This window comes from Elephas maximus, chromosome 16, assembly GCF_024166365.1.
Source record: "Elephas maximus indicus isolate mEleMax1 chromosome 16, mEleMax1 primary haplotype, whole genome shotgun sequence".
Taxonomy (NCBI): Eukaryota; Metazoa; Chordata; class Mammalia; order Proboscidea; family Elephantidae; genus Elephas; species Elephas maximus.
The window spans coordinates 51,440,001-51,673,557 of NC_064834.1; the positions used below are offsets into that span (position 1 = coordinate 51,440,001).

Consider the following 233,557-nt stretch of genomic DNA (forward strand, 5'->3'; position numbering starts at 1 on the left):
TAAGAATAAGTTCAGACTACTCAGCAGAAACCATGCAGGCAAGAAGGGAATGGGACGACATATACAGAACACTGAAGGAGAAAAACTGCCAGCCAAGGATCATATATCCAGCAAAACTCTCTCTGAAATATGAAGGCGAAATTAAGATATTTACAGATAAACACAAGTTTAGAGAATTTGCAAAAACCAAACCAAAGCTATAAGAAATACTGAAGGATATTGTTTGGTCAGAAAACCAATATCAGCACAACACAAGGACACAAAACAGAACGTCCTGATATCAGCTCAAATAGGGAAATCACAAAAACAAACAAATTAAGATTAATTTAAAAAAAATACACATAACAGGGAATCATGGAAGTCAATAGGTAAAAGATCAAAATAATCAAAAAGAGGGACTAAATACAGGAGGCATTGAACTGCCATATGGAGAGTGATACAAGGCGATATAGAACAATACAAGTTAGGTTTTTACTTAGAAAAATAGGGGTAAATAATAAGGTAACCACAAAAAGGTATAACCACTCTATAACTCAAGATAAAAGCCAAGAAAAACGTAACAACTCAACTAACATAAAGTCAAACACTATGAAAAGGAGGATCTCACAATTTACTAAGAAAAACGTCTCAGCACAAAAAAGTATGTGGAAAAATGAAATTGTCAACAACACACAAAAAAAGGCATCAAAATGACAGCACTAAAAACTTATTTATCTATAATTACGCTGAATGTAAATGGACTAGATGCACCAATAAAGAGACAGAGAGTCACAGGCTGGATAAAGAAACACGATCCATTTATATGCTGCCTACAAGAGACACACCTTAGACTTAGAGACACAAACAAACTAAAACTCAAAGGATGGAAAAAATATATCAAGCAAACAAGAAGCAAAAAAGAAGAGGAGTAGCAATATTAATTTCTGACAAAATAGACTTTAGACTTAAATCCACCACAAAGGATAAAGAAAGGATAAAGAAGGACACTATATAATGATAAAAGGGACAATTGATCAGGAAGACATAACCATATTAAATATTTATGCACCCAATGACAGGGCTGCAAGATACATAAATCAAATTTTAACAGAATTGAAAAGTGAGATAGATACCTCCGTAATTATAGTAGGAGACTTCAACACACCACTTTCGGAGAAAGACAGGACATCCAGTAAGAAGCTCAATAGAGACACGGAAGATCTACTTACAACAATCAACCAACTTGACCTCATTGACTTATACAGAACTCTCCACCCAACTGCTGCAAAGTATACTTTTTTTTCTAGCGCACATGGAACATTCTCTAGAATAAACCACATATCAGGTCATAAAACAAACCTTTGCAGAGTCCAAAACATCGAAATATTACAAAGCATCTTCTCAGACCACAAGGCAATAAAACTAGAAATCAATAACAGAAAAACTAGGGAAAAGAAATCAAATACTTGGGAACTGAACAATACCCTCCTGAAAAAAGACTGGGTTATAGAAGACATCAAGGAGGGAATAAGGAAATTCATAGAAAGCAACGAGAATGAAAATACTTCCTATCAAAACCTCTGGGACACAGCAAAAGCAGTGCTCAGAGGCCAATTTATATCAATAAATGCACACAAACAAAAAGAAGAAAGAGCCAAAATCAGAGAACTGTCCCGACAACTTGAACAAATAGAAAGTGAGCAACAAAAGAATCCATCAGGCACCAGAAGAAAACAAATAATAAAAATTAGAGCTGAACTAAATGAATTAGAGAACAGAAAAACAATTGAAAGAATTAACAAGACCAAAAGCTGGTTTTCTGAAAAAATCCACAAAATTGATAAACCATTGGCTAGACTGACTAAAGAAATACAGGAAAGGAAACAAATAACCTGAATAAGAAACGAGAAGGACCACATCACAACAGACCCAACTGAAATTAAAAGAATCATATCAGATTATTACGAAAAATTGTACTCTAACAAATTTGCAAACCTAGAAGAAACGGATGAATTCCTGGAAAAACACTACCTACCTAAACTAACACATTCAGAAGTAGAACAACTAAATAGACCCATAACAAAAAAAGAGATTGAAAAGGTAATCAAAAAACTCCCAACAAAAAAAACCCTGGCCCGGACGGCTTCACTGTAGAGTTCTACCAAACTTTCAGAGAAGAGTTAACACCACTACTTCTGAAGGTATTCCAAAGCATAGAAAATGACGGAATACTACCCAACTCATTCTATGAAGCCACCATCTCCCTGATACCAAAACCAGGTAAAGACATTACAAAAAAAGAAAATTATAGACCTATATCCCTCATGAACATAGATGCAAAAATCCTCAACAAAATTCTAGCCCATAGAATCCAACAACACATCAAAAAAATAATTCACCATGATCAAATGGGATTTATACCAGGTATGCAAGGCTGGTTTAACATCAGAAAAACCATTAATGTAATCCATCACATAAATAAAACAAAGACAAAAACCACATGATCTTATCAACTGATGCAGAAAAGGCATTTGACAAAGTCCAACACCCATTTATGATAAAAACTCTTACCAAAATAGGAATTGAAGGAAAATTCCTCAACATAATAAAGGGCATCTACGCAAAGCCAACAGCCAATATCACTCTAAATGGAGAGAACCTAAAAGCATTTCCCTTGAGAATGGGAACCAGACAAGGATGCCCTTTATCACCGCTCTTATTCAACATCGTGCTGGAAGTCCTAGCCAGGGCAATTACGCTAGACAAAGAAATAAAAGGTATCCGGACTGGCAAGGAGGAAGTAAAGTTATTGCTATTTGCAGATGACATGATTATATACACAGAAAACCCTAAGGAATCCTCCAGAAAACTACTGGAACTAATAGAAGAGTTTGGCAGAGTCTCAGGTTATAAAATAAACATACAAAAATCACTTGGATTCCTCTACATCAACAAAAAGAACACCGAAGAGGAAATAACCAAATCAATACCATTCACAGTAGTCCCCAAGAAGATAAGATACTTAGGAATAAATCTTACCAAGGATGTAAAAGACCCTATACAAAGAAAAGTACAAAGCTCTACTACAAGAAATTCAAAAGGACATACTTAAGTGGAAAAACATACCTTGCTCATGGATAGGAAGACTTAACATAGTAAAAATGTCTATTCTACCAAAAGCCATCTATGCATACAATGCACTTCCGATCCAAATTCCAATGTTATTTTTTAATGTGTTGGAGAAACAAATCACCAACTTCATATGGAAGGGAAAGAAGCCTCTGATAAGTAAAGCATTACTGAAAAAGAAGAAGAAAGTGGGAGGTCTCACTCTACCTGATTTCAGAACCTATTATACAGCCACAGTAATCAAAACAGCCTGGTACTGGTACAACAACAGGCACATAGACCAATGGAACAGAATTGAGAACCCAGATATAGATCCATCCACGTATGAGCAGCTGATATTTGACAAAGGACCAGAGTCAGTTAATTGGGGAAAAGATAGCCTTTTTAACAAATGGTGCTGGCATAACTGGATATCCATTTGCAAAAAAATGAAACAGGACCCATACCTTACACCATGCACAAAAACTAACTCCAAGTGGATCAAAGACCTAAACATAAAGACTAAAACGATAAAGATCATGGAAGAAAAAATAGGGACAACCTTAGGAGCCCTAATACAAGGCGTAAACAGAATACAAAACACTACCAAAAATGATGAAGAGAAACCCGATAACTGGGAGCTCCTAAAAATCAAACACCTATGCTCATCTAAAGACTTCACCAAAAGAGTAAAAAGACCACCTACAGACTGGGAAAGAATTTTCAGCTATGACATCTCCAACCAGCGCCTGATCTCTAAAATCTACATGATTCTGTCAAAACTCAACCACAAAAAGACAAACAACCCAATCAAGAAGTGGGCAAAGGATATGAACACACATTTCACTAAAGAAGATATTCAGGCAGCCAACAGATACATGAGAAAATGCTCTCGATCATTAGCCATTAGAGAAATGCAAATTAAAACTACGATGAGATTCCATCTCACACCAACAAGGCTGGCATTAATCCAAAAAACACAAAATAATATATGTTGGAAAGGCTGCGGAGAGATTGGAACTCTTATACACTGCTGGTGGGAATGTAAAATGGTACAACCACTTTGGAAATCTATCTGGCGTTATCTTAAACAGTTAGAAATAGAACTACCATACAACCCAGAAATCCCACTCCTGGGAATATACCCTAGAGATACAAGAGCCTTCACACAAACAGATATATGCACACCCATGTTTATTGCAGCTCTGTTTACAATAGCAAAAAGCTGGAAGCAACCAAGGTGTCCATCAACGGATGAATGGGTAAATAAATTGTGGTATATTCACACAATGGAATACTACGCATTGATAAAGAACAGTGACGAATCTGTGAAACATTTCATAACACGGAGGAACCTGGAAGGCATTATGCTGAGTGAAATTAGTCAGAGGCAAAAGGACAAATATTGTATAAGACCACTATTATAAGATCTTGAGAAATAGTAAACCTGAGAAGAACACATACTTTTGTGGTTACGAGGGGGGGAGGGAGGGAGGGTGGGAGAGGGTTTTTTATTGATTAATCAGTAGATAAGAACTGCTTTAGGTGAAGGGAAAGACAACACTCAATACATGGAAGGTCAGCTCAATTGGACTGGACCAAAAGCAAAGAAGTTTCTGGGATAAAATGAATGCTGCAAAGGTCAGCGGAGCAGGGGCGGGGGTCTGGGGAACATGGTTTGCGGGGACTTCTAAGTCAATTGGCAAAATAATTCTATTATGAAATCATTCTGCATCCCACTTTGAAATGTGGCGTCTGGGGTGTTAAATGCTAACAAGCGGCCATCTAAGATGCATCAATTGGTCTCAACCCACCTGGAGCAAAGGAAAATGAAGAACACCAAGGCCACACGACAACTAAGAGCCCAAGAGACAGAAAGGGCCACATGAACCAGAGACCTACATCATCCTGAGACCAGAAGAACTAGTTGGTGCCCAGCCACAATCGATGACTGCCCTGACAGGGAGCACAGCAGAGGACCCCTGAGGGAGCAGGAGATCAGTGGGATGCAGACCCCAAATTCTCATAAAAAGACCATACTTAATGGTCTGACTGAGGCTAGAGGAATCCCAGCGGCCATGGTCCCCAGACCTTCTGTCGTCACAGGATAGGAACCATCCCCGAAGACAACTCATCAGACATGAAAGGGACTGGTCAGCGGGTGGGAGAGAGACGCTGATGAAGAGTGAGCTAATTATATCAGGTGAACACTTGAGATTGTGTTGGCAACTCTTGTCTGGAGGGGGGATGGGAGGATAGAGAGAGAGGGAAGCCGGCAAAATTCTCAAGAAAGGAGAGACTGAAAGGGCTGACTCAAGAGGGGGAGAGCAAGTGGGAGTACGGAGTAAGATGTATGTAAACTTATATGTGACAGACTGATTGGATTTGTAAACGTTCACTTGAAGCTTAATAAAAGTTAATTAAAAAAAAAAAACTACAGTGAAACACAAAAAAAGAAAACAGAAAAACAATTGAAAGAATTAACAAGACCAAAAGCTGGTTTTTTGAAAAAATCCACAAAATTGATAAACCACTGGCCAAACTGACAAAAGAAAAACAGGAGAGGAAGCAAATAACCTGGATAAGAAATGAGATGGGTGATATTACAACAGACCCAACTGAAATTAAAGGAATCATATCAGATTACTATGAAAAACTATACTCAAATTTGAAAACCTAGAAGAAATGGATGAATTCCTAGAAAAACACTACCTACCTAAACTAACACAAACAGAGGTAGAACAACTAAATAGACCCATAACAAAAGAAGAGATTGAAAAGGTAATCAAAAAACTCCCAACAAAAAAAAGCCCTGGTCCAGACAGCTTCACTGCAGAGTTCTACCAAACTTTCAGAGAAGAGTTAACACCACTACTACTAAAGGTATTTCAGAGCATAGAAAAGGATGGAATACTACCAAATTCATTCTGTGAAGCCACCATATCCCTGATACCAAAACCAGGTAAAGACATCACATAAAAAGAAAATTATAGACCTATATCCCTCATGAATGTAGATGCAAAAATCCTCAACAAAATTCTAGCCAATAGAATTCAACAACATATCAAAAAAATAATTCACCATGACCAAGTGGGATTCATACCAGGTATGCAGGGATGGTTCAACATTAGAAAAACAAATAATGTAATCCACCACATGAATAAAAGACAAGAATCACATGATTTTATCAACTGATGCAGAAAAGGCATTTGTCAAAGTTCGACACTCATTCATGATAAAAAAAACTCTCAACAAAATAGCAATAGAAGGAAAATTTCTCAACATGATAAAGGGCATTTATACAAAACCAACAGCCAACATCACTCTAAATGGAGAGAGCCTGAAAACATTCCCATTGAGATCGGGAACCAGACAAGAATGCCCTTTATCACCACTACTCATATTCGATATTGTGCTGGAAGTCCTAGCCAGAGCAATTAGGCTAGATAAAGAAATAAAGGGCTTGCAGATTGGCAAGGAAGAAGTAAAAGTATCTCTGTTTGCAGACGACATGATCTTATACACAGAAAACCCTAAGGAATCCTCCAGAAAACTACTGAAACTAATAGAAGAGTTTAGCAGAGTATTGGGATACAAGATAAACATACAAAAATCACTTGGATTCTCTTACACCAACAAAAAGAACATCGAAGAGGAAATCACCAAATCAATGCCATTTACAGTAGCCCCCAAGAAGATAAAATACTTAGGAATAAATTTTACCAGAGATGTAAAAGACTTATACAAAGAAAACTACAGTATACTTCTGCAAGAAACCAAAAGAGACTTACACAAGTGGAAGAACATACCTTGCTCATGGACAGGAAGACTTAACAGTATAAAAATGTCTATTCTACCAAAAGCGATCTGTACATTTAATGCAATTCCAATCCAAATCCCAAGGACATTCTTTAATGAGATGGAGAAACAAATCAGCTATTTCATATGGAAGGGAAAGAGGCCCCGGATAAATAAGGCATTACTGAAAAAGAATAACAAAGTGGGAGGCCTTACTTTACCTGATTTTAGAACCTATTATACTGCCACAGTAGTCAAAACAGCCTGGTACTGGTACATCAACAGATACATGGACCAATGGAACAAAATTGAGAATCCAGATATAAATCCATGCACATATGAGCAGTTGATATTTGACAAAGGTTCCAAAACAGTTAAATGGGGGAAAGACAGTCTTTTTAAGAAATGGTGCTGGCATAACTGGATATCCATCTGCAAAAAAATGAAACAAGACCCATACCTCACTCCATGCACAAAAACTAACTCAAAATAGATCAAAGACCTAAATATAAAATCTAAGATGAAAAAGATCATGGAAGAAAAAATAGGGACAACGTTAGGAGCCCTAATACATGGCATAAACAGTACAGAAAACATTATAAAGACTGTAGAAGAAAAACTAGGTAACTAGGAACTCCTAAAAATCAAACACTTATGCTCATCCAAAGACTTCACCAAAAGAGTAAAAAGACTACCTACAGACAGGGAAAAAGTTTTTAGCTATGACATTTCTGATCAGTGCCTGATCTCTAAAATCTACATGATACTGCAAAAACTCAACTGCAAAAAGACAAATAACCCAATTAAAAAATGGGCAAAAGATATGAACAGACACTTCACTAAAGAAGACATTCAGGTAGCTAACAGATATACGAGGAAATGTTCACGATCATTAGCCATTAGAGAAATGCAGATCAAAACTACAATGAGATTTCATCTCATTCCAATAAAAAAAAAAAAAGAGGCTGGCATTAGTCGAGAAAACACAAAATAATAAATGTTGGAGAGGATGTGGAGAGATTGGAACATTTCTACACTGTTGGTGGGAATGTCAAATGGCACAACCACTTTGGAAATGGATTTGGCGCTTTCTTTAAAAGCTAGAAATAGAACTACCATATGATCCAGCAATCCCACTCCTTGGAATATATCCTAGAGAAATAAGAGCCTTTACACGGACAGATATATGCACACCCATGTTTATTGCAGCACTGTTTACAATAGCAAAAACGTGGAAGCAACCAAGATGCCCATCAACGGATGAATGGATAAATAATGGTATATTCACACTATGGAACACTACACATCAATAAAGAACAGCGAGGAATCTGTGAAACATTTCATAACATGGAAGAACCTGGAAGGCATTATGCTGAGTGAAATCAGTCAGTTGCAAAAGGACAAATATTGTATAAGACCACTATTATAAGAACTTGAGAAATAGTTTAAACTGAGAAGAAAACATTCTTTTGTGGTTATGAGATGGGGGTGGGAGGGAGGGTAGGAGGGAGCATTCACTAATTAGATAGTAGGTAAGAACTACTTTAGGTGAAGGGAAAGACAGCACATAATACAGGGGAGGTCAGCACAATTGGACTAAACCAAAAGGAAAGACGTTTCCTGATTAAACTGAGTGCTTCAAAGTCCAGCGTAGCAGGGCAGGGTCTGGGGACCATGATTTCAGGGGACATCCAAGTCAATTTGCAAAGTAAAATCTTTTAAGAAAACATTCTGCATCCCACTTTGAAGAGTGGTGTCTGGGGTCTTAAACGCTAGCAAGCAGCCATCTAAGATGCATCAATTGGTCCCAACCCACCTGGATCAAAGGAGAATGAAGAACACCAAGGACACAAGGCGATTATGAGCCCAAGAGACAGAAAGGGCCACAGGAACCAGAGACTACATCATCCTGAGACCAGAAGAACTAGATGGTACCCGGCTATAACTGATGACTGCCCTGACAGGGAACAGAACAGAGAACCCCTGAGGGAGCAGAAGAGCAGTGGGATGCAGGCCCCAAATTCTCATAAGATCAGATTTAATAGTCTGACTGAGACTGGAAGGACCCCAGTGGTCATGGCCCCCAGACCTTCTGTTGCCCCAGGACAGGAATCATTCCTGAAGCCAACTCTTCAGACATGGATTGGACTGGACAATGGGTTGGAGAGGGATGCTGGTGAGGAGTGAGCTTCTTAGATCAGGCGGACACTTGAGACTATCTGGCATCTCCTGCCTGGAGGGGAGATGAGAGGGTGGAGGGGGTTAGAGGCTGGCGAAATGGACACTAAAAGAGAGAGTGGAGGGAGAGAGCGGGCTGTCTCATTATGGGGAGAATAATTGGGAGTGCGTAGCAAGGTGTCTATGGGTTTTTGTGTGAGAGACTGACCTGATTTGTAAACTTTCACTTAAAGCACAATAAAAATTGTTAAAAAAAAAAAAAAAAGATTAGATAGGAAACAGGGGGCAGTGAGTTTATGTAAATGGGGGAGGAATAACTCAGAGGAGAGTGAGAATGGTTGCACAACTCAAACAATGTAATCAATGTCACTAAATTGTACCTGTAGAAACTGTTGAATTGGTGTGTTGTACATGTAGAAACTGTTGAATTGGTGTGTTTCGCTGTGTATATTCTCAACAACAAAAAAAAATATAAAAGAATGCCTATGCCTGGCACAACATGAAAAAAAAAAATGTGCTAGACTCCTTCTGAACTTGGAAAGCGTGCATCAGTGTCCTTGAGGATGTGTCGGAGCTTGAGGTTATAGTCAGTCAAGTTCATGGCTTTTGACATTTTCTGAAGCTTCCAAGAAGAGTCTAGAGAATGATCAAACCAGTATCCCACTTATTAAAAGCTATTAATTAACCTTTAAAAACAGCTTTATCAAGATATAATTCACATTCCATGCAATTTACCCTTTAAAATCAAAAGGTTGGGGGTTCAAACCACCCACTGCTCTGCAGGAGAAAGATGTGGCAATCAGCTTCCATAAAGATTTACAGCCTTAGAAACCCAATAGGGCAGTTCTACTCTGCCTTATAGGGTTGCTATGAGCCTGAATGGACTCCACGGCAGTGGGTTTGGTTTTTGGGTTATTAAATATCCCATTGAATGGATATTCCACATTTTAATTAACTTTTATAGACACAAATCTCTATAGAGTAAAAGAAAAGCAATGTATTAGTTTTTCTTTTTTTTTTTTCTTCCTCCTGTAGGTAATAACCCACTCACCCTTACTCATGGCCTCAGGAATTCCATTTATAATTTATATTTTTATCCTCCACCTTGACTAGTACTGATTTGATTCTCCTTAAAATTTTCAAGACAATTGGTTTAGTTCTCTGAAACAGTCGGAGGTATAATTCCGCACAAAGCAAAACCTTACTTCTCTTATGAGAATGTTCTCTCTCAGCTCACTCCTCAACTTGGTTTTATTTCTCAGTTTTGTTTTTTACCCACCTTTGGGCTATTTCAGCTCTTTTTGTCCTCTCTGACTCTCGTGAATTGTTGTTATTGCTGTTGTTTGGCCATTAGTGCAGTGTTTACCTTATCTGGATTTAGTCAATTTGCTTGAGCAAGATAGTGAGCGAATCCACAGGTTTGTTTGGTTTTTAAAGGGATATCTTTATTTAGGACCCAGGGCACAGAAGGTGATAGAATTATGTCATTGAATTAAAATAAATAAATGAATGGTTGGACAAGCTTAGTGAATTTGGTTTGGAGGCTGTTGAAGTGCTAAGGTCAGAGCAAGGTTTGCAGCAAAAAAGAACTTACTGTTAAGCCAGTGAGAGGTAAGAATCATCTTTAAGTATTTGTAGAAGTATAACATGAAGATTGTCTCAACTTGTTCTGAAAAGTTTCAGAGAACAGGACCAAGATAAGTGGGTGGAGGTTGTTCCAGGGAGGCATATTTTGGCTAAATATACAGAAGAGCTTTCTAAAAATAGTACTTGTCCAATAACAGAATGGGCTGTTGGGAATATACCAAAACAAAACAAAGCAAAAAAAAACACCAAACCCATTGCTGTCCAGTTGATTTTGTCTCATAGAAGCCCTATACGACAGAGTAGAACTGCCACATAGGGTTTCCAAGGAGCAGCTGGTCGATTTGAACTGCCGACCTTTTAGTTAGCAGCCATAGTACTTAACCACTACACCACCAGGGTTTCCACTGGGGATACAGTCCCTGAAATATTCAAGCTGAAGTTAGACATTCATCTACCAGTGACGTGGTAGAAGTGGACACCCTCTATAATGGCAGAAGATTCAATCAGAGTGCTGTGTCATTCACAAAGCAATAGGAAAAGGGGATCTTGCAAAGACGGAAAGGAATGAAATGTGGTCAAACCACTCTCTTTTCCTTTTTAATGCCAACGAAATTGTATTTCCTTAGGAAGTTTGAGTTTAGTAAACCGCTTGTCTGCTTGAAAAATAAATAAATAAATAAATCAGAGATCCAGGGCAAAGAGTATTAAGGATCTGGTAATTATTAAACAGCCACAATACTTCCCTGTTCTTAACTAATAAAAAGGCGTGTATGTTTCTGATTACAAAATTAATGCATGTTTATTGTAGAAAATTTGAAGGCTCTAGGAAAATAAGATCATTAAATTCATTAATAATTGTATCACCCTGATATTCTCCTGTTAACATTTTGATATATTTTCTTCCACTCTTTCTCTTTAAAAAAACAAAAACAAAAAAATAAAATAAAAAACTGTACAAAAAAATATGAAATGAAAAGCAAAAATCTCTTCCTCATGCCCTACCTCCCAGTCCCATTCTCCAGAGGGCTCCATTAGAAATTATTTTGATGGTCACCTTCATATTTGCAAATAATGTGTATAAATCTATATTTCTTGATCTATCTACTTCAAAAATGATCTATTTCTGCCCTCTGTGAAAGACAAGAAATTTAGCTCACCAACCCTTCCCCCTAATTTAGTTCCTCTCCCCACCTCTTTCTTTCAGTCTTTTAATTTTATATGACTGTTTTTAGTTCTTCTGTTGGTTGCCTTTATACCTAAAAATAATCTATCATCAGTTTTAGACTGAATATTTTGATGCCTTATAGTGTAAGATGAGGGAATTAGTGCCCCCAAATTTCTTGGATCCTTTCTGCCGGAGAATACCTCAAATAAATTTTCAGAAAGAGTAACAGTAGGTAAAGTCTCTAAGTTATTGCTTTCTGAAGATGTTCATTTGGACATGGAATGTTAGTTTCAAAATATTTTCCCTTTAAAAACTCTGAAGAAGTTGCTACAGTGTTCCTCAGCATCCTATTTAGAATTCTTCTTATTCCTGCTTATCTTCTAGAAGGTTTAATCCTCTTTATTCTTTTTTTAAATAATATTTTATTATTATCCTCTTTATTCTTGATGTTCTGAAATTCCATGACAGCCTATCTACATGAGTCTTTTTTCATTCAGTGGACTCTGCGCTTTCAACCTAAAGACTCATGTCTTTCTTATCTTTCTGTCTCTCCAGAACTTCTTTTAAATAGATTGGGCCATGCAGATCCCCTCCTTTTCTTTAACCTAGGAAATGGTCTGCTGGTTACTATTCTCTCTAGCCAGTCGTCTTCAAGGAAGAGTGCTTTAGCTCCAATTTGGTTTATTTTATCTCGATTTACTTATATGCAAGTATACCTTACCACTTCAAAAGCTATTATTTTTCCAAAGATTGCACAGTCTAGTGTGAAGAAAGCACAATACAGTGTATTATATACTTGGAAAAATGCATTCCATTTGCTGATATGTCTTCTACACTACTCCTTGCTAAATAATAGCACTGGTCCTATTTGTTAAAGTTGCATTCATTTCCCTCCTTGACTAGTTTTCATTACAAAGAGCCCCAATATCTCTCTGCCTGAGCCATTCTGGACGAATGAGACATATGGGAATGAGTATGGGCAAATGGATGGGAATAGGAAGGGATGAAGGTAGGGGAGATGGTATAGATTTTAATCTTGGGGGCCAAGATGCTGAGGATCTCCTCAACGAAGATAGTTATTTTCCCTCCTGATAGGAGGGAGTTGGTCCTTTAGAACAGTACAATGTGTATTATGTCTCATGAGCTCATAGAACAAATATATTGATTGGCTTGGAATTATCATGGATGCTCTGCAACATTAGCTGCAAATATGAGGCAAAGGCTGGGACCAATGACCAAGGAAAGAGAAGAACGCCACCCTAGCTGGGGGGAAGGAGCCCTGTTGGCGAAGTGGTAAAGCACTCGGCCACTGAACAAAATGTCAGCGGTTTGAACCCACCAGCCACCCTGGGGGAGGAAGATATGGCAGCCTGCTTCTATAAAGATTACAGCCTTGGAAACCCTATGGAGCAGTTCTACTCTGTACTATAGGGTCGCTATGAGTTGGAATCACGATGACAACAACAGTTGGGGGCAGGATTCTCCTTTTAAACCTAGCATATTAGTTTTCTATTGCTGCATAACAAATTGCCGCAAAACTTAGCAGCTTAAAAAAAAAAAAAAAAGCTTTTTTTTTTTTTTTTTTCTTTAATCTTCTCACAGTTTCTGTGGTCCAGGAATTTGGGACCAGCTTATCTGGGTTCTGTCTCATGGCATCTCATGAGATTACAGTTAATATGCTGGCTGGGGCTACAGTCATCTGAAGGCTTGATTTTGGGCCTAGTAGATCCACGTCTAAGATGGTGTATTTACATGGCTCTTGGCAAGAGGCGAGGTGAACCTCTCTATAGGCTACTTTAGTGTCATCAGTACCGGGCTTCTAGCTTTCCCCAAAGTAAATGGACCAAGAGAGACAGAACAAGGCTTGGAAGTCATACGCCATCACTTCTGCCTCATTCTGCTCATTAGAAGTGAGTCACTAAAGTCCAGCCCACACTCAAGGGGAGGGAAACTAAGCTCTATGTTTTGAAGGGAGTATTACAAATAAATTTGTGGACATATTTTAAAATCATCACACTCAGGATTCTTCAAAAATACTTTTCAGGGCACACTTTGAACTTTATTTCATTATTGGATGAACTATATGCATCAGTTCATTCCACAAGTATCTATTGAATGTGTTATCTGAATCACTATACCATTTTTACCATCCATTATTGGCAACCATTGTGTGTTCTAAGAGACTTGTAGAAAATAGTATCCTCTTAACAGTGTTTTTTTCCCCTTCTCAGGTATTTGTTGGACTTCTTCTTATTCTGGCAGCCATAGAGCTGGCCTTTGTACTCACAGAAGATTCTGGACAAGCCACAGTCCCTGCCATTAGATATACCAATCCAAGCCTCTACCTTGCAACATGGGTAAGACCTGTCACCACTTTCATGTTGTTTATCTTCTCTCTACTTGCAGCCTTCTAGCTGAAATTTACTCTTTTGGGATGAATTTCATCTAAAGAATTTGAGAAGTAGAAAGGACCATCTAGTACAGCCTTCTCACATCATAGCTGGGACTAAAACACAGTCTTCCAATTTTTGACCTATTTGACCTATGGTTAAAATTCATACGCTTACATCTCTCATTCCTTTCAAGGGTATTATAAAGACAAAGCTTGGTTGTAGTGGGGTGAAACTAAAGACTACAAATTTTAGCTCTTCATCTTCTTTTTCAACTCTAATTTATTCAACCTTCTCCCTAAGATAAGTATCAGATTTAAAGATTAAGATGTGTATCTATGTCCTTGTATTTTGCCATATAAGGATCATAGATAAGTTTCGTGATACAAAATAATTTTTGAATGCTGTAAATACTATTTTTATTTTAAATACTATTTTTAAATTGATTGGTGCTCTAGTCAATGGATCGCTGAGTCTAGAATTGTTGCTTTAAACCTGATGTCAGAAACTGGTATCTCTTTTGTAGGCATGTTTTTTTGAGAGGGGATCTGCTAACTGAAAGGTTGGCAGTTTGAACCCACCAGCTGCTCCACAGAAGAAAGATGTGGCAGCCTGCTTCTGTAATGATTTACGGCCTTGGAAACCCTATGGGGCAGATCTATACTGTCCTACAGGGCCACTGTGAGTCAAAAATTGACTCAGTGGCAGTGGGTTTTTGTTTGGTTTGCACAATATTTAACCAAAAATTGAATTAGTTGCCATTATTTTAAAAGAATTCAGTGCAGCACTTGGAGCTTGAAATCTACCGTGGTGGGAGTATTTACGCCATGAAAATAAGCAAATGCTACAAATCACAGCATTTTTTCAGAGAGCTGGTTTACCAGCATACTGCTGAGGCTAGGAAAACAACCAGCATTTAGTTAATTATATCTAAGAGAGATGATCCAAAGGAAAGTTTTTATTTTTAATAACTTAGCCTGAAGTGCTAGACTAGTAGCTGAAAGGTTGGTAGTTTAAACCCAGAGGTGTCTCAGAAGACAGGCAAGGGGATCTGCTTCTACAAGTTCACAGCTTTGAAAATCTTATGGAACATTCTACTCTGTACACATGGGGTGACATGAGTAAGAATTGACTTGATGGCCACTAACAATAATAACAAGTTTGATATTATGAAAAAACCAAGGTACAGAGACCTTGTACCTATCCATCAGAATCTGCCTCCCCCACCTGACTACTGCAGTGCCTGTAGTTCGTTTCCTTGGGGCTTGAAAAGGCTTTTCGGGCTCTTAAAGTTAGTCCATTAAAATGCAGATAGTGGATGCCATTTATCACCACTCCTATTTAACACTGTGCTGGAAGTCCTAGCTAGAGCAATAAGGCAAGAAAAAGAAATAAAGGACATCCAAATTGGTAATGAAGCAGTAAAACTGTCCCTGTTTGCAGATGATATGATACCACACATAGAAGATCCAAAACAGTAGCAGAATACAAGATAAACTTACAAAAATCAGTTGAATTCCTATATACCGATAAAGAGAATGATGAAAAGGAAATCAGGAAAGCAATACCATTTATAATAAAAAAAATAGCCCCTAAAAAAAATAAAATACTTAGGAAGAAATCTAACCAGGAATGTAAAAGACCTATACAAAGAAAACTACAAAATATTACCGTAAGAAACCAAAAGAGATCTGCATAAATGGAAAAACATACCATGCTCATGGTTAGGTAGACTCAACATTGTGAAAATGAAATTTCTACCCAAAACAATTTACAAATACAATGCGAACCCAATCCAAATACCAACAACATTCTTTAAACAGATGAAAAAATTAATCATTAGCTTTATATGGAAAAGGAAGAAGCCCTGGATAAGTCAAGCACTATTGAAGAAGAATAAAACAGGAGAACTCACATTACCTGACCTCAGAATCTACTACACAGCTATGGTAGTCAAAACAGCCTGGTACTGATACAACAACAGAAACACTGACCAATGGAACAGAATTGAGAACCCAGATGTAAATCCACCCACCTACGGTCACCTAATCTTTGACAAGGGCCCAAGGTCCATCAAATGCAGAAAAGACATTCTTTTTAACAAACGGTGCTGGCAAAACTGGATGTGTCCTTCTGCAAAAAAAAGAAACAGAACCCATACCTCACGCCATACACAAAAACTTACTCAAAATGGATCAAAGACCTAAATATAAAGCCAAAAACAATAAAGATCATAGAAGGAAAAACAGGATCAACTCTAGGGGCCATAATAAACAGCATTAACAGCATACAAACCATAACTAACAACACACAAACTCTAGAAGATAAGCTAGATAACTGGGATCTTCTAAAAATTAAACACTTATGCTCATCAAAAAACTTCACCAAAAGAGGAAAAAGAAAACCTACAGGTTGGGAAAAAAATTTTGTCTATAACAAATCGGACAAAGGTCTAATCTCTAAAATCTACAGGAAAATCCAACACCTTTACCACAAAAAGACAAATAATCCAATTTAAAAAATGGGCAAAAGAAATGAACAGACACGTTACCAAAGAAGACATTCAAGTGGCTAACAGACAGATGAGGAAATGCTCAAGATCTTCAGCCATTAGAGAAATCCAAATCAAAACCACAGTGAGATACCATCTTACCCTGGCATTACTGGCATGAACCAAAAAAACAGAAAATAGCAAATGTTGGAGAGGCTGTGGGGAGATTGGAACTCTTATGCACTGCTAGTGGGAATGCAAAATGATACAATCATTGTGGAAAATGATATGACACTTCCTTAGAAAGCTAGAAATAGAAATACCATATGATCCAGCAATCCCACTCCTAGGAATACATCCTAGATAAATAAGAGTCATCACACAAATAGACATATGCACACCCATGTTCGTTGCAGCATTGTTCACAATAGCAAAAAGATGGAAACAACCTAAATGCCCGTCAACAGATGAATGGATAAACAGACTATGGTACACACACACAACAGAGTACTACACAACCATAATAACAATGATGAATCTTTGAAGCATCTCACGACGTGGATAAATCTGGAGGGCATCATATTGAGTGAAATAATCACAAAAGGACAAATATTGTATGAGACCACTACTGTAAAAACTCACGAAAAGGTTTACACACAAAAAGAAACAATCTTTGATGGTTACAAGGCGGGGAGGGGTGAGGATGGAAAAACACTAAATATACAACAGATAAGTGGTAACTTTTGTGAAGGGTAAGACCATACGCAATACTGGGAAACCCAGTACAGCTTGTGCAAGGCAAGGTCATGAAAGCTCCATAGACAAGCAAACTCCCTAAGGGACTGGGGGGCTGTGGGGACCATGGTCCCAGGGAACATCTAATTCAATTGGCATAACATAGTTTATAAAGAAAATGTTCTACATTCTACTTTGGTGAGTAGTGCCTGGGGTCTCAAAAGCCTGTGAGTGGCCATCTAGGATACTCCACTGGTCTCACCCCTTCAGGAGCAAGGAAGAATGAAGAAAACTAAAGATACAAGTGAAAGATTAGTCCTAAAGACTAATAGACCACAACCACCACAGCCTCCACCATACCGAGTCCAGTACAGCTTGACGGTGCCCAACTACAACCACTGATTGCTCTGACAGGGATCACAATAGAGGTCCCAGACAGAGCTGGAGAAAAGTGTAGAGCAAAATTCTAACTCACACAAAAAAGACCAGACTTACTGACCTGACAGAGACTGGAGAAACCCCTAGAGTATGGCCTTCAGACACCCTTTTAGCTCAGTAATGAAGTCACTCCCGAGGTTTACCCTTCATCCAAAGATTAGGCAGGCCAATAGAACAAAATAAGACTAAAGGGGCACACCAGCCCAGGGGCAAGGACTAGAAGGCAGGAGGGGACAGGAAAACTGGTAATAGGAAACCTAAAGTCAAGAAAGGAGAGTGCTGACATGTCGTGGCATTGTTAACTAATGTCATAAAACCATATGTGTACGAACTATTTTGAAAAGTTAGCTTGTTCCGTAAAACTTCATCTAAAGTACAATTAAAAAGAATAAAAATAGGGTGGAGCCAAGATGGTGAAATGGATAGATGCTTCCTGTGAGCCATCTTTATAACAAAGACCCAAAAAACCAAGTGAAACAAGTATATTTATGACAAGCTAGGAGCCCTGAACATCAAAGGCAAGCTTAGAAAATGAACTGATGGGCAGGGGGAGGAAGACATGGTTCAGAAGTGGAGAGGAGTTACCAGACCTGAATCGAGGGGAGCCCTCAGCACCATTCCCAGGAGTGGTCGTGGTGGGCTGGTACTAGTGTGCTGCTGCAGTTTTCTCAGGGAGAAGCAGCCAGCCACACAGCCTACTCACACTTCCAGAACCAGAGAATTATGGCACTCTCGGCAAAAGCTAAGTACTTGCGTATATTTTACAGCTCCCCCACGCCCCCACCCCGCCCCTCACCCCGCTCTTAAGCCGGCTTCAGTGACTGACTTCCCCGAGCCTGAGATAGGCCCTGTTGAGCACCTACAGCCATCCTCCAGGCCTTGGAGAAGGAATAAATTTGCAACTGGGGAAAAAGATACTTTGCTAGCTCTACTAACGTGGCGAGCTCAGGACAGAAGCGGCTCCTGTCAAGGCAAAAATGGTCCGTGGACTTTGAGTACCTTTCCCCTCTGCATAGACCTGTGTGGGCTTATTTCAGGAGACTAGGCTTTTGCTGGCAGACTCCAACCATTTCCTCTGTGTGGCGGACAGTTGGGTGTTTGATGTTTGATATTGCTTTGCCTATTAGACAGGGTCCTCACCTACCCACATCAGGGGCCTAAGGACTGGTAGCTCCACTCAGGTCACCCAGCCACCTGCGACAGGGGTCCAAGGATAACTGGTGTCCCCCAGTCCTTACAAAAAAAAACATTGGGTGCCCATGGTCTGTCTGCAGATCCCACCCACTTGTAAACTCTAGGGAACAGGGACACGCTTTCCTCAGAGGCTCATAGGGGACGATTCCCAGCCCCCTGCCTTGTTCAGAGTGTGACCCCCTGCTGCAACCAGATACCGGTACCTACACCAATCACCCCTGCCCCTCTAAGACTGAAGGACAGAGCCTGTACCACACACTTGATGATCAGCTACCTGGACAATTGAGCTGAATTCATACAAGAAAAGTGAATGGACTCGAGACTGATGATATACCTGATAACAGCTCTAGCCATCTGGGGACAGGACAACAGAGCTCCAAAGGGAAAAAATAATCAAGCCAGTTCACTCAAGCAAACCATTTGGACATATCAAAACGAAACAAAGCACGAAGCTACGACACAGTAAGCAAACATAAAATAAACTAATACAATAACTTATAGATGGCTCAGAGACAACAGTCAATATCAAGTCACATAAAGAAACAGGCCATGATCACCTCAACAAGCTCTCAAAACAAAGAACCCAGGGATCTTCTAGATGAGGGTGCCTTCCTGGAATTACCAGAGGCAGAATACAAAAGATTAATATACAGAACTCTTTAAGACATCAGGAAGGAAATGAGGCAATATGCAGAACAAGCCAAGGAACACACAGAAAAAGGAATTGAAGAAATTAAAAAGACTATTCAGGAACATAAAGAAAAATTTAATAAGCTGGAAAAATCCATAGACAGACAGCAGTCAGAAATTCAGAAGATTAACAATAAAACTACAGAAGTAGACAACTCAATAGAACGTCAGAAAAGCAGATGTGAGCAAGTGGAAGGCAGAATTTCTGAACTTGAAGATAAAGCACTTGGCACTAATACATTTGAACAAAAATCAGATAAAAGAATTAAAAAAAACAAAGAAACATCAAGAATCATGTGGGACTCTATCAAGAGAAATAACCTACGAGTGATTGGAGTACCAGAACAGGGAGGGATAACAGAAAATACAGAGAGAATTGTTGAAGGTTTGTTGGCAGAAAACTTCTCTGATATTGTGAAAGACGAGAAGGTATCTATCCAAGATGCTCATCGAACTCCACATAAGGTAGATGTTAAAAGAAAGTCACCAAGATACATTATAATCAAACTTGCCAAAACCAAAGATAAAGAGAATTTTGAGAGCAGTTAGGGATTAACGAAAAGTCACCTACAAAGGAGAGCCAATAAGAATGAGTTCGGACTACTCGGAAGAAACCATGCAGGCAAGAAGACAATGGGATGACTTATATAAAAAATTGAAGGAAAAAAATTGCCAGCCAAGAATCATATATCCAGCAAAACTGTCTCTCAAATATAAAGGTGAAATTAAGACATTTCCAGATAAACAGAAGTTTAGGGAATTCATAAAAACCAAACCAAAACTACAAGAAATACTAAAGGGAGTTCTTTGGTTAGAAAAATCAATAATACCAGGTATCAAATCAAGACTAGAATGCCGGGCAGAGCAATCAGAAGTCAACCCAGACAGGGAAACCAAAAAAATAAATCAAGATTTAAAAAAAACTCTCAAAACAGGATAACAGCAATGTTATTACGTAAAAGAAGGCAACATTAAAACAATAAAGAGCGACTAAGAAATGTAGCCATAGATCTTCCATATGGAGAAGAAGACAAGGCGACACAAAGAAATAAAAGTTAGGTTTAAATTTAGAAAAATAGGGATAAATAATAAGGTAACCACAAAGGAGACAAACTATCCTACACATCAAAATAAAATACAAGAAAAAAATAGAGACTCAGCAGAAACAAAATCAACAACAACAAATATGAGGAAAGAACAATAAAGATAATCTATTCAGCACATAAGCTTAAGTAGGAAAAAGAAACTGTCAACAACACACACAAAAGAGACATCAAAATGATAGCACTAAATTCATACCTATCCATAATTACGCTGAATGTAAATGGACTAAATGCGCCAATAAAGAAACAGAGAGTGGCAGAATGGATAAAAAAACAAGATCCGTCTATATGCTGCCTACAAGAGACACACCTTAGACTTAGAGACACAAACAAACTAAAACTCAAAGGATGGAAAAAAATATATCAAGCAAACAACAATCAAAAAAAAGCAGGAGTGGCAATATTAATTTCTGACAAAATAGACTTTAAAGTTAAATCCATCAGAAAGGATAAGGAAGGACAGTATATAATGATTAAAGGCACAATATACCAAGAAGATATAACCATATTAAATATTTATGCACCCAGTGACAGGGCTGCAAGATATATAAAACAAACCCTATCACCATTGAAAAGTGAGATAGACAGCTCCACAATAATAGTAGGAGACTTCAACACACCACTTATGGTGAAGAACAGGACAGGACATCCAGAAAGAAGCTCAATAAACACACAGAAGATCTGAATGCCACAATAAACCATCTTGACCTCATAGACATGTTCAGTACACCCCACCCAACAGCAACCAAGTATAGTTTCTTTTCTAGTGCACAAGGAACATTCTGTAGCATAGACCACATATTAGGTTATAAAGCAAGCCTTAGCAGAATTCAAAACATTGAAATACTACAAAGCATCTTATCTGACCATAAGGTCATAAAAGTGGAAATCAATAATAGAAAAAGCAGGGGAAAAAATCAAACACTTGGAAACTGAACAAATACCCTGTTCAAAAAAGACTGGATTATAGAATCCAATGACAATGAAAACACTTCCCATCAGAACCTTTGGGACACGGCGAAAGCAGTGCTCAGAGGTCAATTTATATCAATGAATGCACACGTACAAAAAGAAGAAAGGGCCAAAATCAAAGAATTATCCCTACAACTTAAACAACTAGAAAGAGAGCAACAAAAGAAACCCTCAGGCACCAGAAGAAAACAATATAAATTAGAGCAGAACTAAATAAAAAAGAAAACAGAAAAACAATTGAAAGAATTAACAAGACCAAAAGCTGGTTCTTTGAAAAAATCCACAAAATTGATAAACCACTGGCCAAACTGACAAAAGAAAAACAGGAGAGGAAGCAAATAACCTGAATAAGAAATGAGATGGGCGATATTACAACAGACCCAACTGAAATTAAAAGAATCATATCAGATTACCATGAAAAATTGTACGCTAACAAATTTGAAAACCTAGGGATGAATTCCTAGAAACACTCTACCTGTAAAATAACAGAAACAGAAGTAGAACAACTAAATAGATCCATAACAAAAGAAGAGATTGAAAAGGTAATAAAAAAAAAAAAAAACTCCCAACAGGAAAAGCCCTGGCCCAGATGGCTTCACTGCAGAGTTCTACCAAACTTTCAGAGAAGAGTTAACACCGCTACTACTAAAGGTATTTCAGAGCATAGAAAAGGACGGAATACTACCAAACTCATTTTATGAAGCCAGCATATCCCTGATACCAAAACCAGGTAAAGACGCCACAAAAAAAAAGAAAACTATGGACCTATATCCCTCATGAACACAGATGCAAAAATCCTCAACAAAATTCTAGCCAATAGAATTCAACAACATATCAAAAAAATAATTCACCATGACCAAGTGGGATTCACACCAGGTATGCAGGGATGGTTATTAGAAAAACAAAAATGTAATCCACCACAAGAATAAAAGAAAAGACAAGAATCACATGATTTTATCAATTGATGCAGAAAAGGCATTTGACAAAGTTCAACACTCATTCATGATAAAAAAAACTCTCAGCAAAATAGAAATAGAAGGAAAATTTCTCAACATGATAAAGGGCATTTATACAAAACCAACAGCCAACATCACTCTAAATGGAGAGAGCCTGAAAACATTCCCATTGAGATCGGGAACCAGACAAGAATGCCCTTTATCACCACTCATATTCAACATTGTGCTGGAAGTCCTAGCCAGAGCAATTAGGCTAGATAAAGATTGGCAAGGAAGAAGTAAAAGTATCTCTATTTGCAGACGACATGATCTTATACACAGAAAACCCTAAGGAATCCTCCAGAAAACTACTGAAACTAATAGAAGAGTTCAGCAGAGTATTGGGATACAAGATAAACATACAAAAATCAGTTGGATTCTTTTACACCAACAAAAAGAACATCGAAGAGGAAATCACCAAATCAATGCCATTTACAGTAGCCCCCAAGAAGATAAAATACTTAGGAATAAATTTTACCAGAGATGTAAAAGACTTATACAAAGAAAACTACAGTACACTTCTGCAAGAAACCAAAAGAGACTTACACAAGTGGAAGAACATACCTTGCTCATGGACAGGAAGACATAACATTATAAAAATGTCTATTCTACCAAAAGCGATCTATACATTTAATGCAATTCCAATCCAAATCCCAAGGACATTCTTTAATGAGATGGAGAAACAAATCAGCTATTTCATATGGAAGGGCAAGAGGCCTGGGATAAGTAAAGCATTACTGAAAAAGAATAACAAAGTGGGAGGCCTTACTCTACCTGATTTTAGAACCTATTATACCACCACAGTAGTCAAAACATCCTGGTACTGGTACAACAGATAGATAGACCAATGGAACAGACTTGAGAATCCAGACATAAATCCATCCACATATGAGCAGTTGTTATTTGACAAAGGCCTCAAAACCGTTAAATGGGGAAAAGACAGTCTTTTTAACAAATGGTGCTGCCATAACTGGATATCCATCTGCAAAAAAAATGAAACAAGACCCATACTTCACTCCATGCACAAAATGAGCTGAAGTGGATCAAAGACCTAAATATAAGCTCTAAAACAATAAAGATCATGGAAGAAAAAATAGGTACAATGTTAGGAGCCCTAATACATGGCATAAAGAGTATACAAAACATTACTAACAATGCAGAAGAAAAACTAGAGAGCTGGGAGCTCCTAAAAATCAAAACACCTATGGTTATCCAATGACTTCACCAAACAATTAAAAAGATTACCTTCAGACTGGGAAAAAGTTACTAGCTATGACATTTCTGATCAGCACCTGATCTCTAAAATCTACATGATACTCCAAAAACTCAACTACAAATAGACAAATAACCCAATTAAAAAATGGGCAAAAGATGTGAACAGACACTTCACTAAAGAAGACATTCAGGGAGCTAACAGATACACGAGGAAATGCTCATGATCGTTAGCCATTAAAACCCACTGCTGTCGAGTCTATTCCGACTCATAGCAACCCTATATTAGAGAAATGCAAATCAAAACTACTATGAGATTTCATCTCACTCCAACAAGGCTGGCATTAATCCAAAAAACACAAAATAATAAATGTTGGAGAGGATGTGGAGAGATTGGAACACTTATACCCTGCTGGTGGGAATGTAAAATAGTACAACGACTTTGGAAATCGATTTGGTACTTCCTTAAAAAGCTAGAAATAGAACTACCATACGATCCAGCAATCCCACTCCTTGGAATATATCCTAGAGAAATATGAGCCTTTACACGAACAGATGTATGCTCACCCATGTTCATCGCAGCACTGTTTACAATAGCAAAAAGATGGAAGCAACCAAGGTGCCCATCAACGGATGAATGGATAAATAAATTATGGTATATTCACACAATGGAATATTACACATTGATAAAGAACAGTGATGAATCTATGAAACATTTTATAACATGGAGGAATCTGGAAGGTTTTATGCTGAGTGAAATTAATCAGTTGCAAAAGGACAAATATTGTATAAGACCACTATTATAAGAACTCGAGAGATAGTTTAAACAGAGAAGAAAATATTCTTTGATGGTTAGAAGAGGGGGGAGGGAGGGACGGTAGGAGAGGGGTATTCACTAATTCGATAGTAGATAAGAACTACTTTAAGTGAAGGGAAAGACAACACACAATACAGGTGAGGTCAGCACAACTGGACTAAACCAAAAGCAAAGAAGCTTCCTGAATATACTGAATGCTTCAAAGGCCAGCATAGCAGGGCCAGGGGTTTGGAGACCATGGTTTCAGGGGACATCTAAGTCAATTGGCATAATAAAATCTATTATGAAAACAGCCTGTATCCCACTCTGGAGAATGGTGTCTGGGGTCCTAAATGCTAGCAAGTGGCCATCTAAGATGCATAAATGGGTCTCAACCCACCTGGATCAAAGGAGGGTAAAGAACACCAAGGACACAAGGTAATTACGAGCCCAAGAGACAGAAAGGGCCACAAAAACCAGAGACTGCATCAGCCTGAAACCAGAAGAGGTAGATGGTGCCCAGCTACAACTGATGACTGCCCTGACAGGGAACACAACAGAGAGCCCCTGAGGGAGCAGAAGAGCAGTGGGATGCAGGCCCCAAATTCTCATAAGATCAGATTTAATAGTCTGACTGAGACTGGAAGGACCCCAGTGGTCATGGCCCCCAGACCTTCTGTTAGCCCAAGACAGGAACCATTCCCAGGGTCAACTCTTCAGACAGGGTTTGGACTGGACAATGGGTTGGAGAGGGATGTTGGTGAGGAATGAGCTTCTTGGATCAGGTGGACATTTGAGACTATGTTGGCATCTCCTGCCTGGAGGGGAGATGAGAGGGTGCGCAGGGGGAGTTAGAAGCTGGCAAAATGGACAGGAAGAGAGAGAGTGGAGGAAGGAAGCAGGCTTTCTCATTAGGGGGAGAGCAATTGGGAGTATGTAGCAAGATGTATGTAAGTTTTTGTGTGAGAGATTGACTTGATTTGTAAACTTTCACTTAAAGCACAATAAAAATTTTTTAAAAAAGAGTATAGTGATTCTCAGCTTTCTCAGATAACTCCCCACCCAAGTGGGTGAATACAAATGGATGGAGTAAGAAGTCCCAGAGGGAAGATAGAGGCATTGAAAGAGGAAGTTGGATGGTATCAGGGAGGAAACCTACAATTTGGCATTTGTGTGCTTTCTGGGGAAACCCTGGTGGCGTAGTGGCTAAGTGCTACAGCTGCTAACCAAAAGTTCAGCAGGTCAAATCCACCAGGCGCTCTTTGGAAACTCTATGCAGCAGTTCTACTCTGACCTATAGGGTCTCTATGAGTCGGAATCGACTCAACGGCAATGGGGTTCGGTGCTTTCTGCCTGGCCATGTTGGTTAAAACAATCTCCTCCTTCAGTCACCACCTCTCTTTTCTTCCCCTTTTCTCTGACTACCTTCTCATCTCCTGTACTTGGTTAGTGACAATAGTCTTCAGAACTTGGTGTGAATTTCTCTCTAGCTCCTGGTTTTGCTGATCCAACACAGCAGGCAATGGTGTGTGCAAAAGAACTCTTGGTTCCTGTCCCTATTCTGGATTCTTTCAATAGTCTGTGGCACTTTCCAACTTCAAACTCTCATCCGGACACTCCTACAGGTAAGGAGTAAAGAGAGAGTGACATAAAGGGGTACTGCTGGGCAACTGATGATTGGAGGAAATAGCATGAAGTAGATCGAGTTTCAAGATGGACTTGTATTTAGGGGGTTTGATGATGGGCTTTAATTACAAGAATTGATATATACAAACCATTTAGATTTAATTTGAATAAAAGGTTCATTGTCTCTATTTTTTTCTTCTATAGGGTGACAGTTCTAACCTGATCTACTCCTGCCTGTTCTTCATCTCCTATGCATTCCAGATCCTCATCCTGATCCTTTCAGCATTTTCAGAAAAAAATGCCTCATCAAATGTGAGACTCTAAATATACTTGCCTGATATGTTACTTAATTTAATGGTGTCTTGACAAATATAACTTTGAGATGTCTAGGTCTCATAGAGACTAGAATAAGGTAGTACAGATTATTTTATGACATAGGAAACAGGAGGTGACTAGAGTATTGAAATATTAACTTTTCCATTGACCCACCAATCTTCAGCAGAGGCAATTAATTCATACATCTATGACAATAAATCTGATTATCATTCTACTAGTGACCTTAGCAACACATGGGGTAGCCATGAGTTGGAATTGACTAGAAAGCAGATGGTTTTGTTTTTGTTTTTTTGGTTTAGTGAACTTATAGCTCCCATGTTGTCCAACTGACTTCAACATCATCTGTAGGTTTCTATCACATCATATCTAGCAAAATCAGTTTCTGATTTTAGAGTCCCATAGCATTTCCATTTCCAATTGATTTACTTTCTAATTTTTGTGTGTCTTGCAGAATCCATCAACCACGGCTTCATTTCTGAGTAGTATTACCTTTAGTTGGTATGACAGGTAGGAAATGCCTGGAGTATGGGTTGTCTGTATCCCTCTCCCCTCACTCTTCTGAAAGAGATGAAAAGCATTATTTAAAAAAAAAAAAAAAATCCCGCTGTGGCCTCAATTTCTCCTCTACTTAGTCAGGGTCAGAGAATGTTAGAACTTAGAGGCCAATTTAGTTCAGCCCTTTTGTTGGGCAGATCAAGATGCTGAGGAAGGGATGAAAGGGGATTTGATCTTGGTAGTCTGGGGGTTCCACAGGAGAAAAGAAAAGAGGCAGTAGAATGGGAAAGAGGAAAGCTGGAGGCAGGCACTGTGGCACAGATTTGGAGGATAAGGGTTGAAACAGACATTCTGGGCTCCAGAGGACCCGGAGGCAGTGTCCTTGACCCCTATAGTTCCATGGACTCCTTTGGCAGTCTGGTGAAGTCCATGAATCTCTTCTCAGAATAATGTTTTATGCATAAAATAAAAGATACAGGAGTATAAAAGAAACCAAATATATTAAAATAGTGTTATCAAAATATTTAAAACAAAAACATGTTTGTGATATAGCCTCTGACCCAGCCTGTAGGGTCCCAGCCTGTGTTCTCTTAATCCATTAAATAACAATATGTAGTGGAGGGTACAATATCAACCATTATTTCAAGGTTGTGATGAGAGTAAGTGAGCCATGAAAACATTTGTGATTTCTCCTGGTGACAAAGGCACAGACACTTTTTACAACTGTAGTTATTTGCTTACACTCATTATAAAGGAAGGCTAAATTTCAGTTAGAAGTTAGTGAAAATAATGATGTAATTTATGTTCCATCTGTGTTCTCAAAGCTCGGGCTAAGAATCCCTGATCTAGAGAGACAGTGTAGAGACAGCCATCATGGAGGCACTTCCAGGGGATCCAAAGTGACAGAGAGGCAGCCAGTGTTTGAGGAAGAAGGAGCAGGAGGAGGGGGAGGTGATGATCTTTTAGCCCTTAATTCAGTAATGCCTCTCCTCTTCCTCTTCTCTTCTTGACTTTTACCATCTCTGTCACACCTTCTCACTTCCTTTTCCCCTCTACCCACTCCTTTCTCAAGTTCAAAGGGGCAAGAGGTAGAGGTAGTGGAGCAAAAGAGAAGTCCCATCCTCTTGTTCCTCTGTCCCAGTTCAGGACCGAGGCAGGTTTGGACAGAGGGGCAAAGAGACAGCTCTCTGACCCAGGCTGTAGGGTCCCAGCCTGTGCGTCACTCTTGTTCCAGCATTGTTCTGAAAGGCTACAAGAAACCTCTGACACTTGAAGATGTCTGGGACGTTGATGATAGGATTAAAGCCAAGAACCTAGTCAGCAAGTTTGAAGCACACTCGGCAGGAGAGCTGCAGAAGGCCAAGCGGGCATTCCAGAGACGGAGGCAGAAGAATTCCCAGCAGAAATCAGAAGCCGTGCTGCATGGCTTGAACAAGAACCAAAGTCAAAGCCAAGATGTCCTTGTCCTGGTAACTGTCCCATGTATTTCTGTGCGAACGTGCTTGTATGGTTCAGACAGAAAGGCATTGGTGTCATAAAGATTATGTCCTTACATTTTTATAGCACTTTGTACTTTTCAGAGTATTTTATATTATTAGTATATTTGCAATATTAATATTAACTTAGCAATGGATACATGGGAGTATATTATGCTGTCCTGTCTCCTTTTGGGTATATTTGAAAATTTCCTTAGTAAGTTTTTTTAATCAAAAGATAAATAATATCCTAGAATAACTAGAATCTGAACCTTGGTGGGGTTTAGCATTAGCAGCTAATTCATTTATTTATTCAAACAAAAATATTTAGTGAGCACAAGTGTGTGTCAGAGACCATTCTGGGCACTGGATACAAAGAATAAGCCTGTAACAGTCTCCATCCTTAAAGAGAGCTAGAAAATAAATAATAAACCAATACATATGCTACTCTTGTAACATAGTAGTTGTAACTCTAGTTATAAGTGCTATTAAGAAAATAAAACATGCTAATGTGTTGGGAGTGAAATGCAACTTCTGATAAGGTAATTAGGGGAGACTTCTCAGAGGAGGTGGCATTTGAGCAGAGACCCAAATGTGAGACCAGTCCATCTGCAGGAAGATCAGAGGAAAGTGTATTCCAATCAAAGGGAGCAGAAGTGTGAGGCTGAGAGCAAAACGAGTTTGGCTTATTCGGGGAACTGGAATAAGACACAGGAGCATCATGAGAAAGTGTAAGCGTGGCGTGAGATAAGCTCAGTGAGGTAGATGGGAGCTAAGTTGTGTAGACCCTTGTGGGCCATGGTAAGGAGCCTGGATTTTAAGCATGATGGAAAGCCAGTGAAAGGTTTTGGGCATGAAAGCAGTGCCATTTGATTTATATTTTTTAAACACTTTGGCTAAAAAAAAAAAAAAGACAGACATAGATAAGGGACATATATAAGAACCCCAGGCAACTAATAATGACTAATAAAATAATTCATTCAGGAAAAAAAAAATTCTCTTGGGCTGCTGCCTAGAGAATGGACCGTTGAGACTAGTGAGTCAATGGTAAAGCTCCCAAAACAACCACAAGTAGGAAAAGAATAAAAAAAAAAGGTTCTAAGCATCCAACCCTGGTGGCGCAGTGGTTAAGCGCTTGGCTGCAAACAAAAGGTTGGTGGTTTGAACCCACCAACTGCTCTGAGGGAGAAAGATGTGGAAGTCTGATTCCCTAAAGATGACAGACTTGGAGATGATATAGGGCAGTTCTACTCTGTCTTATAGGGTCACTGTGAATCGGAATCTATGGCAATGGGTAAGCACTGAAAATATATATTATCATGTCCATGCCCTTCGCTCTCAAGGCTGCCCCTCAGGCCCACACTCAGAGTCTGTTCTTTGCTTTTATTCCATATTCTCATCAGTTTAGTTGCCTGGTTTTCTAATCCAAAATAGATTACAAGGATCAGTTAGGGAGGAGAGAGGAGAATAGCAGTGGCAGCTGAAAGAGTAGGCTGGCAACCAGGCAGTGAAGAGAAGACCAAAAGCTGTACAAAGACGGCAAAAGGGCTCAGAGGCTTAATGCTCTGGATGTTTAGTGCCGGAGTCTACACTACGTAACTCTGGGTATGTTGTTGTTTGGTTTTGTATCTAGGAAGAAGCCAAAAAGAAAAAGGAGAAACCTGGAATCAAAACAGACTTTCCCAAGTCCTGGTTGGTCAAGACCATCTTCAAAACTTTCTTCCCTGAACTCCTAAAATCATTCCTGCTGAAGCTAGTGTATGACATCTCCGTATTTCTGAATCCTCAGCTGCTGAAGTGAGTCCTCAGGGCTTGGATTGTCCTCTCAGGGCCTCCTCTGCCACCCTTCTTTTTGACCCTTGTGTATGCAGGCAGGGGCTCATTATTAAATTCTCATTTTAAAAGTGTTTATGATTTTCCTCTGCCTTACAGTGTTGTATTTGTAAAAAGTGCAAGGCAGTTTTTAAGATCTAAGATGATGTATATTTTAGCCTCCTTTCCACTTCCCTCTCCTTGCAGAAAGCCGGGCATTTGTTAGGAGCTCCTTCCTGTTAAATGAAACTTCTATGGGCTAAGCCATGTCCAAGAGGTGGGCAGCATATACCCCAGGAAAGCCTTGCTCCTAGTGTCTGTAACCACATCTCCCCACAGTCACAGCTTTCAGTGGGTGGTTCAGGTTAATCCTGCCAAGACTTGCAACCAGCTGAGATCTGTGGAATGAACTATCCTCTAGGAGGAAGTCCCTCAAACTCATGATGGATAACACATCCTAATTCCTTTTCAGGCTTTTGTTGACCAGGAACCAATCAACTTGTCCCACATACCCACATAGTCTCTTTTACTGGGGTGGGGGTGCCAGAGTATTGTAGTGGCTGTTATGTGGAGCATCTCCTTCCCTATTCATCCTCACAGCCATGGGCCATCACTCTCAGCTCTTGCCACTCAACTCCAAGCAAAAGCAAGAATAGTGGCAAGATTGTGGAGCTTAGATTTTCCACAAAGGTGTTTGGCCATTTCAGGTACTTTTATTACCTACAGGATAAAGGTAGGGTAGCTACCTACATAAAAGGAAGGTAAGGAGCCCTCGGAGCACTGATGGGCATCATTTGATTTTGTTCTGGCAGATTACTCATCTCCTTTGCAAATGATCGTGACGCCTATGTGTGGACTGGATATATCTATTCGATCCTCTTCTTTGTTGTGGCTCTCATCCAGTCTGTTTGCCTTCAGTGGTATTTTCAGTACTGCTTCATGATAGGTATGACTGTACGGACAACCATCATAGCTTCTGTATTTAAGAAGGTAAGCAAAATACATCAGTTATCACCAAAGAAAATCTCCTCATAAAGCATAAGAAAATTATTCCAAGATTGAGAAAAAAAATGATGAAATGATAACTGACCACAACGTTTGATTTTGATTAACCATGCAGCTTCCTTTAGATGGTTCTTTGGAAATTAAAATGTAAAAAGTGTGTTCACAGACATAGAGTGTGTACGGAGAAAGGGGGCATGGTGCACTCCAGGAAAAAGCTGGCAAGCTATCCTGCCCAGGATCTGCCTTTCAGCCTTGAACGCTCACGTGACTGTTCTCCCATTCCCACTTCTCTTAGCAAGATGAAAATGCCTTGGGAGAGAATGTAAAGTCAGTAACGAAGCTGGCCAAGGGTCAAGCTCTTAAAACCACCAACATTTAAACCAAATACTTAATGAAACTGGGCTAAGAAGGCCTGGTGCATCCATCTCAAAATGAAAACAATCTTGCCAGTGAATCTAGAATGCTCTATGGGTCACAGCTCCATCTCCCCAGAACAGCTTTTGCCTAGCAACTTTAGTAGTTTACCAACCACTTCTCTGCCTGCCTTCTTTTTTAGATTTGTAAATACATTCACGTGGTTACTGAGTTCTGCAGACTTGGAAGTTTTCCACTTCTTTACGCTAATTTTACACATCTTCACTCTAGTATGTTGTTTTTAAGGTTTAACAATTTTATTTGTCTTATTTACCAGAGTAATGTCTCATTTTGTCCCCCAAGAAATGAATATATAGTAGTTACAATCAATAACTATAAGCTTGATAGGTAAACTCATACATAAGGAGATAGGACTTTTTATGGGGTCAGAGCATCAAACAGTTGCCTTTCTTCTTTTTCTACCCACTACTGGGAAATTTCATCACAGTGACTCTGCTCTTACAATTCATGGTTTTCTCCTTTGCTCTTTTCTCATGAAAATACCGGTGTGTCATTTTTGTCTTTCCTAATTAGGTGTTGACCTATCAAGAGACCCAGGTGTCTTTAGATTAGAAATCTGGTCAAGTCCTTTGAACTGCCACACTAGAATTAGTCTTCTGAAAAATTGTTTTTAATCTCCTTATTTTCTTTTAGAGATATTGAATTTCTGCTAATTTGCAAATTATGAGGTCACTGACCAGGCTATCTCAGCCATTTCTGTTAATGTACACTTTTTTAGTTGTGGTTAGTCATTTTATCATTTTTTAAATTTTATTGTGGTAAAATATATACAACAAAATATTTGTCATTTTAACCATTTTTAAGGGTATGATTCAGTAACATTAATTACTTTCACCATGTTGTTCAACCTTCACCACTATCCATTTCCCAAAGGTTTTCATCACCCTAAGAAGAAACTCAGTACCTCTCAAGCAATAACTCAGCTTTTCCCGCTGCCACTTAGTTCCTATTCTTGATATTTCATGTAAGTGGGATCATACACTATTCGTTCTTTAGCATCTGACTTATTTCATTCAGTATGTCTTCAAGGTTCATCTATGTCGTAGCATGTATCAGAATTTCATTTCTGTTTATGGCTGAATAATATTCAACTGTATGAATGTACCACATTTTATTTATTTTTATTGATGGATGCTTCCACCTTTGGGCTAGTGCAAATAATGCTGCAGTGAACATTGGTGTACAAGTATCCATCTGAGTTTGTGCTTTCAATTCTTTTATAGCCCCACCATTTTCATTATTAATATATTCCAGATCTTACAACTGTTACAATCAATAAAGAGATATATAAAATAGAGCCCTTAATGAGAACTTCCTTCAAATAAATATTAGTATTTAAATGGAATGAAGGAAAATTACTAATTCCATATGTTTAGGTAATACTTTACTGTTTATGAAATATTTTCATATCCATTATCAGTTCATAGCCCCGTGAAGAAAGTGCATTATCCCTATTTTACAGAGAAGTAAAGCTTAGATAATTTCAGTGCCTACAATCACATAGCCAGGTCTTGCCCCTAGACCAGGGCTGCTTAGGACTAAATCACTGATCTTTTTACTTTATTGAGATTTATTGAAGAAAGAAAAGTATAATGATCGCTCTGAAGGGCAATTAGATGTTGTATACTTTGTTTTGATTTTCCATGCATAGCAGTGGGCTGATTCTTTTAGACCTTTGGTGACCTAAAGTTTTAGGAAATTTTCTTCTTTTTACCATACACCCAAGAATCCTGGTATGTGCCAAAGAATGCATTGGTAGGTTAAGATGACCATAGAACTTATAAGAAAGGAGAGGTAATGGGATTGGGCATCAAGGGCCACTCCTAGCCCATATGCCGTCTTTGTGGGAATTAGAAGACGCCCCTTTCTCTGGGAAGATGCAACTCACACCAGGTGGTGGCTTGGTGAGCATAGTGCAAACTGGTTGCAGTGCCCCCCAGGCTGAGTGCACTTGTGCAAAGCATTGTTGTCAGTAACAGATTTGTGGGTTTCCGCCTCTGATCTCTCTTATAGGAATACAGGAGATCTGTACCACAAGATTCAGGCATCTAGATAGATATTGCCCACAAATTTCAGATGATAGACAAGTCAAATGAGTGACCCCTGCAGCTTTCCTCTGCATTCCAAGATCTCTGTCCTTTTTGGGAACAGTTGCAACCTCTTCATAAGAATAGGGCTTTGGATAACATTACCCTGTCAGAAGCCTCCAAGACCAGAATCAAAACATGCTGGTTTTCCTCCTTCCTTTCTTCCTTTTCTCCTCCCTCTCCCATACTCCCTGCTTCCCTACTTCCTTCCCTCCTTCTGTTCCTTCTTACTACCTTCTTTCCAGAAATATTTGATTCCCTACTGTGTGCCATATGATACAATAATAAAATGAAGAGATGTAGTCCCTGTTCTCACAGAGTTTACATCTGGTAGAGAAATAGAAAAACAAACGATTATAACTCAATATGATAAATGTAATAACAGAGGTAAGCACAGGATGTTGTGGGAAAGCACAAGATGTTATGGGTTATCTAACACAAATATTTGAATCAGGGGAGGCTTCTCAGAAGTACCGCCTAAACTGACACCTAAAGGATAAACAGGAGTTTTACAGGCCAAAAAAAAAAAAAAAAGTGTGTGTAAGAGGTTGGGGGAAGGTGGGAATAACAAGACAGAGTGGTCAAGAATGAGAGAACACTGAGAAAGATCTGGAAGCAAGAAGGCATAGTACCTTGAAGAAGTCATGTCCATCTGGAACCCATCCTTCTATTATGCTCTCACTTCCTGAGTCCCCTTCATCCCATAGTGTCCTTGGCCTTATAGATGGGGCCCAATTCCAATCTTTATCTTTAGGCGCTGACCCTATCCAACTCGGCCAGGAGGCAGTACACTGTAGGAGAAACAGTAAACCTGATGTCTGTGGATGCCCAAAAGCTCATGGATGTGACCAACTTCATCCACTCATTGTGGTCAACTGTTATACAGATTATTTTATCTATCGTCTTCCTATGGGCAGAGTTGGGACCCTCAGTCTTAGCAGGTGTTGGAGTGATGGTGCTCCTAATCCCAGCTAATGCGATACTGGCCACCAAGAATAGGACTATTCAGGTAAGGAAACAGTCATCCTGGGGATATATGCCTTCTTCAAAGTCTTTGTTTACTCTGCTCTAACTCTTGGTGCGTTAAAGACTTTCTCCTATCCCAAATGAACTTGTCTTTCTCTATCTTCCTTTTTCATCTTCCAACCACTCTTAGGGTTTATATACTCTATCCTTATTCATATTAGAGGGAAGAACCCAGTTGGAGAGGGAAGGGCTGTCCCAGAGACCTTGCACACAACTCTTCCACCCTGCTCTTCTGGGCTGTCCTCAGAACAGTGATTTGTGCCCCTGCCTGCCCATCATAGCAATACACACCAACCATACAGAGCAGTACATGAGTGATCCAAACTTTAAGCATGAGTCCTGGCAATCACTCCTGCTACCATCAGCTAGAAGGGCTCCATGTGATGTTCCTTAGCTCTGCCAGAATCAGAGGTTAGGTGGGTGGACTTGTTGGTATGAATATATGATTTATTCATTCATTCATTTTATATTTGTTTAAATACAAATATTTATTTTAAAAATATTTAGTGTACATCTTACTATTCTGGGAATACAATAACAAATTAGATAGACAAGGTTCCTGCTCTCATGGAGCTTACTTTATGTTCTACCTGGGTGATGGAGAAACAAGCAATAAACAAAGACAATTAAATAAGAAGACTATCAGATCATGGTAAATACTATGCAGAGAATTAAATAGGCTGATATGATGGTGAATGAGTAGGTGGTTATTTTAGATGGGAGGGTCCGAGAAGGCCCCAGTGAGGAGGAAACATTTAAGTGATGATCTCAATGACACTAGCCTGACTGTGAAGGAGCAAGATTTGGCAAGGGCAGGGGAAGAACAACTCGGGTAGAGAAGACAGTCAGGCAAAGGCTGTGGGGTGGAAATGAGCTTGGCATGCACGACGATCAGAAGGAAGACCAGGGTGGCAGGAGCAGAGTAGGCAAAGAGGAGCACAGGGAGAGATGAATATCCCATCACTGGGCACCTCAAGTTTTTACTAAGTGACAGCCACAACTGCCTCCTGAGACCTGTCATCTGCAGCCAACCTGGACTCTCTCTCATGAAAGCGTGCTGAGTTTTTATTTTATTTTTCTTGACAGGTAAAAAATATGAAGAATAAAGACAAACGTTTAAAGATGATGAATGAGATTCTCTGTGGAATCAAGGTAAGAAGCTGAGTGTAAGCTGCCCTCAGTGTGCAGCGACAAAAGCAATGGATTTTGTGTCCTTAATACACCCTAATAAGTGGCTGTGGCTTCCTGCTTCTGGTCCTCTTGAGTGTCAAATGACTCCTGATTCCTCCACCCACTTATCTCCTCCTGTTTCATATTCTACTACTCCTCTCATGCCCTATTTTTAAACTTAGTATCTATTTGTTTATCCTAAATGGTTCTTGTTTTGTTTTTATGTTTTATTGTAAAAATTTTCAAACATGCACAAAAGTAGAGAGAATAATATATGAACCCCCATGGACTTATCACCCAACTGTAGCAATCATCAACATAACCCATCTAGTTTCAGCTATGCCTGCTCCCTACCTCATGACCCATTAAATTATTTTAAAGCAAATCTCAGATATTCCGTCATTTCATTTGTAAATACTTGGCATCTCTAAAAGAAGGATTTTCTTTTTCTAGCGTAGCCATGATACTAGTATCACATCTAAAAAAACAATCATTCTTTGATACCATCAAATTTCCCCAATTGTCTCATAGTTTTTTCTAAATGTTGGTTTGCAGGAATAAGGACCCAAAAAATGTCCACCTTCCCTTTCTTTTTCTTTTTGTCATTTATTGTCAAAATCAGGTTATTTGTCTTGTTTTCTGTATTCCCTGTAAATTAATAAATCTAGGGTCTTGAATAGATGATTTAGGTTTAATTTGGGGGATGGGAGGAGGAATATTTTCAGATGGTATTGTGTACTTCCAAATATCAATGATGACAATTGATCAGTGGGTCCAGGCATTGTCAGCCTGATTCATCAAATATAAACGTTCCCACTGCTCTTTTGTAGTCATTTGTAACCCTGGCAGCACGTTAGACTAGCCTGGAAAGCTTGGGCCCTACCTCAAACCAATTATATTAGACTCTCCTTGGAAATCCTGGTGGTATAGTGGTTAAGAGTTTGGCTACTAATCAAAAGGTTGGCAGTTCAAATCCACCAGGTGCTCCTTGGAAGCCCTATGGGACAGTTCTACTCTGTTCTATAGGGTCACTATGAGTCGGAATCTACTCAATGGCAATGGGTTTGGTTTTTTTTTTTGGGGGGGGGGTGGCCCAGGTATCTGTATTTTTTAAACGGTACACTAGGTGATTCTAATATGCAGCCAGGGTTAAAAACCACTGTTGTAAAAGTCTTAGCAGCCACTGATGATCAACCCATTGTTTCATCAGTGCTTGCAAAATGATATTCCAATTCTATTATTCTCTTGGCCTTTATTGGTTGTAATTCTACAAAGAAGACTACAGGATAGGTGGAATAAATGTTTGCTTCTTTCCCTCTTCTTAGCTTTCACAATAATGTATTTCATTTTCCAAAGGTGACCAATACATTTTTTTAATGTGTTTTTTAACTCATGGATTTTAACATTACTCTAAACTTCTTGAAAATGAAACAGAGGTCCCTTTAGTTCCCTGATATTTCCCCATACAGAGCTCTGATATGACTTTCTGCTAATATGGCAAAATTAAAAAAAAAAGATAGACCTGGTTTTGAGCCTCAGCTGCTACCACTTGCCAGCTCAGTGGCCTTGGGCAAGTTACTTCGTCTCTCAGCCTGTTTCTTTATTGGGAAAAAGGAGACAATAAGTCTACATTTGTATTGTGACTATCTTGCCCTGGTTTGCCTAGAACTTTCCATATTTTAGCACTGAAAGCCCAGCACCCAGGGAATCCTCTTAGTCCTGGGAAAACTGGGACACTTGGTCACACTAAAGTTGTTGTAAGAATTAAGTGAGATAATGTGTATAAAAGGCTTGGACATAGTAGGCTATCAGCAAATACAAACTACCTTTCTGTAATCACACTTCATATTCTGGATTTCTACCTGCCCAAATTTGGGGGAGAGTATTCTAAAACATGGGTGGGTGAGATGTACCTGGTGACCCGTCAGGGCAACAGTATGACTAGTGCTCTTTTCTAACCTCTTAGATCCTAAAATATTTTGCCTGGGAACCTTCATTCAAAAACCAAGTCCACAACCTTCGGAAGAAAGAGCTGAAGAACCTGCTGACTTTTGCTAAGATACAGTCTGTGATCACGTTTTTGTTATATTTAACCCCAGTCCTGGTGAGTGGCAGAGGAATCAGTGGGTTGTGTATGCTTTTGGACTTAGATCAGCTTACTGGAAAGAAAGGTCTTTATAGAATTCCCAGCACGCCTAAACCTGTCCCGGAATTCCAGGGAACTCAGCCTCTCTGCTCAACCCCCATGCTGCTATTCCTACCTTGTGCCTCCTTCATCCCCAACTTTAGTTTCACTCTTTGGAGCAGTATTTGGAGGTCTGGAAGACGAAAGCAAATTTTTAGAATGTTCAGCATGAATGTGATATCCAAGAATAATTTGCGTAGGAGAGCTTCTTATCTACTTGGGGAGGCAGTATGAGTCTATAGTGAAAGGAACACTGATATAGGACCAGGAGACCCAAGCTCTAGTCCCAACAATGCCATTAATTGACTTTGTGACCTTTGGCAATGTATTTCCCCTTCTCCTGGGCTCAGTTTTCTCATCTGTAACATGAGGAGGTTGGGATAATCCATAAGGCCCCTTTGACTCTGATGTACTGTACTGTGCTTCTGAGACTTAGTACAAGGCCGCTTGGCCCCTTTTAGGAGTAAATTGCTCATCACCTTGCTCTTCCCAGGTGTCTGTGACCACATTTTCAGTTTACGTCCTGGTGGATAGCAACAATATTTTGGATGCAGAAAAGGCCTTCACCTCCATCACACTCTTCAATATCTTGCGCTTTCCCCTGACCATGTTTCCCATGGTAATCTCCTCTGTTCTTCAGGTAGGTAGGAACGCTCACTGCTAAATGTTTATCTCCTGTTAAAGGTCTTAGATTCCAGAATGACTGACATATCATATCCCATTTCTAGGTTCAATTAGAGAGAGCTGTTTGGTCTCTGGAGACCAATGGTTTGATCTTAGTAAAATCACAAGCTCTCTGACCTCCAGTTTATCTGACTATAAGATGAGGATAATCATACCAATCTTATCTACCTCACAAGGAGACAATGCTTACAAAGGCATTTAGTGAAATTATTATGATTAGCCCTGGTACATGGAACATTTCTAAGCCTTTTTCCTAGCCAGTTTCTCTGAGATTTTTCCAAGGCTCTTGCATAGGCAAATATGACACAAAGAGAGAAAACTCATGTGCTGGTCAAACCGAATGCAATTGGATCTCAAGCTGTCAGAAAATGAGCTTGGAGTTCAGGAGTTCTTGAATGGGCCAGAGGGAGTGCCCGAGTCCCGAAAACTGAGACAGAATAAGTATCAGACATTGGAAGGAAGTTCACAGGACAGGTGGCAGGCTGTGAGACAGCCTGTGTGACAGGGAGGTAGAATGTGATGACTATAAGTCTGAGACTAGGTGATCTGCCTCGATCCCAGAGGTAGCTGGCTTCAGACAGTTCAAGCCACAGGAAGGACTGGAGTTTAGAGTAAGTTCTCCCTGTCTTCGAGAGTGTCAAGCAAGGACAACAGATCTGACAGTAAAAAAGCTACACCACGCTTTTTAGATCAGACAGTGTATTACTTATATAGATAGCAAAAGAAGATCAGCAAAGATATCATCTCCCTGCGTTCCTTGTCCTATAAGATGACACTGAAACAAAAGGGGCCAGATGACAACGTAACATGGGGAGCTGATTGTTGCTGAGGAGTTAGTTTCATGCTGCTGCTAAGCAGTTTTATAGCCTGCGGTTTACCCTAAGGAGGGGGCAAGGCAGAAAACCTGGGTGGCAGGTGGCAATGAGAAACTGTCTTAAGACATCCTTCATGGAAGAAAGGGTGTCAGGTAAGAAACATCTCAAAATCCTCCCTAGTTCTCAGCTGCTTTGTCTATGTAGAGATGTGGAAGGTCACCAAGGTGCCATGACAGAGCATCCCTCCTGCAGAGGGTCCAAACAGTATATCAGAAGAGTAGATGGGTCGTCAAGTTATGGACTCAGTTAAAGAAGACTAAGCCAAGGGCCTACTTACAGGATCCACAGAGAAGTTAGGAATTTATCTTAAAAGAAGGCAAGGAGATGGTTTCTGGAACTGGGGCCAAAGATTAAAGAGTGAGAGCAGTAGAGTTGAACCTACTGAATGAGGGGCTGAAATACAGCATTTTAATTTTCCTTGATCCAGGGTACGATGGCTCCCAGCTCTGTGTAGGGCTGAGTCTGTAGTGAGAGTCAGGAAGTTCCAGATATGGCAAATGGCAAATTCATGGGCAAAAAGCCTGGCAGGTTGACTATCTGCCTCCACATCCAAGGCTGATGACACAAAGCCAGGAAACCTCTCTCTGCTTGTGCTTGCTATTGGATTTTTTTATTTTTGAGATCCTTTGTGTCCCTCTCTAGGCCAGCGTTTCCATAGAACGGCTAGAGAAGTACTTGGGAGGGGATGACTTGGACACATCTGCCATTCGACATGTCTCCAATTCTGGTAAATAAATTTGGAAGTTGCTTCCCAAACTTATTCACAGTGGTGGCACCACAATTTTGATATACAAGGGCTTAAAACCAAAAAAAAACAAACCTGCTGCCGTCGAGTCGATTCCAACTCGTAGTGACCCTATAGGATAGAGTAGAACTGCCCCATAGAGTTTCCAAGGAGCGTCTGGTGGATCTGAACTCCCGACCTTTTGGTAAGCAGCCATAGCACTTAACCACTACACCACCAGGGTTTCCATCAGGAAAGTAGCCTGGAGTAAAAGAACACGCATGTTCTGAAGGTTTTAAGGATTGAGGGCATCCACAGCCAGAGTAAGCGACCAATGGTCTGGAATCCAAAATGGGAGTGGCTGTATTTATATAAGAGGTGGACTTCATACAAGGAGACTAGGCAACAGAGGGATTGGGAACGTACCCGGAGTATCTGGAGGACAGGAATGTGGACTACATACAGGGTTGGAGCTCCTGAATTAAAAAGGCTTCGCATGGAGGCCACCTCTGGTCTCAGAAAATTTTGTTTACCACGTGTTAAGTGTTGGAGCCAGCAGATGACAGAGGTGATCTCGGGTCTCCGGGGCATATGAGGGCTGACAAAGGGCAGACTGACAGGTGGGGACTTACATCTAACCAGAAGAGGGGCCCTTTTTCTCAACAGACAAAGTTATCCAGTTTTCTGAGGCCTCCTTTACCTGGAACCGTGACTTGGAAACCACAATCCGAGAGTGAGTTGCCCTGTGTCCATCCTGCTGTTTTTTAGGATTCTCTTTGCCAGTTCTGTTCTTGGAAAAGTCTATGTTATAGAACACATGGGGGAAAGTGCTATATGTGTGTGCTGGCAGCAAAGACCATGAGCCTCTTTGCTCAGAACTGCTGCATCTACCACCAGATTTCCTACTGTGGGACTCTGCTGAGAACCCAGATTGTGGAGGGATGTAGTGCAGTGTTGGCAGGTGGCCCAAGTCTCTGGATATGCCCTAAGCCTCTTGCCCACTCTTGCCAGTAATATGTCTTTTAAGCACTACATGTTACACCACACCCCAGTTCATCCTCTGAGCCCAGCACACACAGAATGCACCAGGAGCCTTTTTTTTCTCACAACCGAGCACACCTATTGTCTCCTTGCTACACCCATGATTTCCACCTTTCTCTCCTATTCCTATAGCCTTTAAGATGGACTCTGGAGTTAGACCCGGATGAGTTAGGGCATAAGCCCTGCTTTTAACCTCAATCTGAAAGCCTCCATTTACAAAAGGAGACTTGGCATAGTTTCTTCTTAACTAGCTCATACCTGGAAGAACTTCAGTTCCATGAGCAGGTTCAGAAAGAGTATGAACAAGTTCCTGGTGTTCCTAATGTTTAGGGAATCAAAAAGGCTGGCACACAGAGTTCTCAGAAGTCTAGCCCAATGTGGGTCCTTCCCCACCCAGACATAGTCTCCACAGGAGGTGCCAGGGAATCTGTGCTTTTAGTAAATGTTGCAGGTGACTCATTGAATAGCCAACTTTGGGAAACATTGATCTATTCCAACCCCATTAGCTGAGAAATGAGGATTCTTAGTCCAGAGGAAGTGACCTTCCAAGACCACACAGCTCTGCAGTGACCAAGTTGGAACTTAGACCAGGTCTCTGACTTGCAATTTGGTGCTTGTTCAATGGCACCATGCTGGTTCTAGGAGAATATTTCCACAGGATGCCCACATTTGGCACAGACAGCTTATAGATGAGTTGGATAAGTTAAACCTCATTCTTCAGGTTCTTAGAGCTAAAAAATCTTCAAAGAATCACTTTGAGGCCTTGTATATCCAAGGCGAATTTTCCAATCTTGAGGGGAAATCTCCTAATACCAGACTTCCATTAGGGAGTCTGAAAAGTGACTTGAATAACTTCCCATCTCCTTCAAATACCCTTTTTTCTTTCAGTGTCACCCTGGACATTATGCCAGGCCACTTGGTGGCTGTGGTTGGCACTGTGGGCTCTGGGAAATCCTCCTTGATGTCAGCAGTCCTGGGAGAAATGGAAAATGTCCATGGACATATCACCATCAAGGTGAGAGGGAATGCAAATGGAGAAACTTCTGACACTCAAATGTGGGCCACAGTGAGCGCTGCCTTCACATTTGGGAGGATTTCTAGAATCTAAGAACCACTGCTCTGGTTTCTGTAGGTGAGGTCTTAGAGAAATCTGGTGGACATGTAAACTGTAGATTCCCTGCCCCATCCCAAGCTGATGTAATCAGACTCTGGGGGTAGGACCTGAGAATGTGCATCTTTAGTGGCTCCCTAAATGATTCCCATATGCATACTAACATTTGAAACCTAGAGAATTCTCCCTTCAAAATGCAGCCGTCTCCGCTAGAACTGTATATGTGTTTCTGAAAACCTCAAGTTCTGTAAAATCGTGCAATAAAATTACCAGGTCCTCAGGGAAAGAAATTGAAACAGATCACTCAAAACCTAGGTAATTTCATACCCAGGGCACCAGCAAAAACAATCAACAACAATAGCAATACAAAGAGTAAAAACCAAAAAAAACAAACCCAGTGCTGTCAAGTTGATTTCGACTCGCAGTGACCCTGTAGGACAGAGTAGAGCTGTCCCATAGCATTTCCAAGGAGCACCTAGTGGATTTGAACTGCTGACCTTCAGGTTGGCAGCCATAGCACTTAAACACTGTGCCGCCAGGGTTTCCATACAAAGAGTAGCACTGTAAAATCTCCATTGACGTTTGCATGCCACATCACAGCCCTGGGGCTCTCTCCTCTTCCTTTGAAGGTCTCTGAGGGTATTTGCTTCCAATTAAAAAAAAAAAAATCTGAGATAGGGTATAGACTTCTTCATCAATTGTTATCATTTTTTAACACAGAGTTGTTTCTGTGGCATCTTTATCAGCACTCTCAGCTTTACCAGAGAGTGAAATTGAGGTATATTTAAGTCATTAAACCAGTCAGTACTTGTATCAAGAGAAATACCTGATGATTTTCAGCTTTTTTCTGAAGGTCTTCGTATAGTGCTAAGGCTTTTTCATTAATTATGAGAAAGTATGCCCCTGATTGTTTTAAAACACCAACATGCCTGGAAAAAATTTTAAGAACCAATGCTCCTTTCACATTATACTGACATCATTCCCTTATTTACCAATTATCAATGAGCTCATTTGCCTTAAATAAGCATGCACTATAGCAGAGCAGACTACAGATCTCTGCTTCCTAACTCCCTTTAGGAAGCTTTTTCTTGTGAACTTATAACTGAGTCCTTCCTCAAACAGTCATCGGTCAGGCTCTGTCTCTCTTTGCACATGATCTGCTTGCGCATCGCCTTGGAGTCCTAATTCCAGCCTCTTAGTCCTTGCTTCTGAGGATGTCTTCCACACTCTTCCCCTGCCAGTGTTAATGCTCAGTTGGTCACACTCATTGGGGTCTGACTAAACCCAGGTCTAGAAGCAACACTTGCATTCATCCTCTGAGCTTCAGGATCATCACTGGAATGCGATAGTCAAAAAAAAAAAAAAAAAGGAAAACCAAATTGTGAATAGGATGTTGCATGTTTTCTCCCTGGTCAGAGAAAAACACGCTAATAAATATCAGATGGACAGCCAGCAAGAAATACCTTTCTTCAAATCTAACCTCATTTGTTCCTCCCTCCTCCTGCTACCCCATCTTTCCACCCTGCATTTCGGGAGAGGCAACTGTCATGTGTTCTAATCCTTTCCGATCTAGGGTACTATTGCCTATGTCCCACAACAGTCTTGGATCCAAAATGGCACCATAAAGGACAACATCCTTTTTGGATCAGAGTTGGATGAAGAAAAGTACCAGCAAATTCTGGAGGCCTGTGCCCTCCTCCCAGACTTGGAAATCCTGCCTGGAGGAGATCTGGCTGAGATTGGCGAGAAGGTATTTGGGCACCAAGGGACCTTGAAGGGGTGAAGAAATATTGAAGAAAAAGTGCAGGTAGTGAAGAAGCACATGAGAGTAAAACTGGTTGACCAATTTTGGTACTTGTATTTAGAACAAATACCAGAAAACTTATGTTAACCGGCCACAATATTGTGTGCAAATCACTCAGAATTTTTAAACTTTGTACCTGGAAGTAAATATAGAAATAATGTATTCTAAATCAAAGAAAGGATCAGAGAAGTTAAATTACCTGTGACTGACCCAAGATTCACCTCACAGGTGGAGGGGCAAAGGTGGGACCAGAGCCTAGGGGTACTGACTGTACTTCTGTATATTAGTGAGGGTCAGAGGAGGGTTCTAGTAATCTGCTTAAATCACTTAGGAATTTATTGTGAATTATTTTCTTAGGTTATTAAATGCCTTTCTTTAAAATATATTTTTAATGGCTGTATTGTATCACATTATTTGGGTGTACCAAAAACCAAACCAAACCCATTGCTGTTGAGTCCATTCTGACTCATAGCTACCCTAAAGGACAGAATAGAACTGCCATATAGGGTTTCCAAGGAGTAGCTAGTGAATTCGAACTATTGGCCTTTTGGTTAGCAGCCAAGCTCTTAACCACTGTGACATCAGGGCTCCTTATTTGGGTATATCATAATTTATTTAGAAATTCCTGATTACTACATATTAGGACATTTTCATCCTCCCACTCCATTACTAAAAGTAAACATAGCAGTCTTTGGGGGACAAGGATCTTGAGATGTTATAAGACTAGTGAAGACACAGCTCTAGAGTAATTTTGTTCATTGCTTCAGCGTACTTTTATTGAGCACCTACTATATGCTAGACACTATTTTAAGTGCTGGAGTTACATCCATGGACAAAAGAGAGAAAATCTCTGCCCTGATCCATCAGTGCATCACTGTGGCATCCTAATTCTAACCTCTTAGTTCTTGCTTCCTAGGATGTCTTCCATACTCTTCCCCCTGACAGTGTTAGTGCTCGGTTGATCAAACCCATTGGGGCCTGACTAAACTCAGGTCTAGCAGCAGCATTTGCATTCAACTTCTGGTCTTCATTATCATCACTAGAATGTGACATACACCCATATTCTTAGGAAGGCGAAGGGGGGAACAACAAACATAATAAATAAGTAAATATGTGATAGAAAACGGTAAATTGGAACAACTTTAATTATTGGGCATAAAGTTATTTACTTGAATTAAAGTTATTTATTTATATAAAGAAACTTAAGATTTTAATATCCTTGATACCTTTTTAGGACAAATCTCTTCCTTACTCCTATTTATTAGCCTCTGTGAAAGTGCAGCTAGGGAGTAGTACTTAATGAAAATTGTTTTCTTCTTCAGGGTATAAATCTCAGTGGGGGCCAGAAGCAGAGGATCAGCCTGGCCAGAGCTACCTACCAAGATGCAGACATCTACATTCTGGATGACCCCCTGTCGGCTGTGGATGCTCACGTAGGAAAACATATTTTCAATAAGGTCCTAGGCCCCAACGGCCTGTTGAAAGGCAAGGTGAGAAGTCATCTAAAGTGAAGAAGACATGGGGGCAGGAGACACACGTCTCTTAGTTCAGCTGTTGTCCTGGAGCAAATTTCCTTACTTACCTAACCCCTGGGTGCCTCAGGAGATACAATGTTAGACTGATCTCCCAAGAATCTTCCATGAGGGCACCCATCTTCAGGCCATGGTTTATGCCAGAACTGGCTTATTAGAGCCTTATTCTATGACTCCAACATCAAGCGTCTTCAAATGATTGATTTCGATTGAAAGCACTTTGGCACCCAACAACTCACCTTGACAACAGGACACAGGTCATCTTGCAGGTGCTCTAAGAAGGTACTTTCCCTGGAACCCTCTCAGCACATGAGAACACAGTACCTGGAAAGTGTGGCTCAAACTGAACAAAAAAATAATACCTAACATATATTGAGCATTCACTGTGTTCCAGGCCTGTGTAAAGCACTTTGCATGCATTGTTTCATTTGATTCCCACAATGCCCCTGTGAGATAGTACAGGCAAAGTGGCCAGAGCAAGCCACTAGGGCTGGTTGTAGGTGGAGACTAGGCTTTCCTTACCATGGGCAAGTTAGCATGTTTGTCCTGACACTGTGGGTTGAACTGGAGGAGGGGCTGACAGAGTGGGGGCTGTCGATAGTACTGGGCAGTGAGATTCTGACTGTATTGGCCTAATACCTTCAAGATTTCTTGAATGCTACCAGTCAGAAGATTGCAGGACTGATGAGACCTTGGCTGCTGTCCCTCTAATCCATTTGCCTCTCTTGGTTCAGTGGGTCAATAGGAACTCACTAGCCCTCCTATTCCTGGTCCTGGTTTCTCTCTTTCTTGGCTTCATTCATTCATGAACTAAATACTAAATACCCACCCTCTGCTAGGTTTGTTGCATAATCTGGGCATGCATAGATAAAAATGCCTGGACCCTTCTCTCGAGTAAATTTGTAGTCTAATAGGAAGACATACAGAAAAGCAAACAATTATATTATGAATCAAGATTCATTTTAATGGCAGTCCATACAAACTACAGTGGAAACGTTGGAGAAATACCCAATGCCAGGGGTATTTCCAGGAGTCAGAAAATGCTCTCAGAAAAGTTGGCTGTGAAGTAAAGGGCAGAGGCAGTAGGCTTGAGTTATCTCTCTAGAGGTTCATCTCAATTCCATAGCCTCTACCTGAGCATCATCACTGACCCATCAGTGTTTGTCTTTCTCTGAGTGGAGTTGCTATCTCAGTAGTCAGTGTGGTTCATAAATAGTTTGAAATACAAGGTATGTCAAGTCTCCTACATCAGGGAGGGCCTGGACTGAAGATAAAATTTCTTGCCCCATAGTGTCTCTAACATATTCAAAGAATCTGGTCAGCTCTTGTTAATTCAGTTGGCTAGCTGGTTAGTGAAAGGGGCAGTTAGTTTTATGTTGCTAGGCCTTGATCTCAAGTGACATTCCTAAGCCCAACCTTTGGCTACCCAGGAACTTGGAGAATGTATGTAGGGCAAACCTCATTGTCACTACAGGAAAATAACTGTATGTCCACAGTGATAGAGTTTCATCTCACACATAGGGTTGGGTTGTTAGGATGAGATGCTGGAGAGAAAAGAGGAAGTAAAAAACACCAAGTAGTTAGGTCCACATTTTGAAGCAAAGCCCCATAGAGTGGATTGAGGTATCTTTTTTTCCCCTTCTTAGAGTAGTAAGCCAGGAAAGATGGTGGACATAAGGCAGTCAGCACAACTTAATGTTGTTTTTACAGACTCGACTCTTGGTTACACATAGCATTCACTTTCTTCCGCAAGTAGATGAGATTATCGTTCTGGGGAATGGCACCGTCTTGGAAAAGGGATCCTATAGCACTCTGCTGGCCAATAAAGGAGTATTTGCTAAGAACCTCAAGACATACACCAAACAGACGGGTTCTGAAGAGGAGGCCACAGGTATGTAAGGAGGCTTGGAATAAGACAGAACTTGGGGCATGGGAAAGAGTTGGAATAGTGAACTTATATCTACCTCCTCAACTACTCAGTATCCAGTGGACTGGATTTAAGATTCAGGCTCAGCTCTTTCCGTGTTCTGTGTCTCTCTCTGTAAAGGAATACAGAAATAGAAACTCTACGACTAGGTCAAACTGGTAGCTCATCCAGCTTACCTGGTCTGTGACATCCAACCAAAGGACACTCTTTAGAAGGTTATGACTGGAGATTTGGGGGGGAGTAATCCTTATGGAAGAAACACCAGTGGCATAATGGGCCCCTTTTGAGGGATGGGAAACCCTGGTGGTATAGTGGTAAAGAGTTTAGCTGCTAACCAAAAGGTCAGCTGTTCAAATCCACCAGGCGCTCCTTAGAAACCCCATGGGGCGGTTCTACTAGGTCTTATAGGGTCACTATGAGCCAGAATCTACTCAACAGCAGTGGGTTTGGTTTTGTCTGGTTTTGAGGGATGCCACGCTTCTATCGACTCAAGCCACCCACCCAGACTACTCCAAATCCAATAAAACCACTTCCTAGACAATATTATAGGCTGCCACTAATAGTTGTGCCATCGAATCTGTTCTGACTCATAGCAACCCTATGTACAACAGAATGAAACAATGTCTGATCCTGTGCCATCATCACAATCATTATTATGCTTGAGCCTATTGTTGTAGCCACTGTGTCAATCCATCTCGTTGAAGATCTTTCTCTTTTTTGCTGACCCTCCCCTTTACCAAAGATGATGTCCTTTTCCAGGGACTGGTCCCTCCTGATAATGTGTCCAAAGTATGTGAGATGAAGCCTCACCATTCTCACTTCTAAGGAGCATTCTAGCTGTACTTCTTCCAAGACGTATTTGTTCGTTCTTCTGGCAGTCCATGGAATATTCAATATTCTTTGTCAACACCATAATTCAAAGGCATCAGTTATTCTTTGGTCTTCCTTATTCATTGTCCAGCTTTTGAATGCATATGAGATGATGGAAAATACTCTGGCTTGGCCCAGTTGCACCTTAGTCCTCGAAGTGACATCTTTGCTTTTTAATTCCTTGAAGAGGTCTTTTGCAGCAGATTTGCCCAATGCAATACATCATTTGATTTCTTTCTTTTTTATTTTATTTATTGTGCTTTAAGTGAAAGTTTACAAATCAAGTCAGTCTCTCAGACAAAAACTTACACACACTTTGCTATGTACTCCTAGCTGCTCTCCCTCTAATGAGATAGCACACTCCTCCTCTGCACACTGTATTCCCCGTGTCCACTCAACCAGCTCCTGTCCCCTTCTGCCTTCTCATCTCACCTCCAGACAGGAGTTGCCCACATTGTCTTGTTTGTCTATTTGAGCCAAGAAGCTTACTCCTCACCAGTATCATTTTCTGTCTTATAGTCCAGTCCAATCCCTGTCTGAAGAGTTGGCTTCGGGAATGGTTCCAGTCTTGGGCTAACAAGGGGTCCGGGGACCATGACCTCCAGGGTCCTTCTAGCCTCAGTCAGGCCATTAAGCCTGGTCTTTTTACGAGAGTTTGAGATTTGCATCCCACTGTTCTGCTTCATCAGGGATTCTCTGTTGTGTTCCCTGTCAGGGCAGTCATCAGTGGTAGCCGGGCACCATCTAGTTCTTCTGGTTTCGGGCTGATGTAGTCTCTGGTTTGTCATTTGATTTCTTGACAACAGCTTCCATTGGCATTGATTGTGGATTCAATCAATCTTTTCTCCATTTATCATGATGTTGCTTACTGGTCCAGTTGTGAGAACTTTTGTTTTCTTTATGTTGAGGTGTAAACCATACTAAAGGTTGTAGTGTTTGATCTTCATCAGTAAGTGCTTCAAGTCCTCTTTACTTTCAGCAAGCAAGGTTGTGTCATATGCATATTGCAGGTTGTTAGTGAGTCTTTCCCCAATCCTGATGCCACATTCTTCTTTATATAGTCCAGCTTCTCAAATTATTTATTCAGCATACAAACTGAATAAGTATGGTGAAAGGATACAGCCAAGACACACACCTTTCCTGATTTTAAACCATGTGATATACCCTTGTTCTGTTCCAACAACTGCCTCTTGGTCTATATACAGGTTTCATATGAGCACAATTAAATGTTCTGGAATTCCCGTTCTTCTCAATGTTATTCATAATTTGTTATGATCCACAAAATTGAAGGCCTTTGCATAGTGCATAGTCAATAAAACACAGGTAAACATCTTTCTGGCATTCTCTGCCGTCAGACAAAATCCATCTGACATCAGCAATGGTATCCTTCATTCCACGTTCTCTTCTGTATCTAGCTTGAACTGCAACCATTTTTGAATTATCTTCAGCAAAATTTTACTTGTGTATGATATTGTTCAATGATTTCCTCATTCTGTTGGATCATTTTTCTTTGGAATGGGCACAAATATGGATCTCTTCTAGTCAGTTGGCCAGGGAGCAGTCTTCCAGATTTCCTGGCATAGATGAGTGAGTACCTCAAGTGCTACAACCATTTGTTGAAACATCTCAGCTGTTATTTCATTAACTCCTGGAGCCTTATTTTTCACAAATGCCTTCAGTGTAGCCTGAACTTCCTTCAGTACCATCAGTTCTTGATCATGTGCAACCTCCTAAAATGGCTGAACGTCGACCAAATCTTTTTGGTACGGTGACTCTGTGTATTCCTTCCATCTTCTTTTGATGCTTCCTGCATCATTCAATATTTTTTCCACAGAATCCCTCAAAATTGCAACTCGATGCTTGAATTTTTTCTTCAGCTCTTTAAGCTTGAAAATTGCCAAACGTGTTCTTCCCTTTTGGTTTTCTAACTCCAGGTCTTTGCGCATTTTGTTATAATACTTTCTTCACCTTCTTGAGCTGCCCTTTGAAATGTTCTATTCAGCTGTTTCACTTCATCATTTCTTCTATTCACTTTATCTACTGTATGTTCAGGAATAAGTTTCAGAGTCTCTTCTGGCATCCATTTTGGTCTTTTCTTTCTTTCCTATCTTTTTAGTGACTTTTTCCTTTCTTCATGTATGATGTCCTCAACTCATCTGGTCTTTGGTCACTAGTGTTTAATGTGTCAAATCTATTCTTGAGATGGCCTCTAAATGCAGGTGGAATGGACTCAAGGTGGCTCTTGTGGACTTGTATTAATTTCCTTCGGCTTCAACTTGAACTTGTGTATGAGCACTTGATGGTCTGCTCCACAGATGGCCTTTGGCCTCGTTCTGACTAATGATATTGAGCTTCTTCATCATCTCTTTCCACAGATGTAGTCAATTTGATTCCTGAGTGTTCCATGCAGCAAGGTCCACTTGTATAGTCACCTTTTTTGTTGTTAAACAAAGGTATTTGCAGTGGATACCCTGCAAAATTCTATCGTGCAATCTCCAGCATCCTTTCTATCACCAAGGCCATATTTTCCCACTATTGATCCTTCTTTGTTTGCAATCTTCAATTTCCAGTCACCAATAATTACCCATGCATCTTCATCAGCATATCATGGACTGGCATTAATAGTGTACTGCTAAATTCTTGATATACTCTAACAAATAAATCTTGATGAATACACAAAAGCTATTGGGTGTTTTGGACCAGAGAAATCATGGCAGTTGGATAGTCTCACAGTATATATTACAGGAACATCCACTAATATCACCATCATCAGGTTCACAGATTATCTCCAGTAGCAGTGGAGCCCTGATCACTGTGACCCTTCCTAAGAACCTGCCAATAGTAGTCCTGTGCATAGTTCTGGGTGTCAGCTTCATGCAGTGGTCACCAGCAGGATGACAGGACTGAGAAAGTGAGGGCTGGAGGGTGCAGGGAAATTCTGGAAGGCAAGGGAGTAGTTGCAGAGCCTGCAAGTGGTCAGAACATGTGATGGTTTAAAACCAGTATCTAAAAGAAAAACATAAGCCAGGAAGGTTTTAAGCATAGGAGGGACAGGGCAGGAACAAAGAAGGGAATGGTGTGAGCAACAAGAGATTGATAGCTAGGCCAGGAGAGTGGGCAGGGGGTACCAGGAATCAACAGAAAGGAAAGAGTCCATCTGTATGTGCTCTAGGTCCTGTCTGGAGAAAACAAAAAGTTCTGGAGTGAAAAAAAGGGCAGACTCAATGGCCTGACAGAGACTGGAGAAACCCGAAGAGTATGGCTCTGGGACACTTTTTTAACTCAGTACCGAAGTCACTCCTGAGGTTCACCCTTCAGCCAAAGACAGGCCTGTAAAACAAACAATAACACACACAGTTCAACCATGTATATGAGACTAAATGGGCATACCAGCCCAAAAGCAAAGATGAGAAGGCAGGAAGGGAGAAGCAAGTTGGACAAATGGAAATGGGGAACCTGAGATCAAGAACGAAAGAGTGTTGACACATCATCGTGGTACCAGTGTCACAAAACAATATATGCATTGTTTAATGAGAAACTAATTTGCTCTATAAACTTTCACCTAAAGCACAAAGAAAAAAAAAAAAAATACTTGAGTGAGAAGTAAAGGACCCAAGCAAAGGGCAGCGTCTGATGCTGGATCCCCTTGAGATACTTCTTAGTCAACCATGTTAGCATGATTTGGACAGTTTTCTTATGCTAAGTCTAAACGTTTTTTTCTGATTTGCCTGGATCTGAGTTTCTGGATTCTGGATTCTGCCATAACCTCCCAGCCCTCTTTGAAGAATTCTATCTTTTATGTACAAAGGGCAATTTGCAAAACAGCACAGTAAATTCTTGTTCTGGTAGACACTGATAGGCCATTTCTGAGCAGTTTTGTAAGCCCCAGTGTCTGGCATGCTGTGGTGTTGATTCTAGGACCCAGTTTACAGATGACAGGATGGCGGAAACAAGAAAAGGGCCAGAGGGCAAGGTTAGCTGTATCAATATTGGCTCTCTGAGGTTACTTTCCAGATTGTTTATCTTGAAACCTGGCATACTGCTAGTCAGCATTCAATGTATCTTTCTCTATCATATACACATAGGCATGCATGTGTTTATATTCATTTGTGAATTCATCTACAAATATCTTAGCAGCTACTGTGTGTAAGATTAGTGGAAACTCTGGTGGCGTAGTAGTTAAGAGCCATGGCTGCTAACCAAAAAGGTCAGCAGTTCAAATCCACCAAGCACTCCTTGGAAACCCCATGGAACAGTTCTACTCTGTCCTATAGGGCAGCTATGAGTTGGAATCGACTCAACAGCAATGGGTATGAGTGTATAAGATTGGGTCATCGTTTTTAATATCAGGCTATGTTTTTATCTTTGAGATTAAATTCACTCTTTCAAAGAGTATACAATTCAGTGAATTTTAGTATATCCACAGAGTTGTGCAACCATCACCACTACCTAATTCCAGAACATTTTCATCTCCCCATACTCATTACCAGTAACTCCCTATCCTCTCCTTCCCGCAGTCCCTGGATACAAGTCTCTTATCAGATATACGATTGGCAAATATTTTCTCCCATTCTGTGGGTTGTCTTTTCATTTTCTCAATGGTGTCCTTTCAACCATGAGTATCTTTAAATTTGATGAAGTTCAAATTATCTATTTTTCCTTTTGTTACTTGTACTTTTGTTGTCAGACCTAAAAAAACCATTGCCTAATCCAAGGTTACAAAGATTTACTCCTATGATTTCTTCTAAGAGTGTTTCCAATTTTAGCTCCTACATTTAGGTCTTTGATCCATTTTGATTTGATTTCTGCATCGCAAGTAGAAGTCCAACTTCATTTTTTTGTCTTCTATTTTTAATGTTGTAAAAATAGATATAACATGATGTTTGCCAGTTCAACATTTTCCAGGTGTACCGTTTGGTGATATCAATTACATTAATCAAGTTGTACAGCCACCACCTATAATCACTGCCAAATTTCCTGTCACCATAAGCACACACTGCTTCCTAAACAATGGCTCCCCCTTCCCACCTCTCTCCCACCCCTGGTAACGACTAATAAATTTTGGCCTCTATACAGTTTCCTATTCTAGTTACTTCATGTAAGTGAGAACATACAATATTTGTCCTTTTGTGATTGACTTATATCATTGAATGTAAGTTTTTCAAGGTTCATCCATGTTGTAGCATGGATCAGGAATTCATTTCTTTTTATGGCTGAATGGTATTCCATTGTATGTATGTACCACATTTTGTTTATCCATTCATCCATTGAGGGATACTTAGGTTGTTTCCACCTTTTGGCTATTGTGAATAGTTGTGCAATAAACATTGCTATATATGTGTCTGTTCGAGTTGCTGCCTTCAAGTCTCTTGGGTAAAAACCTAGGAGTAGAATTGCTGGGTCATATGGTAGTTCTCTTTAAAAAGGCCTCTTTAAAGTGTTAAAAAGCAAAGGTGTCATTTTAAGTACTAAGGTGTGCCTGACCCAAGCCATGGTGTTTTCCATCACTTCATATGTGTGTGAAAACTGGGCAGTAAGTAAAGAAGACCAGAGAAGAATTGATGCCTTTGAGTTATGGCGTTGGCAAAGACTGTTGACTATACCATGGACTGCCAAAAGAATGGACAAATATGTCTTGGAAGAAGTACAGCCAGAATGCTCCTTAAAAGCTGGGATGGTAAGAGTTCATCTCATTTACTTTGGACATGTTAACAGGAAGGACCAGTCCCTGGAGAAGGGACATCATGGTTAGTAAAGTAGAGGGTCAGTGAAAAAGAGGAAGACCCTCAATGAGATGGATTGGCACAGTGGCTGCAACAATGGGCTCAAGTGTAACAAAGATCATGAGACTGGCACAGGACCAGGCAGTGTTTTGTTCTGTTGTACACAGGGTCGCCATGAGTCAGAACTGACTCAATGGCACTTAACAACAATGTAATTCTATTTTAACCTTTTGGGAAATGAAGTCCAGGGAACTGCTAGACAGGTCAAATAATGACAATTCTCCAGGGATAGGGCTTTTTAGGAAGCCTCAAACTCATTCTGCACTCCCTCCAGTGGCTGCTAGGCTGCTGGTTTTCATGGCTACCATGATTGTAAGGCTGTTGGTTTTCCAGTCTACTGCAGAGCTGGGGAGATGGCAATAGGGTGCATTAAAACGCCACAAAGCTTACTACTCTTACTGAGAATTAGTTGCTTTTCTTGAAAAAATAAATTTTCTTGGATTATCACAAGCCTTTGGTTAATTTCAGAGTTTCGAAAAAAGTTGATTTTAACAAATTTTGCCAGGGTTCTCATTGCTTTTACGGTGGGACACATTTTCTGAGGTCCTTGCTTCATCTACCATTTCCATTGATAGCCGAGCCACTTTTTGGCTTTTTAGTTTACTTTTAGAGTATGTTTTTTAAATTCATAAGTGTTTGTTAAACTTATTTTAATTTCAAAAAGAGTATTTTCATTTTGCACTCACTTTATTAGTCAGTTCTTGGAATAGGGACTCTTCTGCCTGTCTGCCATAACTCTTAAAATTTCTTTCCTGTTCTAAAAGAACTCAGAGGTTTGACTTTAGTTTTGGGGAGTGTTTATCTCCTTTTTGACTATTTTCTCATTTAGTGGAATACTAACCTATCTCTTCTGTATCCTGGTATTTCTCAGTAAGGAAATGTACTAATAACTAAAATTTCTGAAGTGAACGATTCCAGCTTGTGTGTACATCTGGGATTCCTTGCTGAGACCAGCTAGGTCAGAGATGACTTCTCTCTCCTTGTTCATAGGTCTGTGCAGCTATTTTCCTAATCTCTAATGTATCTCCCTAGTCAATGATGGCAGCGAAGAAGAAGATGACGACTATGGGCTAATACCCAGTGTGGAGGAAATCCCTGATGATGTGGCCTCCTTGACCTTGAAAAGAGAAAACAGCCTTCATCGAACACTCAGCCGCAGGTTGGCTTTTTTGTTTCTATATTTTCATTTCTCTTTTTTTTTTTTCCATGGGCTTTTCCTGAGGGAGCAGACACTATGGACATTGCCAGCTTTTCCTTTGTGTCATTGTATGAGTGAGGGGGTGGTTAAGATGGTGTCAATTTTCCCCAATGGCCTTCTGCTCTGAAACGCAATTTGATGCAAGCAAAGTGATTGTGACATTGGCTTGCAAGAAGACTCTCAGAAAGCATCTATCTGCTCAGGGACACTTTCCCCTCTCTCTACTTCTCAGTTCTAGGTCCAGTGGCAGGCGTCCGAAGTCCCTGAAAAGCTCCTTGAAAAGTCGGAATATGGGGCCAAAGCTGAAGGAAGAGAAAGAACTAGTGAAAGGACAGAAACTAATTAAGAAGGAGTACATAGAAACTGGAAAGGTGAACATCACAATAAAAAGTATCATTAGAGATGACATAAGGCTTGGGATCCATAATTTTTTTTAAGTTAGATAAAATCTGAATACGTACATATAGGAAGGCTGTATCCTATGTCCTTTGCAAATCTTCAAATAATGAATTTGAACTGAAATGCTTAGTAGAAGCTTTGAGCTTTCTATTAAACCATATCTCCATGAAGAATGAAGGTGAATATCCCCACCCCACACTTTCAGAATGTTTGACTCCTTTCTGATGTGTGGAGAACAACAAACATGCTTTCAGATGCAATTCTGGGAGCCAGGGAACACTAATACGCCAGTCTCAGAGCATCCAATTCAAATTAATAAAACTTAAAAAGATAAATTCCAAGGTCTGCAGTGTATCTCCATCTGCCCCACTCTGTTTTTATATCTTCTCCCTTGTAAATACCTCTAGAAGCTCATTAATAATCTGATGACTATTTACTCTGCACTGTATTTTAGCATTTATCTTTTATCCTGGCCCAGTGCAGAAATGCAGACTACCAAATTTTGCTCCCCGCTGCCCACTTTTTCAGGGGACTGCACTTCCCTTTGTGATTGTTGTCCTAAGTAATTCCTTATCATAAGTCTATAGGAATTCAACTAATGTTGAGGTGGGGCTTTGCAGGTGAAGTTCTCCATCTACCTGAAATACCTACAAGCAACTGGATGGTGTTCGATATTCTTCATCATCTTTTCCTATGTGATGAATTCTGTTGCTTTTATTGGATCCAACCTCTGGCTCAGTGCTTGGACCAGTGACTCTAAAACGTTCAACAGCACGGACTATCCAGCCTCTCAGAGGGACATGAGAGTCGGAGTCTATGGAGCTCTGGGATTTGCACAATGTATGTCTGACAGCTACAACAGTCTCTCTTATGGAATGTGTCTGGCCCCTGTACTTTGCCTAGACTTAGGCAAACATTTGCCATTAGGTCCTTGGCACAAGTCTTCAAGGATCCCTATACATGGTGCTAATGAAACTGATTCCATTTTCTAGGTGTATTTGTGTTGTTAGCAACTCTCTGGTCTGCGTACAGTAGCATCCATGCAGCCAACATCCTGCACAAGCAACTGCTGAACAATATCCTTCGAGCACCCATGAGTTTTTTTGACACAACACCTATAGGCCGGATTGTGAACAGGTTTGCTGGTGTAAGTATCCCCAGGACAGTAAAGTGGTCTGTTCATGTGCTGAGAATCTTTTTATTTCTGACAGGGAGGAATTCTTATGTCCCCCTAGACCCCACTAGGTAGTTCCAGTTCTTTTGTCTATCGAGCAAGTGAATGTTTCTTGTGTACCTCCTATGAGGTCCTCAGGGTACTGGGGATAAAGGCATGAACAACTCTGGCCCTTTGAGAAACTCACAGTCTAGTAAAAGAGGCAGCCGAGGAAATAAAAAATGATGATATAATATGGTAAAACCAATAACCATGGTATGTGCAAGGATATTCTGGGAGTACAAAGAAGTGACAGAGAAAAGAGATACTAGCTCAGCCCGGTGACTGAGGGCAAGCATGTTCAAAAAAAAAAAAAAGCTGAGAATTGAATTAAACCTTAGAAATTAGTTCAGATATGTTGGGAGTAGGGGATAGGAGGGTGGAAATAGAAGTAAGGTGAGAAGGATTATTCTGCAGAGGGGAAAACATAAGGCAAAGCGCTGTCACATACCTGTGACAGTGAATAAAAGGAATAACCCTTTGATTGGTCTTTGCCTCCGTTCCTGAAACTTACATCTGAGATCTGGCTCACAGAAGAGAGCCATTATGATTTCAACAAGGTTCCAAAACATTGTCTCCATCTACTATAGATCCTAGAACCCTTGGCATTAATTCGTTCATTCAACAACATTCTTTGAGCAATTTCTATGAGCCAAGTACTGTACTAGGCGCTAGGGAACTGAGTAAATATTAAAATCATAGATGGCTGTCTTCCATGGGCCATACCTAACACCTTGATTGATTCTCAAAATGTCTGAGATGTTAAGTTTCAGGAACAGAGGCAGAGACCAGGTGATTCTGAGCAATGTTCAACTATCATTAGCACAGTTTTCAGCCCTCTGCTTGGGGGGGAAGGGGCATTTTTTTTTTTAAATGTGTAAGAAGCTCTGGGCCTTTATTTCTTCAAGCCCTGGTGGTGCAGCGGTTAAAGCGCTTGGCTGCTAACCAAAAGGTCGACTGTTTGAATCCACCAGTTGCTCCACAGGAGAAAGATGTGGCGGTTTGCTTCTCTAAAATCTATAGCCTTGGAAACCCTATGGAGCAGTACTACTCTGTCCTATAGGGTTGATATGAGTTGAAATTGACATCAACAGGTTTTTTTGGGGCGGGGTGGTTTTGGCCAGACACAGAAAGGCTAACCTACAGTTTGTAGCCCACAGCCCACAGTCAGGTTCTGGGGACACAATAACTGCTTCAAAAGTGAGAAGGTGACCAGTGTCCATTTATCATCTTCCCTTGGGTGTCATTGGAGACAAGGTCAATGGGATCTCTGCTCTTTAATAGAATCTAAAAGAGCACATAATTTTTGATAGGGAGATTTCTCATAGAAGTTTTACAAAGATTGCTTGCTCTTTTCCCTTGTTGTAATACGTATAACTAATCTTCTAGAGAAAAGAACACAGAGGTCTTAATGTGAATTATTTAGGACAATAGGCAACAATCATATTTTGCTAACTGCTTTTGTATTCCATGAAAAAGGAAACTCTCAATCATACAGTGGTTTTTGTGGGGAGGTGGCTCAGGCCTACAAAGGGGAGCTGGATCTAGGGTATTTTAGAATCCATGTTTGGACCCTGTATCAGTCAGTTTTGTCCAGAAATATAAAGCCTTCCTTTCTTCTTATAAAAGCCCAGGATTCTTCCTAAGAATCTTCTCTTTTGCATATATACATATAGAGAGAGAGAGAGAGAGAAAGAATTTGAGATTATAAGGAACTGGATTGTGGAGGTTGGCAAGCCTAAAATTTGTAGGGCAGAAAATCTCAGGTTTTGCTCTTAAGGCCTTTAACTGATTGAATGAGGCCCACCCACATTATCTGGGATAAGCTCCTTTGTTTACAGTCACTGATTGTAGATGTCAACTACCTTTACAGCAATGCCTAGATTAGTGTTTGATTAAATAACTAAATAACTAGGAGTCTCTGGGTGGTGCAAATGCTTAACATGCTCAGCTGTTAATTGAAAGGTTGGAAGTTCTAGTCTACTCAGAGGCATCTAGGAAGAAAGACCTGGCAATCTATTTCCAAAAACTCAACCATTGAAAACCGTATGGAGCACCGTGCCTCTCTGACACACATGGGGTCCCTCAACTCAACAGCAACTGGTAGTTAGGTAGTTAATAGCCTAGGCAAGTTGACACATAAGACTAACCATCACAGGCCCTTAAGAGGAGGTTGAGGAAGGGGTAAAAGAAAGAAAGATGGAGAACTTGTGCATATCAGGGCCAAAAGCAATCTAGATAGAACTGATAGCTTCTGCCAACTTTGAACATACGGTTATTTGTATTTTGATGTGGGTCTGGGAAGGGTGGATTAAACTTATCTCTGAGTCATCATGATTCAGGGCTCTTTCAGGAGTCTGTTATCCCTGACCCAGTTTGGAGCATTTCAGAGATAATTTGGACTCACCTTGGCACCCGCATTTATTAGTCCTAGAATCAACATAACCCCCTACGAAATCTAGGCAAGGACCATACAAAATATAAATCAGGCTTTGAGCATGTTCCCAACCATCCACCCATTCACTCATTTTTTTTTTTTTTTCAATTCAATGTGACATGAAGGCAATATGGCAGTAAGACCCACACATCACCCCCTGGGTTCGTTTGTTATAACACTGGCCAGACAGGGATCACATTCAACCCCTGCATCCTCTTCCCATTGAAGTTCTATGCCTGGCAGAGGGAACAACTTGTTAGATAGAGGCTAGTTCTTCACTCAAGAATGGATGCCAGAGCTTGTTTACTGGAGCCTGAATACCTGTTAAATGCCAGGCTGGGTGCTAGATACTCAATGAAATTAGGACCTGTGTAAAGTTAGGATAACTGAACTGGCTTCATGATGGGAGAAGAATTTACCTTAAGGAGCTATTAGCTTACAATGATTAGTAATAGTTTAATAAGTTTGACAAAGGGAAATTTCACTGAGAAGAGTGAAAACCTTTGCCAAGTCAATTGAAAAAGGTGAAGGATGACTGCCATATCTGTTTGAAAGGATTTAGAATGGTGACAAAATTACAGAAATGAAATTGATTATTGGTGAGCATTACAATATAGTACAAATGAATATCATGAAAGAGTTGAATGGCAGAGTCACTGGGAACAGAGAGGACCTGCTGGAATCAGGAAGATGTAAAATATCTTAGGAATTCATTGATACACCATCTCTCTTGTGTGTTCCTAGGATATTTCCACAGTAGATGAGACGATACCTTATACCTTTCGCAGCTGGATTATGCAGTTTCTAGTGATAATCAGCACCCTTGTCATGATCTGCATGGCCACTCCAGTCTTCATTGTCATCATGATTCCTCTCACCATCATTTATGTGTTTGTTCAGGTAGGTTTGAAAAATGGCTAGGCCTTCCTTCCTCTCTCCTTATAAAAGCCTATGCTTCCTCCCAAGAATTTTCTCTTTTGCTTATCACTCACTTCTCTCCAGCATCTTTGCTGTTTGGTCATTTTGATATATCAAGGAGCCCAGAGGCCACTGGCCAAAGGTGGAGTGTCAAAATTGATTGGTATATAGTTCATAGAAAATGACACTTTCGCTGCTGCCCCCTCCCACCCCCACCCCCAGAAGCTGGAGACCTTACAGGTGGAACTGAGTTATGCTTAGATCTGAGATTACTTTAAAGTTGGCCCTTGATGCTCCTTGAGACTCCCCAAAATGGTTGAGCCATTGTTTGCTTCTAGAAGAGTTGTGCTACGGCTGCTTCCTCTATTGGCTTTGAAACAGGTGTATCTCCATGGAGGTGTCTCTCAGCAGGAGCTAGATCTCTTTTCAGGGAAATTCTAGACTCACTGGGATGTCTGTGGATGCGTTAGGCATAATTCCAGTGTGTTCATGAGAGTACAGGTAGTTTGAGAGCTAAGCCTCACAGAAAAGCCAGAGCAAGTAGAAGGGACTCCATGCCCATAATAAAAATGAATGAGGGGGGAGGGAAGCTGTAGAGAGAACTCTTGTCCAACCAGTTGCCTTCGTGTTTAACAAAAGAAAACAATTCCAAAGACCCTGCAGGCAGGAGGTGGCCTGTGGCCTGTGGTAAGATGACACCTCCTGGTATTTGTGTTGAGTCCATCAGGTATACTGATGGTGGTAATAGCCTTTTGACTATTATTAACAAACCAACAAACAAGAGCAGGATATTTGAAGAAACTTCCAGGTATAACATTTTGCATTCTGACTCTCAAATGCCCAGCCTTTCCCTGGTTTCAACAAAGCCCACAAAATCTAGTAGAACTACTAACCCATTTTACCATACCTCGCCCTTCATGCCCCACATCTCAGAGATTCTGCCTGCACTCTCTATTACATCCAGTTCCAGTTCTTCGAGCCTCAGTGTTCCACAACCCCCAAATTATCCTTACCTTCACACACCATCGAGGCATAGTTTTGGTCACTTAACTAACTCTATCTATTCTTCAATTTTTACCTAAACTGCAGTGTACCTTTCTCTGGTCATTTCCTACACATCCCCACCTTCCACACTTCTCTGGTTCCAGATGCTTCTCAGAATCCTTTTGGAAACTACTTCTCTAACCAGTACAGAAACTCTCATTTGAAGAATATATGTAGCTTCTTGGGGAGAATGTGGATTATGCTAACAAAGCTTCGCACTTGGTTTGGCAATTTATAGTCTCCTCAATTTCAGCCTCATCTGTTCCCCATGAACCCGAGGTGTTCTCATTATTCTCCTCCTCTGGGCCTTCTCTCCCCATTCCTCTGGCCATGGATGAGAGGCTTCTGTCCTGTTCAGATATAGGATTTGGCCATCAAGGTGAAGAACATTGGGTCATGGCCAGGAAGATGTAGAGCTGTGATCACCAACATCTTACAATATGCACCATGATTGTGTGCCTAACTGACTCTTTACTTTTTGTTATCAGATGTTTTATGTGGCTACTTCCCGCCAGCTGAGACGTCTAGACTCTGTCACCAGGTCCCCAATCTACTCTCACTTCAGTGAGACTGTGTCAGGCTTGCCTGTTATTCGCGCCTTAGGGCACCAGCAGCGATTTCTAAAACTCAATGAGGTGGGGGTTGACACCAACCAGAAATGTGTCCTTTCCTGGATTATCTCCAACAGGTGAGGCTGTTCTTGGGTTTTTACCCAAATGTGTGCTTTGGGGTTCTGTATGTTCGACATTAGCCATGGCAGGGTAGGTGTGGCCAGCAGATGTGAAGTCACTCTAGCCACACACTTCTGTCACATTATTTAAGTAGAGAGAAGCATGACTTGGAGTCAGAGACCTGAGTTCTTGTGCCAACTCTGCCACCTACCATCTGTGCGAATTGACTTGATGTCTCTAAGGAAATTTTCATTTGCTTTGAATTTACACTGGGTAGAATGCAGCCTATTTCACAGGGTTATTGTGGAAGTAAAATAAGATTTGTGGGCATTTTGCAACTCAGGTACCACGTTAGTACAGGTGACCTGGGTGCTCTCTATTTTCTTCCTTGAGAATGGATGTGAGATTTTCCATAGAAATGCTATTCTCTTTAGGATGGTGAAAGAAGCAGAGGTTGGAGGGAGGAGAGTTGGGAATTTTTAGGTAAAATCAAACAAAGCAATGATGACTGAAGTTGAAAACTCACGTCCTGGGAGGTGAACCCACAAACAGGGTGAGCATGATTCGTCTGGCTTCACCAGACCCTGGCCAGCAACAGTATATCCTTGATGGAGGGAGGTCTTTTTCAGGAAAGTGGAAATTCTTGAGTGGTTTCCAAAGTGTCTTGATATGCTAAGGGTAGGTCAACGATGCTAGGTATTATTTGGAATGCGGAGAGGTCAAGAGTTTAATTGTGAAGATACTTTATTTCTTAGAGACTTTCTGATAAGCAAATGAGTATCTAAGTGGATTCTATTGAACCTCATTGGAAATTTTTAACGTATTTATATATATATATATGTTAGAATTATTGGTGCAAACATTTCAATACATTTTATTTGGGAAAGTCAAGTTTTATAATCAACTTCCATCTATAAAAAAAAAAAAAATCTATAGATACTCTTAATTAAGTTCCCTGTAGAGTCTAAATGCATTTCCCTGTGTCCAGTGCACACCTAACTTCCCTCCTCCACCAGCTTATTTCCACGTGTTTTTTTTTTTCTTTAATAATGAAATCAGACAGTGTACGTTAAACCTTTCTGTGGTGCTTACTTTTTGACCTTACATATGGATTCACTATGGCATTGCTTCCCAAACCTGCCTGATCAAAAGAATCACTTAGACCATTTGTTAAAAATGCAGATTCCATCCTCAAATTCATATGGAAGTGCAAGGGGCCCCAAGTAAACAAAACAACCTTGAAAAATAAGAGTAAAATAGGAGGACTCACATGTCCCAATTTTAAAAGATAAGATAAAGGCATAGTAATGAAAACAAAACACTGTGGTACTAGTATAAGAATGAACATATGGACCAATGGAATAGAATTGAGAGTCTGGAAAGAAACCCACACATTTATGGTCAGTTGACTTTCAACAAGGGTGCCAAGTCCATTTAATGGGAAAAGTGTTGGGACAACCGATTTCCACATGCAAAAGAATGAAGTTGGACCCATACCTCACACCACTTATGAAAATCAACTCAAAATGGATCGATGACCTAAAACCATCAAACTCTTAGAAGAATATATAAGGGTAAAGCTTCAAGACCTTGTATTTGACAATGGATTATTAGATATGACACCAAAAGCACAATACCAAAAGAAAAAATAAATAAATTGGACTTCATCGAAATTAAAAGCTTTTGTGTGCCGAAGCACCTTATCAAGAAAGCGATGACACAATCTGCAGAATGATAGAAAATATTTGGAAACCATATATCTGATAAGGGTTTAATATCCAAAATATATAAAGAATTCCTACAACAATAAAACAAACAACACAATCAAAAAATGGGTAAAACATTTGAATAGACATTTCTCCAAAGAAGATATACAAACAGCAAATGAGCACATGAAAACATGCTCGACATCGTTAGTCATTAGAGAAATGCAAATCAAGACCACATTAAACTACCACTTCACTCCCACTAGGATGGTAATTATCAGAAAAAAATGGAAAATAACAAATATTGGCGGGGAAGTGGAGAAATTGGAACCCTTGTCCATTGCTATAGAAGCCCTGGTGGTGCAGTGGTTAAGCACTCTGCTGCTAGCCAAAAGGTTGGCAGTTGGAACCTACCAGCCACTCCGTTGGAGAAAGATGTGGCAGTCTCCTTCTGTAAAGATTAAAAGACAAAAAAAAAACCAAGCCTAGTGCCTTCAAGTCAACTCGTAGCGAACTCATAGCTACCCTATAGGACTGAGTAGAACTGCCCCATAGAGTTTCCAAGGAGCGCCTGGCGGATTTGAACTGCCAACCCTTTGGTTAGCAGCCGTAGCACTTAACCACTATGCCACCAGGGTTTCCCCTGTAAAGATTACAGCCTTGGAAACCCTAAGGGGCAGTTCTACTCTGTTCTATTGGGTTGCTGAAAGTCAGAATCAACTCAATAGCAATGTGTTTGATTTGGTTTTGATTTGTCTATTGCTGGTGGGAATGTAAAATGGTATAGCCACTGTGAAAAACAGTTTGGAGGTCCCTCAAAACGTTTCTACATCATTTAAAAAAATGCAGATTCCTGAACCCCATCCTAGGCCCACTGAATCAGAATCTCTTGGAGAAAAGTCCATGATTTTTTTTTTATTTTAATAAACTTTTTATTTTGGAATAAATTTTGATTTTACAGAAAATTTGCAAATGTAGGTCAGAATTTTTGTATACCCTTTACCCATTTTCCCTCCGTGTTAACATCTTGCAGTTTCATGGTACATCTGTTAAATCCAAGAAACACTGGTATATTACTATTAACTAACCTCTAAACTTTCTTTGGAATTCTCCAATCTTTTTACTAATGTCCTTTTTCTGTTCCAGGACAGAACAGAAAAAGGACATTAGATCCAGCATCTCTTCAAGATCCCAGATTGATTTCAGTTGTGATGTCCCTTTAGCATTCCCTGGTCTGTGAAGTTTCTCAATCTTTTCTTTTTTTTTTTTCCTTTTTCTCCCACAGTTTCTACATGTACCATTTAGTGACATTGATTACGTTCTTTGAGTTGTGCAACCATTCTCACACTCCTTTTCTCAGTTGTTCCTCCCCCATTAATATAAATGTACTTCCACCTAAGATTCCTTTCTAATTTTTTGCATTGCTGTTATCAATTGGATCTCATATAGATAGTTCTTAAAAGAGCATAGTGCTCAAGGTAGATATTTTTTACTAGTTAAACTAAACTATTGGTTGGTTTTAAGAAGACTTCAGGGGATATTTTTGTTTTAAGATTTAAAGATTATCTCAGGGTAATAGTTTCAGGGATTCATCTGCCCTTCATTTCTCCAGGAAGTCTGGAGTTCATAAGAATTTGAAATTCTGTTCTGCATTTTCCCCTTTTTGATTAGGATTCTTCTATAGAATCTTTGATCAAAATGTTTAGTAATGGTAGCCAGGCACCATCCAGTTCTTCCGATCTCATGGCAAAGGAGGCAGTTGTTCACGGAAGCAATTGCCCACACATTCCATACCCTCTTCCTATTTCTGACTTTTTCTTCCTTTGTTGCTCCAGGCAAATAGAGACCAATTATTGTGCCTTGGATGGCTACTTGCAAGCTTTTAAGACCCCTGGCACTATGCAACAAATCAGGGGGTAGAGCAGAGGCACTAAACACGTTATTAGGCCAATTAACTGAGATGTCCCATGAAACCATGACCCTGAACCTCCAAACCAAGGAACCAAATCCCATGAGGTTTTCGGTTGTACATAAGCAGCCTCAAGGTCCAGGATTTTTTTTTAACATACATTTGTAACAAGTATTTTTAACAATTGCTCCAGATGATTCTTATGATTTATGTAAATTTCAGAGACATTGCACCATGGAATTCTTTTAGTTTAGCAAACTCTCCTAATATCTTTGAAATACGATTTATTCTCTTTAAAAATTCAATTTTAAAGACTCTAGGAACACATGGGATAGGTAAATCAAGGTACCGTCTAAGAGTGCAGCCCTACTAACTCAAGCCTCTGAGAAGGTTCTATGAATGCCTAGGTGCTGGCTAAGGCAAGGAAGGCAAGATCAGTGACACCTTCCTCTCCCTGGCTCTGTTTCCCTACAGGTGGCTTGCATTTCGCCTGGAGCTGGTTGGAAACCTGGTCGTCTTCTTTTCATCCTTGTTGATGGTTATTTATAGAGATACTCTGAGTGGAGACACTGTGGGCTTTGTTTTGTCCAATGCACTTAATGTGAGTCTGAAGGTTGGGAGTTCAGTTATTCTTAAATTGAGTCTGGAGTATACAATGGAGTCCGTGCTCTTGATTCATTTCTAGATCCAGAGGGACTGCGGAAGACTGAAGTTCAAACCCTGGCTGCATCTCTTACTAATTGTGTAACTCACGGACACGCCCCATAGCCTTTCTAAATAAGCATCAGCATCATCTACAAAATGGACATAAATTTTGTTGCTTTGAGGCTTAGGGCAGTTTCAAAGGGTTCAGTCAGATACCTCCCTGCCTCTGCCTTTTTGCCTTGTCCTTGTCAAAAGAGAGAATAAATAAGTTTCTCTTCCAGGATATAGCAGTAACCAGAAAGCCTTTTAAACAAATAGCTTCTGTATTCCTTTTTTCTTAGATCACAGGATAATTGAAACTAATTTTAACCTAAAAAACATAGGATCTGATGAAACTATATAATGCATCTCACTGCAGCACCCCCAGCATGACTAGTGGAAACGTTAGACAATGTTATTTCTAACCTAGCACCACAGTAGATGTTCGATAAATATTTGTTCGATGGATGAATAATCATGAGTCATTTGGCCATGTTTCATGGCACCCTTTTGAACTAATATATTGGAGGTTTACATAGGTACAAGTGAGATTTATATGGTCCTGTCATCAGCAGGAGTTAATAAGACTCTTATTAAGAAGAGGACTCTTATCCATTAGAGTCACTGGGCTCCTTGTGGCACTGCCCCTTTACCACCTCATTTCTAGGATAATTCACCTAGGATAGAGGAGGCAGTAAGTCAAGGAACTGTTAGGTTGAACCAAAACAAAACCAATCAAATATCAACAATTACATATGCTTCCACCTATAAAGGTGGTTATTAGTCCCCATAATCTGTACTCTCCCTCTTCTAATGACCGTTTGCTCAACAAATACTTCCTGTGCATATGTGCCAGGTGCTGAGTCTCTGCTTGAAAGAAGCTTGCATCTTAGTAATCCACAGATTCCCCAGTGTGTAGACTGGCCTGGATCATGACAACCCTTTAATGATGGTTTAGATGTACTTTGTAATGGCAGGGAGACACCTGGAGTTTATGAAGGTGAAATAGGAAAAGGCTTCACGTGGATATGCCCACCTTGAGGGCTGGGTTCTCAATCGAGCTGTTGTTGAGTGAGAGCAGGAAGGAGAGCTGGCCCTTTGGAAGGCCTTTTGCTACTCTGTCTTCTCATGCTCTTCCCCACTTGTAGAATGCCATCATCTGCCCCTCCACAAGCAGCACTAGGCCTGGAGGCAGGAGGCCTGAGTTTTGTTCCCACTCCGCTGACTACCAGCCTCTCTTAACCCCAGCTTTAGCTCCAAGCCGTTCCAAGCTCATAGTGTCCTTCACGAGAGCACCGCACAATTGAGCACTAATTGTTCCACAGCCATTTGATGCACTAGCCTCATTTCCTCCCCCACGGAGGCGAGGGTTGTCTTATACTTTTCCTGAATGTCCCACAGAGCCCAGCCCAGGGCTGGGTACAAAACAGGTGTGGGCTTGACCTGTGCCTTGGCCAGTTGGGTTGCTTTCAGAGCCCAAGGTGAACTTCAGCCTTCTAATTTTTTTGCAGATTACACAAACCCTGAATTGGTTAGTGAGGATGACGTCAGAAATGGAGACCAACATCGTGGCTGTTGAGAGAATAAATGAGTATATAAAAGTGGAAAATGAGGTAAGGAGGAATTAGGGAAACCCAGGGACAAGACAGAAAAGGTGCAACTCCTTCAAGAGAATATCTTCACCTAGTCTAGAGATTTCATGTTGGGTATAAAGGTTCTCCTAAAATTTCTCTCGTTCTCACTCAAGGGACCTAATTTCTTCAAACTTAGAATAGGAAGTGGGTTGGAGGAAGTCAGATCTTGGAAGGCACCAAGTTAAATTGTAGCTTCATTCTGGGAAGCCACAGAGCAAGCTCATGGGATAAGGATTCTTTAATTAAATAAGGTGAGAACCTTGCAGGAGGTACAATTGGACTTTATCAGTGTAGATGCTCACAGTGCTACTACCGTTTTCCTGTGCTGTAACATGGTCTTAGGGGAACTGTTTGACTGAGTAGCCAGCACGTAAAGCAGAGTTGCTGCACGTCTGTCTCCTTGCCAGGCACCCTGGGTAACCGATAAGAGGCCTCCAGCAGGATGGCCCAGCAAAGGGGAGATCCTATTCAGCAACTATCAAGTGCGCTACCGGCCTGAGCTGGATCTGGTACTGAAAGGAATCACTTGTGACATCAAGAGCACAGAGAAGGTAGGTGGAATCAAACCTGGTGTGAGTCCTTGTGAAGGTGATCAGAAGACATAGCTGGACACAGAGGTGATGAGCCATAGGGCTCTGGACCTTCATCATTCGTATGGGACAAGAGGGTCAGGGCACTTCTGTGTGCTGGAGAGCTGGAAGGACGCAGTGCCATGTCCAGAGAGCAGGATATCAACGGGGGACCAAACAGAGAGACTTACTGCAGCTGTAAGGGGCTTTCTGCTCTGCCCTCCCTGTCTCCCTGCTGAGGTCAACCTCTCCTCTGTGGCTGACAGAGCTCCTTTCCTGTAAGGCCATGGCAGGTGAGAGGAAGTCAGAAAGGAAACCAGGAGCACTCAGGCCTCTAGAAGGAATCGTGGAGAATAGCAGCGTGGAGGACAGAGAACGGTCTGGTTCTCTCCCTGGGCTGTAAAGTCCTGTACCTTCTTATGATGCTCTTGTTCTCTGAGGACTTGGGGTCTGAAGTAGGATCAAAGAAAGTCTGGGAAAGGGTATTGCAGTCCAGGTCACAGTCTGGCTCTCAGCTAACAGCAAACCCAATTTTTGCTTTCTCCTCACTTCTAAACAAGGATTTTTTTTTAATCCATAATTTCCAGTAATAAGTGGAACAACAACAGCTGCTGAGAGGACATGTTGCCCATTTCCAGTAGTCACTGGAGGTCTCAACAAGCAAGCAAGGCGGGGTGGGAAGGTCATTTTTTCTAACATCTGTGCTTTTTTTTTTTTTCTCTTTTACCAAAACCAAAGTCAGTTTAACGTCTTCAAGATGAAGTAGCCAATCACTGCCTCCTACCACCTGTGATTATGAATGCCCCAGGCTAAATGATTTTTTTTTTTCAAGAATTATGTTAAACTAACTGCAGAGAAATTTTATTTACAGATCGGTGTGGTGGGCAGGACAGGAGCTGGGAAATCATCCCTTACAAACTGCCTCTTCAGGATCCTGGAGGCTGCAGAAGGCCACATCACCATTGATGGAGTAGATATTGCTTCCATTGGGCTCCACGACCTTCGAGAGAAACTGACCATCATCCCCCAGGTGAGCTCTCGACCTTCCTTCTGGCACATGCAGTCAGGGCAGCTTGTTCTGCAGGGTGCACAGGCATCTTCTTCTTGATGGATATCCCATTAGCAGTGTCATTTCCGCAGTCTACCTGAGATACCTAAGTCAGTTCCCGAAGACACATTGTTTCTAGAACTTAAAAAAATTAGTTTTGCATTCTTTGTAGTATGCTTTTGTGACTGCCAGCATCTAACCAGTAGGTGGCAGCAACACAACAGAAGTCACATAAGAGATGCTTATTTAGCATTTCTACAGCCCAACACTGTGAGACCTTTGCAATCAGCATTAGCAGTTTGCCTGTGAAGCTTGAAGCCATTAAGCTTTATACTCCCCATTTGGTGCGGCTAAAAGATAGGGAAGAGAATTTGCTGCAGGTTTCTATCAGCGAGCGGAACACTTAGTGCACCAGCAAGAAACACTTCTCTTTGGCTTCTTCCCTGGGGTGGCGATGGAGGCTTCTCCACTCTCACCCTCACCAGCCACTGGCCCCTTCCCTCCACTCTCACACGGTCTGGGACTCCTCATTGGAACCAGTCCTCCTCTGCTCACTGTAGCCAAGTCTCTCTGAAAGTAGTTTCGGTTTGTCTGGTGTTTGCTCAGTTTGGTACACGCTTTTCTCCAGCCTCTTCAAAAGCATAATACATTCTTCTTACGCCACTGTACTCTCCCTTTCTACCCCACCCTGAACCCTCCACCTTCCAAACGTGAGTTTTCATTAAGGGGTGGGGGACATGCTTCTCCCTTAAGAGATGTTGTGGCAAGTTTGAAAATCCAAAAATGAGTCTCAGAATGAAAAAACAAAAAAGCAAACCAACAAGGACTTCTCTTAATCCTGCGCTTAGCTCCCTGGCACTGCAGCCACTCCAGGCCTTCAGCAGGGAAGCCTTGCAGAACTTGGACCACCATAGCTTTCTGTTTTCAGCAGTCCTGGCCACGACTTCTCCCGGCCACAAGGAACTACTAGTTCCTTTTCTGACACTGGCCTCAGCAGCCCCCTATCCCTTGACTTGCAGGACCCCATCCTGTTCTCTGGAACCCTCAGGATGAATCTAGACCCTTTCAACAACTACTCAGATGAGGAGATTTGGAAGGCCCTGGAGCTGGCTCACCTAAAATCCTTCGTGGCGGGTCTGCAACTCGGATTGTCCTATGAGGTGACAGAGGCTGGTGACAACCTTAGGTAATGTTTCATAACCCATGTCCCCCACAGGCAGTGAGAGGATGTGAGGGGACAACTCTTCATATTCCTCGTGCCAGGCGACACCTAGCATCACAGAATTTCAGCTATTTGGGGTCTATTTCCTAATGTGTAAAATGAAACCATTGTGAAGATGAAAAAGATAAAATGATGTGAAGGTGCTTTGAAAATTTTGAAGCCCTTTTTAAATGTGTCTTGTACATTTACAACCAGTTCCTGTGACATCATGCCATGTGGATTTACAGATCACGCTGTTGTGAAGAATCACAGAAAGCAGAGGTTCTCGACGAGAGCCTGGATTAAAACAATCCTGATGCCTGGTCCCAACCTCAGCTTGATTTAATGGATATGAGGTGCAGCCTGGGTCTGGGGAGTTTGAAAAGATCCCCAGGGGATTGTCATGGGCATGGAGTTTGAGAATCACTGGCCTAAAGGGCGAGCAGATGACGGGGGGAAGCAGTTTCTGCAAAGTCTTGCAGAGCGTTTAAACATGTTAAATCAGCACAATGACTCTGAGTCATAGTCCTTTTTCCCTTTTCAAAGTGTTTTTATGCATGGATGACACATCACACTTCTGGCCTTCGCTATGTGTTTACCTGTCAGTTACTAAGTTGGCCTGGCATTTTCCCTACAACAGTTTGGTTTTTACCTTCACAGCTGCAGTCAGCCCTCACCAAAGCCCACGGCTCATGGAAGGGTCTTGCTCCAGTTTCAGATGCCGCTCAGCAGTGGTGGACAGGGGATGGACCATTAGCAGTTGAAGCTCAGGAAAAAAGTGAGGGTTCAGAGCTCAGTTAGTGGGCCGGCAGCGTTGGTGTCACCTGGTAAAAAAAAATGGTAGCTTGTTATAAATGCAGACTCTTAGGCCCTAACCTGTGTAATCAGAGATCCTGGTGATCTGTGTGCACCTTACAGTTTGACACACTAGAATCACCTGAGAAGCATTAAAAACTCCTGATGCCCAGGTGCACTGCAGTCAGGGACCCAGGTGCTTTCAGTGTGCAGCCCTAGGGGACACAGGTAAGCTATGGTGTATACTGCCATCATTTTTGTTTTCCCTCAGTGACATATCTAGGAACTAGGAGGACCTAAGGTCTTTAAAAAATAAATAAATAAATAAATAAGGTTTTTTTTAGGCCTATATAAAAAAGAAACCATTCAAACATTCAGTCAACAGATCTGTATTGAACGCCTACTATGTGGAAACCCTGGTGGCGTAGTGGTTAAGTGCTATGGCTGCTAACCAAGGGGTCTGTAGTTCGAATCAGCCAGGCGCTCCTTTGGAAACTCTTTATGGGGCAGTTCTACTCTGTCCTATAGGGTCGCTATGAGTCAGAATCAACTCGAGGGCACTCGGATGTGCCAGGTACTAGAGGTACAGAGGCAAATGGCACAGATAACACAATGTAATAGAGAAGACAGACCTCCTTTGTAAGAACAAAAATCACAGCACACCTCCCTTATCTGTGCTGGGAGGTCCTTAAATGACATTACCAGTGCCTTCATTTCAGACCTGGGGGTCAGACTTGATTTGGGAGGTTGAAACTTAAATATCTCTGATGCATGATGGGTCATCAACCTGGAGAAAGAGACAGCAACTGAAAGCTAAGCCAATGTCTCAGTAACAGCCTGTTACCATGAAGTCCAGTGACCAAGGTAGGAGCTAGGTAAAGTTAAGTAAGTAGTTTTGCAATGTCTCTCTTCCTACATTACAGAGAGAAACTGGAAGTTCATCTTGGATGACTTCTCATCTCTGGCAGAATTTTTCTTACAGAGAATTACAGAACTTTAGTCTAGCCACCCCCTGTTTAATACGTTCTCTAATGGTCACAGCAGGAAAGAACAATTAGCAAATTCCTGAATATTTCCTTCACATCATTTCCCAAAGCTTCTTTTTGTAAGTAAGAGGTCCAGCCTTCATTAGGGGCTTTTAGCAAATTAAAGCTATTTGCATTTTACAAGCATATTCGAATTTCACATACATTGCATCTCACACCAAGACATCGTGTTCATTAGATAGCTTCATCTCTAATCAAGGCAGAAGGCCTTAAACAAATAATTAGCCTTGAGACTAGAATTACACATTAAAATAATGAATGGACTTGCGAAGGCCATTAAGAAATGCCACGAGGGCATTCTGTTGCGGTATCACTCTATATTAATGGTGTCAGGTCAAATACTGCTAAAGTGAACTTGGTGGCATTAATGTTTTTTCTGGAGCTGTTGTTGATGTACTGAAATATCACTGTCGCCAGATGTGAAGCACTGTTCCTGGGCCAGTGTTTTCCAAAGTTGTTTGAACATGAAAATCTCTTGGGGGTGCTTATTAAAGATAATCATTCCTAGGCTCCTTCCCAGTTAAGAATGGGACCCAGAAATCTGAATTTTTTCTTAAGTGACTGTAGCGAGCCTTCTGCAATTGAAGTGGTGAAGGCATTCCTGGGGGGGGGGGATTTAGGAGTAGCAAACAAAAAAATCCAAACCCAGTGCCATCGAGTCGATTCCGACTCATAGCGACCCTATAGGACAGAGCAGAACTGCCCCATAGTTTCCAAGGAGCACCTGGCAGATTCGAACTGCCAACCCTTTGGTTAGCAGCCATAGAACTTAACCACTACACCACCAGGGTTTCCTTTAGGAGTAGGGCTTTGGAAGATCTGATCTGGAACATGAAAACTGCCCCCATCCACACGCGCAGGTTACTGCTTGGTCCTCAGGGCCTAACGCTTGGTTTCTGTTATTGGTTTCCAGCATAGGGCAGCGGCAGCTACTGTGTCTGGGCAGGGCTCTGCTTCGGAAATCCAAGATTCTGATCATGGATGAGGCCACTGCCGCCGTGGATCTAGAGACAGATCACCTCATTCAGACGACCATCAAAAATGAGTTCTCCCAATGCACTGTTATCACCATCGCCCACAGGCTGCACACCATCATGGATAGCGACAAGTGAGTAGCAATCTACTTTTGAAAAATCAGTTGCTGAAAACCCTGTGGAGCACAGTTCTGCTCTGACACACAAGGGGGGCCATGAGTTAGGATCAGCTTGATGGCAACTGGTTTATTAACCGAGTATGGGGAGGTGGAGGCCAAAGCCACAAGCGGCAAGTGTTGACCATAGACCTTCCCAACTTTCCTGAGCCTCAGTTGCTGCCTCTGTAAAACTACTAGAAGCCTTCTGTTTCTTCCAACTCTGACATTACAATTCAAAATGGGTATAACATCAGTAATCTTAGAAAACCATTTGGAGAGGATAGGCTCCCCTTTTTGACCACGGTGCAATGGGTTATTCTTATAAATGCCAAGATTTGAGATGCTACTTTCTAAGACTTTTCTTTCTTTCTCGTTTAAGGGTAATGGTCCTAGACAATGGGATGATTGTGGAGTATGGCAGCCCTGAAGAACTGCTGAAAAACCCTGGCCCCTTTTATTTTATGGCCAAGGAATCTGGCATTGAAAATGCAAACAGCACAGCACTCTAGCTGCAGATCCCAAGGGTTTGAGAAGGACTGTAAGGATCATTCCTTGCCTCATTTCTATCTTTTGTAAAATATGGAAGTGTGTATAAAATGTACGTTTTAAAGAAAGATAATGATGTAACCACTACCCAGGTTAGGAAAATGAGTATTCCCAGGTGCATTAAAAGCCCTCTGACTGCCCTTCTTGACCACACCTCCTTGTTACCCAACCCTCCCAGAGATAACCACTGCAGGAATTCTGTGAGCATTATTCCCTAGCTTTTCATTTCAGTTTTACTGCCTTCGCATGTATCCTTAAACAATGTATTCTTTTATATATAATATATATATAATGTACTTATACTGCATGTATTCTTCTATGACTTGATTCTTTGTTTAATATTATATTTGAGATTCATCCATGCTGATGTACATTGCTGAGGTTCATTCACATTCAGTACTGTATTTTCATACATGGTGTTGTAGGAATACTCCACAATTGAGCCATCTGGTTTTAATGTTGATGAGCATCAGGGTTATTTCTAGTTTTTTTTTTTTTTTTGGGTTATTATGAATAATACTGCTATGAATATTCTGGTATATATCTCCCGGGATACATGTGCAAGTGTTCCTCTGGGTATAATCTAGGAATGGAGGTACGCACATGTTTACATGCACATAGTGTTGTTGTTGTTAGGCATTGTGGAGTTGGTTCTGACTCCAGTGACCCTACGTGCAACAAAATGGAACATTGCCTGGTCCTGCGCCATCTTCACGATTGTTGCTATGTTTGAGTCCATTGTTGCAGCCACTTTATCAATCCATCCCGTTGAAGTTGAAGGTCTTCCTCTTTTTCACTGACTCTCTACCAAGTGTCATGGATTGAATTGTGTCCCCTAAAAATATGATCTCCAGTATTGTGTGGCTGTCCTCCATTTTGTGATCTGATGTAATTTTTCTCTGTACTGTAAATCCTAATCTCTGTCTGTGGTTAATGAGGCAAGATTAAGTTATGTTAAAGAAGATTAGGGTGGGGTGCAACACCCTTACTCAGCTCACAGCCCTGATCCAAAGTAATGGGAGTTTCCATGGGGTGTGGCCTGCATCACTTTTTATCTTACAAGAGATAAAAGGAGAGAGAAGAGGAAAGAGAGATGGGGACCTCGTACCACCAAGAAGGAGGCACCAGGAACAGAGCGCATCCTTTGGATCCTGGGGTCCCCGTGCTGAGAAGACTGATGAAGAGGCACTTCCCCAAGAACAGAAAGAGAGAGAAAGCCTTCCCCTGGAGCTGACACCCTGAATTTGGACTTCTAGCCTCCTAAACTGTGATAGAATAAATTTTTGTTTGTTAAAGCCATACACTTGTGGCATTTCTGTTATAGCAGCACTAGATAACTAAGACACCAAGCATGATGTCTTCTCCAGGGACTGGTCCCTCTTGATAACACATTCAAAGTATGTGAGATGAAGTCTTGCCATCCTCAATTCTAAGGAACATTTGGCCATACTTTTTCCAAACAGATGTTTTTGTTCATCTGGCAGTATATGGTATATTCAATATTCTTCACCAACACCATAATTCGAAGTCATCAATTCTTCTGCAGTCTTCCTTATTCATTGTCCAGCTTTTAAGAACATACGAGATGATTGAAAATACCATGGCTTGGGTCAGGTGCACCTTAGTCCGTAAAGTGACATCTTTGCTTTTCAACGCTTTAAAGAGATCTTTTGCAGCAGATTTGCCCAATACAGTAGGTCATTTGATTGCTTGACTGGTACTTCCATGGGTGTGGATTATGGATCCAAGCAAAATGAAATCCTTGACAAGTTCGATCTTTTCTCCGTTAATCATGATGTTGCTGCTTATTGCTCCAGTTGCAAGGGCTTTTGTTTTCTTTATGTTGAGGTGCAACCCATACTGAAGGCTGTAATCTTTGATCTTTATCAGTAATTGCTTCAAGTTCTCTTCACTTTCAGAAAGCAAGGTTGTGTCATCTGCATATCGCAGGTTGTTGATGAGTCTTTCTCCAATCCCAATGTCACATTTTCTTCATATAGCCCAGCTTCTTGGATTATTTGTTCAGTGTACAGGTTGAGTAAGTATGGTGAAAGGATATAACCCAGACGCACACCATTCCTGATTTTAAACCATGCAGTATCCCCTTGTTCTGTTCTAACAACTGCCTCTTGGTCTATATACAGGTTCCGTATGAGCACAATTAAGTGTTCTGGAATTCCCATTCTTCTCAATGTTATCCATGATTTGTTATGGTCCACACAGCGGAATGCCTTTGCATAGTCAGTAAAACACAGGTAAACATCTTTCTGGTGTTCTCTGCTTTCAGATCCATCAGACATCTGCAGCAATATTTCTCGTTTCATGACCTCTTCTGAATCCAGCTTGAATTTCTGGCAGTTCCCTGTCAGTGCACTGCTGCAACTGCTTCTGAATTATTTTCAGCAAAAGTTTACTTGTGTGTGATATTAATAATATTCTTCAATAATTTCCACATTCTGTTGGGTCACTTTTCTTTGGAATGGGCACAGATATGAGTCTCCTCCAATCATTTGGCTGGGTGCTGTCTTCCAAAATTCTTGGCATAGATGAGCGAGCACTTCCAGCACTGCATCCATTTGTTGAAACATCTCAATTGGTATTCCGTCAATTCCTGGTGCCTTGTTTTTTGCCAATGCCTTCAGTGCAGCTTGGACTTGTTCTTTCAGTGTCATTGATTCTTGATCATATGCTACCTCCTGAAATGGTTGAACATCAACCTGTCCTTTTTTTACAGTGACTGTATTCCTTCCATCTTCTCTTGATGCTTCCAGCATAGTTCAATTTTTTGCCATAGAATCCTTCAATATTGCAACTCAAGGCTTGAATTTTTTCTTCAGTTCTTTCAGCTTGAGAAATGCTGAATGTGTTCTTCCCTTTTGGTTTTCTAACTCCAGGTCTTTGCACATTTCATTGTACACTTTGTCTTCTCAAGCTGCCCTTTGAAATCTTCTGTTCAGCTCTTTTACTTCATCATTTCTTCCATTCTCTTTAGCTACTCTACTTTCAAGAGCAAGTTTCAGAGTCTCTTCTGACATCCATTTTGGTCTTTTTTTTTTTTTTCTTTCTTTCCTGTCTTTTTAATAACCTTTTGCTTTCTTCATGTATGAAGTCCTTGATGTCATCTCACAACTTATCTGGTCTTCGCTCATTAGTGTTCACTGCCTCATATCTATTCTTGAGATGGACTCTAAATTCAGAAGGGATATACTTGAAGTCATACTTTGACTCATCTGTCAGTTTGCCAAACTGTGGTGGCTTGAGTGTTGTTGTGATGCAGGACGTTATGCCACCAGTATTTCAAATACCAGCAAGGCCACCTATGGTGGACAGGTTTTAACTGAGCTTCTAGACAAAGACAGACTGGGAAGAAGGACCTGGCAGTTTACTGCTGGAAAAACTGGCCAGCAAAAACCTTATGGATAGCAGTAAAACGTTGTCTGGTAAGTGCTAGAAGATGAAGCCCCTCAGGTTGGAAATATGACTAGGGGATAGCTGCCTCCTCAAAGTAGAGTTAACCTTAATGATGTGGATGGAGTAAAGCTTTCAGGACCTTCATTTGCTGATGTGGCTTGACTCAAAATGAGAAGAAACAGCTGCAAACCTCCATTAATAACTGAAAAATGGAATGTAAGAAGTATGAATCAAGAAAAATTGGAAGTTGTTAAAAATGAAATGGAACAATTGAAGATCAATATCCTTGGCATTAGTGAGCTGAAACGGACTGGTATTGGCCATTTTGAATTGGATAATCATATGGTCTACTGTGCCAGAAATGACAAATTGATGAGGAATGGTGTCACATTTATCATCAAAAAGAATATTTCAAGATCTATCCTGAAATACAACAATGTCAATGATAGGATAATATCCATATGCCTACAAGGAAGACCAGTTAACATGACTATTATTCAAATTTACACACCAGCCACTAATGCCAAAGATGAAGAAATTGAAGATTTTCACCAACATCTACAGTCTGAAACTGATCAAACATGCTATCAAGATGCATTGATAGTTACTGGTTTTTTGAAATGTGAAAGTTGGAAACAAAGAAGGATCAGTAGCTGGAAAATAAGGCCTTAGTGATAGAACAACACGGGAAATTGTATGATAGAATTTTGCAAGCCCAGCGATTTATTCATTGGAAATACCTTTTTTTCAACAACATAAACAGCAACTATAATTGTGGACTAGCTGGATAGAATATTCAGGAATCAGATCGACTACATCTGTAGAAAGAGATGATGGAGAAGCTCAATATCATTACTCAGAACATGGCCAGGGGAAAAAACCGTTGCTGTTGAGTTGATTGTGACTCATGGCAACAACCCTATAGGACAGAGTAGAACTGCCCCATGGGGTTTCCAAGGAGCAGCTGATGGATTTGAACTGCTAACCTTTTGGTTAGCAGCCAAGCTCTTAACCGCTGTGCTACCAGGGCTTCTGTTTTCACATAGTACCAAAAAACCAAAACCAAACCCGGGGCCGTTGAGTCGATTCCAACTCATAGCAACCCTATAGGACAGAGTAGAACTGCCCCATGGGGTTTCCAAGGAGCAGCTGATGGATTTGAACTGCCGACCCTTTGGTTAGCAGCCTTAGCACTTAACCACTACGCCACGAGGGTTTCCGTATACACAGGTAATGTACACATAGATAATGCCAATTTAAAACTTTTTTTTTTTGCCAATTTGATGAGTATGAATTGACATTTCATTGAGGTTTTAATTTGCATTTCCCTGATTACTAGTGAGATGGAATATCTTTACATATGTTTCTGGGCCATTTGAATTTTCCATAATGTAGCTTTTAAATATCTGTGTCTGATGATTTCAATGTTTGGATTCTTTGTCCTATGTTGTTTCTGCTGGTTCTAATTCATGGTAATTTATTTGCTTGTATGACTTGTGAATTTTTACTATTAGCTGCCCGCTCTCCTTAGAACTATTTGTGGACATTCTTTGAGGGCTGAATTCAACCTGAGCTCTTCCTAAGACAAATTGTGAAAGCTTCTGCCTGTCACTTACAGGCATTACCTAGAACCTCTTTAAATTAAACTCTCCATTAAGGAACTTCAAACCACACGGTCATTCAACTTCAGGCTACAAATTCTTGAGACTCCTCCCCTTGACCCAGCATCAGATTGGAGATGGGCATGTTTTCTTTTTGGCTTATATTGCATTTTAAGTTTATTCCTCATTAATCTTTACGCTGTAGGTGTGACCCTTTTGGGCCCTGGATTTATCAGAGGGTCTCTTGTTATAGTCTCTATCTTGGAAGACCTTGGCTTTATCTCTTGCCCCGGCAGCCTATAGGGTCAACAAAATGGAAGTTCAAGATCTCCAGGTTTCAGGTGCCTAAGCTTTGGCCCTTTCTTACCTCTCAGGACTTTTCGTGTCATTTTTGAGTCAGCATATTCACTACTTCCATTCAAGTGATGCAATTATAGAAGATTTGGATTTATCCAGCATTTTAGCTGTTTGCTGAGCAAGATGGCCAGAGCCCTTACATCGCCTAAGAGACGGGTATACAGATAGAATGACCATACATATGGTTTGCCCTGGACAGTTCCAGGTTATGTCTGTTGTCCCAGAATAATTAGTAGCTCTCTTCTACTCTAAAAAATGTCTAGTTTAGATGTTAAAATTGGGTGGTCCTCCTCTTATCTAACCTGTTGCCATCAAGTCAATTCCAACTCATAGTGAACCTCCACCGGGACTCCAATAGCTACTCAGAAACCAAACCCATTGCCATTGAGTCAATTCCGACTCATAGTGACCCTGTGGGACAGAGTAGAACTGCCCCATAGGGTTTCCAAGAAGCGCCTGGTGAATTCAAACTGTGGACCTTTGGGTTAGCAGCCGTAGTTCTTAACCACTATGCCACCACCGTTTCCACCCTCTGTATCTAAGCCTTGTGAATTAGATTTCAGTTCACGACTTTGTCTAATTTTGTTAGGTTCTGCCAGTAGGTGGTGCTAGAGAGAGATGGCAAGGCTAGCTGAGGAAGGGACGAAACAAAAACCAAAACCAAACCGAGTGCGGTCAAGTCGATTCAGACTCATAGTGACTCTATAGGACAGAGTAGAGCTGCCCTCTAGAGTTTCCAAGGAGCGCCTGGCAGATTCGAAGTGCCAACCCTTTGGTTAGCAGTCATAGCACTTAACCACTAGCCACCAGTGTTTCCAAGTTCTTTGTTCTTTGCTTCCATTCCCATCAGGATCACTCTAACGTTTCTCACCCCTACAATGGCAGTTCATACACATAGCAGCACTGATTTTAGTTAGCAGTTTTTCTAACACTCACAGAACCAGTCTCATTTGCCCCCTCAGAGACACGAGCAGCAGCCAGCTGGCACCCTCTCCTCAGAGCTCTGCGACCCAGTCTTCTGGGAGCCTCTCCCTCTGAGCTCAGAGACAACCAGCACCAGATGAGTAGTGCCCCCTTTTCCGAAATCCAGATTTCAGCTCTGCCGGACTACTCCTAAATTTTAGTAATTTCACCTTCTTCCCTTTGTTCCCCCAGTCCTAATGGTGATAGTTGCTTCTTACAGCTGCTACCTGGGTGATAATTTTCCTTTTGGCTTTTTAGTTCTTCAATGCCTAGTTAACAATTCTTTACATTGTTCTCTGTTAAAATAGCCTCTGGTTTCTATCTCCTGACTGGCCCTACTAATAGAGCCCCTGGAGATAATTCAAGTCTTTCTTTTTACGGGTAGGCACCAGCCCAAGAAAGGTCCAAACGTGTGCTTCCAGCAAAGCCAGGACCAGAAACCAGTTCCCTGATTTCCAATTCAATGATTTTTTATTTTTCCTATAACAAGAAGGTTTTTTTTTTTTTTATCTACTTGGCCCATTAATACAGATGAAGAGTCATCCTTTCCTCAACAGTGATAGCTGAGACATCCAGTTAAGGTGGCCCTGGGTAACCCAAACCCCACTATTAACCACTGATAACATGATCACTTTTCCCACTTTACTTCCTGGGGTTCCTTCCTTTGCCTGTCCCTAAAACATTAAGATGTTTCAAATGTCTTTGTCCTTGACATCTCCCCCAGGTTCCACTCCATACTTTATTGATTTCATGCATTCTTGCAATTTCAACTTCCACTCATATGATTCTTATTTCTAGCTCATTCTCCAATTTCCAAATTCATATCTCCAATAGCCTGCTGATATATCACATGGATATCCCATAGGCATCTGAAACTCAGCCCCCCCACCCACCCACTTTGACAGACCTTCTAGTCTTTCCTGTACTTTCCATCTCAGGCATCCACTCAGTCCTGCAAAATGAAAACCTGGGCATCACTCTTAACTTCTCCTTTTCTTTCCAGATCAAAACAGCCACCAAGCTCTCCCAGTTTCATTTCTTCATCCCTGTCATTTTTGCCATAGTTCAGATCCTCGTCACATCTAACTTAGGCTAATGGCATAGGAATCCTGCTTCCTGTATTGTTTTTTTATCAAATATATCCACCCCATAGCTACCAGAGTGATCTAATATGAAAAATTGACCAGGTAACTCTTCTGCTTAAATCTTTCCTTCATTCAATAGCAACTCAGAATACAGTTAAAATTCCTTAGTATAGTATAATAAAGCTCCCAAACATCTGATCCAATCTCATTTCTTCCAACTACTATATCTCACTTTAAGCTCCAACAACATTAAAATGCACACATCACCTTTTGATCCTAGCCTTTTCCTTATCTAGTCCCTCTGCTGTAATACCTTGGCTAGCTCTAACCCATTGTTTTAACACTCAGGTAACAGGTCATCAAGGTCCCTGGGTGCTGCAAAAGTGTTGCTGGACTACTTAACTGAAAGGATGGTGATTCCAACCCACCCAGCAGCACCGTGGAAGAAAAGGTCTGACAATCTACTTCTGTAAAGGTTACAGCAAAGAAAACCTTATGGAGCAGTTCAACTCTGTAACACATGCGTTGCCATGTGTCAGGGTCAACTTGATGGCAATGTTTTTTTGTTGTTGTTGTTGTCATTGAAGAGGTAATCTACTCCTGAAAGCCTTTCCTGGCTTCTCCTCCTCCCAAGCCCCCAAGCTAGCTTCAGTGGTGCAGTGGATTTCCAATCTTTTGGCCAGCTCAGCATCTGAACCCCAATTCCATGTCTGGGGTGTTCCCCAATTTAAGATTCTTATTGGGAGGCCAGAATGCAGCTATGTGATTAGGTTCCATGAATCAGACACACCAGTGCGTGATTTTGATTCAGATGCTGGTGACACAAACAGGTGGGAAAGTTGTGCAGGCAAGGGTGGCGACAGTCACAGCCATTGTCCAGAGTTAGCACGGGCCATGGTTCCAGCAGCAGGTTCCAGCGATACTGTAGTGTGATACTAAGCATTGTTCTTGGCTTCAAAGACTCGAGCCTAGTTTTTTGGTTGTCATGGATTGAATTGTGTCCCCCCAAAATATCTGTCAACTTGGCTAGGCCATGATTCCCAGTATTGTGTGATTGTCCACCATTTTGTCATCTGATGTGATTTTCCTATGTGTTGTAAATGCTATCCCTGTGATGTTAATAAAATGGGATTAGCAGCAGTTATGTTAATGAGGCAGGATTCAATCTACAAGATTAGGTTGTGTTTTAAGCCAACCTTTTTTTTGTGTGTGCTTTGAAGTAAATAAATCAGTCTCTCATGCAGACTTATACACACCTTGTTATGTACTCCTAGCTGCGTTCCCCCTAATGAGACAGCACACTCCTCCTCTCCACCCTATATTCCCCGTGTCCGTTTAACTAGCTGCTGTCCCCCTCCGTCTTCTCATCTTGCCTCCAGAAAGGAGCTGCCCTTGGCTCATGTGTCTACTTGAGCCAAGAAGCTTAAGCCAATTTTTGAGATATAAAAGAGAGAAGTGAGCAGAGAGACACGGAGACCTCATACCACCAAAATACAAGAGCCAGGAGAATAGTGCGTCCTTTGGACCCGAGGTCCTTGTGCTGAGAAGCTCCTCGACAAAGGAAGTTTGATGAGAAGGACCTTCCTCCAGAGCTGACAGAGAAAGCCTTTCCCTGGAGCTGGCACCCTGAATTCAGACTTCTAGCCTACTGGACTGTGAGGGAATAAACTTCTGTTTGTTAAAGTCATCTACTTGTGGTATTTCTGTTACAGCAGCACTAGATAGCTAAGACACTGGCCCTCTCACAGAGTCAGTGAGCTACCTGCTTTCTTGGAAAACTTTCTTTCTGCTTAAGTTAATCAGAGTTGGGGATTGTTGCTTACAACTAAACAACCTCCCCAGCACACACAAACTTGCTATTACTGTACTTATCGCCTCATTGAGTACTTTTCTGTTTGAGTCTCCCTCACTAAGCTGTGAGTCTCTTGAAAGCAGGAACAATTTCTTATATTTTGTATCTCCAGTGGCTAGAATATAGCAGGCACTGAAATATATTTTTTGAATGTTCAAAAAATTTTTAATAAAAAAACAAGAACCAAACATAGTTTAGCTTAACTAGGAAAGGATGTCTGCCTTGAGCATTGTACTCTTTTAAGATCTAGCTCTACGGAATCAGATTAGCAATAGCAACTCAAAAGGTTAGATAGGAAACTCAGGGGGCAGTGAGTTTATGCTAATAAGGGAGGAACAACTCAGGAAAAGAGGGTGAGAATGGCTGCACAGCTTGAAGAGTGTAATCAATGTCACTGAATTGTACATGCAGAAATTGCTGAATTGGTCTATGTTTTGCTGTGTATATTCTCAACAACAACATCAAAAATAAATTATAAGAAAATACAATAGGATATATTTATACCAAGAATGAAGCAATTTCTTTCTGTTGAAGAAAAGAAAGTAACTCTCCATTGATACACTGGCACAAACATGAAGAATAAATGTACCATTCAGAAGGAAATGTTTTGCAGGCTGATTTTGTGTCAGGGCCTTTGGAAACTTTGGTCCATTTGGGTAACAGAATGAGAATACATGAACCACAAATGCACACTGATTATGATCTTATTTAAAAGTTAACAATTGTATAAACATTGATATTTAAATCTCTAAACTGCTGTGACTTAGATGTAGTTAGACCATATTCAATTATGAGTTTACTTTTCCACAGACTCGACACTGAACTGGTTTTAAAGAGGCTTCATGCTATCTGAAAATATCATAAGTAGAAGATTGTAAAAATGCATAAAAGAATTGGTCATAAAAGGCACTCCATTTTCATAGAATTCCTTTTTACTTGATATGCAAGTAACTGGTTATGTGGTAGAATTTAACTACTACGGTATAAAAAAGCAACTATTTAGGGAAGACAGAAAAAAGAAAGGAATGTATGTAATGCAGTATTTCTTTTAGGTAAAGTGTGCATTAAAAATAGAATTTTAAGAAGAATAATTAAAATAACCTGAAGTTAGTTCGTTCTCGTTAAATTAAAAAAAAAAAATTTTTTTTTAATTGAAAAGAATTAACATTGAGCCCCTTTCTTCAAATCTAACAATCAAGACCTTGGTCACCATATTGCCCTGTTCTTGCCTTCCACTGCGAAGTGCGTTCTGCTGGAGCAGCAGTCTTTGGGACGTTTACTTGCTGCTCTAGACTTGTGCATCTAGAGCGAATGACATGGTTTGACTGAGGCGGCCGGACTTCCAGGTCTGCTGCGGTCATTTACCTGCCTGCAGGCAACAGATGTTTCTTGAGTGAACACACTGCAGCGACACTATTCAGAGCACTCTCCCTCCTGTCACATCATCAAAACCTACCCCTGGGAAATCATTAAGTCTGCTTCTTTCTCCTTGAGTGTCCTCTCTTGAGAGGAGTTAAGGCATGTTCTTGTTGTTGTGTGCCATCAAGTTGATTCTGACTCATAGCGATCCTGTAGGACAGAGCAGACCCGCCCCACAAGGTTTCCTAGACTGTAATCTTTACCGGAGCAGATTGCCAGGTCTTTTCTCTCAAACAGCGACTTGTTGGGTTAGAACTGCTGACCCTTCAGTTAGCAGCCAGTACTTAATTATCACGCCACCAGTAGTTAAGGCATAGATACCCCTATTTAGCTTACAAAATCTGCAATTTGTTAAGATCCCTGGGTGGCACAAATGGTTTGGTGGTTCGAACACATGCACACCAGCACCATGGAAGAAACAAGCCTGGCCATCTGCTTCCGCAAAGATCACAGACAAGAAAACCCTGTGGAACAGTTCTACTCTGTAACGGACGGGGTCTCTCCAAAGTCACAAACCAACAACGAAATCTGCAATTTGTTGTGGGAAATTCCCTTCTTGATACATGCAAAATACTAATACTGAGCTTCAATAACACTGACCTTCTAGTAGGCTGGGTGAAATGAACCAGAGGCACAGATTAGATATTACCTACCGTCCCCACTCTGCAGCACTTGGCACTTCTGTTCTGCCATATTTAGCACAAGCAAAACAGTAAGAACTTCATCGATACATTGTGTAATAAATAGTGAGTGTATAACGCTGTAGGTGGGCTGTGTGGTGGCCTGAGAGAGGACATGGGATGAAGCATATAAATTTCGAGGTTTCTTGGTCCTCAAGCCTAAGGTTCTGCAAGTGAAACACAATTCAGAGCACAGCTGTGTTCTTCTAGGGCTCTTCTGTGTTCTTCACCCTGAAATAAAACTCCTAAACAGAGGGTTCCAGCTTCACAATTAAAATGGTGCAACACAAAATTCAGTTCTTATTAAAACTACGTGATTCTAGTTCACAGGAGTTTGTAGATATCATCTTCTTTGATTCTCACAATACTCGTGAGTAAAACAGAGACCAGAATCTACATTTCACAGATGAGGATACAGGTTCCTACCATCTCCCTGTTCTCCTAGGACTCCTGGATGAAAGCACAATCTGTTGGGGGGGGGGTGGTGGAGGCGGTAAGGGGGTAGAATTCTGAAAGGAAGTGAGTAGGCAACTGGATTTGGAAATTTCCCTCAATAACATTTCCTGTCATGTCGGAAACATCTGACATCCTCTCCTTCCTTGGTTTTTTAACCCCTACTTTTCTGACAATAGAAAGTCTCATTTTAAATACTGCCTGGACAGGTACTTCTCAAACTTTAATGTGCACAAAATTTGCCTTGGGATCTTGTTAAACTACAGACTTTGACTCAGTAAATCTGGGGTAGGGCCCAGGATTCACTATTTCCAGCAAGATCCCAGGTGATGGTGATGACGTTGAAGCACATTTTACGGAGCATGAGCCTAAAAGATATCTTGTGTTCAAAACTGGCTCCCAGTCCCAACTCACTCACTTTTGCTGGTGACTCCTCATTTAATTTCAGTCTCTTTTTTTCCCCATTCTCAAGCAACCTTATGCCCCAAATTAGAAAGTCTACCCCTCTCCACCTCCTCCCAATAATTACTTTTCCTATCTTTGCTCTGTTTTCCCTCCAAATCATCTTGCTGCCGGATTACCAAGCCAAACCCACTGCCTCAAGTTGATTCCGATTCACAGCGACCCTATAGGACAGAGAACTGCCCCATAGCATTTCTAAGACTGTAATCTTTAGGGAAGCAGACAGCCACATCTCTCCCACGTAGCATCTGGTGGGTTTGAATCACTGACCTTTCAGTTAGCAGCCGAGCACTTTAACCACTGAGCCACCCAGCAATCCCTTTAAGAACCCATGGCTTTTTATTACTTATTAAATCTAAATTCCTTGATTTGGGCTTCAAGGCTCTCCAATTTACTGTTTACCATGTGTCAGGCAACGTTCTAGAGCTCTCCACGTATGAACTCACTCAATTTTTAAAACTCTGAGATGGAGACTGGTGGTGTAGTGGTTAAGTGCTATGGCTGCTAACCCAAAAGGTCAGCAGTTTGAATCCACCAGGTGTTCCTTGAAAACTCTATGGGGCAGTTCAACTCTGTCCTATAGGGTCGCTGAGTTGGAAATCGACTTGACGGCAACAGGTTTGGTTTTTTGGTATGAGGTGGAGAGTACTATTATCCCTACTTTAGATGAGGAAAGTGAAGCACAGGCTAGGTAAGTTGCCAAGGTCACAGAGCTGTTAAGTGAAGCCAGACAATCAGGCCCCAGATCACGGTGAGAGACTATTAGCCCGAGAGCCCTCAGGCCTAGGGTTAAATGCAAGATTTGTCAAAAACTTGATGTCTAACTTGGTTGGACAAATCCCAATCTCTCTGGACTCCATTTTTCTAGTCCATATAAAGTTAAAGAGCTGGATTAGATGACCTACACTTTTATTCCTGAGTCCACCTACTCTGCTGCATGTTGTCTATTCCTTAACAATGTCGGGCCGATTGTTGCCACTTTTCCCTCTCCCACCCACAGCTTGTCCACATTGCTACCTGTGTAACCTTGGGCAAGTTATTACTTCCTAGTGCATTAGTTTCTACATCTGTAAAGTCAGGAAAATACCTCCCTCTTGGGGGTTCTTAGATTCCAGCTCTTCTGTTGTGCTAGGATTTTATAGCACAATATGGCTTGAAATAAAGAGGCTGCAGCATGGGCATCTTTGAGTGTACAGTAATTCTGTTGAAATTATATTTGACAAAACAAATTTTGATCTGTATTTCTTCAATCGGCCCGGCCCACGCCCCTGAAACATGGGCACCACTGAATCGTCAAGGTGCCCTCAGGAACCCAAGAAAAACTTTCAGGCTAAACATGGAGGTAAATGAAGAAAACATATGGCCATTAGAAATGCTTTTATTTACAAAATAACTACTTAAATATAAACATCTCTAAATATAAACACTATTCACAAGAGACTCTGGAGTTCCTGCCTTCTACCCATGACCAGCAAAGACACTAGGGATGAGGAGCCCGTAGGTATCTTCCCGGTTCATCAGGATTTTAAGGCTGAATGTGCACCTGGAAGGGCAGAGGCTGTAAGGCTGCTCTGAATTTCCTTTCTTAAAAGACAAAATTTATAGTCTCCTGTCCGAAGGCAAGCTTCATGTCTGGGGAAGGCCTTAAGAATAAGAATCTTGCCAAAACAGGGCTTTTAGGAGCAGATTCTCATGTGAGAGTAAGCAGACATCTTCCTGAGACCGATGGGAGGTACTATCAGGCACTTTAGACCATTTGGTTTAGACTGTCGTCTCTAAAACAGGGAGCAAAATGGTGAAACATAAAATGTTTATTTCCAAGTCTAAGATAAGCTACTTCTGGGACCACTTATCCCAATTCAAATAACACACACATGTGCTATTTCTGCATCTGTGGATATAACCAAATGGTAGCGGTGTGCTTGGATAAAGAGAAAGGCATCCAATAGTCCACCATGGTGGACTGCTTTCAGCTCACTGCAGAACTAATACTTTTAATGGAATGGCTGGAACTCTGATCCTGCTTTTCCAGGAAAATATATCAGTTATTGAGTCAGAGGGACACAGAAGGTCGTATTATACACAAACCGTATAATGTAGAAACTACTATCAGAAAGATAATCCTGCACACAGTAAGGGAAGGGAAACTTTCAGATGGAGAGTCAAAGGAAAATAAAGACCCTAAACACTTAAAAGGAGAAAGAATGCTGCTGAGTTTTGCATAACCAATCTGGGAATGCAGTGAAATAAATAAGAAAAAGCTTATAGATGTTAGTATTTTAGGCACTTTTAGAAATTAGGGGTAGGTATGAGTGTGCATGAATGCGCGCTGGGCACCAGAGGTGTCCTGGAAACTTGGAAACACTAGGTTTGGTACAATCCCGACAAACTCCTTGCCATATTGCGGAGGCACACCCTACAAGGGCTCACAGGCTACCACAAAGCCCCTAGAGCCATAAATCTTTTCATCTAAGTCGGCTTCTGGTCAGTTGACTGTGGAGCACGGGGCCACCCCAAACTCAGTATGGCGCCCCAACCAATGCCAACATCACCTAATGCAATAGCATAGCTTCCAGCATACATAGGATACTGGTCTTCTGACTGGAAATTTCTGGTTTCCATAGGCTGACCCCAGGACTTGCCTCTCTTCTCATGGTCACTGAATCACTCGCAAGCCCAAGGGTCCATTTCAAATTCTAGAAATTCTAGTGGACATCAAGGTTTACAACCCAGTTGAGAGGAACAAGACTTATCTGGTGCTCCACCATGCCATGGTTAAGCAACGCAAACAGGACCTATGTCCCACAGCACGTGGGAACCCTCTCCTCAGCGGACAACAGAGCCCTTCAACAGACTGCAAGTGAAGGCGGCGAGGTTGGGTGGGAGGCAGAGCAGGTTCAGGTGTATTCAGTTTTGCGGATATAATTGGAGGGAACATAGCCCTTCTTCCCATTGACTTCAGCTAACCACCACTCTGTATTTCCTGTAACATCTTTAAAGTCGAGGATCTTGAGTCTCTGATTGGCTGACACACTCAGCTCATTTGGGTTTCGTGCCTTGAAGGTATAAACGGCAAAATAGACCTGTGTGAGGAACAGAAAGCTAGTAAGTTAGAAAATGGGAACATCTTTGGAGCAAAGCTGTCCAAAAGAACGTTCTGAGGTGATGAAGATGTTCTATATCTACACTGTCCAACATGGCAGCTCCTCACCATATGCGGCTATAGCACTTGAAATGTGGCTTAGTGAGGCTGAATTTTTAATTTAATTTAATTTTAATTAGCTTAAATGTAAAGAGCCACATGACTAGTGGCTGCCATTACTGGACAGGGTAGATTTGGAGAATTGAAAATTCACACCTTTTCACTCTTTCAGACATGCCTTAAAGAAGGAACCTCCAGTCACTATAGCTGGTGGGTGAGATATGAGGATATCCTTTTATACCCCAAACACAAAGAAACTCTGGGTAGGGGGGACCAAACCCATTGCCACAAGTCAATTCTGACTCATAGTGACCCTACAGGACAGAGCAGAACTGCCCCATAGGGTTTCCAAGGCTGTAAATCTTCACGGAAGCAGACTGCCACATCTTTCTCCCACGGAGCAGCTGGTGGTTCAAATTGCCGACCTTTAGGTTAGCGGCTGAGCACTTGAACCACTGCACTACCAGGGCAAGGAAGAAAGAAAGATCTCCAGGTGTCAAGAACAAAAGATACAATGCAAAGCAAGGCTGGTGATCGATGATCAAGAGAAGTGTTGAGACCCATGGGAGTACAAGGATGGATACACGTTGAGGGCTGGGGTTTTAGGGCCTGGTCATGGATTGAATTGTGTCCCCCAAAAATGTGTATCAATTTGGCTATGCCATGATTCCCAGTACTGTGTGACTGTCCACCATTCTGTCATCTGATGATGTGTTGTAAATCCTATCACTATGACGTTAACGAGATGAATTAGCTGCAGTTAAACTGATGAGATCTACAAGATTAGATTTTATCTTAACTCAATCCCTTTTGAGATATAGAAGAGAAGCAATGAGAGAGAAAGGGGGACCTCATACCACCAAGGAAGCAGTGCTGGGAGCAGAGCATGTCCTTTGGACCTGGGGTTCCTGTGTGGAGAAGCTCCTAGACCAAGGGAAGATTGATGACAAGGGCCTTCCTTCATAACAGATAGAGAGAGGACTCCTTCTCTTAGAGCTGGCACTCCGAATTTGGACTTCTAGCCTCTCAGACTGTGAGAGAATAAATTTCTCTTTGTTAAAAACATCCACTTGTTTAGATGACTAAAGCAGAATTTGGTACTTGGAGTAGGGTGCTGCTCTAACAGATGCTTAAAATGCAGAAGCAGTTTTGAAACTGAATGGACAGAGGACTCGGAAGGAAGTGAGGAGAGCTGTTAAGAACGAGCTGCAGAACCAGGAGACCAGCTTGAGGTGGCCCTGGAGCTGACTCATGAGGCTTCCTGTCAGGGTGAGGTACCTCCAGGCACTTATCAGTGGAGCTAGGCTTGCCAACCCACAGAGCAAGAGAGCTGAATGCCTTCAAGCTGAAGTTTACTGGCAGAGTGGGGTGCCTCCAGGCACTTATGGGAGCTACAGAGCTTTGGAACACTTGCCCCAGCAGGGCAGACAAGGGTGGCAAGGCCCTAGGGACTGAGAGAACAAGAAACCAGGAAGCAGAAACTGAAGAGACAAGGAACACAGGAAGCAGAACCGCCTCAGTCTCAAAGGGTATGGCCACGACCTCTGGGGTTTCAAAGGGTGGAGCCATGACTTCTGGTGTTTCTAAGGGTAGGGCTGTCACTCAGATGGACTAGGAGAATGATGCACCTAAAGCCAAGGGAGCAGAATTGCTGTCCCAGTGGGCCTGGAAGGCAGAGCTGAAGTCTAGGCCCAAGGGGCCTCCACTCAGAATCCAGACAGTGTGGCCAAAACCTAGTCTAGAGGGTAGGGCCATTGTGTACACAGTCTCAGAGAACTGAAGATTACTTTCAAAGCCTTGAGGGCTAATATAATGTGTTCTGCTTACTTGTTCGGTGCCTGTATGCTTTCTTTCCCTCCAATTTCTCCCATTTGTAATGGAAATGTCTAGCTTGGGCCTGCCTGTTGCATCACTGTACCTTCTGAAGCAGATAACTTGCATTCTAAATTTCACAAAGGAAGAGGAATTTTTGGATTCTGGACTTGGAGTTGATTTAAGACTTTTGCTATGATATGATGGGGTGAATATGTTTTACATGTGGCAAGGACATGAATTTTTAGGGGCCAAAGGGTGGAATGTCATGCATTGACTTGTGTCCCCCAAAAATATGTGTATCAATTTGGCTGTACCATGATTCCCAGTATTGTGACTGTCCACCATTCTGTCATCTGATGATGTGTTGTAAATCCTATCATTATGATGTTAATGAGATGGACTAGCTGCAGTTATGCTGATGAGATCTACAAGATTAGGTTTTGTCTTAAGTCAGTCTCTTTTGGAATATAAAAGAGAGAAGTAAGCAGAGACAGGGCGACGTCATACCACCAAGAAAGCAGGGCTGGGATCAGAGTGTGTCCCTTGGCCCCAGGGTTACTACGCGGAGAAGCTCCTGGACCAAGGGAAGATTGATGACAAGGACCTTCCTCCAGAGCCAATGGAGAGAGAAAGCCTTCCCTTCGAGCTGGCACTCTGAATTTGGACTTAACTGTCAGAGAATAAATTTCTCTTTGTTAAAGCCATCCACTTGTGGTACTTCTGTTATAGCAGCATTAGATGACTAAGACAGAATAGTAAGAAAGGGCTGTTTTTTCCCTTGCTACATCTAGAAAAACTGTCCATTTGGTAGGTCTAGAAGTGGGAAGTCTGATCTGGGCCACAGGAACAGAATCACTAGAGAAACCGGCATGTACGATGCTCATCTGCAGTACTGAGGAACGTGGCGTGGAAAAGTATGAGCTGAGAAACTACTATAAAAACTGGTCTTACAAACTCAGACCTTGGCAGAGGCAAACACCTCCACAAACTGGGACATGGCATGATCCAGGGTCTCCCAACAAAGGTAACACCTGCGGAAGATGAGCTCACAGACACCTCTTATAAAGCGTACAATGAAACTCACGGCTGTAGAGTAGGCAAATTCAACACATGGGTGAATTCACAGCTGAGGAACTCCATACAATAGAGCAATCTCGAGTGGCTTGAAAATACATAAATTTAAAATGTTCACAATATAAAGGCTATATTTAAATCCAAAAGATAAAAATAGGCCATTACAAAAAGAATAGGAAAAATTGAAAGAGAAACAAATGTAAATTCTAGAAACAAAATCATAGTCGTTTGAGTAAAAAACTAAATATATGGGTTAAACAGCAGACTTTATACAAATAAAGAACTAGTGAAATGGTAAAGCAGAAAACATGTCCACGATAAGACCTTTTGACACCCCATGATAAGAAGGGGTGTAGGAATAGCCAGTCAAGTGGCAGCCACAGAAGTGTTCAGAAGGGTACATTTGCTACCTCTTACAGTAGTGAGTTTCCTTATGTGCTTTATATGATTTGCCTGTGAGCTCATCTCCAGATCACCTCCCAGGCCCTCAGACAGCCTGACACACCCACTCCTGGAAGGACATCGTGGCCACAACATGCTCCCTGCCACCTGTTCCACCATGACAAACCAGGGGAGCACTTACCTGGTTGCCTTCCATCTCACTGTTTTCTGGCTCTTTTTTGTCTTCCATGGGCTGGGCTGTCCTTGCACATTCTTTTACAAGGTCTTTACTTTGCCCATTTCGCCGTGGCGTAGAGCAACCAACCGTTTCTGGATGCCTAGAGCGTTGGTAGCTCCTCGGGGTGGTAGTGGGTTGGGTAGTGTCCCTGGCTGCATCTACGGAGTCCCATGGCCTAGGCTGGGAGGTGGAGTCTGTGTCTGCAAGGCATCTGGAAGGGTTACTCTTTACATCACCCAAGTTTAAAGATGCATTGAGATTTCCGTGGTCAGTTTCCTTCAGTGGAGATGCATCTTGTGGCTGTTTGTGGCAAGACCCTGAGGTAAAGGACACAGCCATGCTGCTGGGGTTGAAGGTCAAGGTGCTGCTGCTATTCTGCCGCTGGAATCTGGGAGAGGAGCTGCTGTGCTCTGACTCGGTGGAGGAGTAGCTGCCAACAGACATGTCTGAGTGGCTTCGACGAGGATTGTAGGGTTTCAGGAAGGAGCTATACACAAAGCCTTTGGTGACTATGGGAAGGAAACACAGCATTAAGAGCTTTTAGTAGAAGCGGGGAGAGAGGAAAGAAGGATCAATAATTAGACCCAAAATAAAATGCCTAGTGACAAAACATGTAAACACTCAATCCCAGGATACAATGTGGGTGGGCAGAGACTAAAAGCTGTGGCTACCTGCCAGCTCATTCTTTGTCATGGCCTCCTAACAGATGATGAGGACGGCGGTAATAAAAACCACATGTTGGAGAATGGGTACGTGAAGAGCATTCAGAAGGATATCTAGATGACTGAAACAAAAGCTAAGGGGAAGACTAACCAAGGGTGTGTTCGGTATACCAAGCGTGGTAAAGGACTCGGTGTCTGGAGAGAGCCCCTCGCACATCTCCCCCCGCCCTCTTTCCCATTCTTTACACATGAATCTCCACTTCTGGCTTAGGAATGCTGAGGAAATACTGTGAGAATATTCTAAGGTAGGAAATGTTTGTATTAGTCAGAATATGTGCACAACACACATACAGCATACATTTATTTTAATAACTGTCCTAAGATGATGAAAGAGGGGGCCAAAAGTGTTTTGAAATTCAGGTTTTTGGAAAGGTAATCAAGTTTGTATATATTTTATAAAAGCTCTAGCAGGGTCAAACCCATTACTGTTTCTGTAGCAAAATATATGACTATTTACACCAAAAGGGATAATAAGACTATAAATAGCCTCACATCACTTTGTTCAGGTTTAACCACCAACTGAGTTCAGATCAGGCTGGGTTTTGTCAAATGAATTCTTAAAAACACACATACACATACACACTTTGTTTTTCAGAGCTTTAGGGATTTGGGATTTGTGGGCAAAGAATTATGGATCAGTCTTATTCTTTGTACTAGTCTTTAAAATCTGTACACTCCTCCCCCGCCCTGCAAAAAAACCTGTGAAAGCTGTGAGCTGTTTTTAAGGCAAATCCCTAAATAACCACAGGGAAAAGCTCAGGAAACAAACAAACTGCACTTTAAAAACCTGCTTTTACAGGTTTCAAATTCACACACAAAACAAGGGATATTATATAAATTGGAAGAGGGCAGCTTATTTTGAAGTTTATTCAGAACACGCTGAGTGGGAATAGGATTACATCAAGCAGTCTATTGTTTGTGAGTTGTCATACATGGTAAGATCTCGCGAGACAAGTAACAGAATTTCCACTAGAATGTGCAAAACTGAAACCAAAACCAGGTTTTGTTTCAGTAATGATTTGGGTATATAACACTCCCTGGAGATGGCCATAACTTTTAAAATTATTTTTCCCTTTCATCAAAGAAGGCTCTCATGTTCTCTTCTGGACCACAGGATTCAGGTACAGCTCGAAGCACTTTTTCCTCATGTAGAGTTACATTAATCAGAGGGCTAAAATTCTTACCTCCATTGTCAATCAGCCAGCGGTTCTGACTGCCCATGGGGTCTTTTTTTTTAATCACACCTACAAGGTCACCTTCCAAAAGTGAGACATCTAGGTCTTGAGCACCATTGAAGTTTCGCTCTGCTTGGAAGAGTTTTTCAGGGGGATACCTCGCCAGAAGGGAAGCCCGGAGTTCTTCTGACTGCAACATGTAACTTGGCTGAAAGGCAACACAAGAGATATCAACAGAACACTCGACTTGGTCAATTTCCCAGCAGCCATGTTTAGTCCCAAAACACAGTGAGGGCCTCAGAAATGAGGACAATGACAACCACCCACTCGCTACTACCATTAGGTATTTCTAAGGTGACGAGGTAAAAAATCATGATCTGTTAGGTAAGTTTTGGTGCCTTCATAGCTATTAAGAACATTTAGCATACATTTAGTTTGACATCTGTTATGTTGTGACAAAAAAAAAAGTAACTTAAATGCCACCTAGAGAATCAAAATACCTAAGTAGTATTACTAGGTCTTCTTATATTTTGCTCTAAACCCTAAACAATTGAGACTTTCTCTATCTCTAACTTCCCCATCTATAAAAACAAATATTCATAAAAATAATAAAGTTGATTCTCCCTTTTAAGGTAATATAAATCAACATCTACGGGATAATACGGGGCAAAAAAATTGAACCGAAAGGCAAATTAGCATAGTCTTTTAGATTATGGCCCCACGTAATCTGTATATTTTATCCCACTTTTTAAAATATGGAGGAATTCAACAAGAATGTAACTCTAGGTTAAAAAGCAGTGAGCCGTTAACTGTTTGCTGGTATAATGACCAAAACTAAGTAGGCTTGGCAGAATTAATATACCATCAATAGTTCATTAAGTCTTTCACTGTAACAGAGTAAGATCTAAGAATGCTTTTCAGATGGCAACTTGAAGTACATATCAAGTGTGAGAAAACTACAGGCAGAGCCACACCAAGTACAAGCAGGCACATTGGTGACGCTCAGTAACATGAACGAATGAGCCCACCAACGATGGTTGAGAACTCAGTAACCTTTGTTCTCCATTTATTACAAAATATTTAACTCCTCCTAAAGTGTTAATCTGTACAAGCAGAGCTGGGTCCATCAATAATAACAGTAAGGATGATTATGATAACAGCTTACTTTATATGCCACTTACTATGTGCCAGGCAATTTCTAAGTGCTTTACATGTATTGGAAACCCTAGTGGTGGTGTGGTTAAGAGCTACGGCTGCTTACCAAAAGGTCAACAGTTCAAATCCACCAGGCGCTCCTTGGAAACCATATGGGGCAGTTCTACTCTGTCCCATTGGGCTACTATGAGTTGCAATCGACTTGAGGCCAACAGGTTTGGTTTCAGTTTTTTTAACATGTATTAACTCATTCAATCCTAATAATAATCCTATGATACAGATACAATTATTACCCTCATTTTACAGATGAGAAAACCAAGGCATAGGAAAGTTAAGTGACTTGCTCAAGGACACATTGCGGATAAGCTTCAGTCTGGAATCTGAACCCAGGCAGTCTAGCTCCAGAGTTAGCCACTAGGCCGTGCTACCCTTCTCTAGGAGTTCCATGCTCACCAGGCCCACGAGTGGCTTTCGAACAGGCTGGCGGTCCATGGTTTTCCTCTCGAATGGCTTCTTGGTAGCTGGGAGAGACTCTGGGAAGAAGGTGAACACCTGGAGCTGCTGCAGAACTCTGCTGTGCTCTTCATGGAAGATGGCAATAAGGTTTCCCTCTCTGTCAGCAACTTTAAGTAACTAGAGTCCATGGGAAAAAGAGACAGAAGAAAGAAGAGAATGTGAGTGAAAGATCCTGGGACTGACAAAGTCTCATCACAACCAGCTGGAAGCTAAAGTTCGGCAGCAGTTTGCTCTGCATAAGCTACCAACACTAAGGCTTGAGTCGCAGCCTGATCGAGAGACAAAGCTCTCTGACAGACATTAAAAAGCCACAGGTTTCATGGTGCCATCAAGGGATCAAGAAATCCAATTTTTGCAGGACTTCGCCTATGCCAAATTTAATCTACCTGGTTTGTATACGTCCTTGGGTGGCAAAAAGGTTAAGCGCTCAGCTGTTAACTGAAAGGTTGGCAGTTTGAGTCTCCCCAGAGGTGCCTCGAAAGGAAGGTCTGGAGATCCACTTCTGAAAATCACCCACTGAAAGCCCCATGGAATGCAGTTTTACTCTGTCACACATAGGGTCGCCATGAGTTGGAATCAACTCAGTGGTAACTGGGTAGCTTGAATAATTCCTCAAACTACTACTGTGAATTCCCATAAAAACACCAGCACAGCTTCCGAGACTACTCTCCCTCAGAGGAGTAAGGAACTCACTGAAAGCAGAGGCCGTAACTGCTCCAGTGCCTGGTGCACGAAGTCTCCGTGGGCTTCAGCGTAGCCGTGGACACAGTTGGTGAAGAGGCCCTGGGCGTACTGGTGGAACTTTGGCAGCTCGTCCAGCAGCTGGGCGTTCAGGGCCTCGTAGTTGTTCCGGGCAGACTGCAGCTCCTCCAGAGTCTTCTTGTCCTTCAGCTTCTCTGCTCGTTCTGTGCAGTTATAGAAGTCCAGGAGCTTGTCAAAGCGTTTCTGCACCAGCTTGTGGGGCCCTGTAAACATGCTCAGTAGCTGATTTAAGGGAGAGATAACCAGCCGCTCTGTCCTCTCTTTCTGTAGGGAAAAGAAACACATTAGCCCAGCTGGACTCTACCAGTATCCTGTATTTGTTACTTCCCAAAATACTCCTAAGGCTGACTCGGTCATGTACCATCTCCATTGGTCCCAGTGCACAAGCTGTATTCACGTAGATTCACAGCAAGGTTTTATATCCAACATTGAAGACTATACTCACATAATCCACAAAAGGTTTGCAAGATATGCTAATCCCACTGTAGCTGACAACAAATGCTAAATGACAAACATTATTAATTGATGTTTGCATTCCAGGCTAGATGTGACAAATAGCCTCATGCCATTTATCCTGTGCATGTGTCTATATGGCTTGAATTTAACTTACCATTTAGTTGTTACATAAATCTGATGCAGGGTAACTTTCAGACACCCATAATACCTTTTCTAATTAGAGCTACTTGGTAATACCAGTTTTCACCTTTAAAAGAAGTTTTCTCTTTAATTCTTTCTAAAGGGACAGAAACTGTAAGCAGGGTGTTGAACACTTAAAAAGCATTAATGGATACTTTGTAATTTCCTTTTAATAAGATGCTACTGTTGGTACACCTGTAGGTTCCCCAAGCATGCCTATCTTCTTCAGGCTCAGGCCATCCCGAAGTCTTGAAGAAACTATCTTTCTACTTGGGATTAAACAATGTTATCATCCCAAGTAAGGAGCCCTGGTGGCACAATGGTTAAATGCTTGGCTGTTAAGCAAATGGTTGGCGGTCCCAACTTACCCAGTGGCCCCACGGGAGAAAGCCCTGATGATCTGCTCCTGTAAAGATTAGTCTAGAAACTCCTATGGGGCAGGTCTGCTCCATCACATGGGGTCGCTATGAGTTAAGTTATTACACCTACAGATCTTTTCTTTTGATCAGTTATCAACAGTGATGCCAGATTAAATTTTCTAGTTTTCATTTGATCTCTGAAACTGTTATCACCAGCTACAAAAATTCCTTCTGAATACACACAAAAGTCTTTCCGGTCCCTTCAACTAATTGAAAGTCATATGCTTAATCAGGGCTTTCAACCAGTTCTGCCTGGTTCAGTCACGGTAGACAAACTGAAACCTGAACGGACCCGAATTTTTAAAATTAGGGTGAAGTGGACTGATAACCACAATAGGAAAAATTATGGGTCGAAGCCCTGATAGAAACTTAATCTCCCTATTAGAAAACAAGGGCAACCAGCACGCTGCATAGCAACCAAATCTCTTGACCAGCAGAGTCAGAAACTGCAATGCTCTGCTCAGAGATGGCTGCCGACTGTGCCACTTTGAATGTAGGTTGCTCTCCACAGTCCTGTCAATAATCCAATCTCCTGCATCAGGCTCCTGAAAGGGCTAACTAAGCCTCTTCTGAGTCTCCCATTCCAGGGATTCAACCCGTGATTTTTCCCGTTCTGGTTATCAGTTGGTCTGTGTTGCGCACATTTTAAAAATCTGGGTCTGTTCCAGCTTCACCTTGTCAGCTGTGACTCGATCAGTTCAAACTGGTTCGAAGCCCCGTTAAAACCCTGACAGGAATATAGCTAAAGGACAGCTAGTACTCCTGAGGCATGGTACATGTCTGTGTGGAATTAACTTTTTCGTGATCCCTGGTGGTGAAGTGGTTAAGGGCTCCATGGTTTGAACCCACCAGCCCCTCCGGTGGGAGAAAGGTGTGCAGCTTGGAAACTCTATGGGGCAGTTCTACTCTGTACTACAGGGCCATTATGAGTCAGAATTGATATGATGGCAATGGGTTTTGGGTTTGGATATTAAAGAGAACCCTGGAAGGAAGCCTAAACCACGGAGAATGGGTTAAAGAAAGTGTCCCTTACAAAACTCATGAAGAGCTGATCACTGATGTGGCGATGCACCTTCTCGAACTGCTCCAGCTCTCTGTTTCCCTTCTCCATGCACACATCCCACATGCTCATGGCGGCCACCACTTTCACACATGCCGATTCCTGGAGCCAGGTGGAAACAAACTCAAGTAAGATCATAGAGAACTTTCTAGCTTTCATCATTCATTCTACAGCAGTCTGGGACAAAAGGTTTCATAATTAAAATTTTTCACTTATATTTTAGCTTTGAAAGGAACATGTCTTATAAGCTAGTGCTTAAGAGATAACCAAAACATTGGCAGTTTGAATCTACCAGCTGCTCCTTTGAAATCCTAAGGGGCCATTCGACTCTGTCCTATGGGGTTGCTATGAGTCAGAATCGAATTGAAGGCAACGGGTTTGGTTTTCTTGGTTATGGGGAAGAGAGAAAAGTCTTCCTCAGAAAAACCGCTGAAGACTTTTATCATCTCTTTAGCATTTCCTTATGCCCCTAATTGGGGGGTTTCTTTTTTTGTTTTTTTAAATAATTTTGTTGTTGTTGTTGCTGAATCTATAGAGAACATACATCAAGAATTTCTACATGTACAATCCAGTGACACTGACTACATTCTTTAAGTTGTGCAACCATTCTCACCCTCCTTTTCCATATTGTTACTCCCCGTTTACATAAATGCACTGCCCCCTAAGCTTCCTATCTAACCTTTCAAGTTGCTGATGTCAATTTCATCTCATACAGATCTTCAGAAGAGCACAATGCTCAAGACAGACGTTCTTTGCTAATTAAGTTAAACTACAGGTAGTTTCCAACTTTTGACAGGGTTCTGCTCCAACGACTCCATCATAAGTCAGTTCTGATGTAAGCTGAATACCTCTTTTTTTTTTTAGTTTTCATTATTATTGCCTTCATTACCAGTATCTTCATAAATTATAACACTGAATATCTGAGAAAAACACCAGCAAATTACACACTGCAACACTGTATGTAGCACATATTATTAACAGTAAGATGTACAAAAAAAAAAGATGGTTGTAAGTGTGGACTGTTGTAACTTGCATACACCGTAAGTCAGGGACTACCTACACTGTTCAGTTTAAGGAGCCCTGGCAGCACAATGGTTAAGTGCTCAGCTGCTACCTGAGAGGTTGGTGGTTCAAACCCACCCGTGCCTCTGTGGGAGAAAAGACCTGGCAATCTGCTCCTATAAAGATTTCAGCCTAGAAAACCCTATGAGGCAGTTCTATTCTGTCATATACAGTCACTGTGAGTTGGAATCTCCTTTGTGGCACACAACAACAACACTGTTGGGTTTAAAGAAGACTTCAGGGGATATTTTTAGTTTAAGGTTTAAAGATTATCTCAGGGCAATAGTTTCAGGGGTCCATCCAACCTCAGTGGAATTCTGGAATTCCATGAAAACTTGAAATTCTATTCCACCTCTTCCCCCCTTTAGATCAGGATTCTTCTATAAAATCTTTGATCAAAATGTTCAGTAATGGTAGCCAGGCACCATCCAGTTCTGGGTTTCATGGCAAAGGAGGCAGCTGTTCATGGAGGGAATTAGCCACACATTCCATTTCCCTAATTGGAGTGTTTCTTCATTCACCAAAAAGTAAATCATCAAATTAGAACCAAGATGATTCCTCTAGGATTAGGATAAGTGAATTATCTGTTCGTCAAGTATTAACTCATATTGTTGCCTCCTCAATGGCAGTTGTCCAACCACCTACTGATAATTACAATCCTACTTCCTTTGCTCTGACTTTGACCCTCTTGGTTCTTCTTACCCTGCTGTTTTTCCCTTTCTTTGTCAGAGTATGATGTATCTTCTAATACACAATATAATTTACTCGTGTTTACCTATTATTTCTATCTCCCACCCCACCGCCACCTTCATTAAATGTAAGCTCTATGAATGGAGAGATTTATCTGCTTTGTTCACTGACTCAGTTATTTGCTGAATGAAAAATACATAAGTGGGTAAATGTACAGTTAACTCCTCCTCATTAGTTCTAACAGCTTTTGAATCCCAGACTGGTTTTCCTAGGCTACTTGGCACAATGTTGGACTTCTGACTGCTTTAAGTTTAGGGAATGCCTACTTATGTTGGTATCAACCCAAATAAAACCTAAATGCAGTCAAAACTGCATTAATAATATCTCAAACATAAATCAAGTCCCTAAGCAAAAAATATCAGGACCTCATAAATTGGTTTGATATTTTATTTTTATGACGCTTAGACCCTTTGTCTATTATGTAAAGATAGAGGACGGTATCCGAGACATATTAAGCATATTAAGCAGAAAAATCATAGAAAATACATGTATTCATTCATAGAAAAATGGATATATACTATGCTTTGGCAATGCGTACTATGGAGAAAAAAGGATTGGGAGAGGAGAAATACAAGGGAAACTTCTCAGCTGTTACTCTACAGGAATTTATATTGAGTATTTTGCAATGGGCATGCATTTATGACCTATAATTTTAAAATGCTTTTTAAAACAATGAGCATTAAGATAACCTTTCTATGTTTTGCTGTTACTTAGATCAAACTTTTGATTATAAGCTTTCAAATGCTTTTCTCCTGTCCCCAAGGAGTAAGCAACCCACTTCAATTTATCCAGTGGATGACTCCTCCCAAACCAGTGCTCTGTCAGAGAGGTAAACTGAGAAATCTTTCAAATTCCTGCTAAGAGGGACAATTAATGTGAACCATGATGTCCTCTTATTTTTTAAAAAAGAAATGTTGTGAATTTCCAAACTATCAGGCCATGAGCTAATTTGCTGCTGTTGTTGTTTGCCATCTAGTCAGTTCTGACTCACAGTAACCCTATAGGACAGAGTGGAGCTGCCCCATAGGGTTTCCAAGGAGCGGCTGGTAGATTTGAACTGCTGAATTTTGGTTAGCAGCCTGAGCTCTTAACCACTGTGCCACCACGGCTTCATTTAGATACCAAATTATATTGTAAAAACCAGTTGTCATCAAGATGATTCCAACTCATGGTGACCCCATGTGTGTCAGAGTAGAACTGTGTTCCACAGGGTTTCCTATGACTAATTTTTCAGTAGATCACAAGCCTTCTCTCCTAGAAAACCAAAACCAAAAACCTGTTGCTGTTGAGTCAATTCCAACTCATAGCGACCCTGAAGGACGGAGTAGGACTGCCCCATATGGTTTCCAAAGAGCGCCTGGAGGATTCAAATTGCCAAACTTTCGTTTAGCAGCTGTAGCTCTTAACCACTATGCCACAAGGGTTTCAAAAAAAAAAAAAAAATTTTTTTTTTTTTTTATTTATAGGAGGTAGGTATAAATCTGGATTATGATTAACTAGGAGACATCACACTGGTGTTCTCCTGCCATCAGTGTATAGAGATTTTAAGAATACACTGAGTATCTGTGCCCTTTTATCCTCCCTAAGGGTCAATGTCCTGCAGCTTATGTTCTCACTCAATGTATTTAGATTTATTAATTATCAGGGCTTTTCATTTTAAGGAATATGAACTGTTAATATACTCAACTGCTAACTGAAAAGTTGACAATTCGAGTCTACCCGGAGGGGCCTTGGAAGAAAGGCCTAGCAATCTATTTCCCCCAAGATCAACCACTGAAAACCCTTATGGAGCACAACTCTACTGTGACACTCACGGGGTTACCATGAATCGAAATGGGTTCGATGTCAACTGATTTTTTACTGGTTTTTAGATGAACAGAATACACACTGTATGTGATTCTAACTAGAATGATGTCTTCACTCACCCGGATATGCTGGAGGTAGAGAGACAGGTCTCGGATAAAAGATTTGATCAATCTTTCTTGCATTCGGAAATTCTTCTCTGTTTCTTCAAATACTTCATCTTTTATCTGTTCAAAATAAACAAGTGTTGGCAGCGAGTTTGGACTCTCCCTCAATCTACCTCATCAGCAAAATAATCTTTCTTAAAAACACCTTTCGTTCAAATTTTAAGCCTTCACTGGTTGCCCAAATCATACTGAATTAAATTTAAACACTTTTACGGGACTGAAAAACCTTCAAAACGCATACAGGCTGTCCTTTACCTTTCAGCCCCATTTCCCACTGCTCCTGGTGTAAATCCTTTACTCTGGTACAGGGGCTGGCACATGCCACGCGGCTGGCCTCTGTGCCTTCACTTGGCTGTTGCCCTCGCCTCTCACTGCAACAAACCTGTCCCCTTCATTAAGGCTTGGCTTAAATCTCATGCCAACACGAGGCTCATCTCACTGAGCTCCTGCCTTTAAGAATTATAGCATTTAGGGAACGAACCGCAAAACTCAGCAACTGATTATTTTCTAGCCTGCACTTTCCACTAATTGTATCAGGTACACATGGTATGTAGTCTGCAGACTTCAGCTCTACTACCAACACTATAATTTAAGTGCTTTCAACTCACTCAATCTCTTAGACATTAAGTTTCCTTATTTGTACCGATACGGTATTGAACTAGATGGTCTTTTAGCATGTCTACAATTTAAATTTTGTCTCCCCAAACAGATTATAAGCTCCGATGAGTGTCTAGTACCGCAGGAATTATCTATGTTGACTGATGTGGTCTCCTAGTTTGCCTTCGGACACGCTAAGCAGCTCCCCAATGGGGAAATGGAGGATTGGGAGGGTGGGTTCACATTAATAGTAGCTGCAGGGTCCTGTACCCACCAGCTAGCAAACACCAGAGGAGACAGAAAGGGAAGCGGGCCAATTTGCACCCTGCAGGCTGCCCTGGGAGTCCTGTACAGCTGTCAAAGGCATGCCAAACCTTTAAGTACAAGGATCTCACCTGAGGAGCAAAGCCAGTGAGGTGCTTCAGGTGGCTGCTAACTCGGTTGGATTTCTTGATGATGGAGTGGATGTTCAGTTTGGAAATTTTCTCCATGAGGCTGTCTTCATCCCCCTTACGGTACTTGAGGACTAGGGAGTGAGTCAAGAAAGCACTTTCCTGAGCATGGATGTGCTATAGAGCTACACGGTGAGACTGTACAACCCCAACTACAGAGAGTTCTTAACTGCAGTGAGCTTCTAAGAAGCAGAGACAAAATATTAATACAAATAATTGTTTACGGACAAATGTAATACCTAAAGAAAAGCAAGGAGAGACTGTGTGGTCAGCTTGGAAAAGGGTTAAAGACAAGGAGGAAAGGTTGCAGAGGTGTAAGGGAAAGAACTGAAGATTTGGAGGCAAGGAGATCTCTGAGTTCAGGGCCTGGGTCTGTCACTCACTTAAGGTATGGCCTTATATAATTCATGTAACTGTTTGGAGCCTCATTTTCCTCTTCAACAAATTACAGAAAGTAATAATACTTGCCTTATAAGATCATTTTAAATGGTTTCATATACAATTGAGATGTATATGCAATTATGTCATGGTAAAATGCAATACAGCAGTTACTTGATAAACTACTATGTCATACATTAGGCACCATCTGCAGAAAAGTCTAGAGATAAAAGTAGAAAGGCAGCAAGGGACAGGGCAGTAGCACACTTTGCAGTTGTAAAAGATGAAGACTACATTATATTAGGAGATATAAACCAAGAGAAAGGGCTACATGGCCAGAGAACTTCAACAGCCACAGTGAACATTACATACGAATATAGGTGACGTGGTGAAACAGAAAATGATTTTACATAAAGTGTGGAGAATAGGGGAAAGATAAGCAAAGAGGTTACACATTATAGATCCTTTGAAAATATGAACAATAATCAGTTTAGCAGTCACCATGCTATACTCACTGAGTGTTCAAATTAGGAGCTCAATGAGAGATTTGATGAGTGGATGGTTTGATAACTGACTGTACAGTTTTGAAGGAGGCAGGTTAATGGCTGTCGGCTAGAATGACGAGACCCAGAAAGACGGGCAAATTGGAGTTTTCTCAAAGTAACAAAATGTCTGAAGAAGGAGAGTCAGGAATAGGAGAAGAAAATGGAACATGTGGCTGATAGGTTCTATAAACAACTGCCTCCTTTGCCACGAGACCATAAAAATTGGATGGTGACTGGCTATCACTACTAGTCATTTTGATAAAAGATTTCATAGAAGAATCCTGATCAAAAGGGGGAAATGCAGATCAGAATTTCAAGTTATCATGGAATCCAGAATTTCTGCAGCCATGAAGACTGGATGAGGCCCTGAAACTACTGCCCTGAGATAATCTTTAAACCTTAAGCCAAAAAATATCCCCAGAAGCCTTCTTAAAATCAGACAATAGTCTAGCTTCCACCACGCCTCTGTCTGTTTGTTTATGGTGTCTTGCATGTTGCTGTGATTCTGGAAGCTATTCCACCTGTACTCCAAATACTAGCAGGTTACCCACGGTGGACAGGTTTCAGTGGAGTCTCCAGACTAAGGCAGACTTGGAAGAAGGACCTGGCAGTCTATTCCTGAAAAAACTGTCCAGTCAACACAAAAAGAGAGAGTGGCAGGAGGGAACAGGCTGTCTCATTAGGGAGAGAGCAATTGGGAGTATGTAGCAAGGTGTGTATAAGTTTTTGTGTGAGAGACTGACTTGATTTGTAAACTTTCACTTAAAGCACAATAAAAATTAAAAACAAAAAACTGTCCAGTGAAAACCTTATGGATAGCAGCAGAACACTGTCTGATACAGTGCTGGAAGATGAGTCATTCAGGTTGGAAGGCGCTCAAAATATGACTGGGAAAGGGCTGCCTCCTCAAAGTAGAAAAAAACCTACTGCCGTCGAGTCGATTCTGACTCATAGCAACCCTATAGGACAGAGTTGGCCTAAATGACGTGGTTGGAGTAAAGATTTCGGGGCCTTCATCTACTGATGTGGCCTGACACAAAATGAGAAGAAACTGCTGCAAACATCCACTAATAATTGGAACAAGGAATGTAAAAAGTATGAATCAAGGAAAATTGGAAGTCATCAAAAATGAAATGGAATGCATAAAAGATCAATTATGCTCTTTATAATGCAATGCAAATATGGCTGGTGTCTACTATGCCGGGAATGACAAATTGAAGAGGAATGGCATCATATTCATCATCACAAAGAATGTTTCAAGATCTATCCTGAAATACAACACTGACAGTGATAGGATAATATCCATACGCCTACATGGAAGACCAGCTAATATGACTATTATTCAAAGTTATGCACCAACCACTTAGGCCAAAGATGAAGAAAGCAAAGATTTTTACCAACTTTTGTAGCCTGAAATAGATGAAATAAGCAGACAAGATGCATTGATAATTACTGATGATTGGAATGTGAAAGTTGGAAACAAAGAAGAAGGATCAATAGTTGGAAACTATGGCCTTGGTGATAGAAACAGAAATGACACTGGAGATCACATGATAAAATTTTGCAAGACCAATGACTTCTTCATTGCAAATACATTTTTCAACAACATAAACAGTGATTATATACCTGACCTTGCCAGGCAGAAAACAGAGGAATCAAATTGACTACATATGTGGAAAGAGACGATAGGGAAGCTCACTATCGGTCAGAACAAGGCCAGAGGCCAACTGTGGAACAGGACATCAATTGCTCGTGTCCAAGTTCAAGCTGAAGCTGAAGAAAATTAAAACAAATCTATGAGAGCCAAAGTATGACCTTGAATATATCCCACTTGAATTTAGAGACCATCTCAAGAACAGCTATGACACACTGAACGATAATGGCCAAAGACCAGATGAGTTGTGGGATGACATCAAGGACATCATACATGAAGAAAGGAAAAGGTCATTAAAAAGACAAGAAGGAAAGAAAAGACAAAAATGATGTCAGAGGAGACTCTGAAACCTGCTCTTGAACGTAGAGTAGCTAAAGCGAATGGACAAAACAATGAAGTAAAAGAGCTGAATACATGATTTCAAAGGGTAGCTCAAAAAGACAAAGTATTATAATCAAATGTGCAAAGACTGAACGCTAGAAAACCAAAAGGGAAGAACAGGTTCAGCATTTCCCAAGCTGAAAGCACTAAAATAAAATTCAAAATTGCAATTTTCAAGGATTCTATGGGCAAAATAGAAAACTGGTGGCATAGTGGTTAAGAGCTACGGCTGCTAACCAAAAGGTAGGCAGTTCATATCTACCAGGCACTCCTTGGAAACCCTATGGGGCAGTTCTACTCTGTCCTATAGGGTCGCTATGAGTCGAAATTGACTCAACAGCAATGAGTCTTTTTTTTTTAATAGGCAAAATATTGGATGATGCAGACAGTATCAAAAGAGTGAAGGAATACAGAGTCACTGTACCAAAAAGATTTGATCAACATTTAACCATTTTAAAACCAAAACCAATCCTATTGCTATTGAGTTGATTCTGACTCATAGTAACCCTACAGGACAGAGTAGAACTGCCCTATAGGGTTTCCAAGGAGTGCCTGGTGGGCTTGAACTGCCGATCTTTTGGTTAGCAGCTGTACTTCTTAACCATTATGCCACCAGGGTTTCCTCAACCACTTTAGGAGGTAGCATATGATCAAGAGCCAATGTTACTGAAGGAAGAAGTCCAAGCCGCACTGAAGGCACTGGCAAAAAACAAGGCTACAGGAATTGACAGAATACCAGTTGAGATGTTTCAACAAATGGATGCAGCACTAAAAGTGCTTACTTGCCTGTATCAAGAAATTTGAGACACAGCCACCTGGCCAACTGAAAGAGATTCATATTTGTGCCCATTCAAAGAAAGGTGATCGAACAGAATGCAGAAATTATCAAACGGTATCAGTAATACCATACACAAGTAAAATTTTGCTTAAGATAATTAAGAAATGGTTGTAGTACATCGACAAAAAACTGCCAGAAATTCAAGCTGGATTCAGAAGAGGATGTGGAATGAAGAGTATCAATGCTGATGCCAGATGGGCCTTGGCTGAAAGCAGAGAATACCAGAAGGATGTTTACTTTTATTTTATTGACTATGCAAAAGCATGTGGCTGTGTGGATCATAACAAGTAACATTGCGAAAATGGGAATTCCAGAACACTTAATTGTGCTCATAAGGAACCTGTACATAGATCAAGAGGCAGTCGTTTAAACAGAACATGGGATACTGCATAGTTGCACATCAGGAAAGGTCTGTGTCAGGGTTGTATCATTTTACCATGCTTACTCAATCTGTATGCTGAACAAATAATCCAAGAAGCAAGACTATATGAAGAAGAATGCGACATCAGGATCTATGGAAGACTTATTAACAAAGTATGATTTGCAGATGACACAGCCTTGCTTGCTGAAAGCAAAGACGACTTGAAGCACTTACTGAATGAAGATCAAAGTCTACAGCCTTCAGTATGGATTATATCTTAACATAAAGGAAACAAAAATCCTCACAAGTGGACCAATAAGCATCATAAAAAACGGAGAAAATACTGACATTGTCAAGGATTTCATTTTACTCGGATCCACAATCAATGCCCACCAGAGTAGCAGTCAAGAAATTAAACACTGTATTGCACTGGAAAAATCTGCTGCAAAAGACATCTTTAAAGTGTTAAAAAGCAAAGATGTCACTTTGAGGACTAAGGCACACCTGACCCAAGCCATGATATTTTCAATTGCCTCATAGCATGCGAAAGCCGGACAATGAATAAGAAAGGCCGAAGAACTGATGCCTCTGAATTATAGTGTTGGCAAAGAATATTGAATATACCATGAACTGCCAGAAGGAGAAACGAGCCTGTCTTGGAAGAGGTATAGCCAAAATGCTCCTTGGAAGCAAGGATGGCAAGACTTCATCTCACATACTTCAGACATGTAATCAGGAGGGACTGGTCCCTGGAGAAGGACATCATACTGAAAAAGAGGAAGACCTTCAACAAGATGGATTGACACAGTGGCTGTGACACTGGGCTCAAACATAGTGTCATGGATTGAACTGTGTCCCCCAAAAATATGTATATCAAGTTGGCTAGGCCATGATTCCCAGTATTTTGTGATTGTCCACCATTTTGTCATTTGATGTGATTTTCCTGTGTTGTAAATTCTATCGCTATGATGTTAATAAGATGGATTCGCGGCAGTTGTGTTGATGAGATCTACAAGATTAGGTCATGTATGGACAACCCCTTTTGATATATAAAAGAGAGAAGCAGAGCAGAGAGACAGGGGGACCTCATACCAGCAAGAAAGCAGCACCAGGAGCAGAGAGTGTCTTTTGGACCTGGGGTCCCTGAGCCTGAGAAGTTTGTAGACCAGGAGAAGATTGATGACAAGGACCTTCCTCCAGAGCCAGAAGAGAGAAAGCCTTCCCCTGGAGCTGACACCTTGAATTTGGACTTCTAGTCTACCAGACTGTATGAGAACAAACTTCTGTTTGTTGAAACTATCCACTTGTGATATTTGTTATAGCAGCACTAGATAACCAAGATACAAAGCAATGATTATGAGGATGGCACAGGACTAGGCAGTGTTTTGTTCTGTTGTACACAGGGTCACTATCAGTTGGAATCAACTCGACGGTGCCTAACAAGTCTAGCTTAACTAGCAAAAAATGTCTGCCTTGAGTATTAGGCCTTCTTTAGGAACTGTCTATATGGGAGCAAAGTGACAACAGCAACTTGAAAGATTAGATAGGAACCTTAGGGGGCAATGAGTTTATGTTAACGGGGAGGAACAACTCAGAAAGAGTGGGTGAAAATGGTTGCAAAACTCAAAGAATGAATGTCACTAAACTGTACATGTAGGAACTTGAATAGGTGCATGTTTATGTTCCGTATATTCTCAACAACAAAAAATAAATAAAATAAAAGAAGACAAAGTCCTAACTTTAGTGAAGGCATAAGGCATCCAGTTAGAAATGTATAGAAAACAAACCTCAGCGTGGATTGTGAAGGACTGCCTTAAATGAGCTGAGAAGGCAACTGCCCATGCATGACTCAACTCTTCTGATCAATCGTTCTCTAATCTCTTGGGGAAGACTCTTATTTCTAAAAACTTTATCAGATGCCTTAGCAAACCTACAGGGCAGAGTAGAACTGCCCCATAGGGTTTCCAAGGAGCAGCCGGCTCTTAACCACTGCACCACCAGGGTGCCTAGATTTTCATATCTTATTTCCCCCATATTCTCCTACTCTTTCTTCATCACAGCCTTATTACCTATCACTTGCCTTCCAGTGGCGTAATTAATTCTAAGAAGGAAACTGTTCTCGAGGGCGTATTTCCTCCTCATCAGTTATGCTTTGCTTACCCAAATCCTTTCGACGTTTATATTCATTAATGTTAACGTTGATTTCCTTAACTGCAAGGACTGCACTGGTTAAGGGCACTTTGTCTGGGTGGGATTCTGGGGTGGCGTTCAGCAACTCCATTAGCAGCAGTGGGTAACGCATTACTCTCTGCACTGGTTTGATTAGGAAGGAACCCAGGTTAATATAATTGGTGCATCCCCTATAAGAGAAGGAAAAAAGAAGGGGGAGAGCAAGAGAGAGACTTTAGTCAACGGTCAATAACATAGTGCCTACTGGCAGGATTTGTTATTCTGAAATGTGGGTCTTTCACCCTACTTTCCACTTTCCTTCGTTCAACAGGTTTTTATTGGGCACATAATAAATTACAAGGTAGTCTTTTAGGTGCTGGGGGTTTGGCAGTGACAAAAACAGTCCTGGCCCTGGTAGTAGGAGACAGGCAATAAACAAACGAATATATAAAGTCTCATTTAGTGGTAAACGCTATGGAGAAACATACAGCAAGGCAGTTCTACTTCGAAGTTTCTGTCTTTATAGGAAGAAATAAAGTTAGTCTTTTAAGGGTTTGGAAAAACCCCCTGAAGGAATGAGCTTGCACGTCAAGCAGCAAGGGAACTTACCATTCATTGTACAGGCTCCTACGGGGCAGTGAGCGTGAAAAGAAAAGAGACAGCTGATTAGAGAGATGCGGCCGCTGTTCATTTTCACATTCTTCTCAGAGTACATCTATTAGCTGGTAGACAGAAATCATATGGGATAAAAGGAAATCATGAACATCTATGTACTAATGGTTAACGTGTTCAGCTGCTAATCCAAAGGTTGGAAGTCCAAGTCCACCCAGAGACACCTTGGCAGACAGGCCTGGCAATTTACTTCCGAAAAAACCAGCCATTGAAAACCTTATGGAACAGAGTTCTACTCTGACACACTTGGGGTTGCCATGAGTTGGAGTCAACTCGACGGTAACTGGTTATTATTTGCTGGATGGTGATACATCTAATCTACTAAAAAAGTCAGTAAGCCCCTAACTTCACTTTGATCTACTTACACATTTACTACATCCTTGGAACCTGTCTCCTTAAAACCTGGGGAACCAAACTACCTTTCTGAGTGCTTCTAACCTGGAAATGCTAAATGAATACTTTGTATGTACAGACAAAGTGATTTCAATGCATAAAAGTACAAGCACTAAGCCACTTGAGATTTCCACGACATATTATGGGAAAAAGGCCAGTTATACAAAAGGATATGTAATATGATATCACTTATGTTTAAAATACAAAAATATGGAAAATGGCTATATCAATGTCATAAGATGTCTGGACATATACATGGGGTGACTTCTAAAAGGCAGAACTAAAGAGCTATGATGGATGTGATGTGGTCACAACTCCTACTTCAGATCCGCCAAGGAGTCCTGAAGGTGCTTCTGGATCTTCTCATCCTTCTCGTAGATTTCCAGCAGCGAAATGGCCTCGTCGTGATTCTGGCAGTAAACCTTGTATGTCCCCTCAAGCTCATCCCGGTGATCGAGGAACACAGGCCCTTTGAAATATAAACAAACATACAGTGTTTTCAGTATTTTTTTCCTCTTTGACTTAATTCTAAGAGCCCTCAACCAAGTATCCCAAATATGAAATAACTAAACTTTAATGTCAGTTAAATCCCATTACAAGAAAAAGTGATGTGCAACTACATATAAGAAATTTCCAGGTGAGAGCTTAAAGTTCTACTTATTTGAAGTAAAATTCAAAAGACCATGTCGCCTCTGTATTTATTTTTCAAAACAGGATTTGGAGTTGTATGAGACACCTGGGCGCTGCAACAGAGGCTCCGCTAAACCTTTCAGTCAGACAAAGTTGGGCGTTTCTAAGCACCCTCCTTACTGGCAGAACGCTGTAAGAACCTGTCTGCTCTCTAATGCCCGAGAGAATCCCCACAGAGCTGAAGAGAGCCTTCTACGGCAATGGTTCCAACCTTTGTGCATAAATTAAATACAAAGGACTACAAAGCACATGAATTATATTAAAAGAGTATTTAAATAGAAGTATTTTAAAACCAAATTTGTGATATAACAACATATGTTCTTCTTTATAAAAATATTAAATAACAAGATGGAGCAAATGGTCTAATACCCACCATAATTTCAAAGTATGATGAGGGACATGAGGAACTGACAGCACTTGCCTCCCTTCTTCTCTGACATTATTCCTTCCTACACTATTCCCAGGAGCCCTGGTGGCCCAGTGGTTAAGTGCTCATCTGCTAACTGAAGGGTCGGTGGTTCAAACCAACTGGCTGCTTCACAGGAGAAAGACGTGGCAGTCTGCTTCCATAAAAATTACAGCCTAGAAAACCCTATGGGGCAGTTCTACTTTGCCCTATGGGGTCACTATGAGTTGGAACTGATTCTACAGCAACGGGTTTTGAACGGGTTTATGCTGTTCCTGTCTAACATTCTTACAGCCTGCACTGTCCACGATGACTCACACTGCTTGATTCACTGCTCGTCAACCTCCCTGACAGAGGCTATTCCATATCAGCCACAAACTAGCAGAGCTACATCTTAATTGTGTCTTTCAAACTGTGTGCCACACCCATAAATAGGTCACGAGATCTATTTCGTGGGTCATGATCAGCCCTTTTTTGGATAAAATAAAATGGCATAGAAAGTATCAGGTAGTACTGTTTCATGAAACATGTTTCAGTTACACTTACATATGTATGAGCCTACATACATACATATACAAACATGTATACTGAGTCATTTTGTAAAATGTTTATTTCTGTGGGGTATGTTTAAAATAAAAGCCATTCTGTTACATATCCAGAGTCTCCTTGTCCTTCACTCTCATCTTTACCTCCTTATCTTCTAACTCATTCAAGCCTTGAATACTTATCATTCTTTCCCTCCCCACCAGACCGTGTTCTGGCTATACTAGAATCCTCCAACAACAACTAGCTAATTCAATGCTGCTTTCTCCAACAGCCACCTTCCTGGACTTTCTGCTACCCTACTTTTTCTATTTCTATTCCTGGATATACGGACTCCTTGAAAGACCTATTGCTGAAAGGAAAAAGCTAAGTGCAGAGCAACTTGCATAGTGTGCTACCGTTTGTGTGATTAAAAAAAAGGCGACAGGAGACTAGGATAGAGAAAAAAAACATGCAACTGCTGGTATAATAAACTAGCTCTGGAACAAGACATTAGAAACTGGTTGAGAAGAACTGGGTGGCTAGGGGATGGGTAGGAGACTTTGCATTAGTTTGTTGTACATTTCTAACTTGGTGCCAGATGAATGCATTAAAAATAAGTTAAATTAGACATATACTGAAGTAAGCTAAATTCAAGCAAATAAACAAAAAACCCTGCTAGGGAAGCTTGTACTTGAATTAGCAAAGCTGCCCTTTGCTAATGGCTCAAAAAAGTTTTACTTTGCTTTTCTCTGACTTCTCAGAGCCTTCCCTTATCACAAGGCTCAAAACCTTGTCCTTTGTTAATTCCCCATTTAATGCATTGCCTCGCCTTCTGGATGACCAAGACAGAAATCACCCAGCATAGTGCTCTCACTCAGCCTCACCTTTACTCAGACATTGCTTCTCCTTCTCAAATCTCCCTGACCTCTCCAGTTAGCCTAGTGCAAGGACCCCCGGCTTCAATTTCTCTTACCATTCTATCAAGTGCCCACAAAAGTGCAAGACATATAGTTGTATTCTGTATAGTGGCTAACAGTAGGAGCTTGGACAACAAACAGGTTGAAGGCTAGTCCTCCCAATTACTAGCCATGTGACTTCTGGCATATTGCTTTCCCTCAGTTTTCTTATCTGTAAAATAAGATGAACAGTATCTAAAGCTCATTGCGTTGTTGTAGAGGACAGCTCGGTGAGTGCCTGGTGTATAACAAATACTAAAGAAACATTAAAATAATCACACTAAATCTGTCACCATCCCACAGGCATTTCCCTCTTCCTTCACAAGGGCAAAACTCTGATTTGGTTCCTATGTCCACTTCTCTCCCATGTGACTCAGGTAAGTACTGCCCAGTCTAAGCCAACATCATGATCCCATTCCCCTTTCTAGTGATCATTTTAGGTGTATGCAGGTGAGCCAGTTCTGGCCAACGAGAAATAAGTTTGCGAGAAGAGCCAGGAAAAGATCTGCTCACTCTGAATGAGACACGTAGGCCACTTTTCCTTCTGCTGGATGTTGTCAAGTGTGTTGTGGGATGGATGGAACTGTGGAAGCTACTATGCAACTATGATTCCAATAAAATAGCAAAATGACAGGATGTAGTTCCATCCCACACTGTACCAGGATTGGCCTGCATGACCAATAAAATATGGCAGAAGTGATGGTACGTCACTTTTGAGATGAGGTCATAAAAGACACTGCAGCTCCCATCTTGAGCTTTCTTGGATTGCTTACTCTGGGGAAAGCCAGATGCCATGTCCAAAGCCCAGTCTGTGGAGAGGCTGATGTGATGAGGAACTGGGACCTGAAACAGTCATGGGAGTGACCTTCCTTGGAAGCAGATCCTCAAGGCCCAGATGACTGCAGCCCAGGCCAACAACTTGCCTACAACTTCAGGAGACCCCAAACCAGAAGCAGCCTGCTAAACCTCTCCCAGTTCCTGACTCACAGAATCTGGGACGACAAATGTTGTGTTGTTTTAAGCTGCTAAGTTTTGGAGTAATTTGCTACACAGCAATGGATAACTAATACAGTTTTCTTAATTCATAAAGAACTAGATGATTGTTTTTTAAATGTTTTGACAATGGGTACAACGCACTAAAGTGATGATCTCAAACTCCAACTATGAGTCTGAAAAACACCAGAGTAGAAGATTTGTTTGAGTAGTGGTTAAGTGTTCGGCTACTAACCGAAAGGTCGGCGGTTCGAATCCACCAGCCGCTCCATGGGAGAAAGATGTGGCAGTCTGCTTCTGTAAAGATTTACAGCCTTGGAGACCCTATGGGGCAGTTCCACTCTGTCCTACGAGTCGGAATCGACTCCACGGCCATGGGTTTGGTTTTTTTGGTTTAGATGACATCTAAAGTTTCTTCAACTGCTAACATCCTTTATCACCTCAAGGAAGACTGTTAGCTAAAAGCAGCAGCAGAGGGCCACATAACCTCTGAAGTGAGTCACTAAATAGTAAGTATCAGGAAAGACCTTCTTCCCCTCAAAGATGTTTTTTGAAAAACAGCTGCTTCTGAATCCACGGCAGGAGTGCATACCTACAGTGTCGCTGACTTCCAGAGCAGCCAGCAATTGCTTTGAGACCGTAATCACCATCGGCATATTTCCAAAAAGACCCTCAAAATCAATGTTTGGGACCTGCGAAAGGGAACCAAAACATAAAGACACATGAAGATGAAATTAATGCCATAATCACTCAATAGAAACATCTCTTCAAGGATTGTACAAAAACTGCTCAAGGTCATCTTCACTCACTTTCTCATGCAGTCTCCAAAATAAAAACATCTAACATCATCTTTAGTATCATCCTTTGTCCTTGATCCAACTACTTTCCACTCCCCCTTCCCCCGACCACCTTAATAAACTGACTATAGAACCAATTTGGTCTACAATTATGCTGGGTTACAAATTCCCATCTAGCACCCAAAATCTGATGTCACTGCCCACTTCCTACAGAAGAACTTGGGAGTGACTGCTCCAGGAGTATATACCCAAGGTCAAGTAATAAGCAATAAGGACAGTAAAGCCCCAGGGGACTATTAGCCTTGGCTTACAATCTCCACCCTTTAGAAAGTACCTAGAATGTGCACATGGCAGACCCTTAGTAAAGGTCTCCTGAGTAAATGAATGAGCTTACAATCAGGTGCCGGAGCCACTGATGACACGTTAGCCCCAGACTTCATTGTATTATCTTATGGTCTTCCCCGTAAACAACAATTTAGACTCCCTGAAACTGTTCTTCAATTTTCAGGAACCATAGAAATAGGGAGTGTCCTGAAGTAATTGCAGTAAGTCTGGGAACTTACTGGTGAACATGATCAGTGGCTGGATGCTGAAGGCTTAAGATGATGACACACATATGCTGGGGCCCTTGATTTAAAGGCAGCAGCAGCAGCAGCAGTCATAGACTTTTATATAAAATCCAATAAATCTCTGTGGTGAAAGTTCTCGCATCCTAATGCTTCGAGGGCCACCTCCTAAAGCAAAGCTAACCTTACAGTCCCTACCTGTGCCTGCTGCAGGGGTGCCATGATGCATTCAATACACATTTCCAGATCCCGGATGTAGTCTTTTTCTGTCTGAAGAAGTTCTTCTACCACCTTGGTTCTCTTCTCCAGCATCCTCTGCTCTGGGTTTTCAGTGGACACATACACAGAAGGGGCCACCAATGATGAAGACTGGGAGGAGAGGAGGGTCATTTCTAGAAGGGAAAAGAGAACTGGTCAGCAGCTCCAGGTGTGAAAGCAGGGCTCTTCAACAGTTTGTTTCTGAAAAAAGCACATTCCCTGAGGAACCAAGGGTTCACTACTGTCAACCACCAGGAAAACTGATCCCATGTATCAGTTCTAAACACGAACAGATGAAGGGCTTAGAAACCTGTGGAAAGAACTTCTCCAATCTTGTGTAATCCCATTTCTAGAAATTGTTCCAAAAAGGAGTAGCTAGCCCATTTTAAGAGGACAAATCAGAGTCCACAACCTCCTTGTAAGTCCCCTTGAAAGAAGTACTGTCCTTCAAGCCGGCTTTCACCTAATCAGGTATAAAAGCTGCCCCATGACCTCAGCAGCAGAAACACTGGGCTGGAAATTAACATCACTGACAGGGCACATTAAAAAGACTGCTGTGGATGGGGGAAGGGGGAGCATATGGAAACTATCTGTACTTTCTGCACGATTCTTCTGTAAACCTAAAGCTTCTCTAAAAAACAGTCTATTTAAAATTAAAAAAAAAAAAAAAAAGGCTATTATGGGAAACAATAAGGTGGCCACTAAGGGGAAGACAAGAATTAGATGCGAATTATCCATCTGAGATTTGGGGGACTGCAGGGCCCCTCATGTTCCAGTCACTGTGATGGCGGATTAACATCAGTGTATTAACAAAATATGCAAAAATTCTTATATTCCCCCAAGAAAACATTAATGAAGACTCAAGCAGGTTTTGTTACTATAAAATGTCCTAGAAGGTAGATACAAATGTATTACAAATACGAAATTTTTAAACGGTATTTTTGATTAAAAGAAGCTCTACTGAACCAGACTGCATGATTCTAGAAAGGAAAACATATATATATTCTGTCACTAGTTTTACAATTACCTGTTATTTAGATGCATCTGACAAGAGAGGTTGTTTATTTTTTCCCCAAAATCTAAAGGGCTCAGTTCCCAAGGTTGGTTCAAGATTCTGACTTATTGCTCTTTGTAATAAAGACGAGGCAGTATTTGTTCATTAAAAATAAACATTAAATATTAATAAAAAATTAAAGAAATTTGACAGTGAAGCAACCTCTGCTTTGTTTGAAATTCCTTAAGACCCTCTAAAAAATACAAGTTTTATAAGTGCATACACATACTAGTAAGTTTGAGCATGATTACAAGAATACTTTTACCTAGATGTAAGAAGAAAACCAGTGTTCAAAATACTTATGGAAAGCTAGCCTTTCATAGCAGACTTTATTTCCCTTTTAATTTTTTAAAATTTTGGAAAATACATATGTCACAAAACATTTGATATTTCAAGAATCTTCACATGTACAGTTCAGTAACATCAAAGCAAATTTTATTCTCCAAAAATCTGCCCCACTGCCCCTTCCCTAAGATTAATTAGGAATTCCAACGTTTAAAAAGAATGTAACTCAGACTCTGGTTTCTAAGAACCATTCTCCTCTAAAAAAGGAATCAGAGTTCTTTGAAGAAATGGCAAATTCCAGGGCTGGAGTAAGGAAGGTCCAGCTGGAAACATCTTGTGACAGGAAGTCAGGAAGAATTCAACAAAATGATGAGGGCATGTCAAACTGACTCACTCAGGAGCCAGCATGAAGGGTCTCCCACTAGCCAAAGCTGGTACAATTTCAGTATCAAAATAAATAAGCATGGCAATGGATTATAATCCATTCAATAAAATAAGAACCCATGAATTCATATTGATAATACAGTAAAACCTGCAAAAGCCGGAACCTGTGTAAGGCAGAAACCTGTCAGAGAAGAAAAACTCAAAACACGTTCCACTAATGGACAGTTATAGAAGAGTGGTAAGTCTGCACCCTGTCAAAGGCAGAAAACTCGCAAGACCCGGAAAAAGAAGGCAGTTCCAGCTCTCACAAGTTTCATTGTGTATAAATACATAAATAAAGGGGGGAGAAGATAAAGCTCTTTCTTATATTAGAATGCCAACAAATGAAGAAATGATGGGGTTAGAACATCATCACTATGCAACCATCAGAATAAAATTTGATTCAGGCACAAAACATCAATCAATGGGGATTGATGATCATCAGGATATTTACAGAGTTCCAAATTACTTATTATAAATTACATGCCTAATCTGAAAGAAATCTTCAGGAAACATCAAACTGTCTTAGGTATCTAGTGTTGCTATAACAGAAATACCAAAAGTGGATGGCTTTAACAAAGAGAAATTTATTCTGACATTGCAGAAGGCTAAGAAGTCCAAATTCAGGGTGCCAGCTCCCAGGGAAGACTCTCCCTTTCTGTCAGCTCTGGGAGAAGGCCCTGGCCATCAATCTTCTCCTGGTCTAGAAGCTTCTCAGCACAGGGACCCCAGTCAAAAGGACACGCTGCGCTCCTGGTTATTCTTGCTTGGTGGTAATGAGGTCCCCCTCCTCTCTGCTCCAGTCTTTCTTTTATATCTCAAAAGAGACTGACTCAAAATACAATCTATTCCAGTAGATTGAGTCCTACCTCATTAACATAACTGCCTCGTCTGCCTCATTAATATGAAAGAGGTTAGGGTTTACAACACAGAGGATAATCACATCAGATCACAAAATGGTGGACAACCACACACTACTGGGAATCATACACTAGCCAAGTTGACACGTATTTTCAGGGAACACATTTCAATCCGTGACACAAACCCAGACTGAGGATTTGTATTCTTCAAAATGTCAGTGTCCTGAAAAACAAAGCCTGATGAACAGTTCCCGATTAAACACAACTAAAGAGAAATGACAACTAAATGCAATGTGTGTCTGGATCCTGCTCCAGGAAGAAGAAAAAAAAATTGTTATAAAGGGCGTTACTGGGACAACTAATGAAACTGTAATACAGACTGTAAATTAGATAAAAGATTAGATCAATTTTAAATTTCCCAAAATGGCACATTTATTGTGGTCATGTGAGAGAATATCCATATTCTTAAAATACACACTGAAGTATTAAGGGACGTGATATATGCAACCGACTCAATATCTCAGGGGGGGAAAAACTATATACGGAGAAAGAGAGTAAGTTTGATATTATTCAAGGTAAAGCTTAAACAGACATACAATGGAAAGAATATCTGTTTCTTAACTTTTTTTCCTTGGTAGAATAAATGACAAAAATTAAAGCATAACTTTCGTTTCATCACAGCACTAAAATTCATTCTAAATTAATTACACCTCATGTAAAATTTGTTCAATGGCCTTATTTTCATTTTTGAGACTTCAAAGCAATAGAATCTCAGTCCTAAAAATCATTTCGTAAGTGGCAAGTTAAAAAGAGAAACTCATTTTTAATAACAGTACTAAAAAAAGCTTTGGAAAGAGGCCATTTACCGAGTTCCTACCACGTACCAGGTACTTGACATACTATACCCCTTGATTCATTGAATACTCACACCAAAACTTTGAAGCAGGCATTATTACTCCCACTTAATAGATAAGAAAACCTAGGCTTTGGAGGCTGACCAATTTATCTGAGGTTCTGCAGTGTGTAATCTCTGTAACAGCAGTTCTGGAATTAGAATCTAACTATATATATATATATATTTTAATAACTTTTATTAAGCTTCAAGTGAACGTTTACAAATCCAATCAGTCTGTCACATATAAGTTTACATACATCTCACTCCCTACTCCCACTTGCTCTCCCCCTCTTGAGTCAGCCCTTTCAGTCTCTCCTTTCTTGACAATTTTGCCGGCTTCCCTCTCTCTCTATCCTCCCATCCCCCCTCCAGACAAGAGTTGCCAACACAATCTCAAGTGTCCACCTAATATAATTAGCTCACTCTTCATCAGCGTCTCTCTCCCACCCGCTGACCAGTCCCTTTCATGTCTGATGAGTTGTCTTCGGGGATGGTTCCTGTGCTGTGCCAACAGAAGGTCTGGGGAGCGTGGCCGCCGGGATTCCTCTAGTCTCAGTCAGACCATTAAGTTTGGTCTTTTTATGAGAATTTGGGGTCTGCATCCCACTGATCTCCTGCTCCCTCAGGGGTCCTCTGCTGTGCTCCCTGTCAGGGCAGTCATCGATTGTGGCCGGGCACCAACTAGTTCTTCTGGTCTCAGGATGATGTAAGTCTCTGGTTCATGTGGCCCTTTCTGTCTCTTGGGCTCTTAGTTGTCGTGTGGCCTTGGTGTTCTTCATTTTCCTTTGCTCCAGGTGGGTTGAGACCAATTGATGCATCTTAGATGGCGGCTTATTAGCATTCAAGACCCCAGACGCCACATTTCAAAGTGGGATGCAGAATGATTTCATAATATAATTATTTTGCCAATTGACTTAGAAGTCCCCGCAAACCATGTTCCCCAGACCCCCGCGCTTGCTCCACTGACCTTTGAAGCATTCATTTTATCCCAGAAACTTCTTTGCTTTTGGTCCAGTCCAACTGAGCTGACTTTCCATGTATTGAGTGTTGTCTTTCCCTTCACCTAAAGCAGTTCTTATCTACTGATTAATCAATAAAAAAACCCTCTCCCACCCTCCCTCCCTCCCCCCCTCGTAACCACAAAAGTATGTGTTCTTCTCAGGTTTACTATTTCTCAAGATCTTATAATAGTGGTCTTATACAATATTTGTCCTTTTGCCTCTGACTAATTTCGCTCAGCATAATGCCTTCCAAGAATCTAACTATATTTGAATGCAAATCCTATCCACTTAACCTGTACCATTTTGCTTCCCTAGCCAGGAATGTCAACTAATAAAAGGTCAGGGGCTCCTTTGCTTCATATCCTAAAAATTCCCTAGAAACAATCCTCCTCCCCCACCCCATCAAAGTTCTGTTAATCACAATAGCTAAAAGCACAAAACCCAAGCAAGTACTCAACAATCAGACACCAGCAAGAGACTCAATTAGCTTTTTATTTATATTAAAAAGAGAAAACAGAATGGGAACAATTCTTTTAAACTATAAACATAGCTTTTTTTTTGCCAACAGACTTATAAACTCTTCAACAGCCTTTAAAAAAACAAAACACTGTGATTAAAAATCCCCTTGGGATGTTTTTATTAAATTCCTGGGCATCACCTCTGACATTCTGATTCAGAAAGCTTGTGTGGGACCCAGGAATTTGCCATTTAAAAAAAGACTAGGTGTTTCTGAAGATACAGGTGACCCTCATACTGTACTTCATGAAACACAGCTCCACAATCTTAACCAATCCTCAAAAGGGTTTTCAAAGATTAAGTCCACCTAAAAGTATCTGGCTTGAATTACTCAAAGTTGAAATATAAAACCATCCAAACAAAAGTGACTTAAGATATAAAACAGTTTTCAAGTTATTCCAAAGATACTGTAAGAAAGCAATCTGATCTCAAGTTTTATAATCTGGGACAACCACCCTCAAGCCGGCTGCAATGAAAACAGGCCTTAGACTTTCGCCCTCCACTTCTTAGTTAAGGAACCTCAGGAAAGTCTATTTTTGTCTCCGGACCTAAATTTCCACATCTGTAAAATGGGCATAACAACACATACTGTGTGGAGTTGTTGAGGGAAACAGTAAAAACAAAAGTTAGTCCTTTTCCCCAGATGGGCCAGAAAATGCCTCCTGCATCTGATTAAGGTAAAATGCACAAAGCACTAAACGACCTGTTCACACGCTCTAAAATTCTACTTTTCTACAAGAACAATAACATCTGGGGATGAGGAAGCACATGAGGAAATGGGGGCCTAGTACCAGCCTATTCATAAATTGTGCAAACGAGCTCCCAGTTTATTAGATGATCAGAGTACAGATTGCACAAACTTCCTTTCTGTGATAAAATAATAGTAAGTTTTTTTTTTTTTGACTGCCTCCCAACCCCCCAAAGTTCCAATTCCACACCTTTCCAGGATACTCCATCCTTGTCTGGTTAGGGCATTACTGCAGCCTTGTTTTTCAATGTTGTAAGGAAGGGATTTAGTTAACCCCCAGTTTCCCATAACTCTGACAACAAACACATTTGAGAGTTAAAAAGAAAAGTCACTCACTTCTTCCTTGCTTCGGAAAGTTGGCTCTCTGGTGAGGAAACTCTTTGAATTCCTGGCAGGTCCCAAGCTGCCCTTGAATGGGGAGGAGGCGACAGTCCCACCTACTTTAGAGTAATCCCAGGAGGTACCTGCAGCGCTAAAATTCCAGCGCGTGCATTTGTGTGGATCAAACTGTAAGTAGGCAGAGCAGAATCTTCCCAGAGCTCTGGAATGTTCCCCAACCCCCTAAAACCCTTTGAATAGGGTCGGCATTTCCCTAGGCTTTCACATATTTACATATGAATTGCCCCCAGTCACTCAGGCTATCTTAGCAGGGTGAGTTCCAAAGGATGGAGCCGGACTTGCCCGCTAACTGGACTGACATGCAGACAAGCAGGGCTGTTTTTGCTCAGGCTCAACACCTGTGCCTTCTATTTGTTTTCCTTTCCTAGTTCTAAGACCCTCAAAATTTCACTTCAGATGTTTTTAAACCAAGATTATTACCTTTACTTTTCCTATCCTCTGCTAAGCTTTAATTTTTTGGTACGCCCACTTCAGGAAAGAATTCTAAAGGCCAATCCATTTCCCGTGATGAGATCGGAGTGTTAAAGGCAAAACTGTAAAGGCAGGATTTGTCTGTCTGCCTTAGGAATTCTTTCTGCAGCCCCTCTCCCTGCCAGGCGCAGCCCTCACACAACCCTCTGTTTAACCAGGGGCTTTTCCAAGGGAACCTGGACTTCCTACTTCAAGTACCAGTACCAGCTGCTGTAATGTCAGTTCTGACTCAGGGTGAATCCATGCGTGTCAGAGCAGAACTGAGTTCCACAGGGTTTTCAATGACCGGCTTTTCTGAAGGAGATCTCCAAGCCTTTCTTCTGAGATGCTTTTGGGTAGACTCGAATTTCCAACCTTTCAGTTAGCAGGCGGTTAGCAGCTGAGCAGGTAAACCATTTGCACCACCAAGGGACTCCTTCCTTACCCTAAAGCCATCACAATGCAACAGACCTTCTGGTGATCCCCGGATGGCCATAGTTCGGAGTAGTCACAGGCTCTGAGAGCCCTACTCACAAACATTTACACTTTAAAGGAAACCAGAAAAAAGAAAATTGCAAAGCAATAAGCCATTTTTGTAAAAAAAGGAAAAAAAGGGGGAAACAGAGAAAAAAGGAAAACTTGCAAAAAACCTTACATTTTTCTTTGTTGTTGTTAGGTACTCTGGCTCATAGTGACCTTATGTAAAACAGAATGAAAATGTTACCCTGTTCTGCGCCATCCTCACAATAGTAGGTATGTTTGAGCTCACTGCTGCAACAACTGTTGTCAATCCACACATATTTCTAGATGTACGTATAATCTGTAAATGCACAGAAAAAGATCCAGAAGGAGGGCATATCAAATTAATCACAGACCTTGAGGCAGGGAGGGGACCGGGATTTGGGGTAGGAGGATCAATGAGGACTTGAGCTAAACTGGTATTTTAAAAATTTTAAATACCAGAATATAATAATGTATTGCTAGTAACTAAAAAGGTGTATGCCAGGGTTGTATCCTTTCACCATACTTATTCAACCTGTACGCTAAAAAATAATCTGAGAAGCTGGACAACGTTGAAAAAGAATGCGGCACCAGGGTGGGAGGAAGACTCATTAACAGACTTTGATATGCAGATGACACAGCCTTGCTTGCTGAAAGTGAAGAGGACTTGAAGCACTCACTAATGAAGATCAAAGACTACAGCCTTCAGTATGGGTTATACCTCAACATAAAGAAAACATAAATCCTCACAACTGGACCAATAAGCAACATCATGATAATATTGAAGTTGTCAAGGATTTCATTTTATTTGGATCCACAATCAACACCCGTGGAAGCAGCAGTCAAGAAATCAAACAACATATTGCATTGGGCAAATCTGCTGCAAAAGACCTTTTTAAAGTGGTAAAAAGCAAAGATGTCACTTTGAGGACTGTCATGGATTGAATTGTGTCCCCCCAAAATATCTGTCAACTTGGCTAGGTCATGATTCCCAGTATTATATGATTGTCTACCATTTTGTCATCTGATGTGATTTCCCTATGTGTTGTAAATCCTATCACTATGATGTAAGGAGATGGATTAATGGCAGTTATATTGACGAGATCTACAAGATTAGATAGTGTCTTAAACCAATCTCTTTTGAGATATAAAAGAGAGAAGCAGGCAGAGAGACAGGGGGACCTCATACCACCAAGAAAGTAGTGCCGGGAGCAAAGCACATCCTTTGGGCCTGAGGTTCTTGCACTGAGGTGCTCCCAGACCAAGGGAAGACTGATGCATCACAAAGACCTTCTTTCAGAGCCCACAGACAGAGAACGCCTTCCCCTGGAGTCAGCACCCTGAATTTGGACTTCTAGCCTACTGGACTGTGACAGAGTAAACTTCTCTTTGTTGAAGCCACCCACTTGTGGTATTTCTGTTATAGCATCACTAGATGGCCAAGCCAAGGACTAAGGTGTGACTGTCCGAAGCCATGGTATTTTCAGTTGCCTCTATGCATGTAAAAGCTGGAGAATGAATAAAGAAGACTGAGGAAGAACTGATGCCTTTGAATTATCGTGTTGGGGAAGAATACATGGACTGCCAGAAGAACAAAAATCTGTCTTGGAAGAAGTACAGCCAGAATTCTCCTTAGAAGTGAGGATAGTGAGGGTTCATCTTGCTTACTTTGGACATGTTATCAGGGCAGACCAATTCCTGGAGAAGGACACAGAGGGTCAGTAAAAAAGAAGAAGGCCCTCAACAAGATGGACTGACATAGGGGCTGCAACAACGGGCTCAAAAATAACGATTGTGAAGATGGTGCAGGTCCGGGCAGCTCTGTTGTACATAGGGTTGCAACCAACTTGAGTTGGAACCAACTCGATGGCACCTAACAATAAAACAGTAATTTAAAACCAAAAACAAAAAACTCATACTAAGATACATGACCACTGGCAAAATTTTAAGACCCTGAAACAACTTGGTAAAGGATCCTTCCCACTGTTTCTAAAATCTCACCATTATCTCGAGCTCCAGGATGGTCACTTCCCTCCATCATCTAACAGAGCTCCTTTTAGTTTTAAATTTTATTTCAACAAATATTTATATGGTACTTACTATGTGTGTCAAGTACTGCTCCACTTTATAAATGTTAGCTTATTTATCCTCACAACAAGCCTACTACTGTCACTATTGTGCTGACGAGGAATTAAGAGAAATGAAGTAACTTGCCCCATTAAGTAGAAGAGCTGAGATTTGAGCCTAACCTGGCTCCAGAGGCTACTCTGCCTCTAGCTCTTTGCCAAGTCAGGCAAATCATGTGCATTGTGACCTGGAATTCCACGGCTGGATTTTGGTAGCAGGGAGAGCCCCCTAATGAACCCACAGCTCCTTCTTGGTTACCAAAGAGACTTTGCACACTTCTTAAAAAAGCGTTCATACCTTTTAACCTAGCTAGATAACTTTTAGGGATTTATCCTAAGTAAACATTTGGACAAGGGTACAAAGATGTATATACAGGGACACTTACCAATCTTTTAAAAGGTTTAGAAACATCTAAACAAAAACCACCAAAATTTCTCCCAAAAGGAGCCTGGTTAAATACATTATGACATACCCTTATGATAGAATACTGTTATAACCACTACCCATCTGGCAGTGTATCGCACTGTAGCGGTTTGTGTGTTGCTATGATGCTAGAAGCTATGCCACCGGTATTTTAAATACCAGTGGGGTCACCCACGATGGACAGGTTTCAGCAGAGCTTGTAGACTATGACAGACTAGGAAAAAAGGGCTAGTGATCTACTTCCAAAAATTAGCCAATGAATACCCCGTGGATCACAGAATATCGTCCCAGACTGACTTGATTACTTTGGACATATCATCAGGAGGGAGCCATTGCTGGAGAAGGACATCATGTATGGTAAAGTGGAGAGCCAGTGAGGGCGAGGGAAATCCTCAGTGAGATGGACTGACACAGTGGCTACACAACGGACTCGAACATACAAAGGACCGTGAAGATGGCACAGGATCCAGCAGTGTTTCGTTCTGTTATACACGGATTCTCCATGAGTTGGAGCCAACTCTACAGGAACTAGCAGCAACAATCACAGCCATTAAGACATACAGTTATATTTATTAACATGGAAAGACGTCTACTGTGTGCTGGTTAGTGAAAAAAGCAGGTTTCCAAACAGTTTACAAGAGGATTCCAATTTTGTTAGAAAGGGAAAAACATTTTAAATGTATATATTTCAAAAGTCTTGAAGGAGACAAAAACTCTAGTCATTTTTTTTTTCCTGTCTTTTCGCTTACTGGATTTTCCAATATTTCTAGAGTGAACACGTAATATTGATATGACAAAGAATAATAAAATAAAATTAAAAAAAACAATTGCTATAAAACAAGGCTATCCTAACAGTCAACTCTCAATTACCCTGCTAATCCATTTCAAATTCATTCTTTTAATAAGCTGAGGTTTCCTTCCTGACCTGATTCCCTTAAATTGCTGAAGAAAATGAAATAAAAAACACTGTTGAAATAACAGCTAATAAGAAGAGCAAAAACACAATCACCTGCTTAACAATCCTTGTCTAAAAAACCCTGAGAGGGCGCAGTCTTTTTGTAAAGCTGTCCATCTTCTCACCAGACCCAAGCGAGGAATCATAAATCCTGGTTTTCAGGACTACCACATCACTCCAGCCAGCCCACCCCAGCTCCCACCACTTTTCCTTTAGCACCTAACTTACTTCTATTTGGAGAAAGTTATCCAGCTCACTCAGGGTAAAACTTTCAACACAGCAGTCACTGTCTTTTCTGTAGGGCTCATGCAGACTTTTCCAGGCCACGAAACTTTGAGAATAATCTGCTACATTTAGGCCCTAAATCTCAACCATAAATGAAAAAAAACTTTCCTTGTGGCTTTTGCTCAGTAACTGCCCCACCTTTTTTTTGGCCAGTAGCCTGGATTAAAATCCCTGCTGGGAGGGTTTCCACTTCAGGAAATCTAGCTCAGAACATCCCATCTCCTCCTTCCTTTTCTAGGCCCCTATTATTTTTTACCCCTGGTTGTCACTGTGAATTGAAATGGACTCTGATGGCAAAAGGTTTTGTTTTTGGGTTTTTATCCAGGATGTCAGAAGAGCAAACAAGAGCAAAGCACCTAAATTACAAGATTCCGCAACTTCTTATTATGCCAGGACAGGAAATTTAATATTAGGACCAAGTGAAACACTGTTTTTGAATACTCAGCAAATACACATAAATCCTAGAAAGTGCTGCTGTGCTTAAAACTGTGAGACTATTACAATTTCTTAACCTTTAGGCAGCAGCAAAAGTGAAATAATCAACACAATAAAGACAATTTTCGGAAAAGAATTAGAAATAAATTATCACAGCTTAATAATCAAGTTTTGATTATTATATGCCAACTCACAAGACTTTGCATAAAAAGCTTTATTTTCTCTCATGAAATCAGACTTTCTGGAGCCATGGAGGCTGGATGAAGCCCCCCACCCCCAAACAACTACCCTAAGATAACCTTTAAACCTTAAAACAAAAATACCCCGAGGTCTTCTTAAAACCAAACAAGAGTTTAGCTTAACTAGTAAAGAATGCCCATTCTCGAGCATTATGCTCTTTTAAGATCTATCTATGAGGTCTCTGTGAGTCAGAACAGACTCCAAGGCAATGGTTTTATATGGGATCAAACTGACAACAGCAACTTGAAAGATTAGAGAGGAACCTTAGGGGGCAGTGAGTATATGCCAATGCAGGAGGAACGACTCAGAAAAGGAAGGTGAGAATGGCTGGACAACTTAACATAATCAGTGTCACTGATTATATTTTATATTATACATGTAGAATCTTGAATGGGCGTATGTTTTTCCTGTGTATATTCTCAACAACAAAATAATTTTTTAAAAAAGCTTTATTTTCTAAACATACACAGATACATCTGATGTTGTATTTACCAGTATAAATATAACAGAGGCACAAAGGAATGAAATGGCATGCCTAAGGCCACACAGCTAATAAAGCAGTATATTCTAAATTAGCATTCCAAGCCTGTGCTCTTGCCATTAAACTTCAAGGCCTGTTCTGGGTTATATGTCTGCTCCATATGAACGTGGCCATTTCCTGTATTCTATTTCCATTTTTAAAAATAACACTACAGTGATGTTTTAAAATTTGCTCATCTACCCTCTGGCTATTTTTCTATCCTACTTTATAAAACCAGACCTTCTTCAGTTTATATTAGGTGGTTTATTTTTATTCCTTCCATTTGCTCTCATAGCATTTTATGTATCTTTTATAACTGTCCACTCAAAAAAATCAGTTGGTCCAAATTATAATCTTGTACAAAGTATTAATTATAAAAATATATGAATATTTAAGGACTAACGGACCACAACTACCACAGCCTCCACCAGACTGAGTCCAGCAGAACTAGATGGTACCCAGCTACCACCACCAACTGCTCTGACAGGGATCACAATAGAGGGTCCTGGACAAAGCTGGAGAAAAATGTAGAACAAAATTCTAACTCACAAAAAAAGGCCAGACCTACTGGTCTGACAGAGAGTAGAGAAACTCCGAGAGTATGGCCCCGGACACACTTCTAACTGGGTACTGAAGTCACTCCTAAGGTTTGCTCTTCAGCCAAAGATTAGAGAGGCCCATAAAACAAAACGAGACTAAATGGGCACACCAGCCCATTTAGAAGGCAGGAGGGGACAGGAAAGCTGGTAATGGGGAACCCAAGGTCAAGAAGGGGAGAGTGTTGACATGACGTGGGGCTGGCAACCAATATCACAAAACAATTTATGTATTAACTACTGAGAAACTAATTTGCTCTGTAAAGTTTCACCTAAAGCACAATTTAAAAAAAAAAAAAAAGGACAGCAGGTGTAATGAATAAAGTACTCAGGCTGCAAGTCAAGAGACCTGGGATGCAGGCCTGCCTCCTCTGCTACCTGTGTGATAGATCTTGGACATGTTACATAACTTCTGCAGGCCTGTTGCCATGGGTGTTATAACAAACGGGTTGGGCCTTTTTGGTCCCTTCTGGCTCTAAAATCTTACGTGAGTTCCCACTCTTTGACTTCACCTACTCCTCCCAATTTGGTATAACCACACTAGCCTGTAGTTCCAAAAGGAGTGTCACTGAGTATGTGAGGCCTCTTTGGGCTCATCCAGTCAGTTACCCCCTCTCAATGAGCCAAGAGTACTGTATAAAAACAAAAAAAAAAAAAAAATTTTTTTTTTATACTTACCATTATTATAAATCTTAGCACAAAGTAATTATCTGTTTCCTTATTATTCCTTGAACACGACATGTCCAGCTTGTCTCTGCTCCTTTTCTACTTTTTCTGCTTGCCTACTGTTCTTTAAGGCTCAAATTCCAGCTTCTTCATGAAAGCTTCTTATAAGACCCAGTCCTTGAATTACTCTTTCCTCTAAGCTTTACTTCTCAAATAACCATAGGAAATAACACTCGCAATTTATCTTTTTATGTACATGTTGTGTCCCAAAAATAGAATATTTCATTTGACAAGAAATATTTTTCAAGAACCTATTATTATATAGGAAGAACTACGGTATATTTTGGGAAACACTATCTTCACTGCCATCCCCGAGCTTAGACTCTCCTGGACTTAATGATAGTACCAATCATTAAGCCCTCGGTCACTCACTGAAAGGTCGGTGGTTTGAAGCTACCCAGAGGTGCCTTGAAAGAAAGGCCTGGTGATCTCTTTCCAAAAAGTCATAGCGTTGAAAACCCTACTAAGAGGTGTGGAATCCCCTTGCAGTGAACAATTTGGCCTTTGATCCTGGTTCCTGAGAGCCTGACCACACCTGAGGCCAATGAGTGGGGGCTGACCCAGTGATATCACTAGGGGGTGTGGACTGCACCTAGTAACACCGTCAGAGGGGGTGACACCAAAATGACTGCTTAGGAAATTTCTGTGCAGTGTTTCAGCAGAAATTTATTATTTTCTATAAAAGTATCTCTGTAGTTAGTTTTAACAACAAAACCATTTTTCCTAAGCCCAGCTTATATGTATCAATACCTACAAGACCAAAACTCTACCCTAATTTACTTTTTGGCCCTTTTAATGGCCCCCCAACCCCCGCTGTCATTATTATCCAATTACAACGATGCTTCGAATCATGTGGTTTCCCTGTACACACGCCATAAGCACGTGCTGTTGTTTTTGTTGCTGCCGGTGTTTTTATAGTAGCTGATTTTGTCAAATTTTCTGGTGTTTTAGCTTCAATATTGTAGTAATTAATGTTTGTGAACCTATATCAATAACTTTTTTGAGGCTGAAGTAGTAATTACAGGAAAAGAAGGGATGATATATGAGAGCTATGATTTAAAAGTAACATTAGTACAAAAAACATTACTGAGGATTCTTTACAGTCTGCTATTTTTATGGGAGGAGGTCCATGGAGGGTAGGCAACACCCTGAGTTACTACTGCACCGGGTGACATCGACCCTCGTGATGCTGCTGGGCTGCCCAGACCACGAGGAATCACCTGAGAGTCTGATGGTGACTAAGCCTCGGGAGGCCAATAAAAGGCCTTAGAAGATGGAGGCTCACTACAGCTCCCTAGGTATAGAGGGCGAACAAGTGCTCTGAGGAGGGTAAGTGCATCCCCTGAGGGAATCCTCTGGGGAAGCTCTACCCCAAGATCCCCACTGGACCTTGTCCTTTGTGTTTGTATGCTTTTTTCCTAGATGAAAGATAGCCTCTTTCCCTGCAGTTGTGAGTCATTTAAAGGAATTATCAGACCTAAGAAACTGAGGAGGGGCTGGTACCTGCTGACCTAGCCCTATGGAGAGAGAGGTAGCCAATACCCGCTGACCTAACCCCATATGAATAAGGATGAGACAGAAAGGGCTACGTGGAGTGGCTGGGCTCTGAACTGATCAGGGAAGGGAGGCTGAGATTTCTACACTATGAAGCTGGCATCTGGTGGTATTTGTTATCCACCATATAATTTGGCATCAGAGGTGGGTGATCTCAGCCTCTCTGGACTGGTTTGCACAACTGGTACAGCGAGCAGTGTTAGCTACTCTGACTGCTCACCTACGGAGCACAGTTTTACACTGACACACACGGGGTTGTCATGAGCAGAAGCTGACTCAACAGCAGCTGGTTTGGTGTGGAACGTGGACCTTACGTTACTCAGCAGTCACTGCTCTCTCCCCCGTCATTCCCTTTCCTCAGAGAAGTCATCTACTCACAGTTTCAGTTAGTACATCTAAGAGGATGACTCACCATACACATGCCCAGCGCTGACTTCTTCCTGAAGCTCTACTCCAAACTCCCACCTGGTTTCAAATATTGTAGTTCCTCTAGTCTTCCCCCGCTGTGTTCCTCAATGCCTTCCACACCTCTTTGTCACCACAACTTTGTATCTTTACTCATATAGTTTCCCCAACCAGGAATGTCCTCTCTGCTTCTCTCTGCCTATCTCAACCCTATTATTCCTTTAAGTTCAAGTGTCTCATTTTTTTTTTCAATAACTCAAGTAAAAACTGATCTTTCCCCCTTCTGATTGTCCATAGCATTTACTGTCTATGCTATACATTTCTGTACTTTATCTAGTTTTGTTCATATTTGCACATTTTGTCTCTTCAATTGGTCTGTAAACTCCTGTGTTGGGGAGAGAGGGTTATCCTTCTCTGGATTCCCCCAAAGTCCCAATGTTTAGTACAGTGCTAAGTACAGATACTAGTTAGTAGATATCTGTCGAACTGCATTTAAAGAAGTGGGATATACATGCTGATAAAATAATAATAATAATAACAGCTCATGTTTATTTAGCATTTATTACGTGTCAGCCCCTATCACGCTATTCTAAGCATACTCTCTCCTCACTTATTGACATGGTTAGGTTCCAAAAACCAGGTTGTTATATGAAATTGGTGTTATGTGAAAATATAGGATGACAACATCAGATCACAGAATGGAAGATGACTACATCATTGCATAACTGCCAAATTACATTTTTACATAACTGTGAAACCACTGAGAATCAAGGGCTAGCCAAACTGACACCTAACCTTAACCATCAAAGCCAGCATTACTCTTGTCTCACACCTTGGCAATTGTTACATACATCATTAATGCACAAAATAGTTGGATAGTAGATTTTTTTACTATTGTTGTAAATGTGAAATGTTGGATAATGAGATAGTTGGTAAGTGGCAAACTCACTTAGTCCTTAATAATGCTATAATGTAGGTATCATGTTATCTGGTTTTACTAGTGGAGATGCTGTGGCATAGACAGATTAAGTAATTTATACAAAGCTACACAGGTAACAGGGGCCGAGGTGAGGCAAAATAATAGTTTCGCCTACAGTACTCATAAAATTGTATTTGAATTATTTGTTTAAATCTTGTTTTCGGGCTCTAAATTGTGAGTTCCTGAAGGCAGGCACAAGCCTTACTCATCTTCTCCAGTATCTCAATGGGGCACAATTGGCACTTGGGTAGGACAGTTCTTTGTTGTGCAGGATGGTCCTACACAATGAAGGACATTTAGGGTCCCTAGTCTTTGCCTTCTAAATGTAAGTAGTCTCCAGCATCCTGCCACTGTGACAACCAAAAGACACCCCCACCCACTTCTAAACGCTAGGGCTGGTCTAAGCTAGCCACCCCTCAGGATGCCTGCCACCTGCAGAGCCCACCTCCTACCCAATCGGCACCATCAGTGGCCCTTGGTAGCTATGATTTAAATTAGGTGACCCCATCCCACTCTGCCACTGTTGTTTGAACCATGGATATGTACCAAATCAATGAGTGGCCAGTTCCTATGATGTGGCCTAACTCAACAATTTAAGCTGAGTCAATCATACTTTCCTCCTGGGAATTTGAATTAAGAAACATTAAGCAGGCAGATCAAACAGGAAAAGAAGCAGAAGCTACAAGAATGCCCCAAGGTAGTGTTGGGACAACTATGGTTATGTAGAGAGGGAGCAGAAACTGAATAAACAGAAAGTGTTGGTCTGTAGTCAGAGGAGACCTTAGCAGAAGTTCAAAAAAAAGTAAAAATGTCACAAAAAAGATGAGTCAGAAAAAAAAGGGGGAGACAGAGAAAGAAAATAGCTAATTCCTAGAATATCTAGTTTCAGCCCACTTGTATCTGTACAATAGGCCCCTCCCTCCCCAGGATCATAAAGTCTAACTAGAACATTAACACTTGCGTGGTACTCAGTAAGTATCTGTCAGGTAAATACATAAATGACTCGTATTTATTGTTTGGTAACAGAATGAATTATATAAGAGCTGCAAAAAGTGCTCTGAAAACTGTAAAGCATGTAAATTGAGGTAGTACAGGCAGTCCCCAACTTATGATGTACTCGAGTTACAACAGACCATATCTAAGACCGTCGGTTTCTTTTTCTATACATCTTATCGTAATATGTACTACATATGTTTACTATGTTGTAGCACACAATTTGCTAACGTTATCATTCTCAGACGTTCACTCCAAGATCAGACGTTCAACGTTGTGATTTACTGACCAAAACCCTGTATAAAAAGCTATGGCCTGGTCTACAATGGAGTCTGTGCTGGTGAGGAAGTCATAACAGACAGAAAGTTGGGCAATATTCAACTCTAACGACATCCAACAATTCAACAGTGCACAAGCCTGACAACCGTCACGACTCCAACTTCGTTATGACACTGATGCCAACAAAGACCGGATCTGTAAAGACACCGATAATAAAAGGCAAAAATAATGGAAAAAAAAAAAAAAGAAGTATCCGACATATGTCAGAACCAACTTATGATGGAGTTGTACGAACAGAACCTGTACTGCTATTACTGCTGAGGACAGTAGTGGTTCAGTGTGGAAGAGGAACTCCGGTGGCGCAATGGTTAAGCACTTACCTGCTAACTGAAAGGTCTGCAGTTTGCACCCACCAGCTGCTCTGCGGAAGAAGCTGTGGCAGTCTGCTTCTGTAAAGATTTGCAGCCTAGGAAACCCTATGGGGCAGGTCTACTCTGTCCTACAGGGTCCTATGAATTGGAATCGACTCAATGGCAGAGGGTTTGTTTCATTTTTCTTTTTATGTAAGAGACCCAGGTTCAATTCCCGACCGATGTACCTCATGTGCAGCCACCACCTGTCTGTCGCTGGACGTTTGTGTGTTGCTATGATGCTGAACAGAAGTCAGTGGAGCTTCCAGACTAAGATGGACTAGGAAGAATGGCCTGGCAATCTACTTCCGAAAGTCAGTCAATGAAAATCTAATGGATCACAACAGGCTGATCTGCAACCAATCATGTGGGTAGTGCAGGACAGGGCAGCAGAGTCACCATGAATCAGGGGCTGACTTGAAGGCAGCTAACAATAACACCACTACTACTAACCCCCTCAAAACCAAACCTGTTGCCATCAAGTCAATTCCGAGTCATAGCGACCCTATCGGACAGAGTAGAACTGCCCCTTAGGGTTTCTAAGGAGTGCCTGGTGGATTTGAACTTCCAACCTTTTGGTTAGCAGCGGTAGCTCTTAACCAAGAAGCCACCAGGGTTTCCAATTACTATTATTACTACTACTAAAGCCAAAACCAAATCCGTTGTCGTTGAGTCAATTCCAATTCACAGCAACCCTAAAGGACGAGTAGAACTGCCCCACAGGGTTTCCAAGGAGCGCTTGGTGGATTCGAACTGCCAACCTTTTGGTTAGCAATGGTGGCTCTTAACCACTATGCCAACAGGGTTTCCTATTACTACTATTACTAAAACCAAAACCAAACCTGTTGTCCAGTAGATTCCAATTCCTAGCGACCCTATAATACAGAGTAGAACTGCCCCACAGGGTCTCCAAGGAGTGGCTGGTAGATTCGAACTGCCAACCTTTTGGTGAGCAGCCGAGCTCTTAACCACTATACCACTACTACTACTACAGTAAAACCTGCGAAAGCCAGAACGTGTATAAATAGGAAACCTTTCAGAGAAGTAAACTCACATATTTTTCACTAAAATGATCAATAGAAACATGGTAACACTGTGCCCTGTTGTTGCTGTTAGGTGCCGTCGAGTTGGTTCCGACACATAGTGACCCTATGCACAACAGAACGAAACACTGCCCAGTCCTGCGCCATCCTTACAATCGTTGTTATGCTTGCGCCCGTTGTTGCAGCCACTGTGTCAATCCACCTTGTTGAAGGTCCTCCCCTTTTCCGCTGACCATGTACTTTGCAAGCATCATGTCCTGCTCCAGAGACTGATCTCTCCTGACAACATGTCCAAAGTAAGTAAGACGCAGTCTCGCCATCCTTGCTTCTAAGAAGCATTCTGGTTGTACTTCTCCCAAGACAGATTTGTTTGTTCTTTTGGCAGTCCATGGTATATTCAATATTCTTTGCCAACACCACAATTCAAAGGCATCAATTCTTCTTCCATCTTCCTTATTCATTGTCCAGCTTTCACATGCATATGATGCTATTGAAAATACCATGGGTTGCGTCAGGCCTACCTTAGTCTTCAAGGTGACATCTTTGCTCTGCAATACTTTAAAGAGGTCTTTTGCAGCAGATTTACCCAATGCAATGCGTTGTTTGATTTCTTGACTGCTGCTTCCATGGCTGTTGATTGTGGATCCAAGGAAAATGAAATCCTTGACAACTTCAATCTTTTCTCCGTTTATCATGATGTTGCTCATCGGTCCAGTTGTGAGGATTTTTGTTTTCTTTATGTTGAGGTGCAATCCATACTGAAGACTGTGGTCTTTGATCTTCATTAGTAAGTGCTTCAAGTCCTCTTCACTTTCAGCAAGCAAGGTTGTGTCATCTGCATAACGCAGGTTGTTAATAAGTCTTCCTCCAATCCTGATGCCCCGTTCTTCTTCATATAGTCCAGCTTCTCAGATTATTTGCTCAGCATACAGATTGAACAGGTATGGTGAAAGGATACAACCCAGGCGCACACCTTTCCTGACTTTAAACCAATCAGTATCCCCTTGTTCTGTCCGAACAACTGCCTTTTGATCTATGTAAAGGTTCCTCACGAGCACAATTAAGTGTTCTGGAATTCCCATTCTTCGCAATATTATCCATAATTTGTTATGATCCACACAGTCGAATGTCTCTGCACAGTCAATAAAACACAGGTAAACATCCTTCTGGTATTCTCTGCTTTCAGCCAGGATCCATCTGACATCAGCAATGATATCTCTGGTTCCACGTTCTCTTCTGAAACCGGCCTGAATTTCTGGCAGTTCCCTGTCTACATACTGCTGCAGCCATTTTTGAATGATCTTCAGCAAAATTTTCCTTGCGTGTGATATTAATGGTATTGTTCTATAATTTCCACATTTAGTTGGATCGCCTTTCCTGGGAATAGGCATAAATATGGATCTCTTCCAGTCAGTTGGCCAGGAAGCTGTCTTCCATATTTCTTGGCATAGACGAGTGAGCACCTCCAACGCTGCATCCATTTGTTGAAACATCTCAATTGATGTTCCATCAATTCCTGGAGCCTTTCGCCAATGCCTTCAGAGCAGCTTGGACTTCTTCCTTCAGTACCATCGGTTCCTGATCATATGCTACCTCTTGAAATGGTTGAACACTAATTCTTTTTGGTATAATGACTCTGTATTCCTTCTATCTTCTTTTGATGCTTCCTGCATCGTTTAATATTTTCCCCATAGAATTCTTCACTATTGCAACTCGAGGATGAATTTTTTCTTCAGTTATTTCAGCTTGAGAAACACAGAGCGTGTTCTTCCCTTTTGGTTTTCCATCTCCAGCTCCTTGCACATGCCATTATAATACTTTGTCTTCTCAAGCCGCCCTTTGAAATCTTCAGTTCTTTTACTTCATCAATTCTTCCTTTCGCTTTAGCTGCTCGACGTTCGAGAGCAAGTTTCAGAGTCTCCTCCGACATCCATCTTGGTCTTTTCTTTCTTTCCTGTCTTTTCAATGACTTCTTGCTTTCTTCATGTATAATGTCCTTGATGTCATTCCACAACTCGTCTGGTCTTTGGTCGCCAGTGTTCAATGCATCAAATCCATTCTTCAGATGGTCTCTAAATTCAGATGGGATATACTCAAGGTTATATTTTGGTTCTCGTGGACTTGCTCTTATTTTCTTCAGTTCCAGCTTGAACTTGCATATGAGCAATTGATGGTCTGTTCCACAGTTGGTCCCTGGCCTTGTTCTGACTGATGATATTGAGCTTTTCCATCGTCTCTTTCCATAGATGTAGTCAATTTGATTTCTGTGTGTTCCATCTGGCGAGGTCCACGTGTATAGTCTCCTTTTATGTTGGTAAAAGAAGGTATATGCAGTGAAGAGGTGGAAAACTTGCGAGGCCCCAGAAAAGAAAGGTGGTCCAGTCGCGGACCGGCTCTCATGGGTTTCACTGTACTATTACTACTTCTCCAGCTCAAGACTCAGTTTTGCTGCCCATTTTGCCACTAAACAATTAGTTCCTAGGAACTGTGACAAGAAGAGCAGAAACATCTTGGCATCTGCTATACCCATGGCTTGTAATCAGCATATGAAATTAACCAGGCAGGTATTTTATTCTGGCATCTTGGACAGTAGCTGCAGAGATATGACATCCACATACTGGCAGTGAGGAGAAACTTAGAGTATCAGAGTCCTAAATGCTAGGAACTGCCTGTGTAACACTGCTAAAAGTGCCTTCAGATCTATGCAGGTTTCTCTTATCTTGGGGGAAAATAAAATGGAAGATTTCACTGGACTCTGCTTCTCCTCTGCAATTACTGTCCAAATATTTAAGGAATTGCTTTCATATTCTTACCACCAATTCCCTCTTAAACAAACAAACAAACAAAAAAACAACCCAAACCCATTGCTTTCCAGTCGACTTCCACTCACAGGGGCTCTACAGGACACAGTAGAACTGTCCCATGGGGTCTCCAAGGAGTGGCTAGTAGATTCGAACTGCTAACCTTTTGGTTAGCAGCCAAGTTCTTAACCGTTGTGCCACCTGTAATAGGACTTTGTGCCTCTGTTGTCCATACTCCCCACCCCACTTAGAGGCTTCCAGGCACTCAACAGCAAAGGTCTTTTCTCATTCCACATCCTCTTTAGATCTCTGCTACGTGTAATGTAGTTCCATCCCTCGTGAAGCCCTCCTCTGGCTTCCCTAACACAATACTCTTCTGCTCTTCTATGATCATTTATGCAGCATGAACCTGCAGCTGGGCTTCCAGGTTCAACTGTGGTGATGTAGCAAAAGCACCAGTCTGGGCATCAAGAAACCAAGATTCTATTTCTGCTCTACTGATTATGTTAAATTGGACACACATTTCATCTTCTCTGAGCTCTGTGTTCACTTATAAAATGAATGGGGTGGAACTTCAGTGTTTTTCAAACATGTGTGACTATAACACATAGTTTGTATGTTGTTATTGTTAGTTGCAACCAAGTCTATTCCGATTCATGGCGAACCTATGTGGGCAGAGTAGAACTGCTCCATAGAGTTTTCAAGGCTGTGACCTTTTAGAAACAGATCGCCAGGCCTGTCTTCTGAGGTGCCTCTGGGTAGGTCTGAACCACCAGGTACCTTTCGGCTAGCAGTCAAGAGCTTAACTGTTTGCACCACCTAGGGACTTAGTATATACATACATACATACATGTAACACATGGGTATATATGAACACATACATACAAACATACGTGCTTACTTTTACTACAAGTGATGTACTCTGAAATTTTCTATTCCCTTCTATTTCATTTTTTTTTTTTTAAAAAAAAGCTTGTTGGAACCTCCTAAATAGACTTCATGACCCTATCTATCATGGGTGGTTATCGATTATTTAAAAACATTGAAACTTGATATCTAGGGTTCCTTCTAGTAATAATGTTGTAGCCTTCCAAATCTGAGCCTTGAGCCTTATCTCTCACCTAATTCCCATCCCATATGTCTCTTTGTAAGGTTTGTGCATTTGAATATCCTAATAGTGCTTCAATTCAACATACTTAACATGCAATTTGAATTTCCTACGAAAGCAAGCCCCCTTCTTATCAAAACCTTAGTGCTGACTTTTGGTCTAATAACAGCAGAGTAGTTCATGTTGTACTAACCCCCCTGTTGAAAAATATTATAAACTCTGAATAAGATATTAGAAACAACAACTATAACCTGCTCCCGTGGAGTCAATTCCGACTCATAGCGACCCTATAGGGCAGAGTAGAACTGCCCCATAGAGTTTCCAAGGAGAGCCTGGCGGATTCAAACTGCCGACCTTTTGGTTAGCAGCCGTAGCGCTTAACTATATGAAGGCATTGGAAGGCAACCAAAAGCAGGAGAAACAGGGATATGACTTGAAATAAGGGAAGCCAACTAGGTAAGAGCCACATTTATCTATTTTTCCTCTGTGAGGGCACACCCTAGTCTTAGAGCATGTCAAGAATAAAACAAAAATAATAAGCTGAAAGGTGGCAATCTTATCGGGTTGAGGAGTCATAGGTTCAAGTCTGGGGCAGCTGAAGTGGCCAGATATTAAGGGGAATGTCCTGGAAAAGAGGACGCCGCAGAGTGGAGCACCCCAAAATCTGTGTCGAAATTCTCCTCAAATCCTGGAACTATGCATTCAGGTGATGACACTCCAAGGAACCCAGCAGAAAGCAATAAGAGATGGAAGGCTGAAAGGGCCCAGCAGAGATACTCAGCAACTGTCTGGTGCTGGGAAGATAAAACCCAAAAAACCAAACCAATTGCCATCAAGTCGATTCCAACTCATAGCAACCGTATAGGACAGAGTAAAACTGCCCCATATGGTTTTCAAGGAGCACTTGGTGGGTTCGAACTGCCAACCTCTTGGTTAGCAGCCATAGCTCTTAACCACTACGCCACCAGGGTTTCTGCTGAGAAGATTAAAAAAACCCACTGTTACCGAGTCCGACTCATAGCAACCCTGCCCCATATGGTTTCCAAGGAGCATTTGGTGGATTCAAACTGCCGACCTTTTGGTTAGCAGCCACAGCTCTTAACCACTATGCCACCTGGGTTCCCGCTGGGAAGATAGAGCTTGAAATTTGAGTCTCACCAAGTTAGGTGGCTCAGGAAACCCTCTGGTTTTCCACTGAAACCTCAGAAGGGCCAGACTTTAGAAGGACCACCTCCAAGGACTAAGGGCCACACCTTAGGACTAAGGCAAAACCATAGCAGACTAGCCATAACAAAACCTTTGAACTGATAGGGCAGATCAAGGAAAGGAGATATCCTTTCCTTGGTTTCTAGCCTAGGAGACAGGGTCGGGTGAAACCAGTAAACAGGGCTTTGCTATAGATGGAGTAAGGGTGGAGTGAGTAGAGGGGGAGAGGAAGAAGGGATGGGAAGCTCAGTTGGACAATTAAACCTGAGATGTTACAGGGTCCAAGGTGAAAAGTCCAATGGAAAATAGTAAATATCAATTTGGCTCTTGGGAGACAAGGACCATGGAGTCACAGTCTGGTGGGGCAGCTTGTTAAGGGGAAGGGAGGTGGGTTGGGAGAAAGCAAAGAAGTAATTTATGAGCACCTATTATGTTCTGGGCATGTTATAATGTGTTTTATGAGCAGTCAAGAAACCAAGTGACGTATCGCACTGGGCAAATCTGCTGCTAAAGACCTCTTCTAAAGTGCTAAAAAGCAAAGGTGTCACTCTGATGACTCCGGTGCACCTGACCCAGGCCACGGTATTTTCAATCACCCCATATGCATGGGAAAGCTGGACAATGAATAAGGAAGACCTAAGAAGAACTACCAAAAACCAAACCAAACCCAGTGCCGTCGAGTCGATTCTGACTCATGATGCCGCTGAATTGCAGTGTTAGCAAAGAATATTGACTATACTATGGACCTGGTGGCACAGTGGTTAACAGCTCGACTGCTAACCAAAAGGTCAGCAGTTTGAATCCATAAGCTGCTCCTTAGAAACCTATGGGGCAGTTCTACTCTGCTCTATAGGGTTGCCGAGTCAGAATCAACTTGACAACAATGGGTTTGGGTTTTTTTTGGCCAGAAGAAGAAATAAATCTGTCTTGGAAGAAGTACAGCCAGATTGTTTCTTAGAAGCAAGGATGGCAAGACTTGGTCTCATGTACTTGGAACATGTTATCAGGAGGGACCAGTCCCTGGAGAAGGATATCATGCTTGGAAACAGAGGGTCAGTGAAAAAGATGAAGGCCCTCAATGAGACAGACTGATACAGTGGCTGCAACAATGGGCCCAAACATAGCAACAACTGTGAGGATGGCGCAGGACTGGGCAGTGTTTCGTATTGTACATGGTGTCACTATGAGTTGGAACTGACACCTAACAACAACATCTCCCAATGTATGAGACAGTTATTATCTTCATTTTTACATATTAGGAATTCAAAGCTCAGAGAGGTTAAGTAATTTGTCTAAAGTTACACTATTAGTAAGGAGACCTAGTGGCACAACAGTTAAGTGCTCAGCTGCTAACTGAAAGGCTGGCAGTTTGAACCTACCTAGCAGCTCCATGAGAGAAAAGACCTGTCAATCTGCTCCCGTAATTGCAGCCTAGTAAACCCTATGGAACAGGTCTACTTTGTCAGATGGGGTTGCTATGAGTAGGGATTGATTTGATAGCACCTAACAACAACAACAACACACTATTAGTAAGTGGTGGAGCTGAGATCTGAAAGCAAAACCAATGGACTTCAAAGCTTGTTTCCTTTCTGTAATTACATGTTGTTACGGTATAATATTCAGGTAGAGCAGTGGCATGTGTGCTATAAGGCAGCTGGCAAAGAATGTTAGAAAGCAAAAATATTTCTAGCAAAGACTATGAGGTTTATTATAGGTCAAGGAAGATATTAGCTGTATAAAAAGGACATCAACTGAGCTAAGTAACGGCATACAAGTCCTCAAATATAAAGAGAGCTGTAAAAAGGGAAACAATATAAGGTGGAACCGAGCTGGTTTCAGAGATCACAGGGCACGTTACAACACTCCAGGGAGAAGGGTTTGACTCCTGTTAAGTCAAACAGAATAAACCCATTTGATTACAGTTACGAGGCTAAACACAATAAGGAACTAGAGCTGGAAACAAAGTTCATCTAAGGGACAGACACGGGGGGAAGGGAATACGAACAATCCAAAAGCCAACTTGAGGAATCAGAGGATCTGACTTTTTTGAGCTGGAGGGAACTTAGAAGTTATCCAATCCTATCATTTCTGAGAGAAAATGTGCCTAGAAAAAAACGTCTAATTGTTAATATCTCAGCCTTTCAACTGGTTTGATTTCATTTTATCTTCACTTTTTTTTAAATGCAGGTACCGAGAGAGCCTGTTTTGTCCAAAATAATGCTCCAGAAATTCAAGTTAAGCCTATGTTGGAGGGCCACCAGATAAAGCACCAGCAGTTTCAGGAGCAAACCACGGATTCATCTTTGCACTCCTGACGGTGCCCAGTATAAATCTAACCAGTGAGCCTGTCTGAAGTAAACCCAGAGGAGAAATTTCCTAAGAGGGCAATGTGAGATGAATTTTCCAGGCCTTTCACAGTCTCTTACCCTAACCCTTATCATCTAGTCATTACCTGGACTCTCCCAATGGGCCCAAACCTGAAAGGCTAAATAAGGCTACATACCACATAAAAAGAAAGCCTAAGCAGGGAGTCCAGTCAGTAATTATAAAAACAACAACAGGGAAAAAATGAAGTTCACTGCAGAGAACTGGAGAAGAAAAGACACAACGGGAAGGCGAGAAGACACAACAGCAAGAAAGAAAGAATTTGTACATAAAAAAAAACTCAATATCCCCAGTTTACAGATAACTTAATTAAGGCTCAGTAAGATTTTAAGATGAAGTGATGTAATATCTAGCATGTACAAGACACTATGAAGAATATAAACTATCTTCTTAATCTCATAAGAGTTTTAGAGTTCATCATTAATTGAAGATTCCTGAATGTCAAGGAATGAACAATTTATACAAGTGTTTTCCAACAATGCCTCAAGAAGCACAGGGAAGCATACCAGGAAAATAAACTTGAGCTTGGTGACCTGATAATGAACTTGCTATCCCCACAAGATGGAACGAAATAGTAATAACAGAAAGATATTTGAGATTAGAGACACCTAAGAAAACCAAAAAGGGCAAAAAAAAAAAAAAGTTCCTATGAAAATGTTAAATCTGATTTCAAAAGCTCTGTTACATATGTACAACATTATCTATACTCCTCCACAAAAGGCCTCCCAAAGGAATTAAATCTCTAAGCTTGTTCTCATTCAATATACACTTAATAAGAACTTCAGGGGCCCAGTTCCTCAGACGGGCAAGTCCTCCTGGTACCTGGTATAACCACCCTTTGAATCTATCTCCCTGCTTTATTCCTCTAGGAAGGCTGAATCATACCTTGGGTTCTCTTCCTGTTTTGTACAAACTCTGAGTACCTCAGGGTGCTGGGTGCTGTGCGGCGAAGGCAACTATTCCTTCTCCAAGGCTCTGCTGAGCCATTTAATTTTCTCTCTTCCTCCAAATGCCTGGTGTTCTTCTCTATGGAAGGGCTCAGAGAAATCCCAAAGTCATATCCTCCTGCATCTCCCCGGGGACACTGATACTGCAGACCGTCCAGGATCAGCCCTCTGTACCCAAGTGCCGTCATTCCTGTCCTGTCCACACTGTTATACTTCAAATTCTTCATTTGATGGTGAAAATCTGTTCCTCTATAATTCTGAAATTTATACTCACAGCTTGCCAATAAAGTCTTATTGTCTTTATTTTCTGTATCAAAATGACCCTGATCCATGGTGTGAGTCTTTGCTTTGGGACAGATGTTATCATTTTGATAATCATTCCTGGCTCTGTCATAGTATTTGACAGATTCCTTACCTTCACTGGCATGATTTGAATCTGGGAAGTCCACAGATGGATCACTACGATAATTCTCGGGAAGATGATATAAATCCTTGTGGTCTCTATAATAAAAATTAGTTTCTTTACAATCCTCAGTGTTATAATTAAAATTCCTGCGGTCCATATGCCAGTTTTGACGTTGACCAGAATTCCCCAAAGAATCCTCCAAACCCTGGTAACCACTCCACTGTTCAGTTGTTTTAGAGTCCTCAGGATTACAATTCAGGTTCTTACAGTCCATGTAGCCATTAGTTTTTCCACCTCCTCCAGTTACATCTGGGTTTCCTGTAAGCCAACTGTCCTTAGTCCTTGAGCTCAGATTCCCATAATCTACATTTTCTGACTTCCCATAATCATCAAACCCTCTGGTCACACTTCTGTGGCACATCCAGTCATTTCCACCTCCGTTCACTTCCTCGAAGTCCATATAGCTTGGCTCACTCTGTTCAAAATCCCAGTATCCACAATCCCTTTTTCTGTAGGGCCGGTTCTGCCCCTTGGTCCAGTAGCTGGGATCCCAGTCATTTTCTTTGTAGAATCCATCTGGCTCTACAAAGTTCCTCTTCTGGAGACTCCTGTAGTCCTCATACCCCCAGCTGGGGCTCCAGTGTTCTTTCTTCTCCACTTGTCTTTCTTTTCTAAGCTCCTGGGTTTCACACATATTCAATGTGCTTAAAGACATAAGTTTTACTTCTCTTTTCCATGAGCCTGGGTTGGGCAAAAATGTGGACAGGTGTAGTCTAGCCTGAGGGTGTATCTGTCCTTCTTAAAATGTCTCCCAAAGCACTCCAGACACTCTTCTTGCTGCTCTGGTTGGAGCAAGAAGAGACGTGTAGTTATTTCAACCTCACGATCCAATCAGTGAGCTGCTCTATCCTTCCCCACAGAGGCCAGAAGATAATTAGTAACTAGTGTTCATGTGATTGGACTAGGCAGCTTTATTTGGTGTTTCCCTCAAGCTGGTCAAACTGGCTTGGCTGCTTTATGCAGAGGCTGAAGCTTTCTACTGCTTCAAAGGTTTTGCAGAAAGAGCAGTATGAAGTCGAAACAGCCCCCTTCAAACTTCTCGGTAAGGCCATATTGATCAGGCTGATCTGCTCCTTTAATCCTTTAGTAATCAATAAGCGCTTTCATGTGCAACTCAAATGGGACCTGCATCCCCCAAGTCCAGCTTTCTAATCCTTGAACTTCTGAAACTTCTCAGGCCTCCCATCCCTTTACTTAGAGGCAGAGCTCTTCCTCCTCTGAGAGCTTTGCTTTTATGGGGTTCAAGTTACCAGTTAGTGTGCGCCCAAAGCACAGGCCGCTCAAGCTCTTGCCTGCGGGTACATTAGACATCCCACTGAAGGAAGAAAAAGTACTTCCTCTTACTCTCATCTGGTGTGCTAGTAACTTTATAGCACAAAAACTTTCCCAGAAGAATACAGTTCTGCATGCCTTCACGCTTTGCTAGATATCTGTCATGCCAGAGAAGCATTAAACCATTTATTTCCTAAATCTCTTTGCTATCCAATTCATACAGAATATTTAGGATGAGGCTAGAAATTTGATCAATGGGTACAAAAATGCCTATGTGAATTCAATAAACATTAGACAGATACCTGTTATATACGAGGCACCGCAGAACAGAAAGATGAACAAGTTAGTCCTGTACAATGCAGGAACAATAAGCTCTAACGTAAGATCACATGGGATACGTGCAACAACAGAAACACAAAAACAAAGTCCCTGGTGGGGCAAAGGAAGCTTTCACGGAATTGGTGGTATGTGAACGGTGCCTTCACGAATAAGCAGGATTCCCACAGACCTTCTGGGTACATGGGGAAGAGTTTGAAGGGTATAAAATATGGAGAAAGTAAAAGGAGATAAGTGTGGAGAGAAAGGTTGGGGCAGTCGCAAGAGACCCGAATGCTATTTATTTTATTCAGTGGATAATGAGGAGTCAGTGATTCTGAGCACGGCAGTAACATGCCAAGAGACAGGCTCTAATAAGATTACTCTTTTAGCTCTCTGGGAATCTCCTCGCAGTGCGGCATTGATGGTTGAGTGGTAGAATTCTTGCCTTCCATGCAGGAGATCCAGGTTCAATTTCCAACCAGCGTACCTCATGCGCAGCTACCACACCCATCCTTCAGTGGAGGCATAGCATGTTGGCATGACGCCTGAACAGGTTTCAGCAGAGCTTCCAGACTGTGACAGGCTAGCAAGAAAGGCCAGGCAATCTACTTCTAAAAATCAGCCAATGAAAACCCTATGGACCACATGGGTCCGATCCCCAGCCAATCATGGGGATGACGCAGGACTGAGCAGTGTTTCGTTCTGTTGTGCATGAGGTCACCATGAGCTGAGGGTTTCTGTGATCCTTCAGTTTTAACAATCCATATATTCCTCACAACTTCTTTTTTCTTTTCACAAATACCTAATATGCTATTACGCACCTTTTAGATTCTTTACTAATGGTTACTGGATGAACCTCTAAACTGTCAAACCTTCTGATTTTCACATGGAGCGATTTTTTTTTTTGCTTGTTGGTCTCCCATAACCGACATCAGTCACAGCACAGCCCTGGCAGCCTCCATGTCTTCAGTGTGTACTACATACCATGATCAGGGCTAGGAAGTTGATATCAATTTTCTTTGATTTTCACTACCCTGCAAGGAAAGTATGTATTGTCCTCATTTTACCAGAGATGAAGAGATAACCTCTGAGAGTGTGAACAACCTGTCTAAGATCACATAAACTAGTATACAGTAGGACTACAATTTGAATTCAGATCTGTTTGACCAAGAGGAGTTATTTCAAAAGTACTGTCCTTACTTCCCCAGAATTTACAAGTAAACTCTACCATGGTCTTGTTCAGAGGTGGGGCACTACCAAGGCCAAGTTATACAGCTCTCTCCCCTCCTCCCCTCCAAAGCTACCATTCTTCTTTGTCTCCAGTCCTGGCCTCCCTCAGCCTGGCACAGTGCTGTTCCTCAAGCCCAACCACAAGAGCACATGGACTGGCACAGGAACAGGTAAGAGTGCTCAGCACTGTTTGACTCAGTGATCTAAAACCTAGCGCCTCAAGATTGATTTGGTTCACAAGCCAATAGGATGGCAAAATTATTTGGAAGGACAGGTTTCACCATGACTTATACAGAGGGACAGTGTAGCACACGAAGTCAGGAATTAGGAGACTTTGCTTTTAGAACTTTAATTTCTGCTAAAAACCAGTTTGTAGCTATGCTTAATTTCACTGATGTCAGTTTTCTTATGTGTAAGATGAGGAAGTTAATGTTTTCTCTGCCACTTTGAATCTAAAATTCTATGAGCTTGCTCATTTCTAATCCAATTAAAAGTTGAGATTAACCTTTCCCTAACTGTTATGGTCACTGGGTGCTGGATTTTTAACTGTTATGGAAAACAAAGTTCCTTTAGCAACTTAGTATCTTTGGTAAAGCTAGCTTGATAAGAAACAGGCCTGCAAAATCAACCAAGAGAAGAGATAAAAGAGAGGACTAAATTATGGGCACGAAGCACACTAGTTATAAAATGACCCAGTAGAAGAGGGTGTGAAGCATTTCATTTCACAAGAAACGTGAAAGTGGAGAAATGAAAATGAAGTGTTAGATAAGTGGAGAATGAATGAAAAACCAAAAAAACAAATGAATAGCTGGGTATAATATGGGGACCCCATCCCTTTTCCTTTTCTCAGTCCTGTGGCATTGGGGTCATTAAAGATTTAGTTTGCATAAAAATGCAAACCGCCTCAGCTTAACCTCCATATTCCTATGGCCTAGAAGGAATCAAAAGCTATGGCCCATATTCCTATGGACCAGAAGGAATCAAAAGCCGTGAATGGGTTGCTATTTTTGTGTGATTAATCTGTGTACAAAGAAGAGTGGCCAAGGGAAATGGGTGAATAACTTGTCTACTCTTCCCAGTCCTAGTATCGCTGGTGAAATACAACCCTGTAGATAGTTATCAAGCTCTTCTGATCTGCCTTCCACTTTACATAACAGTAACATTCCACTGGCTTTTTTCAGCAGCTGGAAAGATTACAGCCAAGAAAACCCCACTGGGCAGTTGTATTCTGTCACATGGGATCCGGAGTTGAATGGACTCGAAGGCACCAGTAACAACCACAACAAAAAGCAGCCCTCCATCCATGATGTTTGTTGTGACTAGAGGGTGGGTTATCAGCTATAGCACTATCAGCATTACTTCAAGGACAGCTAGAAATACTGCTGCACAGATTGCCAGAAGTGAAGATGAGCTGCAGGATTTGGAAGGACAGAGAAGAGGAAGGGGTTAAACAAAGAAAAAGGAGGAGATGGTAAAAGGCCAGCAGGAACTTGTAATTCTCTAATTTTTTTTAATGCCTCTGCAACTGACCAGGCTGATTCCCCTAGTCTGGCGATTGTCAACTACCCCTCGCTTTCTAACTCTGCCCTAACGTCGCTTTCTGGTTCCTACAACCAGCTGCGGTCGAGTCAGTTCCCACTCATGGCAACCTCATGTGCGTCAGAGTAGAACTATGCTCTGTTGGGTTTTCGGTGACTAATTTTTTAGAAGTAGATCACCAGGTCCTTCTTTGGAGGCACCACTGGGTGGGCTCAAACCTCCAACCTTTCAGTTTGTAGCAGAGTGTGTTAACCATTTCTACCACTCAGGGACTCCTTCTGATTCCTGCAGGTTTTGTTATTTTCCAGAGCACCTTGCGAATACCTCTCTCATCTGACCTGTTACTTATTGCATGTGTTTGCTTGTTTATCTCCTTTTACTATACTGAAAGCTCCTTGAAGGCAAGGGTCATGTCTAACTTATCTTCCTATCTCTAGCACAGCTTTGTATTTAAATGTTTAATGAGTTGATGCTGCAGAAGGGCAGTATAACTTAAAGAGTGGGCTTTCACAGCTCTTGGCTTGAATCCTGCCTTTGCCGTTTAAAAGCTATATAATCCTGGGGAAGTTAATCCTTCTAGGCCTGTTTCTTCATTTTTTCGCGATCAAATCTACCAACCTACCTGCATCTATACCCATCTACTCTACTGCTAAAATGGAGGAACCGTCTCTGCTCTGATCCAAGGCAAATCTCTCTGCTGGGACACAGGATCCCAGCCCCTGCTGGCCCCTTAAAGACTGCCCCAGCAATGAAGCCACCCCTCTCTTGCTTTTTCAACGTGCCTTCGCTAGTGGATCAGTCTAATGAGCCTATGAACATATGGTAACATTTTCCATCTTATCAACAACTTCCACTGGCCTCTCAATCCCCCTCCAACGAGCCCCCTCCAGCTACCACTCCATTTCTTTGCTTTCCTTTATAGCAAATCTCTGAAAGACTTCTGAGCAAGTCAAATACTCAATGTTTCTATTTCCTTACCTCTTGTTCTCTCTTTAATCCACTCCAATAAGATTTTTCGTCCCACCTTCATCACTTCGGAGCCCTGGTGGCGCGGTGGTTAAGAGCCACACTGCTAACGAAAAGGTTGGCAGCTTGAATCCACCAGATGCTCCTTGGAAACCCCATGGGGTGGTTCTACTCTGCTCTATAGGGTCGCTAGGAGTTAGAATTTACTCGATGGCAACTGGTTTGGGTTTTTGTTTTAATCATCATTTCACTCAAACTGCTCTTGGCAAGGTCACCAAATCCAATGGTCATTTCTGAGACTTCATCTTACTTGGCCTCTTGGCATCTTTTGACCTAGTCACTTTCTTAAAGCTCTCTCTTCTCTTGGCTTTGAGGACATCACACTCACTTAACTTTCCTTCTACGTGACTGGCTGTTCCTTCTCTGTCTCCACTGTTGGTTCATCCTCCGTGTCTTCCACACTTCTAAACACTGGAATGGCCCAGGGCTAAGTTCTTTTTTTCCCAGTTTTTTATGTCACAATGCAATACATGTATACCAATGCATATATGTGTTTGTGTGTGTATTATGCATACGTGTATGTGTCTATATATAATATGCATCTAGGAATAATTCTGGATGGTATTCTCCTATACACCCAAATATCTAGCATACAGGAATTCAAGAAATATTGGTATGACTAAGAATGTGGTTTCCATGCTTATTCAGAGCAGCTGCCTCTCAGCCTAAAGGTCAATTAGGAAGAGCTGCAAAGAAGACCCCATTATTTATGCTAACGTTGTTGCATAGGATGTCAATACTGCTACAGTCTCTGGCTGCATGGAGAGAGGGTATGAAAAAGAGGGAGAGCAAAGACACCTATGACAGAAAGCTAAGTGTCCCAACAGAAGAAGGGACTATGCACTGGTGAAAAGAGACTGACCAGGAGGACAGGAGACAGAAACAGAGAGAAAAGAATCTGGGAGTGTTGGAAAAGGAAATAAAATGGAATAAAAGAAAATAAAGTTGTTCGGGGGAAACACAATGTATTCTTAAAAAACAAACAAACAAACAAACTCATTGTCATTGCATCGATTCCAACTCATGGAGGCCCCATGTGTTACAGAGCAGAGCTGAGCTCCATAGGGTTTTCTCAACTGTAGACTTTATGGAAGCAGGCTGCTAGGCCTTTGTTCTGCAGTGACACTGGGTGGGTTCGACCTGCCAACTTTTCAGTTTGCAGCCTGGTGCAAACCATCTGTGCCACACAGGGACTTTCTTAATATACTCTCAAGGGATATAAATGTTCTAAATGGGACAGGGTTAGACGAAGAGCTTTCTGGGCCCAGGAGAACTTTCTAACGGTTACGAGTGAAGTGAGAGCTCAAATAGAGACCCTGGAACTGTGAGCAGCTTGGGGGGTATCACTAGCACGAATGGGTAAATCAGCAAACATTTTGGAAACCTGAGTAACTTCGTGATAAGTCAGCAGTCAAAAGCATATCTGTAAGAAAGGCCTAAATATTCTTAAAAAATATATCATTACATAAATATATATTCTTAAAAAACAAAAACCCATTGCCCTTGAGTCCATTCTGATTCATAATGACCCTACAGCACAGAGTAGAACTGCCCCCCATAGAGTTTCCAAGAAGCGGCTGGTGGATTCAAACTGCCGATCTTTTGGTTAGCAGCTGAACTCTTAATAACTATGCTACCAGGGTTCCCTTAAGCCCAAGGATATATTCAATCCAGTGAATAGTTTTCAACAGAAGAGAGTAGTGAAAAATGTAATGACTGGCATGTTATTTTGGAAGTAGGATGGCAAGAGTCAGCTGGGATCCCTCTTCCTAGAATCTGATTTTTTCAATTGTTTCTTCCTACCGCCAAGTCTGAGAGATTAAGTGGTCCCTCCTTACGCTGAAACACACTGACACTGCAGTGGGGCACAGTGAAATGGCACATTACGCTGTGCACTGGATCCACTGAGATCTGAATCCTAGCCCTACCACTACTTTGGGCAAACCTTCGTTTCCTCATCTATAAAATGTGGACAATGTTGAGGAATTGATAAAGTATATAAAAGTACCTAGCAGACTGTTTGACAAATAATACAGTGAAACCTGTGAGAGTCAGAACTTGACAGAACTGCCTTGTTTTTCCAGGTCTTGCAAGTTTTCCACCTTTGACAGGGTGCAGTCTTACCACTTTTCTGTCACTCATTTTAGTGGAAAATATTTGAGTTTTCCTTCTCTGACAGGTTTTTGCCTTACACAGGTTCTGATTTTACTACAGGGGCTCAATAAATTCTAGTTACTGTCACTGCCCCCCTCTTTTGGTGCCTGTCTTTCAGAAAGCTCTTGGTAAGGCTCAGCCCCTTGTTCTTTTCTCTTTTCATCTAGCTAAACTCTTTTTTTTTTTTTGCAATCTCACTGTCTGTGTGCTGTCAATTCCCAAATGCAAGTTTCCAGCCTTGACCTGTTCCCCTCCACCTCCACCAACCAGCATGTCCTGCAGTCTTCACCATAGCAATTAACTCCAGTCTTCCAGTCGCTCAACCTCGGGGTCATCCTTGACTTCTTTCATTCACATCCAATCCACTGGCATGTCCTGTTAATTGACTCTAACTCCAAACATACCTAAAAGTGAGCACTTACCATCTCTACCACTACCATGTTGGTCCAAGCAACCATCATCTCTTGCCTGGATCACTGACAGCCTCCTAACTGGTCTCCCTCTTCTGTCCTTGTGCGCCTTCAGTCTGTTCTCAACACTATACCCAGAATGTGACTTTTGAATTGTAAGTTAGCCCATATTACTCTCCTGCTCAAAACCTTCCAACGGGCCCCCTTCTTACACTGAATGATGATCTACAAGACCTATATATGCCTTTGCTCCAGCTGAACTGGCCTTCTGCACACTCTTACACTTACTGTCCTATCTGCTTAGAATGAGTCACCCCACCCCTAAAAATGGTTTAGCCGGCTTCCTACAATCACTCAGATCTTCACTCAAACGTCACTTTTCAGTGAAGACTTCCCTGATTTCTTTTCTCCATAGGTTCTTTTCCTTTTAAACATACTACATATTTTTATTTACTTATTGCTTATCTCATCCCATGAGGAAAGAGATCCCTGCTCTAAATCCTGTGCCTGGAACTGCCTGGAATATAGTTGGAACTCAAAAATACATGTTGAATAACGACTGCTCCAGAGTTTTTAGTCTCCTGGGTCTTACTACATCTGGTAAAGAGAACAGTAAAAGAAGGCAGCACTCTCTGGTAGGGGTATAGTGCTATAAATTCTTGTGGTTGAGGGGTTCCATACTAGCTGGAGACAGGCCTTTTTACCGTGCACTGCAAAAGCCTCAGAGAAATCCGAAACGATACTCGAAGTAGCTGGATCTATTCCAGCTTCTCCACCCCTTTGCCTGGAGCTGAGGGTGAGGGAATGTTCTCAAAGTGATACTGCAAACTGCTAAAAATAATGAGTCACAGGTCAAGTATAACTAAATTAATCATTCCAAGCTAGATTTCTTGGCATACATTAAACCACCTATCCTAAAAAGAAAACTAGTTTCTGTCCTGAATTAACATATACTAATTTTATTAATGGCTTCTGACTATGATGGCTGGTTTTTATCAGGAAAAATCCATTAGAAGTAACTGAGCCAATTTTTATTGAGCCAACACCCCAAACCAGATGTTACACAAGCCAAGGATACTTGCGTTTTTCTTATGTACTGACAAACTAAAAAGAAAGTAAGATTATTTCCTTCACCTACTTCACAAACTGATTTGGCTATTTAACTCTATCTTTTACTAGTTTGAGATAGAATTCCCACACCTGAGGCATTCCAAGGAATGTTCAGAATGACAAATTGCTTATGTAGGAAAATGATGCTTTCAAATTCTAAAACTTGTCTACAATTTTATGGATGACTTTAACATAAAGCTGTTACTGTTCCACATTATAAATCTATTGGCTCTTTCGTGGGCCTTAGAACCCATCTAATATCTTCCTGAAAATGTTCATTTACTGAAAACCATATTCTGATTTGATTTGCAGTAGTCATCACTAAAAACTACTCTGAGCATCCCTGGTCAATCTTCTTCTTGGCATGATGCAAAGGCTGGGAAGGGGGAAGCTTAGGAGCAAGGCTGCTGATGTGGAGTTGGCTAAGTCACTCTACACTACACTGATCTAGAAACCATGGGGTCTGGGCACTGAGCCACACCGGAAGTAACTACGGCCACAATTCGAAGGCAGCAAGTCAGGCTGCATGATGTAAATACAGAGGTCAATATCAGTATCATCAGTAGAATTTCAAAGACACACAAATGTGAATGATACTATGAGTACATCTTTTTTTAATAAAGACTGCATAGCCAGTGCCTGGCTCACAGTAAGCACTCAAGAAATATTTGTTGAATGAAGGGAATGAATGCAGACTGACTATTTGTCAAATCCAGGCACGTGAACTTCTTCTAGAGACAGAAAAGAACTAAAACCAGTTGCCACTGAGTCGATTCCAACTCATGGCAACCCCATATGTATCAAAGTAGAACAGTGTTCCAGAGGGTTTTCAAGGTTATGACCTTTCAAAAGCAGATCACCAGATTTTTTTTTTTCTTCCAAAGTGCCTCTGGGTGGGTTTGAACCACCAACTTTTGGTTAGTAGTTGAGCACTTAACCATTTGCATCACCAAGGGATTGCCCAGGAAAGGACGATGATATGCTAAAACGAGATTCTCTGCAGTTCTGACTAAAAAATCCCTGTTGCCATCAAGTTGATTCCGACTCACAGAGAGCCTATAGGACAGGGTAGAACTGCCCCAAAGGGTTTCCAAGGAGCAGCTGGTGGATTTGAACTTCAAATCTTTTGGTTAGCAGCCGAACACTTAACCACTATGCCACCAGGGCAGTTTTGACTAGGGCTTCTAAAAGTAGTGTCCTGGAAAACCAGAAAGTCTGAGGACTAACCCTGAATGTTTCTACTGCTTTGGAAGTCAACCTATTCACCAGATTTGAGAGGACAGTACTGTGTTTCAGAGTGGACCTTAATTTATTAATTAGCAACTCACTTGACTGGAAGGTCCCTGAGGGCAGATATCACATCTACATTGTTCATCACTATATATCTTGCCCTTAACACAGTACCTGGCACCCGGTAAAAACTCAACACATATTTGCTGAATGAATGAGTGACTGACCTGAGCCCTACATTTTCATTGCCCAATACACAATAATCATAACTGCCTCCTAGTATTCTGCCTTGACTTTAGATGATAATTCCAAATTTAAAACTCCTAGTTCTCAGAGTTAGACACCAACTTACCTAGAACTACCAATACTAGGCTTTTTGTTTCCAATAAATGAACTCACTCAGTACCAGTACATTTATCCATGTATCCATTTAAAAGCACTGCCCAGTGTTCTTAAGCATAGATGACAAAAAATTTCTGTGGAACACCATTAATTCTAAAAGGTATCATTGTTGAGAAATTTTTGATAGCTGGAATCAGGGAGACCTTTGTTCTGCCACCTGTATATGGAATGCACAAATAGTTTACAGGTTCTCTCTAATCGCAATACCATAAAAGGAGAAATCAATAACAGGAAGAGCAAGGGAAAAAAAATCAAATAGCATAAACCAAAAAGTATTGCTACTAGGGTTCTGGTTCATCCGTGCACGGATTTATGCCAAACAAAAAGCGTTTAAACATCTCTCTGCCATCAGTGGATGGTGCAGACAAATTCTCTCAGTAATACAGCTGTCTGAGTCTCATGAGGATGCCTTAAAAAAAAAATATATATTTTCTGTGCCACAGAAAAAATGATCTTGAGGTCAGGGCTAATACCAAATTTTTAACAACATTCAAGTGGACATCTTTCCAAATCATTGAAGCTTTACAACAAGTTTATGGGAATGCTGTCCCACATAAAACAACAGCTTTTAGATGGGTCAAGCATTTTAAGGAAGGCTGAGAAGACCTCAAAGATAAGCCAAGAGAGGGAAGACTGCTCAGAAGGTTATGGGGACTGTTTTTTAGGATGCCAAAGGGATTATCTCAATAGATTTTCTCAAAGGACACAGGACAATCACGGGGGCTTATTATGAAGACGTTTTAAGAAAACTGAAAACTGCATTGATGAGAAAAAGGTCAGGAAAGTTGCGCCGAGGAATTTTTTTCCATCACGACAATGCACCTGCTCATTTTTTGAGGGTAGCAAGAGCCGTTCTGTGAGAATTTTGTTGGGAGTAAAGGACAATGAAGAAAACCAAAAATACAAGGAAAATATTTGTCTGGAGGACTAATGGACCACATGAATCACAGCCTCCACCAGCCTGGGCCCAGAAGAACTAAATGGTGCCCAGCTACCACCACTGACTACTATGACAGGGATCACAATGTAGGTCCCGGGCAGAGTGAGAGAATAATGTAGAATAGAATTCAAATTCACAAAAAAAACCAGACTTATTGGTCTGACACAGACTGGAGGAACCCCTGAGACTACGGTCCCAGATACCCTGCTAATTCAGAACTGAAGTCACTCCCGAAGCCTACCTTTCAGCCAAAGATTAGACAGGCCTATAAAACAGACATGAAGGTTCTCAATCAAGTATATGAGACCAAGTGGGCAACACGTGCTCAAAAGCAAAGACGAGAAGGCAGGAAGGGACAGGAAAACTGGATGAATGGACAGGGAACCTGGGGTGGAAAGGGGGAGAGTGCTGACACATTGCAGGGATTGCAACCAAGTCACAAAACAATTTGTGTATATATTTTTGAATGGGAAACTAATTTGCACTGTAAATTTTCACCTAAAGCACAATACAATTAAGAAAAAAAAAGTTTACAAGTGTTATCTAGAAACTTGTAAGTATGGAAGGCAAGAAGGAACCCTGGAATAGCTATGGCTTTGGAGATGTGGCACTCAACCAAAGTCTCCTTAGAATTCCCTTTCAGGCACTCTGAAATCATCAAGGTACCTGGCATTCCCCCAAGAGTTTAGGTGCCCATTAAATGAACATCTTTTTGGGGATAAGTGTAAGCACCCATGCTTGTCCTTTAGCGAGAAGGTTGCTCCTGCCCCTGTGCGGCACAGGTGAGCCAGGGGCCCAGCTGCCTAGCTGTTCCCTAATTCTACATATTGTTTTTGCTCTAGGATACCCTCCTATTGCCACATCTCTGAGTTTGGGGTTCCCACAGAACGGTGCCAATTTGCATGGTAGTCCTTCCTGAGCACGTTTTGGACAGAGGTTTCCTCTCTGCAATACCATCTGCTCTCCATCTTTCAGAAAATCACTCCATTTCTGGCCTTCCAATAATACTTTTTCTTGGTGACCTTTTTCTATTGTATCTTTTTCATTCATTTTTAGAGATCTAAAGTAGATCTAAAGAGAATACAGAAAGATGTTTACTGTAGCTTATTGACTATGCAAAGGCATTTGACTGTGCAGAGAATAACAAATTATGGATAACATTGTGAAGAATGGGAATTCCAAAACACTTAATTGTGCTCATATGGAACCTGTATAGAGACCTAGAGGCAGTGATTTGAACCAAACAAGGGATACTACATTGTTTAAAATCAGTGAAGGTGTGCATCAGGGTTGTATCCTTTCACCATACTTATTCAATCTGTATCTTGAGCAAAAACCTGAGAAGCTGGACTATGTGAAGAAGAATGAGGTATCAGGATTAGAGAAAGACTCAACAACCTGCGATATGGAGATAACACAATACCAATGGGGGTATAAATGTCACTGAGCTTTGCGCTGCTTTATCTAAGCAGTCAATGAAGTCAGGAGGCTACAGTGGTCATAGTTACATCAAGACAGAGGAGTCTAGTTGTGGCAACAGAATAAGAAATTAGGTAATAAAAAAAGCAAATCATTCTTTACTTTGGATCAAAAGCATGTCATAACACAGATGAACCTAGAAAGCACTATGCTGAGTGAAATAAGTCAATAGCAAAAGGACAAATATTGTATGGTCTAACTTATTTTTACACAAATAACATGCACCTTTTACATTTGTTTGCCAACTGCTCCTTCCCCCCACGAGGTATTTTTGTAAGCATGTTATGCTAACATTTTTTTTCAAATAAACAGGCAAAAAAGAAACGTGGCATAGCGGTGTTTACGAAAATACCTCGCGGGGGAGGAGCAGCTGGCAAACAAACATAGAAGGCATGCGTTATTCGTGTGTAAATAATGGTATATCAAACAACCAAATAAACAGAAACCAAAGATTAGTGGTTACTAGGGGTGTGAATGAGGAGGGAAGGGGGAGCTTTTGCTTAGTGGGCATCGAGTTTATGTTAATAATGGTGGAATAATTTGGAAAGGTGACAAAGGTTGGACAAAATGAACAATATAATCAATGTCACTAGATTGTACATGTGGAAACTGTTGACTTGGTGACGGTTTTGTTGTGTATGGTCTTACCATAATTAAAAAGATCAAAAAGCATGGGTAGGCTGTTATTTGAACTTATGGGTGTCTAGATACAAGTATATGTTATTTCCTCATCACTTACCTCTAAGTTGCTGGAGTTCTGTATTCAGACTTTCAATCTTACTCTCATAGAACTCAAGATTCTCAAGGGTCTCTGCTCTCAATGATTCATCTTGCTTCTCCTCTAGCATTAAGTTTAGTTCTTCTTGAGTCCTGCTATACATATCCAACTCCTGTTCCATTTCCTGAATCTTCACCAATACTAAGGGACAATGGGAAGTTTGCTCCACGGTCTTTTCTGTATTCTCAGGGCTTTCCTTTTCTAGAGTCTCACAGCTAGGATGGTTATAGGTTAGGATCTTGGGGGATACTGTATGCATTTTCTGCTGTGTTGAGGGAGGCAAGGGAGCTGGACGAGAGGGTCGCACTGCCAAGGGTGGTGCAGATTTCAGGTTCTGGTCAACCAGCAAACGGGGAGAAGTGGATACTGATGAACAGGGACGTGGTGGTGGTGGCCTTAAGGCCTTCCTCCTCTCAGGCAACTCCTGCTGGGTGATTAATTTCGAGGACCCTCGGACAATATCCTTCTCAGAGTTAAAGTCTGTGATTGAAAAATTGCGTAAGACTTTATCTGGTTCTGTGCCAGGCCCCGACAAGCTCTTCTCAAACTCTATCAGCTGTTGGGTCAACTTAGAATCTAGGTCACTGCTGTCATCTCCCTGTTCAAGTGCTGTTGTTTCCATAGCAGGCCCCTTGCCTTGCAGACCAAGCATCATCCCTGATCTCTCTAATACAGAGCTAAAGCTGGAGGCATGTTCTTTGGACTTAGGGTGCTTTTTACCACACCTCGCTGTGCTGTGGAGCTGCAGGCACAGTTGGCTGGGCTTTACTGCCCTAGAGGTTAAGAGCAAAGAGCTACTATGAAGAGGGGGCACTGGCTTCTGAGCAGTTTTCAGCTGGGAGTGTGTTCCTTTGAGAGGTAGACTGGAGTAGTCTCTACTCCTTGCTTCTAAAGGAAGAGGGTCAGAGTACATTTCTGAGCTTTGGTGCCTCTCGCTTGCTGTAGAACTATACTGGTTTTGCTGCAATTTGGGATAAAAAGGTACCTGAGGTTGGGAGGAAATACCATTGACCACCTCTAAAGGATCATTTGTGCAAGAGTCTTTGGCAAGAGGCTTTTCACATTCACACACCATGCCTGGGCTTCTCAGAGGCCCTCCTAAGGTGTCTTCACCCAGATGAGAGTTTTTGTTTACTTCACACTCAGAAGTCAGATGATCTAGGGGAGAAGCTGCTGTTGCAGAAAAAACACAGTGGGACTTCTCTGCTCCGTGCTCATGAGATTCATGTCTTTTTTCCTCCACTACTAAGGAGTTTTCCAAACAATCCAAAGAAGTTTCAGGGACCTTGGTAAGGCTGTTTTCCTGTGGCAGATCCATGGTCTCCTCCACCCTTGTATTAGGACACAACTTTACAAAGCGGTAAGGAAAGATGCCCGTCCTGCCCTTCAGTGACCCTTCTAGCCAGCCATCTTCCAGGGTCCCCAGAATTCGGATTTTATCCCCTACCTCAAAATCCAACTCATTTGGCTCCAGGGCTTGGAATCTGTAGAGAGCAATTCCATAGGTCCCTGGTTGCTCTTCATCCTCTTCTGGACCTCTCTCTTCTTCTCCTGTAGGGCTATCGACGACACCATTAATAATGAACCCATCTCGATTTCCAGAACCTACTGGCTCATCCACAGTCCTCAGGGGCCCCAAAAGCTCTACAAAACCTTCTGGAAAAATGCCTCTTCGACCCTCCAACTCTCCTTCAAACCAGCCTGGTTCAGGAACTCCAATAATCGTAATCACATCCCCTTCTCTGAAGTCCAGTTCCTCATCCAGCTGGGCAGAAAGCCCCATCAGGGCCCGGGCTTGTCCCATTGAATATTCAGGAATCTGAAGCAGGGAGCTCTGTGAGTGCCACTGACGGCTTTGTGAGGAGAGACAGAGCTCACGGACACACGAAGATGGGAAGAAGCCTCGTGCGCCCCAGCAGCTTCGACCCTGCAACCAGCCAGCTGTGGGAGAGCCATCAAGAATCACTAGGTCACCTAAAGAAAGAGAAGTAAATAAAATGACTTCAGTGATCATCCCAGCAGAATATTACTGTAAATAATAGTGCAGCTCACTGTTTTAAACATCTATCAAATTCAAGGAAGCATACTACTAGAATTTTACAAGCAGGAACCTGTTTGACCATTCAGTGAACTGGAACATTTTTATACACTGGAGATTTTCAAAGTGGGTCATCAAAACCCTGGGTAGGGGAGACAGATCTCTGAGATTCTCTCAGAAAGTCAATGAGGCCAAAAGTATTTTCATCACAATACTAAGACTTTATCTACATTTTTCACCGTATTGACATTTGCAATGACGGTGCAAAAGCAATGGTGGGTGCAGCTGCTGGCACCTTAGCAGGAACCAACATAACGGCAACAAACTGTACAAGGGGCCACTGTATGGTCATCATCGTACGGTCACTGAATTCTTCACCACCAATGCACTCATGGTAACAACAACAACAAGAAAGCCAGTTTCTAGGGGAGAAACGAGTGTTCTTGATGACAGGTGTCCTTAAGAATGTCCTTGATGAAGCAACACAAATGAACACTTTTATTTTAAATCTCAACTCTTGAGAAACATCTTTTGTAATATTCTGTGTGATGAAATGGGAAATACGCATAAAGCACTTCTGCTGCAGACTGAAGGACAATGGCTGTCTCGAGGAACAGCGCTTGTGTGACTGAGTTGTAGTCTGAACCAGCTGTGTTTGCTCACAGAACACCACTTTTTACTGGAAAGAGTGACTGACAGACAACTATGACTATTCACGCTTAAGTATTTGGCAAACATTTTCTCTGAAATTAAAGAAGCCTGCAACTTCGAGGAAAATAAATTACAGTATTTGTTATTAATGATAAAATTCCAAATTTCAAGTGAAAGTTAATATTTTGAAAATCTTGTATCTACAACCAAGAGCTTGATAGCTTTCCCATATGTAAAGATTCTTCTGATGTGATCACTAGAGATATTTACAGATACAATTTTTTGACATTATATAATGAAATGGTCAACATTTGAAAATCTGCATACAACTCCTTGAGCCAATTATTTTCCAAATGATTGAAGCATGACATTATGAAATCATTCATGGCTACAATTCATTCCAAAGGCAAGAGACAGTAATTGATTTTAGGGTAACAGTAGAAAAGTTCACTGACAGAGTTTCAGATTACACACTGCAACTAACCCTTAAGAAACTACCACTCATGTCATTGTGGTACAGTAGCAAAGACGAATGTTCACAACTATCTGAAAAGGCTATTAAACCACTCCTCCAGTCTTCCACTGTATATCTGCGTGAGGCTGGACTTCCTACATACACTTCAACCAAAACAACATACTGCAACAGATTGACTATGGAAGCAAATACGAGAATCCAGCTGTCTATAAAGTCAGACCTTAAAAAGATTTACAAAAATGTAAAATAATGCCTCTCTTCTCACTAAATTTTTTTGTTTGGAAAATTAATTATTTTACACACAAATATTTATGTTAATATATAATGAGTATTTTTTTTTAATGACTTGGTAAATATTTTTTCATTTCTCAGTTTAAAAAGCCAATATGGTAAACATCAATAGCCCACATAAGTAAAAGCTCTTTGAGGTCTCAATAGCTTTTGAATGTTAAGGGATTCTGAGGCCAGAAACTTTAGAAATGCTACAATAAATAATATTCTCACAGTCCATGTGACTGAATCAGTTTATAAATCATAGAAGAATATATTCAGGTCCAATATATCTCCTTGGGCAAGGGTTTACCATAAATCTAATTTCTCAAGCCAAATTATTCAATATCAAATATAAGTCAGTTAAGAAGGAAGTCTTCAGGATTGGGTTATTTTTTTGAGATATTGGGGTAAGCAATAAGCTTTTCATTCATTTTCTACAGAGGCCTTCTTGAACTATCTCTATTCTGAAAATACACCATAATAAAATCTTAAAAGAAGGTTCTAGTAATCAACATTTTTTATTTTTAAAAACAACCAATATTTCCAACATTGGCGTTTCAGGTTATCTTCACAAAATACAGGTTGAACAGTTAGCATCTGTCTAACTGTTGAAGAAGTTGAAGTAAAGAAAGGCTAAAACAATGTTTCTAGAAAAAATGAAATGAAAGTTGTCTTATTTGAGTCACCCCAGTTAAAAATATTACTCTATAGTTTTGTAACCAATGGTTTTATAACAAATTCTTAATTATCTGATTATGAGCCATTCATTTTGTACAGTATCAATTTTAATCTCATTTTAGCTTTCTTTTCACTCAGCACCTAAGTCAATTTTCCCTGTCATGAGCTGAGGTGCTCAAGGAACGTAGGTGGCTTAAGTAAAAGAAAACCACGGGGACAAAGCATCTTGCAAAATCATGATTCATTTTATAGTCAAGCACATTTGAAAACTGGGTTATCTTTCAGGGTATCAATGCTGGGATGTTTAAAATATTAAGTCTGTCCTATCTTCTCAAGTAGGAGTCACTGGATGGTGCAAAGAGTTAAGCGCTTGGCTGCTAACCTCAAGGTTGGCAGTTTGAATCCAACCAGAGGCACCTCAGAAGAAAGGCCTGGCAATCTACTTCTGAAAAATCAGCCATTGGAAACCCTACGGAGCACAGTTCTCTCTGACACAAATGGGGTCACCATGAGTTGGAGTCAACTACCTGGCAACTGGTGGTGGTGGTGGTGGTCTTCTCAAGTGGATTATAGGTTCCTTAACGGCAGGTACCACTTCTCTTTTGTATTTCAAGAGTCTGGTCAATGCCTTTCCTACAGCAAGCACTCAATGTCCACATGCTAATGAGAATGATCCTTCAACCTCAACTCCAAATAAATTCATTATGTCTTCCCTCCAGAACTGGTTTCATGCTGCTAACTTTCTCTAATTTCTTCTTTCAAAATATTTCTTCCATCCATTACTGGCTTTTTGCTACTACCCTAGTCCAACTCTCGCCATCTCACCCTTTTAAACCTTGGCCCCAGTCATTGCCTCTTCCAGTCTACCGAATGATTCACGCCAGATTAAGATTATAGATGTACCAATTTTATCATACCCCTCCCCTACTCAAACTTTTACCATGAGGCACAAAGAGCCTATTGCCAAAGGCTTCTTCCCTAATACTCCGACTCTTACTCCCTGAAATTAAAAAAAAAAAAGTTTGCCCTGGACACTCTCTGAAAAGGTTTAGTTCCTAACTATCAGAAAGCTAGTTTTAGGTTTTCACCCCAATGCAAGATGGCATTCACATCCAGCCATAATCCTCTCCCCAACTATCCAGTATTATCTCACCTGTGAGACCCTATTCCACACAAGGGGACTTTCACTGTCTGCAGGAAAACACTGGTGGCATAGTGGTTAAGTGCTACAGCTGCTAACCAAGAGGTCCGCAGTTTGAATACACCAGTTCAAATCCTTGGAAACCGTATGAGGCAGTTCTACTCTGTCCTATTGGGTTCTAAGAGTCAGAATCAACTCGACGGCAACGTTTTTTTGTTTTTTTTTTTTTTGTTTTATATAAACCATGCCCATATTAACTCCAAATCCTAACTCATGCTGTACTCTCTCTTCATCTGAAACCTTAGCATCTTCTCTAAAAAACCTTAGAAGCCACATTCATCTTGGCTGTCTATAGTCTATATAAAAAAAAAAAAACAACTGCTTATGTCCGTAATTTGAACAACTGTATCTTGGTCCTACATTTCTTTAATTTATAACTAAACACTCGTTGGCTACAGCCTTGGGGTCCTGAGAATTATAACAAGTAATTTCCCCCCACTGGCCCTGAGGCCATTCCTTTGGCGCCACAGAGGAACTCACTGGTGACTTGACTGCTGTTTAAAAGCAATGACCTCTTGGTGACTGGGACGAATAAGTGTGCCACAACTCCCACTCTGCTGGCTTGGACAAGAACTGGCTTTCTTAAAGTTGTAGAATTATGGTACTTTCCTTGTTTTGCCAGCTCTCCATGAAACCAATATAATAAGGCTTGTTTCTTCTGTCTATTTTCACCTGGGTGACCGTTTTGAAAATCTTCACTACTTGGCAGATAGTCATTCTGTTGGTCATTTCTACATAACAAAGCTGATTTTTTAAAAATCACAGTTTAGACCCTGGAAAGCACCTTAGAGAAAATTTATTCTATTTTTTTTTATTGTTGTAAATATATATATATACACACACACATATAACATTTGCCAATTCAACATTTTTCAGGTGTACAATTTAATAATATCAATTACATTAATCATGTTGTGCAACTATCACCCATAATCGTTGCCAAATTTCCCATCAAATTTAGTTCATCTTTCAGCCTTGGTACTGAGTTTTTTACATGAATCTCTCATTTTCATCAGAGGGAATCACGGAAGCTATTCTAGGATCCTAGGTGCCACCTTGGATATGGAGGCTACTTTGTGGTCATTTGCAGACTTTCGGAACACCAACACAAGAAACTTCTGAATAGCATGCATGACTAGATTTCAAGAACAAAGAAATAGTAAGTGTGGTGACCGTAGGGTCAGCCTTAGTCTTTGGCTCATACACAGTCTCGGCCACACTGCTGGTTTCCTCTGGCTGGATTTTATATTTAAGCAAGAAATGCATTAGAAATAAGGTGATAAGAATGAATGCAGATCTTCTCAGAATCTGAATGTAAGTAGTCTGACCCTACAGTATTAGCTTCCTCACTGCATCCTGTTATGGCCCTCTCTAAACACCCAGGGAACTATGTGCTTTATGCAGACTGACAACAGATTTTATTTAGGTTTCCAGATGAGGCATTTCAGAGCCTTAGTCCTGGTATCTCACACGCTTGGCTCTGCAAATTTACAAAACAGGTGCTTTGATTGATAAATGCCATTTGAGATGTTTGTCTTCATTTTTTATTGGACTTTTTTTTGCGGGGTGGTCTAGAAACAGGAGGGTATAGGCAAAGGCCAGGCATTCTGTGCACGTGAGGAAAGTATTAGCGATATTACATCGCTGCTCATAATATACACATTTTTTTCTTTCCTCTTTGCCTCTGTGGTGTCACACTCACTTCTTCTGTTTTTTCTCTCTCTTTTCCTCTCTTTATTGGAGCAGCCAGTGGCACTGGCCACCTGTACTGACCTTTCTCCTAGACAACAGTTTTGTTTCTGAGTTTAAATATAACTCAAAATACAAGTCCAAAACAATTAGATAGCTTTGGGAAAAGGAGAAAGAGTGACACCTGCTGGAAGAACCACTGTGGTTTGATTCCAGATAGAATCTTCGTGGAAAAACGTACAGACACACAAAACTTCATCCATAATGATCAGGGGAAAAAAGGGTACCCTGAGACACATCTACAAACTCAAAGTGAAGAATGATAAAAATACCTAACATTTACTGAACGCTTACCTTGTGCCAGATGCCTTACATGTATAACCTGATTTAATCCTCACAGCTACCCTGAGGTAGGTATTCTTATCCTCATTTTGTAGATAAGGAAACTGAGGCTGAGAACTTAACTAATTTGCCCAAGGTCAGTTATTAATTGGTAAAGCTGAGTTTAAGCCTAGTGCTGTCAGAATTCTTATCCCCTAAACTATACCGTCTGTTACAAATGTGTGTGTGCGTGTCTGTGGGTGTGTATTTTTTTCCTCATTAATCCTAATGATATTTCTGAAAGGTAGGTAAATGATAATTAACCAAAAAGGTAGCACGGTAAAACACAACAGATCTCAAACATTACCCGTCACACTTTTAGGGTTTCCAAATCCCTTCCTGACACATATTCCATCACCAAAGTTTTGTTCTGTTTATACAGAAGAGGCGAAACTGCACTGCCACACTTAGAGTTACCAAGGAAAGATAAAACCACAACAGGGTGCAGGACTAACAGTACTGGAGGATAGAGATAAAGAAATAAATTATTTAGGAGCTGAAACATTGATCTAATGGAAAAACAGTCTAAAAAGTAGAAGGGCCACCCCAAGCACTAAACTTGAAGATAAGGAAGCCTAGATTCAAGTCTTATAAGCTATGTGTGGTATAAAAACAATACCTTCTGCTTTTAGCAATTTTGTTTCGAACTAGCAAAATTAATACTTGTTGATGTGAACTGTCATGTATTAAAAAACTACAAGAGGAATTAAAGTCATTCCTGTGTCTCATACTAAATTTCCCAGAAAAAAGGCACATTGAGTAGGTACACCTAACTTTCTCATCCTCAAAGTCTTGAGCTTTTCAAATTGGAAGATACATAGAGCTGGAAGAGACATGAAAGGCACAGAAGGAAAAAGAGCTGAGTCGTCAGGGTGTTTACTGGCAGTTGTTATTGTTAGTTGCTATGGAATTGATTCCAACTCATGGCGACCCCATGTGTGCTGAGAACCCTTCCATAGGGTTTTCAAGGCTGGGACCTTTCGGAAGCAGATTGCCAGACTTGTCTTCCGAGGCACACTTGGGTAGGTTCAAACCACCAACCTTTCAGCTAGTAGTCAAGTGCTTAACTGTTTATCCCACCCAGAGACTACTGGCAGTCAAGTATCACAAAGAAGAACACAAAATAAAGTCATCAGAAATTAGTACACCTCTTCCTATTTTCCTCTCCATTTTCCTAAGAATTCCACTTGCCTTGCCTCCTTATCCTTTGGGTCCAATGTACATTTTAAGATTACTAGGATTAATTGATTAAAAGCTAGTCAAGATAAGATCTATAGATTTCCAGGACCCAGCCTGACCCTGAGTCAGTCTTGGCACATGCCGGAAGGTCCACGCCAGAACATCTCTCAGGCTGCCCTGGATTCCTGACACATATTTTAACTTCAAAGCAGTTCAGAACACATTAGACCAGACTTGCCAGTCAGTAGAAAGGCTCTCTTTTGAGTACCTAAACCTTGTCTATGTAAGATGTAATTGTGAAACAAAAAAAGCTAGTTCCACAACCCACATCCTCAAATTCCTCAGAACGCTGTAGTCATTATGCATATTCCCACATACTACATCCTATACCTACTATGTTCTCCAGGAACCAGGAGTAGGAGAGGAAAAGTCCACGCTCTCCACATCCTCTACACAGCTCTGGTAGAAGCCACTGTGCTCTTGCCTTTTCTCTATTCTATCGCTGACTGTTCTGGGAGACCTGTGGGTGAGGGCAGTAAGGTTTCCAGTTCATCTACTTCTGTCTGCCTTCCCAACACTGATTAGCATGGAAGTACACAGAACAGAGGTCGAGGATGAGTGTAAAGTGAAGCACAAGGAACTCTCAAAATAGACTTTTAGGATTATGGTCAAAATCTAATATTCCTTTCTTCCTACCAACTAAGGGTTAGAGAATTTTGCTAGATCTGTCCTTGACTCTCATGTGTATGTGGCTTCAGAAGTTAAGTTTATCTCTTTAGTACCATGCTTAAAAGAGCAAGTAACAATATTAACAAAAGAGCTAATGCTTTCTACCATTTTGATGACAGTTCTGAGTTCAGAATTGTTTTGATTATAACCCTCAGTCTGTGGAACACTATACACTCATTGAAATGGTTTATACTGCAACTTTAGAAATTCATGTATCAGTCAGAATGAAAGAAGTGAGAAATACCTGGAATATCACTGAGACATGGCTACAACTCTGTTTTAAACTGCTCCCTTTTAGACTAGTTCTGATGAGAACTTTTATAACATTGTCTAACGATAAAGTAGAAAAACACTGTCTCTTAATTTCCTTACAGCAATTCCTGCTCTAATATTATCCATTAATAAATGATAATATTGTTAGCAAAGCTGTATCAGTTTTTATGGGGGGAAAAAAAGATAAATATAGTCTGAAGTGTGGCTACAGTGCTGAGTAGTAGAAAGAGAATACTGGACTTAGAATCAGGTAATATGAATTTATACTCTGAGGTCAAAACTTCTATCTGTAGGTACTATTCTCTGGATCTTTCATTACATACAAATACAGTTAATATTTTCATTATATATAAAATACATTTAATAATATGCACTTTGCTACCTTCCAGGTTTATGCTGAGGATCAAATGAGAATGTGAGAAAATACTGTGGAAATTGTAAGATGCTATTAAAATATAAGGCATTGCTATTCTCAGGACTGTCCTGGCGTTGCTGGGGACTCTAGCAGTTAACCCCTTAAAAATGGGCAGACTCCACAATATAATTTTTAAACAGTTTTCTACCCTTTGATGAGCAGCTTACCTCGATGGAGGGGAAGACTGTTCAGCTCTTGGGATGTGAATTCACAGATGCAGACAAACAGCCTCTCTCCCTCTTTTAGACTGGGAATAGTCACAATTTCCACAAAACTGCTGGGGAACTGTCCTGAAAATCAAAGCAAGATGTCCGATATTGAATGTTTTTTTCTTAGTGGTGTACAGGGACAAAAAATGTTTTTCTGATCCCATCTACAACCTCTGAATTGAGAACTCACTGATTACTCATATATGGGGGTCTATTGTGGAAAAAGTACACAAAATTAAATGCATGCAGAAAATGAAAATGAAATTTTCATGAATTTGAAAATGCAATTAACATTTACTGGGTACCATTCCCTGCCATTGTAAGTACAACCAGAATGCTCCTTAGAAGCGAGGATGGCGAGACTACGTCTTACATATTTCAGACATACTATCAGGAGGCGTCAGTCCTGGAGAAGGACATCATGCTTGGTAAAGTACAGGGTTAGCAAAGAAGAGGAAGACCCTCAATAAGACGAATTGACACAGGGGCTGCAACAATGGGCTCGAGGATAGCAGCCATCGTGAACATGGCGCAGGACCGGGCAATGTTTCATTCTGTAGTACATAGGGTCGTTATGAGTCAGAACCAACTTGACGGCACTCAACAACAACAACATTCTATGCTAGGCACACTGCAGAGGGAAAAATGAGCAAGACCGTCTTGGCCCTCGATGATCTTACAATCCCACTCAGACATAAAATCTGATTCAGACACACAATAATTTGATTCTGAAAGCAAGTGTCACAACATAGGTAAACAAATTGCTACAAGAGTTCAGAGATGACTAGAGAAGGTTAGGAGAACAGGAAAATTTTTATGGAAAAGGTGGCATTTGAGACAGGTCTCTAAAGATGGGTAGTGGGAGAAAAACAGGGCCTACCAGTTGGAAAGAATAAGAAAGTTTGGTTGATTCTACCTTCTAATTATCTCTTGTATCTGTCTACTTATCTCCAGCCCCATCACCTTGTCCAGGCCGTCATCAACTTTCACCTAATTACTGCAAATTACTGGCCTCCTGACCTTCAGTTTTCCTGCCTCCTATCATTCTTCAAAGGTCCCCGGGTGGCACAAACTGTTTGTGCTTGACTACTAACCAAAAGGTTGACTGTTTGTACCCAACTGGGGATGCCACAGAGGAAAGGCCTGGCAATCTGCTTCCGTAAAGCTTACAGCCAAGAAACCCCTTTGGAGCTCAGTTCTACTCCATAATGCATGGGATCACCACGAGTCAACTTGACAGCAATAGGTTTTTTTTTTTAATCATTCTTCAATCTGCAGCAGTGAGCTTTCTAAAATACCAATATGATCATGATTAAAACACTTCATGGTTTCCTATTTCCGTAACTCCTTACCACAGCACACGATGCCTTCTGTGATATAGCCTCTGCTCAGCTCTCCAGCCCCATCTCTCCTTCCTCAACCACTCATACTCCATGCCACACCAGGCTTTTCTCTGCCCCTCAAATTTCCCATGTTCTAGGTCATCCCAGGGCCTTTGAACAAGCAATTCTCTGCCCGTACCCCTTTGTCTTCCTAACTCCTACTCCTTTTTGTCTCAATTGAGAGATTTTCTACTAGGTCATAATCAGTAATCTCCCAAATGTGGGTTATGTGTCCCTCTCAAATGTGTCCATGGCACTCTTTACTTCCTTTCTCCTAGCACATGACATTTTGGGCTGTACCTGCAGTTAACTGCCTTCCTTCTAGAAGGTAATCACCAAGGGGGGTAGAACTGTATGTATCTCGATTATCATTATATTCCCTGGTGGACATTCAACAAGTGTTTGTTGGATGAATAAACAACCAAGTGACGCAGTCTGTTCTAAGAACTGTATAACATACTCCAACCCAGACTCACATAAATATGTGTAAGTAAAGGACTGGACTAACACAGGTGCATACTGGGTGGGAAAAACTTTCACCTTCCCTTGGCTAATTAATGAAAGAAATTTGTGTCAACATACATTTTAAAGAATTGATGAAAGGTAAACTGGTATATAGAAGTGGGAGTAGGTAGTATCTAGGGTAGATAACAGCTTTAATAAATTTGGGCCACCCATGAATCTAGGATGGAGAAAACAGGATCAATCATGTTACCTTCATAAAAGTGAAGGAAAAGATGGAAAAATAGTTACAAGAAGGCAGCCAGGGAAAACAAGGTGGAGAATACCTGTTTTCCATACATCAGAGATAAAAACTGATTGTGAAAGCAATGGTAACTGAACAGGTTGCTCTGCACAGAGGAGGAAGGTATATTGTGAGAAGAGAAAGAAGAACACTGAATACAAACGATAAAGACCTGGAAAGGGAAGAGAAAGATGTGAATAGAAAACTGGGCTGGGGGCAGCTGGTATCTAACCATCTTATCCTCTTGAAGGGATTGATAAGGACAGGTAGAAAGATACACAGAAACTTTCTCCTCATTGTAGAGACCACGTATGAATACATAAGGAAAACACAAAAGGATTCTGAAGCTTGTAGACTTGGACTTCCCATTTAACTTTTGCTTTTAGTATGGAAAGAAGAGAGGCTCTGGTATTCACTTTGTACATGGGGAATCACCACCTCTTACCTGTAACATCCTCTTTCTTTCCTAGAAGCCAAAATTCATCGACCACTGCCAGCACCTCGATAATATCTCCCACAAAGAGGGGCAGTTCTTCAGATACACTTGGACAGAAGTCAAAGATAGCACGAACCACTGAGCCAGGCTCCATGTTTTAGAACCTGGAAAGAAAGGGCAAAAGGAGCAAGAACGCACAAATATGTAAGGCATGTGTAACACAAATCTATTTCTTGAGAATGCTAAAGTTTAAGCTATAAAGATACTAACAATGAAGTCAAAGCTAAGCAAATAAGAAGTTTGTACTTTATAATTAAAAAAATCAAAATACTTTCTCATTTTTTTAATAATTAATTTTTTTTGAAAATATGCACAGCAAAACACACCAATTCAACAACTTCTACATGTCCAATTCAGTAGCATTGACTACGTTCTTCAGTTGTTCAACCATTTTCTCTGTCCTTTTCCAAATTATTCTTCTACCATTAACACGAACTCATCATCCCCCAAGCTTCTTATCTAACCTCTCAAGTTGTTGTTGTCTCATTTCTTTCTTTAAAAACGATAATTTCTTCAAATATTTTTTCATTTGATTCTCAAAGTAGTTCTGAAATTGGAAAAAGAAAAAGTGACTTCTACCCCGGAGTGACAGAAAAGATGCAAGATGGAATGCAGGCGTTCAGCATGCCTGAGAAGGGCAAGAAAGGAAATGAATATTTTTAAAGCAAACCCAACAATGTGGTATTTAAAAAGTACCATGTTGCATGGTATTAAATGTGGTATTTAAAAAGCAGGGATTTTAAATAAGGCATCTGATTTATTCCCCATAAGCATCTTAGAGAAAACTGAGGTTAGAAAACTTAATTTGTCCGAGATTACAGAACTTGTAAGTAGCAGAGCCAGGATTCACACTAAGGGCATTCTGGCTCCTACCTACTGAGGTTCCGTTTGCAGAAATGAAACATGACCTGAACAACAACTGCGGGGCCGCACCCCAATGGCCAAGATTTAAAATGTCTTGAAAAGTAAAGGTCCACGAAAAGAACAAGAAAACACTATGCAGATGGCTCCTAAAGACAAGATTTAATACAGTATACCAGATCAAGTATGTGTTTTCAGTTCAAAGAAGTCTGTGCCCAGCCTTGGATACTATCCTTGCACTGTTATGGTATCTGTGCTGTAATAAGGGTATGAGTCCATTACACCTGGGTATGTGTGTCTGGGGAGCCTAAGTATGTGTTATGGATTGAGCTGTGTCCCCCAAAGATGTGTGTCAACTTGGCTAGGCCACGATTCCCAGTATTGTGTGGTTGACCTCCATTTTGTGATCTGATGTAATCACCTACATGCTGCAAATTCTAACCGTAGTGGTTAGGAGCTACGGCTGCTACTAAAAGGTCAGCGGTTTGAATCCACTAGCCGCTCCTTGAAAACTCTATTGGGCAGTTCTACTCTGTCCTATAGGGTCGCTATGAGTTAGAATCAACTCCACCATAATGGGTACAATGTTAATGAGGAAGGATTAGAGGCAGTTACGTTAATGAGGCAGGATGCAATCTGTAGGTTTAGGTTGCATCTTGAGTCAATCTCTTTTGAGATATAAAAGAGAGAAGGGAGCAGAGCGGAGAGGGACCTCTCACCACCAAGAAAGAAGAGCCAGGAGCAGAGTGTGCCCTTTGGACTCAGGGTCCCTGCACTGAGAAGTTCCTTGACCCAGGCGAAGATTAATGACAAGGACCTTCCCCCAGAGCCGACACAGAGAGAAAGCCTTCCCCTGAAGCTGGTGCCCTGAATTCAGATTTCTAGCCTCCTAGACTATAGAGGATAAATCTCTGTTTGTTAAAGCCATCCACTTGCGGTATTTCTGTTACAGCGGCACTAGATAACTAAGACAGTATGTGTTTAAGCAATATAAAGAGTGAAAATAGAGTACATACATCTACCTGTAAACAATTTGCCACGATTAGGCTACATTTCTCCCTAGGTCTTTTATAAGGAGTAGAACATCTCCAACATCTACAGGGTGTCCATGTACCAAGTCCATTTTTCTTCATTTATTCCAAGTACTCATTTGGCATTGGAAAAGACGGTAGAGATGAGGATTCTAACTTTTATCTCACATATAACTATAATCACATCAAAAAGCACCCAGTTCCTAATTACAAAAAAATACGGTTGTAGACTCTTTACAATCTAAGAAAATTCTGAATACTGTGTAAGGCATGGAAACCCTGGTGGCATAGTGGTTAAGAGCTATGGCCACTAACCAAAAAGGTCGGCAGTTCGAATCCACCAAGCACTCCTTGGAAACTCTATGGGGCAGTTCTATTCTGTCCTATAGGGTTGCTATGAGTTGGAATCGACTCGAGGGCAACGGGTTTGGTTTGGTTTTTCAGTTATGTTAGGCATATTATGAGCAGCTCAGTGTATTCATGTGAGATGATACCTATAAGATTTTAATGAATCATGCAACACAATTAAACATTACATATTTCATTTGTACTGCTGAGTAAATGTAGCGTATCTTTATGTGACTGGAACTTTTTTCTACGAGATGATCTGAATCGAAAGTGGAAAAGAGAAGTGGCTAGTAAACATTTCCACATCCTCTGTCCTCTTTTATCATATATTTAAGGTTTTGTTTTGTTGTGTTGTGTTTTTAATGTAGCTATAATTACATGCTAGAAGGCAGCATAACGTGACTGCAAAGCACTGGGCTTCTGGAGTCAGAGAGACCAAGGTTCAAATCCCAGCTCCACTATTTATTAGCCATTTCACCTTGGACATGTTACTTAAGCTCTCTGGGCTTCAGTTTCCTTGTCCAGAAAAATGAAGATACTACTACTCAGAATAATCACCAAGAGGATGATTATAATGATGAAAATAATTATAATAATGTCAAATATTTATTGAGCACTTACTATGTGCCATGCATTATACTATATACTTCCCTCACTAAAGATCCCACAACAACAAACCTATTCCCGTCAAGTCGATTCCGACTCACAGCGACCCTGTAGGACAGAGTAGAACCGCCCCACAGGGTTTCCAAGGCTGTAATCTTCACAAAAGCTGGCTCTCACGTCTTTTTCCTCGGAGTGGCTGGTGAGTTTGAACCTCGACCTTTTGGTTTGCTGCTGAGCGCTTAACCACTGTGCCCCCAGGGCTTGCTTCACAACAACAATCCTATCAGATACAACTGGTTCCCGTTGTGCAGGTGAGGACACTGGCATAGAGCGGTGATGTCATCTGTCTAGTGTCGCACAGTATCAGAGATGGGATAGAATTCCAGATCTGTGTGCCTCCAAAGCCTTCACCGGTATTTTGTTAGTGTGAAAGCATCTTGAACAGGGCCGGTACTGAAGGTGCTGGATACATGGTAGCCGTTACGACAAAATGTCATCACCATAATCAACTACAAGCTCAAATCCGTGTCACTGATACCGCATCATCAAAGAATGTATTATTTCAAGTAGATGAACACTACAGAGCTTGGTATTTCAACATGTCAAAACTTGGTAAGTTCTGACCATGTTAAAAAAAAAAAAAAAAAAAGGCACATTATCTCCTCCCTGCTTTCTTCAATAGAGGACATTGAACATGATTTACTCTCTGGCTGATGGGCACAAGTTCATTAGAAAGGCCATACAGTGCCAGGCTGTGTATAATACATAACATCAGTACAGTGTAACTTTTAGGCCTTTCTCCTTTGACATCAGCCTTCTCTCCGCGATCAGTTTATCTCCTCTGTCAACTTGCCAACCCTCTTTCTAGACTGCTGTTTATAATCTGCTGCAGGAGAGGGACCACATGTACGCCACTAAAATTACTCAAAGTTCCTGGATAAAGAGTGAACAAGCTCTAAATGAGAGGCTAACAAACTCTTTTGTGTTAAAATACATGTGTTAGTGCTAGAGTTTTCAAGAGTTATGTTTCATGTGCTCTGAGGCCCCGTTCTTATTTTCTGGCTGCAGTCCAGAGGACTGAAGTTGCCAGATGTCAGATTTCTGCATAAGAGCAGCGTCATAACTTTTTTTTTTTTTTTAGCCAAACATAATATTTTGCAAACCTCTTGGCCATCTATACGTAATTAAAACAACTCTTCAAGGTTGGGCCAGGGTGGATATTATTTTCCTTATATGATTTTTTCTCAAATTCTATCTCACTTTTATCAGACTACATATTTCATTATCTAGAATATTAAGTAAAGAGTTAGCATAAGGCCCAGATGATTACTGATATCATATTACATTAAGGAATAACCCTTATGATCTGAAAGAGTTAAAGCCTCTCCCTGAGAACCTTTTTTACTTTACCAGAAAATGACTCAGAAGCAGAGGAGGGTCTGGCTCAATAAATACTTTTACTAACTGACCTCCTACCCTGTTGGAATGAGTGCGTAATCACTGAAGAATACACACCCTAGCAGGGTACTGAAGTCAGAACCCAGCTGAATTAAATGATTCATGTGTGAAATGACAAAGTAGTCCTTAACGTCTTCTATTTTATGTAGACAGCATGAATTTCACCTCAGTCTTCTCTGTCCTGTGTATACTATGAAAAGCAACATTGTAATCGTGCCTGGGCCATTTTGAAGGCCTGGACATATATTTTGAAACTTAACCGTAAATGGCTTATATAAGCTGTTCCATCAACTCCAGATGGAAGTAAAAAGAACTGCAGAGGAAATCAGAACACAGATGGGCTTCAGCGTCAACAGAGGAAATAACTGCCTATATGGCACAATTTCAGGGACATCAGGAGACTTAGCTGTTAAGACAACATCACTTTCCTCGCTTGCTGGTAAATGTCTACATTTCCATTCTGTCTTTGAAATATAAATATTCTTGTGAAGATAATTCTTCAAATCCTTATTAGAATGTAGGCTCTATGAGGGAAGAGATTTTTGGTCTACAGCAGGGCTCAACACATAAAATGTTCTCAAATTTTTGGTGAACAAATGATTTATTGTACTTTAGCAAAACATATGAAATTATTCATATTGACATCTCCATTTCCACTTACCCAAAACTAAATTAACCATCTCTTTCCCACAAAGAGTTTTATCTTCCAACTTGCCTACGTGTGGCATACAGGTAGGTCTTCGAGATCAAACGTTAAAATCTTCATCATCTACAGCCAACAGTACACTGATAACAACAGCTACCATTTGTGTATCTGCCATATGTCAGGCCTGACACTGAATCATCACTACACTGCAAGGTATACAGCAAGGCTTAGAGTCAGGGTGTCTAGGTTCAAACCCCAGTGCCCCACCAAGCAACTTACTTAACCTCTCTAATAGCTAAGCCAGAGCTAGAACTCGGCCTGTTGGCTGAAATGCCCATGTTCTTTTTAATAAAACATCGCTTCTCTTAAATCTTGTTGGTTCTTCCTTCGAAATCTTCTAGACTTCTATTTTCCTCTCTTTGTTTCCTTAACATTTTATTCCATAAATTTTCAAAAGTGAAGTTGAAAGAATTTTACACCCACCACGTAGATTCTATCATTAACATTTTACTTTAGTTACTTTATCAAATATCATCCCTCCCATTATCCACTTGTTAATCCGTGCCAGCTTTTGATGCATTCCAAAATATTTTTTATTTTTGATGTATTTCAAAATAAACCACAGACACGTTCCCCTCAAAACTTCAGCATACATTTCTTAACTAGAGTTCAATATCTGTTTATAGTTTTTCTTTTTTGACGTACCATCTTCCTTTCTTATTGGCCAAAGTTACAAAAACATACCTCATTTATTTTCTTTCACTAATCTGTCAGTGAACCTGATTAATCTTCCTAAAACATTGATTTTTACAGATTACTCACTTGCTTAAGAATTTACAAGGTCTCCCTATTTTTCTACAATTCGTTCATTCATGTATTCAACAACATTTATTGACCCAAATGGAGTCAATCAAATTTCCATGCAGGCTAGAAAGTTGGCTCTACCAGGTATACTAGTTGTTTGATACCCCTTAACCCAATACTCTTTAAATATTTATTCTCTAATCTTGTTGGTGGCTGACAGTAGCATTTAGACTCTCCTCTATTGTCCTAAGAGCCCTGGTGGCGCAGTGGTTAAAGCACTAAACTGCTAAATGAAAGGTTGGCTATTTGAACCCACCAACTGCTCTGTGGGAGAAATACGTGGCAGTCTGCTTCCGTAAAGATTTACACTCTTGGAAACCCTATGAGGCAGTTCTAGTCTGTCCTACAGAGTCACTATGAGTCGAAATTGACTCGACGGCAACAGTTTTGGGTTTTTTTGGGTTTTGTATTGTCCCAAGCAGTTCAACACCTATCCCGAAGTATCTATCCTACTTAGGAGAAAATAAAACCCTGCAGGTAACATGGCCACTAATCTTAGAAGGAAATATTCAAGGCTTATCTACAGAATGAGAGAAAAAGAAAGAGCAAAAGGGAGAAACAATTTCTCCATCCTCTTACATCTGCAGTGGTTTTTTAGTGCCACAAGGATGTTTTAACACTTTCTATGGGTTAATGGCTTTGGCGACTACCTCTTAACATGACATACCTCCCATGACATACCCAGGAACACTCAAGATGTTATATGTGAGACAAGATATAATCCCTGTCCCCAAAAAGCTTAGCTTAGCATTTCCTAAAACATATTCTGAGGACACTAATCTTCATGTTCCAAAATATAAAACCTACATATAGTCCTTATTAACTTGGGAAAGATTTGAAAACTTATTTCCCTCTTGGAGGAGCATAACGAATATTAGTATATCATAGGCTGAGATAGTTCAGGCAAGCCCTTTCTAATCTGGCACTTCTAAACTTCTCTGGCCATGGCACTCTTTTTACAGGACACGCTTTAGGTTTTTCATAGCTTCCTCTCACCCTACTTATCAATCAAAAATAGTTCTCCTGAGCAACAGAGGAAGGAGGAGAGTCAGGAAGAGGAGGAGGAAATGGAATGTATGGCTAACTGCCTTCCTTGCCATGAGATCAGAATTGGATGGTACCTAGCTACCATTGCTGACAATTTTGATCAAAGATTCTACAGAAGAATTCTGTTCAAAAAGGGGAAAACGCAGAACAGCATTTCAAATTCTCATGGACTACAGACTTCCTGGAGCCATGGAGGCTGGGTGAATCTCCAAAACTATTGCCCTGAGATAATCTTTAAACTTCAAACTAAAAATATTCCCTGGAGTCTTCTTAAAACCAAACAACAGTTTAGCTTAACTAGTAAAAGGTGTCTGCCCTGAGCATTATGCGCTTTTAAAATCTGTCTATATGAACACATCCAAACTTCCTGAGGGACCAAATTATTAAGCTGAGGACTGGAGACCATGATCTCAGGAGATATCTAGCTCAACTGGTATAACATAGTTTATAAAGAAGATGTTCTACCTCCTACTTTGGTGAGTAGCACCTGGGGTCTTAAAAGCTTGTGAGTGGCCACCTAAGATACTACACTGGTCCCACCCCATCTGGAGCAGGGGAGAATGAAGAAAACCAAAGACACAAAGGAATGATTAGTCCAAGGACTAATGGATCACAACTACCACAGCCTCCACCAGACTGAGTCTGGCACAACTAAATGGTGCCCAGCTACCGACACCTACTGCTCTGAGAGGGATCACAATAGAGGGTCCCAGACAGAGCTGGAAAAAAATGTAGAACAAAATTCTAACTCACAAAAAAAAGACTAGACTTATGGTCTGACAGAGACTGGAGAAACCCCGAGGGTATGGCCCCCAAACACCCTTTTAGCTCAGTAATGAAGTCACTCCTGAGGTTCACCCTTCAGCCAAAGAATAGGCCCATAAAACAAAATGAGACTAAACGGGAACACCAGCTCAGGGGCAAGGACAAGACAGCAGGAGGGGACAGAAAAGCTGATAATAGGGTGCTCAAGGTCGAGACAGAGAGAGTGTTGACATGTCGTGGAGTTGGCAACCAATGCCACAAAACAATATGTATATTGTTTAATGAGAAACTAATTTGCTCTGTAAACCTTCACCTAAAGTGCAATAAAAATAAATAAATAAAATCTATGTCTATATGGAATCAAATTGTCAACGGCAACTCGAAAGATTAGATAGAAAAACCTTAGGAGGCAGCAAATTTATGTTAATGGAGGAAGAACAACCCGGAAAAGGAGGGTGAGAATGGTTGCACAACTCAAAGAACGGAATCGATGTCATTGAACCATACATGTAAAAACTGTTGAGTTGGCATACGTTTTGCTGTGTATATTCTCAACAATCACAACAAAATAAATAAAATAAAATAAAAAAAAGTAGTACTCCTCAGTGGAGTCCTATCCAATCTAAATGGTCTCTGCCCCCATAAAGAGAGGACTTCCTCCTCTGGGCTTTGTCCATAACTTGTTTCTTTGTTTACAGCGATCTCTTTAATCCATGGTGACTCCCCAGTCTTTCCCCACCTCTCCTGCTCAAGCCCACCATAATCTTTCATGTCTCTGAACTCCTATGTCCCTTGCTCTTCTATCGTTCTGTAGATTTCTAAGACATCAGACTGATATGTAAAAGTTAAAGCCACGAGAGTGAATGTGCTAATGAAAACATATTCAGTAAAAAAAAATAATAATAATGTTTTTTAAATGTAAATCACAAAATGTGAAAGAAGGCCTGGGAAAGTTTGGTAATCTTTAGTAAGCAACATACCTACAAGTGTGGACCTTTTTTTTTTTTTTTTTACTCTACTAGAAATCTGCTGAAATCATAAACTATAAACTTTTACTCCGATAGACACTGATACCAAACAGCTTAATAAGTAATTTCCAATATTGCCTTCTGAGTAAAGGTCTGAACCTGGTACAGCTTGAGGACACTAAACAGAAAGCCTGGCTGGATGTCTTCCATCTGCCTTCCAGGTCCATCTTCAACTCTTGTCCACTTTCTCTGTGCCCTGGGAGGCTGACCCACCAGGACTGCATCAATACATGTCTCCAGTATTTCCAGTTAGGTTCAGTCAATGGGTGGCAGCGGCAGCAGATCTGAGAGTAGAGGGACTGTGAGGCTGGGGCATTTATTCCCCAGTCTGAGCTGTGAGTTGGCTACTTTGCTCTACCGAAAGCCAAAACCTCTTCCCATACAGGTCTTTCTCTTGACTCAGGTAACCACTCTATCCCCTGCCCTTTCAAGTCTAGGGTGGCTCTTCTGCTAGCCCTGGTGTATTGAACAATTCTTTGTTATGTTCCCTAAACCTGTCCATCCCACTGTAATTAGGACTTCCTCAAATTACCCAATTTGAGTATGGCTTCTGTTTCCTGCTGGGACCCTAAGTGATACATAGCCAATAGTATTTTTGGGGATTTATGAGAACTGTACACAGAAAGAATGGGGACAGAGAGGCTATATAAAATTAGCTTCCAAAATCTACCACTCTAAATCCACGTGAGAGATAAATGCTTGAGATATAAATTTTGAAGGCTCTAAAAAAATGAGGGGAAGCAGTGAGTATTTGTTTATGGCGACAGAAAATCTGGCAACAATTACGGGTAGTGGCTGCACGACACAATTAATGTAACTGACATCATTAAATGGTACACCTGAAAAATGTTGAATTGGCAAATGTTGTGTTATATATATTTTTACAACAAGGAAAACAAAATTAGGAAAATACTGATGCCTGGTACCCCAACCAGAAACCCTGGTGGCATAGTAGTTAAGAGCTACAGTTGCTAACCAGAAAGTCTGCAGTTCAAATCCACCAGGCGATCCTTGGAAACTCTATGGGCAGTTCTACTCTGTCCTATAGGGCTGCTATGAATCAGAATCGGCTCGATGGCAACGGGTTTGGTTTTCTGATTTGGGTGCCCCAACCAAAAAAAAAAAAAAAAGCTCCACTTTTGATGGATTTGGTCGGTCGGATTCAGAATCTAAACAGTTATTTCAAAATCCCGACCAAACTATTTTGCTACTAGTAAAGTAGGACCTGTGAGTTTTGAAATTTTACTATATTCTTTCAGAAAGAATTGTGATAACATCCACGATCTTTCCAATATTGCCCAATCCATAGTATAAATTTGGAGCCCTGGTGGTACGGTGGTTAAGCATTGGGCTGCTAACCAAAAGGTCTGTAGTTAATCCACCAGCTGCTCCTTGGAAGCTCTATGGGGCAGTTCTACCCTGTGCTATAGAGTCACTATGAGTCGGAATTGATGCAATGGCAATTGATTTGGTTTTTGGTGTTTATAGTATAAATTTAAATTCTGGACCCCATCTTAAAAGCTTACAAGCGACCATCCAAGGTATGCTTGGTCCCTTTTCACTGGGAGTACCAGAGGAAGAAGGAGGGTCAGGAATCAGTGGAGGAAATGGAATACATGTCTAATCGCCTCCACGAACAACTGCCTCCTTTGCCGTGAGACCAAAAGAACTGGATGGTGCCCAGTTACCGCTACAGAACATTTAGATCAAGGATTCTATAAAAGAATTCTGATCAAAAGGGGGTGTCATGGATTAAACTGCATTCCCCCAAAATGTGTGTATCAAATTTGGCTGAGCCATGATTCCCAGTTTTCTGTGACTGCCCACCACTTTGTCATATGACATGATTTTCCTATGTGTTGTAAATCCTGCCTTTATGATGTTAGTGAGGGGAGAAGGGCAGCAGTTGTGCTGCTAAGGCAGGACTCAATTACGGAATTGGATTATGTCTTGAGCTGGTTTCTTCTAGCATATAAAAGAGAGAAGTGAACGGAGATTCAGGGGGACCTCGTACCACCAAGAAAGCAGTGCTGGGAGCAGACTGCATCCTTTAGACCCAGGGTTCCTGTGCATAGAAGCTTCTAGTCCAGGGGAAGATTGATGAGAAGGACCTTCCTCCAGAGCCAAAAGAGAGAGAAAGCCTTCCCCTGGAGCTGGTCCCCTGAATTTGGACTTCTAGCCTACTTTACTGTGAGGAAATAAATTTCTCTTTGTTAAAGCCATCTTCTTGTGGTATTTCTGTTATAGCGGCACTAAATAACTAAGACAGGGGGAAATGTGGAAGAGAATTTCAAATTCTCATGGAATCCAGACTTTCTGGAGCTATTGAAGCCAGAAGATCTCCTGAAACTACTACCCTGAGAAATCTTTAAACCTTGAACCAAAACTATTCCTGAAGCCATTTTGAACTGAATAATAGTTTAGCCTAAATAGAAAAGAAGCCCTGCATTAAGCATTGTATTATTTTAAAGAATTACTTATATGTGGCCAAAGAGACAACAGCAACTCGAAAGGATAGATGAGAAGCTTGGGGTGGGATGAGTTTGTGTTAATGATGGTGAAACAATCTGGAAAATGTTGTTGAGAAAAGTGGTACAACTTGAAGAATGTAATCAATGTCACTGAATTGTACATGTAGAAATTGTTGAAGTGGTATATGTTTTGTTGTACACATTTTCACCAAATTAATTAATTCTGGGCCCTAGAACAAAATTTCCAAAGGGGTTTCCTTAGTTGCAAGAAAACAGACTGATATTTCTCCTTTCCTGTTTACTCCTACAAAGCGGGGAAGGGGAGTATGGGAGCCAAAGGGCCACATCTCTGCCTACCTGAAAAGGGCTGAGAAGAAGTTCCTCTTTGTAGGGACTCTCTAGTACAGGTTTCTACAATGGAATATGTTTTCATGAGCATCTGGAGATTTTATTAAGTTTCAGAACAGAATTCTCCAGAAAACATTACTTTTGGGGGATGAGAATCCATTTTTAAAATGTCAAGTCCCACCAATGAGAAGTAATATTTATCCTCAAAAACAACTTCACATCAAATTCACAACAACTTGAAAGATTAGATAGGAACCTTGGGGGGCAATGAGTTTATGTCATGGGGGGGGGAACAGCTCAAAAAAGGAGGGTGAGAATGGCTGTACAACTTGAAGAATATAATCAATTTCACTGAATTGTACATGCAGAAACTTGAACTGGTATGTGCTTTTGCTGTGTATATTCTCAACAACCAAAAAATAAAATAAATCATATTTTAAAAAAATCATTTCTATACTCATAATAAAAAAGAATGTAATCAAGGTCACTAAAATGTACATGCAGAAATTGGTGCATGAATTACTGTAATGTTTTTGCTGTGCATATTCTCGACAACAACAAAAGAAATCACTTAGAAAAAAAAAAACAATTGCACATTTCTCTTGTTCCTGACACCACTGGGCTAAAAAGAACAGTCTTTTTCCTTTGTGTGAAAGGAAAAGACATGTCAGAAAATGAAGTCTAAATCTGTTTCAGGAAGGAAGTGAGAGAAGCTAGGAAAATAACATTTCCTCCTCTAGTTTATGTCACTGGAGTTCATTCTGGACAGAAGGTCAGCTGTCACTGCCTGGTGATTACCCACAACTAGCAACGGATGATCAGGAAAGGTAGACACCATCTTGATCATGGCATGTCCTATAAGGCTGAGCATCATGGCCTGGGCCGATCTGTTCAGATTTGTGCAACACTTAGCCCTCTTCTTCAACAGCATGTCCTCCCCACTCACTGCGCTCTCCTGATTATGGAAGCACTGGGTCACAACCGGTACTTTGGTTAAGGTTATGGAATATTGGACTATAAGAAGAAATGAAAGCTCTGCTCTGGTTTAGGTGGGATGATCAGAGAAACTAGGGTAGAAACGTAATCTGGTATCATAAACTGCCTTACAATTTATATTACAACATTTCGCTTATGTCAAACTTGTCCCAAGTTGGAAGGTAACTACCTCCATAGATGGAGCAGGATACATATCAGAGTTTTCACTAACCATGGAAGAGTTCTCTGGCCGTTTTCAGGAGTTAAGCTGAACAGCCCTCGTCAAAAGCACCCAAATATTTCTGTAATTTTTTTTTTTAATGAAAGAGAATTTAAATGAAGAAAGTATCAAGATCGACTGTAAGGGTATAGCAGTTTTAACCTAAAGATTCTATACACACACATACACACACCTTAAACTAACATTTTTCTCCTTTTTTTTTTTTTTTAAATGCATTTATCTCTCTATATCAATTCTGTCCTTTTGTCAAAAGTGTACTGCTGGAAGGTGGTCCCCTGACTGTGTGATACCGATGATATCAAGCTTCATAGAACACCTGTTATATACCTCTTATGATAAGTGGGATTTAGAGTTTGATCTGGTTTATATCCTTCTAAGAACAATAAGTTCACCAAGAAATAAGCCAAAGCCCTCCCCATTCACTTCTGAATAGAAGTGCTAAGAAAAATCTGTGGAGAGCTATCTGGCATATTTTCAAAGATATGTGGTTAATATTTCAAGATTTTTTTACCAAGTTTGAGGATATTTACATTAAAGAAACATTTCCAAATCGGTCAATCTAAAAGCTCCTTATGTATTCTCTCAGATCTACATTTCTTAAATCATACTTGAATCTCAATTATGGGTGGAAATTTAAGAATCACTGACTCATAACTAAATAAATTGGGCATGCCTGAGCTAAGCAGCTTAGCCACACATTCAAATGAACTACTCCACTACACTGTATATGTAATAAATGCTCAGATAATACATCTGATAGCATTTGCAGAACTGCAGATTAAGCAAAACTTCAGGGTGTGGCTGCAGAAAACAAGGAGCACAATAAATGTAAAAACAGAACGTTTTTGTTATAGATTGAATTGTGCCCCCCAAAAATGTGTGTGAACTTGGCTAGGCCATGATTCCCAGTATTGTGTGATTGTCCACCATTGTGTCATTTGATGTGATTTTCCTATGTGTTGTAAATCCTACTTCTATGATGTTATTAATGAGGTAGGATTAGTGGCAGTTGAATTAATGAGGCAGGACTCAACCTACAACGTTAGGTGGTATCTTAAGTCAATGCCTTTTGAGATACAAAAGAGAGAAATGAACAGAAAGACAGGGGGAACTCATATCACCAAGAAAGCAGCACTGGAAGCACAGCGTGCCCTTTGGAATTAGGGTTCCTGCGTGGAGAAGCTCCTAGACCAAAGGTAGACTGATGACAAGGACCTTCCTCCAGGGCCGACATAGAGAAAGCCTTGCCCTGGAGCTGGTTCCCTGAATTCAGATTTCTATCCTACTAGACTATGAGAATAAATTTCTGTTTGTTAAAGCCATCCACTTGCGGTATTTCTGTTACAGCAGCACTAGATAACCAAGACATCCAGTGTTCCAAGCTACAAGCATTACACAGAGCTCTACAAGGTAGGCATTTTGTTTCTTTTCCTTGGATGTTTCAAGTACAAACTAGTTTTTCTGCTAAAGAAGCAAAAAAAAAAAAAGGCTGGAGGAATTTATCTGCCCTTTGGCTTATTTAAAAGGGTAAAATATTCTTGTCATTTTGGAAGAAAGAATCAGGAAAGGAATTTAGAAATTAAAGATTCTGAGGCGCTTCTTTGAAGAAAAATCAGGAGGAGAGAAACTATTCCATTGGAGTTAAAAGTATCTGAGATCATTCTCAGTGTGGGTAATTTTTAATCATTTTAAGGAGTACCAGCTTCCAAGCAGGGACTAGCAGCTTTGCAGGGGGCACTGGTTTCATCTCCCATGCGGGAGACCCGGGTTTGATTCCCAGCCAATTCACCTCACGTGCAGCCACCTCTATCAGTCTTTTGTGTTGCTATGGTGCTGAACAGGTTTCAGCAGGGCTTCCAGACTAAGAGAGGCTAGGATGAAAAGCCTGGCCATCTACTGCCAAAAGTCTATGGATCACAATGGTCCAATCTGCAGCCGATCATGGGGATGGTACAGGACTGGACACTGTTTAGTTCTGTCGTTCCTGAGGTTGCCACGAGTTGAGGCCAACTCCGTGGCAGCTAACAACAACAATAACAAAAGCAGCTTTACACAAACAAAAAATAAAAACTACCACTTGCCCTTCTGGAAACATGAAGGGAATGTGTATATATGTAATCTGGTACTTATTGTTCAAAATGAACCAGAGATAATGCCAAGATGCAGTGAGCAAAACGAACAGCCGATTCCTTAGATGATGTCAATAAGAAGGATTTAACGTTCTAAATCAGGATGTCTCAGCCTTTCTCCCCCCTGAGACATGATGGATACACAACTTTCTCATCCACTCAAGAAAGCATATGGGAATGCCAGTAAGTAAAGCTATGGTTTTTCAGGAAAAACCTTGACCCCACATAAATTTATTACAGTTTTGATTTAAAATTTTCAGCTCTTTAGTGATTGCTAGTAAAAACTGAACACAATATATCAGGGACTAACAATATCAGAATGTTATGTTTCTGGTAAAGGATGAGCAGTCCTACCAAAACGAGGAAGAATGTATTTAGCAGGAAATATGCCAAAATGATTACAGTCACTTTAAACTGAGTTTTGGGAAGGAGAAAAAAAGAAACAAAAAGCCCCAGATATAAAATTGCTTTAAAAAATAGGAAAATATGCAGGATAACATTTAATGAAGAAAAAGGAAAACAACCTGAAAGTTAGTTTGGAACAATACTCAGAGGTTAGGGTAACTCTATATCAAGGCAAAGTGAATAACAAAATTGAATCTGAAGTTGTAATACACGAAAGTAAAAATAGAGACCAGAAGAACTAGATGGTGGCTGGCTACTACTCTGAACGTTCTGATTAGGACCACAATTGATGGATCCTGATAGAAAGGGAAAAAATGTGGAACAGAACTTCCAATTTTCAAAAAAGCCAGACTTAATGGACCCACTGAGACTAGAGGAATCCCCGAGACGATTACCCTGAGATGTTCTTTAGGCCTCGAACAGAACTAACCCTTCAAGTCACTTTTTAGCTAAACAGCAGGTTAGGCCATAAAGTAATGAAATCACCCTTGAGCACTGAGCTCTTTTTAAAACACCATCTATATGAGACCAAATGGTCAACAAACGCTCTAAAGCATAGATGAGAATGTTGGGGAGCTGTGAGACTAGGAACAACTAGTACAGAAGTAATGACAGTATTGATACAATGTGAAGAATGTAACCAGTATCAATGAACAGTATGTGTAGAAATTGTTGAATGGGAACCTGTTTTGCTGTGTGTACTTCCACTGAAAATACAGTAAAATATTATTTAAAAAAAGTAAAAATATCTGAGACCATTTCTCTAGTGCTTGTCTGTTTTATACTTCATTGATTTCTTTGTGATCTCCTTCCTTCTACTTTAGATTTAATGTTTTTTCCTAGCTCCTAATATGGAAGCTTATATAATGGATTTAAAACCTCTTTTTTTTTTTCTAATGTAAGCATTTAAAGCTATGAATTTCCTTCTAAACATAATGTTAGCTGTACCCCATAGATTCTGATACAGTGCTTTCCTTTTCATTCAACTAAAAATATTTTCTAATTCCCCATGTGATTTCTTTTTTGAACTATGGGTTATTTAGACGTATGCTGTTTAATTGCCAAATATCCGAAAAATTTCCAGAGATCTTTCTGTTACTGGTTTCCAGTTTAATGCTGTTGTGGTCAGAAAATGTCCTTTGTATTATTTTAATTATTTTAAACTTACTGAGACTGGTTTTATGGTCCAGAGAATGGTCTACCTTGGTGGGTGCTCTCTGTGTACTCAAAAAGAATGTATATTCTGCAGTTGCTAAGAAGCGTGTTCTATAAATGTCAATGAGCTTAAGGTGATTTTGTATATCATTCAAATCATATACATCCTTGCTGATTTTCTTATCTGCTTGCTCTATCAATACTGAGAAACAACTGTTAAATCTCCAGCTTTTATTATCAATTTGTTTCTTTCTTCCTTTAATTCTGTCAGTTTTTGCTTCATGTATTTTGAAGCTGTTATTAGGTAAATAAGAATTTATCTAACTAAAAATAATTATTATTTCATCCTGATAAAGTCAATTTATCATTATAAAATGACACCTCTGGACTCAAACCTCCTGCCGTAGCTGGGAATGGAGGCTAGATAATAAAAATGTTCAATCAAGTGGACTTTCACTGGGTGGAGGTGGTGGCTACATAAAAGGACAAATTAAAAAAAAGAAATCCACTACAAAATTATATTAAGTAATAAATATATACGTAGTGGTTCAGAGCTCAGACTGTCCAATCAGAGAGAATTAGGTTCGATTTCTGGCTCTGCCATTTATCAAACTCTGTGACCTTGGGGAAGTCTACTTACACTGTGAGAATAAATTTCTGTTTGTTAAGCCATCCACTTGTGGTATTTCTGTTATAGCAGCACTAGGTGACTAGAAGAGTGACCCTGGGCAAGTTTACTCAAACCCCTCTGAATCTCAGTCGTCTCATCTGTAACAGAGGATAATAACGCTAATTTACTTCATAGGGTGTTACCAGGACTGGATGCGATGACGTGGGAAAGCTTTTAATGCACTGCCTGGCAAGCAGTAAGTACTCAGTAAATGCTAGCGATGAAGGCAGTGATGATGATAACGAGGGAGGACGAGGGCACCATCATTACCCAGGCTGACTGGAACATAAGTAATACAGGTGAGGCACCAAGCTCTTGGGGGGCTAACTTCTGAAACTGCTACTGTCGTCTTGAGAGGACGGGGAAGTAGCGTGACTCTGTGATTACTGGTCACAAGGACAAAGTAATTGACATCCCCCTCTAATCTCTAAATGAGCTGTGTATTCACAACAGACCCACAAGGATTTGGCAGCAGTTGACAAATGAGATCTCTACATATGGGTCCAAGAAAACCTTTGCCAAATAAATACCTTCCAGGGATAGAAGAAGGATATGAAATTAATTGATCTACTCTTCTAAAAAAAAAAAAAAATTGTACTTCTAGGAAAAACATTGGCATTACTGTTAAATCCTTTAAATGCATCAACCTTTTCAAAATTGTTCTTTGGAGCTTGAAATTCACTAATCTGAGATTGCTGTTGCCCTAGTTTAGACCCTTGCCATTTTTCTTTGGCGCCACTGCCACAGCTTCCTAAACCAGTCTTATCCTCACTTGTTCTATTTTGTACACTGCAGCTAGGATTGCCTTTTAAAAAACAAAATCTCATAATTCTCTACTGCTTGGAGCTCCTCGAGGGCTCCTCGAGGGCTCCCCATCACTTGTAGGAAGTGTCTAACACTCACCTGCAGATCATACAAAGCTCATCATTAACTGTTCTCTGCCCACAGGTTCAATTTCATTTCCTGACATTCTCCACCCACCACATACCCTATTCTCTAGTCTCACCAAACTACTGGCAGGTCTCTGAAAAGTCACCTGTACGTTTGCACCTGCCAGTCCCTCTGCCTGGGGAAAAACAACACAATCAAATGCAGAAGGGGAACATCCCAGAGTAATTGTTCTCATTAAATATAAAGTACAACATAGCTTTACAATACATATATATCTAGCGACAGCTGTTTATATACATTATCTCATTTATGTATGTGGCTACTTGTTGCTACCTGTGATCGGGTGTGACTACTTAAGTACTTTTATTATTAACTGACCACTGCAAGGAGGAACAATCAATGAGCTAACCTTCTGATGAGTGCTTTTTATGTAAATAGTATATTTTAAGTTTTAAACATTTGGAATCACAAAAGAAGACTGCTGAAGCCTAAATCCCACCTATGGAATATCAGAATAAAGTTTCAGAATACTGATAAAATCCTATCTAAAGATTTTCATTCGTTTACTGTTATCAAGGTCTTTAATCAAAACAAAGAGGCCCTGGGTGATGTAAACAGTTAACAGGCGTGGCTGCTTAGAAAGGTTGGTGGTTTGAGTCTACTCAGAGGCACCTCGGAAGAAAAGCCCGGTAATCTACTTCTGAAAATCAGCTATGGAAAACCCTATGGAGCACAGTTCCACTCTGACACACATGGGGTTGCCATGAGTTGGAATTGACTCCACCGCAAATGATTTTAATCAAAGCAAACCTTTTAGTTAAAATAACCAATTAACCTTCATAATGAGGCAGGCAGCCTCAGAGCTCAACCCTTCTGAGAGACACCTGCTCTGGCTAATGCGCCTACACTGAGCAGAATAAGACACACATTCTTCTAAAATTGTCCTTGACAAGATAACCTCAACTTACCTCTGGGTGGAGACTTAACCTCCTAATGAAAGAAAATCAACCTCTTCCTCCATCCTGGGGGATTGAACCCTTGTCTAAAGAAAATGCATAGTCATCCCCAAACTCTCTGAGTGCCTGCGTGAAGGTCAATCCCGAATATTCACAATGAATTTGCACTTCCTCGTCAGCTCTCTGTAAAAGCCCACCTCCCCAAGCTGCCTGTGAGCAGTCTTGGAGTCAAAAGCCCTGATCACTCCTTTCCTTGTACAAGGAAATAATGGTGTTTTTCTGATCTCCCACCTCAGCCTCTTATTTATCGGCTGTAACAAGTCACCCTGAGCAAAACCTGGGGTTTTCACCCGACAAACATTTCTGGTGAGCCAGCCAGGAGTCATTGCTTGGTTCCTGAGACAAGTCGTGCCAGGGACCCCGGCTGATGTCTGGCACCACCTGAAGAGTTCTCCAGGAAACCTCAGGGCGGTCTTGAGGGCTGACCTGCCTCAGGCCCAACAGTGCCTCCATGGGGGACACAAAACGTGCCTGGGTTATTTGGTAAGTACCTGGGTAAGGCCTTAGAAGACTCCCAAGAAGCGGGAGTATTGACCACTGAGGGAATAAAAGGCTCTAGGGTTGGTAAGTAACAGGGTAATTCCTAGGAAAGGCTTTACAAGAGTCCCAAGAAGAGGGAATACTCACTATTGAGGACGTGAAAGGCCTAGGGTCCTGTTGGTGCACTAAATTAGTTTGTATGAATGTGTAAGTGTGTATGTATCCAGAAAATGAAGAACATTCAAGGGATCCTAAAATGTAGCCCACTAAAATGCATCTTTAAGAACTGGGAATATTTTGGGTCAGATCCTATGAAAAAGAAAAAGATTTTCTTTTGTAACACTCCATGGCCTCAACATGAATTGGCAGATAAAGTAGCCAACAAATTGGCCTTTAAAATATACCATCCTCCAGCTTGATCTTTTCTGTACTCTCGAGGGTAAATAAGATGAAAAGTATTATGTGAAAGCTTTCGTGACTCTGTATCAGAACAAAAGTCACCACAAAAAGTAAAATCTTAGTTCAGAAAGGACTGATAAATCACAACCACCAGTCCTCCCTCCTGACCCTGAGGAGGATCTTCCAGCTCCTGTCCCTTCAGCACCCTCGCCACCCCCCCTCCCTTCCCCAGCCTCTACCCAACAGCCATTGCACCAGTGATAGCCCCCACTGGTAAGGCCCTTGTCTTAGTTATCTAGTGCTGCTACAACAAATACCACAAGCGGATGGTTTTAACAAAGAGAAATTTATTTCTTCACAGTAAAGTAGGCTAAATGTTTGAATTCAGGGGGTCAGCTCTAGGGGAAGCCTTTCTCTCTCTGTCAGCCTTTTCATCACTCTTCCCCTGGATTAGGAGCTTCTCCGCGCAGGAACCCCGGGTCTATAGGACACACTCTGCTCTTGGCACTGTTTTCTTGGTAGTATGGGGTTCCCCTCTCTGCTTGCTTCCCTTTCCTATTACCTCTTAAGAGATAAAAGGTGGTGCAGGCTACACCCCAGGGACACTTCCTTTACATTGGATCAGGGATGACCTGGTAAGGGTGTTATAATTCCACCCTAATTCTCTTTAACATAAAATGACAATCACGAAACAGAGGACAACCACAGAATACTGTCATGGCCTAACCAAGTTGATACACACATTTTTGGAGGGACATAATTCAATCCATGACACCCCTCAACCTTTGTATTCACTCCTCCTAGGTTCTCCTGTCCTGCCAGTAGGCTCACTGCCCCACACACAGAACAGAACAACTTTTGCATGCTCTAATTCAGCTGTTAGGGAAAGTGAAAATACCCTGGGCGAGACCAGTTTTCAAAATAGCCATAGTATCTTAACCAGTTCACCAGTTCACTGATCTGGATCCCAAGAGCCCTAAAAATGCCTGAATAGTCAATATAATTTTTATAGGGCAAATTACCCCTGATATTAAAAAGAAATCTTCAGAAAGAAGGAGGAGGTATAGGGGTTAAAAATCTCTTGTCTAGTGGAACTGGCTTGCCAAGTTTATTGTAACTGAGATAAGGAGCAAGAAAGGAAGTTGCAGACCAAAAGCAGCAGGCAGCCTTCCTAGCTGCCATTTTGCAGGCTGGAGGCCATCCCCCAAGAGGACAAAGAAAAGGAGAGAGACCAAGGCCACAGGAGTGGGGAAGGCCCCACACCCCTTTGGAAAGAGACCAGTGCAGCTGGTGTGAAGAGAAAAGACATTGAAAGTAAGAGTGTACAAAATACTAAGCAGAACTAAAAAAACTGCAACCCAGTGCCTGGTCATGCCAGAAAAGATAAGTCAGACTGAGAGAAAACCGGAGGCAAGTCCTACACCTGAGCTTCTTAGTTGTAATGAAGACGGAAAGAGAACCTATGAAGTTTTTGGTAGATACTGGGGTGACCCACTCAGTTGTGACTCAAAAGAAAGCTACCCTGACAAGATAGACGGTGTCAGTCATAAGAGTATCAAGGAAAAAAGAGCACCCCCTCCTTCCTACAACCTCTAACTTGTCCTATACAAGAGAAATCTCTAACATATTCCTTGCTTTACGTGCCTGATTGCCCCATCCCCTTACTAGGAAGGGACTTTCTATGCAAATTACAACTGCAAATCTCTTTTGAGAATGGAACGTGCAAATGCAAGTTCCTCCAGAAAAACAAGTGACAGTTACAAATGGCTCTCACTACTGGGCTGCCAACTAACTACAAGAAAAAAAGAATATCACTGAGGGTTAGTTGATCCAGATACCAGTGATGCAGTAGTACCATAGGTGTGAGCCAAGAAAATACCATTTAGGAAAAATGTTCCTCCTGCTGTCACTGAATTGTTACCTGGTATAAGTTCCCCTACTGGAAACCTTGGCGGCGTAGTGGTTAAGTGCTACGGCTGCTACCCAAAAGGTCAGCGGTTTGTATCCGCCAGGCGCTTCTTGGAAACTCTATCGGGCAGTTCTACTCCGTCCTATAGGGTCGCTGTGAGTCGGAATCGACTCAATGGCAGTGGGTTTGGTTTTTTGGGGGTACAGTTCCCCTAAGGCTTAAGCAGTATCCCATCTGAGCTGAAGCCTGACAGGCACTGGGCAAAATCACCACCAGCTATCTGAAACATGGACTGCTTAGACCACGTCAGTCACAGTTCAACACCCCCATCCAGCCGGAGAGGAAGAAAAATGGAGAATACCAGTTTGTTCAAGATCTGTGAGCTGTCAACCAGGTAACCATTACAGTCCACCCTGTAGTCCCAACCTGTATATACTTCTGTCAATCTTGTCACCCACCTTTCCCAGGTTCACTGTGTTAGACCTAAAGGATGCCTTCTTTTTCATTCTAGTAGAGGAGAAAAGTCAAGAAATCTTCACCTTCGAGTGGGAGACCCAAGAACACGACAGAAACAGCAGTTGTGCTGGCAAGTTCTCCCACAAGGTTTTAAAAATAGTCCTTACTCATTTTAGATCGGCTTTGGCTCAAAAACCAAGACCACTGATTGTGACTAATGGTGTCTCCCCCAATACGCAGACGACCTGCTCATTGCTAGCCGCCGTGAGTATGACTTCAGTCCAGAACACCATAGAAGTTTTAAACTTCTTGGAAAACACAGGGTATTGAGTCCAGAGGAAAAAGCTCAAGTCAACCAAAAGGAGGTAATTTATCTGGGTTTTAAAGTCAGATAGGGAGTGGGAGAACTCCTCCCCACCTAAAAAGATGCCATTTACAGATTGGCGGCCCCGATCAACTGGAGACAGCTCTGAGGTTTTTTGGAAATGGCTGGGTTTTGCCACATCTAGGTCCCAAATTTTAGACTTACTACCAAGCCTTTATCCTAAGCCTTAGAGGAAAAAGACACCCAGTAAAAATCCAGTGCTGTCGAGTCAATTCCGACTCATAGCGACCATACAGGACAGAGTTTCCAAGTAGCACCTGGCGGATTTGAACTGCCAACCCTTCGGTTAGCAGCCGTAGCACTTAACCACCACGCCACCAGGATTTCCAAAAAAGACACAGACCCCTTAAAATGGACTGGGACAGAACAACAGGCTTTTGATGCATCAAAACAAAGCTGATAAAGGCCCTGGTCTTAAGACTCCCTGATATGAACAAACCTTTTAACCTGTTTGTACATAAGTCTGCTGGAGTGGTGACCAGGGTACTTACCCAGACTCTTGGGACTTAGAAGTGGCCGGTAGCTTACTTTTCAAAACAGCTAGACCCAGTCACCAAACGGTGGCTGGTGTGTCTTCCAGCAGTCACAGCCGCAGTGTTAATCATCAAAGAAGCTGAAAAACTCACTCTTGTCTAGCCTTTCCAGGTGACCATGCCCCACTCGGTTCTGGCCACCTTAGAGCAGAGAGGGTCACACTGGATTTCCCCAGGGCAAATGGCCCAGTACCAAGCAGTGCTGTTAGATGACCCAGCCATCACCCTACAAAAAACCACCAGTTTAAACTCATCCACCCTACTGCTCACCTTGCCAAAGCAAGAAAAAGAACATGATTGCCTAAAGACTACTGACCTGGTATATGCCAGTCAGCCTGACCTCACTGACCTCACCAGCTGGTCCAAAACCAAGACCTTGAGCTGTTCACCGATGAAAACAGTTACATGGAACAAAGAAAAAGAAAAGCTGGATATGCAGTCATCACTGTGGAGGAGGGTCTAGAAGTTAATTTGCTTCCTCCAGGTACCTCTGCCCAGAAGGTAGAGCTCATTGCCATGCTTCAGGTCCTTAAAATTGCCAAAGGTAAGTGAGTAACTATTTATACTGATTCCAAGTACTTATTTGGGGTATTGCATGTACATGGGACAATCTGAAAGGAGAAAGGCCTAACAGCAGGAGGCAAAGATATTAAATATTCTCAAAGGATCTTACAAATTTATAAGCCGTTCTCCTACCTACCCAATAGCAGCAGTACACTGCAAAGAACATCAGAAAAGAGACACCACGGTGGTGAAGAGTAATTACAAAACAGATTCTATAGCAAAAAAAAAGGTACAATCCAACAGAAACCTATCACAGTCTCCCCACTAATTCCCCATTTAGAGTTACTACCACTTGACCTCCACGTGAACTATTCCCAACAATGAAAACATTGCCAAGAGCTAGGGGCCACTCTAAACAAAGATAGATGGCTATACACCCCACATAAAAAGATTTTCATTCCGTCAAAACTCATACATCCTATCTTACAGATAGCCCACCAGGCCACCCATTATAGATGAGACGGGCTATGTGACTGGATTAAAAGACATTTAATCGGACCAAAGGTCCATGCCACTATTTTGACAGTGGTAAACAGCTGCCCCACCTGTGCAAAAAAAAAAAAAAAAACCCTGCCGAAGCACCCCCAGAGGTCCAACGAATAGGGACAATGCCTGGAGATGACTGACAGGTGGATTTCATTGAGATGCCTCTAGCTCCCAGGGAATTACAAACATCTGCTACTTTTTATCAGCTCCCCCCCCCCTTTTTTTTTTTTTTAACTATGTTAAAGCTTTTCCTTGTAGACTGAAAAGGCCACTGAGGCTGGGAAATAACTCCTGAATGAAAACATCCCTCCCTCATTTTAGGCTTTCCATCTCCACTGGCAACGAGAACAGGCCTCATTTTGTGGCCTTGGTGGTACAACCTGTGACAACCGCCCTGGACATTAATTGAAACTTACACACAGCTAACCAGCCTCTAAAGAGACCCCTAACAAAGCTGTGCCAAGAGACCAAGTTGGTATGGACAAAGGCACTGCCTATGGCCCTCTTGAGAATTCAGTCCACCCCAGAGACAAACTGAACTTGGCCCATTTGAGCTATTATACTGTTTATTGGTGTGCCATGGCACCGTTTATTAAAAAAAAAAAAAATTTTTAGGCGCCCTTTATTAGAGAACCTCAATATGACCAACACAGCCTACTTAATAGTGAACAACCTCCCTCCCTCCATGAGGCTGGAAATGTTCAATACTTGCAGTCTCTTTGGGCAACTTTGTCTTCTCTTTTTTTTTTCCACAGGTATGCGTACCTAAAGATTCCACCTAAACCAAAAGTATCCCTACACCCATTCCAGCCTGGTGATTAGTTCTTCCTAAAAATCTAAAAGTTGGAGCCTCTCCAAAAAAAGTAGACCAGTCCTTTTGAGGTGTTACTAACAACCCTGACCTTGGTCAGGCTCAGTGGTCTCAAAGCTTAGATCCACTGCACCCGAGTTAAAAAAAAAAAAAAAAAAAAAACTGTTCCACCAGACATGGAGGGACAAACTCATCAGAGCTGTGAGAAATGAACTTACAAACCTATTAAAGACCTAAGTATTTGTTTACAAAACACCCTCCTGCATAGATCCAATCCCAAGCTAATTTAATAATCTTGTTCACTGTATTATACACACTGTTTGCCTTTTGTTTCTTTTTGCTGTGTTTAAACAAGTTAAATTGATAAGAGGCTGAGAGCCCTCTAGCCACCATAAAAACAGTAATGATTGTTGCTATCCTTCTCCAAGAAATTCTTTTAGCCCAAGCTAAGTGAGAAAACAACTAATTCATCCAATTTTCCAACTCGGTTTCCCAGACAGATGATCTGAACAACTGTTGGATCTGCCATCCGTTCCCCACCTCCTCTGCTAATTGAAAAGTTCCTAGAGAAGCCCTCTCCCTTTATAAGACACACCAGGCTCGGTTCACAATTGCCCAATAGTTTAGAACGAGCATGGTCATGAGCGATCAATGTCCAAAGAAAAGGAAGGAATGAGGCAGGCAGCCTTAGAGCCCAACCCTTCTGAGAGACACCTGCTCTGGCTTATCTTCCTATATCCAGCAGAGTAGGCCACACATTTAAAATTGTCCCTGACGAGATAACCACAGAACAGGCCATAGATGGCCTCAACCCACCTCTGGGTGGACGCTTAACCTCCTAATGAAAGACAATCAACTTCTTCTTCCATCCTGGGGGACTGAACCCTTGTCTAAAGAAAATGCATAGTCATCCCCAAACTCTGAGTATCTGTGTAAAAGGTCAATCCTGAACATTGATGAGAAATTTGCATTTCCTTGTCTGCTCTCTATAAAAGCCCACCTCCCCAAGCTGCCTGCGAGCAGTCTTGGAGGCAACAGCCCCAATTGCTCCTTTCCTTGTACAACAAAATAAAGGAGTCTTTCTGATCTCCCACCTCAGCCTCTTGTTTATTGGCTGTAACACATGGAGCAAAACCTGGGGTTTTCACCTGACAACAATAATAAAAATAGAAGTAGGGCTGTAATAAATTAATAAGTGTCTTCTTCTATGCTAAATTTTCACTCTTGATTTATTAACCATTTGATTTTAAAACTAGATGAAAAGACTGACATTGAGATACTTTATTCTGACAGCCTTCAAATCACTAAGTAAATAAATCTAAACATAGCTTTGTACTTCAACAAACTCCATTCATTCTACTCTAAAACTGACTCACTAGCCTATCACAGTTGACTAGCAGGTCAAGGCAGCCAAGACTAAAAGAAAAATAAAACAAAGTTGGATTTCTTCATGTCTAAAGCGGTCCAGGTATTGTAACTACTGAACAACATCTAGATAGTGGCAGCAAAAAGACAGGTAATGAAAACTATGGATTTGTAAAACCACATGTATTATTCTCACAGTTCAGCTAGTTGCTTATGAATACAGAACTCCAACAGGCACTAACAAGTGTCCGGTTTTAATGTAAACTCATTCTCCTCTTACCTGACCCTCCAAGGATTCTGAGATGTTTCCTGATAAGCAGATCTAAACTGTAAGACGATAATATCCCAAGGAGGTTCCGGCACTGAGCCCAGAAATCCTTAAAGCAACAAGCACTGTCTAAGAGAAGAAAACCAGAAAATTTATTCACCTCTCAGTTCTCCAGGGATCATGAAACTGCCTTGCCAAATGTTGTTGTAGGTGCTGTTGAGTTCATTCCAACTCATAGTGACCCTATGTACAACAGAATAAAATACCACGTGGTCCCGCATCATCTTTACAATCGTTGCTATGTTTGAGTCCGTTGTTGCAGCCACTCTGTGTCAATCTAACTCGTTGAGGGTCTTCCTCTTTTTCGCCGACCCTCTACTTTACCAAGTATGATGTCCTTCTCCAGGGACTGGTTCCTCCTGATAGTGTGTCCAAAGTAAGTGAGACGAAGTCTCATCATCCTTGCTTCTGAGGAGCACTCTGGCTATACGTCTTCCAAGACAGATTTATTTATTCTTCTGGCAGTCCATGGTATATTCAATGTTCTTCGTCAACACCACAATTCAAAGACATCAATTCTTCAGTCCTCCTTATTCTTTGTCCAGCTTTCACGTGCATATGAGACTACTGAAAATACCCTGGCTTGTGTCTGGCACACCTTAGCCCTCAAAGTGACACCTTTGCTTTTTCACACTTTAAAAAGGTCTTTTGAAGCAGATTTGCCCAATGCAATATGTTGTTTGATTTCTTGACTGCTGCTTCCTTGGATTGTGAATCCAAATAAAATGAAATCCTTGACAGCTTCCGTATTTTCTCCGTTTATCATGTTGCTTATTGCTCCAGTTGTGAGAATTTTTGTTTTCTTTATGTTGACGTGTAATCCATACTGAAGGCTGTAGTCTTTGATCTTCATCAGTAAGTGTTTCAAGTCCTCTTCACTTTCAGCAAACAAGGTTGTGTCATCTGCATAATGCAGGTTGTTAATAAGTCTTCCTCCAATCCTGATGCTACTTTCTTTTTCATATAGTCCATCTTCTTGAATTATTTGCTCAGTATACAGATTGAGTAAGTATGGTAAAAGGCTACAACCCTGATGCACACCTTTTCTGATGTTAAACCATGAAGTATCCCACTGTTCTGTCTGAACAGTGGGATACTTCATGGTTTAACATCAGAAAAGGTGTACAATTAAGCGTTCTGGAATTCCCATTTTTTGAAATGTTATCCATAATTTGTTGTGATTCACACACAAGTAAACATCTTTCTGGTATCCTCTGCTTTCAGTCAAGATCCATCTGGCCAAATGGAAGTTATAAAATTCTTTCTAAAGCAATGTATTTTTAAATAGATATGGTCTGCTGCTCATCTTGTCACTCCCTGTCATTTGGGATATTCTGAAAGACTCCTGAGAAATGACCTCGGAAACAGACCAAGCTATGTGGGCCAGTGAATCCTTTCTATTTATGGAAGCCTGAATGACTTTGTTATGGATTGAATTATGTCTCCCAAAAATATGTGTTTTAAATCCTATCCTCTATGCCTGCTGTTTATAATCCCATTTGGGAATGGGTTGTCTTTGTTACGTTAATGAGGCAGGATTAGTGTAGGATGTATCTTGAGTAAATCTCTTTTGAGATACAAAAGAGATAAACAACTGGGCAGAGGCAGAGATGGGGGAAAAGACAAGCCAAGTCACATGATGATTGCTCAGGAGCAGAAGCTCAGAAGAGACAAGGACCTTCCTCCAGAGCCAACAGAGAGAAAGCCTTCCCCTAGAACCAGCACCCCGCATTCAGACTTCCAGCCTCCTAAACTGTGAGAAGATAAATTTCCCTTTGTTAAAACCACCCACTTCTGGTATTTCTGTTATATAACAGCACTAGATAACTAAGACAGACTTGGAACTTGCTGTAGTGACCAACGGATTAAAGGATAAATTAACTCACCACAGACAGAACAGGTCAATGAAGTTACGTAGTTTTGTCAAAAGCCATAAAAAATGCAGGATGTGGGAAATTCTGAAGAACAAACAGTTTCTTCAACAAATAAATTATAAATAATTAAAAAAGAAGAGGAATTTATAAATTAAAAGTCACTTAAGAAACACATTAACTGTGAGAATGGTTGCACAACTTGAATGTAATCAACGTCTTGGAATTGTACATGTAGAAATTATTGAACTCGTTCATGTTTTGCTGTGTATATTCTCAACAACAAAAAATAAAATAAATTATAAAAAAAGAAACACAGTAACTAAACACAACATGTACTCCTCTTAGCTCCTGATTCAAAGAAATTAATATAAAAGAAAAAATTAAGACAATTGAGAAAATTAGAACACTGACTGGATTCCTGATTATATCAAGCAACTGCTATTGTCTCAGTTGCCACTGAGTGATTCTGACTCGTGGCAACCCCACGTGTGCAGAGTAGAACGGCTCCATAGGGTTTTCAAGGCTGTGACTTTTCAGAAGCAGATCGCCAGGCCTGTCTTCTAAGGCACCTCTCAGTGGGTTCAAACCACCAACCTTTCCGCTATTAGTCAGCGCTTAACTGTTTGAACAACCCAGGGGCTTTCATTAAGGAATCACTGCTATATTTTTAGGTAACAATAATGACATTGTCATCTTATATAAATAAAAGGTAATCCTATTTAAAAAAAAAAAAAGTCATGAGAGCCTGAGGGTAAAGAGAAAGCAAAGAGTTAGAATACAGAAGCCAACTCAGTTTTAGAGATCTTAAATTGGGTGTTGGATCCATGGATGTTTGTTGTATTGTTCTTTATTGACTTTATAAATTCTAAATATTTCTCTATGAAAAGGTTGAAAAGCCAAAGAATGCTGCCTGGATGGATAGCTTCTGAGCCTTTCCCTTTTGGGGTTCCACCCCTGTTTCTGAGTGTCTGGGGCAGTCGGTGCAGAATCTCTGAATACTTCCAGCTCCAGCAAAATCCTCCAACCTCCTCCACAACACAGAGTGCTGGTCAGTTAGTCTTCTGGCGCACGTGAAAAGAGGATAAACCTCAATAAACCAAACCAAAACCAAACCCAGTGCCATCGAGTTGATTCCAACTCATGGCGACCCTATAGGACAGAGTAGAACTGCCCCACAGAGCTTCCAAGGAGCGCCTGGTGGATTCAAACAGCTGACCCTTTAGTTAGCAGCGGTAGCACTTAACCACTACACCACCAGGGTTTCCAAACCTCAATAGCTGACTTTATAAATCACTCCTTGTCTTCAGTCACTTGCTTGCCTGAAGACAAGGAGTGATACGACACAGTGGTTATAAGCAGGCATGGGCTTTGGAGATAAACACACAAGAGTTTGAGTTCCAATTCTGTATAACTTTAGGGCAAGTTTCTCAACACACTTGTACCTTAGTTTTTCCATATGTAAAATGCACCTTCCTCATGATATCGTTTTGAAGATTAAATGAGAAAATACATTCAGTACAGCAATGGACTAAAATATCAGCTGCCGTTGTTATATTATTATTGTTGTTATTACGTATTCTTTTTCTTTCACTTGAATTCAGACTGTCAGTGAAAGCCAGTAAAATGGACAGAAGAAACGGTCATAGCTATAATCAATATTATACTTATTACTGTTGTAGGAAAGAAAAGGAGACCAATTTGATGAGAGTAGAAAGTGGAGATATAAATCAGTATATATATGTAGAGGTGGACCCAGACCTGAGGGCTAGGCAGCAGAGTTTAAGGTTTGTTACAGGAGATGGTGGGTAACAACAATAGGTTTGGAGCAGTAGAATAATAAACGTAAAGTGTTTTCAGAAGATGAGTCAAACAACGGTTTACCCAAGATAGACTAGGGTCTGTGGCATTGACCTCAAGGACAGCATTAGGGTATAATTCATGCAACTTTTTTTTAGCATCCTATACTGGTGTAGTGGTTAAGTGCTACAGCAGCTAACCAAAAGGTCAGCAGTTCAAATCCACCAGGCACTCCTTGGAAACTTTATTGGGCAGTTCTACTCTGTCCTATAGGGTCATTAAGGGTCGGAATTGACTCGACGGTGTGTTTTTTGGTTTTTTTTTTTTATACAGTGCTATTGGAGCCCTGGTGGCGCAGTGGTTAAGAGCCTGGCTGTTAACCAAACGGTCTGTGCTTCAAATCCACCAGCTGCTCCTTGAAAACCCTATGGGGCAGTTCTACCCTGTTCTATAGGATTGCTGTCTTAGTCACCTAGTGGTGCTGTAACAGAAATACCACAAGTGGATGGCTTTAACAAAGAGAAATTTATTTTCTCACAGTCTAGTAGGCTATGAGTAGGAATCAACTAGGTTAGAAGTTCAAATTCAGGGTGTTGGCTCCAGAGGAAGGCTTTCTCTCTCCATCAGTTCTGGAGGAAGGTCCTTCTTAGAATCCTCCCCTAGATTGGAGCTTCTCCTCGCAGGAACCCTGGGTCCAAAGCACACGCTCTGCCCCCAGCGCTGTTTTCTTGGTGGTAGGAGGTCCCCCCTCTCTGCTTGCTTCCCTTTCATTTTATCTCTTGTAAGATGAAAGATGGTGCAGGCCATTCCCCTTACATCAGGGAATTGGCTTGAGCAAGAGTGTTACATACCACCCTAATCCTCCTTAACATCTAATCTGAACTAATCTTGCCTCATTAACCACAGGAAGAAACTAGGATTTACAACACATAGGAAAATCACATCAGGTGATGAAATGGTGGACAATCACACAATACTGGGAATCATGGCCTAGCCAAACGGATACACGTATTTTTGAGGGATACAATTCAATCTACAGCAGTCGCTATAAATTGAAATTGACTTGACGGGAACAGGTTTGGTTTTTCGTTTTTTACATAGAGCTATTAATATGATTTGAGGCCTTGCTTTATAAAAAAGCAAGGCATTATAAGACATCCACCTCCTGTCTGTCAGTTTGTCATACTGTGGCGGCTTGCAAGTTGCTATGATGCTGGAAGCTATGCTACCAGTATTTCAAATACTAGCAGGGTCACCAATGGTGGACAGATTTCAGTGGAGCTTCCAGACTAAGACACAAGGAAGAAAGGCCTGGTGATCTACTTCTGAAAATTAGCCAATGAAAACCCTGTGGATCAGAACAGAAGATCATCCGATACAGTCCTGGAAGATGAATCCCTTAGGTTGGAAGGCACTCAAAATACACACTGGCTACAACTACGGACTCACACATACCAATGATCTTGAAGATAGCGCAGACCTGGCAACATTTCCTTCTTTTGTACTTGGAGTCACCATGAATCAGAGCCAACTCAATGGCAACTAACAACAACAACATTATAGGGCATGACTGTTCATCATGACAATCCTGAACCAGATCCAAAATACTGTCCAGAAATGGCAAAACAGCTAAAAGGTTCCTACACTGCTGAAAATGGGAGGAAAGAATAAACTAGAAAGTGGGAGGGCACGCGTCTGGGGAGTCAGGCACAACTGGGCACATCTACTGCAACTTTTTCTGCTGATGGTGCAGGCTCATCCCTCCTAAGATAATCACCTCATGAAAACAACGCAGTGTGGCTGAGCCCAGAACCCACAGCTCCAGCGTCAGCACCGATTATTCTCTCCTGGTCACTACTCCTACCACGTGCTTGTCAGCAACACAGGCGGTCACCCTCCGCTTTAGGCCAGACATAGATTCCACAGGAGGGGCTGAAACAGATGCAGAGAAATGAGCCCTGTGGCTTGGATGACGGTTATGCTTGCCATGTCAAGGAGGAAATGGGGACTCGACTAGCTTACTGAACCCATACATTTATAGGATGCTAAAAGAACTTTGGAATCCCAGCCAGTACAACAGTTAGCACACTCGGCTGCTAACCAAAAGGTTGGCAGTTCGAGTCCACCTAGAGGCACCTCATAGAAAGGCCTAGCAACGTATTTCAAAAAATCAGCCATTGAAAACCTTACGGATACAAGTCACCTTTCAGCCAAATCACAGATTGGCTTATAAAATAAACAATATCATCCATGAGCAATGTGCTCCCTTAAACAATTAGCTATACGAGACCAAACGGTCAACATTTGCCCAAGAGCAAAGACGAGATGGCAAGGAGGGGAATGGAAGCTAGATCAGTGGAAACAGAACAAACAGAACGGAGATAATGAGAATGCTGACACATTGTACAAATTATAAACAATGGTATAGACAATCTGTATAAAAATTATTAAAGGGAAACAATTTGCTGTGTAAACTTTCACCTAAAACACAATAAAATATGATTATGAAAAAGAAAAAGAGAACCTATGGAGCACAGTTCTACTCTGACACCCATGGGGTCACCATGAGTTGGAGTCAACCTGTTGGCAACTGGTTTAAGAGAACTTTGTCTCCTCGTCCTGCCCTTAGGTTTCCCTTCTCTGTATCACAGTGCTGACTCTTAATAGACTTATCCATTTTGTGGATTCATTTATTCAGGGTACACTATGTGCTAGGCACTGTTTGAGGTACTTGGGACACATGTGTGAACAATATAAAGGTTCTTACCCTTGAAGAGTTTCCACCCTAAGGGATGGAGAAGGCAGACAATAGCATGTTCAAAAGTAACAAGTGCTACAGCAAAATGGGAAAAAACAGAGCAGGGAAAAGGGGGCTGGGGTGGAGGGCAGGAGCAGTTGGATATAGAATCTACCATCTGACATTCTACAAAACTTGTGAGTTTTGACACTCCCTCACCGCACACCACACTAGCAAAAGGTGTTTCAGGAAGCAAAACCATTGTGTTTATTTCAGAGTCAAAAGAAAACAAATTACTCCTAATTTCTCCATTCTTTTTATTTTCTGAAAGATGAAAGCAAATGTAGCCTAAAGAAGGAAGGTGAAACTGAGGACCAAACTGAAGCTAAGTGGCGCCAAACGTACTGATCCTCCCCTTCTTCCCTAAGCTAGTCTTTAGCCTGGTGGTATTTGGCTGATGACGGCTCCATACTCTGATAATGAGGCTGGGCTGGTTTGTGTGCAGTGGCTCCCTCAGGAATGGCCTGTATGGAATTTCCAAGTAATCAGCCAGCTATTACCCACTCATATAAGGTAATCATAAAGCACCCTGGAGGCACAATGGTTAAGCACTAAGCTAATCAAAAGATGGGAGGTTTGAACCCACCAGCAGCTCTACAGGAGAAAATACCCAGTGATCTGCTCCTGTAAAGATTTCAGCCTAGGAAATCCTAAGGGGCCATTCTGCTTTTTCTTATAGGGCTGCTATGAGTTGGAACAACAACACAAGCTAATCAGATCTTTCTTGTTTTTTCAGATGACCAGTCAAGAAAGATGAACAAGAGTTGACGGCCTAACACTGAAAAAGGGTGATACAAAATTACATAGTTCCCTGCATACACACATAAATATGCCCCTCCCCCCCAAAAAACAGACCTGAAAAAGAGAAATAGCCAACATTGTAACAGAGGTTGTTGCTAGAAGGCAGGATTATAGATTTTTTTCCTAGATTTTGCAAATGTTCCACAATAAAGAGCTATTTTTATAATGTGAAAAATTAGCTTTTAAGAAAACAACCATATACAGAAAGGAAGAGATAGCTATGGGAATCAACTGCCCAACAACAGTTACTACTGCTGAACAGCTACCTATGGCTCCATTCCTGCTTGACTACCCCAATATTACATGAGATATGCTTAGGTAAGATTTGTACCTGGAGTAGAGACTGGTCCAAGAGCAAGGAAACTGTAATTTTACGTATCTTATATTTACAATTATGCTGAAAACTGCAGCGATGACACTGAGTATAGCTCTTTCTCTCATTCTTCATACCAGCTATTTAAATTCTGATGCTTAAAAGTAGGAGGAAAAAAGCTGACCTAATCGAGAAATAAGCTTACATTGGAATCTTGGGATAATAAGGAGAAAAAAGGCTGACCTAATTGAGAAATAAGCTTATATTGGAATCTTGGAATGGTTACCATAAATTTATATGTGTAGGGTTCAGAAGTGTTGAGGACTCTTAAAATTCACCCTTTTTACTCTTACAATTCATCCTCTTTTGCTCAAAATTTAACCTTAGCATATGGTCAGGATTTTGTGATGCAGCCTGCATGGTACCATCTTATTTCTTTGGGTGCAAATCCTGAAAAAGTATTTGATAAGGCTTAACATCTCAGTAAACTAGGAATAGAGGAGAACTCCTTAACCTGATAATAGCTGCATAGCCAAAACCTATAACAAAATAGATTTGTTTTCTTTAAGGCTGAGAACAAGAAGACAAAGATGCCCACTAGCAAAGCAACTGTTCTGACATAGTCCTGGAAGTCCCAGCCAATGCTATAAGGAAAGAAAAGGAAATAAGAGGTATTAGGATGGGAAGGAAGCAACAAAACTATCACTATTTTCAATGGATATGATTAACTACCTGGAAAAAAAAAACAAAACAGTAGAAATCAGCAGACTACTTGACTAATAAGACAGTGAAGTAAGGCTGTTGAATCAATGCCAATTCTCTTAAACTAGTAATAACCAACTAGAAAATAATAATCATAAAAAGAAACATGATTCGCAACAGCACCAAAATTATGAAGTATTTAGAAATTAGTTTAATCAAGAATACCCTCTTATATCTCTATGAAGAAACTTTAGAGTTCTAATAAAAAAATTAAAAAATGATCTGGGTAAAAGGGCATGACATTGGTAACTAACTCAAATGGACCAGGAAAAGAACACGTGTAGAAATGTAGACAGGAAGTAATAATGCAAATATGGCAAAATGCTAACAGTTGGTGAATCTGAGTGAGGGGTATACAGGAGATATTTGCACTATTCTTACAGCTCTTCTGTTAGTTTACAATTATTTTCAAATAAAAACTGTTCTAAAAAAGAACGAGCATATGGAGAGCACTTTACATGCTCTTGGATGCAATGAGTTAATACTAAAAAGATGTCAAAAAAAAACAAAAAACAAAAAAACACCAAACCCACTGCCGTGACGTCAATTCCAACTCATAGAGACCCTACAGGGCAGTGGAGAACTTCCCCATAGGGTTTCGAATCCAGCTGGTGGATTCGAACTGCTGACCTTTTGGTTAGCAGCTGAGCTCTTAATCACTGTGCCACCAAGGGCCCAAAGAGACATCAGGTCTCCCCCAAATAATCTACGAATTCAAAATAATTCCAATAAAAATTCCCCAAAATAAATAATTTTTGAGGAACTTGATAAACTTTGTCCAAAATTCAAATTTATATGAAAGAATAATCGTACAGGATTAGGTAAGTAAACTTTAAAAATGAAGAACAGAGATGGGGGACTTGCTGTGCCCATGATTACAACATACTACAGAGCCACCATAAGAAAAACAAAGCAATAGCGAATGAAACAAAAACCAAGAGATAGATTCATGGAAAAGAAGAGAGGCTTAGAGACAGACCAGTTTTTCCACGAAAACAATATATGAGAAAGCAGAGTAACACAATTCAACGGAGGAAAACACGGACTTTTTTTTTTTTTTTGGAGATGTTACTGGAAAAACTAGCTCATTAAATAGAGTCTTAATAGGACTTTTTTTTTTTTTTTTAATAGGACTGGAGCTCTATTTAAAACCATATGTAAATGTGGGCTTTAGATAGATTAAAAATATAGATATGAACCAGGGATTGGGAAGAGCTTCTTAAACCAAACTCCAAAAGCATAAACTGTAAGTCAAAGAATTCATTTATTTGATTACACTGAAATTAATAATATTTCTTGATCAAAGGGCAGCAAGGGCAAAATTAATAGATGACCAAGGGAGAAGATATTTGCAAAGTCTAAACATGACAATGAGTTAGTATCTTTATTACAAACTAACTTCTGCAAGTCAACAGCAACAACAAAAAAAAGAGCAACTCCAATAGAAAAGGGGCAGAGATATGAACAGTTTACAGAAGAAGCTTAAGAAGACCAAACCAAACCCACTGCCATCGAGTTGATCCCAACTGATAGCAACCCTATAGGACAAAGTAGAACTTGCCCCAGAGAGTTTCCAAGGCTGTAAAACTTTATGGAAGCAGATTGCCACTTCTTTCTTCCGTGGAGCAGCTGGTGGGTTTAAACTGTCGACCTTAGAGTTAGCAACCAAGCACTTTAACCACTGCGCCACCAGAGCTCCTTTGTATAAGAGATGCTCAAAATCATTAGTAATCAGAGAAACACAAATTAAAACGACAAGATATCACTGTGTACCTGTGAGATCAGAAAAAGTAGAGAGCTGGATAAAGTTGATTCTTGGTGGGGGCATGAAAATGCGGGAACCCTTTCGTACTTCTGGTGGGAAAGAGTCTGGTGTGGCCATTGCAGAAAGGAATCTGGAACTACCGAACCCAATTCAGTACACGCAAGCCTATAATCCAGGAATTCCCTCAAAATATACATCCCACAGAATCTTACACAGCTCTATAAGTGGACATGTCTGAAGATGTTCACTGAAGCAATATTTGTGGTGTTAGAGAGTGGGACAGAGCCCTGATGGCACAACGGTTAAGCACTCGGTTGCTAACGGAAAGGCTGGCAGTTCGAGCCCACCCAGCAGCTCCATGGAAGAAAGGCCCGGCAATCTGCTCCAGTAAAGATTACAGCCTAGAAAACCCTATGGGGCAGTTCTGCTCTGCCACGTGAGCTTGATCTGACTCAAAATTGGCTGACGGCACACAGCAACAGTAGAGAGTAGGGACGACCTGAGTATCCATCAGAGAGAGAGCAGTTAAGTAAAACTATGGCGGATGCACACTGCACGGAGTACAAGTAGTCCCCAGCTTACGACCAGATTCCCTGCCGAAAACTACATCCTAAGTCAGTTCTGACGTAAGTCGAATACCTCTTTTTTTTTCCAGTTTTCAAAGCCTGCTATACAGCAGTGTTTTGAACAGTAAATCATAACGTTGAACATCCGTGAGTGAACAACTGAGAATAATAATATCAGCAAATTACACACTGCAACACTGTATGTAGTACATATTACTAACAATAAGATGTACAAAAAAAAAACCCAGATGGTCCTAAGTGCAGTAACTCAAATACGTGGTAAGTCGGGTACTACCTATATAGCGCAGTATTCAGAAGCAAATAATTAGATGTATACAGAGCAACATGGATGGATCTTAAAAACAGTACTTCCAGAAAAAGGAAGTATGATGAGATAAAAAAGAAAAAAACTTAGAGCATTATAAATTGAAGTACATGCATATAAATCAAACACTGCCACTTTGCAAGATGCTATACAGACAATACGGAACACAAATGCATTAGAAGGAGCCCCCAGGAGGCATGAAAGGGGTGGGAGTGAGATAAGGGGATTAAAACATGAGAAATCTTTTAGACTCCTTGCGTGTGACAAAAGAATTCAAATGTCCTGTCTGATAAAAAAAAAAAATTAGAATTGTTTCCTTACCAAAAGTTTCCAATTTTCCTAACGACAAAAGCTATTCTGGTTGCCAGTTCTGTTGATGGGTAACAGCTTTTCACCCCTTTTCAAGCAGGAAGAGAAAGTTTAGGGATCAGCAAAGTACTAAAGGGATCAGCAGAGAATATTCACGAAAGAGTCTTTTTGTTCGCATGACCTGACAATCAGCCTGAAAAGACCTGATTACCTCTGATTTTGGGTGACTCAGCTAAAGGTGGGTTGGTATTAAGTTTTCAGGTCATTTGAAGCCATTTCCTTTTAAAACCTCTCCAAACGCAATCCCCTTGCCTCCCCCACAGAAATACTCCATGCTACTTAGACTCTTAAAATTCTAGAGCTAGAAAAACAAAACCAAACCAAACCCGTTGCCGTTGAGTTGATTCCGTCTTGTGGCAACCCCATGTATTACAGAGTAGAACTGTTCCACAGAACTGTTACAGAAACAGGTCACAGGTCTTTCTTCCGCAGCCCCGCTGGGGGGAGGGGTTCAAATCACCAATCTTTACATTAGTATTCGAGCACAAACCATCTGCATCACCCAAGGACCCTAGAGCTAGAGGAAATGAACGCTCAGAGAGGGATTAAGGTTTAGGATCACACAGCTAGTAAAAAAAAGAATGTCTCCCTGACTCTGCCCTGTATCCTTCTGTCTATTCTCAAGCCAGCAGTCAGAGCGATCTTTTTAAAACAAGTTATCATAAGCTTCTCTGTTCAAAACCCTCTGATGGCCTCCCCCTCACTCAAAGCAAAGGCCAAAATCCTTACAATGGGCTACACTGATCGGGCCTTCCCCACTACCACCCCCTCATCTGCCTCTGCTTTCCCCTCACCCACAGCCACACTGCCCCCACCCCATGACCTTGCTGCTCCTCACATTTGCCAAACATGCTCCTGCATCACGGCTGGCAGCTTGCTCATCCCTCGGACTCTTGTTCACTCCCTCAATGAGCACTCTATAAAAAGTAAATCCCCTTACACACACACACACACACACACACACACACACACACACACTCCTTTCCCTCTTACACTGCTGTAAAGTTCTCCAGAGTACTTATTATCAGCTGGCCTTCTGTCCATTCACATATTTATTTATTATCTGCTTGTACTCCACCAGACTGTCTACTCCATTAGGGCTGGGCTTTGTCTGTTTTGGAGTCCCTGGGTAGTGCAAATGGTTCAGCGCTTGGCTGCAAACCGAAAAGCTGGCAGTTCGAGTCAACTCAGAGGTGCTGAGGAAGAAAGGCCTGGCAATCTGCTTCCCAAAAAATCAGCCATTGAAAACCCTATGGGGCTCAGTTCTACTCTGACCCACATGGGGCCGCCATGAGAGCCAGGCCTGACTCCACGGCAACTGGTTTGGTGTGTTGCTTTTTTGGTCTGTTTTGTTCATGCCAGAGGCACCTGGGAAGACAGTCCCGGCAATCTGCTTCCAAAAGGTCACAGCCCTGAAAACCCTATGGAAAAGACCAGACTTACTGGTCTGATAGAGAGGAGGAACCCCTGAGACTACAGCCCTTCTAACATGGAATTGAAGCCATTCCCAGAGATCACCTGTCTTAGTCCTAGTGCTCCTATAACAGAAATACCACAAGTGGACGGCTTTAACAAACAGAAGTTTAATCTCTCACAGTCTAGCAGGATAGAAGTCCAAATTCAGGGCATCAGCTCCAGGGGAAGGCCTTTTCTGTTGGCTCTGGAGAAAGGTCCTTGTCATCAATCTTCCCCTGGACTAGGAGCTTCTCTGAGCAGGAACCCCAGGGTCCAAAGGACACGCTCTGCTCCCAGCACTACTTTCTTTAGGGTATGAGGTCCCTTATTCTCTGCTTGCTTCCCTTTCATCTCTTGTAAGATAAAAGGTGGTGCAGGCCATGCCCCAGGGAAACTCCCTTTACATTGAATCAGGGATGTGATCTGACAAAGAGTGTTACATCCCACCCTAATCCTCTTCAACATAACCCAATCCTGCCTCATTAACCACAGGCAGAGATTAGAATTTACAACACACGGGAAAATTACATCAATCACAAAATGGAGGACAAGCACACAATACTGGGAATCATGGCCTGGCCAAATTGACACATATTTAGGGGGGACACAATTCAATCCATGATACCACCTTTCAGTCAAAAAATGGATAGGCCTACAAAATAAACAATAACACTCAAGAAGAACAAGCTCTTTAGAAGAGTCAGTTATATGAAATCAAAAGGGCAAAATTTGGCCAAAAGCAAAGATGAAAAGGCAGGAAGGGGTAGGAAAATGAGACGAAAGTTCCAGGGTGAAAATGGGGAGAGTGCTGACACATTGAGGGGACTGTGACCAATGTCTTAGGTCATTCTGTGTGCAAACTGTCGAATGGGAAACTATTTTGCTCTGTAAACGTTCACATAAAGCACAACATTGAAAAACAAAAAACCCTATGGAGCAGTTCTACTCTGCACATATGGCAGCCAGAGTAGGAATCGACTGGATGGCAACTAACAACTCAACAACATACACCCTATGGCATCTATTTGTTGACTTGAATGAGTAAGTCAGCGCTAAAGCCCATGCCTTCAGACTCCTAGCACAAAGGCCTATTTGCTCTTCTTTGTTGCCTCAGTTCTTGGGGGCCCTGTCCTTCAAGTTAGAAGACCTTAAAAATCTAAAAAGAAACAACATACTTTAGCTACTCTATGTCTATTTTACCTCCTATGGCTGCCTTTTCTAGCATCGAGGATAAAGTACCCGATCAAAAGTTAACACCTCGGTTTGTTTAAGGGCTCTTTCATTACAGAGTTGCCCTTGTGATCCGATTTTATGGCTGCTCAGGGAAGAGACTGATAAATCACAATTAACTCTGGACCAACAAGACTAAGTTATCCAGTCTTGAGAATTAGTTTATTCAGGTGTTTTCCTGAGCTGGGTATAAGAAGGAACTATTTAATACTAAACCGAAATGGTGCTGAGAAACTTTTTAGAAGTACGCTGAATAAATGTTAAGGATGCCTTAGCAGAAAGCCACCCATACTTGCGAATTTCACAGCAGATAATTCGGTAATAATACCATGCATTAACTGACTTTAGAATCAACACAAGAACGAACCTTGAAAATATTCAAGCCTTATCCCTGGCAATAAGTATGCAAGTCTCCACTTGTGATCTATTTTAAGTGTTTTTATCATTTAAATAAATTCCCCAAAGCAAATATCACACAGAAGTATCTACAATTTGAAAAATCAATTTTTGCTTATTTTAGCCAAATGGTGAAAAAGGACTGGGACGTTGAGAATTAAAATGAATTTGAAGATTTGGTATACATCATGCTGAAAGAAAGGGTTTCCAACGGAAGTAGAGGTAAACGACTTTAGTGGCTCTGGAGACTTCCTATGTTACAGTCTCCAGGCAGTCAGAAGATAAAAATCTAAGCCTGGTCCACTTAACGCTTTTCCAGAACCAGAGCCACTCCAAGTCTTACACTGTGCCCTAAAAACGAATATCCACCCTAAGTTTTTAGGAGATCTTACATGGTGATTCAAGAATCATGACTGATCAAGTTCAATCACGATTTGAGAAGAGAAAAAGTAGCATAAGTTCAATCAGTGCTGGATGAGAAGAGGGATGTGAGGAGGGTCTCCGAAGATAAGCAAGGCACCCAGAGAAGAAGGGAACCTGAAAAGACAGGAGACTGATGGAAACAAGAGGAGGGACAGGCTCTACTTTGGGCTGCACGACAAAATAAATAACTTGTACTTATTTGGACGAAGTATCTCTAAAGGTTATTATCTCAGCCGAAAATACACACAGTATGAACACTTGTATAATAGACATCTTACCACATTTTCTGAGTCAGAATGTTCTTGGCTTATTGCAAAAGGTATCTGTTGCACTGCACAGACCCCATTCCCAGGTCAGACTTTGGCTATTCTCCACGGAGCACAAAGCACGCCATTCCAGTCTCGCATCTGTGAACCCTTTTTTTTTTGGTCACAATTAGTGACACGTGTTTCAAGTTAACGTGTAAAATCAGGGAACTTCAGAGATGGAAGGAGGCCCTAGAGATCTTTCCACTCAATATTTTAGGAAAAAATAGGTCCTGCAGGATAAACTAACCTGCTCTCCGCTCCCCACCTTGAATCTATTCATGCCGGGAGAGTAATAAATGCAGCACTAGCTCTGAGAAATCACTGACTGGTGGTGCAATGGTTAAGAACACAGCTGCTAACTGAAAGGTTGACGGTTCAAACCCAGCCAGCTGCTCTGTGAGACAAAAGACCTGTCAATCTTCTCCCGTAAATATCACAGCCTAGAAAACCCTATGGGGCAGTTCTACTCTGTCACACGGGGTCACTATGAGTGGAAATCAACGCAACGGCACCTAACAACAACAAGCTGTTGGGTACTTCAATCTTACAAAATACTACTACAGATTAAACAATCCTACTTTCCCCCTGTAACTCATCTATGTAAATGACAGGAGCTAAACTATGCTCGAACTCTAAATATTAGTGTTACCAGCAATCTGGTGGCTTGCCAGATACTACAGCATTACTAATTACAAAAAGAAAATATTTCAACAAAAGATGCCTGCAGGAGAAAGATAATGGTAATTTGTTTCTGAAAAGATTACAGCCTCGGACACCCTCGGGGCTGTTCTACTCTGTCCTATAAAGTAGCTGGGAGTCAGAATTGACTCGAGGGCACACAACCAAAACCAAGACCAGTCAAGACCCTGAGTGGTACACACGGTTAAGAGCTTGACTACTAACCTAAAGGCTGGCAGTTCAAACCCTCCCTGTGGTGCTGCAGAAGAAACGTCTGGTGATTTGCTTCAGTAAAAGATGAGTCAGCTCAACAGCAACAGGTTAGTGGTTAAAGGTAAGTTACCAATATTACAGGACAGGACTGCCTTCATTATTCTATAAATGAGACAGGCAATAAGGGATAATGCAATTGAATTTAAAGCTGAGCTTTAAACACCAAGCATTCTCCATATCTCCTAATTTGTGGCATATCTGGCCAATTTGTAACCCCAATATGCCTTTATTCAAATCATCCTTTATTCATCATCAGTGAGAATGACAGAACCGTCACTCCTTTCAAGAGAAATGCTTTGAGAAATTGATGCCTGGTGGACATCAGTACCTGCTACCGGAATAAAGGAGTTTGTGAGTAACTAAAAATCCACCCTAACCAAACCTGCATCTCCAACCAAACAGGTCTCCCTCTTGCTTCGGAAACCATCCATCCCTGCCTCCCTGGCCCTGACTCACGGACTCCTATACCGACTGGATGTGTGACTTTGGGCAGGGAAGATGAATTTCTTCATCTGTAAAATAAGAAGGTTGGGCTAATGCTGAATTTCAGCTCTCAAATTCTCAAATTCGCCTCACTGCCTGAATGGCAGGGTGGTGCAGTGAAAAGAGCCCTGGGCTTGACACCAAAAAAGTCCATGCTCGCATCCCTCTGACTGGGGCCACCCAGCCTCTCCAGCTAGGGGGCCTCCCAGGGTCTCGACCTGATCCGGGACGAGAGTGGTTAATCCGAGAAGGGACTCCCGGGCACTCCCGGCCGAGCGCAGCGGCTGCCTTGGGGAAGAGGCCGGTGCAGGCCCGGTCGCGCGGCGCGTCCGCCGGAGCGCGGGAGCCCTCGGCCCGCGGCCCCCGCACAGCAGCTCCGGGCTCCCCGCCCAGCCCTGGCCCTGCTCCTGACCTGCTCTCCGCAGCCCGCCGGTCCCTCGGCGCGGTTGGCAGCCACGGCCGCCAGTCCCTGGCCCGCTGTCACCGCGGCCCCTGGAAGCCGCGGGCGGGTCAATCCGGTCTGACTCAGCGCAGCCGCCCCGCCTCCAGCCTCCCGCTCAGGCTTCCGCCTCGGCCGGCGCGGACCGCGCGGTCCCGGGACGCTCGCTCGGCTCCCTGCTCGCCGACCTCCCCGACGCCCGCCCGGCTCTCGCGCCCCCTGGCGGCCGACTCCCCGGCCCCGCCCGCCTCGGGACGTCAGAGGGGCGGTGCTCCGAGGACCTCCACTGGGGGAAACTGAGGCATTGGGTGCGGAGCTGCCGCGGAGAGCCCCGCCTGGGGCCCGCCCCCGGTGCATCTCCGCGGCTCCCAGCCGTGCCAAGCGGGCCGGGCTAGTGCAGCCTTGGCGCCCGCTGCCTGCCGGGCGCCCTCTGCCTACGTGCTGCCCTGGTTCATACCAAGTCCCTATACTGCTCTCGTCTCCCACACCGCCCTCCAACTCAGAAAAAAGTCAGAATTCAATCTAGAGAAGTTCAGCTCTATTTCTGTCTGTTTGTGGTGGTGTCCTCCTTGCTACCCCGAGGCAATTTCCTTTATCATGTCATACAACAACTCATTTGTTTCTGTTTGTCCCGTTTCTTTTGAGCAAAGTCTCTCAGGACATCTTTGAGAATTTAAAAGCAAAGAATGACAGAAGGCAAGAACTAGGCGGGGCTTAGAGAACACTTCTAAGTCACTCTTGAATCCCTGCAATATTCTCTTTGTGTATTAAAGGTCACGCTGCTTAGCTATGTCGCTTGAATTTCTGTACTTCACCTACGAGATTATGAAGAATGAAGTAAATCTATCGCTATGCGTGCATAACAGAGATAAATCTTATTTCAAAAATTCCATCGGAATACATCCTTTTTCCCTTCTTTTCCTCTGCTTCCTGATGCCTGTGAACACTGTTGGCAGAATACCAAAGTCCTGGGTTTTTGACAAAATTCTTAGCAAATGATTCATTTGCCTCTGAAACAGTGCCTGGTCTCCCCTCAAGAGTAAATTATTAGTATTGCAAATCTAATGCCTTTACTTTTGAAGATACAGTTACTACTAGTTAACTACAATTTTGTTTGCTGTGGTTGCGCTTTGCTAGTGTTTTTTGGATGAAGAATCAAGCATGCCATATAGGAAAGCAAGATGAGCTAAAAACCGATGTAGATGTAAAAAAAAAAAAATTCATGTTAAAAAGAAAAATTTCAGGATTCCTTAACATAGATTAAAATTAATCTGAACTTTTTCTTTCTATCACCTGAGTCAGCTTCAAAATGATCTACTTACTGAATCTGAATCTTTTAAAAAAAAAAATTATAGTATTTTAGGTGAAAGTTACACACAGCAATTAGTTAACACGAGGTCATTCTGGAATAGGGTGGGCCCTAATTCAATATGATTGGTGTCCTTATAAAAAGAAGAGACTGACACGCAGAGGGAAGATGGCCATGATAAGACAGAAGCAGAGGCTGGAGTTATTCTGCCACAAGCCAAGGAACACCTGTGGCTACCAGATGCTGAAAGAGATGAAAAGTGTTCTCCCAGAGCCTTCGGAGAGAGCATGGCCCAGCTGACACCCTGAAGTTGGACTTTAGGCCCTCTAAAACTGTGGGAAAATAAATTTCTGTTATTTTTAGCCACTCAGCTTGTGGCAATTTGTTACAGCCCCCCTAGGAGACTGATACAGTGAGCAAGAGAGCAAGTGCTATGAGATGAGATTGGAAAACAGACAGAGGTCAAGACTGTTCAGGGCCTGGTGAGGCCTGATAAGGAGAATGAATTCCATGCTGAGTCAGTGAATTGATACACTATAAAATATCCTCAATCAAAAGGACGGAAATGAAAATGATCAAGAGATAAATATGTCTGGAACTGCGTTATTAGTAATCTACACACATGTGTAATATTAAGACTAAAAAGAATCCCACCCCCCATAATCCTTAACTAACCAAAACACAGATCAACCTCTGTGCATGGAGATTGATCTCGTTAATTACAACCATTTGAGTGTGTCATCCTTCAATCTCATGTCTTAACCTAAATCCAATCTGTCAAGACACCCTGCCTCTAAAAGTTTCCATCATTGTCACAACGGACTGCATCACTAACAGCCTGGCATGTTTAGGCTCCAAATCAAAGTAAACTCCCCATAGCTCCCCTCTGGAATGTTCCATGCCACAGCCACAAGCTGCTGTTAGCAATGGCAAGCTGGTGAGAGAGAGTAGCAAGCTGCTAAAACGAATCAAAGTTAGGCTTGCTCATGGTACAAACTGTCAATCCTGAAATAGCCACAGGCTTGGCTCTGGAAGAAGCGCAGATAAAGTAATGCATCCTTGCTTCTATTACTGAAGAAGACATGGTCCAACAATTTAGCGGTAGAATATAGAAGGCATCCTAAGAAGGAAGGGGTACAGCATGGAAATACTATTTGCTGTTGGTTAAAATAGTGCCAAAACGTACCTAGGAGTCTCAGGACAGAGGTTCAGGAAGGAGAGGATTAAAGGTGGACCCAGATGGGTATATGGCGGGGGGAGGGGGTGTTCAGGAGAGTTTGGAGGGAGGGTGTCTGTCTGGTGGACTTGGGCTAGGGCACAGGTGACTTCTGGAAGAAGACGCTGGAGGCCATTTAGTTCCTGTTAGGAACAGACCCTGGCTGGCAAGAGTAAGGCCAATTCCTGTTGTTTCCCATACTTTAGTCCTTCTTGTACCACTTTTATGGTTTTTGCCATAGTCTTGTACTCTCAGATAACCATCATAATGCTTCTTGACTAAACGTCATACCACTTTTTTAATTTTTTGTTTAAGGTTTTTATTTAAATTGACTCGTTTTGTTTTTAAGGGGCTGCCTGGGTGGTACAAACATTTAAGCACTAGCCTACTAGTGGAAAGGTTGGTGGTTGGAATCCACTCAGAGTTACCTTGGAAGGAAAGCCAGGCATTCTACTTCCAAAAAGTCTGCAGCCATTGAAAAACCCTGTGGAGTGCAGTTATATTCTGAAACATGTGGGATCGCCGTAAATTGGAACAGGCTAAATACCAACTGGTTGGTTGTTTTTAAAAGGAAATTTTGTATCACACCCATAAACGAAAACCCAGGATAGATTGCAATTCATAAAAACCAAAAGCCAAAGCCATTGCCATCAAGTTGATTCTGATTCATAGCAATCCTAAAGGACAGAGTAGAACTGCGCCATAGAGTTTCCAAGGCTGTAACTCTTTAGGAAAGCAGACTGCTACATCTTTCTCCTGTGGAGTGGCTGATTGGTTCAAGCCGCTGACCTTTTGTTTGGCAGTCGAGCACTTTAACCGCTGCACCACCATAGGAGGTAACTTTTAAAATAAATACAACAGAAACAAAACTGTATTATTAAATTTCAGTTCTGAGACCGAGGCCTACTCTATTTGTTAAAGAATGAAATTTGCCAGCATGATGGTTAATGTTATGTATCAGCTTGGGTAGGCCATGATTCTCGGTGGTTTGGCAGACATTATGTAATCATCCTCCATTTTGTGATCTGATGTGAGCAGCCAAACTGTTGGAACGGGAGTTTAGTTTCCTTGGGGGTATGGCCTGCATCCAGTACAGATGGATGCTCTGACAAAGCTCACGCTCTTTCTGGATCTCTGGTTCTTAGGATGTGAGATCCCTTCAGCCTACTGCCTGACCTGCAGATTTTGGATTCTCTAGTTTGCTGCAGCCCTGTGAGCAAGCAGCCTGCCGCCTGACCTATAAGTTTTACATTCATCAGCCCCTGCAAACATGTGAGTCAGGAGAATTCTGCAGCCTGTTGCCTAACCCACAGATTTGGGACTTGCCAGCCTCCACAACTGTGCGAGCCATTTCCTTGAAATAAATCTCTCTATATATTTCTTTATTCATTTCACTGGTTTTGCTCCCCTAGAGAACCCAGCCTAAGGCAGCCAGTGTTAGAAAGTTAGGACCAAATGCAAACTTTCCCCTTGATCTGTTTAGAAGGATCTAAAGAAGCTGATGAGAGAATAACTTTTTCACTAAGTGATTTATTGTCCAGTCACTGCATCGCCCCAAATTGGCTCCTGTACACCTGAATTGTCTTGAGGGACAGCTTGAGTACCATTGTGATTCTGGACCTGTATTTTGGAAAAACTTGATTTGTCCATGATAACAGAGCCTGTAAAGCATAAAGCCAAGATCCAAACCCCCATCTATGAGGTTTCAAAGTCTATGCTCTTTCCACTGTGCAATGCAGGCTCCCCACTCACCTAGTTTCGCAGCTTTGCTCAGAATAGGTCATGTTTGCCTTCCTCTAACACTATTTTGTCTTGCAGCATTCAAGAAGCATAGGGATGCTGTGACCTTCAAGGTCCCTCCTGAAAATGTGCCAAGAACTGTATGCCACACTCCTGAGGAAGCTGGACTCCTGTGGGGCCTGGCGGGACTGTGCTTCTTTCGATGTGATGTTGGGCCTCCCTACACAGCTTTGGAGTGCATTACTTGTATAAGCAGCTGGGCCACAATGCTGTCTCTTGTTAAACTTGTGGCCAAGTTCATGACCCCCACCCCCAGAGGACAGTTTGATATAAGTGTACTGTGCATTACAGAAATGAGTCATCTGACTTCATACCACACTAAGTCACATCTACATTTAGGCAAGCAATGCAGAGAGCTGAATGATAACACAGATTTTGATTCTTTGGCTTCTGACAGCGCTGATCTCCATCACTTTATACAGTACTGTAAAAAGTTATATTGTTGTCACTGGATGCTGTTGAGTCGTTTTTGACTCATCATGAACCCCACGTGACAGAGTAGAACTATCATAGGGTTTTCTTGGCTGTAATCTTTACAGAAGCAGATTGCTACTGGATGGGTTCGAACTACCAACCTTTCAGTTAGCAGCATAGTGTTTAACCATTTGTACTCCTTAAAGAGTAATAATATACCACTCACTATCCTCACAGATGGTGAATTCCTTGAAGACAGGGACTATTGGATTTGTTTCTGTGTCTCTATTGCCTAGCAAGGTACCTGGTGCACAAAAAAAATAAATAACTTAACCCATTGCTGTCGAGTGGATTCCAACTCAGGGAGAGCCAATGTGTTACAGAGTAGAACTGCTCCATAAGGTTTTCTTGGCTGTAATTTTTATGGAAGCAGGTCTCCAGGCCTTTCTTCCATGGTGCCACCAGGTGGGTTGGAACCACCAACCTTTCAGTTAATAGTAGAGAACAAATCGCTTGTACCACCAGCAATTTATTGTTGTTATTAGGTGCCGTCGAGTTGGTTTCAACTCATAGCCACCCTGTGTACCACAGAACAAAACACTTCCTGGTCCTGTGCCATGCTCACAATTGTTGTTGTGCTTGAGCCCATTTTTGCAGCCACTCTGTGTCAATTCATCTCGTTGAGGGTCTTCCTCTTCTTCACTCACCCTGTGCTTTACCAAGCATGATGTCCTTCTCCAGGGACCGATCCCTCCTGATAACATGTCCAAAGTATGTAAGACGTAGTCTTGGCATCCCTGCTTCTAAGGAGCATTCTGGTTGTACTTCTTCCAAGACAGATTTGTTCATTCTTTTGGCAGTCGGTGGTATATTCAATGTTCTTCGCCAACACCACAATTCAAAGGTGTCAATTCTTCTTCAGTCTTTCTTACTCATTGTTCAGGCCTGTTCTTCTTCATGTAGTCCAGCATCTTGGATTATTCGCCCAGCATACAGATTGAATAGCTATGGTGAAAGGATACAACCTGATGCACACCCTTCCTGACTTTAAACCACACAGCATCTCCTTGTTCTGTCCAAACAATTGCCTCTTGATCTGTGTACAGGTTCCTCACGAGCACAATTAAGTGTTCTGGAATTTCCATTCTTCACAATGTTATCCGTAATTTCTTGTGATCCACACAGTCAAATGCCTTTGCATAGTCAATAAAACACAGGCAAACATCCTTCTGGTATTCTCTGCTTTCAGCCAGGATCCATCTGATATCAGCAGTGATATCCCTGGTTCCACATCCTCTTCTGAGTCCAGCCTGAATTTCTGGCAGTTCTCTGTCAATATACTGCTGCAGCTGCTTTTGAATGATCTTCAACAAAATTTTGCTTGTGTGTGATATTAATAATGTTGTTCGATGATTTCCACATTCGGTTGGATCACCTTTCTTGGGAATAGGCATAAATATAGATCTCTTCTAGTTGGTGTGCCTAATAAATGTTTGTTGAACTATTGAGTTCATTTGCATTAAGAGACACAGAAAAAATTAAAATGGTGCTTGAATTAAATAAAGTTAAAATGCCTTTTTTTTTCTGTTGCCATCCATTCTTCTTTACTTAGAAACAGTATTCTGATTTTTTGCATGAGGATGAATTAGACACCATCAAGACATTGATGATGAAATTAAGAAATGGAGAGAGATTCCAGACTACATAACTGAGTACCTGGGTACAGCTGTGTCTGAAATCCCCTCCTATAAAATTTTAAATATGTGGGCCATTAAAGGTCCTTTTGTAAACTATGGGCTCGCCATAGTTTACAGTCTGAAACAGTAAACATAGTTTACAGTCTGAAACACTTACTGTTCCTTAGCAAAATGAGAAAAAAAAATTTAATTTACAAGACTTTAAAAAAAATTGTTGAGATTATGTCTTTCCTAATTTTTGGCAGTAAAGTATTCATGAATTAATGGTGACAGTAGATAGCAATTGTGTTTTCTTTAATTGTCCTTAACTGGCAAAACAGAAAGTAGACCCTTTTATGTATTCTTCAATTAAAATCTTTTTCATTGATTTGTGAAATCAAGGTGCGTTATAAACTATGGTGTCTGTACAATACTATATTTGGATATAAAAAAAGAAAAAAATAGTGGTTACTTTATTTATTGGTTTATTTATACCTCATCTGATCCCAGAAGAGATTTAAGGAGACTCACTTGACGCCTTTGATCTAACGCCCAGAAGGGACTCTTCATTCCAACACTCACATGGGATAATCTAAAAGGTAGTCAAAGAGGCTATTCCTCCCTCCTTCTGTGGGTTGGACATGGATCCAAGCAATGATTTCATTTGCCTTCTCCCCAGGCTGTGCAGTAGGAGGCAGTCTGTCACACCCTGAGGGCTCTTTCTGGGCTGTGGCCATCCATTACATAATGGCTCCAGGCCCCCTGCTTCTGCTGTGATGCTACGTCTTAGCCTGAGGTGCTGCAGCACCTTGAGGGGGTGAGGGTGAAGGGTTGAAGGAATGTGTGATAAGTGAATGGAATGACGGTAGAAAAAAGAAAGATCCAAGAGTAGAAGGGTGGGGAGGAACACGAAGTGGTAAGGGGAGGAATAGGAGAAAGTGGGAGAAAAAGAGCCATTATAAATAGTGGAGCCTAACTTTTGGGAGGAGGGAGCTGCTTGCTGTTTGCTCAGGCATTTGCCCAGGGGGAATGTTTATTCGTGGTTTAATAACCAGAATGAAGTTAGTGTTAAAGTAGAAATGAAGCAATATTCCAGGCAGAAGGCGGGCACGGGGCGTGTGGTGCAGGATGTATATCGGGAGTGTGTGTATTAAACAAAGCATAATACCACATACGTGAAGAGAATGCTCATGCCCCGTGAACTTGGACTTCTCCAGTTCTGACAGCAGATTGTCCCATGCTGTTCCTCTTTCTCGATCCTTAGTTTTGAGGTGGCTGCTTGCGTTCAGGGTGTTTTCTGTGGCCATGGAAAAAGTGAATCGTACCGGCTTGTTTGTGACTAGACTCAATGTGGTTTGGAGGCTACGCGGCCTTGGACCTAGGCTTCTGGTATGCTGAGATCAGATTGGGAAATAACACACACACACACACACACACACATACAAACACGTACCAACCAGGCTCTTCCCTGCTTCAGGATCTCTGGGCTTGCTATTCCTTAGGCCTCTTTGAAAACCTGGCCTTTTTGAATCCTTTAGGTCTCAGCCTGAACATTGCCTCTTCAGAGAGGTCTTCCCTAACCATCCTATCTCAAATAGATCCCCTATGATTTACTCTGTCAGCACCACTCTCACAGTTATTAATCCTTCTATGTATTTGTTTATTAACTTGTTTTATTCTTTGTCTCTCCGTCTAGACTCCCTCCAGCTCTAAATAGGTAGAAACCACGTCTCTGGTTTACCACTGTCTTCCCCACTCTTAACAGTGTCTCATGCATAAGTAGGACTTAATAAATATGTGTATGATGAATGAATGAATGAATAAACACATTAACTGGTCTGAAATTATAGCCTGGATCTTCAACAGAAATAAACTTGCCTCCATTGTATTGGGATCTTGTAATTTTGAATAAATTTCAAATTGAAGGAGACTGTGTTTGGCTATTCAAAGTATCCTGTTGGTGGATAGAACAGGTTGGGATGTGAGACATTGTTTATCGATTTCGATCCTTTGGAAAAGGGAGAAGAGTCTCTCATCTTAAGAAGAGCAATGCTGCTTAGAATGTTTCTGGACACGCTTTACATCTTTTCTGGCTTTAGTATTTGTGCCAAGGGTGCATGTCCACAATCCAGTGACAAGTGATTTGGGGCAAATAAATGGGAACTATTCAGGGCAAGATACAACAGTTATTCAAAGGCCAAAGTCCCTACTGTCAAAAACATGTACTCTTTAGACAGACAAAACGTTGTCACAGTCACCTACTGGGTCAAGTTGACTACGCTAGCTCTTTTATTTAAAAAGAGTTGATTTTGTTTTGTTTGCTATTTCCTGTGTTCTGTTTTACATACATTCACTTGAAGTATGAACATGGCAGTTATACCATTCAGTATGGTGAACGCAATTGGTTACTTGTGTTTTATTTATTTATAGCCGACTTAATTTGCAAAAAAAAAAAAAAAATTGAGATGGTTTATGTACACCTACTCCTCATTTATCAACTGTCTCATTATCTGACGTTTCACATTTAGGACAATAGTAAAAAATCTACTATCCAACTATTTTGCGCATTAAAGACCTCTCCGACCTGCGCATCCTATTGCTAGCAGCTCAGCCAGAGAGCAGAGGGAGGAGTGGTGCCACGCCCAGGGTATTTAACCCCATTCTGGAACCCGCAGGGTGCCCAATGCTCCGGCTCCTTCCTGCTTGTGCCACCCCTCCTTCCTCCTGGCTCTCTCCCATGTGCCTTTGGCGTGTCTCATCTGCCATCTTGCACTGGTGCCAGGAGTGGGCATGAGCCTGCGTGAAGCTGATCCCTGGCGGAGTCCAATGGGCACTGCCCAGACCACGCCACCCAGCTTTCTATACCAAGTGCTCCGGGGACCCCAAGCTGGGACACTGGGATGCTGAGGATGCCTGCCTAGCAGCCCAAAGCAGCCCAAAGCAGCATGAATTCTGATTCTGGCAAGCAGAGTGAGGGCGAGCCCATGACCACCAAAGTTTACAGGGGGACCGCGCGGTCACCCAGCTTGGAGGGCTGGGGCCAGTGGGGAGGAGAGGCTGGGGCAGGAAATCTTGAGTATTTCATATAGCACTGATTTTCCGAATAATGACCTGGTCTTTGGAACCTAACCATGTCAATAAGGGAGGGGTGGGTGTAGTAGTTTTCTGTTACTGGGTAACATATTAGCACAAACTTAACAGCTGAAGACAGCACACATGTATTATCTCAAAGTTTCTCTTGGTCAGGTGTCCAGGCACAGCTTCGCTGAATCATCTGCACAGGCCTCACAGGGCTGCTGCACTCAGCGTTCTGGCCCAAGCTCATTTAGGTTATTGGCAGGATTCATTTCCTGGTGACTGTATGACTGGGGGGAAACCCTGGTGGTGTAGTGGTTAAGTGCTACGGCTGCTAACCAAAGGGTTGGCAGTTCAAATCTGCCAGGCGCTCCTTGGAAACTCTATGGGGCAGTTCTACTCTGTCCTATAGGGTTGCTATGAGTCAGGATCAACTCGACGGCACTGGGTTTGGTTTTTTGTTTTTTTTTTGTATGACATGGGGAGCTCCGGTGGTACAGTGGTTAAAAACTATAGCAAGCTACCACTGCTAATCAAAAGGTCAGCACTTCGAATCCACCAGCCACTCCTTGGAAATTGAATGGGACAGTGCTACTCTGTCCTATAGTGTTGCTGTGAGTTAGAATTGACTTGATGGCAATGAGTATTCCTGGGGCTCCCATTTTCCTGCTAGCTGTTGGCCAGGGACCACACTAAGCTCCTAAAAACTGCCCTTCTTCAGAAGCAGTTCACAACCTACCTGTTTGCTTTCTTCCTACAAGGCCAGACAGAAAAAAGGCTCTGTTCCTAAAGGGCTCACCTGATCAGGTCAGGCCCATCTGGGATAATTTCTATTTTGATGAACTCAAAATCAGCTGATTTGGGGCCTTGATTATATCTGCAAAATCCTTTAGTCGAATAATGTAACATAATCATGGGAGTGATAGCTCATCATCAGGGACAGACTACCCAATAAATAAGGTAAGCACATGCTTAGGACATCAATAAAACAGGGCACCCGTTGTGCAAAACAAAGACCTATAGATGCTGTCTTAGGCTGGGTTCTTTAGAAATGCAAAACCAGTAAAGTGTATAAATATATAGAGAGAGATTTATATCAAGGAAATGGCTCACATGATTGTAGAGACTGGAAAGTTCCAAGTCTGTGGATCAGCATAGAGGCTTCTCCTGCTTCATGTAGCCACAGGGACTTCTGAACCTAAGATCGGCACATCGGAGAGCAGGGGTCTTGTTCACAGGCTGTGAAGATCTACGAATTTCAAGATTGGCAGGCAAGACCCCAAGGCTTCTCCTGATTCATGTAGCTGCAGAGGTTGGCGAATCCAAGATCGGCAGGTCAGAGAGCAGGACTCTTGCTCACAGCTGTGAAGACCATCGAATCCCAAGATTGGCAGATAAGCTGCTAGCTCCAGTCCCAAGTACTGGAGATCAGACGAGCAGGAGGCAGTTGCAGGATCCAGAGCAAGCAAAAGCCAGAGTGCTCATTTATATTCAGATGCAAGCCACATGCCCAAGGAAACTCCCTTTGAACTGACTGGCTACTCACAGCAGATCCCATCATGGGAGTGATCACATATAAACACTGAGAATCATGGCCCAGCCAAGCTGACACATAATCTTAACCATCACAGATGCCAAGCAGACGGGACACAAGGAAAAGCAAGCGCTGCAGTGGAAGGGAACTAGCAGGGCATTAAATGAAAATGACACCAGCTCCAGTGCATGAGAATGTGCTGGCCAGAAATAAAGTTCAAGAAGGGTCACAAGGGCACCCACGCATGAGGCTGTTTAAGCTTCAAGACCTCTACCACTTCAGCACCGTTGATATCTGCCTCCCATGGTGCGCCCCTGTGTAACTGAAACTCCTTGTCTTGGCATTTCTCGTGGGAGTATACTATTTCATTCTAATAAACAAGAGGTGGAGGGGGCTGTTGAGTCAAGCTCTTACTACATTCATGCAACATGCAACTGAATACAACATGAGTGTTTACTGGGCAAGAATGGATTATATTAACAGATAACAGGTCTCTGACCCATTTTGAGAGAACCATCTTGTACATCCATGTCTGCTGATCCAGCAATTCCAGCCAAGAGGGCCAGCAATGCTGTTTGCCATGATACAAACACAAGGGTGTGCTCTTGCACACAACCTGGTAAACAACCAATGGGAAGTCCAGTCCCAGATGACACACGAAAGTGAGGAAACTCAAATAAGTCAACCATTGCAATGAATTCAATCAAGTTACCTTTTAACTGTGTAGCATTTATGTACAGACTCAGGTCCTAAGTTTTGTAAACAATATAACTTTAATTTTAAAATATGTTTAGCATACACATGTATGCAATCTAGCATAAATTTAATATACCACTAACATGGGCAATAATTAATATAATACTAAGATAGCAAACACCCAAAAATACTGGAAATATTAATATTCATCTAACACAAACAGTTTAAATTTTTGTATCAAGTGAGTTGTGTTTTTTACTGTCTGTTGAGCAGGACACGATACTTGATATTGTTCTAATAAATGAGCTATTAGGCACATTAAGATGATATAAAATTCAGTATTTATTTATCATACAAAATGTTTCTGTTTTGCAACAATGAGTGTGTTTCTTAATTCTTCTTCCAAGAAAGCAATGAAGAACATGGATATATCCAATGAAGAATGCATGAAGTCGTCCAAGAAATTAGCGCAGGCTTATTCTGATGACTTAAATACAAGCCTTTGTGGAGAAATGTGACAATTTCTTAGGTGAGAACGAAGTCTACAGATTCAGGAAGGACAGATTTTACTCATGATCACAAACTGCACAACAGAACGCTCATTTTAATCCCTAAAGAGACTCAGAAACCGTCACGTGCAACAAAATGATTCAAGAAAAAATAGATTCGCTATCTTTATTATGATGTAAGTAGATATTGTTCTGCAGCTTAACTGTGATGAAATCACTGACAAACTTGTAAGAGCAAAGAATAGAAAGAAATGGTTTTAATTATAACATGTCAGAGACGAAAGATCTATCCAAAAATAAAATATGGTAATTTGTTGCCATATTTGTTTTCTGGTCACTAAATTTTCTTTTATGACATCTTTTCATTTATAATTATACCATTTAGTATGAAACCAGCATCAAAAGTGAAGTATGAGGCATTTAAAGCAAAATTAGTGAAAGTCAATTTTTCATTGTGGGAGATCAACAGAATTTTATATTGATTGTTGAAACAGCTAAGTTCACTGACTTGTTTTCTTTGCTGTAGAATATGTGGAATATTCTTTTTGTAGAAAATGTAGTATACAGCAAAAATCTTAGTACCCCACATCCACTAAAAATTTTATAATCCAGTTCACCTCATTTCACTAAAATGGCATATGCCACTTTCACGTTCAACCACTAATACTATAGTCTCATTTAAAAAGAAGTTACATCATGGATAGCTAAGACACACACACACGTATGTATACATATGTATATATAACTCACATGTTCTGTTTGAATCCATGAGTGAGTATAGGCGAGGGCGCCACAGATAACCAGTGGTTAGGGCCTTCATGTGCCTTAATCTGGCCCGGCTCATCATATTCACAGGTTTCGCCCACCTGCAAGAGAAGAGAATTACACAAAGGTCATTGAGAGTCACCTTAGGATTCTCCCTACCACGGTTTATGATTTAAAAAAAAAAAAAAGTATTCAAACTATTAATAATAGATAAAAGAAGAAAAAATAGTGAAACAGGAGAGAACAAAAAAAATAATGTGAAAATAATCCTGGAGGTCATTCATTCAGCAAATGTGCTTCTCTGTGCCAGGCACTTTCCTGAGTGCTGGGCATACAAAGCCAAAAAGAACAGAGTGCCTTGATTCAGCTTCTTGGGGAAATTGCGCCTAACCTCCAATCTCCCCTGTGACCCTAAGTCCTCCATGTTCCTGTCAGACTCATCAGCTGGCTGACGATCACCCAGCCTGCCAGTTCTCTGACAGTCTGAGGCAGGAGCTGCCTTCCCCTCCTTACTGACTATGATTTACTGACTTAATCCCCACAAACTCCAAGTCAGGTAGATATGATCTCCATTTTTCCCAGATGAGTAACTATGACTCAAAGAAGGCAAGTTAACTTGCTCTAAGTCACATAGCAAATAAGGAGCAGAGCTAGGACTAAAACCCAGATCTGTCAGCCCAAAACTTGTGCCCTTACCTACAAGGTTCTACCACCTTAGGAAGTACCGCGTATCCAGGCTGGCATTCTGTGCAGAAGAGTTCCTTTTAAAAAATCCTAGATCTAGAATATACTGATGGTAGAAAGGGTACCGACCAGGAAAATGCTGGGCCTGATGTGGAGTACTGTACTCTTGCCCTGTCAACCTTGCCCACCCTTCTCCCGCCCTTGTCTGCAGTGAGAAATTTTCATATAGTCATTGCCAGGCCCAGTATTTCCCAGATAACATTGTGTGTTTGTTATCACCTCCTGCCACTTGAGTTTTACTCAAGGTTTGGTTGAAAATCTTCATCTCCTTGAGTGCTTACAACCCTCAGGGTGGCAGGAAGGAGGGATCTGAAGAAAGGCTACTGGGAGGCTTGAAGAGGGTGGTGACGCCATAGGGAGATGATGGGAAGCACTCTGGATAGCCAGGGTGGACTTAATAACTCGTGGGTTGCCAGGTGTTTCGGCATCCCTGCCTCTGTGCCTGGGCTCAGACCGTGGGACTGACTTCCCAGCTCCGTCTAGCCCCTGCTCCAGCCAGCTCTTCAGGCTGCAGACAGGGTGATGGTTCTCACTCTGATCCTGCCACTCCCCTCAGTAGAACACTTCAACGGCTCTTTGTTTTTCTTGTGATAAAGTCCAGACTCTTGAATATGGTCCAAAGGTTCTTCATGATCTGGTCCCTCTGGCCTCCTCTTTCGACAGCTCACTCAGTTCCAACCATACTGAATTTCCTGCCATTCTCCTGAATAAACTATGCTCTTTAAGCCTCCAGGACTTTGCACTTGCAGCCTAATTATTTGCCCCCCCCCCCCTTTTTTTTTTTTAACCTGGCTCATGCCTCTTTATTCTCCCTTACTGCATCTCACAGTAGACTTCACCAGCTCTGGGATGCCTTTCCTGATCTTCCCAAGACTCTATTAGGGCCCTACCCACTGGCACCTCCTCCCACCAAGTATTTACTGAATCACAGCAATTATCACGGTGCATTGTAATGACCTGTTTGTCTTCCAACTCACTGTGGCCACCCTGAGTCATGGACTGTATCTTATTCTCCTTAATATCGTCTGCATTTATTGAAAGGAAGGATTCAAGAAATGTCCCCTGAGTAAATGAATGGGTGGGTGGACGGAAGTCTGCAGCTGTGCCAGGGAAAGAACTGTGACCATATTTTACAAACATCAGCTCTGTTAAGTGACTATGTACCAGAAAACACGAAAACAAAATAAATGATATTCAGACAATCTGGAAAATTCCTAGTGCATATGGAAACCTCAGGCATAAAGTTTCACTGAATTGAAGAGCCCTCTCAGGTAGCTGCTTCTTTACAACAAGAAAAGAACAAAGGAATATTGGATTCACATTGGGAAGAAAGAAAACAAAAAAAGTAAAGAACGGATTAATCATGTGAGGAGACCTGCTCCGTTTTTAAATGGGAAGACACTTATCTTTCCTTTCTCTTTTAACCACAGGCTGAGAGATTGCTCAAGTAACAGAAAAATTAATGTATGTGTTAATCCTAAGCCTGAATGGTCTGCTGAGGAGGGCAGGTTGTCACAGCTAGAGCACCTAGTGTTTTCTGATGGGTGTAGGGATGCTTGTTAAGGAGCTAAACTGCTCTGTGGTAAGAAAACACCAAACTTGTTGCCATCGAGTTGATTCCGATTCATGGTGACCCTATAGGACTGAGTAGAACAGCCTCATAGAGTTTCCAAGGAGCACCTGGTAGATTCGAACTGCCAAACCACTTGGTTAACAGCTGTAGCACTTAACCACTACACCACCAGGTTTCTGTGGTAAGAAAAAAAGGGCTGGGCTAATTACAGGCCCGGGGGAGGCAGGTGGAGAAACTAGAGCCTACCCTGATTAACTGAGGCTGAGTCCAGAAAGGGAGCACACAGGGGAGAAGCCCCACCAAGCCCTGAAAACAGAACTGGGAAACGCCAACCTGCCCAGTGGGGGTTTATGAATTTGTGAGTTGTGAGGTGTGTGATGAAGGACTACAAAAACAAACCAAACCAAACCTGTTGAGGTGGAGTGGATTCTGACTCATAGCAACACTGTATCCTTAGTAACATCTTTTTTGATCAATAAATACTTTTAGTACAAATGGGGTCATTCTGGGGAGCTTAGTGAAGTGGAAAGCGCTGTATACTGCCAGGCACGGGGCCAGGACAGAGCCATTCCACAGGACACCTGGATTACACCTACATGTTGTTACGGATTGAATTGTGTTACAGTTTTAACCCCCAGTTATCTGTGAATAAGGAGTCCTGGTGGTGCAGCGGTTAAGCACTCAACTGCCAACTGAAAGCCTTGAGGTTCAAATCCACCAGCTGCTCTGCAGGAGAAAGATGTGGCAGTCTGCTTCGTAAAGATTACCTGTTGCCATCAAGTCGATTCCTACTCATAGCAACCCTGTAAGACAGAGTAGAACCCCATACAGTTTCCAAGGCACACCTGGTGGATTTGAACTGCCGACCTTTTGGTTAGCAGCCATAGCTCTTAACCACTACACCACCAGGGTTTCCTCTGTCAAGATTACAGCCTTGGAAACCCTATGGGACAGTTGTACTCTGTCCTATAGGGTCGCTGTGAGTCAGAATCAACCGCAATGCGTAAGAGTACCTGTGAACATGGCCTTGTTTGGAAACAGGGTCTTTACTCCTTGATGATGTTATTGGTTAACATGAGGCCATACTGGGATAGGGTGCATTCTAATGAAATTTGAGTGATGTCCTTATAAAAAAAGGAGAAGAGACACAGAGCAGAAACACAGAGGGAGGAACACCATATGACAACAGAGGCAGACAGAGCTACAAGCAAAGAAACATTAAGGATTGACAGGAGCCACCAGAAGCCAGCAGAGACAAGAGAAGGTCTTCCCCTAGAGCCTTTGGAGAGGGCATGGCCCTGCTGACATCCTGAATTTGGACTTACAGCCTCCGGAACTGTGAGACAATGAATTTTTGTTCTGATAAGCCACCCAGTTTGTGGTACTTAGTTACAGCAGCCCTAGGAAGCAAACACACAACATCCAGAAAATGTTTTCAAAGATGCACATTGTTTAAAGTGCCATGTACAAGATGGGTAGGTAGCAGGGGGACAAGGTAACTGCATTTGTCAAATTCTTTTCTTATTAAGAAACTTATTTGCCACTATTGAAATGGTCCTCTGGGATTTCAGAAGAATTGGTCACCTGGTGTTGCTATGGGAGCAACATCAATGGTGGGTCATTTCAGTATTTCCATCATTCATTCAGCAATCTTCATCGAGCACCGCCTGTGCCGCAGGTTCCGTGCCAGACTCTGGATACAGAGCGGCCCACCAGCAGAACCAGCCTCTGGGTGCAGTGTGGCCTAGCGTGGAGTCTCCAGACCTAGAGCAGACCTTAGTCGACTCAACGGCACTGGGCACTGGGTTAGAATCTTAAAGCCTCACTGAACACCACTGGATATATTTGTAACTGCATCCATTTTCAGTAAGTTTTGATTTTAATGATGGCCTAGAGAGGGCCTAGAGAAGTCCCGGGGTGGTCCAAGCGATTAAGTGCTGGGCGACTAGCCCGAAGGTTGGCGGTTCAA

At 41.3% G+C, this 233,557-nt stretch overlaps 2 protein-coding genes across 5 annotated transcripts in view; one reads left to right on the top strand and one right to left on the bottom strand.

Moving 5' to 3' along the window:
• The window catches only part of ABCC2 (ATP binding cassette subfamily C member 2), an 84,279-nt gene extending 9,332 nt beyond the window's left edge, over positions 1 to 74,947 (top strand). The window contains exons 3-32 of the mRNA XM_049855093.1: positions 14,047 to 14,172; positions 26,322 to 26,456; positions 26,662 to 26,769; positions 27,245 to 27,300; positions 28,523 to 28,757; positions 30,397 to 30,560; positions 31,388 to 31,565; positions 34,857 to 35,111; positions 36,215 to 36,280; positions 38,265 to 38,402; positions 38,977 to 39,123; positions 40,685 to 40,769; positions 41,433 to 41,499; positions 42,696 to 42,822; positions 44,492 to 44,668; positions 46,045 to 46,212; positions 47,965 to 48,145; positions 55,867 to 55,993; positions 56,265 to 56,403; positions 57,052 to 57,271; positions 57,424 to 57,578; positions 60,826 to 60,981; positions 62,532 to 62,731; positions 66,804 to 66,930; positions 68,525 to 68,626; positions 69,055 to 69,198; positions 70,088 to 70,246; positions 71,284 to 71,450; positions 74,220 to 74,414; positions 74,818 to 74,947. Of these exons, the coding sequence (XP_049711050.1) occupies positions 14,047 to 14,172; positions 26,322 to 26,456; positions 26,662 to 26,769; positions 27,245 to 27,300; positions 28,523 to 28,757; positions 30,397 to 30,560; positions 31,388 to 31,565; positions 34,857 to 35,111; positions 36,215 to 36,280; positions 38,265 to 38,402; positions 38,977 to 39,123; positions 40,685 to 40,769; positions 41,433 to 41,499; positions 42,696 to 42,822; positions 44,492 to 44,668; positions 46,045 to 46,212; positions 47,965 to 48,145; positions 55,867 to 55,993; positions 56,265 to 56,403; positions 57,052 to 57,271; positions 57,424 to 57,578; positions 60,826 to 60,981; positions 62,532 to 62,731; positions 66,804 to 66,930; positions 68,525 to 68,626; positions 69,055 to 69,198; positions 70,088 to 70,246; positions 71,284 to 71,450; positions 74,220 to 74,414; positions 74,818 to 74,947 (4,434 nt within the window). The remainder of the gene's footprint in view (positions 1 to 14,046; positions 14,173 to 26,321; positions 26,457 to 26,661; positions 26,770 to 27,244; positions 27,301 to 28,522; positions 28,758 to 30,396; positions 30,561 to 31,387; positions 31,566 to 34,856; positions 35,112 to 36,214; positions 36,281 to 38,264; positions 38,403 to 38,976; positions 39,124 to 40,684; positions 40,770 to 41,432; positions 41,500 to 42,695; positions 42,823 to 44,491; positions 44,669 to 46,044; positions 46,213 to 47,964; positions 48,146 to 55,866; positions 55,994 to 56,264; positions 56,404 to 57,051; positions 57,272 to 57,423; positions 57,579 to 60,825; positions 60,982 to 62,531; positions 62,732 to 66,803; positions 66,931 to 68,524; positions 68,627 to 69,054; positions 69,199 to 70,087; positions 70,247 to 71,283; positions 71,451 to 74,219; positions 74,415 to 74,817) is intronic.
• Positions 74,948 to 85,372: 10,425 nt separating this feature from the next.
• On the bottom strand, positions 85,373 to 216,470 carry DNMBP (dynamin binding protein). 4 transcript variants are annotated; one of them, XM_049854891.1, is made up of 17 exons: positions 216,251 to 216,470; positions 172,502 to 172,656; positions 169,888 to 170,010; positions 159,700 to 161,712; positions 117,776 to 117,969; positions 116,807 to 116,906; positions 112,966 to 113,113; positions 112,189 to 112,206; positions 111,571 to 111,770; positions 105,197 to 105,327; positions 104,160 to 104,264; positions 100,396 to 100,524; positions 98,239 to 98,571; positions 97,483 to 97,662; positions 95,884 to 96,082; positions 93,942 to 94,486; positions 85,389 to 90,350 (listed from the first exon to the last, which is right to left on the bottom strand). In XM_049854891.1, the coding sequence occupies exons 2-17, from the start codon at positions 172,644 to 172,646 to the stop codon at positions 90,165 to 90,167; spliced, it is 4,749 nt and encodes a 1,582-aa protein (XP_049710848.1). In that variant the 5' UTR covers positions 172,647 to 172,656; positions 216,251 to 216,470; the 3' UTR covers positions 85,389 to 90,164. The 4 variants fall into 4 exon arrangements, with proteins under 4 accessions (XP_049710850.1, XP_049710851.1, XP_049710849.1 ...); XM_049854892.1 differs by lacking the exon at positions 100,396 to 100,524 and having other exon boundaries at positions 85,388 to 90,350; XM_049854893.1 differs by lacking the exons at positions 159,700 to 161,712; positions 169,888 to 170,010; positions 172,502 to 172,656; positions 216,251 to 216,470 and adding an exon at positions 145,323 to 150,104 and having other exon boundaries at positions 85,373 to 90,350.
• Between the last annotated feature and the right edge of the window lie 17,087 nt (positions 216,471 to 233,557).

Bases quoted from the DNA above. Each gene is read 5' to 3' on its own strand.
- DNMBP (XM_049854891.1), bottom strand. From the start codon at position 172,646: ATGGAGCCTGGCTCAGTGGTTCGTGCTATCTTTGACTTCTGTCCAAGT. The intron at 96,083-97,482 runs GTGAGCATGGAA...GTTGCCTTTCAG, and splicing joins GAAAGCCACTCGTGGGCCTG to CCAAGTTACATGTTGCAGTC. The intron at 94,487-95,883 runs GTAAGAATTTTA...TCCTTCCCATAG, and splicing joins CTGGCTGATTGACAATGGAG to TCACCAAAGGCTTTGTGTAT.